This window comes from Saimiri boliviensis, chromosome 1, assembly GCF_048565385.1.
Source record: "Saimiri boliviensis isolate mSaiBol1 chromosome 1, mSaiBol1.pri, whole genome shotgun sequence".
Lineage (NCBI taxonomy): Eukaryota > Metazoa > Chordata > Mammalia > Primates > Cebidae > Saimiri > Saimiri boliviensis.
In genome coordinates, this window is record NC_133449.1 from 238,154,862 (window position 1) to 238,376,840 (window position 221,979).

General features: G+C 43.1%; 5 protein-coding genes, 1 non-coding gene and 2 pseudogenes across 20 annotated transcripts; 4 read left to right on the forward strand and 4 right to left on the reverse strand.

Moving 5' to 3' along the window:
- The first annotated feature begins 11,959 nt into the window (after positions 1 to 11,959).
- On the forward strand, positions 11,960 to 74,543 carry CCDC125 (coiled-coil domain containing 125). 12 transcript variants are annotated; one of them, XM_074385108.1, is made up of 13 exons: positions 11,999 to 12,014; positions 21,208 to 21,261; positions 21,719 to 22,062; positions 27,973 to 28,034; positions 31,443 to 31,529; positions 35,268 to 35,345; positions 36,067 to 36,152; positions 39,317 to 39,399; positions 44,281 to 44,396; positions 50,337 to 50,444; positions 52,914 to 53,088; positions 57,587 to 57,717; positions 60,071 to 63,359. In XM_074385108.1, exons 3-13 carry the CDS (start codon positions 21,759 to 21,761, stop codon positions 60,374 to 60,376), a joined length of 1,536 nt encoding a protein of 511 aa, XP_074241209.1. In that variant the 5' UTR covers positions 11,999 to 12,014; positions 21,208 to 21,261; positions 21,719 to 21,758; the 3' UTR covers positions 60,377 to 63,359. The 12 variants fall into 12 exon arrangements, 11 of the variants coding, with proteins under 11 accessions (XP_010334847.2, XP_074241209.1, XP_074241199.1 ...); XM_074385114.1 differs by lacking the exon at positions 11,999 to 12,014 and adding an exon at positions 12,028 to 12,146; XM_010336545.3 differs by lacking the exon at positions 21,208 to 21,261 and having other exon boundaries at positions 11,960 to 12,014.
- On the reverse strand, positions 65,279 to 118,625 carry CDK7 (cyclin dependent kinase 7). Of its 3 annotated transcripts, XM_039470346.2 has the most exons (12): positions 118,437 to 118,625; positions 118,034 to 118,093; positions 98,788 to 98,821; positions 96,588 to 96,655; positions 95,424 to 95,492; positions 88,856 to 88,966; positions 87,054 to 87,172; positions 84,414 to 84,513; positions 74,070 to 74,156; positions 70,057 to 70,206; positions 65,895 to 66,042; positions 65,279 to 65,477 (listed from the first exon to the last, which is right to left on the reverse strand). In XM_039470346.2, the coding sequence occupies exons 1-12, from the start codon at positions 118,500 to 118,502 to the stop codon at positions 65,449 to 65,451; spliced, it is 1,041 nt and encodes a 346-aa protein (XP_039326280.1). In that variant the 5' UTR covers positions 118,503 to 118,625; the 3' UTR covers positions 65,279 to 65,448. The 3 variants fall into 3 exon arrangements, with proteins under 3 accessions (XP_039326280.1, XP_039326283.1, XP_074241248.1); XM_039470349.2 differs by lacking the exon at positions 96,588 to 96,655 and having other exon boundaries at positions 118,437 to 118,623; XM_074385147.1 differs by lacking the exons at positions 98,788 to 98,821; positions 118,034 to 118,093; positions 118,437 to 118,625 and having other exon boundaries at positions 96,590 to 96,627.
- On the forward strand, positions 91,682 to 92,820 carry LOC104651017 (malate dehydrogenase, cytoplasmic pseudogene; annotated as a pseudogene).
- Positions 102,455 to 103,843, forward strand: LOC104651044 (cyclin-dependent kinase 1-like; annotated as a pseudogene).
- Positions 118,626 to 122,937: 4,312 nt separating the features above from the next.
- Positions 122,938 to 135,680, reverse strand: KGD4 (alpha-ketoglutarate dehydrogenase subunit 4). Its single transcript, XM_003925780.4, has 4 exons — positions 135,599 to 135,680; positions 125,291 to 125,354; positions 124,669 to 124,856; positions 122,938 to 123,225 (listed from the first exon to the last, which is right to left on the reverse strand). The coding sequence occupies exons 1-4, from the start codon at positions 135,638 to 135,640 to the stop codon at positions 123,208 to 123,210; spliced, it is 312 nt and encodes a 103-aa protein (XP_003925829.1). The 5' UTR covers positions 135,641 to 135,680; the 3' UTR covers positions 122,938 to 123,207.
- A 6,560-nt stretch (positions 135,681 to 142,240) lies between these two features.
- On the reverse strand, positions 142,241 to 165,817 carry CENPH (centromere protein H). 2 transcript variants are annotated; one of them, XM_074385180.1, is made up of 10 exons: positions 165,593 to 165,817; positions 161,966 to 162,021; positions 158,413 to 158,461; positions 157,335 to 157,409; positions 157,053 to 157,151; positions 155,380 to 155,436; positions 149,254 to 149,317; positions 148,858 to 148,909; positions 144,418 to 144,581; positions 142,241 to 142,512 (listed from the first exon to the last, which is right to left on the reverse strand). In XM_074385180.1, exons 1-10 carry the CDS (start codon positions 165,724 to 165,726, stop codon positions 142,420 to 142,422), a joined length of 843 nt encoding a protein of 280 aa, XP_074241281.1. In that variant the 5' UTR covers positions 165,727 to 165,817; the 3' UTR covers positions 142,241 to 142,419. The 2 variants fall into 2 exon arrangements, with proteins under 2 accessions (XP_074241281.1, XP_003925827.1); XM_003925778.3 differs by lacking the exon at positions 157,053 to 157,151.
- A 9,714-nt stretch (positions 165,818 to 175,531) lies between these two features.
- CCNB1 (cyclin B1) lies at positions 175,532 to 187,433 on the reverse strand. Its single transcript, XM_039470632.2, has 9 exons — positions 187,157 to 187,433; positions 186,362 to 186,532; positions 186,107 to 186,265; positions 182,445 to 182,627; positions 178,556 to 178,714; positions 178,120 to 178,356; positions 177,696 to 177,836; positions 175,924 to 176,034; positions 175,532 to 175,752 (listed from the first exon to the last, which is right to left on the reverse strand). Exons 1-9 carry the CDS (start codon positions 187,175 to 187,177, stop codon positions 175,645 to 175,647), a joined length of 1,290 nt encoding a protein of 429 aa, XP_039326566.1. The 5' UTR covers positions 187,178 to 187,433; the 3' UTR covers positions 175,532 to 175,644.
- LOC120365903 (small nucleolar RNA U13) lies at positions 177,327 to 177,430 on the forward strand. Its single transcript, XR_005580736.1, has one exon. It is a non-coding gene; the product is annotated as a small nucleolar RNA U13 (small nucleolar RNA).
- Positions 187,434 to 221,979: the final 34,546 nt, after the last annotated feature.

Consider the following 221,979-nt stretch of genomic DNA (forward strand, 5'->3'; position numbering starts at 1 on the left):
TAATGTATTTCATCCACTTAGTATATCTTATATATCATCATATATATCATCTCAGTACAGACCTCCCTCTTCTTTTTTTTTTAGTTGAGATATACATATCATATGATGAAATTTACCATTTTAAAGTGTATAATCAGAACCGGGTATGGTGGCTATGCCTGTAATCCCAGCAACTGGGGAGGCTTAGGTGGAGAATGGCTTGAGGCAGGAGTTCAAGACCAGCCTGGGCAATATAGCGAGACCTCAGACTCTAAAAATAAACATAAATAAAATTTACAGTCCATTGGTTTTTAGCTTATTAACAAGGTCATGTAACTGTCATCACTGTGGGGGAAGCAGTGATGCTAAGGGAAATCTTATACTCTTCAGCAGTCACCCTCTGTTCTTTTCTCCTCATCCCCTTGCAGTCACTAGTCTACTTTCTGTCTCTATGGATTTGTGTATTCTGGATATTTCATATCAATGGGATTATGCAATATGTGGCCTTTTGTGTCCAGTTTCTTTCACTTAGCGTAGTGTTTTCAAAGTTCATCCAAGTTGTAGCATATAGCAGTATCTCCCTTTTATGGTTGAATAATATTCCATTATATGGTTATACCACATTTTGCTTATGTTTTCCATCACTTGCACAATTAGATTGTATCCACTTTGGGTACGGTGAAGTAGAATACATAATAGTAGCATACTATGAGCATTCACGTACAAGATTCTGTGTGGATGTATGTCTTCAGTTTTCTTAGGCATATACTTGGGAGGGGAATTGCTGGGTCATAGAACAACTGTGTTTTAACTTTTTGAGGAAATGCCAAACTGGTTTTCAAAGTGGTTGCAGCAATTTATGTTCCCACCATCAACATATTAGGGACTCGGTTTGTTCACATTCTTGCCAACAGTCGTTACAGTCTATCTGTTGATTTTTACCATTTTAGCGATTTTTATTAGGGTAAATGTTTGAACTTACTTCACTTGTAGGCATGAGGGGGGTGAGGTTTCTCTTTCTCTCTACATGGGCCACTCCCAGGGTCTGGTCACAATAAACCACCACAGGGGGCAAAGCTTCAGTCCTAGACCACCAGGTGGGATTTCCTCCTGCAGCTGCTTACCCTCTCACTCCCAGCCTTCCTTCTGCAGTTTCTTCCACTGCTCTCTCTCTTTTTTTTTTTTTTTTTGAGACGGAGTTTCGCTCTTGTTACCCAGGCTGGAGTGCAATGGCACGATCTCGGCTCACCGCAACCTCCGCCTCCTGGGTTCAGGCAATTCTCCTGCCTCAGCCTCCCGAGTAGCTGGGATTACAGGCACGTGCCACCATGCCCAGCTAATTTTTTGTATTTTTAGTAGAGACGGGGTTTCACCATGTTGACCAGGATGGTCTCGATCTCTTGACCTCGTGATCCACCCACCTCAGCCTCCCAAAGTGCTGGGATTACAGGCTTGAGCCACCGCGCCAGGCTCCACTGCTCTCTCTTGGCAAAGTAATCAGGATAAACTGCCTGAAGGGTGCCAGTCATCTAAGCACCACACCAGAGACATAGCATAGCACTCATATCTCTCATAGGAAGTACTCCCGGAAAGTCAGGGAAAAGAAGGCTGTGAATGCTGACGGTACCAGAATTCCTCTGCCTCCCTCAGCAGTGGGGTAGCCTTCATCATATCCTGTTCTTTCCTATGCTTTAAAACTGGGCTCTGCTGGGCGCAGTGGCTCAAGCCTGTAATCCCAGCACTTTGGGAGGCCAAGGCGGGTGGATCACGAGGTCAAGAGATCGAGACCATCCTGGTCAACATGGTGAAACCCCGTCTCTACTAAAAATACAAAAAATTAGCTGGGCATGGTGGCGCATGCCTGTAATCCCAGCTACTCGGGAGGTTGAGGCAGGAGAATTGCCTGAACTCAGGAGGCGGAGGTTGCGGTGAGCCGAGATTGCACCATTGCAATCCAGCCTGGGTAACAAGAGTGAAACTCCGACTCAAAAAAAAACAAAAACAAAAACAAAAAAAACTGGGCTCTCATCAAACAAGCAAAGTACCATTTGTCTCTGGGTATACCATGGCTCGAGGTGCTGCAGCACCTGCTTACAAAGCAGCAACACCTTCTGCTTATGAGTCAAGTAGGTCCTCCACCATCGAGAACACCATGACTGCCTGCTTCCATCTTTTTTATTATAACCATACTATTGGGTGAGTAGTCATATCACATTTTTGGTTTTGATTTACATTTCTCTAATGATTAATGATGTTGAGCATCTTTTCATCGGCCTAACAGTTTATCTTCTTTGGATCCCTCATCTTTTTTTTTCTTTTTAAGATGGAGTTTTTCTCCTGTTGCCCAGGCTGAAGTATGATGGCACCATCTTGGCTCACGACAACCTCTGCCTCCCAGGTTCAAGTGATTCTTCTACCTCAGCCTCCCGAGTAGCTAGGATTACAGGCATGTGCCACCACACCCATATAATTTTGTATTTTTAGTAGAGACTGGGTTTCTTCATGTTGGTCAAGCTGGTTTCGAACTCCTGACTCAGGTGATCTGCCTGCCTTGGCATCCCAAAGTGCTGGGATGACAGGCGTGAGCCACTGCGCCCAGCCTCATCTTTTTACTGTTTGCATAAAATGCCATTAATGAGGCTGGCTCATGCCTGTAATCATAACACTTTGGGAGGCTGAGATGGGTGGATCACCTGAGGTCAGGAGTTGGAGACCGGCCTCACTAACATGGTGAAACCCCGTCTACACTAAAATACAAAGATTAGCCGGGCGTGGTGGCAGGTGCCTGTAATCTCAGCTACTTGGGAGGCTAAGGCAGGAGACTTGCTTGAACCTGGGAGTCAGAGGTTGCAATGAGCTGAGATCGCATCATTGCACTCCAGCCTGGGTAATAAGAGTGGAACTCCATCTCAAGGAAAAAAAAAAATCTTTTTAAATGCCATTAGTGATATGCCAAGTACCCAGGCACTGTGGCTCACACCTGTAATCCTAGCACTTTGGGAGGCTGAGGCAGGCGGATGGCTTGAGCCCAGGAGTTTGAGACCAATTGGCCAACATAGCGAAACCCTGTTCCTAAAAAAAAAATTTTTTTTTAATAGTCCGGACAAAGTGGCTCACGCCTATAATCCCAGCACTTTCGAAGGCCAAAGTGGGAGGATCACTTGAGCTCTGAGTTCAAGACCAGCCTGGGCAACATAGTGAGACCTTGTCTCTATTTAAAAAAAAAAGAAAGAAAGAAAAAAGAGGCTGGGCACAGTGACTCCTGCCTATAATCCCAGCATTTTGGGAGGCCAAGGCAGGTGGATCACTTGAAGTTAGGAGTTCGAGACCAGCTTGGCCAACATGGTGAAATCTTGTCTCTACTAAAAATACAAAAATTAGCCAGGCATGGTGGTGCATACCTGTAATCCCAGCTACTAGGGAGGCTGAGGCAGGAGAATTGCTTGAACCCAGGCAGCAGAGGTTGCAGTGAGCTCAGATCACACCACTGCACTCCAGCTTGGGCAAGAGAGTGAGACACTGTCTCAAAAATAAATAAATAAAAATAAAAAATAATAGCCAGGTATTGTGGTATGTGCCTGTAGTTCTGGCTACTCAGGAGGCTGAGGCAGGAGGATCACCTGAGCCTGGGGAGGTTGAGGCTGCAGTAAGCTGTGATTGAGCCACTGCACTATATTCTGGGTGACAGAACTAGAGCTTGTCTCAAGAAAAAAGAAATGACATGTTTGATTTAATCAGTCCTTTACTGATGGACATTTAGGTTGTTTCCAGCTTTTTACTATTACAATGATGCAAGAATAATAGAGACTAAATATATTACTATGCCACAAACTTCTAAACACATTTCGAAACTGAATTCTTTAACCACATGACCACTCTCAGTGGTAGGTATTATTATTATTTCCATTACAGGTAATGGAACCAAGGCACAGATGACTTAAGTGACTTACCCAAGATTATAGCTAAAAAGTATTAGCTTCAGGGTTCTATCCTAGGCAGGCTTTCACCCACTAAATTGTGCTGCCTAATGCATATGCAGTTATGCATATGGGCAAGTTTATCTGTTGAGTAAATTCCCAAAGATAATTGTATGCAAATGTAACATTTAGTATACTTTTTTTTTCTTTGAGACAGGCTCTTGCTGTGTCACCCAGGCTGGAATGCAGTGGCACCATCAAAGCTCACTGCAGCCTCAACCTCCTGGGCTCAAGTGATCTTCCCACCTCAGCCTCTGGAGTAGTTAGTGAAACCCTGTCTGTACAAAAAATATATAAATTACGCCAGTGGTTTGTGCCGCTGCATTACAACCTGGACAACAGAGCGAGACTCCATCTCAAAAAGAAAAGAAAAACCAACAAAAATTAGCTGGGTGTTGTGGCATGTGCCTGTAATCCCAGCTACTCAGGAGACTGAGGTGGGAGGATCACTTACACCCAGGAAGTCGAGGCTGCAGTGAGCTGAGATCGCACGACTGCACTCCAGCCTGGGTGACAGAGTGAGACGCCATCTTAAAAAAAAAAACAAAGCCTGGACGCTGTGGCTCACGCCTGTAATCCCAGCACTTTGGGAGGCTGAGGCGGGTAGATCATGAGGTCAAGAGATTGAGACCATCCTGGCCAACTTAGTAAAACCCCATCTCTACGAAAAATACAAAAAATAGCTGAGCATGGTGGCAGGCACCTGTAATCCCAGCTACTCAGGAGGCTGGGGCAGGAGAATTGCTTGAACCCAGGAGGCAGAGGTGTCGGTGAACCAAGATCGCACTACTACACTCCAGCCTGGGGACAGAGCAAGACTTCGTCTTCTGAATGAATGAATGAATGAATGAATGAATGAATGAATAAAGAAACCATCAACCGGGTACGGTGGCTCATGCCTGTAATCCCAGCACTTTTGGAGGCCAAAGTGGGTGGATCACGAGATCAGGAGATCGAGACCATCCTGGCCAACATAGTGAAACACACTGTCTTTACTAAAAATACAAAAATTAGCTGGGCATGGTGGCATGCGCCTATAGTCCCAGCTATGCAGGAGGCTGAGGCAGAAGAATCACTTGAACCCAGGAGGCAGAGGTTGCAGTGAGCCGAGATGGGGCCATCGCATTCTAGCCTGGTGACAGAGTGAGACTCTGTCTCAAAAAAAAAAAAGAAAAAAAGAAAGAAAAGAAATTAGGTAGGCCGGGCGCGGTGGCTCAAGCCTGTAATCCCAGCACTTTGGGAGGCCGAGGCGGGTGGATCACGAGGTCGAGAGATCGAGACCATCCTGGTCAACATGGTGAAACCCCATCTCTACTAAAAATACCAAAAAAAATTAGCTGGGCATGGTGGCACGTGCCTGTAATCCCAGCTGCTCAGGAGGCTGAGGCAGGAGAATTGCTCGAACCCAGGAGGCGGAGGTTGCAGTGAGCCGAGATCACGCCATTGCACTCCAGCCTGGGTAACAAGAGCGAAACTCCATCTCAGAAAAAAAAAAAAAAAGAAATTAGGCATGGTGGTGCACATCTGTAATCCCAGCTACTGAGGAGGCAGAGGCATGAGAATTGCTTGAACCCAGCAGTGAACCAAGATCATGCCACTGGACTCCAGCCTGGGCAACAGAGCAACACCCTGTTAAAAAAAAAAAAACAAAAAGAAAGAAAAAAGAAAAGAAAAGAGAAATCCACACATATGGGCATATTTTAAAAAATGTTTTCTTTTTAAAGTTTTTTTTTTTTAAATTTTGAGACAGGATCTTGCTCTGTCACTCATGCTGGAGTGCCATGTCATGCTCTTTGCTCACTGCAGCCTCAATCTCCCTAGGCTCAGGTGATCTTCCCATCTCAGCTTCCAAGTAGCCTGCCAGTACACTTGCCTAATTTTTAAATTTTGTGTAGAGACGAGGTTTCACCACATTGCCCAGGCTGGTTTAGAACTCCTGGGCTCAATCAATCCTGCTGCCTCAGCCTCCCAAAGTGTTAGGGTTACTGGTGACAGCCACTGAGCCCTGTGGCAATTTTTGATGGAAGTCCAAAGGCAAATCAATGGGGGAAAAAATAATCTTTCAACAAGTGAAAAATTTTAGTGCCTTGGATTAGGCAAAGATTTTTCTGATAGGACACAAAAAGCACAAACCATAAAGGTATTGATACACTGGACTTCAGCAAAATTCATAACTCTTTCTCTCTTCAAAAGACTATGTTAAGAAAATGAAATCAAAGAACCAGGAAAGTGGTGCTCACCCTAGTCCCAATGACTCCCAGCTACTAGGGAGGCTGAGAAAGGAGGATTTCTTGAGCCCAGAGTTCATGGTTGTAGTAAGGTCCCTGCGAATAGCTACTGCATGCAAGCCTGGACAACACAGCAAGATTCCATCTCCACAAATGTTCAGAAAGAGAACGAAAATGAAAGTATAAACCACAGAGTGGGGAAAATTAAAAATGAACATCTAATATCAGGTTTGTAACAATAAGAAAACAATTTGATTTAGAAAGATCAACAAAATTGGCACACCTTAATCTAGATTAATGGAAAAGAGAAGGGAGGTGATATCACTACTGACTACAGAAATCAAATGGATTATAAAGGAAAATTATAAACAACTGTATGCCAACAAATTAGATAATGTATATTAAATGGATAAATTCCTAGAAATTCACAAACTTCTGAAACTGATTCAAGAAGAAATACAAATTATAAATAGACCTATAACAAGAAAAAACAATAAATTAGTAATTTTTAAATTTCCTACACAGAAAAGTCCTGGAACAGGTGGCTTCACTGGTGATTTATTTTAATTAATTAATTATTTATTTTTTTGAGATGGGAGTTTTGCTCTTGTTGCCCAAGCTGGAGTACAGTGGCGTGATCTTGGCTCACTGCAACCTCTGCCTCCTGATTCAAGCAATTCTCCTGCCTCAGCCTCCTGAGTAGCTAGGATTACAGTACCCACCACCATGCCCAGCCAATTTTTGTATTTTTAGTAGAGACTCCTGTTTTTAGTGAGACTTCACCAAGTTGGCCAGGCTGGTCTTGAACTCCTGACTTCAGGTGATCCACCCGCCTCAACCTCCAAAGTGCTGGTATTACAGGAGTGAGCCGTTGTGCCTGGAGATTTTTTTTTTTTTTTTAATTTATAAAGAAAAGCTCATAATTTCACAGGCTATAAGGAAGTATGGCTGGGGAGGCCTCAGGAAACTTATAGTCATGGTAGAAGGCCAAGGAGAAGCAGGCATATCTTACATGGCCAGAGCAGAAAAAAGAGAGCCACTGGTGAATTTTATTAAACATTTTAAAAAGAGGTAATACCAATTATTTTAAAATCTCTCCCAACAAATAGAATATGAGGGGAAAATTCCCAACACATATTAAAAAGTTTACATAAAGGATGAATTGCTGTTAAAAAATAATAAGGCTGGTACAGTACCTCATGCCTGTAATCCCAGCACTTTGGGAGGCCAAGGTGGGCAGATCACCTCAGGTCAGGGGTCTGAGACCAACCTGGCCAACATGGTGAAACTCCATTTCTACTAAAATTAGCTGGGCATGGTGGCAGAAGCCTGTAATCCCAGCTACTTGGGAGGCTAAGCCAGCAGAATCACTTGAATTCAGGAGGTGGAGGTTGCAGTGAGCTGAGATTGCCCCACCGCACCCCAGTCAGGCAACAGGGAGAGACTCTGTCAAAAAGAAAAAAAATTAGCTGAGCGTGGTGGTGCATGCCTATAATCTTACCTACTCAGGAGGCTGAGGCAGGAGAATCGCTTGAACCCAGGAGGCAGAGGTTGCAGTAAGCCAAGATCACATCACTGCACTCTAGCTTGGGCAACAGAGTAAGACTCCATCTCATGCACAAAAAACGAATCTATCCCATGTTTATGGATCAGAAGACTTAATATTGCTAAAATGGCAACACTTGCCAATTGATGTGCAGTATTAGCACAATCCATATCATAATCTCCAGCTGGCTTTCTTGCAGAAACTAACAAACTAATCTTAAAATACACATGGAAATTCAAGGGACTCAGAACTACCAAAACAAAGTTGCAGGACTCACATTTCTTAATTTCCAAACTTATTACTAACACCACATTAAGACAGGGTAGGACTGGCATAAGAATAGGCATTACAGATAACGGAATAGGATTGGGAGATCAAAAGTAAGCCCTTATATTTATGACTAATTTTCATAAGCTGGCTAAGATGACTGAATGTAGAAAGAACAATCTTTCTTTGTTTTGTTTTGTGTGTCTTTTTATTTTATTATTATACTTTAAGTTCTGGGATACTCTGTGCTCTCCCTGTTGACATCCTCAGCTCTTCACCACCACAGGCCTCACACTGTATTCCCTGTGGCTCATGCCTGTGGACACTCTATAGCGATTTGCTCTCAGAACACTGTTAACTAATTGTCAAAAATGCCAGCTATTGGCTGGGCGTGGTGGCTCACACCTGTAATACCAGCACTTTGGGAGGCTGAGGCAGGCAGATCACCTGAGGTCAGGAGTTTGATACCAATCTGGCCAACATGGTGAAACCCCATCTCTACTAAAAATACAAAAATTAGCTGGGCATGGTGGCGGGCACCTATAATCCCAATACTTGGGAGGCTGAGGCAGAAGACTTGAACCCGGCGGGGGGAGGCAGGGGGGCGCGGAGGTTTCAGTGAGCTGAAATTGCACCACTGCACTCCAGTTTGGGCGAAAGGAGCAAAACTCCATCTCAAAAAAAAAAAAAAAAAAAGCCAGATATTGAAGCTCAAAGTGTGATCTTTTACAGGAGTGTTGAAGTTTTAAATGGGCATTCTCAGAGCTCAAAAATCTTTCAAACACACAAAGCTAGACAGTAAAAATTGTTAGCTCTGTGAAAATCAAAGTGCAAAGCACTTAATAGCAATAGTTGTTTCTTACTGTGAACCATGTGTCAGGCACCATGCTAAATATTTCACAAACATTAATTCACATACTACTACAGCAGCTCTGTGGGGCAGGCACTGAATCAAGCCCATTTCACAGGTAGAGACACTGAGGCTGAGCTTGGTAATGGTCAGGGCATGATTTGAACCAGACGCTGTGCTTATATACCTCCAAAGTCAGGCTCTTTTTCACCCTGCAATGAATGTTTTCTTTTTTCTTTTCTTTTTTTTTTTTGAGATGGAGTTTCGCTCTTGTTACCCAGGCTGGAGTGCAATGGCGCGATCTCGGCTCACTGCAACCTCCGCCTCCCGGGTTCAGGCAATTCTCCTGCCTCAGCCTCCTGAGTAGCTGGGATTACAGGCACATGCCACCATGCCCAGCTAATTTTTTGTATTTTTAGTAGAGACGGGGTTTCACCATGTTGACCAGGATGGTCTCGATCTCTTGACCTCGTGATCCACCCGCCTCAGCCTCCCAAAGTGCTGGGATTACAAGCTTGAGCCACCGTGCCCGGCCTCTTTTTTCTAATATCTCACACACACACACAAAGTATATATACATATATATGATTTTGTAGAGACTGACAGGGTCTATGCCCGCTAATCCTTTTCTTAAGAGACAGGGTCTCACTATGTTGTCCAGGCTGGTCTTGAACTCCCGGGCTCAAGCAACCTACCAGCCTAAGCCTCCTAAAGTGCTGGTATTACAGGTATGAGTCACCGTGCCAGGCCTCACATACTAGGTTTTAATCAGGTCTCTTAGTTTGCAGCTAGGATCAAGTCCTCTCTAGTCCCTCTGATTGATTCAGCCGCAAACAATTATTTTGATCACCTGCTATGCACCCATGGTGTTTTTGGCACTAGGAGTCCTGCTGTGAGTGAAGCTGAGCTCCTGCCTGTGTGGAGCCTGGGCCACATGAGTCTCCCAGCTGTGCTTTGAAGTCACTATCAAAAGTCCTGGCACTGAAGAGTTTCATGTGCCTGATGCTAGGGCAAGATGCCAAATTCCACATTTGCCTCCAACAGGAACAAATGTCTGTTTCCACCAAGCCCCCATCCCCCCACCCGTTCAGGTGACTCCTGTTGTGAGTCTTTTCATACCATCTCCCCTTCACCCTCAAGTGCCACCCCAACAGGCAGAGGTGGGGAGCTGGGTTTGGAGACTCTGGTCTGATCCTTAGGTGAACTCCTCTCCCCTGATGTTGCAGGAGAATGGGTGCTCAGATGGAGAATCAGCACTCTTCTCAGGATTGGAAGGTGCTGTGGCTGCGGGGAGGCTGCATTATGTTCTGGGCTGTGAGCTTTTCCAGAATTCCACTCCACAGGTACATATCTGCTGTGTCTGTATTTCTTGGTATAAATCAGATGTCCCTGAGTTCTCCAGTCTCAAATGTCTATGTAAGGTGTCTTGCCCCATCTGAGGATTCTGGAAGTCTAGTCTGTTAGGAGGCCGCTGAATATGTGCTTGTCTTGTTGGACCTTCCAGGAGGTTGCCTAATGTCTCAGTTCTCTTTTGTTCTGTGTTTCTTGATCTAGGCGATTGCTCCATTTTCTGTACATCACCTCCTGCCACCTCTTCTCCAGGGTAATGCTGTTTGCAACACAGTTCCTTGTCTCGGTTTCCCAAGCATCTTAGTTCTGAAGGTGAGATATGGGCCTGTACGGGATGTCGGGGACAAAGGCTGGGTACCTCCACAAGTGACTCTCCCCAGCTCCCAGCCAGCTGACAACTGCAGGCACTGATGGTCTCTTTCTTTCCTTTTCTTTATCTGCATGCTGGTTTCCAGGCCTTTGCTCACCCTGAAGGAGCCTTATAGGACCCAGTAGTTTCACTCCTAGGGAGCTTTTATATCCTGTATCATTTTTCTAAGTTTAAGATTCCTTTTGTTTCCTCATTAATTTGGCGGACCCTTCTGTCCAGAACTTGTGGGATGTCATCATCTTCATCATGTTGGCAGATACTCCAGCATGGCCTGCCGGCCGCAGTCCACAAGCTCACCGGCTCCGCGGTCGCTCATTCGCGCTCCCGCCAGCCCCAGCCGGAGCCAGACAGCACATCCTCGCAGCGGACACCGTCTGCTCCCTGAAAAGCTTGCTTTTCAAGAACTGCCTCTACCTCTGAACCTCAGCTTAGATCCACCTTTCTCTTTTTTCCTTTCTTTCTTTTCTTTTCTTTCTTTTTTTTTTTTTTTTTTTTTTTTGAGACAAAGTCTTGCTCTGTCGCCCAGGCTGGAGTGCAATGGCGCGATCTCGGCTCACTGTAACCACCGCTTCGCGGGTTCAAGCGATTCTCCTGCCTCAGCCACCCGAGCAGCTGGGAATACAGGCACCTGCCACCACGCCCAGCTAATATTTATACTTTTAGTAGAGGTGGAGTTTCGCCATGTTGGCCAGACTGGTCTCAAACTCCTGACCTCAAGTGATCCACCCACCTCGGCCTCCCAAAGTGCTGGGTTAACAGGCGCAAGCCACTGCGCCCAGCCGGATCTGCCTTTCTCTTACAGGATTCCTAGACACTTAATTTTTTGGTTTGGTTTGTTTCTTTTTTGAGACAGGGTCTCCACTCCGTGGCCCAGGCTGGAGTGCAGTGGTGCGATCCCGGCTCACTGTAGCCTCCGTCTCCCAGGCTCACGGGATCCTTACACCTGAAGGCCTCCCGGCCTCCCGAGTAGCTGGGACCACAGGCACCCCCCCACCACACCTGCTACTTTTTAAATTTTTTGTAGAGCGAGGTCTCACTGTGTTGGCCATACTGGTCTCACATTCCTGGCCTCAAGTGATCCCCCCGCCTTGGCCTCCCAAAGGTGGAGATTACAGGCGTGAACCACCGCGCTGGCCTGAGCCTCAGTGTTTGAACCATCTAAGTTTACAAGCATTGACACACGCACCATCTTGTTGTTTTTCTAAATCTCACGTTATTGTTTGTATACTGGTTACCTGTAGTTGGCTTTGGAGCTGGAAGTAGACAGAGCTAACATCGGTTTGCACACAGGAACCGAGGGAGGTCGCAAAAAGGTAGCGCGAGCGGCCTCGGTGGCCCACAGCAACCTCCCAGGCGTTCGGGAGTGAGGGGGTCTGCGACTGCGCGCGCGCGGTCACGTGGCCCGGAGGACGCGGCGCAGGCGCAGGGAGAGGCGGCTCCTTGCTGGGTGAGCGCGCTGACGGGGGCGCGGGGGCGCCGGGGCGCCGGGGTGGTGGGAGAGCGCTGCTAGCTGAGCTGGAGTCCCGGCTCCAGTACCCGCCACGGACGCTGAGAGGGTGCCCGGGGTCAGACCTGCCAGGTGGGAACCGGCAGTGGGGAGGATGGGGAGGCGGGTTGCGCAGATTCGCGGAAACGCTGCAGGTTGTGGAGAAACTGTCTAGACTGGCTCCTTTTCCCTGAATGCCAGTTTAGTGGCCTCGTCTGATGAGGAAAAAATTAAGAAATAGATTTCAGAGACCCTATTTCTCTCTCTCTCCCTCCTCTCCTCCTTTTTTTCTTTTCTGTTCATTTTGAGCCTTACGAAACTATAGTGCCAGTATCCTGGTTTGGATCCTGAAACAAAAAGAACACTAGTGAAAAAACTAACAAAGGTTGTGGTTTAGTTAATAGCATGTAGCCATGTTAATGTCTTAATTTTGATAAATTGTACACAAATGTTAACATTAGAGGAATTTGGGTAAAGGGTATACAGGAATACAGGAATTCTTAGCACTATCTTGGCAACTTACTGTAAATCTAAAATTATTCTAAAATGAAAAGTTAAAATCCTAAAGCAAATCCTGGTGCGTTAGTTCACCAGGAAGGACTCAAGTTAGTTCCTCTTTGCTAAGGAATTAGGCATCTGTTTGACCAACTTGTTTGCTAAGGCAGAGTTGTCAGGCTACTGAGTGTAGATTCTTCTATCCAAAGGTTTCCGTGCAGGAATCGGTTTTCTCTTTCGATTCTATCAAATATCTTTGGAACATCTGTTATGCATAAGCAAACAAGACACACACAGTCTCTGCACAAGGGAATATACAGTCAATCTAGGTCAGGTAGGAAGTAAGCACTATTAAAAAGGTGCAGTGAAACCTCTCTGAACAGGGAAGACTCATGTAGAAGAAATCATATCTGGTCCTAGGGAGTCAGGAAGGCTGCTGTAGGGAGTGCTGTCCTGAACTGAGGGGGGCCTGAGAGGAGACAGCCTTCCTGGGGTGAAGAATGCCACCAACAGAGGCTTGCAGCTGACCAAGCTGATCTGAGGGAGGAGCCCTGGGAGCAGCTGCAGTTCCTCTTACGTGGAAACAGACTACATCCAGGGAGTACTGCCAGATGAAACGGAAGGTGAAAACTGGAGCTCTGTTGTAAAAAAAAAAAAAAAAAAAAAAAAAAAAAAAAAAAAAACTCCTTTTAAAAAGTTGAATACTTTATTTATTTATGATTTATTTATTTGGAGTTTCAGCTGGGCGTGGTAGCTCACGTCTGTAATCCCAGCACTTTGGGAGGCTGGCAGGTGGATCACCTGAGGTCAATAGTAAGACCAGCCTGACCAACATGGTGAAACCCCATGTCTACAAAAATACAAAAATTAGCTGGGCGTGGTGGTGGGCACCTGTATTCCTAGCTACTTGGGAGGCTGAGGTGGGAGAATCACTTGAACCTGGGAGACGGAGGTTGCAGTGATCCCAGGAAGCGCCACTGAACTCCAGTGTGGGCAACAGAGCAAGACTTGTCTTAAAAAAAGAAAAAAGAAACAGTTTTCGCTCTTGTTACAATGGCATCGTCTCAGCTCACTGCAATGATCACTTCCCAAGTTCAATAGATTCTCCCACCTCAGCCTCCCAAGTAGCTGGGATTACAAGTGCCTGCCACCATGCCCAGCTAATTTTTGAATTTTTATTAGAGGCAGGGTTTCACCGTGTTGTCCAGGCTAGTTTCAAACTCCTGACCTCAGGTGATCTGCCTGTCTCAGCCTCCCAAAGTGCTGGGGTTACAGGTGTGAGCCATCTCACTTGGACTAAACTTTTTTTTTTTTCTTTTTTTTTGAGACAGAGTTTCACTCTTGTTACCCAGGCTGGAGTGCAATGGCGCGATCTCGGCTCACCGCAACCTCCGCCTCCTGGGTTCAGGCAATTCTCCTGCCTCAGCCTCCTGAGTAGCTGGGATTACAGGCACGCGCCACCATGCCCAGCTAATTTTTTGTATTTTTAGTAGAGACGGGGTTTCACCATGTTGACCAGGATGGTCTCGATCTCTTGACCTCGTGATCCACCCGCCTCGGCCTCCCAAAGTGCTGGGATTACAGGCTTGAGCCACCGTGCCCGGCCCGACTAAACTTTTTTTAAAAAGGAAAACAGGGTGACAATAACTACAATTATACATGCCATGGGAGCCATGGAATGTTTTAGAGCAAGAGAGGGACATCATTTGGTTTGTGCTTGGATATTATTGACTTGGCACCAGTATGTAGTTTGGTTTGAAGTAGCCCAAATAGGGCCAGCCCAGGAGAATTAGAGAAGTTCAACCAGGGCAGTGAAATTAATGTACAAAGAGTGACACGATTTGGGAAGATTTTTGTGGGTCTAGAAGAGATAGCAACTGAAGGCATGAGAGGGCCAAAGAGGAAAAAACAATTCCAAAGTTTTGCACCTGAGTGTTTTGGAGCATGGTTGATGCATTTGCAGAAATAGAGGACTCAGGAGGAGACCTGGGTTGGGGGCTGGGAGTGTAGTAAGTTTGTTTTTGAACAAGATGTGCTTGGATTGCTGGCAGGATATCCAGCTGGAGATGTGTATTTGAAAGTAGTAAGAGAGAAAGCCAAACATATACAAGGGACAGGAAGAAGAAAAAGAGCCTGAGAGGACAGATATGAAGCAGCCAGGGAAGGAGGAGGATCAGACTTCTATTTCTTGGGGCTTTGGGAGCCAAGGTGGACCCAGGACCTGGACTTTGTGAGTCAGGAGTGTCACAGCTCCTGCAAAGGTATAGGAGGCTGAGGAATGAGACTTGATCTTGGATTTAGCTATTAGTAAGTCATTGGTCATCTTTCAAAGAGTTGTTTTAGTGGAAAAGTGGGATGACTGCTAACAGACTGTAATCTATTCATCCTAAAGCCTTTCCCAAGTGCCCAGAGGACTGGGCAAACAGCCAGAAATATTGTTACTAGTTCTGGCTCTACTGCAAACTATCATTGTATTTGGGGCAAGTCATGTATGCCTGGACTCGAATAGAAAAAAATACAACCCAGCCAGGTGCGGTGGCTCATGCCTGTAATCTCAGCACTTTGGGAGGCCGAGGCAGGAGGATCATCTGAGGTCAGGAGTTCAATACCAGCGTGGCCCACTTGGTGAAATCCCTTCTCTACTAAAAATACAAAAATTAGCTGGGTGTGGGTGGTGGGTGCCTGTAATCCCACCTACTTAGGAGGCTGAGGCAGGAGAATCGATTGAACCCTGAAGGCAGAGGTGTCAGTGAACCAAGATTGCATCACTGCACTCCAGCCTGGGGACAGAGAAAGAATCCCTCTCATGAGTGAATGAATGAATAAACAAACCATCGACTGGATATGGTGGCTCACACCTGTAATCCCAGCATTTTGGGAGGCTAAGGCAGGTAGATCACAAGGTCAGGAGATGGAGACCATCCTGTTCAACATGGTGTAACCTGTCTCTACTAAAAATACGAAAAAATTAGCTAGACATGGTGACACACACCTGTAGTCCCAGCTCCTCAGAAGGCTGAGGCAGGAGAATCGCTGAAACCCAGGAGGCAGAGGTTGCAGTGAGCTGAGATGGCACCACTGCACTCCAACTTGGAGACAGAGCAAGACTCTGTCTCAAACAAAACAAAACAAAACAAAACAAAAAAAATCCATCTCCACTTCTGGTTGGCTCTGTTAACTCAGTCTCTATACTTCAGTTTAATTTTCTATATGTAATAAACAATAATAGTATCTTGTAGAGTGTTTATAAATATAATAATCTAAAGGTACTTAAAACTGTCTAGCACATGGAAAGCAGGCAACAAATGCTACATATTATTATATATCATTTTTTGTTTGAGGGGGTGGGATGGATTCTTGCTCTGTTGCCCAGGCTGGAGTGCAGTGGAGTGATCTCAGCTCACTACAACCTCTGCCTTCTAGGGTCAAGCCATTCTCCTGCCTCAGCCTCCCAAAGGTGGGAGCCACCACATCCAGCCTAGTATATACTCTTATTAGCATAATGTCTGGGAAAGTCATCCGTGTTGTTGCATATATCAGAAATGCGTTGTTCTTTACTGACAAATATATTCCGTTGTATGGACATACCAGAATTTCTTTGTTTTACTGCAAATGGACACTTGGGTTGTTTCCAATTTTTGACAAATTGAGTGATGTGTGAACATTCATGGTGAAATTCCATCTCTACTAAAAATACGAAAAATAGCTGAGCATGGTGGCAGGCACCTGTAATCTCAGCTACTCGGGAGGCTGAGGCAGGAGAATCGATTGAACCCTGAAGGCAGAGGTGTCAGTGAACCAAGATCACACCACTACACTCCAGCCTGGAGAAAATATTCACACATCTTTGTATGGACAGAGGGTTCTATTTCTCTTGAGTAAATCCTGAAGAATCCAGTTGCCGGTCACATGTTTATAGGAAGATGTCAAATTGTTTTCCACAGTGGTTGTACCGTGGTTTACTCACACCACCAGTGTATGAGAGTTTGAGTTACTCCACATCCTCAGCAGCACTTGGAATTGTCAGTGCTGTGCATTGGAATCTCACTGTGGTTTAAGTTATAGTTGCCTGATGACTAATGATGCTGAGCATCTTTCCATTCAAGTATCTTCTTTTGCGATATATCTGTTCAAATCTTTTAAGGGTCCTTGTTTTTAACATTGAAAATACGTGGCATTTTGACCCTAAAAATGACAATTCCTTAGCACATGGTCAGATTTATTTGGTATCTACATAAGGTTTTAATAGTGGAAGAATAGAGAGATCCCCACAACAAATGCAAGACAGATTAAATTTCTTTAGAAGTTTTGGCAAGCAACTACTTAAACAGCAGGATATTTAGAGGAAAAATGTCAGATATGTTTACCCCACACCCCACTTTTTTTTAAATGAACCTTGAGAGAAGGATGAAATATTTCTAAATAGTTGTAGCAAAGCAACTGTTTTGAAATGCCTGGTGGTGAAAGTCCCTCTTAGCTGCACTCTGAACTGGAGGCACAAGGTTGAGCATTTTGGCTTCTCCTGGCTGCTTCATGTCACGAGGTAGGTGACTGGGCTGGTCTCCGCACAGGGTGGGCTCAGTGATGCTAGTTGATCTGTAGCCATTTTTACCAGTTTTCTGCTGGGAAGAAAGGCAGATGTAACTCCTCTGTGTCTGGTGTGGAGTCCTGCTAGGGTGCTGGTTTTCTTTTTCTGCCCTAGAGGCAAGTACAGTCTCACCAAACCTGCTCTGGATGGCCTGAGATTGGATAGGAGCTCCGTGGGTTCCACATTGGTTGATTCAACCAACCAGGATTTAAAATATTTGGGAAAAAAAAATCCACAGTGTTCCAAAAACAAAGACGAATTTGCAGCACTCAGAGTACAAGATTAAATCCACAGGAATGAAGCCGGGCACAGTGGCTCATGCCTGTAATGCCAGGACTTTGGGAGGCCGAGGTGGGTGGATCATCTGAGGTTGGGAGTTCGAGACCTGCCTGACCAACATGGAGAAACCCTGTCTCTACTAAAAATACAAAATTAGCCAGCTGTGGTGGCACATGCCTGTAATCGCAGCTACTTGGGAGGCTGAGGCAGGAGAATCACTTGAACCTAGGAGGCGGAGATTGTGGTGAGCCGAGATCATGCCATTGCACTCTAGCCTTGGCAACAAGAGCAAAACTGTCTCAAAATCAATCAGTCAATCCACAGGAATGAAGTAATGTATAGGCATTGTATTCGATATAAGTAATTTAGAGACAATTGAAAATATAAAGTACACAGGAGGATGTGCCTAGGTAATATGTAAATACAATACTTTTTTATTAATAAATTTTTAAAAATTTTTTGAGACAGAGTGTTGCTCTGTAGCCCAAGCAGCTGGAGTGTCAAGGCACAGTTATGGCTCACTGCAGCCTCCACCTCCCAGACCCAAACATTTCTCCCACCTCAGTTTCCTGAGTAGCATGTGCCACCAACTAAGTTTTAAAAATTTTTTTGTAGAAATGGATTCTCACTTTGTTGCCCAGGCTGTTCTCAAATTCCTGGGCTCAAGCAATCCTCCAGCTGTAGACTCCCAAAGCCTTGGTATTACAAGTGTGAGCCACCATGCCTGGCCAATAATTTGAGGATACAAGAAAATCCCTAGGGGTCCTGGAACCAGTTTGCTTTGTATTCCTTAGAGTGATTGTATTTCAGTTTGTTCGTTTATTCCTCCCTTCCTTTATTCAGTTATTAAACAAGTATTTATTGAGTGTGGTGTATATCTGCTCCCCACCCCAACGTGGTGCCTCACTCCTATGATCCCAGCTATTCTGGAGGCTGAGTTAGGAGAATCACTTGAGCCCATGAGTTGGAGACCAGCCTGGACAACATGGCTAGACCTCATCTCTCAAACAAGCAAATAAAAAGACAAAACCCTTCTCTCCTTCTGGAACTCCCATTCTACTGCAGGCCATCCAGAGCAGGTCTGGCCTATGGTGGGGAAACGCTGCGCTGCCCTCCCTGTCCAGGTGCATTACAGGTCAGGGCCGCGCCACCTTCCGCCACTCTGGACTCCCGCTTTTGCACTGGCTTCCCCTTTCTTATTGGCCCTGGTTTTAGTGGTGGGATTTTAAAAATGGATGAAATATGGAGGAGTGTGCTAGAAGGTCGTAAGTGCTAAGGAGAAAAATAAAACAGAGAAGTGGGATAGGGAAGAGAGTTTGCAGTTTTGGAAGGTGTGGCAGGAAAGGCCCCGCTGAAAAGGTGACACTAAAGACACAAAGAGAGTGAGGAACCAGCTGTGCAAATACAGCAGCCTTCTCCTTATCCATGCTTTGGCCTTCCAGGTTTCAGTTACTGGAGATCAACCACTGTAGAAAAATATTATATATAATAAGATATTTTCTTTTTCTTTCTTTTTTGAGATGGAGTTTTGCTCTGTAGCTCAGGCTGGAGTGCAGTGGCTTGATCTTGGCTCACTGAAACTTCTGCCTCTCAGGTTCAAGAATTCTCCTGCCTCAGCCTCCTGAATAGCTGGGACTACAGGCGTGTACCACTATATCTGGCTAAAAAAAATTTTTTTTTGAGATGGAGCCTCTCCCTGTCACCCAGGCTGGAGTGCAGTGGCACAACCTCGGCTCACAGCAACCTCTGCCTCATGGGTTCAAGCGATTTTCTTGCCTCAGCCTCCCGAGTAGCTAGGATTACAGGCCATTGTACCCAGCTAATTTTTGTATTTTTAGTAGAGACAGGGTTTCACTATGTTGGCCAGGCTGGTCTCGAACTCCTGGCCTAAAATGATCCGCCTACCTCGATCTCCCACAGTGCTGGGATTACAAGCATGAGCTACCTTGCTCAGCCTCATTTTCTATTTCTGTACAGACATAACTAGCAGAGGTTTTGAATTAGGGAAAGTGAATAGGTAAGAGGGAAGAAAGTGCCTCTCCTTCCTTCTCTCCCCCTCTTTCTCAAATCGTGCCAAACCTGTGTTCAGAACACTCCACTACAGTAAAAATCTTTCAATCACCTAAGACTTTACAGTCATCTCTGACCTCATGCCTGTGTACACTGTTTTTTCCTATACATATGCGTACCTATATATGTACCTGTGATAAAGTTTGTGGCTCTAAAAAAGTAGAAAAGTTAGCCCAGTGTGGTGGCACATGCCTGTAGTCCCAGCTACTCGGAAGACTTAGGCAGAAGAATTGCTTAAGCCTGGGTGGTACAAGTTGCAGTGAGCTGAGGTCACACCACTGCACTCCAGCCTGGGTGACAGAGCAAGATCCTGTCTCAAAAAGAAAAGATAAGAAATAGAAAATGAACCAGGTGGGGCTGTAGGAGAGACTGTAAGTGCCTTGAGCACCTGAAGTAGATAAGGGCTGAGAAGGGATGGATGTAGAATGCTCCTCTAACATGAATGCTCTTAGTCACTGGAAGTCTCATTTTCAGAGACTTCTGAATTTTGTATTGCTCTAAAGTTTGTGTAAGTAAGACCAGGTGCGGTGGCTCACACCTGTAATTCCAGCACTTTGGGAGGCTGAGGCTGGTGGATCACCTGAGGTCAGGAGATTGAGACCATCCTGGCTAACACAGTAAAACCCTGTCTCTAAAAAAAAAGTCCTGAAATGTTAAATAATTATCATTGAATTGCAAGGGCATTTATGTGTAAGTACCTTCATTGCTGGGATATTTATGCCTGTATAATACAAGAAGAAACTTTTTTCCCCTGTAAAACTCAACTTTATTATACAGTCATGTACCAAATTATGTTTCCATGACAGACCACATAGACAGTGGTGGTCTCATAAGATACTATTTATTTTTACTGTTCCTTTTCTATGTTTAGGTATGTTTACATACACAAATATTAACTATATATAATGATTTCCTACAGTATTCAGTACTGTAACATGCTGTACAGGTTTGTAGACTAGAAACTATAGGCTACACCATGTAGCCCAGGTGTGTAGTAGGCTATACTGTCTAGGTCTGTGTATGTATGTACGTGTGCTCTATGATGTTCATACAATGATGAAATTGCCTAACAACACATTTCTCAGAATGTATTCCCATCATTAAGTGACACATGACTTTACTGATGGATTTTATTTTTCATTTTGTTTGTTAGGTTTTTTTTTTTTTTTGAGACGGAGTTTCGCTCTTGTTATCCAGGCTGGAGTGCAATGGCGCGATCTCGGCTCACCGCAACCTCCGCCTCCTGGGCTCAGGCAATTCTCCTGTCTCGGCCTCCTGAGTAGCTGGGATTACAGGCACGCGCCACCATTCCCAGCTAATTTTTTGTATTTTTAGTAGAGACGGGGTTTCACTATGTTGACCAGGATGGTCTTGATCTCTTGACCTCGTGATCCACCCACCTCGGCCTCCCAAAGTGCTGGGATTACAGGCTTGAGCCACTGCGCCCGGCCTAGGTTTTTTGTTTTTTTAATTGTAAATTGACAGATTATAGCTGTCTATATTTATGAGGTACAAAGTGATGTTATGGTTTATGAATACAATGTAGAATAATTAAATCAAGTTGATTAATATATCTATCATCTCAAATACTTATTATTGTTGTGGTGAGAACATTTAAAATTTATGAGCAATTTTGAAATGTACAAACATTTTCGTTTATTATATTCAGCATGCTGTGCAATGTATTCCAAAGGATAAAATCTTATTCTTCTCTCTAACTAGGACTTTGTGCCCTTTGACCATCATCTCCCTATTCCTCCCATCCTCCAACCTCTGGTAACCACCATTTTTCTTTCTGCTTCTTTGAGTTTGATTTATTTTTGATTTTATATATAAGGGAGATTTGGTATTTGTCTTTCTGTGCCTGGCTTATTACATTTAGGATAATATTTTCCAGTTCCATCTATGAGGTCCCAAATAATAAGATTTCCTTCTTTTTCAAGGCTGACTAGTATTCCTTTGTGTGTATATACACACGCACGCACACACATGCACACATGTGCACACACACACACGCACACACCCCACGCCACATTTTATTCACCTATTCATCTTTGATGGACGCTTAGGTTGATTCCATTTCTTGGCTATTGTGAATAGTGAGTGCTGCAGTGAATGAGGGAATGCAGACATCTCTTTGGCATACTAATTTCAAATGTTTTGGGTAAATACCCAGAAGTGGGATTGTTGGATCTACTGATGGTTTCCTAACTACCCTTCTTCTTAACTACAGACAACCCGTTTTTTCTTATACTTAAGACGACACTTGAACAATGAGCAAGGTGGCGAGGTCATCAAGTGAGTCAGACGTGCAGCTCTGGGAAACAGAAGAGGATGACATGACAGAAGGTGATTTAGGGTATGGCCTCAGAAGGAAACCCGGTAGTATTTATGAAGTAGAAGTTTCACATAGGTCTAGAAAAAAATCAGATGGAAAGAACTTTAGCCCTCCTCCATTTCCAAGAAAGGGAGAAGAAAGAAGTGAAGCAATTTTTCAGTATTCCATGCATAAGAGCTTGCAAGATACACAACCTCAAGTGACCAGAATTTCCAATTACAGACGACAAAGTAACATTGGTAAGAATGCTGAATTTCCTCTCCTTTCTTTCTCCTGTGAATATTATCAAAGCTATAGCCCTTCCAAAACCTAAAATAAATAACCATAGTGGATTTTAGAAACTTTTTTTTTTCCTAGATGGAGTCTTGCCTTTGTTGCCCAGGCTGGAGTGCAGTGGCACAATCTCGACTCACTGCAACCTTTGCCTCCTGGGCTCAAGCAATTCTCCTGTCTCAGCCTCCAGAGTAGCTGGGATTACAGGTGTGTACCACCACACCCAGCTAATTTTTGTATTTTTAGTAGTGACAGGGCTTCACCATGTTGGCCAGAGTGGTCTCAAACTCCTGACTACAAATGATCTGCCAACCTCAGCCTCCCTAATGCTGGGATTACAGGTGTAAGCCACCACACCCGGCCTTTAGAATTTATCTTTATTCATCTCTTGGGATTGGTGGTAGTACAAAAGTAGTTGATATTTATATTTCTAAATATTGTACAAATTTGAAATACAGTAGTTATTATGCATCAATAATATGTTTGTTAATGATATCTGATTACCAACCTTGCCTTTTTTTGATGTATTTTTTTTGTAGGCAATAAATATTTATTGGGCATTATTAGGTGCCAGGCACAAGTCTAATTTCTGAGAATAATGTCAGTAAATGAAATATACAAAGGCCCTAATGCCATAGATTATACATTCCAATAGAGGAGATAGAAAATAAACCTACAGGCTGGGCACAGTGGCTCATGCCTGTAATCCCAGCACTTTGGGAGGCCCAGGCAGCTGGATCATCTGAGGTCAGGAGCTTGAGACCAGCCTGGCCAACATAGTAAAACCCCATCTCTACTAAAAATACAAAAATTAGCTGGGCGTGGTGTCACGTGCCTGTAGTCTCAGCTACTCAGGAGGCTGAGGCACAAGAATTGCTTGAACCTAGGAGGTAGAGGTTGTGGTGAGCCAAAATTGTGCCACTGCACTCCAGCTTGGGCAATAGAGCAAGACTTTTTCTCAAAAACAAAACAGCCGGGCGCGGTGGCTCAAGCCTGTAATCCCAGCATTTTGGGAGGCCGAGGCGGGTGGATCACGAGGTCAAGAGATCGAGACCATCCTGGTCAACATGGTAAAACCCAGTCTCTACTAAAAATACAAAAAAATTAGCTGGGCATGGTGGCGCGTACCTGTAATCCCAGCTACTCAGGAGGCTGAGGAAGGAGAAATGCCTGAACCCAGGAGGCGGAGGTTGCGGTGAGCCGAGATCACGCCATTGCACTCCAGCCTGGGTAACAAGAGCAAAACTCCGTCTCAAAATAAATAAATAAATAAACTTTAAAAAACAAACAAACAAACAAAAAATCCCTACAAATCAACAAATGCATAACATTGGACAGTGATAAGTGAAGGGATAGTGAGTGATTATGGGGAATGGGGTGCTACTATTTCAGGCCAGGGGTAGGAAGGCCTCACTAAAGAGGTGACTTTTTTTTTTCTTTTTTAAAGAGACAGGGTCTCACTGTCACCATGGTAGAGTGCAATAGCACGAATACAGCTCACTGCAACCTCAAACTCCTGGGCTTAAACAACCCTCTTACCTCAGCCTCCTGAGTAGCTGAAACTACAGGCACATGCCACTACACTCAGCTAATTAAAAAAAAAAAAATTCTAGAGATAAGGTCTCTCTGTGTTGCCCAGGCTGGTTTCAAACTCCTGACCTCAAGCAGTCCTCCCACCGTGGCCTGAGCACCAGGATGAAGTGGGGAGTAAGGCAGTGGCTCTTTGGGAAAGGAGTGTTCTAGGAAGAACAGAGATGCTTATTTTTTTTTTTTAATTTTTTTTTTTGAGACAGAGTTTCGCTCTTGTTACCCAGGCTGGAGTGCAATGGCGCGATCTCGACTCACCGCAACCTCCGCCTCCTGGGTTCAGGCAATTCTTCTGCCTCAGCCTCCTGAGTAGCTGGGATTACAGGCATGCGCCACCATGCCCAGCTAATTTCTTGTATTTTTAGTAGAGACGGGGTTTCACCATGTTGACCCGGATGGTCTCGATCTCTTGACCTCATGATCCACCCGCCTCGGCCTCCCAAAGTGCTGGGATTACAGGCTTGAGCCACTGCGCCCGGCCCCAGAGATGCTTATTTTAAGATGTCATGAAATTTTCAAAAATTGTCAAAACAAAATTTGTCTTAATTTATCATAACCCAAAAGAAATTATACCTTACCTTATGGAAATACTAAAATTCAGCATCATATTGTGATAGAATATTACAACTCCAAAATGATCTGGAATCTGTGGATGAGTCCATACCTGTACCATGGCACCAGCTCTGAATCTTTTGTAATCTGTGTTGTAAAACTTTCTCTTCTGAAACTTCCCCACAAAGTTGAACAAACACAAATTAGAACAACATGAGAGTGATTTAAGAAACATGGTTTCGTCCAGGTGCGGTGGCTCACGCCTATAATCCCAGCACTTTGGGAGGCTGAGGCGGGTGGATTGCGAGGTCAAGAGATTGAGACCATCCTGGTCAACATGATGAAACCCCGTCTCTACTAAAAATACAAAAATTAGCTGGGCATGGTGGTGCGTGCCTGTAATCCCAGCTACTTGGGAGACTAAGGCAGGAGAATTGCTTGAACCCAGGAGGCGGAGGTTGCGGTGAGCCGATCGCGCCATTGCACTCCAGCCTGGGTAACGAGCGAAACTCCCATCTCAAAAAAAAAGAAAAAAAAAAAAAAAAGAAAGAAACGCGGTTTCAGATTTACAAAAAACATGGCAGCTCAGGGTTCATCCCCATCCTTCAAAATCCCTCTTGAAATTAGAATGGGATGATTTTTGTATTTTTCATCCAATTTCTTATTGTGTGTAGAGAATGGATACTGTTTGCAAGCAAAATGTTGAAAACGGAGCATCATACTAAGATGCCTTTATAAAAATATGAAGAAACACTGGCGTATAAATAAGATTGACTGCTAATAGTATGGGTTATAAACTTTTTACCAAAGTTGGCCCTATCTATGACTAATAGGTAATTTACAAAATACCACAAATTTAGTGACTTGAAACAACACAAATTTATTATTTTACAATTCTGTAGATTAGAAGTCTCAAACAGGCTGGGTGTGGTAGCCGATACCTATAATCCCAGCATTTTGGGAGGCTGAGGTGGGAAAATTGCTTGAGGCCAGGAGTTTGAGACTAGCCTGGTCAACATAGACCCTAACTCTACAAAAAAAATTTAAAAATTAGCCAGGTGTAGTGGTGTCCACCTGTAGTCCCAACTACTCAAGAAGCTGAAGCAGGAGCACTGCAGCTTGAGCAATAGAGCAAGACCCTCTCTCTGTGGAAAAAAGAGTCCCAAATAAATTTCACTGGGCTAGAGCCATGGCATTGGCAGAGTGGGTGCATTCCTTCTGGAGGTTCAGCGGGGAGACTCTCTATTCTCTTGCCTTTTCTAGCTCCAGAGGCTGCCTGCATTCCTTGGCTCGTAGCCCCCTCCCCATCTTCAAAGCCATCTTCAAAGAAGGACAATGGCTGAGTCTTTCTCATATCATATCACTCTGACATTGACCCTCTCGCCTCCCTCTTTCATTTATAAGGACTCTTAGGAGTACACTGGACTCATTTGGATAATCTGGAGTACTCTCTTGTCTCAGAATCCTTAGTCTCATTGCATCTGCAAAGTCCCTTTTTCCATGTGTTCACAGCTTCTGGAAATTGGCATGTGGACATCATATTCTGCCTACCACAAGTATTAATAGAACAGAACTTGTCACTGCCAACCCAGAGTCACTCTGTCCCTCTTGGAAGCTTGTATTATCCACCACAGTACAAACATGATTTAGGTTTAGTCTTAGATACTGTCATGTTAATGAAAGTTCAGAATAGCAAAGAAAGTTGTATTGAGAAGTATTTTTCAAAGTAAACATTCTTCTCAAAATACTCTTGCTTATAACTTACCACTTTAATTTTTTTTTTTTTTACTGCCTTTGAGAAAGAAAGGAAGATGAAGCTCTTAGAAAGCTCAATTTAACTTCTCAATTGATCATATTAAGGAGCAAATAATTGAAGTTATAGGAGACTTCAGTCATTCTTTTTGGAAAGAGATTATATTCAGGTTATTTCTTTTTTGTGTGTGAGATAGAATTTCACTCTCATTGCCCAGACTGGAGTGCAGTGGTGTGATCTTGGCTCATCACGACTTCTCACTCCCAGGTTCAAGCCATTCTCATGCCTCAGCCTCCCGAGTAGCTGGGATTACAGGCGCCCACGACCACGCCCAGCTAATTTTTATATTTGTTAGTAGAGACAGGGTTTCACCATATAGGCAAACCTGGTCTCGAACTCCTGAACTCCTGACCTCAGGTTATCCACCCTCCTCTGCCTCCCAGAGTGCTGGGATTAAGGCCTGAGCCGCTACACCCGGTCTTTTTTTTTTTTTTTTTTTTTTTCAGACAGTTTTGCTCTGTCACCTAAGCTGGAGTACACAGTGGTGAGATCTCAGCACACTGCAACCCCTATCTCCTGGGTTCAAGCAATTCTTCTGCTTTAGCCTTCTGAGTAGCTGGGATTACAGGAGCATGCCATCATGCTTGACTGATTTTTATATTTTTAGTAGATACAGGGTTTCATCATACAGACAGGCTGGTCTTGAACTCCTGACCTCAGGTGATCTGCCCACCTCAGCCTCCTAAAATGCTGAGATTACAGGTGTGAGCCACTGTGCCCAGACTTCAGGTTATTTAAATTATTTATTTATTTATTTAGAGACAGAATCTTACTCTGTCACCCAGGCTAGATTCCAATGGCATAATCTCGGCTCACTGCAACCTCTTCCTCCCAGGTTCAAGCAATTCTCCTGCCACAGTCTCTTGGGTAGCTGGGACTACAGGCGTGCGCCACTGTTTCTGGCTAATTTTTGTATTTTTAGTAGAGATGGGATTTCATCATGTTGGCCAGGCTGGTCTTGAACTCCTGACATCAGGTGATCTGCCCATCTTGGCCTCCCAAAGTGCTGGGATGATAGGTATGAGCCACTGTGCCTGGCCCACGTTATTTCTTATGTTTATACCACTATACAATTCAAGCTTAAGCCAAAACACCAAAATCTATTTATTTTACTCACTAACATTCATGTTTTTCTATATTCTTTTAGAGTCCTTTTTTTTTTTTTACATGGTCTTGCTCTGTTGCTCAGGCTAAAGTGGTATAGTCATAGCTCACTGCAGCCGCAAACTCCTGCACTCAAGTGATCCTCCCACCTCAGCCTCTCACGTAGCAGGGAGTACCAGCACATCACCACATCTAGCTATTTTTTTATTTTATGTTTTGTAGCGACAGAGGTCTGTGTTGCCTACGCCTGTTTCTAACTCCTGTTCTCAAGCAATCCTTAGAGTCCTTTTTGAAAAATCTTTTTATTCAAAAGTACAGTATGTGTCTTTTCATTTGTGAAATGTTTTACACGACATTTTTAACATGATTTGGTCTATTAAATTTTTTTTTTTTTTTTTTTTTGAGACAGAGTCACTCTGTTACCCAGGCTAGAGTACAGTGGCACAATCTTCATTACCTGCAACCTCCACCTCCTGGGTTGAAGCGATTCTCCTGTCTCAGCCTCTCAAGTAGCTGGCACTACAGGCTGGAACCACCACGCTCAGCTAATTTTTGTATTTTTAGTAGAGACGGGGTGTCACCATGTTGGCCAGGTTGGCCTTGAACTCCTGACCTCAAGTGATCCACCCGTCTCGGCCTCCTAAAATGCTGGGATTACAGGCGTGAGCCACTGCACCCAGTTGTGTATTATAATTTTCCTCTCCGCAATTTAGGGGATACCTACCTATATTTGGTAATTTGTAAACAAATGTCCTATGTTTAATTAGTTAAAATATTCAAAAATTTCCCCCTAATAGATTATTTTCTTCCCCCACACCAGTAGATTCAAATGCAGAGCTGTCAAATGAAGAATTAAGGCAATGTCTTCATGAAACTTTAGAGGTAGGTGATCTGGCTAATATAAAAATTCTCGGTTCTTGGCTGAGCGCAGTGGGTCATGCCTGTAATCCCAGCACTTTGGGAGGCCGAGGTGGGTGGATCACCTGAGGTTGAAAGTTCGAGGTCAGAGCCTGACCAACATGGAGAAACCCTGTCTCTACTAAAAATACAAAATTAGCCAGGCTTGGTGGCACATGCCTGTAATTCCAGCTACTTGTGAGGCTGAGGCAGGAGAATCACTTGAACCTGAGAGGCGGAGGTTTCAGTAAGCTGAGATCGTGCCATTGCACTCCAGCCTGGGCAACAAGAGCAAAACTCTGTCTCAAAAAAAAAAAATTCTCAATTCAGTTGGATCCCTGCAGTGGCTGCAGCGCTCTTGTCTTCTGCTGCTCTCCGTGCACTCTCCTTTTCGCTTCCAGAAACATGGCCTCCAGTGTGGCTGTCTCTGAAGGTGTCATCAGGGTGTTCAATGACATGAAGTTGTATAAGTCTTCAACACCAGAGGAGGTGAAGAAGCACAAGAAGGTGTGCTCTTCTGCCTGAGTAAGGACAAGAAGAACATCTTCCTGGAAGAGGGCAAGGAGATACTGGTGGGCAATGTGGGCCAGACAGTTGATGACCTCTGTTCCACCTTTGTCAAGATGCTGCCAGATAAGGACTGCCACTATGCCCTCTATGACACAACCTATGAGACCAAGTAGAGCAAGAAGGAGCACCTGGTTGTATTCTGGGCTTCTAAGTCTGTGCCCCTTAAGAGCAAAATGATCTATGCCAGCTCCAAGGATGCCATCAAGAAGCAGCTGACAGCCGGGCGCGGTGGCTCAAGCCTGTAATCCCAGCACTTTGGGAGGCTGAGGTGGGTGGATCACGAGGTCAAGAGATCGAGACCATCCTGGTCAACATGGTGAAACCCCATTTCTACTAAAAATACAAAAATTAGCTGGGCATGGTGGCGCATGCCTGTAATCCCAGCTACTCAAGAGGTTAAGGCGGGAGAATTGCCTGAACCCAGGAGGCGGAGGTTGCGGTGAGCCGAGATCGCGCCATTGCACTCTAGCCTGGGTAACAAGAGCGAAACTCCGTCTCAAAAAAAAAAAAGCAGCAGCTGACAGAGATCAAGCATGAATAAACAAACTGCTACGAGGAGGTCAGAGGAGGTCAAGGACCGCTGCACCCTGGCAGAGAAGCTACGGGGGCAGGGCCATCATCTCCTAGGGGGCCAAGCCTTTGTGAGCCCCTTCTGGCCCCCTGCCTGGAGCATCTGGCAGCCCCACACCTGCCCTTGGGGGTTGCAGGCTGCCTCTTATCCACCAGACTGGAGGGGCTGAGGGGATCCCAGCAGGGAGAGGGCAGTCCCTTCACCCCAGTTGCCAAACAGACCCCCCACTCCCTGGATATTCTTCCCTGGATTTTCCTCCTCCCTCCATCCCTGACTGGCCTTCTTAAACTGCTTTTGATCTTCTGATTCCTCTTGGGTTGAAGCAGACCTCCCACCAGGCACCCTAGTTGTAGGGGGTCCTGTGTTTTCTTTAACAACATCCCCACTCCCCACCTGGTCCTCCCCCTTCTCATGCTGCCAACTTCCAACTGCAATGGTGACTCTGTGCTTGTCTGTTTAGTTCGGTGTATAAATGGAATGTTGTGGAGATGACACCTCCCTGTGCTGGCTGGTTCCTCTCCCTTTTCCCCTGGTCACTGCAACTCGTGGAAACAGGACCAGTAAGGGACCTTTGATTAAAAAAAAAAAAAAGACGAAAAAAAAAAAAAAAAGCTTTTCATGTGAATAAAGTCCACTGATAGCTATTTTGTTTAAATGGTACCAAATCTGTGTGGAAGGCAAATTTTGGCTTTCCAGATTTTCTTGCTGAGCCACACTTTAGAGCTCATCATTTTCAACTGGCCTCCTCTGTTTCTTTTCCACCTCATCTCTTAAAGAAGCTGCCATGTAAACATCCCACCAGTCTTCCTTTCCACACCACTTCTCTAATCTCCTCCTGGAGAAAGTAAGTTACAACTTCCTTCCATCTGCCTTCCCTGTATGTATAGCTTCTACCAATCTGACTTAATTTAACTTTGGTTAAAGTCAGAAGCCCAGTCTCAGGTGGCCTGAGGAGCCCACTGCCTTGGTGGGAAGAGCAGTTTCTGTGAGGGGTGTCTGTCCTTTGGGAACTGGGAAGCCCACTTTAGTGTGCGTTTGGGTCTCCTCCTGTGAATGCCACTGTAATTGGCTGCCAAGACAAAGTACCACAAACTGGTAGCTTAGAACAACAGAAATATATCTGCTTTCGGTTCTAGAGGCTGAAGTTTGAAACCAAAGTTTCAGCAGTGCTCCCTCTGCAGGCTTTAGAGGAGAGTCCTCTGCCTCTTTGCTTCTGATGTTTGCTGCAATCCTTGGTGTGGTCCTTGGTTAGTGACTGCATAAATCCAACTGCTCCTCTGTCACATGGCCTTCTCCCTATGAATCTGTGTCCACATTGCCTTCATTTTATAAGGACACCAGTCATTGGATTGGGGCTTGCAGCTGCCTCCTTACCTTGATTCCCTACACAAGGAACTGCAACCTCAGTAAACAATGTGAAAGCCAACTGGGACTGGGCACGGTGGCTCATGCCTGTAATCCCAACACTTTGGGAGGCAGAGGCAGGTAGATCATTTGAAGTCAGGAGTTCAAGACCAGCCTGGCCAACATGGTGAAACCCCTGTCTCTACTAAAAATACAAAAATTAACCTGGTGGTAGTGATGCACACCTGCAATCCCAGCTACTTGGGAGGCTGAGGCAGGAGAATCACTTGAGCCTAGGAGGTGGAGGTTGCAGTGAGCTGAAATCATGCCACTGCACTCCAGCCTGGGCGACAGAGTGACTCTATCTCAAAAACCTCCCTGGTTCAAGCGATTCTCATGCCTCATCCTCCCAAGTAGCTGGAATTACAGGTGTGAGCCACCATACCAAGCTTTTTTTTTTTTTTTTTTTAACTGAAACAGAGTCTTGCTCTGTTGCCCAGGCTAGAGTACAGTGGCTCAATCTCAGCTCACCACAATCTCCGCCTCCCGGGTTCAAGCGATTCTCCTGCCTCAGCCTCCGGAGTAGCTGGGATTACAGGCATGCACCACCATGCCTGGCACATTTTTTTGTATGTTTAGTAAAGACGGGGTTTCACCTTGTTGGCCAGGCTGGTCGTGAACTCCTGACCTCAGGTGATCCACCTGCCTCTGCCTTCCAAGTGCTGAGATTACTGCACCCGGCCAAGGCTCTCAATTTTAGCATGTCTGGTTCACTCACTAAGTCTAGAGGAATTTTCAGCCTCATTTGTAAGTGCTTTGAGCCAAAGGTAAATGTATACTAGCCAAACTGCTAATTTTAGGGTTGCATATCTTGTAGATAGGAAGACTAATTTTCTTTCTGTCCTCAGGAGGTAGAAATTTTAAAAACTGAACTTGAGGCATCTCAAAGGCAACTCAGAGGTAAAGAGGAAGCATTGAAAATTCTTCAAAGCATGGTAAGAAATTGTTTTTAAACTTTCATCACTTGCGTATTCCAATAATAATGTTGGTGTGATTTTAACTTTCTTCTTTCTTTTTTCTTTTTTTTTTTGAGACGGAGTCTTGCTCTTTTGCCAGGTTGGAGTGCAGTGGCATGATCTTGGTTCACTGCAACCTCCGTCTCTCAGATTCAAGCGATTCCCCTGCCTCAGCCTCCTGAGTAGCTGGGACTACAGGCGCATGCCACCATGCCCGGCTAATTTTTTGTATTTTAGTAGAGACAGGGTTTCACCATGACCAAGATGGTCTCCATCTCCTGACCTCATGATTCGCCCGCCTCAGCCTCCCAAAGTGCTGGGATTACAGGCCTCAGCCACCGAACCCAGCAGTTTTAACTTTCAAAACAAAAGCAGAAGGACTTAATACAATTGAGGGTTTTTTTAGGTGTGTATATTTTTAAGAACTTTATAATTTATATATTGTAAAGTTCACGTGTAAGTGTACAATACATTTCATTTTTATTAGATGTAAGAGTTGTACCAACATCACTATAATCTAATTTTAGAACATTTCCAACATCAAAAAAGGGACTTGGTGCCCATCAGCAGTCACTCCTCGTGTTCCTACCCCCATCCCCAGTGATCTACTTTCTGTTTCTAGATCTGCCTTTTCTGTTTCATGTAAATAGAATCATAAGATATGTGACTGGATTCTTTTGCACTAAGATTCATTTAGTTAGCGTGTTTTAGAGGTTCATACATGTTGAGGCATGTATCAGTACTGTCTTCCTTTTTATTGCCAAGTAATATTCTGTTGTCTAGATGCACCATGTTTTGTTTATGTATTCACCGGTTGATGAACATTTGGGTGGTGTGTTAGTCTGTTTTCACACTGCGGATAAAGACATACTCCAGAGTGGGGGAAAAAAGAGGTTTAACTGGACTTACGGTTACACATGGCTGGGGAGGCCTCAGAATCACGGCAAAAGGTGAAAGGCACTTCCTACATGGCAGTGGCAAGAGAAAATGAGAAAGATGCAAAAGTGGAAACCCTTGATGAAACCATCAGATCTTGTGAAACTTACTCACTACCATGAGAATAGTATGGGGGAAAGCACCCCCATGATTCAAATTATCTCCCATGGGTCCCTCCCACAACATGTGGGAATTATGGGAGTACAATTCACGGTGAGATTTGGGTGAAGACACAGAGCCAAACCATATCATTCCACCTCTGGCTCCTCCAGATCTCATGTCCTCACATTTCAAAACCAGTCATGACTTCTCAACCATCCCCCAAACTAGTAATTCATTTAAGCATTAACCCAAAAGTCCACAGTCCAAAGTCTTATCTGAGACAAGGCAAGTCCCTTCTGCCTATGAGCCAGTAAAATCAAAGCAAGCTAGTTACTTCCCAGATACAATGGGGGTATTGGTATTGGATAAATACAGCCATTCCAAGTAGGAGAAATTGGCCAAAACAATGGGGTTACAGGGCCCGTGCTAGTCCAAAATCTAGCAGGGCAGTCAAATTTTTTTTTTTTTTTTTTTTTTTTTTGAGACGGAGTTTCGCTCTTGTTACCCAGGCTGGAGTGCAATGGCACGATCTCGGCTCACTGCAACCTCCGCCTTCTGGGTTCAGGCAATTCTCCTGCCTCAGCCTCCTAAGTAGCTGGGATTACAGGCACGCGCCACCACGCCCAGCTAGTTTTTTGTATTTTTAGTAGAGATGGGGTTTTACAATGTTAACCAGGATGGTCTCGATCTCTCGACCTCGTGATCCACCCACCTCGGCCTCCCAAAGTGCTAGGATTACAGGCTTGAGCCACCGCGCCCGGCCAATGGCAGTCAAATTTTAAAGCTCCAAAATGATCTCCTTTGACTCCAGGTCTCACATCCAGGTAACACTGATGCAAGAGGTGGGTTCCCATGGCCTTGGGCAGTTCCGCCCCTGTTACTTTGTAGGGTACAGCCTCTCTCCCCGCTGCTTTCACGGGCTGGCATGGAGATTCTGCAGTTTTTCCAGGTGCACAGTGTCAGCCATGGCTGGATCTACCATTCTGCGGTCTGGAGGACGGTGGCCCTCTTCTCACAACTCCACTAGGTGGTGCTGCAGTAGGGACTCTGTGTGGGGGCTCCAACCCCACATTTCCCTTCTGAAGTGCCCTGGCAGAGATTCTCCATGATGGCCCTGGCCCTACAGGAAACTTCTGCCTGGACATTCAGGTGTTTCCATACGTCTTCTGAAATCTAGTGGAGGTTCCCAAACCCCAGTTCTTGACTTCTCAGTACCCACAGGCTCAACAACATGTGGAAGCTGCCAAGGCTTGGGACTTGCACTCTCTGTAGCCACGGCCCAAGCTGTACCTTGGCCTCTTTCAGCCACCGCTAGAGCAGCTGGGATGCAGGGCACCAAGTCCCTGTACTGCAGGTAGCATGGGGATCCTAGGCCCTGCCCACAAAACTATTTTTTCCTCCTAGACTTCTGGGGTTGGTGATGGAAGAAGTTGCTGCAAAGGTCTCTGACATGCCCTGGAGACATCTTCCCCATTGTCTTGGGGATTAATATTCAGCTTTCATTACTTATGCAAATATCTGCAGCTGGCTTAAATTTATCCTTAGAAAATGGGATTTTTTTTTCTATCGTATTGTCAGCCTGCAAATTTTCTGAACTTTTATGCTCTGCTTCCCTTTTAAAACTGAATGCCCTTTAACAGTAGCGAAGTCATGTTTTGAATGCTTTGCTGTTTAGAAATTTCTTCCACCAGATGCCCTGCATTATCTCTCTCAAGTTCAAAGTTCCCTAAATCTCTAGGGCAGGGCAAAATGCCACAAATCTCTGCTGAAACATAACAAGAGTCACCTTTGCTCCAGTTCCCAACAAATTCCTCCTCTCCATCTGAGACCACCTCAGCCTGGATTTCATTTTCTATATCATTATCAGTATTTCTATCAAGGCTACTCTCTAAGTCTCTAGAAAGTTTCAAACTTTCCCATATTTTCCTGTCTTCTTCTGAGCCCTCCAAACTGTTCCAACCTCTGCCTGTTCCCCAGTTGCAAAGTTGCTTCCATATTTTTGGGTGTCTTTTCAGCAATGCCCTACTCTACTGGTCCCAAATTACTGTATTGGTCTATTTTCACACTCCTGATAAAGACATACATTCTCAAGGCTGGTAAGAAAAAGAGGTTTAGTTGGACTTACAGTTCCACATGGCTGTGAAGGTCTCAGAATCATGGTGGGAGGCAAAAGGCACTTCTTACATGGTGGCAGCAAGAGAAAATGAGAGAGATACAAAAGCGGAAACCGTGGATAAAATCATCAGATCTCATGAGACTTATTCACTACCACGAAAACAATATGGGAGAAACTGTCCCCATGATTCAAATTATCTCCCACTAGGTTCCTCCTACAACATGTGGGAATTATGGGAGTATAAATCAGGATGAGATTTGGTTGAGGACACAGAGCGAAACCATATCGGGTGGTTTTCACCTTTTGACTGATGAATAGAAAGTACTCTGAACACTTACTTTGTGTGGAAAGTTCATTCATTCATTCCCACATTCATTGGAAAAGAACCAAACCAAGATCTCCTGACTTTTCAACTATCAGACTCTCCATAAAAGGTGGTCACTGTGAAATACTTATCAATTTATCTTAATTTTCTGTTGCCTTACAATAAAAGAGAATTTCATGACGTACATAGGAGTGATTATAAATTTAATTTATGCTGATGCTAGTTTTATTTTTCTTAGGCAATACTTGACAAAGCCACAAGTCATACACAGGCAGTGCTTCAAAAAACTGTGGAACAAAAGAGATCCTTGGAGAAGGTATTTGCTGCTTTCATCTAGACTTAATTCAGACCAGTAAGCTCTAATATAATTTCCCTAAATTCACCATACTAATGGATCTGTCATTTGTGCATACCCTATGCTAGATGTGCTTCAGTTCTCCCTTTTGGAGTTTACAGCTAAAACAGATTGTCATGTGCACAGTGAATTAAGGTTATTTTTCCCCCCATGTTAAGGTAGTGGGAGGCCTGCCAAATTGATACTTCTCATTTTTCTTCTTAAAAAAATTTTTGTTTAATCCTTATCCTTGCCTGGCAGGACATATGTCTTTCTGACCATCCCGTCTTCACTATAAAGGTAGTTAGGAATCATCCTAGATGGTCACGTCTCCTATGCCTGGTGTGTTCTCCCTTGGTGGGACCATTGAGGTAAGATTTCCAGGACTAGATTTTGCTCGAGGTCTCTACTTGCGGCAGAGGTGGGCACTGAGAAATCCAGGTGTAGCATCCAGCAAATTTTGAGGCCAAACAATTTGAGTTTTTTTCAATATTAAGTAAGTTTTGGCAGAGTTGTTTTGAGTGCTAAAGAGGCATGTTACATATGTTTACAAATGTCATAGACACTTTCTGAGCAATAGTTAATTTTTTCTCTTTAAACCATTTCTGTGGACTGATTATAAGATTTATTTCAGCTATTCACAATGTCCTGAAATGATTTATTTGTTCTAATTTGCCATGAAGATACTATTTTATTTCTGTAGGAAATAAATGCCTTGCAGTGGGAAATAGAATTTGATCATAATAGATTTAAAAATATAGAAGAATCTTGGACCCAGAAATATGACAGGTTTGTATATTGCTCTATTATTTTTCTTTGAAAATCTTTAAAATGTATGTAATTCAAAAGTAATTTATGCTTTCTTCTTTGAACTAAGTGCAAAAGATTATAAAATTTGTATTGCTTATCCACTTAATACTTGCATATTTTTCTGTTAGTGTTAATTTTCTTTTTTTTTCTTACTTTCCCCCGTCTCTTAGTGACTTTCTTTTAACAGCATACTGTTAATTTTCTTTAAAAAAAAATTGCATAGGCTGAGTGCAGTGGCTTACGCCTATAATCCCAGCACTTTGGGAAGCCAAGGCAAGAGGATCACTTGAGCCCAGGAGTTTGAGACTAGCTTGGCCAACATGATGAAACCCTGTCTGTACAAAACTACAAAAATTAGCTGGGTATGGTGGCTTGCACCTGTAGCCCCAGCTATGTGGAAAGCCGACGTGGGAGGATTACTTGAACTGGGGAGTTGGAGGCTGCAATAAGCCGTAATTGCACCACTGCACTCCAGCCTGGATGTCAGAGAGAGTCTGTGTCTCAAAAATAAAACAAAACAAACAAAAACCCAAATAGTATAAACTCTATTCTAAAATATAGTATAAAAATTATTTTAGAATTGGAACTATTTGGTTTTTTTCAAACAAAATCTTTTGAGGGACTGGTCATGATGGCTCACACCTGTAATCTCAGCACTTTGGGAGCCTGAGGTGGGAGGACTGCTTTGGTCCAGGAGTTCAAAATCAGCCTAGATGATATAGCAAGACCCTCATCTTGTTTAAAAAAAAAAAAAAAGATTAAAAATAGGATGGTTAAAATGGTAAATTTCTTTTCTTTTTCTTTTTCTTTTTCTTTTTCTTTTTTTTAAGACAGAGTCTCACTCTGTCACCAGACTGGAGTGCAGTGGCTTGATCTCAGCTCACTACAACCTCTGCCTCCCAGGTTCAAGCAATTCTCCTGCCTCAGCCTCCTGAGTAGCTGGGACTACAGGCACGTGCCACCACGCCCAGCTAATTTTTTTGTATTTTTAGTAGAGATGGGGTTTCACTGTGTTGGCCAGCATAGTCTCCATCTTTTTTTTTTTTTTTTTTTTTTTTTTTTTGAGACGGAGCTTTGCTCTTGTTACCCAGGCTGGAGTGCAATGGCGCCATCTTGGCTCACCGCAGCCTCCGCCTCCTGGGTTCAGGCAATTCTCCTGCCTCAGCCTACTGAGTAGCTGGGATTACAGGCATGCGCCACCATGCCCAGCTAATTTTTTTGTATTTTTAGTAGAGACGGGGTTTCACCATGTTGACCAGGATGGTCTCGATCTCTTGACCTCGTGATCCACCCGCCTCGGCCTCCCAAAGTGCTGGGATTACAGGCATGAGCCACTGGACCCAGCCAATTTTTTTTTTTTTTTTGAAACAGAGTTTCACTGTTGTTGCCCAGGCTGGAGTACAATGGCACAATCTTGGCTCACTGCAACCTCTGCCTCCTGGGTTCAAGTGATTCTCCTGCCTCAGCCTCCCAAGTATCTGGGATTACAGGCATGTATCACCACTCCTGACTAATGTATTTTTAGTGGAGATAGGGTTTCTCCATCTTGGTCATGCTAATCTCAAACTCCCAGCCTCAGGTGATCCACCTGTCTCAACCCCCTGAGTAGCTGGGATTACAGGTGTGTGTCGCCACCCCTAGCTACTTTTTTTTTTTTTTTTTTTTTTTTTGAGATGGAGTTTTGCTCTTATTGCCCAGGCTGGAGTGCAATGGCGCCATTTCAGCTCACTGCAACTTCTGCCTCTTGAGTTTAAACAATTCTCCTGCCTCAGCCTCCTGAGTAGCTGGGATTACAGGCGCCCACCACCATGCCCAGCTGATTTTTGTATTTTTAGTAGAGACAGGGTTTTGCCGTGTTGGCCAGGCTGGTCTTGAACTCCTGAGGCCTCAGGTGATCTGCCCGCCACAGCCTTCCGAAGTGCTAGGATTACAGACGTGAACCACCGTGCCCAGCCTAATATTGTATTTTTAGTGGAGATGGGGTTTCTTCATGTTGGTCAGGCTGATCTCAAACTCCTGATCTCAGGTTATCTGCCTGCCTTGCCTCCCAAAGTGCTGGGATTACAGGTGTGAGCCACCATGCCCGGTCCAAGATGGCAAGTTTTTATGTTTTGACAATCAGCTCCAAAGAGAGAAAAAATATCTTTGGAACAACTCTTTTATTAGTGTGAGTTTATTTAATAACTTTAAATTATATACTTTATGGCCAAGTTCCTCATTTTGTTTATCCATTCATCCCTGATGGACATTTGAGTTACCTCTACTTTTGGCTATTTTGCATGATGCTGCTATGAACATGAGTGTACCCTATGTATCTTTTTCTTTTTTCCGTGAAATACTTTGTTGGTTTTCTTTTTTAGAGCACTTATAGGTTCACAGAAAAATTGAGCAGAAGGTACAGGGATTTCCCGTATGCACAGCCTCCCCCATTATCAACATCCCCTACCAGAGTGGTACATTTTTTATAACCAATGTTGATATATCATTACGACCTAAAGTCAATAGTTTACATGAGGGCCTATGTAAGTTTCTGAAGGTAACCTAAGCATATAGTTGATATTTCAAATGGTTATTAAGTAAAGAGAATGAGTATGCAGAATGTAATGCTTAGAAATATTTCTGGTTCTGATTATGTCATAACTAAGAAACGTTAAGAGTATGTTTAGGCTGGGCACAGTGGCTCACACCTGTAATCCCAGCATGTTGGGAGGCCAAGGTGGGCAGATCAGTTGAGGTTAGGAGTTTGAGAGCAGCCCAGCCAACATGGTGAAACCCTATGTCTACTAAAATACAAAAATTAGATGGGTGTGGTGGCAGCTGCCTGTAATCCTAGCTACTTGGGAAGCTGACGCAGGAGAATCACTTGAACCCGCCAGGCAGAGTTTGCAGAGTTTGAGATGAGATTGTGCCACCGCACGGCAGCCTGGGTGACAGAGTAAGACTCAGTCTCAAAAAAAAAAAAAAAAAAAAAAAAAAACCTGACTACATTCCTTTAAATTGTTTTTATTTTTATGATATATGTAAATTCCAGACTATTTTGAAGTAGGAAAAATTATATTTAGATTTTTGTGTTCCAATTATGGCAATAAAAATATTTTCACTCAGCAAGGAAGTATTAATGTTTCAGTTATTTTTCCCTCCAGGCTAAACTGTGAAAATGCAGTCCTCAAAGAGAATCTGAAAGTGAAAACAGAAGAAATTAAAATGCTAAAGTCTGACAATGCAGGTAATGATGATTTTTGTATTAAGAACACATGTATCAATAAACATGCTAGTATTTTGAAATAATATACCATAAGCATAATAGAGGGAAGAAATGTATCATTTAGGTTTTTAAATTTAAGAAAATTTATCAAGGTGAAATACACGTAATATAAAACTATTTAAGCCGGGCGCGGTGGCTCAAGCCTGTAATCCCAGCACTTTGGGAGGCCGAGGCGGGTGGATCACGAGGTCGAGAGATCGAGACCATCCTGGTCAACATGGTGAAACCCTGTCTCTACTAAAAATACAAAAAACTAGCTGGGCGTGGTGGCGCGTGCCTGTAATCCCAGCTACTCAGGAGGCTGAGGCAGGAGAATTGCCTGAACCCAGGAGGCGGATGTTGCGGTGAGCCGAGATCACGCCATTGCACTCCAGCCTGGGTAACAAGAGCAAAACTCCGTCTCAAAAAAAAAAAAAAAAAAAACTATTTAAAAGTGAACAATTCCTGGCTGGGCACAGTAGCTCATGCCTGTAATCCTAGTACTTTGGGAGGCCAAGGCGGGTGGATCATCTGAGGTCAGGAGTTTAAGTCCAGCCTCGCTATATAATGAAACCCCGTTTCTACTAAAAACACAAAACTTAGCCGGGCATGGGTACCTGTAGTTGTAGCTCCTCCCGAGGCTGAGGCAGACTAATTGCTTTTACTTGGGGGGCGAAATTTGCGGTGACCTGAGATAGTGACACTGCACTCCAGTCTGGGCAACAGAGTGAGACTTCGTCTTAAAAAAAAAAACAGTGAACAATTCTTGCCAGGCACAGTAGCTCATGTTTCTAATCCCAGAACTTTGGGAGACCAAGGCAGGAGGATCACTTGAGCTTAGGAGTTTGAGACCAGCCTGGGTAACATAGCAGGACCTTGTTTCTACTAGAAAACAAAAAATAACAACAGAAAAATCCAAATTAGGCAGATGTGGTGACACTGGCCTGTAGCCCTAGCTACTTGGGAGGTTGAGGTGAGAGGATCGCTGGAGCCCAGGAGGTGAGGCTGCAGTGAGCCGTGATTGTGCCACTGCACTACAGCTTGGGTGACAGAGCAAAACTGTGTCTCAAAAAAATAAATCAACAACTCAATGGCATTCACAAAGTTGCCTAATCACCACCTCTGTCTAGTTCCAAACAGTTCCGGTACTCCAAAATAAAATTTCCTACCCATTAAGTAATTTCTTCCCATTTTCTCCTTTCTATTTAGTTTTCACTTAAAGCAAAATGGTAGAGCACCAGATGTTTGAAGAACCTAAGTAGAAATGATATATATGTATATATAATTTATATTATGTATCTCTTTTATATCATTATTTATATCTCATATAATGGTCCATTTTATCTCATATAATGTCTTAATTAATATCCTTGGATCAACTTTTTTTATTTAACTTTTTTTTTTTTTTTTTTTTGAGACAGAGTTTCACTCTTCTTACCCAGGCTGGAGTGCAATGGCGTGATTTCGGCTCACCACAACCTTTGCCTCCTGGCTTCAGGCAATTCTCCTGCCTTAGCCTCCTGAGTAGCTGGGACTACAGGCACGCGCCTCCATGCCCAGCTAATTTTTTGTATTTTTTTTAGTAGAGACGGGGTTTCACCACGTTGACCAGGATGATCTCGATCTCTTGACCTTGTGATCCACCCACCTCAGCCTCCCAAAGTGCTGGGATTACAGACTTGAGCCACTGCGCCCGGCTTTTTTTTTTTTTTTTTGAGATGGAGTCTCACTCTGTTGCCCAGGCTGGAGTAGCTAGAGTGCAGTGGTGGAATCTCAGCTCACTGCAACCTCTGCCTCCCAGGTTCATGCAATCTTCCTGCCCACCACAGGTGCCCACCACCATGCCCGGCTAATTTTTTTATTTTTTTTTTATTTTTTTTTATTTATTTTTTTTTTTTTTGAGACAGAGTTTCACTCTCGTTACCCAGGCTGGAGTGCAATGGCGCGATCTCGGCTCACTGCAACCTCCGCCTCCTGGGTTCAGGCAATTCTCCTGCCTCAGCCTCCTGAGTAGCTGGGATTACAGGCACGTGCCACCATGCCCAGCTAATTTTTTTGTATTTTTAATAGAGATGGGGTTTCACCATGTTGACCAGGATGGTCTCGATCTCTTGACCTCGTGATCCACCCGCCTCGGCCTCCCAAAGTGCTGGGATTACAGGCTTGAGCCACCGCGCCCGGCCAATTTTTTTATTTTTAATAGAGGCAGGGTTTCACCATGTTGGCCAGGCTGGTCTCAAACTCTTGACCTCAAGTGACCCATCCACTTTGGCCTCCCAAAGTGCTGGGATTATAGGTGTGAGCTACCGTGCCCGGCATGAGCTACCGTGCCCGGCCTGATATTAACTTTTACAACTTTGTTTATTTTATTTATTTCTTATTAACTAATTTATTTATTTTCACAATGGGTCTTGTTCTGTTGCCCAGTCTGGAGGGCAGTGACACTATCTCAGTTCACTGCAACCTCCACTTTCTGGGTTTAAGAGATCCTCCCACCTCAGCCTCCCAAGTAGCTGGGACTACAGGCATGTTCCACCATGCCCAGCTAATTAAAAATGTATTATTATTATTTTATTTTTATTATTTAGATGAAATCTCGCTCTGTTGTCCAGGCTGGAGTACAGTGGTGCAGTCTCAGTTCACTATGACCTCTGCCTCCTGGGTTCAAGTGATTCTCCTGCCTCAGGCTCCTGAGTAGCTGGGATTGCAGATGCCCACCACCATGTCCAGCTAATTTTGAGGTGGAGTTTCGCTCTGTTGCCCGGGCTGGAGTGCATTGGCACCATTTCAGCTCACCACAACCTCTGCCTCCGAGGTTCAAGCTGTTCTCTTGCCTCAGCCTCCCAAGTAGCTGGGATTATAGGCACGTGCCACCGCGTCTAATTTTTGTATTTTTAGTAGAGATGGGGTTTCACCATGAGGGCCAGGCTGGTCTTGAACATCTAACCTCAGATGATTTGCCTGCCTTGGCCTGCCAAAGTGCTGGGATTACAGGTGTGAGCCACTGTGCCCAGCCTAATTTTTGGTTTTTGTTTTTTTTCTTGGAGACAGAGTCTCACTCTGTCACCTAGGCTGGAGTGCAGTGGCACAATCTTGCCTCGCTGCAACCTCTGCCTCTCGGGTTCAAGTGATTCTCCTGCCTTGGCCTCCCAAGTAGCTGGAATTACAGGCGTCTACTATGATGCCCAGCTAATTTTTTTGTATTTTTGTAGAGGCAGGGTTTCACCATGTTGGTCAGGCTGGTCTTGAACTCCTGACCTCTGGTGATCCGCCTGCCTTGGCCTCCCAAAGTGCTAACTTTTAAAAAAAATTTCATAGAGATGGTGGGGAGTCTCACTTTGTTACCCCATCTGGTCTTGAATTCCTGGCCTCAAGCAATCCTCCCACCTTAGCCTCCAAAAGTGCTGGGATTAAAGGTGTGAGCCATTGCACCTAGCCATAAAAATTTAGAGAAGAGTCTAGTTCTCGCTTCTTAGCAGAAATTAAAGAGGTGGCTTGAAGAGGACAAGATAAGCCAGGTGCTGTTGCTCATGCCTGTAATCCCAGGACTATGGGAAGCCAAGGTAAGAGTATTGCTTGAGGCTAGGAATCTGAGACCAATCCGGACAACATAGTGAGACTCTGCCTCTACAAAAAATAAACAAAAATTAGCCAGGCGTGGTAGCACACACCTGTAGTCCTGGCTACTTGGGAGGTTAAGGTGAGAGGATTCCTGGAGCCCAGGAGTTTGAAGCTGCAGTGAACTATGTTGGACCACTGCACTCTAGCCTGGGTGACAGGGCGAGACCCTGTCTCTTAAAGAAAAGAAAGGACAAAAAGAAGAAAAGGACAAAAGAAGCTCTAAATGGGGCTGAGAGCAGCACTTTATGCTGTGTGGTAACTGAGTTGTATTAACGCCTCCCCCTGAGATCTGCACATACAGCTGGTGCTTCTCAGCAACAGGGACTCGGGCTGATAAAGATGTCCCCTGTGTTAGATAAATAAGCTCAGGACAGAAGCTGCTCCCGATCGCAAGTCCTCTCCTTCCGTCGTAACACTCCACCCTGCAGTGACAGGGAAAAGATACTGTTTTCTGTTCTGCAGTAGACAGCAGGACCCCTCTTCCTCTAAATGTTTGGTTTGATATCTTCTTGTGAAAACTCGTAGCTAGTAGAAAAATCTGATCGAGCTTGCATAGCTGGTATGTTTGACATGAATACAATATTTGAGATCTCACCATCCAGTTTTCTCACTAACCATAAAATCTTGGAATAATTTGCTTTTACATGTTCCCTTTTTGAAAATCCTACAAATTTCCCAAGAGCAAACAGGGATCAGACCTCAGTTGCAAAGTTAAGATGCTTTTACATTAGAAACGACACCATCTCATCTAGTATTACATATATTTGATCTTACATGATACTCACTATTCTATCAGTTTCTCTGAATGGAGCCAGATCTTTTGGGTAGAGTATTGCTTATAAGAAATGTGTATATGGCTGGGCGCGGTGGCTTACGCCTGTAATCGCAGCACTTTGGGAGGCCAAGGCGGGTGAATCACTTGAGGTCGGGAGTTCAAGACCAGCCTGACCAACATGGAGAAACCCCATCACTACTAAAAATACAAAATTAGCCAGGCATGGTGGCACATGCCTGTAATCACAGCTACTCGGGAGGCTAAGGCAGAAGAATTACTTAAAGCCAGAAGGCAGAGGTTGCTATGAGCCGTGATCACGCTATTGCACTCCAGCCTGGGCAACAAGAACGAAACTCCATCTCAAAAAAAAAACAAACAAAAGGAGTATATGATGTTGGGGTAACTAGATTGGATGAAGCTGGGAGTTAGACTTCATAATGAATACTTTCCCATATGGCCCTTCCTAGTTTTGAATCAACGGTATTTGGAGGCCCTCGCCATGCTTGATATCAAACAGCAGAAGATGGCTCAGGAAAACATGTGCTGTGATAAAAGTGGCTTTGCAGAGGCTTCAGGTCTGGAGGTGGGTAAGAATGTAGGAAAGCTGAACAGAAAGGACGTTTTCTGCTTTCCCTTTCTTACACGTTCTAGGATAGCACATGCTTAGCAATTTGGGGATGAGAGTGAGAGAGACCCCTGGGTTTGCCCAGGTCAGTTCTTCCAGCCTTACTGGTTTCATGCCCTTCATACAGGACATTCTTGGACATGAGGGAATGTGGTGGCCACTTCTGCCCCATTTATCTCTTACCTTTACAATTCTGGCAGAAGCTGTTAGTAATGTCTCACACCTGGGTTGGGGCTTACAGTTTGAGTGCTTTCATACACATTGTTGAATCTGATCTTCATAGTAGTCTTGTAAGGGCTGCAAAGCAGGTATGATCCCCATTTTACAGAAGAGGAAACTAAGGCTCGAATAAGTTCAGTTACTTTCCTGAGGTGACAAGGTCAATCTGGTAAAGCCAGGTTCAGAACAAAAATCTGCTGATGCAATGCCAATGGCTTGCAATGTGGGATTTTGGCTAATAAGTCAGAAGGGGCCGGGGACTCATAAGAAATTAGTGGATTCTCTGCACATCTCTGTGAAAAGAAAAAAAAAAAAGAAATTAGTGGAGCAGTGGAGTGAGAGGGGGCAGCCATGCACTTATTGAGGAACTTAAGAAAAATTGGTGGCCAGGAGTGGCAGCTCATGCCTGTGATCCCAGCACTTTGGGAGGCGGGCAGATCACAAGGTCAGGAGTTCAAGACCAGCCTGGCAAACATGGTGAAACCCTGTCTCTACTAATAATATAAAAATTAGCCAGGCATGGTGGCAGGCACCTGTAGTCCCAGCTACTTGGCAGGCTGAGGCAGGAGAATTGCTTGAAACCAGGGGTGGAGGTTGCAGTAAGCCAAGATCACGCCATTGCACTCCAGCCTGGGTCACAAAGCAAAACGCTGTCTCAAAGAGAAAGAAAGACAGAGAAAGAGCGAGAGAGGGAGGGAGGAAGAGAGGAATGAAAGAAGGAAGGAAGGAAAGAAAAGATTGCTAGTAATAGCAAATATCTGCATAGTCCTTAGCAAGTTCAGATGATGTTCTGAGTGCTTTGCACACATTGATGTCTTTAGTCCTCACAACTACCCCAAGTGCATACTGTTGTAATCCCCACTTCACAAATGAGGTAACAGAGGCATTAAGGGGTTAAGTAATGTGCCTGGTATCACACAGCTAGTACGTGATAGAGCTGGGATTTGTACCCTGTAGACCGAGCTTAGAGGCAGTGTTTTTGAGCACCATGTTCTACTGCCAAGGCTGGAAAACTAGTGTAATAACAAAAAGGAGGAATACAAGAAACAGCTTAGACAAAGTTAAGGCACAGGGTGTTTTATGATAGTCTTGAGTAGGCTATGGGCCAGCCTTACCTCCAGTCAGGCAGGAACAAGGGCCTGACACAGCTGATGAGGGAGCACTGAAGTAAGAAAGTGGCACGGGGGCCAGGGGCCCTGGCTTTAACCTGTTGTGGTTTATACTGGCCCTTCCCAGGTCTTAGTTGCTTTTGGCAACTTAGGCATGGGCAATTATCAGGAGTAGGAAGATGAAAAGGGAAAAGACCTGTCTGCCACATATCCACCATTTGTACCTTCAGCTCAGCCCAAAGCTCACTTTGTGTTTCACAGTTATCTTTGATGTGAGAAAGAATGTTCCAAAATGGCCTTTACACTAAGGGATACAGTGGAATTTTCCTCTCTTAAAAGTCTCTAAAATAGGATTACATTTTATGCTGCTCATCCATGTGAAATTTGCAGCAACAGGAAGATGCTTAGATAACAATTTTTTAGTAAATTCCACATGAAACTTTTTTTTTCTTTTTTTTTTTTTTTGAGACAGGGTCTCACTCTGTAGCTCAGGCTGGAGTACAGTGGCACAATCATGGCTCACTGTAGCTTAGACTTCCTGGGTTCAAGTGATCCTCTGACCTCAGCCTCCTGAGTAGCTGGAACTATGGGTTCACACCACCATCACACCCAGCTAATTTTTAAAGTTTTTTCTAGAGATAGGGTCTTATGTGGCCCAGGCTGGTCTTGAACTCCTGGGCTCAAGCTATCTGCCTGGCTTAGCCTCCCAAAGTGCTGGGATTACAAGTGTGAGCCACCACACCCACAACCATATATTTTAAAGTTTCATATGAAACTTTCATATGAAAGCTTTTTTTTTGAGACAGAGTTTCGCTCTTGTTACCCAGGCTGGAGTGCAATGGCGTGATCTCGGCTCACCGCAACCTCCACCCCCTGGGTTCAGGCAATTCTCCTGCCTCAGCCTCCTGAGTAGCTCAGATTACAGGCATGTGCCACCATGCCCAGCTACTTTTTTTTTTGTATTTTTTTTTTTTTTTTTTTTTGAGACGGAGTTTCGCTCTTGTTACCCAGGCTGGAGTGCAATGGCGCAATCTCGGCTCACCGCAACCTCCGTCTCCTGGGTTCAGGCAATTCTCCTGCCTCAGCCTCCTGAGTAGCTGGGATTACAGGCACGTGCCACCATGCCCAGCTAATTTTTTGTATTTTTAGTAGAGACGGGGTTTCACCATGTTGACCAGGATGGTCTCAATCTCTCGACCTCGTGATCCACCCGTCTCGGCCTCCCAAAGTGCTGGGATTACAGGCTTGAGCCACCGCTCCCGGCCTTTTTTTTTGTATTTTTAGTAGAGATGGGGTTTCACCATGTTGACCAGGATGGTCTCGATCTCTTGACCTCGTGATCCACCCGCCTCGGCCTCCCAAAGTGCTGGGATTACAGGCTTGAGCCACCGCGCCCGGCCCATATGAAAGCTTTTTAAAGTTTTTTAAAGTATTTTAAAGTTTCACATGAAACTTTAAAATATATGGTTGTGGGACTTTAAAATATATGGTCTGGGCAGAGTGGCTCACACCTATAATCCCAGCACTTTGGGAGGCCAAGTTGAGCAGATCACCTGAGGTCAGAAGTTCGAGACCAGCCTGACTAACATGGAGAAACACTGGCTCTACTAAAAATACAAAATTATCTGGGCATGGTGACGCATACCTGTAATCCCAGCTACTCAGGAGGCTGAGGCAGGAGAATCGCTTGAATCTGGGAGGCGGAGGTTGGACGAGCCAGAATTGAGCCATTGCACTCCAGCCTAGGCAACAAGAATGAAACTCTGTCTCAAAACATATATATATATATATATATATATATATATATATATATATATATATGGCACAGGCCAGGAACGGTGGCTCACACCTATAATCCCAGCACTGTGGGAGGCCAAGGCGGATGGATCATTTGAGGTCAGGAGTTCCATACCAGCCTGACCACCATGGTGAAACCGCATCACTACTAAAAAATTAGCTGGGTGTGGTGGCACATGCCTGTAATCTCAACTACTTGGGAGGCTGAGGCAGGAGAATCATTTGAACCCAAGAAGCAGAGGTGCAGTGAGCCGAGATCTTGCTACTGCTTTCCAGCCTGGCTACAGAGCAAGACTTTGTCTCAAAAAATACAAAATAGGGGCTGGGCGCGGTGGCTGAAGCCTGTAATCCCAGCACTTTGGGAGGCTGAGGCGGGTGGATCACGAGGTCAAGAGATCGAGACCATCCTGGTCAACATGGTGAAACCCCGTCTCTACTAAAAAATACAAAAAATTAGCTGGGCATGGTGGCGCGTGCCTGTAATCCCAGCTACTCAGGAGGTTGAGGCAGGAGAATTGCCTGAACCCGGGAGGCGGAGGTTGTGGTGAGCTGAGATCGCACCATTACACTCCAGCCTGGGTAACAAGAGCGAAACTCCGTCTCAAAAAATAAATAAATAAATAAATAAATAAATAAAATATATGGCACATCATGTTGTATAGATTGCTCCTGTGAAATTGGTACATACTGGAATATGTTTGAAAAGTAACTTGTGGTTACCTTTCTTTTTTTTTTTTTTTTTTTTTTTTTGAGACAGAGTTGCTCTGTTGCCTAGGCTGGAGTACAATAGCGTGATCTCAACTCACTGCAACCTCTGCCTCCTGAGTTCAAGCAATTTTCCTGTCTCAGCCTCCCAAGTAGCTGGGATTACAGGCGCATACCACCATGTCCAGCGAATTTTTATATTTTTAGTAGAGGTGGTTTCACTATGTTGGTCAGGCTGGTCTTGAACTCCTGACCTCAGGTGATCTGCCCACCTTGGTCTCCCAAAATTTTGGGATTATAGGTGTGAGCCACCACACCTGGCCTACTTGTGGTTAGCTTTTCAAGTGGATTTTTAAGAAGTAAAATTATTATATTACTTTTCTTCCAATTGCAATGGTCAACCAAGTGTCAAAATAAAGGGATCAGAATCTAGTTTATTATTTATTTATTTATTTTTGAGACAGAGTTTCGCTCTTGTTACCCAGGCTGGAGCGCAATGGTATAATTTTGGCTCATTGCAGACGTCTGCCTCCCCAGTTCAAGTGATTCTCCTGCCTTAGCCTCCAGAGTAGATGGGATTATAGGCATGAGCCATCACACCCAGCTAATTTTTGTATTTTCAGTAGAGACAGGGTTTCACCAAGTTGATCGGGCTGGTCTTGATCTGCCAAAGTGCTAGGATTACAGGCATGAGCCACCATGCCTAGCCAGAATCTAGTTTAAAGAGTTTATTCAAGCATAACAGTTGAGGAAAGATTACCCAGGAAGCACAGATTCCAAAGAAGTCAATGTTCTAAAATGTAGAAGTTTGGGCTGGCATATATGGACAATGTTTAGGGAAGTTTAACAGAATCAGCATCTTTTTATGGCATGGTTTAGTGCTTAGATCTTATTAGTTGAGATGATTGTTTTCCTTTGGGGAAGGTGTATTTTACATTCCACACTGAAGATGATTCTTTTGGGGAAGGTATATTTTACATTCCACACTAACAAGCCATGGAGTTCATTGGAAGTCATATAGCCTGAGTTAGGTATAGGAAAATAAGACAGTTAATCTATAACAGAGGTCAGTGATGGAAGCAGGCAGGTCTGATCTCTGGTCTCTCCTCCTCATTTACAGCACAAGAGCAGTGAGGAAGAGGGTTACTCTCTAATCTAGAAGCAGAATTGCAAACATACTACCTGACTGGGTCTCCAGGGCTTAACTTCACTCTTGGCATAAGTTCGGATAGTGCTAAGGTTTTATTCTTTTACACAGGACCCAATCGTATTTCTTTATATTTTTAGGAGTGGAGGGATGACTCTTTTTCCCACTGATATATTAAAATTCCCTCGTCATTTCTGAGCAGATGACTCTCCTTTGGAGGAAACTGGCAGTAGTGAATGCCAGGCATCAGGGCCAAACTGTGACAGGAAAGATGTGCTGTGGATGTTAGTGTGAACCATATTGTTGGGCTAAACTCCTGCCAAGGACTCAGACCTATAGGAGAATGATGCCAGGATTAAAGGTTTTAAGAATGAGATGAAGGAAAGCAAAATTCCCTTTTGTTTGTGTTCTAAGTCATGACATTCTTTTCCTCGTTGGTAGTTAATTTCCACTTGTATTCTAAGATCCTAGTCTCAGCTTTCTTCCATATATATATTTTTTTGAGATGGAGTCTCCCTCTGTCGCCAGGCTGGTGTGCAGTGGCACGATCCCGGCTCACTGCAACTTCTGTTTTCTGGTTTCAAGCAATTCTCCCGCCTCAGCCTCCTGAGTAGCTGGGACTATAGGCACACACCACCACGCCTGGCTAATTTTTTTTGTAGTTTTAAAGATGGGGTTTCACCATGTTGGCCAGGATGGTCTCGATTTCTTGACCTCGTGATCTGCCTGCCTCAGCCTCCCAAAGTGCTGGGATTACTGACATGAGCCATCATGCCTAGCCTATTTTTTTTTCCTTTCTAGTGTTTTTGGATCAGATGCCTGAGTAGTAGTGTGCATGAGTGTGTGTGAATGCCCCTGTGTTTGTGTGCAGCCCAAACAGTGGGACACTTAGTAACGGGAGTGATGCTTTTCAATTTAAAGCTTGCAGTCCTCGGAGCCTGCCTTTGTCATGGGCCTGGAGGGAGCCCCTGTTCTTGTGCCAGAATGGCAGCGTCTACTCGGAAACTGCTTCTTCAGCTCAAACAAGAGGTATTGCATTATCGTAACAACGAAAGCTTTAGTTTTGTTTCTCTACTAATAGTGGAATTAAATGGACATATCTGCAATAATTAACTTCATTTTACTGGTTATTGACTATGGAACTTACATTTAGTTTTTACGTGATAGTATTAATTTATAAACTAGATTTTGTTTACCTGGTTCAAAAATGCAAATATTAATAGTACTTGGGGCAGGGTGCAATGGCTCACGCCTGTAATTCCAGCACTTTGGGAGGCTAAGGCGGGTGGATCACCTGAGGTCAGGAATTTGAGACCAGCCTGGCCAACGTGGTGAAACCATGTCTCTAATAAAAATACAAAAAATTATCTGGGCATGGTGGCAGATGCCTGTAATCCCAGCTACTTGGGAGGCCGAGGCAGGAGAATCACTTGAACCTGGGAGGCCGAGGCAGGAGAATCACTTGAACCTGGGAGGCAGAGGTTGCTGTGAGCTGAGATTGTGCCACTGCACTACAGCCTGGGCAACAAGAGCAAAACTCCATCTCCAAATAGTATTTGGCTTGATATTTGAAGCCAGCTAAATTCATTTGCCTAAGTTTATAATTAATATTCCTAAAATTTACATTGTTCTCATCTATACATGGCCCTAAAATTACTGCATAATAGAAGGAAAAGGTACATTTATGCTTAAAATCACTAGGATTAGCAACACTCATTAATGGAGAGATAAGCATGGAATGTATTTGAACAGCAGCAAGGTACAGTGAAAGGAACCTTTGTACCAGCCAGACCTAGGTTTGCGTCTTTGCTCTACCATTTACTAGCTGTGTGGCTTTGGACAGGATACTCTCAGGTTTCCTACTATGTTAAGTGGAGGGTAATAACTACTTTGGATCATTGTTATGAGAATAGAGGAAATAGACATACAATGTTTAGCATAGTGCCATGAACATGCCAGACATTTAATTAAACAATAGCTGCCATTATATTTGGTCTTTACTTACACGTATAGTAATACATGGACCATAATTCTAAAATGTTTTACCTTTATTGAAGGTATGGAATTTAAAGTCCTTAGGTGTGATAAACCACTGTGACACATGTTTACCTAGGTAACAAACCTGCATCCTGCACATGTATCCTAGAACTTGAAATAGAACAAAATAGAACAAAATTAAATTTTAAAAAATAGTCTTTACAGTATATAGGAAAGCCAACAGTTGGACAGTAGCCATTCATTAAGAAAAGCATGAGGGGTAATGGTTACACCTGTAATCCCAGCACTTTGGGAGGTTGAGGTGGGAGAATCACTTGAGCCTAAGATGACACAACTACAGCGAGCCATGTTCACACCACTGCACTCTAGCCTGGGCAACAGAGTGAGAGACCCTGTCTCCAAAACAAACAAACAAACAAACAAAAACGGGTAGGTGTGGTGGCTCACACCTGTAATTCTAGCACTTTGGGAGGCCGAGGCAGGTAGATTGCCAGAGTATGTGACCAGCCTGGGCAACATGGTAAAACCCTGTCTCTACTAAAATATAAAAAATTAGCCAGATGTGGCAGTGTGCGCCTATAGTCCCAGCTTCTTAGGAGGCTGAGGCAGGAGAATTGCTTGAAACTGGGAGGTGGAGGTTGCAGTGAGCCGAGATCATACCACTGCACTCCAGCCTGGATGAGAGAGTGACTCTGTCTTAAAAAAGAAAAAAGAAAAAGAAAGAAGAGATCGGGTGCAGTGGCTCACGCCTGTAAGCCTAGCACTTTGGGAGGCAGAGGTGGGTGGAGATCGGGAGTTCAAGACCAGCCTGACCAAAATGGAGAAACCCCCTCTCTACTAAAAATACAAAAATTAGCCTGGCATGGTGGCACATGCCTGTAATTGCAGCTCCTCAGGAGGCTGAGGCAGGAGAATTGCTTGAATCTGGGAGGTGGAGGTTGTGGTGAGCTGAGATCGCACCATTGCACTCTAGGCTGGGCAACAAGAGTGAAACTCCGTCTCAAAAAAAAAAAAAAGAAGGAAAAGAGAAACATGAGATTACATTGATCACAGTCAAGGTCAGCTATGAGAAGTATTTGAAAGGTGGTATTTATCATTATTTTCAGTGGTGTTGTCTGGAATGGCCCAAAGCTGAATTGGAATGCAGCCTTTGGCATCCCCATACCTTTCATGCTGGGCCCTTTATCCCAGGACTTGAACAGGACACACACACAGGGCCTGCATGTGGTAGGGAGGTCCAGGGGTTAGATTAGCAGGCAGTTAACAGGCACCACAAGGGAGACTGCTCAAAATCTGGATCAGAGTAGGTTGCTATTGCAGAAGTAGAAAGTATTAATTAGCATAAGCAGATAAACTAGATCAAACACAGGCAATAGACTTGTGTTAAGTAGGGTGATTGGTGCTAGGCAGGGAGATTGCATATGTTAATTTGATTCAACATTCAACAAGAATTGTTCTGGCTTTGCCTCTGACGCCTCTCAAACTTTCTTTCAAAACCAGTTGGAACTTTTGCAGAAGAGTAAAGAAGAAGCTTATGTAATGGCAGATGCTTTCAGAATTGCATTTGAGCAACAATTAATGAGAAAAAATGACCAGGCACTAAGATGGACACAAATGGATAAAATGTGTAAAAAAGCAACAAAATGGATAAACTGGAAGCACCTTAAAGAGGATGGTAACTATGAATTATAATGGCAATAAGTAGGTGAAATTTTGGTTGTTTTGCTTATAATCCAAGTTGATGAAGCACACTTAATCCAATGTGGGCAAATATAATTGAAACTTCACATACGGTCGTGGTTTACTTAAAAATTTTGCAACTATGGAAAAAAGTCATTGGATATTACATGTGCAGATGAACTACTGGAATCAACAAAACATAATATAACAGGAATATCTCTTTTCTAGTACTCTTTGGTTTAATTTAAACAAGACCACGTTTAGTGGAAAAACTTTGTAATAAATGTGCTAGGTGATTAAAGGGAAACTGCCATGAAAGCAGTAATGTTGCTGGGCGTGGTGGCTCACACCTGTAATCCTAGCACTTTGGGAGGCCAAGGTGGGTGGATCACCTGAGGTCAGGAGTTCAAGACCAGCCTGGGCATCATGGTGAAGCCCCATCTTAAAAAAAGAAAAAGAATTAAAAAAAAAAAAAAGTAATGTTAAAAATGTCATTTAAACAAGACATTAAATGTATCTATCTAATTAAACTTTATTGAAATGTATGCTTCTGAAAAGGAAATTGAGGAATACAAGAAAAACCTTAAGTTGGACAAATTAATAAAATATTAGAAAAAATGAAGCAGAAGTTTAGGTTTAGGTTTTGTGTCTTGAGCCCATTAAAAGTTTATGGCCAGGCTGGGTACAGTGGCTCACGCCTATAATCCCAGCACTTCGGGAGGGCGAGGCAGGTGGATCACCTGAGGTCAGGAGTTTGAGACCAGCCTGGCCAACATGGCGAAACCCTGTCTCTACTAAAAATAAAAAATTAGCCAAGCATGATGGCACACACCTGTAATCCCAGCTGCTCAGGAGGCTGAGGCAGGAGAATCACTTAAACCTGGGAGGCAGAGAGAGGTTGCAAGGAGCCAGGTTTGCACCACTGCACCCTAGCCTGGGCAACAAAGTGAGACTGTCTCAAAAAAACAAAAATAAATAAATAAATAAATAAATAATAAAATGAGCCGGGCATGGTGGCTCACGCCTGTAATCCCAGCACTTTGGGAGGCCGAGGCGGGTGGATCACAAGGTCAAGAGATCGAGACCATCCTGGTTAACATGGTGAAACCCCGTCTCTACTAAAAAAAATACAAAAAATTAGCTGGGCATGGTGGTGTGTGCCTGTAATCCCAGCTACTCAGGAGGCTGAGGCAGGAGAATTGCCTGAACTCGGGAGGTGGAGGTTGCGGTGAGCCGAGATCGCGCCATTGCACTCCAGCCTGGGTAACGAGCGAAACTCCGTCTCAAAAAAAAAAAAAAAAAAAATAATAATAAAATGAAACCTTTATAGTAGGTAGTCATTTTGTTTGAAATATTTCTTTTCAAACAGTATATATTATTAATAGTATAGGAGTCAGCTGTTGTGAATTTTAGTTTGTTAACTAAGCTTTCCTCCTTTTCTTTGCTGAAAAGGGTAAGAAGTGATGCAGAGGAATGATAGAAATAGAAGCACTCAATCAGAACTCCTGAGTAGGTAAAAGAAGATCACAGAAGCTACATATTTAGAGTGTTCATTAGATGGAAGCCAGGGCAAAAATGGGAAAATATTATGTTTTATAACTCTCATTCTGAAAAAGTCATTCATATCGTTCTGAAATTAATTTCTAAAAATGTTTTCTGACACAAAACTTTTGAGAAAATGTAGCTGAGTGTGATGGCTCATGCCTGTAATCCCAGCACTTTGGGAGGCTGAGGCAGGTGGATCACAAGGTCAGGAGTTTGAGACCAGCCTGGCCAAGATGGTGAAACCCCGTCTCTACTTAAAATACAAAAGTAGCTGGGCACGGTGGTGGACGCCTGTAATCCCAGCTACTCAGGAGGCCGAAGCAGGAGAATTACTTGAATCCGGGAGGCAGAGGTTGCAGTGAGCCCAGATCATGCCATTGCAATCTAGCCTGGGTGACAGAGCAAGATCTCCATCTCAACAAAAAACAAAAAAGAGAGAAAATATAATGGCTAAATTCTCAACAGTGTCTTAGCTCTTTTAAAAAAATTTTTTTTGAGACAGGATCTCACCCTGTTGCCCAGGCTGGAGTACGGTGGTGTGATCATGACTCACTGCAGCCTCTGCCTCATGGGCTCAAGTGATCCTCCCACCTCAGCCTCCCTAGGAGGTGGGACTACAGACATGTGCCACCATGCCAAGTTAAATTTTGTATTTGTTTGTAGAGATGAGGTCTCACTGTGTTATCCAGGCTGGTCCCAAATTCCTTGGCTCAAGCGATCCTCCCTCCTCGGCCAACCTAAATGCTGGGATTGCAGATGTGATCCATTACACCTGACCAACAATGTCATAATAAACACAAAATAGTGTATTTAGAAAGTATGGTCATTTTCTATAATAATCTCTTGATAAAAGCTGAAGGTACAACTTTAATGTTTAACTCAGGGTAGTGATACTGTCAGGGAAAAAGCTAACATGGTCCATGTATTTAGCCTTTTAGGAACCAGTGGGAAACACTAAGAATATCTGGTTCTACCATGAACCACAGCTATGTGTAGATAATCAGACAGCTCCTCTCTTAGCTAAGCCCTTGATAGCAGCTGGGTTGCAAAATCCTCTTTGAGGACAGTCTTGTGGTGTTTTGTGCTAATTGACGGTGGATCTTCTTAGAAAGTCAGATTGTAAATACTTGTTTCTTTGATAGAGGTGGAAAGAAAAGTGATGGGAGAAAGGAAAAGAAGGGGAAAGTCAGGGTGAAGTAATCCTCATCTCATGAAAGCCTGTCAGATCCTGTCGCCTGCATGCAAAACCCACAACCCTAAATGGAACTTGGCCACTGGGATAGTGCTGTGTAGACAAAGCAGCATTTTTCTCGAGAGCTGGATCCATACTCATTTCAGCACTTGAGAATATGATCATTTGTTTCATAATTCCTACCTTCCTCATTGTAAGAGGTAGGAAAAACCAAAGTGTTCTCCTATTCACACACCACTCACCACTCAGCACAGCGCTTCTGACACCAGATGTTGGGGGTGGGGGATTCCCCACACGCCAGCTGGGTAACCTGTCATTTCCCTCAATTTTCGCACTGTCTACCTGGAGTTAGAGTCAGATCCCATAGGGCTCAGTCCTGCAAGATGGCCTGCACTTCAAATGCCAGACAGAAGCACAGGGTTGTCTTTGCTGCTTCTGACTGACTGGCTCTATGAACACTGGGACTCCCATGACTCCTCAGGTTCCATTAATTTGCTAGGACGGCTCACAGAACTCCAGGAAACACTTAATGTTTACCAGTTTATTTATGAAGGATCTTGCAAAGGATGCAGATGAACAGCCAGATGAAGAGATGGACAGGGCAAGGAACATGGGAAGGGATGCTCTCTTCGGCGCCCCACCCCTCAGGAGTCTCCACATGCTTAGCTTTCTGGAAGCTCCCCAGACCCTTTTGGGTTTTATGGAGGCTTCATTACATGGACATGGCTGATTACATCATTGGCCGTTGGTGATCAGCTCAAGCTTCAGTCCCTGTCTCTTCCCTGGAGTTTGGGGGTGGGGCTGAAAGTTCTAGTTTTCTAATCAAGATTGGTTCCCCTGGCACCCAGCCCCCATCCTGAGGCTATCCAGAAGCCCAGTAAGAGCCTCATTAGAACAAAAGATGCTCCTGTTATCCAGGAAATTCCAAGGGATTTAGGGGCTCTGTGTCAGATGCTCCTAGCACTCAGAAAATTACAACATCTTAGGAATTATATGTTAGGAACTGGGGTCAGAGACCAACTATGAGAACAAAAGGTTTGCCTAACACCCCTATTTACTAGGATTTTAGGGGCTCTATGTCAGGAACCAAGGGCAGAGACCAAATGTATATTTCTTTCTTTCTTTCTTTCTTTTTTTTTTGAGACGGAGTTTCACTCTTGTTACCCAGGCTGGAGTGCAATGGCACGATCTCGGCTCACCGCAACCTCCGCCTCCTGGGTTCAGGCAGTTCTCCTGCCTCAGCCTCCTGAGTAGCTGGGATTCAAGTCCAAGTCTTTTTGGTTCTGAAGCAGAGTTTGCATGGTTCAGAGGGCTCCTGTGGCCTGCAGACATGTTTTGTTAGGTCCGCATAGTGGATTCAAAAATCAGACTCGTGGCTGACATTTAGATTCGGAAGATGTCATGACAGATCTGTCTGCGTTTCTGGCTGCTCTTGAAGACTGCGATGATCCTGTGACATGGACTGTATTCCTGTGTGGCCTCTGCATCAGCTAGCATGGAGGGGCGGCTGTGCCACACAGCAGGGTGGCACTCTTGCTGTCTCTCATCTGCGCTGCTCCTGGCTCTGTAGGCCATGCTCTGCCCACTGCAGTCCACTGTGCTGCCGGACTCACTTGTCCTAGAGGTCTACTGAAGAGGACAACCTCCAGGCTGACTTAGGAATTAATAAGCCTTAATTTGTAGTTACCTCTTTTGCTGGGACTATATCAGTGAAGGTATTTTAATGTCTCAGCTGGATTTTCATGTTCAATTTTAGGATTTCTGTCACCAAAGAGTAAGAAGACCTTTGGGCAGAGACTCTTGGGTATGCTGCCTTCAGAAAACAGTTCTAAGAGGATGGAAGATGAGGACAGTCCTCAGGAGGTCCTTAAGATGCTCATGGATTTGGTTAGTATCTTTCCTTTCTTTTTTTTGCAGGTTGTGGTTAAGCCAAGCTTGTCCAACGCACCGTCTGCAGGCTGCATGCAGCCCAGGACAGCTGTGAATGCAGCCCAACACAAATTCATAAACTTTCTTAAAACATTATGAGATTTTTGAGATTGTTTGTTTGAGACAGTCTCACTTTGTCGCCCAGGCTGGAGTGCAGTGGCGTGATCTCTGTTTACTGCAGCCTCCACCTCCTGGGTTCAAGCAGTTCTCCTGCCTCAGCCTCCCAAGTAGGGTGAGGACTGCGGGCACCCACCACCATGCTTGGCTAATTTTGTGTGTGTGTGTTTTTAGTAGAGACAGAGTTACACCCTGTTGGCCAGGCTGGTCTCGAACTCCTGACCTCAAGTGATCTGCCCACCTCAGCTTCCCAAAGTGCTGGGATTTATAGGTGTGACCCACTGTGCCCAGCCAGTGTTAATGTATTTTATGTGTGACACAAGACAATTCTTCTTCCAGTGTGGCCCAGGGAAGCCAAAAGATTGAACACCCCTGGGTTAAGCTAATCTACTATTTGCTTCCTGTTCATTCAGCTCTTTATCTCTCTAGACTTGCACTTGCCTTCTAAAGTGCTCAAGGCATTTCCTCACACATTATATCCTTTAATTATCATCACAACCCTGAAATCAGTCCTGCCACCCACATTCCACAGATGACTCAGTTAAGACACTGAGACTCGGGTTATATGAAGGTACTTATCTTTTGAGTGTTATTTATTTGCATACAAATATATGAAAGCAATTTTACATATAAATAACTTCGGCATTCTTTTAGAAATATGCACATGTTGATATGTTTTTTATATGTTACATATCTATATAAATAGACACACTTCATATAGATCTACATTTTCCATTCATTTTCAGATGACTTGCAAAATTTTCAACACTGTCTTCTGTTCTTTTTTTTTTTTTTTTTTTTTTTTTGAGACAGAGTTTCCCTCTCGTTACCCAGGCTGGAGTGCAATGGCGCGATCTCGGCTCACCGCAACCTCCGCCTCCTGGGTTCAGGCAATTCTCCTGCCTCAGCCTCCTGAGTGGGTGGGATTACAGGCACGCGCCACCATGCCCAGCTAATTTTTTTTTTAGTATTTTTAGTAGAGACGGGGTTTCACTATGTTGACCAGGACGGTCTCGATCTCTCGACCTCGTGATCCACCCGCCTCGGCCTCCCAAAGTGCTGGGATTACAGGCTTGAGCCACCGCGCCCGGCCTGTTCTTTTAAAAAAGAACCAGACAGGTGGGTGGCTCACTCCTGTAATTCCACCATTTTGGGAGGCCGAGGCAGGTGGATCACGAGGTTGGGAGATCGAGACCATCCTGGCCAACATGGTGAAACCCCATCTCTACTAAAAATATAAAAAAATCAGTCAGGCGTGGTGGTGTGGAACCTGCTGAGGCAGGAGAATTGCTTGAGCCTGGGAGGTGGAGGTTGCAGTGAGCCAAGACTGCGCCACTGCACTCCAGCCTGAGTGACAGAGTGAGACTCTGTCTCAAAAAAAAGATTGTCAGCCTGGCATGGTGGCACACACCTGTAATCCCAGCACTTTGGGAGACTGAGTCGGGTGGATCACCTGAGGCCAGGAGTTTGAGACCAGCCTGACCAACATGGTAAAACCCATCTCTACTAAAAATACAAAAATTAGCCAGGTGTTGTGGTGTATGCCTATAGTCCCTGCTGCTCTACTTGGGAGGCCAAGGCAGGAGAATCGCTTGTGCCTGGGAGGCGGAGGCTGCAGTGAGCCAAGATGGCACCACTGCATTCCAACCTGGGTGACAGAGCCAGATCCTGTCTTAAAAAAAAAAACAGGCCAGGCGCGGTGGCTCAAGCCTGTAATCCCAGCACTTTGGGAGGCCGAGGTGGGTGGATCACGAGGTCAAGAGATCGAGACCATCCTGGTCAACACGGTGAAACCCCATCTCTACTAAAAATACAAAAAATTAGCTGGACATGGTGGCGCGTGCCTGTAATCCCAGCTACTCGGGAGGCTGAGGCAGGAGAATTGCCTGAACCCAGGAGGCGGAGGTTGCAGTGAGCCGAGATCACGCCATTGCACTCCAGCCTGGGTAACAAGAGCGAAACTCCGTCTCAAAAAACAAACAAACAAACAAAAAACAAACAAACAAACAAACAAAAAAACAAAGAATTGTCAGTAACATGTAGTATAATGCTTGGGGATCAGGTGATACCTAATTTATTCATATTGATGGACAGATCAATATAAATATTAGGGTTGAACATTTTGATAAAATAGTACAATCTGAATATATTCTGTGAATACTAACTTGTACATATTTAATTTCTGTGCATGTAGCTGAATGATAAAGAAGAAGCTTTGGCTCATCAAAGAAAAGTTAGTTACATGCTTGCTCGGGCATTAGAAGACAAAGACACTGCCTCAAAAGAGAATAAAGAAAAAAATCCTGCGAAAGAGAATTTCCCTTTCAACAACCCTTGGCATAAGACTTCAGAATTGTCTGTTTTAGGTGATCCTGTACATTCAAGTATTCATATTTTAAATTCTATGGGCTGCATGTGTTCAATCCAGCACTCTCAAATAGATCCAAACTACAGAACTCTTAAAAGATCCCATTCTTTGCCATCAAGTATCATATTTTAAAGACAAGCCAGTTGAAATGACAACTGAGTTATTGATATCAAGAGACTTTGAAAAAGGAGTGTGTAAATGATGCTGCATCTTGAGAAGTTGTGTGTTTCCTAGGTATTTCTAAATTTTAGGAGATAGTTTAAATATTTCCTACATTTTTTCTTTTTTTTGAAATGGAGTCTCACTCTGTCGCCCAGGCTGGAGTGCAGTGGCGTGCTCTCGGTTCACTGCAACTTCTGCCTCCTGGTTCAAGCTATTCTGCTTCAGCCTCCTGAGTAGCTGGGATTACAGCCGCATGCCGCGGTACCTGGCTAATTTTTGTATTTTTAGTAGAGATGGGGTTTTACCATGTTGGCCAGGCTGGTCTCAAATGCCTGACCTTAAGTGATCCGCCCACCTTGGCCTCCCAAAGTGTTGAAATTACAGGTATGAGCCACCACACCCAACCTATTTTCTACATTTTCTATAAGCAATTTATTAATATTGACATTTTATTTATAAATTACATTACAGGCCAGGTGCGGTAGCTCACGCCTGTAATCTTAGCACTTTGGGAGGCCGAGGCTGATGGATCACCTGAGGTTGGGAGTTCAAGACCAGCCTGATTAACATGGAGAAACCCAGTCTCTACTAAAAAAAAAATTAGCCAGGCATGATGGCAGGTGCCTGTAATCTCAGCCACTCCAGAGGCTGAGGTAGAATAGTTTGAACCTGGGAGGCGGAGGTTGCAGTGAGCCAAGATCATGCCATTGCACCCCAGCCTGGGCCCCAAGAGCAGAACTCCATCTCAAAAAAGAAAAAAATGACATTACAATATTAATGTCATTTGTAAATATTATAAAACAAAAAATTGTTTACTTTGATTGATTATTGGGATCTTAGATTGGCTAAATCAACAATATAGCAAAGTATCTTAATGCTCTAAAAGAACAGTACCTAAGAGTGACTGAATGTTAATTTTTGGAATACATTTATCTTGTTTTATTTGCCTTGTTCAGTATTTATTTACCATATAAAGTTTAGAACGCTCAGGAGGCTGAGGCAGGAGGATCGCTTGAACCTGTGAGGCGGAGGTTGCCATGACCCAAGATCTTGCCATTGCACTCCAGCCTGGGCAAGTAGAACAAAACTCTGTCTCAAAAAAAAAAAAAAGGAAATAATTTCCTTAACTTCAAGAAGACAGTTATGATGGTGGGACCTCGGCAGAAGTAAATTGTCATTGCTGGCTAACTTCATGGCTTCTTTTCTTGTCAGGGTAGTAACATTTTGTAGCCAAATTTGCACAGATTTGTAGCCAAGTCTACAAAGTGCTAAACAGCTCTTCTCAATGCATCCTGTGAGATGGTTGTGATGATCCAGGAAATGGGGTCTCAGGAATCCCAAGAAGCCACCTGAGCCAAGGTGATTTCTGGTTTGTTTGTGGTATTGAGTTGGGGTGTCTGTGTGTGTGTGTGTGTGTGTGTGTGTGTGTGTGTGTGTGTGTAGATGGGGTCTCACTGTGTTGCTCAGGCCAAACTCCTGGCCTCAAGGGATCCTCCTGCCTCAGCCTCCCAAAGTGCTGGGATTACAGGTGTGAACCACCACACCTTTGATATTGTACAATAAAAATGTTTTTAAAAATTTACAAAGCTCTTATTTGATCCACTATGAGCTTTTTGATTTTATCCTGTACCTTGGTATGAATTTCTTGTAGGCTTGTGCACAGATACCTTAAATGGCTACTAATTGTTGCTCTGCTTATAAAAACAAATGGCTATCAAGGCTGGGTGCAGTGGCTCATGGATCTGGTCTGGATCTCGAGTCCAGCCAGTGCAGAGTTTAAGATCAACCTAAGCAACATGGTGAAACCCCATCTATACAAAAAATCAGCAAGGCATGGTGGCATGCACCTGTTGTCTCAGCTACTCAGGGGTCTGAGGAGGAGGATGGTGTGAGCCCAGGAGCTTGAGGCTGCAGTGAGCTGTGATCATGCCACCGCACTCCAGCCTGGGTGACAGAGACCCCTGTCTCAAAAGTAAAAAGGCCATCAATACAAAATGTTTATCTAAATTATTGTACAGTCATACAATGGAATACTCTACAAAATGGAGAGATCCATCCAAGAGATAGCAAATGAATAAAGCAAAATGCATGTGTTGACAGCTGCTGATACCTGAGGTTCTTGTCTTCTTGGTTTAAAGGTATTTAAACAAGACACAACCAAGGAGATATAGCATAAGTTACTGCAAAATAAAAGGATTATTTTGAAAGGTAGGTGTAGAATAGACAGTAAACCCTGAGAGAGAATTCAGGGCTGGCTCCTCATAAGGGTGAGACAGCATTGATTATTGCTGGAGAAACTCCCTTTATGAGAGTTTTGCATGATTATTCCTAAGGAGGTGAGAAGAGGTGTTGCTAGTACTCATGTGCTGGCTGGTCCTCTGTACAGGCGCAGTAGCTCTTCATGCTTGTTCATACATCACGTCTTATTAGTATCTTAAATTTCTACCTGGGCGTGTGTTTTTCACTATTATAATGTGCAAAGGGTCAGTTTGAGGACAGGTAAAATCAAAATGTGGATGCTTTCTAGAAGGGAAAGTCGCTACTGAAGATAGCTTTGCTTGAATGAGCTCAATTAGTGTGAATGCTGAGGTTTACTGTGTTGGCTGTATGATCACGAGAAAATGGTCATTCCCTTCACTACCTGATATGGTTTGGCTGTGTCCCCACTCAAGTCTCATTTTGAATTGTAATCCCCATAATCCCCATGTGTTGAAGGAGGGACCCGGTGGTAGATGACTGGACCATGGGGGTGGTGTTCCCATGATTGCGAATTCTCGGGAGATCTGATGGTTCTATAAATGGTAGTTTTTCCTGTGCTCACACATACACTCTCTCTCTCCTGCTGCCATGTAAAACTTGCCTGCTTCCCCTTCTGCCAGGATTGTAAGGTTTCTGAGGCCTCCCCAGCCTTGGAGAACTGAGAGTCAATTAAACCTATTTCCTTTATAAACTACTCAGTCTTTGGTAGTATCTTTATAGCAGTGTTAGAATGGACTAACACACTCCTATCCTGCCTCATATCTGAGACACATTTTATGAGCATCTCAGATGACTCTGTCACTATTATCTTCTGGACCTTTAGCTGCTTGGCTGCTTCTCCCTTGGCAGCAGATGAGGAAATCAGACAGATCTGAAGCACAAGCAAGTTTGATGCACTGCTGCTGGCTAATAGATGATGGTGAGTGCCACCGGACAAGGGCATGGAAGCTCCCTTAAGAAGCTGAGAGAGGCCTGGGGCTAACAGTCAAAAGGGAAATGGGGGCAATGGAGCACAAGAATTACAACTATAACTGCATGGCCAGCTGAGGTGGCTCACGCCTGTAATCCCAGCACTTTGAGAGGCCAAGGTGGGTGGATCACAAGATCAAGAGCTCCAGACCATCCTGGCCAACATGGTGAAACCCCATCTCTACTAAAAATACAGCAATTAGCTGGGCATGGTGGTATGCACCTGTAGTCCCATCTACTCGGGAGGCTGAGGCAGGAGAATTGCTTGAAGCTGGGAGGTGGAGGTTGCAGTTAGCCAAGATTGAGCCATTGCACTCCAGCCTGGCTACTAAGCGAGACTCTGTCTCAAAAAAACAAACAAACAAACAAAACAAACAAAAAAACTGCATGAGTTTGGTAGCAGATTCTTTTCAGGGGCCTCCAAATAAGTGTAGTCTGACTGACACCTTGATTTTGGCCTTGTGAATCCCATAAGCAGAAAACACAGCTGAGCCAGATATATGACCTATAGAACTGTGAGCTAATACATTTGTGTTACTTTAATTAGCTGGGCATGGTGATGCACACTTGTGATCCCAGCTACTTGGGAGGCTGAGGCAGGAGGATCAGTTGAACTCTAGGAGGCAGAGGTTGCAGTGAGCTGAGATTGCACCACTGCACTCCAGCCTGGGCAACACAGCAAAACTCAGTCTCGTTTAAAAAAAAAAAAAAAAAAAAAAAATTAACCAGGTGTGGTGATGTGCACTTGTAGTTGCAGCTACTGGGGAGGTTGAGGTGGGAGGATGGCTTGAGCCCAGGAGTTCGAGGCTGCAGTGAGCCATGGATTGCACTACTACACTCCAGCCTGGGCAACAGAGCAAGACTCCATCTCAAAAAAAAAAAAAAAAAAAAAAAAAAAAGCCAGGTGTAGTGGTGCGTGCCCGTAATCCCAGCTGTTTGGGAAGTGAATCACCTGACTGTAGGAGGAAGAAGTTGCAGTGAGCCGGGAGTATACCACTGCACTCCACCCTGAGTGACAGTGAGATTTTGTCGCCTCCTCAGAAAAAAGGTTGAGAGGGAACCTCAATTTTATCTGTAATGTTTTCTTTAAGTACATTCAGTATATTAGTATTTGTTAAGTTTGGGTAGTATTTACTATACCACTACTAACATTTCTATTTTTTTCTTTCCTTTTTTTTTTTTTGACATGGAGTTTCATTCTTGTTGCCCAGGCTGGAGTGCAGTGGTTTGATCTCAGCTCACCGCAACTTCCGCCTCCTGGGTTCAAGTGATTCTCCTGCCTCTCAGCCTCCCAAGTAGCTGGGATTACAGGCGCGTGCCACCACACCTGGCTAATTTTTTTTTTTTTTTTTTTTTTAAGTAGAGACAGGGTTTCTCCATGTTAGTCGGATTGGTCTCGAACTTCTGACCTCAGTTGATCTTCCCGCCTTGGCCTCCCCAAGTACTGGGATTACAGGTGTAAGCCACCACGCCTGGCCTACCTTTCTATTTTTAAACACTACAGATTTGTGATGCTATATGGGCCAGATCTTCAAAGTAACTGGTAATAATTTGCATTAAGTTTTCCCTGATGCATTTTCAATTCTACATTTCAAGAGAATTGAACTTTTCTCACTTCTGCACTCTACTCAGAAAAAAACAGAATTTTTATTTTAAAATACATTTAATAAAAATAACCCATAGTTTTACATATTTTACATGTGTAGAATATTTACAAAATCACTTCTACAGCATTTACTTAATGTTTACTATTTTTCTATTATTTGCCTTTTTGACTATTTCTTTCAGTAGTAAAATGTTGTCTAGTGTTCTCTTTAAAAAATCAGTTTCTTGGGCAATCCTCCTAGAAAGCAAAAAGAAAAAAAAAAAGAAGTTGTTCACATTTAACAAAGTTCACATTCTCACAGCAATTTTAACAGTCACTGCTTCCACTTACATTATTTTATTTCGCTGACAGATTTTTCCAATAGCCCTTGTTAAACATTTAGCATACAGTTTACAGATGGGATTTAAGAAGGGAACAAGGTACACATAGATAGTTCTCATAATTCTGAGGTACACATAAAAGTGCCTGCAGTATTCTCAATGAAAGTAAACACACCTAAAACAGCACAGTCTCTCTACTTTATACAATTTAAAGTTGTAAAAATTAAATAGCCAGCAAGCTACACTTCTTTGCTGTTGTTCAGTTGCTAGACATACGTGAGCTATTTGGAGTTTTCTGAATTCATTTAATTTCTTATAAAAGTGGGAATCTTACCTTGTTCCAAGGCATCTGTTCTTTTCCTTTTTGTCGCCAAAGCTGGATTTGATTGCTCCTTTAAGGTTTCCACTGGACAGTTTGGTCTTGGCAGCTGACATCCAGGTGTTGGCCCTGGCCGATTACTGAAATACTTCATTTTCAGTGCCTTTTACAAGAAAAGATACCAAAAGTAAGGTAGGTGAGTACCTGAAATGTGTGAAGGAAAATCTCACCCTCAAGATTATAGGGAGCATTAAAAATACTATGTAAATGCCCTCATTCCCAAAAACAAAACACAATGTCAAGTATTTGCAAATGCAAATTACTAAAAATAAACATCTAGGATCCTAAGATTGGTTGATAATTCCATTACTATAAGAAAAAGACTGTTCAGGCACAGTGGCTCACGCCTGTAATCCTAGTACTTTGGGAGGCCGAGGTGGGCAGATCACATGAGGTCAGGAGTTTCAGATCAGCCTGGCCAACATGGTGAAACCCTGTCTCTAGTAAAAGTACAAAAATTAGCTAGGTGTGGTGGTGCACATCTGTAGTCCCCACAACTTGGGAGGCTGAGGCAGGAAAATCACTTGAACCTGGGAGGTGGAGGTTGCAGTGAGCTGAGATTACACCATTGCACTCCAGCCTGGGTGACAGAGCAAGGCTCTAACCTCAAAAAAAAAAAAAAAGAAAAGAAAAAGAGACTCCCTTCTAATTTTTCCTTAATTAAATAGCCTATTCAGGCTGAATATCTCTTACCTGAAATTCTTGGGCCCAGAAGTGCTTCAGATTTTGGATTGTGGAGTATTTGCATATACATGGGATATCTTGGGGATGGGACCCAAGGTTAAAAATGAAATTTATGTTTCATATACACCTTATACATATAAACTGAAGGCAATTTTATACAATATTTTTGACAAAATTTTTAATTTTTACAAAGTTTGTGTTAATGTCCTTATGTGTGGAATTTTACACTGGTGGCATCATGTCAGCATTCAAAAAGTTTTGGATTTTGGAGCATTTCAAATTTTGGATATTTGAATTAGGGATGCTCAACCTAAACTAATTATGAGCTACACTAAGTGAAATATTATATATATCTATTCTCCACATATTGAGCTCCACAGTTCAAAATGCAAAGAGAGAAACTTACTTAAAAAGAACTTACAAGTTTGCCACACTATCCATATATATTCAAATTCCAAGTCATGTAAAATATAAATTCTTAAAAAATAAGGCTTTAAAAAAAATACAGGCCGGGCGCGGTGGCTCAAGCCTGTAATCCCAGCACTTTGGGAGGCCGAGGCGGGTGGATCACGAGGTCAAGAGATCGAGACCATCCTGGTCAACATGGTGAAACCCCGTCTCTACTAATGGTGCAAAAAATTAGCTGGGCATGGTGGCGCGTGCCTGTAATCCCAGCTACTCCGGAGGCTGAGGCAGGAGAATTGCCTGAACCCAGGAGGCGGAGGTTGCGGTGAGCCGAGATCGCGCCATTGCACTCCAGCCTGGGTAACAAGAGCGAAACTCTGTCTCAAAAAAAAAAAAAAAAAAAAAAAAAAAAATACAGGTTAGAACCAATGGATTCTAATTCAACAACCCACTGCAAATGGACAGAAATTTTACTTGGAAGGGCTTATCCAAGATTATTTCTATTAATTACCAGGCCAATGTTCTATGATATATTTTCTCTTTTTTTACCCCTAGTATAGTGCTGTAGATATGACAGTTTCTTGAGTTGGGCCTACAATTCTGATAAAAATAGTTATGTCCTAAATGACAAGTTTGTCAGGTCATGCTTGTCTTTTCTGTTTTTGTTTTTTTGTTTTTTTGTTTTTTGTTTTTGAGACGGAGTTTCGCTCTTGTTACCCAGGCTGGAGTGCAATGGCGCAATCTCGGCTCACCGCAACCTCTGTCTCCTGGGTTCAGGCAATTCTCCTGCCTCAGCCTCCTGAGTAGCTGGGATTACAGGCACGCGCCACCATGCCCAGCTAATTTTTTGTATTTTTAGTAGAGACGGGGTTTCACCATGTTGACCAGGATGGTCTCGATCTCTCGACCTTGTGATCCACCCGCCTCAGCCTCCCAAAGTGCTGGGATTACAGGCTTGAGCCACCGCGCCCGGCCTGTTTTTTTTTTTTGATACAGAGTCTTACTCTGTCACCCAGCCTGGAGTTCAGTGGTGCAGTCTTGGCTCACTGCAACCTCTGCCTCCTGGGTTCATATGCTTGTCTATTTACATCAGCAGCATAGTGCTGTCCAGTGGCTACAATGATTTAAAATACTTCTGGCCAGGCACGGTGGCTCACGCCTGTAATCCCAGCACTTCAGGAGGCCAAGGCAGATGGATCACCTGAGATCAAGAGTTCAAGAGCAGCCTGGCCAACATGGTGAAACCCTGTCTCTACTAAAAATACAGAATTAGTTGGGTGTGGTGGTATGCACCTGTAATCCCAGCTACTAGGGAAGTTGAGGTAGGAGAATCACTTGAACTTGGGAGCTGATGGTTGCAGTGAGTCAAGATCACGCCACTGCACTCCAGCCTGGGTGACAGAGCAAGACTCCATCAAATAAATAAAACATATAAAATTACTTCCTTTAGGATAATCCTTTAAGAAAGAAGAATGAAGCTCATATAAACTTTTCAAGCATTCCCCACTGTCCCCAGTATTATAATAGTTTCAGTCATTTAGAGATTTCTTCCTTCAATGGCTGCATTTTAAAATTTATTTATTTATTTATTGCAGAGCTGATGTCATGTTGCCCAGGGCTCCAACTCCTGGGCTCAAGCTATCCTGCTCCTTGGCCTCCCAAAGTGCTGGGATTATAAGTGTGAGACACTGCACCTGGCCCACAGTGGGATTTTTAAAGCATTACTTCTAAATCACAGTGGTCCTATATGCAAATTAGGCTAATTCTGGGCGACATAATAAATATCTAAGAAAGTAACTCATTCCAACTTTAATAAAGACATCCATGATACAAAAACTCACTTTAAAAACTTCATCCTATTAAAATACAACCCAAATATAACAACTAGTATTTTTCTATAAGTTTCAAACTATACTCCCAATGAAAACAACTTTCTAGATAATTAAATATGGTCTCAAGTTTGTTATGATGGAAATTATATACATAGAGGTATGAGTGAAAAGGCAACAAATTACTTGTATTAAATTAGAAGAGCATGTGTACATATGGACATAAAAATAACAAAGAAAAATTTTTAAAAAAATGAGAAGAGTAATTCTAATGGTAAATACCCAGCATCCATCCATCCATCCATCCATCCATCCGCCCATCCGTCCATCCGTCCATCCATCCGTCCATCCATTTCTATATACACATATCACGTATTGGTAAAAGGAGAAGGCTTATACAAGCAAATGCATTAAAGAATGATTTTGTAGCCTGGAACAAACCTAAGGGCTGGCTGGGTGGGGGGGGGGCAACATCTATTTTGTATCCTTAATATTACTGTACATTAATATGTTTCCATAAAGGCTTGTGATACTTATTACTCTCTCCCTACATCAGGTAAAAAATCACTGCACTGTGTTGTACAATGCTCTGCCCTAAGTTATTCTAGGCCCTTCAAATTTGTCATGAGTTTCATTGTTCTTTCCTTTAAATAGCAGTTGGTTTCAGTTTTTGTTTTATTTTGAGTATCTTTCAAGCTCTTGTAAGCATACAATTATATCTGATTATACCATTTTCTGAATGTGAAAATGACCAGCATGCATACCTGGATTGCATTATATAGGGAAGAAAAAATAAGCTGAATAAATTACTTTCAGTATTAGGCTTGCTACAAGATTTAAATGAATTTGTAAGAGTGCAACTGAAATATACCAGTTTCTTAACAAATAAAAAGCCTTGGTTTTCTTTCCCTCTCTAGGTAAAGTATTTACAAACCAATCATATGAAATAGATATGTATTTATCTAAGCAAGTGTATTAAGTGTAAACTCTCCTGTATCTGTGTGCATATAACTTAATCTCAGTCTTAACAGTGTTTGTAGTTTGGGGAAAAAATACAAAGTTTGATATTTCCTAAAACAAACAAAAACACATCTTTCCAGTATTTAAAAAAGGTTAATTTTATGAAATTCTATTTTTATCAATGCTACAGTTAAGATTATTTCTATATTTCCTAGTATAAAAAAGATATGGTAAAATACCTGTGTGGCCGTAATTCGAGCACATGGATTAAATAAGAATAAGCCTTGTATGAGATCTAGTAAGTCGTCTCCTGCTGCACTGAAGATATGATGCAATGGAATTCCAGGAAAACTCTTAAATGTCACATAATCTGGAAGACTACACATGTCCTGTAAAAATAATTTTATAATTCAAACTGAAGGTTGAAAGGCATGTAGATCTCAAATGAAATTAATCATATTTTCAGGTGATATGACAGTTTATGTAGAGAATTTCAGGAAATCTATTAAGAAGTCCTAGAACTAGTAGTAAGGCAAGGCTGGAAGAATACAAAATGAAAATTAAATCAATTTTAATTCATTATAGTAGCAATGAATGTATGGACATCAAAATTTAAAACACGGTACTATTTATAATCACCCCAAAAAGAAAAATAAAACAGGTGAAAAATGTAACAAAACATATATAGGGTAATATACTAGGAGCTGTACAATGCTAATGAAACAAATCCAAAGATCTTAATAAATTCGAAACATACCATGTTCACATATTGGAATATTCAACAGAGGAAGGATGTTAATTCCCCTCAAATTGATTTGCAAGTTAGATGTAATTTTTATCAAAATCCTGGCAAAATTATTTTAGATTTAAGACCAATGATTCTACAATATATAAAGGCAAAAGACTACAGTAGCTAAAATGATTTTGAAAAAGAACAATAAAGTGGGAGGACTCACTTTACCTGATTTCAAGATTTAACATATAGCTACTTTAATTAAGACTGTGTTGTACTGGGGGAGAAACAGATACATAAATTAGACTTAGAAAGGACTTAATCAATAAAGGAACCCATAAAGGACTTAGAAATCCACACAAATCTGCCAAAAGGATTTTTGTAAAAAGTAAAAAACTTACCTCTCAGAAGTATCTTTTTTTTTTTAAATAAGAAAAAAAAAGAAAAGAAAAATGTGAAAAAATCAATGAAGGGACAGTCTTTTCAACAAATAGTGCTGTAGCACTTGGACATATACAGGCAAAAATCTGAACTTGGCTTGGTGTGGTGGTTCACGCTTGTATTCCCAGCACTTTGGGAGTCTGAGGCAGGAGGGTCACTTGAGCTCAGGAGTTCGAGACCAGCCTGGACAAGAAAGTGAGATTCCCACTCCAGCCTGGGCAATGGAGTAAGACTGTCTCAAAACACAAAAAAAAACAAAAACAAAAACAGAACCTTGCCCTAAGTCTCACACATCCTATAAAGATAAACTCTAAAGAGATCTTGGACTCAAGTGTAAAACTACAAAACTTGTAGGAAAAAAATACAAAAAAATTGTCATGGCCGGGGCACAGTGGCTTATTGCCTGTAATCCCAACATTTTGGGAGTCCAAGGCGGGCAAATTGCTTGAGTTTACAAGTTTGAGATTAGGCTGGGCAACATGCAGAAACCCTGTCTCTACAAAAAATACAAAAAACTAGTTGGGCGTTGTGGTGCATGCCTACAGTTCCAGCTACTCAGGAGGCTGAGGTGGGAGAATGGCTTGAGCCCGGGAGGTGGAGATTACAGTGAGCCGAGATCACGCACGCCACTGCACTCCAGCCCAGACAATAGAGCCAGATCTTGTCTCAAAAAAAAAAAAAAAAAAAAAAATTGTCAGGAAAATCTTTGGGTTGGGCAAAAGAGTTCTTTGACTTGACACCAAAAGGACTGATCAATTAAAGAAAAAGTGACAAACCTGAGTACAATTTTGTAGAGGATGAAAAGGCAGCACGAGGGAAAACATCTGCAAACTACATATACTTTTTGGACTACTATCTAGAATATATGGAGAGCTCTTAATACTCAACAGTCAAAAATCAAAGAATCCAATCAGAAAATGGGGAAAAGACAGGAAGAACCATTTAACTAAAGATGGCAAATAGACACATGAAAAGATAATTTAACACCATTAGCCATTACTAGGGCAGTGAAAATTAAAATGAGCTGTCATGACACACTCATCAGAGTGCCTACAATTAAAAAGTGACACCACCAAATGCTGGAGAGGATTCTGAGAAACTGGTGCAGTCATTTACTGCTAGTGGGAATATAAAACAGTATAGCTGCTCTGGAGTTTTGCAGGTTGCTTTAAAAATTAGTATGTAGGCCGGACGCGGTGGCTCACGCCTGTAATCCCAGCAGTTTGGGAGGCCGAGGTGGGTGGATCACAAGGTCAAGAGATCGAGACCATCCTGGTCAACATGGTGAAACCCTGTCTCTACTAAAAATACAAAAAATTAGCTGGGCATGGTGGCGCGTGCCTGTAATCCCAGCTACTCAGGAGGCTGAGGCAGGAGAATTGCCTGAACCCAGGAGGCGGAGGTTGCGGTGAGCCGAGATCGTGCCATTGCACTCCAGCCTGGGTAACAAGAGTGAAACTCCGTCTCAAAAAAAAACAAAAAACAAACAAAAAAAAATTAGTATGTAACTACCATATGAATCAAGAACTGAACTCCTGGGCAATTTATCCCAGAGACATAAAAACTTATTCTTACATAAAAAACTGTACATGAATGTTTATAGCATATATATTGGTAACAGCCCCACATTGGGAACAACACAAATACAGATGTCCTTCAATGGGTGAATGGTTGAACAAACTGTGAAATAAATCCACACAATACTAGCCAGTTAAAAAAAAAAAAGAATGAATTTCCATTATAAGGGGTATGAAAAAGTTAATCCCAAAAAGCTATATATTATGTGATTCCATTTATCCATTTACGTAACAGTCTTGAAATGACAAAATTACAGAGCTAGAGGACGTATTTAGTGATTGCCAAGAGTTGAGTGAGTAAGAGGAAAGTGAGTATAGCTACAGAAGAATACCATGAGAGATTCTTGTGGTGATATTCTGCATCTTGACTGTAACATCCTGGTGTGATAACTGTACTGATTTTACAAGATGCTCCCATCTTTAAAAGCTAGGTAAAGGGTACGTGAAATATGTCTGGAGTATTACTATTATCATTTTGAGACAGGGACTCACTCTGTTACTCAGGCTGGAGCACAGTGTCACAATCACAACTCACTGCAGCATTGACCTCCTGGACTCAAGCGATCCTCCTATGTCAGCCTCCTGAGTAGCTGGGACCATATGTGTGCACCACTATGCCTATTTTTTTTTTTTAATTTTTATGTTTTATAGACATGAAGTCTCACTATGTTGCCCATCCACTAAGTTGGATGGTATATCCATCCTGGTCTTAAACCTCTGGGCTCAAGTGAACCCACTCACTTCAGCTTCCCAAAGTGCTGGGATTACAGGCGTGAGCCACCGTGCCCAGCCACAATATATAATTGTGAATTATATATTCACAATTGCATGTGAATATATAATATTCTCAAAATAAGAAGTTTAATTTTTTTTTTTTTTTTCTGGAGACGGAGTCTTGCTCTATAGCCCAGGCTGGTCTCAAGTGATCTGTCTGCCTCAGGCTCCCAAAGTGCGGGGATTACAGGTGTGAGCCACCACACCCCACCAAGAAGTTTAATTTTTAAAAAAAATTGAAGAGAAACATCAGTAAGCAATTACTATTTAGAAAATCATGTTAGCCAGGTGTGATGGCTCATGCCTGTAATCCCAGCACTTTGAGAGGCCAAGACAGAACTGCTTGAGTCTAGGAGTTTGAGACCAGCCTGGGCAACATGGTGAAACCCCATCTCTATAAAAAAAAAATACAAAAATTAATTTTGTAGCATGCATATACACTCCTAACACAGCTTTACATTGAATTGTTAATAGTGATTACCCCGAGGTTGGGATTACTGGGGTGGGGAAAAAGGACTACATGTACACGAGAGGTTGGATGGTGTATCACAATTTAACTTTATATTTTACATACTTGATAATTTAAAATGTTCTGAGTACATATTACAAGAAAATTGTAATTAATAAAGGTCTAATATTCATGTGACAGCACTATATAAAGTATATGACAATTTAAAAACTTTACGGAATCCTGATTACATTTCAAAGAAAATGCATAAAGGCTTACTGGCCACTGTTCCTCAGTTGGTGTGCCCAAAGTTTCAAATATTCTCGTTAGCTGATCAAGGTCTGAATCTCCTGGCAAAAAAGGAACCTGAAAGAAAGAGGCAGACTTTTCAAGGTGGGTTTTTTTCTTCTTAGAGACAGAGTCTCACTGTGTCACCCAAGCTAGAGTGAGTGATGTGATCCTGACTCACGGCAACCTCCTCCTGGTTTCAGGAGATTTTCCTTTTTCAGTCTCCCAAGTAGGTGGGACTACAGGGGCGCACCACCATGCCTGGCTAACTTTTGTATTTTTAGTAGAGATGGGGTTTTTGTCATGTTGGCCAGGCTGGTCTTCAAGTCTTGATCTCGAGTGATCCACCCACTTTGGTCTCCCAAAGTGCTGGGATTACAGGCATGAGCCACCACACCAGGCTTTGAGGTGGTTTTTGATACTTGTTAGACAACTACTATAAATTTAATAAATATATTTTTTAAACTAAAAAACTCTGCAAGAAATATTGAAAATTTAGTATGAAATATATTGGATATGTTATTAGATCCTGCCACTGCTAACCAACTAAACAGCACCTTTACTATCCATTTTATTCACTCCAAATTTTAATAAACACCATGTAACAAGCATTGCGCTAAGCCTCAGGAATTAAAAGAGGAAAACAAAGCATTTCCTGTCCTCCCCAGAGGTGGAGATGGTGAGCAATGCTGATACACATAAACAAGCATTTACAATTCCGTGGGTTGAGAGAGTACAAGATCCTAGACCACGCCGGATGGTGGTGGTCTTACTCTAGATGGGTCAGGAAAACTTCCTAGAGCAAGTGGCATGAAAAGTGAAGGATGAATAGGAGTTAGCCTGGGGAATAGTCTAAGATGGAAGAAGAAAACTAATCTCGCAAAAGACAGTCACAAAGGCTGAGAAGGAAGAGAATACATCAATCATAATTATGCAACTGCTTAAACTCTTTCTTTGAAGAGGTGTAAAGGCAAACTTTAGAAGAGGACAAATAATTACAAGTTAAAAATTAGTAACCTTTATTAGAACCTAAAAAAAAACTGGTGAGCTGATAAGACAGGATCAATATCCCTGCTATCCATAGACATTACTGTCCAACTCACTTTCATATCTACATAACTATATGAAAGATATACTGTGAATAACAATGGCCTCCAACACTGTTAAGGAACAGTTTATAGACTCAATGGGAAGATATGACATTACCATATCGCAAACATTTTGATTACTGTGGACTCTTACCAGAAAAAAACAAAACAACCAACCCTAGTGCCAGTTATCAATGTATAGCTTTTCAGTTCCAAATTCACCTTTTTTGCTTTCTTCATGAAAATGGTTCTAGGCTCTTTAAATATTTTTCCATTTACAATAAATAAGCTTTGTCAATAGAGGATGATGGACAGACAGTACAGGAAGGAAAAGGTTTTGCTTCCTGGTTCCAGTTTGCTTGCTCAGTTGACTCCTGCAGCACCCACAGGTGTTTCTGCAGCATGGGCAGAACAGACAGTTTCTCCAGTGCTGCTCCTGCAGTACACAGAGGCCAGCTGGACCCCTACTTTACCCTGTCAAGCAGTTTTCTAGCAGGGTACTTCCACAGAGACATCTTTCGCCAGAATCCTAGAGCCAGAGTGCCAGCCCTTTCCAATAAGCAGATTTCTAGCAAGTCTTACCAGCAAAAACCCACAGTAATTTCTCTGCCTTCTGGTGAGCCACATTTGCCATATTCAACAAGGTCTAGATCTCAGTCCTGGAGGTAGTCTTCCCTGGGTGATCTGTCTTGGCCCTAGGGTAGTGGTGGCAGGTCCTTATATCTGCTATTCCTATATTGTTAGAGTTCTTGTTACTTCTCGTCAATCCATTACTCCAGTCCACCAGTATAATTAATACTTCTTTATACTGTATACTTTCCTGATCAATGTAGGGTTTCTATTTTCTGACTGGACCTGGATTTAGTATAATTCCTAAAGTATATAACACTGTACTATTATATTCTGTATATTAAATTTACACGAAAAATAGAAACTAAAAGGATGTTGACTGGCCATGGTGGCTCACGCCTGTAATCCCAGCACTTTGGGAGGTCAAGGTGGGCAGATCAGCTGAGGTCAGGAGTTTAAGAAGAGCCTGGCCAACATGCTGAAACCATGTCTCTCCCAAATATACAAAAATTAGCTGAGGGTGGTGGTACATGCCTATAGTCCCAGCTCCTCAGGAGGCAGAGGCAGGAGAATCGCTGGAACCTGGGAGGCAGAGGCTGCAGTGAGCAGAGATGGAGCCACTGCACTCCAGCCTGGGTGACAGAGCAAGAATCTGTCTCAAAAAAAAACTGAAAGGACATTAAATAATATTACAACTAATTTTAGACATGCTAATTTTCTTATACCCAAAAGGATTACCTTATCTTTTGTCTTTTGTAGGGCACCTGTACCCTACCTTCACTTTGCAGGCCAAATTGTGGACAAGCTCGCAATTTAAACAAAGTTTAAGGATGCTTTGTATGATGTAAAAATAAAACTAAGCTGTCTAATGTGTGGGATTTTATATCCCAATTTGAACAAGCCTAATATAAAAGACATTTATAAGAAAAATCTGAATACAGACTCAATTGTGTTGTTGTTTTTTTTTTTTTTGAGACAGAGTTTCGCTCCTGTTGCCCAGGTTGGAGTGCAATGGCGCGATCTTGATTCACCACAATCTCTACCTCCTGGGGTCAAGCGATTCTCCTGCCTCAGCCTCCCAAGTAGTTGGGATTACAGGCATGCGCCAACACACCCAGCTAATTTTTTTGTATTTTTAGTAGAGACGGGGTTTCTCCATGTTGGACAGGCTGGTCTTGAACACCCCACCTCAGGTGATCCACCTGCCTCAGCCTCCCAAAGTTCAAGGATTACAGGCCTGAACCATGGCGCGTGGCCTCAGACTTGATTTTATTAAGGAATCAATGTTCATTTTTTCATATGACAATGGTATTGTGGTTATGACTAAAGAATCCTTATAGATGGGCAGGTGTGGTGGCTCACTCCTCTAATGCCAGCACTTTGGGAGGGTGGAGCAATTGAGGCTAGGAGTTTGAGAACAGCCTGGTCAACATCATGAAACCCTGTTTTAACTAAAAAATACAAAAATTAGCCAGGTGTCATGGTGCATACCTGTAATCCCAGCTACTTGAAAGGCTGAGGCATGAGAATTGCTTGAGCCTGGGAGGCAGAGGTTGCAATGAGCTGAGATCATGCCACTGCACTCCAGCCTGGGTGGCAGAGTGAGACTCTGTTTCAAAAAAAAAAAAAAAAAAGAATCCTTATAGAGAAAAATACTACTAAAGAAACATGGATAAGATTACATGCTTGGGATTTTTGACAAAAATATCTACTGTGGGAGAGAGATCCAAGATGGCTGATCACTAGCAGCTCGGGATTGTAGCTCCCAGTGAAAACGCAAAGAACGAGAGGACGCCACACCTTCACATGAATTCTTGTTGTTCACGCACCAGGAGATTCCCAGCGGAGGAGCCCCATGGGTCGCCAGCGCGACTCTTGTGACCGGCGAGGCGGTTTTGCCAGCGCCTCGGAGCATCGGTTCTTGGTGCAGAGTCAGAAAAGCACCATCAATCTTAACGCCGCTGATTTAGCGCAGTGGGTTGCTCAGATTTCGGCGCTGAGAATCAATAAGTCGGACGTCCACTCAGAAAACCAATTACAAAGACGGTAATTATAAAGACCACAGATGGATAAATCTACAATGAAGGGAAGAAAACAGTCAAAAAAGACTGAGAATACCCAAGATCAAAACGCCTCTTCCTCAGCAGGGGATCCCAGTTCCTCATCAGCAACGAAACAAGGCTTGATGGAGAACGAGTGTGTTCCAATTACAGAAGCAGGCTTCAAAACGTGGATAATAAGAAACTTCTGTGAATTAAAAGAACTTGTTCTAACACAATCTAAAGAAACTAAGAACTTTGAAAAAAGGTTTGACGAAATGTCAACAAGAATACAAAATTTAGAGAGGAAAATAAGTGAATTGATGGAGCTGAAAAAAACAATACGAGAACTACGTGAAGTATGCACAAGTTTTAACAGCCGAATTGATCAAGCAGAAGAAAGGATATCAGAGGTCGAAGTCCAACTCAATGAAATAAAACTAGAAGACAAGATTAGAGAAAAAAGGATAAAAAGGAACGAGCAAGGTCTCCAAGAAATATGGGACTATGTGAAAAGACCTAATCTACGCTTGATAGGTGTACCTGAATGTGACGAAGAGAATGAATCCAAGCTGGAAAATATGCTTCAGGATATTATTCAGGAAAATTTTCCCAACTTAGTAAGGCAGGATAATATTCAACTCCAGGTAATACAGAGAACACCACAAAGATATTCCTCAAGAAGAGCAACTCCAAGGCACATAATCGTCAGATTCACCAGGGTTGAAATGAAGGAGAAAATATTAAGGGCAGCCAGAGAGAAAGGTCAGGTTACCCACAAAGGGAAGCCTATCAGACTTACAGCAGATCTCTCAGCAGAAACCCTACAAGCCAGAAGAGAGTGGGGACCAATATTCAACATCCTTAAAGAAAAGAACTTTCAACCAAGAATTTCACATCCAGCCAAACTAAGCTTCATAAGTGAAGGAAAAATAAAGTTTTTTGTGAACAAGCAAGCACTCAGAGAATTCATCACCACCAGGCCTGCTTTACAAGAGCTTCTGAAAGAACCACTACACATAGAAAGGAACAAACAGTATCAGCCTTTCTAAAAAATATCAAAAAGCAATATATCATTATTAATTCTAAATTTAAATTGACTAAATTCCCCAATTCAAAGACAGACAGGCAATTTCGACAAAAAACTAAAACTGTATGCTGCATCCAGAACCATCTCACATTCAAGGATACACAAAGACTCAAAACAAGGGATGGAGAGAGACTTACCAACCAACCAGAGAGCAAAAATAAATAAATAAAAAGCAGAAGTTACAATTTTCGCCCCTGATAAAATAGTATTTAAAGCAACAAAGATCAAAAGAAGCAAAGAAGGACATTATATAATGATAAAAGAATCAATGCAACAACAAGAAGAGTTAAAGGTCCTAAATATATACGCACCCAATACAGGAATACCCAGACATAAAAGACTTATAAAGAGACTTAGACTCCCACACAATAATAGTGGGCGACTTCAACATTAATATTAGATAGATCAATGAGACAGAAAAGTAACAACGATGTTCAGGACTTGAACTCAGATCTGGAACAAGTGGACGTAATTAACATTTATAGAGCTCTCCACTTTACACAAAATGTACACTCTTATCAGTACCACATCATATCAACTTAGAAGTTTAAACGAAATGTTGGTTGGCTCCTTGTTTGTTACTCTCTTCCCTCATTTTCTTTCATGTCTCCATTATTAAGGACAATTATAGGCATACCCGTATTTTGACTGCATTCTAGCCCGGGCAACAAAGCAATACCCCCATTCTCTCTCCCTCTTCCTCTTCCTCTTTCTTCCTCTTCTTTATTCTTTTTCTTATTATTCTTTTTCTCTTTCCAAAAAAAAAACAAAAACAAAAAACTGTCCTCTACTCAGATCTCTGTAATGCTCACATGATGTTAACCAAACTAAAAGCCAAATCTATTTAGTTCTTAATTATAGGCTGATAATTCCACATGCTTCTAAAGAAAAAAAAAAAAAATCTACTGTGGTCGAGTACTGATAAAATGGATCATATGTTTGAAACTACTGAAGCAAGCAAGTTGATGAGTACAGACAGAGGCTCATTTTACTACAGTTTTTGCATGTTTGAAAATATCCATACTAAAAAAACCAATTTTTTCTTAAAGAGCTGCTTTGGAACTTAAGCTGTGTATTTAAAATGTTTTATTTGTATTAAATAAATGAACCTTGTTAAACCTTGAATAGTACTAAAGACATAATAAAAGTTGGTTCTTTAACCCGTCTTTCCCTCTTATTTTTGATAACTGTAACTTTTGTTCAGTGCAGAGGCAATATTAAGATTAATTCTCGGCCGGGCGTGGTGGCTCAAGCCTGTAATCCCAGCACTTTGGGAGGCCGAGGCGGGTGGATCATGAGGTCAAGAGATCGAGACCATCCTGGTCAACATGGTGAAACCCCGTCTCCACTAAAAATACAAAAAATTAGCTGGGCATGGTGGCGCATGCCTGTAATCCCAGCTACTCAGGAGGCTGAGGCAGGAGAATTGCCTGAACCCAGGAGGCGGAGGCTGCGGTGAGCCGAGATTGTGCCATTGCACTCCAGCCTGGGTAACAAGAGTGAAACTCCATCTCAAAAAAAAAAAAAAAAAGATTAATTCTCTTATACAATTTGGTTTTCCTAAAGTAATGATTTCCTAGCCCTCCACCACCAACTCCTGCTGCCTTATTTGGCAACTTGGTTTATACATACATAAGCTAAATATTCCAGTTATTAAATATCAGTTTCTATATGACCAAACCAATCATAACCATCAGTTCAATTTTTTTTTTTCCTGGAAGCCGCCCCTGCTGAGGTCCTCACTCCATCTGCTCCAATCTGGACTAGCTACTCTCCACGCCCGATGTATACCTGCTTTCTCAGAACTTTCCTTCACTATTTTTTTTTTTTGAGACGGAGTTTCGCTCTTGTTACCCAGGCTGGAGTGCAATGGCGCAATCTCGGCTCACCGCAACCTCCGCCTCCTGGGTTCAAGCAATTCTCCTGCCTCAGCCTCCTGACTAGCTGGGATTACAGGCAAGCGCCACCATGCCCAGCTACTTTTTTGTGTTTTTAGTAGAGACGGGGTTTCACCATGTTGACCAGGATGGTCTCGATCTCTCGACCTCGTGATCCGCCCGCCTCGGCCTCCCAAAGTGCTGGGATTACAGGCTTGAGCCACTGCGCCCGGCCCTTTTCCTTCACTATTAAATGGGAATTCTGATGGCCTCTTTCCTGTGTTGAAGCTTATGTTCCTTGCATCTCATGTCTTCCTATTGGTTTACTCTTGTGTTATGGTAGAGCGCGTCCAAAAACTTCTTAAACTTTTTTTTTTTTTTTTAGACGGAGTCTTGCTCTTGTCACCCATGCTAGAGTGCAATGGTGCAATTTCGGCTCACTGCAACCTCCACCTCCTGAGTTTGAGAGATTCTCCTCCTTCAGCCTCTGGGGTAGCTAGGATTACAGGTGCCTGCCACCATGTCCTGCTAATTTTTGTATTTCTAGTAGAGACAGGGTTTCACCATGTTGGCCAGGCTGGTCTCGGACTCCTGACCTCAGGTGATCCACCCACCTCAGCCTCCCAAAGTGTTGGGATTACAGGTGTAAGCCACCTTGCCTGGCACTAAACTTTCTCTTTTTTGAGACAGGGTCACACTGTTGCCTAAGCTGGAGGGCAGTAGCACAAACATGGCTCACTGCAGCCTCAACTCCCAGGCTCAGGCAATCCTCCCACTTAGGCCTCCCAAATAGCTGGGACTATAGGCATGCACCACCATGTCTGGTAATTTCTTTCTTTTTTTACTTTTTTTTAGACAGGGTCTCACTCTGTCACCCAGGCTGGAGTGCACTGGCACTATCTCACCTCAGTGCAGCCTCAATTCCCAGGCTCCAGTGATCCTCCCACATCAGCCTCTGGAGTAGCTGGGACAACAGGCACTCACTATCATGCCCAGCTAATTTTTATATTTTTGGAAGAGAAAGGGTTTCACCACATTGCCCAAGTGGGTCTCACACTCCTGAGGTCAAGCAATCCACCCGCTTTGGCCTCCCAAAGTGCTGGGATTACAGGAGTGAGCTACCCTGCCTGGCCTAGATGTAAATTTCTGATGTAATAAATTATAGTTACTCTCAGAGCTAACTGAAAATATAAACAGACAAAGAATTCTAGGTTGAGAATCATTTTCCCTCACAAACTGAAGACTTCTAGATTCCAATGCTGTTGCTGAGAAGGCTCATGCCATTCTTTTCCCTAATCCTTTATTTTCTTTTCTATGTATGCTGCTTTTCTTCTCTGTGGAAATAAAATATTTTCCTTAAGCCTTTGTATTCTGAAATTTGACAATAATGTGTCTCGGCACAGGTATTTTTTTCATTCATTTATGCAAAGCCTTTAGAACACTTGAAGTTTTATTTGTAATTTTCATAATTGTACTCTTCATGGTGATGTCGGTCTGAAGATTCACATCCAGCAATGCTTCTCTATTTTCTTGAGCTTTCCTACCCTCCATTTTCTTTGTTTTCTCTTGATACATTCTAGAATCAATCTTGGACCAATCTGTTAATTTGATCTTTTCTCTACTATAGTCCATCTATCTTTTTTTTTTTTTTGAGACAGGGTTTCACAATGTTTTCCAGGAAGCTGGAAAACAGCTTCATTTTGGAAGTATTCATTACTATCTGAAGATCCTTAATAACTATTTGGTGATCCCTGGCTAAGCATTCATATGGGCAACATTTCTACCTTTTCAATTGAGTGCAGGGATAGCTTAAAATATGACAAGCAGTATCGCACACTAGTACAATTCTTAGAAAGCTTCTTAGAGTCTGCATTTCATTTTCCTTATAACTTTAAAGATTATTCCAGCAACAAAGCCAATGGCTAATAAATTTCCAAGTATGATTGTTAACAGGTCCACACTCTCTAACCTGTCTACTCTCAACTGCTGTCTCCCTTCATATGGAATTCTGTTTTGTTCTTGGCCATGAATGGATTTTGGCAGTTAATAAATTCTCAATGTGAATTTCCGGTACACTCTGTGTTCATATAAGTAGCAGATACGTCATGCCAGCTGATTCACAGGACCCCGTTAGCACTGTGATTATAATATCACCTTCAAGTTTGAATGCGTGGGTTACTCTAAAAATGCCCATTGGGTGAGCTTCTCAAAATGATGCACAGAATTTACTTTTTTTTTTTTTTTTAAAGAGATTGGGGTCTTGCTATATTGTCCAGGCTGAGCTCAAGTGATCCTCCCACCTCAGCTTCCCAAGTAGCTGGGGCTATAGGCATGAGCCACCAGTATGCTTAGTTTAAACATTTTTAGTTTAGTGTTAACTTTTCTCTTTGGTGTACAGAAGTTGTTTTCTGTGTTCAAGGAGATAAAAAAAGCTATTCAATCTTGGTTTGAATTTCTTTAAATACACATGGCTTGAGGAGAAGGACAGCAGGGATTGGAATATGGAGAGAGAAAAAACTCCTGGCTTCAGGATTCCCCAGTATCCCTTTACCTTCATCATTCAGAAGGGCTAGTCTTTCTGGAGATCTAAACTTTACAGCTAAAGAAGTGGAACTCCAGTGGCGCAATCGGTTAGTGTGTGGTACTTATACGGCAGTACAAGCACAGCTAAAGAGAAGTTTCCAAGTAACATTTTTCTCTTTGATGAGGGTAAGTAGGGGATTTTTTTTTTTTTTTTTTTTAATTTAAGAAATGCGGTTCCACCATGTTGGTCAGGCTGGTCTCAAACTCCTGACGTTGTGATTCACCTGCCTCGGCCTCCCAAAGTGCTGGGATTACAGGCGTGAGCCACTGCGCCCAGCCTAGGGATTTTCTTACTATAAGATGATGGTCTGTGATAGAGAAATCCTATAGTAACATTGTATCTGTTCTGTTTCAACAGCACTAAAATACTGGTCTCACACAAGGTTGAAGTTATACAGAACGTTAGCTGCAGTGGTTGGTTTTATGTATCTCCTAAAGCCTACTTAAAACAGCTCCAAACAAAAAACCCCTCATGAGGACAAAAGTTTATCTAAACATATTTAGTTATTATAGAGGTACTGCCATATTACAAGTGAATTTCTATGTTCTGAAGTATAAAACTATCTACAATAAAGTTCTTATTGTCCTAAATGGAAGCTATTCTCATTTCATATTAACATTTATTTTAAAATGCTGCATTTGGCTCTTTAAAAATTGGTCTATTTGTAGGCTTTTGTTTTAAGGACATTGGTAGGACAAGAATTCTTTGTTTTTTTTTTTTTTGAGACGCAGTCTTGCTCCGATGCCCAGGCTGGACTGCAGTGGCGCAATGTCGGCTCACCGCAACCTCCGATTCCCAGGTTCAATTGATTCTCCTGTCTCAGCCTTCTGAGTAGCTGGGACTACAGGCACCCACCACCACGCCTGGCTAATTTTTCTAGTTTTAATAGAGACAGGGGTTTCACCTTGTTGACCAGGCTGGCCTCGAACTCCTGACCTCAAGTGATCCGCTTGCCTCTGCCTCCCGAAGTGCTGGGATTGAAGGCATGAGCCACCATGCTCGGGCTAGGACAAGAATTCTTATACAAACTGTAAGAACAAATAACTCCAACAGCAATATTAAAGTGTGTACATTAATTTAGACTTACCCTTAGAAGTAACTCTGCTAATATACAGCCAACAGCCCACATGTCCACACCCACACCATACATCCTAGCTCCAAATAATAACTCAGGGGCCCGATACCACCTAAAGAACAAAAAGAATTAGTATCATTTTAGCATACAATTATCAAAGCACATCTTAGAGATGAATGATCCTTGTCGGTTTTTAAAGCCAATCCATTTTAAACACTAGATACCATACTGTTTCATGAAGTTTTAAATACAATACCTTTGCAATTCTCTCCTTTTTCTCCTACATTATCAGTCTTTTGTTTTCTACTAGACCTTTCCCAGTGATGTACAAACATACTAGTATTCCTCCAGCCTTAAACTTCTCTGGACCCTATCTCCCCTAACAGGTACCTCCTCATTCTCTGATTAGTTCAAAGAATTGTCTGTTCTTACTGTCTCCAATTCTTTCTCTTCCATCCTCTCTTAAAACCTTTTCAATCAGGCTTTTATCCTTACCATTCTACCACAACTACTCTTATCAAGCTTATCAGTGATGTCCACACTGCTAAATCTCATTGTCAACTCTCAGAGTCTTCATCTTAACTTGACTTATTAGCAACATTTGATTTACAGACAGAGACAATATGAGACACTGGTAGATGAGAAAGCATCAGTTAACAATGCTCTTGTACACAGGGCACTGTTTCTATGAGTTCCTGAATGATGAGCTTAATTGATCTAGCAATTACATAAACAATTACTCACATCCCCTTCTTCTTACTCAGGGCTTAGGTGATTTATACTCAATGATGCGTATTTGAAAGAAGGTGGCAAAATAATTTAAAATAGAGAATCTGGGGCCAGGCACAATGGCTCACACCTGTAATCCCATAAATCTGGGAGGCCGAGGTGAGAGGACTGCTTGAGTGCAGGACTTTTGAGATCAGCCTGGGCAACATGGCAAGATCCATCTCGATAAAAACTTTATTTTTTTAAATTTAATTTAATTTTTTTTGAGACGGAGTTTTGCTCTTATTACCCAGGCTGGAGTGCAATGGCGCGATCTCGGCTCACCACAACCTCCACCTCCTGGGTTCAGGCAATTCTCCTGCCTCAGCCTCCTGAGTAGCTGGGATTACAGGCACGCGCCACTATGCCCAGCTAATTTTTTGCATTTTTAGTAGAGATGGGGCTTCACCATGTGGACCAGGATGGTCTCGATCTCTTGACCTTGTGATCTACCGCCTCAGCCTCCCAAAGTGCTGGGATTACAGGCTTGAGCCACCGCGCCCAGCCCAAAAACTTTAAAAAATAAGACAGCTGTGGCCAGGTGTGGTGGCTCATGCCTGTAATCCCAGTACTTTGGGATGCCAAGGTGGGCAAATCACAAGATCAAGAGTTTGAGACCAGCCTGACCAACATGGTAAAACCACTTTTCTGCTAAAAATACAAAAGTTAGCCGGGTGTGGTGGTGAACGCCTATAATCCCAGCTACTCAGGAGGCTGAGGCAAGAGAATCGCTTGAACCTAGGAGGCAGAGGTTGCAGTGAGCAGATATTGTGCCACTGCACTCCAGCCCGGGTAACAGAGTGAGACTCTATCTCAAAAAAAAAAAAAAAAAAATTAGCCAGCTGTGGTAGGGCATGCCTGTGGCCCCAGATCCTTAGGAGGTTGAGGTAGGAGGATCATTTGCACCTAGGAGGTCAAGGCTGCAGTGAGTAGTGTTTGCACAACTGCATTCCAGCCTGGATGACAGGGCAAGATCCTGTCTCGAAAAAGAGGCTGGGCGTGGTGGCTCACGCCTGTAATCCCAGCACTTTGGGAGGCCGAGGCGGGTGGATCACAAGGTCAAGAGATCGAGACCATCCCGGTCAATATGGTGAAACCCCGTCTCTACTAAAAATACAAAAAATTAGATGGGCACAGTGGCACATGCCTGTAATCCCAGCTACTCAGGAGGCTGAGGCAGGAGAATTGCCTGAACCCAGGAGGCGGAGGTTGCGGTGAGCCGAGATCGTGCCATTGCACTCCAGCCTGGGTAACAAGAGCGAAACTCCATCTCAAAGAAAAAAGGAAAAGAAAAAATACAGAATTTGAAAATCTTTGCAGATCCTTAAGAAAGTCTTGGAAATTAATAAAATGCCACTGGGACAGAAATTATAAAATTTATCATTTCTATTTAATGTGATTTTCTGTTTTTACACATCAAAAATACAAACAGAAAATATAATTACTAATATGAAAAATTCAAATATCAAGACATTGATATTCACAGAATTTTCATTCACATGGAAGGATACAGAATCAGGACTGACCAATATAATAAACATGGGTCTAATAAATCAGGTAGAATAGCCACTGAAATTCTAGATTATCTCATAGCTAAAATGTAAAAGTATAAATTATTCCCATTTACAAGGTAAATGTTTTAGGATTGAGTTAAATTCTGTTTGAAAAAGGGCTGTGTATGTTTTCATCATGGTAAAATATACCTAACATAAAAAGGGCAGTATTTTTTTTTCCTTTTTTTAATAGGAAATTAATACCCAAGGCAGTATTTTTTTTAGAGGATACCAACAATGATTCCTGAACTCTGCCAAGATATTTTAGAAAAGCCAGTTGATGCTCATTTATGATCAACATCCTGCCCATGCAGCTTTAAGGGATTCTTACCTCGTTACAACCTGATGTGTATAAGCTCTATTGGGGCTCCCAAATGATTTGGCCAGGCCAAAATCTGCCAGTTTTAGAACTCCATTTTCATCTAGCAACAGGTTGTTTGGTTTTAGATCCTATATGACAGAAGTTTTAAACAAACAAATAAGCAGGATAGGGGAGAACACTGTAGTGCCACATTTAGTCGGCATAACTTTAAACTTAGCAAAAATAGGTTAACACCTGAAATTTAAACAATTAATATTTTTTCCATTGATTTAAAATTTTACCAAAGCAAAGTTAGATTAGTTATATTAAATAACCTTGGTAAGGTACTTAATTTCACTAAGCCGCAATTTACATACTTTAATAGAGTTTCTGGGAGGATTAAATCTGATATTCTCTGTAGTCTAGTGTAATGACTGGCTCATAGTGGGCACCCAATAAATGGTTCCTATTATTAATTTAATAAAAATATGAACTTTCATAAAAACAGTATTTGTAAATGCATATCATATAAAGAATGAGGATTAACATTCTTCAAAATCTATGCTAAAAAGACATCAGCAATAACCTAAAAGTGATTCCAAACTTAAGCTATTAGAATTATTAGTTATAAATTATATATTCTTACTACTTATCTAAATAAGGAACATCTACCTAGCTAAATTATCGGCCTTGTTCAAAAAGCTGAATGTTCCCATATTTTCATACATTGTATTTTGTACCTTGAATTTTAGAACTACTAGAAACATTTCTTTTCTAGTTGTATTTTGGCATGGTATGAGTTAATCCAAGACCATCACTATATATTTTTTCCCCACAACAACACTGTAGCACAAAGGATACTGAACTTAAAGCCAAAAGATCTGTTTTATTTATTTATTTATTTATTTTTATTTATTTATTTTTGAGACGTAGTTTCGCTCTTGTTACCCAGGCTGGAGTGCAATGGCGCGATCTCAGCTCACCGCCACCTCCGCCTCCTGGGTTCAGGCAATTCTCCTGCCTCAGCCTCCTGAGTAGCTGGGATTACAGGCACGAGCCACCATGCCCAGCTAATTTTTTGTATTTTTAGTAGAGACAGGGTTTCACCATGTTGACCAGGATGGTCTCGATCTTTCGACCTCGTGATCCACCCGCCTCAGCCTCCCAAAGTGCTGGGATTACAGGCTTGAGCCACCCCGCCCGGCCTTATTTATTTATTTTTGAGAGACAGACAGGGTTTCACTTTGCAACCCAGATTAGAGTACAGTGGCGTGATTTCAGCTCACTGCAACTCCCACCTCCCGGGCTCAGGTGATCCTCCGACCTCAACCTCCTGAGCAGCTGGGACTACAGATGTGCACCAACACACCCAGCTAATTTCTGTATTTTTTGCAGAGGCGAGTTTTCATTACATTGCCCAGGCTGGTCTTGAACTCCTGGGCTCGAGTGATCTGCCTGCCTCGGCCTCCCAAAGTGCCGGGAACACAGGCGTGAGCCACCACACCTGGCCCAAGACCTGTGTTTTAATACTCTGTCTGCTATCAGCAGCCAACCTTGAAAAAAGCTATAACCATGGTCAGGTCACTTAGCAACTTAGCTCTTAATCTATTTTTAAAAAATGAGGGACTAGATCTCTTCCAGTTCTAAATTTCACATAGTCCTCACAGCACCAATGGCTGGAACAACTGAAGGGAATATATAGGAAAAAGATGGGATAAAATGGTTCAGCTGTATCTTCATTTTGTTAAACAATTTACATATTCAGACTATTATGTACTAAATGGGCTACATAAAACTTGACTAGCATAAAGAAACAATATTAAAAACCTTACCCTGTGTAGGATCCAGTGTTGATGTAAATATTCTAATCCTTGAAGAGTCATCAGCATGTAGGCTTTGATGTGTGATGGTGTCAGCACAAGACTATTATCCTTTATTATAACCTATAAAGCAAGTATAAAACATACAGGTGCCCTTTATTATTTCAAATAAACTCTACCATAAAAAACAATTTACAGACTTAAAACGAGTGTATCCATACAGGAGACTCTCAAGAGAGGTTACGTAAGTTTCCACAGGAAGCACTGTCAGAATCTCCACATTTATGTGGGTAGGGAGAGCATTTCTGGTGTGAAAAGAAAGCAGTGCTTTGTCCCCTACTGCTTTCACATGAAAGCAGCAAACACTTATTGTTTTTCCTTGCATCTTCTCACAACAGCATTCAATATTCCTTTGGGAAACCTCTTTTCTCAGCTTAGTCCCAGACAGAACTGAGCCAACGTGAGGTCTCCAGAGGTAAGAACATGCACATGACCCAGACATGGCCATTACCACACTGTAGTCTCCTGGTCAAGTGACTGGTTCAGGGATACAAGCCAAGTCAATCAATCAAGCCAAGTACTTGTGCTAGAATCAAAGAAAAGAAACCTCTTCTTTCCCCAGGTAGTATTAAACTCTACACACATATTCCAAGAAGTGTCTGGAATACTATATTGAGAACTGTACATATGAAGAAGGCAACAGAGAAGAAAACAGAGCTGAGTTAAAGTGTAAGACTGAGTTTTGATGGCATTATTTGTGAACTGTGCCTAATGTCAGTTTATTTCTAGATTTATCAGTTAGAAACTAAAAGTTCTGGGATTTCCTCTCTGGGATACCCTCCCACAACAGCATGGGAGCTCGCGCGCTTGCACGCTCGCTCTCTCTCTCTCTCCGTCCCTCCCTCCCTCCCTCCCCCCACCAAATAAATCGCTTTCTGAAAAACTAAAAAAAAAAAGAAACTAAAAGTTCCCTTTTTCTTTAAAATCAAATCTAAGGTAAAATATACCCTTTTTAGTGTATAGTTCCATGAGTTTTGACAAAAGCATTCAGTCACGTAACTACCACTATAATCAATACATAATTCCATAACCTCCCAAAGTTCCGAGGCCCCTCTGTACTTCTCCTTTCCTTTACCCCAAAGCCCCCCCAGTCACTGATCTGGTTTCTGGCTTGTTTTGCCTTTTCCATAATATCATATAAATGAAATTATTCAATACAGTCTTTTTAGCCTGGGTTCTTTCACTTAGTATAATGCATTTGAGATTCATCTATGTTGTTGCATTTATCAATAGTTTGTTTCTGTTCCTGAGTAGTATTTCAGGTTTTTTGTACAATTACTTGATAATGGATGTTTGGACTGTTCCAGTTTTGATAATTATAAATAAAGCCCAACATCTGTGTACCAAGTGAATTCTGGCATATGTTTCTTTCTTTTCTTTTTTTTTGCGATGGGAGTCTCACTGTTGCCTAGGATGGAGTGCAGTGGTGTGATCTGGGCTCACTGCAATCTCCTCCTCCCAGTTCAAGCAGTTCTCCTGCCTCAGCCTCCCGGGTAGCTGGAATTACAGGTGCCTACCACCAACATGCCCGGCTAGTTTTTTTTTTTTTTTCTTTTTTAGTAGAGATGGGATTTCATTGTGTTGGACAGGCTAGTCTCAAACTCTTTTTTTTTTGAGACGGAGTTTCGCTCTCGTTACCCAGGGTGGAGTGCAATGGCGCGATCTCGGCTCACCGCAACCTCCGTCTCCTGGGTTCAGGCAATTCTCCCGCCTCAGCCTCCTGAGTAGCTGGGATTACAGGCACGCACCACCATGCCCAGCTAATTTTTTGTATTTTTAGTATAGACGGGGTTTCACCATGTTGACCGGGATGGTCTCGATCTCTCGACCTCGTGATCCACCCGCCTCGGCCTCCCAAAGTGCTGGGATTACAGGCTTGAGCCACCGCGCCCGGCTCAAACTCTTGACCTCTAGTGATCCACCTGCCTCGGCCTCCCAAAGTGCCGGGATTATTATAGGTGTGAGTCACCACTCCCAGCCTCTTTCTTTTAGATAAATACCTAGCAGTGATATTGCCAGATACAAGATCAGTGATTAGTGATACTTATCACAACTGTTAGTGATGCTATTATAGATCACAATACTAGTGGTATTGTTGCTGGAAGGACCCATCACAATAGACTATGGACTCAGTCATCATCAGTTTGATCAGTTAATATGTTCCTTTTACTTTTTGGTAATTTGTATGAAATCCTTTTTTGCTTTGATTTGGCTGGTATTTAATTGTGTAAGAAACTGTATCATTTCACTGCTTTCTCACTAACAGTGTATAATTCCAGCTGTACTGGCCATGTGTAGTGGCTCGTGCCTGTAATCCCAGCACTTCGGGAGGCAGATCACCTGAGGTAAAAAGTTCAAGACCAGCCTGGCTAACATGGTTGGGGAAACCCCGCCTCTATTAAAAATACAAAAATTATCCAGGCGTGGTGGCAGGCACCTGTAATCCCAGCTACTCAGGAGGCTGAGGCAGGAGAATTTCTTAAACCTGGGAGGAAGAGGTTTCAGTAAGTCGAGATCATGCCACTGCACTCCAGCCTGGGTGACAAAGAGAGACTCCATCTTGGAAAACAAAAAACAAAAAACTTCGGAGAGGTAACCTAACTTTCTGAGATTCATTTTGCAAGTGTTGAAATTGTCCCTGCAGTTTTCAATCATGTCTGAACCACAGAGTCCTTGTGACTGGAGAAGCTGGTCAAATTGTGTATCTGTCTTTGATAAAGACCAGCCTATAATTTTTGGGCTGTTAGATATCACCCCCATGATGCATATCCTGTCCTAATGGAAGTGCAAGACTGTACCCTTTCCCTCCTGAAAGATGTCATCGCAACAGATGAAGAGGTTTCCTTCAAAAACCTGGATGTGGCCTTTCTCGTGGGCTCCATGCCAGGAAGGAAAGGCATGGAGAGAAAAGATTTACTGAGGCCAGGCGCAGTGGCTCAAGCCTGTAATCCCAGCACTTTGGGAGGCCGAGGTGGGTGGATCACAAGGTCAAGAGATCGAGACCATCCTGGTCAACATGGTGAAACCCTGTCTCTACTAAAAATACAAAAAATTAGCTGGGCATGGTGGCACGTGCCTGTAATCCCAGCTACTCAGGAGGCTGAGGCAGGAGAATTGCCTGAACCCAGGAGGCGGAGGTTACGGTAAGCCGAGATTGCGCCATTGCACTCCAGCCTATGTAACAAGAGCAAAACTCCATCTCAAAAAAAAAAAAAAGAAAAGATTTACTGAAAGCAAATGTGAAAATCTTCAAATCCCAGGGTGCAGCCTTAGAGAACTACAAGAGGTCAGTTAAGGTTATTGTTGTGGGTAATCCAGCCAATACCAACTGCCTGACTGCCTCCAAGTTGGCTCCATCCATGCCCAAGGAGAACTTCAGTTGCTTGACTTGTTTGGATCACAACCAAGCTAAAGCTCAAATTGCTCTTCAACTTGGTGTGACTGCTAATGATGTAACAAATGTCATTATCTGGGGAAACCATTCCTTGTCTCAGTATCCAGATGTCAACCATGCCAAGGTGAAATTGCAAGGAAAGGAAGTTGTGTTTATGAAGTTCTGAAAGATGACAGCAGGCTCAAGGAGAATTTGTCATGACTATGCAGCAGCGTGGCACCGCTATCATCAAGGCTCGAAAACTATCCAGAGCAATGTCTGCTGCAAAAGCCGTATGTGACCACATCAGGGACATGTTTGTGTCAGAGGGAGAGTTTGTGTCCATGGGTGTTACTCTGATGGCAACTCCTATGGTATTCCTGATGATATGCTCTGCTCATTCCCTGTTGTAATCAAGAATAAGACCTAGAAGTTTGTTGAAGGTCTCCCTATTAATGATTTTTCATGTGAGAAGACAGAACTTACTGCAAAGGAACTGAAAGAAGAAAAAGAAACTGCTTTTGAATTTCTTTCCTCTGCCTGACTAGACAATGTTACTAAATGCCTCAAAGCCAAAGAATCTAAATGTCGTCTTTGACTCAAGTACCAAATAATAATAATAACTTTTTTTTTTTTTGAGGCAGAGTTTCGCTCTTGTGACTCAGGCTGGAGTGCAATGGTGCAATCTTGGCTCACCGCAACCTCCACCTCCTGGGTTCAGCCATTTCTCCTGCCTCAGCCTCCTGAGTAGCTGGGACTACAGGCATGCACCACCATGGCCAGCTAATTTTTTGTATTTTTAGTAGAGACGGGATTTCACCATGTTGACCAGGATGGTCTCAATCTCTTGACCTCATGATCCACCCGCCTCGGCCTCCCAAATTGCTGGGATTACAGGTGTGAGCCACCGCGCCCGGCGCAAATAATAATAATGTTATAGTTAAGTTACTTGTGAAGAACAACACATTTTAAAGATTATGTGCTTCCTACACACTGGGGTCTGTGGGGGGAAATAGGGGAGGGAGATAGTTGGGGAGAGATAGCATGGGGAGAAATGCCAGATACAGGCAGTGGGGAGGAAGGCAGCAAATCACACTGCCACATGTGTACTTATGCAACAATCTTGCATGTTCTCCACATGTACCCCAAAACCTAAAATGCAATAAAATAAAAAATAAATAAAAATTAAAAATCAAAAGATTATGTGCTTCTTGGTATAGGTTTGTGAATGACAGTTTATCAACATGATGTTAGTGTGCATTCTAAATAAATATATATTGAAATAAAAAAAAAAAAAAACTTCCAGCTGTTCCATATCCTTGAATTGTTCTTTTTTTGAGACAGAGTCTCACTCCATTACCAGGCGCCAGGCTGGAGTGCAGTGGCGAGATCTCGGCTCACTGCAACCTCTGCCTCCCGGGTTCAAGCAATTCTCCTGCCTCAGCCTCCCGAGTAGCTGGGACTATAGGTGCACGCAACCAAGCCCAGCTAATTTTTGTATTTTTAGTAGAGACGGGGTTTCACTATGTTGGCCAGGATGTTCTTGATCTCTTGACCTTGTGATCTACCTACCTTGGCCTCCCAAAGTGCTGGGATTACAGGTGTGACCCACCATGCTTGGCCAAATTGCTCATTTTTTGAGATTTGACTAACATTAATGGATTCTATATTTTTATTTATTTTTAAATTTCTTTTTTCTTTTTTGTTGGATTTTACATTTTTTAAAAAGAAGATTTTATATTTTTTTAGAAAGAAACTTGGCCAGGCACAGTGGCTCACACCTGTAATTCTGGCACTTTGTGAGGCGAGGCAGGCAGATTACTTGAGGTCAGGAGTTTGAGACCAGCCTGGACAATATGGTGAAACTCCATCTCTACTAAAAATACAAAAATTAGCCAGGCATTGTGGTGGGCACCTATAATCCCAACTACTGAAGAGGCCGAGGCACGAGAATAGCTTGAACCTGGGATGCAGGGGGTGTGGTGGGTTGAGATCATGCCACTGCAATCCAGTCTGGGTAACAGAATGAGACTCTGCCAAACTTGGCTTTCAAAAGAATGACGTTACTCTGATTATATGGAAACAAGCTTCTTTATTTTTTAATATAATTTTTAAAGTAGAGACAGGATCTCACTACATTGTCCAGGCTGGTCTTGAACTCCTGGGCTTAAGCAGTCCTCCTGCCTTGGCCTCTCAAAGTGCTAAGATTATTATAGGTGTGGGTCACTGCACCTGACTGGAAATAAGCTTTAAATTCTTACAAGTCAGCTGGGCATGGTGACTCATGCCTGTAATCTTAGCACTTTGGGAGGCTGAGGCAGGCAGATTACTTGAGGTTAGGAGTTCAAGACCAGCGTGGCCAACCTGGTGAAACCCTGTCTCTACTAAAAAATTCACCAAGCATGGTGGCACCATAATCCCAGCTACTCTGGAGGCTGAGGTAAGAGAATCGCTTGAACCGAGGAGGTGAAGGCTGTAGTAAGCTGAGATCACGCCATTGCACTCCAGCCTGGTGACAGAGCAAGACTGTCTTAAAAAAAAAAAAAAGTTATAGTCTAATGATCATTTCTCGAAAAATGACGTCAACAAGCTATGGGAACTTGATAGGCAGAAATGCCACAATGAAATCCAAATCTCTTTATGTAACACTGGAAATATCACTAAATGATTAGTAGAAAATAAGAGATCAGGCCGGGCGCGGTGGCTCAAGCCTGTAATCCCAGCACTTTGGGAGGCCGAGGCGGGTGGATCACGAGGTCGAGAGATCGAGACCATCCTGGTCAACATGGCGAAACCCCGTCTCTACTAAAAATACAAAAAATTAGCTGGGCATGGTGGCTCGTGCCTGTAATCCCAGCTACTCAGGAGGCTGAGGCAGGAGAATTGCCTGAACCCAGGAGGCGGAGGTTGCGGTGAGCCGAGATCGCGCCATTGCACTCCAGCCTGGGTAACAAGAGTGAAACTCAGTCTCAAAAAAAAAAAAAAAAAGAGATCCTTTTGACTCAGAGTACATTCAGATTTCAACAAAATTAAGCTTTTTTTTTTTTTTTTTTTACTACCAGTATCTTCTTAGGTAGAACACAAGTATTCAGGTTCTTTTTTTTAAAAACTGGAACAAAAGAATTTCTCCAGGAATCTTAATCTTACCTCTAGATCAGTTTCCATAAAATCAAAGACAAGGCTAATATTAGATTTATGTCCAAAAGCATCAAGGAGCTGCAAAGTAAAAAAAATTAAAATGTGATTCACTAATTCCTGACAGTATCATAGCAACTGAGGCAGTTTTTAAAAATTTAAAAAGCATTTAAACTATTGGTAATTCCCTATAAAGCTTAAGTCATTTGATTAAATTTGACATTTGTCCTTTTTGGACAGTATTAAAGAAACTAGTATTTTGAAGTACAAAAATATTAAATTTTACTAAAAAAAAAAATACCCAACCTCTTCTCCCAAATATTTGGAGTTACAATTAAGAAATTAACCAATGAGCCGGGCACGGTGGCTCAAGTCTGTAATCCCAGCACTTTGGGAGGCCGAGGCGGGTGGATCACGAGGTCGAGAGTTCGAGACCATCCTGGTCGACATGGTGAAACCCCGTCTCTACTAAAAATACAAAAAATCAGCTGGGCATGGTGGCGCGTGCCTGTAATCCCAGCTACTCAGGAGGCTGAGGCAGGAGAATTGCCTGAACCCAGGAGGCGGAGGTTGTGGTGAGCCGAGATCACGCCATTGCACTCCAGCCTGGGTAACAAGAGCGAAACTCCGTCTCAAAAAAAAAAAAAAAAAAAGAAATTAACCAATGAAAACCTCATTCTAGTTTCCAATTAACAAAGTCCCAAGCATGATACTAAAGAAATCTTCTAAATAACAGCAGCTATCACTGAATGAATGAGTATACTTTTTACGGCAGGCAGGCACTATTTCAGATACTTTACATGTATTCAATTAGCTAGTTTCACAACCAATGTATGAGGCAGGGACTCTGGGGAGTTGTGAGGGAACACACTCAAGGTCTCACACAGGCAGAAAGAAACGTTTTGAATTCGGGTTGACACTCTCAGCCACTGTATGCTAGTGCTCCCTGACTTCAAAATTATTTCTGACAAAATTAGCCTACATTAAATATTTCATTTAATCAGTTGTATAGTTTTAAAGACAATGCCTACTGAAGCAACTGGGATAGAAAATGCACTTCCTTTAAGCTTCTGCAAGGCTCATCTAGAAGTGATCTTGCTGAGCCTTTAATCAATATCCATTATATTAAGAAAAGGCAGAGTCCCAAATCCCAGTAACAATTCTGATCATACTCACACCAATTATATTTGGATGACTCAGCTCCTGTAATAATTTTATCTCTCTTAAGGCTGTTCTATTTATACCTACATAAAAAGGCAAAGCAAAAAGTGAGTAATTCTGAAATCTCAAACCTTACAAACCCATATTTTTTAAAGAAAGGTTAGTCATCTCAGAAAACGGAACATTCCACAAAAAAATAAGGGGTACTTTGACAATTTTTATGACAAATCTGTTGTTATTTTACATTTTTTTATTTTATTTTATGTATTTATTTATTTTTTGAGACGGAGTTTCGCTCTTGTTACCCAGGCTGGAGTGCAATGGCGCGATCTTGGCTCACCGCAACCTCCGCCTCCTGGGTTCAGGCAATTCTCGTGCCTCAGTCTCCTGAGTAGCTGGGATTACAGGCACGCACCACCATGCCCAGCTGATTTTTTGTATTTTTAGTAGAGATGGAGTTTCACCATGTTGACCAGGATGGTCTCGATCTCTTGACCTCGTGATCCACCCGCCTTGGCCTCCCTAAGTGCTGGGATTACAGGCGTGAACCACCGCGCCCGGCCGTTTTACATTTATTATTATTTTTTTGAGATGGGGTCTCACTCTGTCAGCCAGGTTGGAATGCAGTGGCATGATCTTGGCTCACTGCAGCCTCCACCTCCCAGACTCAAGTGATTCTCCCACCTCAGCCTCCCTAGTAGCTGGGACCACAAGTGTGCACCTCCATGCCTGGCTAATTTTTGATATTTTTGGTAGAGATAGGGTTTTGCCATGCTGGCCAGGCTGGTCTCAAACCCCTGAGCTCAAGCGATCCACCTACCTCACCCTCCCAAAGTGCTGGGATTACAGGTGTGAGCTACCATGCCAGGCCTATATTGCTTTATTTTTTAAATAGCTTAACAAAGACTACGATAGTGAAAAAAAAAATTCACTTTATCTATAGGATATTAGGATCTGAAGACCACTAGACCAACAACATATATAAGGGTGCAGTATATAAGTGATAAACTTCCCTACTCTTGCCCTACAAATATTAGTGGCATATTGTTTGTGCTAAAAGCAAACTAGTGATAAGATAATATCTTTTCCAATACAAATGAGAGATTTCAAAATTAAAAATAAGATACAGGCCAGGCGGGTGGCTCACAATCCCAGCACTTTGGGAGGCCAAGATGTGCAGATAACTTGAGGCCAGGAGTTTGAGACCAGCCTGGCCAACACAGTGAAACCCCATCTGTACTAAAAATACAAAAAATTGGCTGGGTGTGGTGACGCACACCTGTAATTCCAGCTCCTAGGGAAGCTGAGGCAGGAGAATCGCTTGAACCTGGAAGGCGGAGGTTGCACTGAACCAAGATTGCACCGCTGCACTCCAGCCTGGGCAATAAGAGGATGACTCTGTCTCAGAAAAAATAAATAAAATAAAAATAAGATATACTGGCACTTACACAGATAATGGGTCTCTTTTACAATAGCTATTTTATGATGACTCTTAATAAATAAGACTTTGGAAGAAAATTTCCTAAAATATTTTCCTCATTTATCTATTCCATAATAAGCTTTATATACTTTCATGAAAATGTATCCTGAATTTTCCAAGTAATTAGAAACTCAGAAACAGAAAAAACAATGGCTTGTAACACCTGTAACAGTAATGAAGACAGAAAGACTAATTAAGCTTGCTGGCTTACATTTATGTTGGTGATTTGGAATGTTTCTCTGAACATCCAATCGGTAAAAATCACCAAATACTCCTTTCTCCATCCTGAATCTACCTTTACTCTTCAGGGACCCTGCAATAACTCTATCCAGAACCATTACTAACGATTATTAATTAACACTTTGCTCATTTATTCAGTGAGAATGAAAACTTTATGCTGGGCATGGTAGCTCAAGCCTGTAATCCCAGCATTTTGGGAGGCCGAGGTGGGAGGATAGCTTGAAGCCAGGAGTTTGAGACAACCCTGAGCAACATAGCCAGACCCCATCTCTACAAAAAACAAAACATTAACCACAAGTGGTGGCACATGTTTATAGCTATTCAGGAGGCTGAGGTGGGAGAAATGCTTGAGAACAGAAGTTTGAGGCTGCAGTGCGCTATGACTGTGTTGCTGTACTCCAGCCTGGGCAACAGAGCAAGACCCTTTTTAAAAAAAAAAAAAAAAAAAAAAAGGAGAAAACTTTTCCTATCTGTCAGATTACATGAAATACTTACCATCTTTAGCTTCTGATCGATGTCCAAGTTTGATCTGGTAGAATGGGGGGAAAAAAACACATTAAAATGTGTTAAATTATTTAGAATAAATGAATAATATGTAAATATTTCAAATACTTGGCTATAGAAAAAAAAAAAATTAGCAACCCATATGTACCTAGTAGACAAAAAGAGAATAGGAATCATGATCAGAAAGATAAAATTAATAAGAGAGAATCAAGTACCTACTCTTGTCCCTTAAGTTTCCGAACTACACATTCAAATAATAAAATTAAGAAAAATCTATTTTATCTTTTCAAGATTCAATGTGGAACAAATAACTAAGGGTATCCTGACTTAAAATAAATATTTAACATCAAGTTAGCCTACTTGGGAGGAACGATACAGAAAATAACATGCTGTATAGTTGGTAATAAGCCTAATAATATGCTCTTAGACACCACGTTTTTCAAAAAGCAAAACTACAAATTGTGATGGATATAAAAAATGGTTAAACTGTTGTTACTCGGAATAAACATAACAAATTACAGCAACAGGTTTAGTCTTACACAAAATTAATTACCCGGGTAAGGAACATTCTCTTACCTGTCAGTAATCACAAAAAGACTGGCAGGGTGTGGTGGCTCACACTTATAAATTCCAGCACTTTGGCAGTCCAAGGTGGGAGGACTGCTTGAGTTTAAAACCAGCCTTGGGGCCGGGCGCGGTGGCTCATGCCTGTAATCCCAGCACTTTGGGAGGCCGAGGCGGGTGGATCACAAAGTCGAAATCGAGACCATCCTGGTCAACATGGTGAAACCCCGTCTCTACTAAAAATACAAAAAATTAGCTGGGCATGGTGGCATGTGCCTGTAATCCCAGCTACTCAGGAGGCTGAGGCAGGAGAATTGCCTGAACCCAGGAGGCGGAGGTTGCGGTGAGCCGAGATCGCGCCATTGCACTCCAGCCTGGGTAACAAGAGTGAAACTCTGTCTCAAAAAAAAAAAAAAAAAAAAAAAAAAAAAAACCAGCCTTGGCCGGGCGCTGTGGCTCATGCCTGTAATCCAAGCACTTTGGAGGCCAAGGCAGGCGGATCACCGGAGGTCAGGAGTTCAAGACCAGCCTAACCAACATGGTGAAACCCCGTCTTAAAAAAAAATTAAAAAAATAAAAAATAAAAAATAAAGATAAAAATAAAAATAAAAAGACCAGCCTGGGCAACATAGTAAGACCTTGTGTCTACTAAAAAATTTTAAAAATTAGCCAGGATTGGTGGCATGTACCTACAGTCCCAAGTACTTGGGAGACTGAGGCAGGAAGATTGCTTGAGACCAGGCTATAGTGAGCCATGATCACACTGCTGTACTCCAGTCTAGGCAACAGAGAGAGGCTGTCTCAAATAAAGAAAAATACAGGTGGCTCATGCCTATAATCCCAGTATTTTGGGAGATCTGGGTAGGAAGATCGCTTGAGTATAGGAGTTAAAGACCAGCCTGGTCAACACAGCAAGACGTCGTCTACAAAAAAACTTAAAAAGTTACCCAGGCATGCTGGTATATGCCTGTAGTTCCACCTACTTGGGAGGCTGAGGTGGGAGAATTGCTTGAGCCCCAGAGCTCAAGGCTGCAGTGACCTATGATTGTGCCACTGCACTCCAGCCTAGGCAACAGTGATGCTACTTCTAACAAACAAACAAAATAAACACAGAATTTTTTATTTAAAACTAGGCCATTTGGGATTCATAATTTGCTCACTACAGAGCCCCTGGGCCCTGAATAATCAGCAGTGGTAATGAGGTAGTATACACCATGGGCCTCAGCTGAAACTCTGAGACATACTGGCTTCAGGTGTCACCCAGCACATTCAGAGCAGTAGTGACTACCAGGAGAGACTCCTGTTTGAAAAAAGGAGAGGGAAGAGTGAAGAGGACTGTCTTGCAGCTTAGGGACACGCTTGGCCACACTGGGAAGAGTACCAGGTGGGCTAGTGGGGTCCATGAATCCAGGCGTTGGCTGTTGGATGGCATTTCAGGACCTACCCTAAAACAGAGGGGAACCCACTGTCCTGAAGGTGAGTCCCAGGCCCCGCAGCATCCAGCATGAGCTAACTGAGGAGCCCTGGGCCTTAAGTAACATTGGTGGTACCCTGGCAATACTCCCCTCCCCATGGGCCTGTGGTGCTGGAGGACATAGGAGCAACTCCTCTGCCTGAAGAAAGGGGAAGGAAGAATGGTAATACAGAGAATTCTGGACTTATCCAAGATCACCAAGGTGGTACCTCTATGAGTTTAAAAGAACTACAGCATTGCTGAGTTTGAGGTACCCCCTAACACAGATACAGTTACAATGACTGAAGACATAGATTGCAACACTCTATTCTCTTTGAATACTTGGAATACCTTCCAACAAGAATGTACAAACAAGTGTAGACTGTGAAGACTATAATAAATACCTGACTCTTCAATGTGCAGACATCCATGAACACTCACAAGCATTAAGACCAGGCGTCTCCAAACTACAGCCCGCGGGCCGCATGCGGCTCCCTGAGGCCATTTATCCGCCCCCCCTGCCGCACTTCAGGAAGGGGCACCTCTTTCATTGGTGGTCAGTGAGAGGAGCACCGTATGTGGCGGCCCTCCAACGGTCTGAGGGACAGTGAACTGGACCCCTGTGTAAAAAGTTTGGGGACGCCTGATTAAGACCATCTAGGAAAATAAACCCTCACCAAATGAACTAAATAAGGCACTGGGGGCCAATCCTGCAGAGAAAGATATGTGACCTTTCAGTTAAAGAACTCAAAATAGCTGTTTTGGGGAAACTCAAAGAAATTCAAGATAACACAGAGAAGGAATTCAGAATTCTATCAGGTAAATTCAACAAACATTGAAATAATTAAGCAGAAATTCTGGAGTGGAAAGATGCAACTGACATACTCAAGAATGCATCAGTCTTTGTTTTTTGGAGATGGAGTTTTGCTCTTGTTGCCCAGGCTGGAGTGCAATAGCGCAATCTCAGCTCACTGCAACCTCCGTCTCCTAGGTTTAAGTGATTCTTCTGCCTCAGCCTCCCAGATAGCTGGGATTACAGGTGTCCACTACCATGCCCAGCTAATTTTGTATTTTTAGTAGAGACAAGGCTTCACCATGTTGGGCAGGCTGATCTCAAACTCCTGACCTCAAGTGATCCACCTGCCTGGGCCTCCCAAAGTGCTGGGATTACAGGCATCAGTCACTGTGCTTGACCCTTTTTTTCCCCTTTTTTTTTGAAACAGAGTCTCGCTCTGTCACTCTGTCACCCAGGCTGGAGTGCAGTGGTGCAAACTTGGCTCACTGCAACCTCTACCTCCCAGGCTACAGCCATCCTCTCTCCCCTTATAAATAAGAACCAGAAAACACATAACAAAATGGCAGGAATAAAAGTTCTTATTTATCAATAATATCACTGAATGTAAATGGGCTAAACTCTTTAATCAAAAGACACAGTGTGGCTGAATGGATAAAAAAGCTCCAATGATCTGTTGTCTACAAGAAACACACTTTAACTATAAAGACACACAGACTGAAAATAAAGAAATGGAAAAAGATATTCACTGTCAACGGAAACCAAAAAAGAACAGGAGTATTTGTATTAAATAAAATAGATTTCAAGACAAAAACTATAAAAAGAGACGAAGAGGCACTTCACTTCAAAGCTGGCTCTTGGAAGGTGAGCGGAAAGCGACGCGGCTGTGGTAGTTGCCTCTGCGGCCACCGTGGAATAATAAGCCGGGATCTACCATACCTACTGACTAACTATGGAAGATTATACTAAAATAGAGAAAACTGGAGAAGGTACCTATGGAGTTGTGTATAAAGGTAGACGCAAAACTACAGGTCAAGTGGTAGCCATGAAAAAAATCTGACTGGAAAGTGAAGAGGAAGGGGTTCCTAGTACCGCAATTCGGGAAATTTCTCTATTAAAAGAACTCCGTCATCCAAATATAGTCAGTCTTCAGGATGTGCTTATGCAGGATTCCAGGTTGTATCTCATCTTTGAATTTCTTTCCACGGATCTGAAGAAATACTTGGATTCTATCCCTCCTGACCAATACATGGATTCTTCACTTGTTAAAGAGTTATTTATACCAAATCCTACAGAGGATTGTGTTTTGTCACTCTAGAAGAGTTCTTCACAGAGACTTAAAACCTCAAAATCTCTTGATCGATGACAAAGGAACAATTAAACTGGCTGATTTCGGCCTTGCTAGAGCTTTTGGAATACCTATTAGAGTATATACACATGAGGTAGTAACACTCTGGTACAGATCACCAGAAGTATTGCTGGGGTCAGCTAGTTACTTGACTCCAGTTGACATTTGGAGTACAGGCACCATATTTGCTGAACTAGCATCTAAGAAACCACTTTTCCATGGGAATTCAGAAATTGATCAACTGTTCAGGATTTTCAGAGCTTTGGGCACTCCCAATAATGAAGTCTGGCCAGAAGTGGAATCTTTACAGGACTATAAGAATACATTTCCCGGCTGGGCACAGTGGCTCAAGCCTGTAATCCCAGCACTCTGGGAGGCCAAGGCGGGTGGATCATGAGGTCAAGAGATCGAGACCATCCTGGTCAACATGGTGAAACCCCGTCTCTACTAAAAATACAAAAAATTAGCTGGGCATGGTGGCACGTGCCTGTAATCCTAGCTACTCAGGAGGCTGAGGCAGGAGAATTGCCTGAACCCAGGAGGCGGAGGTTGCGGTGAGCCGAGATTGTGCCATTGCACTCCAGCCTGGGTAACAAGAGCGAAACTCTGTCTCAAAAAAAAAAAGAATACATTTCCCAAGTGGAAACCAGGAAGCCTAGCATCCCATGTCAAAAACTTGGATGAAAATGGCTTGGATTTGCTCTCAAAAATGTCAATCTACGATCTAGCCAAAAGAATTTCTGGCAAAATGGCACTGAATCATCCATATTTTCATGATTTGGACAATCAGATTAAGAAGATGTAGCTTTCTGACAAAAAGTTTCCACATCTTTTATCAAGAAGAGATAGTTGTGTTTTTATTGTTAACTGTGTCTATTTTTGTCTTATATATTTCTTTGTTGTTTTTTTTTTTTGAGACGGAGTTTCGCTCTTGTTACCCAGGCTGGAGTGCAATGGCGTGAGCTCGGCTCACCACAACCTCCGCCTCCTGGGTTCAGGCAATTCTCCTGCCTCAGCCTCCTGAGTAGCTGGGATTACAGGCACATGCCACCATGCCCAGCTAATTTTTTATATTTTTAGTAGAGACGGGGTTTCACCATGTTGACCAGGATGGTCTCGATCTCTTGACCTTGTGATCCACCCGCCTCGGCCTCCCAAAGTGCTGGGATTACAGGCTTGAGCCACCGCGCCCGGCGTGTCTTATATATTTCTCTGTGGTCAAACTTAAGCTGTACTTCATCTTCTAATTTCAAAAGTATAACTTAAAATGTAAATATTCTATATGAATTTAAATACAATTCTGTATATGTGTGTAGGTCTCACTGTACCAACTATTTGTTACTATAATAAAACTATGATATTGCTGTCAGAAAAAAAAAAAGAGATGAAGAAAGTCACAATATAATAATAAAGGGGTCAATTCAGTAAAAGGATGTAAACATTGAAAATATCTATGCTGGCCAGGTGAGGTGGTTCATGCCTGTAAACTCAGCACTTTGGGAGGCTGAGATGGGTGGAACGTGAGGTCAGGAGTTCAAGAAACGCCTAGCCAAGATGGTGAAACCCCATCTAAACTAAAAATACAAAAATTAGCCAGGCATGGTGGCTCATGCCTGTAATCCCAGCACTTTGGGAGGCCAAAACAGATCACTTGAAGTCAGTAGTTCAAGACCAGCCTCGGTAACATAGTGAAACCCTTTGTCTACTAAAAATACAAAAATTAGCTGGGCATGTGGTCTATAATCCCAGCTACTTGGGAGACTGAGGCAGGAGAATCACTTGAACCTGGAAGGTAGAGGTTGCAGTGAGCTGAGATCACACCACTGCACTCCAGGCCTAGGCGACAGACTGAGACAAGGAGAAGGAGGAGGGGGAGGGGAAGAGGGGAAAAAGGTCTAATACCATCTAACACCAATCCTACTCAAACTATTTGAAAAAACAGAGAAGTGAATACTTCCAAACTCATTCTATGGGGCCAGTATTACCCTGATACTAAAATCTGATAAAGACATATAAAAAAATAAATAAAATAAAATAAAAATAAACTACAGGCCAGGCCAGGCACAGTGGCTCACGCCTGTAATCCCAGCACTTTGGGAAGCCGAGGTGGGCAGATCACGAGGTCAGGAGTTCAAGACCAGCCTGAACAACATGGTGAAACCCCGTCTCTACTAAAAATACAAAAATTAGCCAGGCATGGTAGCGCACATTTGTAATCCCAGCTACTCAGGAGACTGAGGCAGGAGAATCACTTGAACCTGAGAGGTGGAGATTGCAGTGAGCCAAGACTGCGCCACTGCACTCCTGCCTGAGTGACAGAGTGAGACTCTGTCTTAAAAAGAAAAAAAACTACAGGCCAATATCCCTAATGAACATTGATGTAAAAATCCTCAAAAAACTACTAGCAAACTGAATTCAACAATACATAAAAAGATAATTCATCATGACCAAGTGGGATTTATCCTGGGGATGCAAGGATGATTCAACACATGCTAATCAATCAATGTGATACATCACATCAACAAATGAAGGAGATAAACTATATGATCATTTCAATTAATGCTGAAAAAGCATTTGATAAAATCCAACATCCCTTCATAATAAAAACTCTTAAAAGTGATATAGAAAGAGCACACCTCAACATAATAAAAGCCATATACGACAGACCCATAGCTAGTATACTGAAAGGGGAAAAACTGAAAGCCTTTCCTCTAAGATCTGAAACACACCAAGGATCCCCACTTTCACCACTGTTATTCAATACAGTACTGGAAGACCTAGTTAGAGCAAGCAGACAAGAGAAAGAAAGTGCATTCGAACTGGAAAAGAGGAAGTCAAATTCTTCTTGTCTATAGATAATGTGATCTTATATTCGTAAAAACCTAAAGACTCCATGCTAAAAAAACGACTAGAACTGATAAATTCACAAAAGTTGCGGGATACAAAATTAGCAGCCCTGCTATATGCTAACAGTGAACAATCCGAAAAAGAAATCAAGAAAGTAATCCCATTAACAACAGCTACAAATAAAATTAAATACCTAGGAATTAAACAAATAAGTAAAAGGTATCTAAAATAAAAACCATCATTGGTGAAAGAAATTGAAGCAACACACCAAAAAAAATGGAAAGATAACTCATTCATGTTCATGGACTGGAAGAATCAATATTGTTAAAATGTCCATACAACCTAAAGCAATCTACAGATTCAGTGTAAGCTCTGTCAATATACCAATGACATTAGTCATGGAAATAGGAAAAACAATCCTAAAATTTATGTGGAACCACAAAAACCCAGAATAGCCAAAGCTATCCAAAGAAAAAAGAACAAAAGGGAGAAATCACATTATCTGACTTCAAATTATACAACAAAGCTACAGTAACCAAAACAGCATGGTATTGGCATAAAAACAGACATACAGACCAATGGAATAGAAAAGAGAATCCAGAAAAAAATTCATACATCTACAGCAAACTCAATTTCAAGAAAGGTGCCAATAACATACAATAGGGAAAAGACAGTTTCTTTAATAAATGGTGCTGTGCCTTAAGCAGAGGTAAGGGTTTGTTGTACAGATTTAAGTTGATGCCTTCTGCATTGATAAAGAGTCTCTAGAGATTTAGTCTTTCTTTTCTTCCTGGTGCAGAGAGAAAGACACCCTGTCAAATGGATATTCCTTTACAAATGTACATTTCCCTTACAAAAGGGCAACTTTGCAGAACTACTCCTCTATCTGCAGTTTCTCAGGATAAGCAGCTCACAATAATCAACATGCCAGGCCGGGTGCCTGTAATCCCAGCACTTTGGGAGGCCGAGGCGGGCGGGTGGATCACGAGGTCGAGGCGGGTGGATCACGAGGTCGAGAGATCAAGACCATCCTTGTCAACATGGTGAAACCCCGTCTCTACCAAAAATACAAAAAATCAGCTGGGCATGGTGGTGTGTGCCTGTAATCCCAGCTACTCAGGAGGCTGAGGCAGGAGAATTGCCTGAACCCGGGAGGCGGAGGTTGCGGTGAGCCGAGATCGCGCCACTGCACTCCAGCCTGGGTAACAAGAGCGAAACTCCGTCTCAAAAAAAAAAATAATAATAATAATCAACATGCCAAAGAGGTATATTTTTGAAACCACCTTTGCAAAAATTACAACAGTGAGAAAACCTGACATAGCTGACTTTGTCTTTGCTTTTAACCTCACAAGCGCTTTGTTCATTCCTGGGTGCTGGCAATGCTAACTATGAGAGGAATTCAGTTTAGAGTTTAACTTTAAAACAAAGATGATAATAGTCCTTTCCCAAAACTAACCCCCTCCTTGCTCAGAGACGGAAAGCACCTTTGTAAAATGACACGAGGTTAGAACTATGGTTTAGGAGTTCTGTAGCCAAAGGCAACAAGAATTTTGTAACCTCCACAATTGCTCCTATAGATAGCATCGCTATTGTAAAACATAAAACCGGTGGTTGAGGTATCATTCAGATCTTGCATTTTGATGGACCAATTGGTGTCACCTGGACCAGTAGCCCACATGAAGAAACTGCCTCAACTGGTACTGTGACCCCTACTCAGGAACTGACCCAGGGCAAGAAGACAGTTTCAATTCCCTATGATTTTATCTGAGACCCAACCAATCAGCATTCCCCATTCCCTAGCCCATTGCCTACCAAACTTTCCTCGAAAAACCCTAGCTTCTGAATTCTCAAGGAGGCAAATTCGAGAATTATCACCTGTTTTCCCTTGGTTGGTCTTGTGACAATTAAACTTTTTCTTTGCTGCAAACAAAATAAACAAGTGGTGCTGGGAAAACTGGATGTCCACATGCAGAAGAATGACACTAGACCCATCTCTCTCATTATATACAAAATTCAAAGGAAAATGGATTAAAGACTTAAATCTGGCCAGGCGTGGTGGCTCACTCCTATAATCCCAGCACTTCAGGAGGCCGAGGTGGGTGGATCACCTGTGGTTGGGAGTTCAAGACCAGACTGACCAATATGGAGAAACCCCATCTCTACTAAAAATACAAAAAAGTAGCTGGGTGTGGTGGCACATGCCTGTAATCCCAGCTACTTAGGAGGCTGAGGCAGGAGAATCGCTTGAACCTGGGAGGCAGAGGTTGCAAATAAGCTGAGATTGTGCCATTTGCACTCCAGCCTGTGCAACCAGAGTGAAATTCCACCTTAAAAAAAAAAAAAAGACAAACTTAAATCTAAGACTTCAAACTGAGAAACTACTAAAAGAAAATACCGGCGCCAGGTGCGGTGGCTCAAGCCTGTAATCCCAGCACTTTGGGAGGCCGAGGCGGGTGGATCACGAGGTCGAGAGATCGAGACCATCCTGGTCAACATGGTGAAACCCCGTCTCTACTAAAAGTGCAAAAAATTAGCTGGGCATGGTGGCACGTGCCTGTAATCCCAGCTACTCAGGAGGCTGAGGCAGGAGAATTGCCTGAACCCAGGAGGCGGAGGTTGCGGTGAGCCGAGATCGCACCATTGCACTCCAGCCTGGGTAACAAGGGCGAAACTCCGTCTCAAAAAAAAAAAAAAAAGAAAATACCGGAGAACCTCTCCAGGACATTGGACTGGACAGAGTTTTTGAGTAATACCCCACAAGCACAGGCAATGAAGCAAAAATGGACAAATGGGATCACATCAAGTCAAGAAGCTGCCACAGAGCTAAGGAAACAATCAATACAGTGAGGAGAAAACCCACAGAATGGGAGAAAATATTTGTAAACTATCCATCTGACAAGGGATTAATATCCAGAATACATAAGGAGCTCAAACAACTCTGTATTTAAAAATACTAATAATCCAATTTAAAAATAGGCAAAAAATCTGAATAGGTATTTCTCAAAAGAAGACAAATGGAAAAACAGCATGTGAAAAGGTGCTCAATATCACTGAACATCAGAAAAATGTAAATCAAAGCTACAATGAGATATCATCTCACCTAAGTTTAAATGGCTTTTATCCAAAAGACAGATAAGGATGAATGCTGGTGAGGACGTGGAAAAAAGGAACCATTGGTATATTGTTGGTGTGCATGTAAATTAGTACAACCACTGTGGAGGACAGTTTGGAGGTTCCTCACAAAACTAAAACTAAGCTGGGCACGGTGGCTCATGCCTGTAATCCCAGTACCTTAGGAGGCCAAAGGGGGCACATCACTTGAGGTCAAGAGTTCAAGACCAGCCTGGTCAACATGGTGAAACTCTGTCTCTACAAAAAATACAAAAATTAGCCAGTCATGGTGGCGTGCACTTGTAATCCCAGCTACTCAGGAGGCTAAGGCAAGAGAATTGCTTGAACTGGGAGGCAGAGTTTGCAGTGAGGCTAAATCGCACCACTGCACTCCAGCCTGGGAGACAGAGCAAGACTCCATCTCAAAAAGAAATAAATAACAAATGATATCTTGTCATTTGCAACAACACAAATGGAGCCGAAAATTATGTTAAGTGAAACAAGTGAGTTTTTCACCATACTGATGCTGGGAAAAGAAAAAGTGAAACAAGCCAGGCACAGCAAGACAAACTTCACATGTTTTCACTTATTTGTGGGAGCTAAAAGTTAAACAACTGAACTCATAGAAATAGAGAATAGAAGGATGTCTGCCAGAGACTGGGAAGGGTAGCAGGGTGGGAGGAGGTAGATACGGTTAATGGGTACAAAAAAACCAGGAAGAATAAGACCTAGTATTTGATAGCACAACAGGGTGACATAGTCAATAATAATTTAACTGTACATTTAAAACCAACTAGGCCGGGCGCGGTGGCTCAAGCCTGTAATCCCAGCACTTTGGGAGGCCGAGACGGGTGGATCACGAGGTCGAGAGATCGAGACCATCCTGGTCAACATGGTGAAACCCTGCCTCTACTAAAAATACAAAAAATTAGCTGGGCATGGTGGCTCGTGCCTGTAATCCCAGCTACTCAGGAGGCTGAGGCAGGAGAATTGCCTGAACCCAGGAGGCGGAGGTTGCGGTGAGCCGAGATCGTGCCATTGCACTCCATCCTGGGTAACGAGTGAAACTCCGCCTCAAAAAAAAAAAAAAAACCAACTAAAAGAGTATAATTGAATTTATTCTTTGTAGCACAAAGAATGCTTGAGGTGATAATTCCATTTACCCTGATGTGATTATTATGCCTAGTATGCCTGTATCAAAATAATCACATTTACCCCAAATATATATACCTACTAAATACTCACAGAAACTAAAAACACTTTTTAAAAAGTAGGCCATGTATTCTAATACCAAAAAATATAAGGCACTTAGGAATAAAGCTCTCCAAGAAAATTTAAAAACCCTATGAGGTGGGGTGTGGTGGCTCATGCCTGTAATCCCAGCACTTTGGGAGGCCGAGGCAGGCAGATCACCTGAGGTCAGGAGTTTAAGACCAGCCTGGTCAGCACAATGAAACCCCGTCTCTACCAAAAAATAAAAAAATTAGCTGGGTGTGGTGACCTACACCTGTAGTCCCAGCTACTGGGGAGGTTCAGGTGGGAGAATTGCTTGAACCTGGGAGCAGAGGTTGCAGTGAGCTGACATTGTACCACTGCACTCCAGCCTGGGTGACAGAGTGAGACCCTGTCTCAAAACGAAACAAAAAAGCCCTGTGAAAATATACTCAAAAATGAGAGACCAAAATTAACACAAGTACTGTGTTCATGGATAGGAGGATTCAACATCTTAATTATTTATGTCAATTCCTTTAATTCAATGCAACTCAATCTAAAGCTCAACAGTATTTTTCATGGACTTGGTAAATTGATTCTAAAATGTGTAAGGAAAAGGAAGGAGGCGGGGTGCAGTGGCTTACACCTGTAATCCCAGCACTTTGGGAGGCCAAGGAAGGCAGATCACTTGAGGTCAGGAGTTCGAGACCAGCCTGGCCAACATGGCAAAACTCTTTCCCTACTAAAAATACAAAAAATTAGCTGGGCATGGTGGTGTACGTCTGTAATCTCAGCTACTCTGGAGGCTTAGGCATGAGAATTGCTTGAACCCGTGAAGCAGAGGTTGCAGTAAGCTGAGATCATGCCACTGCAACTCCAGCCTGGGGGACAGAGTGAGACTCTGTCTCAAAAAAAGAAAAGAGCTAAGAACAGTTGATTTTAAAATTCTTACATTTCCACACATAATAAAAAAAGAGCAATTTCATGAAACCCTCTACTTCATCACCCAGATTCAACAGTGAACAATATTTTGCTACACTTAACTTCATTCATCCAACCTCTCCTTTTTGTTGGCTAAAATATATATACATACATACATATATACATACATATATATATATATTTTGAGACAGAGTCTCACTTGCTGTGTCAACCAGGCTGCAGTACAGTGGCTCAATCTCAGTTCATTGTAACCTCTGCCTTCCGGGTTGAAGCAATTCTCCTGTCTCAGCCTCTTGAGTAGGGGGATTATAGACGTCCACCACCAAGCCTGGCTATTTTTTTTTGTATTTTTAGTACAGATGGGGTTTCACCATACTGGCCAAGCTGGTCTTGAACTCCTGACCTTGGGATCCACCCACCTTGGCTCCCAAAGTGCTGGGATTCTAGGCACGCCTGGCCAGGGATAATATTTTAAAACCCCAGACTTCATGTAATTTCACCCCAGTATACTTAAGTAAACATCTCTAAAACATAAACATTCTTACATAACCATAATGACATTTTCATACCTAACAAAATTCACAATAATGCCACAGTAGCATCTAATATCTAGTTCCTATTCAAATTTTCCTGATTCAGATTTCCCAACTGTCTCATGCAGTTGCCAAAATGATTTTGAAGAAGAAAAACAAGGTGTATGGGAGTTAACAGATTTTAAGACTTATTAAAGACATTGTAGTATTTCAGCAGCAATGGAAAAAAAAAAAAAAAACCAAAACCAAAAACACCCACCACTGGAACAGAAGAGTGTGCCCACAAATGGACCCAACAGTGTGCCCAGAAATAGAACCCAAGTTCCAATACTGGAACTTGGTATTCCAAGAGTTTGGGGAATTTGGCATTACAACTCATTGGGAAAAGGACAGACTATTAATAGTACTGCAATAACTGGTGAAAAAATACATGATCCGGCCGGGCACAGTGGCTCAAGCCTGTAATCCCAGCACTTTGGGAGGCCGAGGCGGGTGGATCACAAGGTCAAGAGATCGAGACCACCCTGGTCAACATGGTGAAACCCCATCTCTACTAAAAATACAAAAAATTAGCTGGGCATGGTGGCTCGTGCCTGTAATCCCAGCTACTCAGGAGGCTGAGGCAGGAGAATTGCCTGAATCCAGGAGGCGGAGGTTGCGGTGAGCCGAGATCGCGCCATTGCACTCCAGCCTGGGTAACAAGAGCGAAACTCCGTCTCAAAAAAAAAAATACATGATCCTACCTGGGTGCAGTGGCTCATGCCTATAATCCAAACACTTTGGGAGGCTAAGGCAGGAGGATGGCTTGAGGCTAGGAGTTCAAGACCAACCTGGCCAACATAGAAAGACTCTTCTCTACTGAAAAAAATAAAAAATCCTGGATCCTCATATCATACAACAAAGAAAAAACTTGTTGATGAAATAAAGATCTAAGTATTAAAATAAATATTTTAAAATTTTTAGAAGAAAATACAAAATTCTTTGTAATCCAGAATCAAGAAACCACACAAAAGGCAGCCTTTAAAGGTTTGAAAAAAATTAACAAATTCAATCATATTAAAATTTAACTTTCAGTACCTCAAAGATACCATAAATAAACAAAGTCTAGCCAAAGACTGGGAGATGATATCTGCAATGTGTGTTTCTGACAAAAGATCAGTATCAAGAATATAAAAGAATTCTGGCTGGTTGCTGTGGCTCACGCCTGTAATTCCAGTTCTTTTGGAGGCTGATGCTGGAGGATTGTTTGAGGCCAGGAGTTTGACACCAGCCTGGACAACAAAGTGAAACCTCATCTCTATTAAAAAAACAAAAAGTATGAATAAGTCCAACAAATCAGTAGGACCAAAAAAAAGTAAGTAATCCAACAGAAAAACAGGAGAAAATCTTAAGAAGCCAGTAAATGTAAGAAAACATGATGAATTTTATCAGTAATCAGATAAATGTTAATTGAAACAATAAGTACATACTATTTTCAATCTATGTAACTGACAAATGTTTTAAAGTCTGACAATGCAAATGATGTTGAGAATGTGGTGGGACAGTAAACTGGTCCAATCATTCTGGAGAGCAATTTGACTATATCTGGTGAAGCTGATGGCTGTGATACTCTGAAGCAACAATTCATAATTTGTTTCAATTACAGCTACATTCTCTAGAGAAACTCAACACTGCATACATGATGACTCACAGATGACTATCCATAGAAGGAATGTATTAGGGGAAAATGTTTAAAAAAACAGCCTGTTCATCAACAAGAATTTGGATAGAAAATTTCAGTGGAATCATATAATGGAATCTAATCATCAATGAGCATGAATAAACTGGATATACATGTATCATAAAATATGGAGGATTTCAGAAATAATGTTGATTCAGAATAACAAGTTGCAGGCCAGGTGTGGTGGCTCACACTTGTAATCCTAGTACTTTGGGAGGCTGAGGCAGGCAGATCACCTGAGGTCAGTGGTTGGGAGGCTGAGGCAGGAGAACTGCTTAAACCTGGGAAGCAGAGGCTGCAATGAGCTGAGATCACGCAACTGCACTCCAGCCTGTGTGACACAGTGGGACCCTGTCTCCAAAAACAAAGAAAAAAAAAATAGCAAGTTGCAGAAGAATATACCAAATATGGGCTAAAGTATGCGATACTGGCTGGGTACAGTGGCTCATACCTGTAATCTCAGCACTTTGGAAGGCCAAGGTGGGAAGATCACTTGAGCCCACATGTTGAAGAACAGCCTAGTCAACATAGTGAGACCCTACCTCTACAAAAATTAAAAAGGAAAAGGCCAGGCGTGGTGGCTCATGCCTATAATCCTAGCACTTTGGGAGGCTGAGGCAGGTGGATCACGAGGTCAAGAGATCAAGACTATCCTGGTCAACATGGTGAAACCCCGTCTCTACTAAAAAAATACAAAAATTAGCTGGGCATGGTGGTGAGCGCCTGTAGTCCCAGCTACTCGGGAGGCTGAGGCAGGAGAATTGCTTGAACCCAGGAGGAGGAGGTTGCGGTGAGCTGAGATTGCGCCATTGCACTCCAGCCTAGGTAACAAGAGCAACTATATTCCAGTAAATTGGAAAATCTAGAAGATATGGATAAATTCCCAGACACTCATGCAACCTACCAAAATTGAACCATTAAGAAATTCAGGGGCCGGGCGCGGTGGCTCAAGTCTGTAATCCCAGCACTTTGGGAGGCCGAGGCGGATGAATCACGAGGTCAGGAGATCGAGACCATCCTGGTTAACATGGTGAAACCGTGTCTCTACTAAAAATACAAAAAATTAGCTGGGCATGGTGGCGCGTGCCTGTAATCCCAGCTAATCAGGAGGCTGAGGCAGGAGAATTGTCTGAACTCCGGAGGCGGAGGTTGCGGTGAGCCGAGATTGCACCATTGCACTCCAGCCTGGGTAACAAGAGCGAAACTCCAACACACACACACACACACAAAAATTAAACACATGCTAGCAAATGAATAGTAGAAATTATGAGTGTTGGAATAAGGTCTGCAGCACCAAATCTTCAATGTTTATAGTACAAAGCATAGACAACGTCTAAAACTGGGGGCGAGGGAAAACACCTCAAGAAACAGGCCAGGTATAGTGACTCACACTGTAATCCCAGCAATTAGGGAGACCTAGGTAGGAAAATCACTTGAGGCCAATAGCCTATCAAGGGCACTAGAGAGAGACCCCCTTTACACAAAAAAACTAAAAACAAAAAATTAACTAGGTACAGTGGCACGGGCCTGTAATCCCAGTTACTTGGGAGGCGGAGGTGGAAAGATTGCTAGAAGGAGTTCAAGGCTGCAGTGACCTACAACTGTTCCACTGCACTCCAGCCTGGGTGACAGAGCAAGATCCTGTCTCCAAAAAAAAAAAAAGAAAGAAAGAAAGTAAAGAAAGGGAAATAGGCTGGGCTCAGTGGCTCACACCTGTAATCGCAGCACTTTGGGAGGCCGAGGTGGGTGGATCACCTGAGGTCAGGAGTTCGAGAGCAGCCTGACCAATATGGTGAAACCAGTCTCTATTAAAAAATACAAAAATTAGCCAGGCGTGGTGGTGGGCATCTGTAATCCCAGCTACCTGAGAGGCTGAGGCAGAAAAATCGCTTGAACCTGGGAGATGGAGGTTGTAGTGAGCCGAAATCATGCCACTGCACTCTAGCCTGAGCGACAGAGCAAGACTCCGGAACAAAATAAATAAAATATATATAAAAAAGAAAGGGAGATAAATGCCAGAAAAAATAGTTAAAAGAATTTAAAGTGGTTGCTCTGAGGAGTGAAAACCACAGATAGAGAGGAGTCAGGCATGTTAAAAGCCTTGGTGTTTTATGCGACTTTTAAAACCATACAGATGTATTATTTGAAAAAAGTAAAAATGAAATATAAAATATTCCACTATGAGTGACCTTCAAGAAGAAATGTCTATTACAAAGAAACAGTGCGGATTCTAGGTCCTGATTTATGCTAAACACAAGGAACGGCCAGATGCAGTGGCTCACACCTGTAATCCCTGCACTTTGTAAGGTTGAGGCTGGAGGATTACTTGAGCCCCGGAGTTTAAGGTTACAGTGAGCTATGATCATGCCACTGCACTCCAGCTCCAGCATGGGCAACAGATAAAGATCCCGTCTCAAAAAAAAAAAAGGCAAGCAACCAAAGAACCTCCAAGGACATTCCGATAACTAGAGAGCTCAATATGCCACCAGTGTGAAGAGCTGAAACCAGTCAATTTTTTTTTTTTAATTTTTATTTTTGAGATGAGGTCTCTGTGTGGCCCAGGCTGGTCTCAAACTCCTGGCCTCAACCAATCCTTCCACGGGATAAAAAGCCAATACTTTTTTTTTCTGAGACAGAGTCTCATTCTTGTCGCCCAGGCTGGAGTGCAATTGAGCAATCTCAGCCATAATCTCTGCCTCCTGGGTTTAAGTGATTCTCCTGCGTCAGCCTCCCAAGTAGCTGGGATTACAGGCGCCTGCCACCACACCTGGCTAATTTTTGTATTTTAGTAGAGATGGGGGTTTCACCATGTTGGCCGGCTGGTCTCAAACTCCTGACCTCAGGTGATCCACCCGACTTGACCTCCCAAAGTGCTGGTATTACAGATGTAAGCCACCGCGCCCAGCCCAAAGGCAATACATTTTTAACAGTGTCTACAAATGCACAAGCCACAGCCCTAGGTACAATGTGAATGGAATTAAATACTGTAGACAATAAACTCAGATAGGAGGATTTCAAATTTTGACAACTGCCACATCAATGACAAAAATACAGCAAAGCACAGGGAAGGAGAGAGGCATACCTGTTTTAGCAGAATGAACAAAGAAGGCCTCTATGGAGGAGACATTTGAGTGAAACTCGGTTGATAAGGAATCAGCTATGCCATGTTCTAGAGGGAAAATATACTAACCAAGAAGCCAGACCAAATGTAATGATCCTGTGATTCTGGGACTAGAATGAATTTAATTTGTACAGGGACAGAAAAGTCAGTGTGGCTACGGTATAGTGAATAAGAGACGGAACTAACAAGATGAGTAAGCCAGGCCTGGTGGCATGTGTCTATAGTCCCAGCCACCTTGGAGGCTGAGGTGGGAGGAGACTTTAGCCCAGGAGTTTGCGGCTGCAGTGAGCTATGGCTGCGCCATTGCACTTCAAAACTTCGGCCTGGGGCACCTCCCCGCACCCCCGCCCTTAAAAAAAAGATGACGAAAGATTCAGGAGAGTTAAGGGTTTTACAAGGAAGTGGCTGTAGTAGGGGATCATAAAACATAAACCAGAAAACAAGGACATGACATCAGTAAAAAAAAAGTTTAAAGAAAAAAAAAGATAGGCTAGGCACAGTGGTTCACGCCTGTAATCCCAGCACTTTGGGAAGCCAAGGTGGGTGGATCACGTGAGGTCAGGAGTTTGAGATCAGCCTAGCCAACATGGTGAAACCCCATCGCTACTAAAAATACAAAAATTAGCCAGGCATGGTGGTGGATGCCTGTAATCTCAGATACTCCAACGGCTGAGGCAGTAGATGTGCTTGAATCCGGGAGGTGGAGGTTCCAGTGAGTCGAGATGGCACCATTGCACTCCAGCCTGGGTGACAGGAGCGAAACTCCATCTCAAATCATAGTAATGATGATGATGATGACGGTAGGAGTAACTAAGAAGAACAAGAGTCAGGTGTTAAGTGAATGCAAGAGAGTACCTGGGAGGCTGGAAGATGACCAAAAAGAGGGAGAATTAATGTTAAATAGGATGACTTCCAAGGAGGTAGGGTTTTTGAAGAAGTGGATTCAAAAGTAGCAACAGTAACCAAAGAAACATCAGGGCACCTGAATTTAAATCCTAGCTTCAGCAATTACTAGCTGTGTGATTTTGACAAATCACTAGTCTCTCACAGCCTCAGGTGCCTCAGGTATAAAATAGGGTTACTTTTAACCACTTTACAGATTGTTTTGAAGGTTAAATGAAATAATGTAGGCAAAAGTGAGTTATGTAATTATGACACAAGTCTTTTCAATTAATATAAAAAGCTACTGAACTCATTTTAGACTTCACATCAATGTTGCTAATGCTAGTGAAATCTGTACACAGAACACACAGATAAGGCACACTGAGTGGATGCAGGTGAGGCAGAAACAGTGACCTGGAAAGATCATGGTATCAAATCGTTCTGAGGACCGAAAAGACAGGCAGTACTTCCCCCCTTAACATACAAGTTCATGCAGTGAAAATAACATACAGCTTCCTCTTCATTTCGATTGAAATTAAAACGGGTTCCGTTTGGGAACACAAAGCACTCATCAATTCTTTTGTCTCTGAAAATGACATGAGTAATTCATTATCAGAGTATGGTCAAGACTAATAAAATGGCTATCAGTCAATTCATAATACAGACATCTTCAAGGTGACTTGAAGAAAAACAACATAAAAGATAACTCACTTTCTTAATGGCGACGATTTGGTTGGTATTCTTATCTCTGGCCTTGTAAACCGTGGCAAACTGGAAAGAAAAACAGGAATAACCTAAGTTTTGTGGGAGCTTCTGTGTTTGTCTTCTTACATTTCGCGAAGCAAAGAGCCCAGATTTCCTGAGCGGACTGGCGACGGCTGGAAACGTGGCGGGTCAGTCTCCGTCCAGCTCCAGGCTGCTCTCCAGCAAGGAGAGGCGGCTCAGGGATTCACCCCCAGATGTAAAGAAGGGGCAGCAAGTGCGTCTGGGCGGTTCCCCCCAACGAGACCGAACAGCCGAGCCGGACCTCTGGCCTCCACGGGAAACCCGGCAAAGGTGAAGGGGCGCGGCGCGGTCCGCTCCGGGCCCTCCCCGTCCCGCCCGAGAGCCTCACCTGTCCCTCTCCAAGGAAGTCCAGTTTCTCATAGCGCTTCGCCCGAGACTTCACGTCCAGAGCCATTCGGCGGCGCAGATCCCGACTCCAGCCGAAAGGGGCGAGCTCCCAGCACAGCAGCAATTTAAAGCTACCTTAAAGCCTTCCACAGCCACTTCCGCCCACCGCGGTGCGTCGCGCTGGTATCCCCGCCCCACTTCCGTGGGGGGCGGAGGAAGCCGCGCGAGGCCGGGGCGGTTGGCTGGCCCCACCCGTCACGTGATTGTCGGTGTCTGAAGCCGAGCATCTTCGATGGCTGCTGTGTCACTCTGTTACCGTTTTTTCTACCTTACCAGGGACTGGTCCGCGTTCTAAGACGGTGTCCCCATGTTCGGGATTTGGTAGGTGTCTATGAATGTGGAAGGTTTGGTTCTGTACCTGTTTCCGCTCGAGCGCGTCCTGGCGCCATGGTTGCTATGGACGCCAAACCCTGCTATCTCAGATGACTGAGACGAGTGCCACGTTCTTGCAAGCTGGTTAAGAGCATTCTTAGTTTAGTCCCTTTATGAAGAAGCAGGCCCAGGGAAACAAAATCCAACTCAACTGAAACGTGCTGTGGGAATCGGCTTCTGGTCCTCCTCAGTTTTCTACTCGGTAAAATGGAAAAAATGAACTACATCACAGGTGGTTGTGGGGATTAAATAAAATGTGCAAAAAGCTTAGACATTAGCTCAATTAATTGAGACAGTGCTGAATTAACTGTTAGCTGTGATGAGTATCCAACCCCTTGATTATCATAGTTTGTCATCACAAACTAATTCATTTATTCAAAAATATATACTGAGTACTTTTTCATTTTTCCCTCTTACGGTGCTGATACTGGTTTTTGTTGTTGTTGTTTTTATTTTTTTATTTTTTTGAGATGGAGTTTCGCTCTTGTTACCCAGGCTGGAATGCAATGGCGCGATCTTGACTCACTGCAACCTCCGCGCTCTGTGTTCAAGCAATTCTCCTGCCTCAGACTCCCAAGTAGCTGGAACTACAGGCGCGCGCCACCATGCCTAGCTAATTGTTGTTGTTTTTGACTGAAACATCCGGGTAGATATTGAGTGTTTTCTACGTGCCAAGCACCATTGTAGAATCTGAGATAGCAGGGAACAAAGATCCCTGCCTTCCAATGGGAGGAGACAAAAAAGTAAAATAAGTGTTATGATACGTAGTAATAAGTGCTGTAGAGATAATAAAGCAGATAAAGGATAATAGAGCAGGACAGAAGCAGGGATGAAGGTTTTAAGTATGGTGGTGCAAGAAAGACATCACTGAAAACCCACGGGAGGGATTGGAGCAGACAAGTGATATGACCTGACTCGCTTCACTCTGGCTGTTGGGAGACTATATTACAGATTTTGAGGGACAAAGAAAACGAGGCCTATTAGAGAACTATTGCAGTAACCCAGATGGCTCTGCTGGTGGATGATTACAAGGTTCTGAGCTAGAGCAACTGTCAACATGGAAATGTTCCTCCACCCCCCTCCCCCAACTTTTTGTTTGTTTTGAGACAGAGTCTCACTCTCGCTCAGGCTGGAATATACTGGCATGATCTGGGCTCGCTGCTGGCCCCATCAGTATTCAGCCACTAGATACAACTAGGGCAAATTACTAACTTTGCTTCCAGTTTCTTCTTCTGTAATAGGAGCTACTCAAAGGATTGCTCCAAGGCTTAAATGACCGAATCCCTGTAAAGCCCTTAGAATAATATTTGACAGTAAGTGTTTACTACATATTAGCCATTATCTTTCAGTCCTTTGTCATTACTTGGGTCTAGGCAAAACTCACACTATGCAGAAAACACACCATCTCTCTTGGGGCAAGTCATACCTAGTGATGCTGGTGTCACATGACTTGTCAGTTTCTTCTGACAGATATTACTTTAATAGTAATGTAACCTCACTTGCAGAAATAAGCTAATGAGCTAAATTTGATGATACTGTTGTGAGACTTGAGGTCCCCAAATGTGCCGTGGGATATGAGTTGATAATCAGTATATTACAGCATGCTGCTGACAAGCAAATTCTCATTTTGGGACATTTAAAATAGGAAAATGAAGACAGCGTTTAGATGATATTCTGAGACAATGAGATACTGTATAAATAAAGTATCATTTGAGCACTTTGAACCAAAAGAAAAAAAAATACCATTACACATTTGCATAGCATGTTTCAGCTTAAAAGCACTTCCACACATCTGTATTAGCCAGCTTCCAAGATGGCCATGATGAGCCTTGCCTTCTGGTATTAATACTGTTGTGTAGTCTTCTCCCACAATGAAACAGGCTGTTCATTCTGTGTGACCAATAGAATATAGCTGAAGTGTGATTTATGAGGCTAGAACAAAAAAGGATGCTGTTGATGCGCATGCTTGGGTTATTTGCTCTGGTGAAAGCCAGCCATGTCATGAATTCACTCAGACAACCATGCGGAGAGAAACTAAGTCCTCCTGTCAACAGCCAGCATCAGCTAGTCAGCTATGTGAGTGAGCCATCTTGGAGGTAGATCAGCCAGCCTCAACCAAGCCTTCAGACTGTAGTCTCAAGTGGCATCTAATTGCAAGCTCATTAGGCACTAAGTCAGAATTGCCCAATGAAGCTGCTTCTGAATTCCTGACCCAGAGAAACCATGAACTATTTAAGAGTTTAGCCACTTAATTTTGTGCTGATTTGTTAACAAAGTAATAGATAACACACTAATTTGATCCTGCCTATCACACTGTGTAGTACTGGAAAGAAAAACAGAAACTCAAACAAATTAAGCAATTTGCTGATTACATATGTTTAAGTGCCTAACCTCTAAATGCAAATACAGGCTATTTGACTGTAAGCCTCACCAGAAGTCTATAATACTATCCTTGGGAGCTTATCCTGGGACGGCAATTCCCACTGCCATGCCTTTTGCCATACCTATACTCACAAATTCTGTAAGAGTGACAGATTTTTTTCATTTTGACTTTCATGGCAGCAGTTGTAGTAAAGATTGCCCTCAGATATACATTCACAGTTCAGTATTAGGATTTCTAATTGTTGGCTCACAGTATTACTCATAGCACTCTTGACTACCTGAATCTGAATTTATTTCTGAAAGCAAAATAATGGCCCTGGGTTTCCTTTTGCTGAAATAAGTAAACTAAGGGGATGGCGGCAGGGCAGGAGCAGAGAATAATGGTCGTTCTAAAGTGTTTTTCCCAAATATTTTTTAAATAATAAAGAAACGAATAATGTGTTTCTTTTTTCTAGTTTGTTTGTTTGTTTTTTGAGTTGGAATCTCGCTCTGTCAACCAGGCTAGAATGCAATGGTGCAATGTCAGCTCACTGCAACCTCTGCCTCCTGCGTTCAAGTGATTCTCTGGCCTTAGCCTTCCTGTAGCTGAGATTACAGGTGTGCTTCACCATGCCTGACTAATTTCTGTATTTTTAGTAGAGATGGGATTTCATCATGTTGGCCAGGCTGGTCTCCAACTCCTGACCTCAGGTAATCCACCTGCCTTGGCCTCACAAAGTGCTGGTATTACAAGTGTGAGCCACTGCACCTAGCCTGAATTGTATTTTCAATGAGTCACCAGAACAGCTTATTGCTAGCATCAAACCCCAATCCCTATCTCATATTTCTGCTGGACAACATTTATTTGCAGTAGGCCACAGCAAAGAATTTACAAGAGAAGTATATCAACTCTGTGGAGTAGTAGAAATAAGTAAAAACCCACAGGCAACTGAGTAAATACAGAAGCATACTCAAAAACAATTCTATCTCTTGCTCATGAACTACCCTTAACTCTCAGGGATCACTTTGTAAAGCATATTCTAGAAATTATTAAAGGTATGGAAGAGAATTTATTTAGCTTTGTGAGGCTTTACTTCACAATATACATACCGTTGGCACAGGAGGGCCCCATTAAAGTTTCATAAACTGCTTAATAAAGTAAATACTTACATTGATTTTATGAGGCTTTCAGACATTAAGTTTGAGAAAGTTAATGGTTATCAGGATTTGTATACAAGATCACGAAACAGTAAAATAAACCAAAGAACAAGACTTCCTTACACCTCCAAAACATAATAAATTGCAATTTCTAGTAAAATCTTTATTCCTATGCTATTTATGCTCTTTTTCTTTAGACTCTTTTGCATGATCTCTTCTGTCTTAATAGTATAGTCACCTATTTTAGCTTGACTATATTTTTATCATTCAGAGTAGGATATACTTATTAAGCCAGTTATACTCCAGTAAACTTCTGAATGAAAAAAAATTAGAGAAGAAAGAATTAAGAACAAGTAATGGAGTCATCATTTCACTGATCCTCCCCCAATTTCAGGAAAATCATGTCCCTAAAACAGCAATTCTGACATAAATTTTTCCATGTCTAAACAGAAAGAAAAGTGAAATTATGGGAATCCTATGAGAGTTTACTAGACATTGTGTGCTTTTAACAGTTCAACACTGGTAATATTTGATAATCAAGAGTAAATTAATAGGCTAACATTTAAAAATGTATACTTTAATAAGTATAAAGTGTATAAACAATTACGTAAGCTGTGGAAAAGCTGACCAAGATACATAAATTAGAAGATACAAGTGTCCATCTAAATTGTCTATATTTCTTTTTTTTTTTTTTTTTTTTTTTTTTTTTTTTTCAGAATATTTATTAAAGGGTTTAATATACAGTTTCTCGTCTGTCGTTTTGGAAGTCCTTTATTGTAAAGACAATTCTATTGTCTGATAACAAACAGTAGCCACCACGGTTATTCAGGACCTCCACGCTGAAAAGGAAAAAATAAAGCAGTAAGATTAGATGTTAAATTGACCAAGGACATGTTTTGATGGCCACTTTACAAATTTATACACTCTTCGGCAAGTAATCTTTGGTTTTTAAAAAACAGTTTTGAGGCCGGGCTTGGTGGCTCATGCCTGTAATCCCAGCACTTTGGGAGCCCGAGGCAGGTGGATCATGAGGTCAAGAGTTCAAGACCAGCCTGGCCAACATGGTGAAACCCTGTTTCTACTAAAAATACAAAAATTAGCCAGACATGGTAGTGCACACCTGTAATCCCAGATACTCAGGAGGCTGAGGCAGGAGATAGATTGAACCCCAGGGAGGTGGAGGTTGCAGTGAGCCAAGATCGTGCCATGCACACTCCAGCCTGGGACAGAGTGAGACACCATTTCAAAACAAACAAAAAAACCTATATATATATAGGTTTTTGCTTTTGCCTTGAATTTGCAAAAGCTTTTGGGTATTTGTATCCTTTTTTTTGAGACAGAGTTTCCAAAGTTTTGCTCGTCACCCAGGCTAGAGTACAGTGGTATGATCTTGGCTCACTGCAACCTACGTATCCCGGGTTAAAGTGATTCTCCTGCCACAGCCTCCCAAGTAGCTAGGATTACAGGTGCCCACCACCACACCCAGCTAATTTTTTGTATTTTTAGTAGAGATGAGGTTTCAACACATTGGCCAGGCTGGTCTCCAACTCTTGACCTCAGGTGATCCACCCACCCTGGCCTCCCAAAGTGCTGGAATTACAGGCATAGCTACTGTGCCCAGCCCTCATATCAATTCTATAACCATAATTTCAGACTTGGAAGGGACTCGAGGTTGACCTGTCCGTAAATTTCTTGGTCTTAGAAGCTCTTTATACTCTGAAAAATTATTAAGGACCCCAAAGAGCTGTTTTTTTGTTTTTTTTTTTTGAGATGGAGTTTTGCTTTTGTTACCCAGGCTGGAGTGCAATGGCGCGATCTCGGCTCACTGCAACGTCTGTCTCCTGGGTTCAGGCAATTCTCCTGCCTCAGCCTCCTGAGTAGCTGGGATTACAGGCGCGCACCACCATGCCCAGCTAATGTTTTGTATTTTTAGTAGAGACGGGGTTTCACCATGTTGACCAGGATGGTCTCGATCTCTTGACCTCGTGATCCACCCACCTCGGCCTCCCAAAGTGCTGGGATTACAGGCGTGAGCCACTGCGCCCGGCCCAAAGAGCTGTTTTTTATGTGAATAATCTATTGACATTGATATAGCACACATATTTACAGAAGGATTTGACTATGGTTTGTTTCTCATAGTCTTGGCCTACCTGATCATCCTGTCTTAGCTCTGACCACACTCTGACAAGACAATAGGAATAGCATGTAAATCAGCAAATGAAGTCCCCAAAGCCCAAATGCTATGGTATTTTGCATAGTCTTGGGATAGAGCAACAACATACTTGGATAAATTCAATTTCTTCTTGAGACACAAGTTTCCTTCTGTATTTCTGAGGTAATGTTTTTATTATTTCTGCAGTGTCTGGTGGACCCTGATACATCAGCAAATCTGGTGATTTACTTCCTTTAGAATGTTGTGAAATTACAGAAGAGTGAGATGGTAGCCCTGCTGATCTCAAAGCTTCTGATACTGAAATTAAAAAGAAAAAAACCTTATTAGAGGAATTATTCAGATGTCAAAATACTGAGTCTTAAAATATTATCAAATAATCAAGTCATTCTTGAAATCAAGTCATTCTTCAATCCTGTGTCAACGATTGAAAAATCCTTCAAAATCAAGTCAATCTTCAATTCCTTTTGGAATTATAATAGGCCAGGCTGGTCTTGAACTCCTGACCTAGGTGATCTGCCCACTTTGGCCTCCCAAAGTGCTGGGTTTATAGGTGTGAGCCACCGCACCCGGTCATAAGTTAACTTCTACTTGCATGCTACATAGGGCACTATTTTAATCTAAGCTACAATAGTCTTAACTGATTTTTAAATGAGAAAAATTGCCTATAATAAAATACTCATTCATAAATATTCATGTACACAGTTTTAAAAGAAATCTAAAGTACAGCTTACCATTGGGTTTAGGATTGTCTCTTCTGTCAGGAAACCTTATTAATGGAGTGTGTGGCTTGACTACCTAAAGGAAAAATAATACGCATGAAAAACAACCACATTAACTAAAAGAAATTAACTGAAATAAATCTAGTAAACCTCATAAATAGATACTTTTGTTAAAATAACTTACTATTTGACAGCAACTTTAAATTATACTCTTCCCCAACCAGGAAAGCTGGTATGAATTATTAACTTGTCTATCTGGTATTCACAACTTTGTACTTTATACATCACAAGACTTTCATTGTGCTATCGAAGGTGTATTTCAAAGCAAGCCAATGGAGGAGATGATGTGGATTTTATGTTGCATGACTTATAGATTGGTAAGAATTGAAAGCTGGCTGGGAGCAGTGGCTTACGCCTGTAATCCTAACACTTTGGGAGGCTCAGAGGAGCAGATTGCATCAGTGGAGGAGTTTGAAACTAGCCTGGGCAACATGGTGAAACCCTATCTCTACCAAAAAAAAAAAAAAAAGAAAAAAAAAAAGAAGGTGGTGTGGTGTGTGCCTGTAGTCCCAGCTACTTGGGAGGCTGATCTTCCTGCCTTAGCCTCCCAAGGTGCTAGGATTTCAGGCATGAACCACTGCACCTGGCCCCCTGACTTATTTGAGTGTTGTTTCCCTACTATATCAATACCCAATAGGTTAAAAAAAATCATTTTAAAAATTAGAAAATTAAGAACACTTTTTCTGACTACAAAAGTAACACGTGTTCTGTGTAAAACATTTGGAAAACACAGAAAAGCATAAAGAAGAAAACACTATAATCCCAAGACCCACATAAAGCGAATTTAAACTTTTTCTTTTCTTTTCTTTTCTTTTGAGATGGAGTCTCTTTCTGTCACCCAGGCTGGAATACATTGCTGTAATCTCAGCTCACTGCAACCTCCACTTCCCAGGTTCAAGCGATTCTCCTTCCTCAGCCTCCTGAGTAGCTAGGATTACAGGCCTGCACTACCGCAGCCAGTGAATTTTTGTATTTTTAGTAGAGATGGAGATTCCCCATGTTGTCTGGGCTGGTGTCAAACTCCTGACATTAAGTGGTCTGCCCGCTTTGGCTTCCTAAAGTGCTGGGATTACAGGCATGGGCCACCATGCCTGGCCCAAATTAAAACATTTGATAGCACTTTATTTTAGTCTTTTCCCTATACCCATAGAAATACATTTTTTTTTTTTTAGAGAGAGAGTCTTGCTGTGTCTCCCAGGCTGGAATGCAGTGCCATGATGCTGGCTCACTGCAACTTCCTTCTCAAGGGTTCAAGTGATTATCCTGCCTCAGCCTCCTGAGTATCTGGGATAACAGGCACCCACCACCATGCCTGGCTAATGTTGTATTTTTAGTAGAGACAGGGTTTCACCATGTTAGCCAGGCTGGTTTCAAACCCCGGATCTCAGGTGATCCACCTGACTCGGCCTCCCAAAATACTGGGGTTACAGGCGTAAGCCACCACGCCCGGCCTGGAATACATATTTTTGGAATACTGTTTTTACAACAGATGTTTGAAAAGTATTAACATTTTTGTCCAGAAAATTCCAGATAGTGGTATATATAGAAGACCTTAAATGGACCTGTCAATATGAAATCTTCTGAATATACAATGCTAAGTATCTAATGAACAAAGTACTATTTTTAACTGAAGTAATCTATAAATTGCTATATAACGAATCAGACTTAAGTGTGTTTATGTGAAATATGTTTATATATTTGTAGTACATGTTATGCAGTTTATATGGGCACAGAAACATAGCTGTGGGATTGGCCTGAAAATTCACCACTGTAATTCTGTTGCTGTGAGAAAATTCTGGAATGTGTTCTCTCCCTCACCATAAAATCATGCTCAAGTCTTCCACATTAAAAAACTTCTTGCACTATTAGCTGTTTCTTCACTTCATAGCCAAGCTTCTTAAGAGAATGTTCTGTCTATCCTCCTGTCACTCTACTATTCAAAAGTTTGAGAAATGGCTGGGCTCAGTGGCTCACACCTGTAATCCCAGCACTTTGGGAGGCTGAGGCAGGAGGATGACTTGAGCCAGGAGTTCAAGACCAACCTGAGCAAGAAGCTGAGACTCCATCTCTACAACTTTAAAAAAAAAAAAAAAAAAAAAAAAAAAAAAGAAGTAGTTTGAAAAACGTTCCACAGCTTTCAGGATAAGTTTAAACTCTTACTTGGCACAAGACCCATTGTAATCTGGCCTTTCCTTACCTTGCCAGCTTTTCTCCACCACTCTCTTATGTACCGGTTGCTCCAGGTATTCTGAAGTATTCTGAAGTACTTTTCCTTTCCCCAATTCATCCACATTCCATTTAGAGCTTATGTCCTCTGCCAGGACATCTCTCTCCCATCCCATTCCACTTCCATGCCTATCCCTCTGACTGGTTATCCTTTACAATAGTTCACATGTCACTCTTCTCTAAGAACCTTTCCCAAATTCCAAAGTCTGAGTTAAAAGCTCCTCCTCATGTTTTCAGAGGACACATAAGTTGGCCAATGATTATAGGAGAGTTTTAAGCTGGACAGGCAGAGACAGAAAATTAAGCACCTCTGCAGTAACATTACTTTTGCATGGTAAATGACCAAGAAACAGTTGCCAAATAAGTGAATAAACCATTTGTAAGTTAGGTCTAACTGGATAGGCATGTAAATATGTATTAGACACTTATACAAAAGTATGTACACTGCAGAGAAAGAATTCTTTGTGACACTGCTTTTATATACTTAAAAACATGATTTAATATGGCCTTACAGGCTGGAAATGGTGTAATCCCAACACTTTGGAAGGCCAAAGCTGGTGGATCACTGGAGGTCAGGAGTTCAAGACAAGCCTGGTCAACATAGTGAAACCCCGTCTTTATTAAAAATACAAAAATTATCTGGGTGTGGTGGTACATGCTTGTTATCCCAGCCATTCATGGGGCTGGGGCATAAGAAACACTTGAACCCAGGAGATGGAGGTTGTAGTGAGCCAAGATCGTGCCACTGCACTCCAGCATGGGTGACAGAGTGAGACTCCATCTCAAAATATATATATTAATAATATGGTCTTATAAATTAAATTCCCACCCTGTTTGGTATCCCCACTTTTTAACAACAAAAAAATTTTCTTTTTTATTTTATTTTAATTTTTAAAGACAGGGTTTCACCATGTTGGTCAGGCTGGTCTTGAACTCCCGACCTCAGGTGATCCTCCCGCCTTGGCCTCCAAAGTGCTTGGATTACAGGCATGGGCCCCCACGCCCAGCCCAAAAAATTTCTTTTGATATAGGGTTTTGCTCTGTCACCCAGGCCAGAGTGCAGTGGTGTGATCACAGCTCATTACAGCCTCAATCTCCCAGGCTCAAGTGATCCTACCACCTTAGCCTCCAAACTGGGACCACAAGTATGCACCACTACGCCTGGCTAATTTTTAAAATTTCTTGCAGAGATGGGGGTCTCTCTATGTTCCTTAGGAGGGTCTTAAACTCCTGGGCTTAGGGATCCTCCTGCCTTGGCCTCCCAAAGTACGGGGAATACAGGTGTAAGTCACTGCACCCAGCCCTATAAAGTGTTTTAAATGCTAAAAAGTAGAATAGTATGAAATAAACCCTAATATGTTCATTACACAACTTCAATAATAATATAGTCCATCTTACTTCATCATCCCTTCCTGATTAAACAAATCCCATACATTTAATCCCATCTCATCTGTTAATACCTTCCACACATTACTGACAAACAGAATTTGTTAAATCATAACTGCAATACTTTTTTTACCCCAATTTGAAAGCAATGAAGCCAGGTTCAGTGGCTCATTCATATAATCTCAGCACTTTTGAGAGGCTGAGGCAGAAGGATCGCCTGAGTCCAGGAGTTCAAGACCAGCCTGGGCAATATAATGAGACTCTTGTCTCTACTAAAAAGTTTAAAAATTAGCTGGGCATGGTGGCATAGGCCTATAGTCCCAGATACTTGGGAGGCTTAGGGGGAAGATCACTTGAGCCTGGAGATTGAGGCTACAGTAAACCAGCCAAGATCATGCTACTACACTGCAACCTGGACAACAGAACAAGAGCTTGTCTCAAAAAAAAAAAAAAAAAGGCAGTCAACTGTTTATTAACTAACCAGATTACAAATATAATCATGGTAGATACCTTAGTTCAGGCATCCCCAAACTTTTTACACAGGGGGCCAGTTCACTGTTCCTCAGACCGTTGGAGGGCCGCCACGTATTGTGCTCCTCTCACTGACCACCAATGAAAGAGGTGCCCCTTCCTGAAGTGTGGTGGGGGGCCGGATAAATGGCCTCAGGGGGCCGCATGCGGCCCGCGGGCCGTAGTTTGGGGACGCCTGGTTTAGTTCATCCTAGTTTTTGTTCAGGTAAGCCCCAATACTTTCATCCCACCTAACTAACAATAATTCCTACTATCACCTAATATTTAGCTTATGCTCACATTTCCCCTTCTTGACTAGGTGTGGTGACTCACACCTGTTCCCAGCACTTTGGGAGGCCGAGGAAGGTGGATTGCTTGAGCTCAGGAGTTTGAAACCAGCCTGGACGGCCTGGGTGCAGTGGCTCACCCCTGTAATCCCAGCACTTTGGGAGGCCAAGGTGGGCGGATCACAAGATCAAGAGATCAAGACCATCCTAACCAACATGGTGAAACCCCGTCTCTACTAAAATACAAAAATTAGCTGGGCATGGTGGCATGCACCTGTGGTCCCAGCTACTCGAGAGGTTGCATCAGGAGAACTGCTTGAACCAAGGAGGTGGAGGTTGCAGTGAGCCAGAACCGCACCACTGCACTCTAGCCTGGCGGCTGGCAACAGAGCAAGAAAAAAAAAAAAGAAACCAACCTGGGCAACATGGCGAAACCCCATCTCTACAAAAAAATACCAAAAAATTAGCTGCAAGTGGTGTTGCATGCCTTTAGTCCCAGCTATCTGGGCAGCTGTGGCAGTAGGATCACTTGAACCTTGGGAGGGCAAGGCTGCAGTGAGCTGTGATCGCGCCACTACACTCCAGCCAGTGTGACAAAGTGAGACTCTGTCTCAAAACAAAAGAAAAATTTCCCCTTCTCAATTGTCTTTTTAGACTCTAAATACAAATACGAGAAACGAATAACTCCAACTGTATTAGCTGGCTAATGTAACTAAGAAGCAAATCTGAAAAGGCTCTCACTGTATGACTGCAACCATATGACATTCTAGAAAAGATAAAACTATCCATCTAAGATTTATTCATGCCTTTTTATAGACTGATAGTTCATTTCTTTTTAGTGCTTAATAATATTTTAATATCTGAATGTACCACAGTTTATCAATTCACCTATTGAAGGATACCTTGTTTGCTTCTAAATTTTGGTAATTATAGATAAAGCTACTATAAACATCTGTGTGCAGCTTTTATGTGGACATAAGTTCTCAACTCACTTGAGTAGATATTATGGAGTGTAATTGCTGGATTGTACTGTAAGATTATGTTTCCTTTTGTATGCAATTGCCAACCTGGGACCAGCGCCATGGCTCATGCCTGTAATCCCAGCACTTCAGGTCAGGGCAGGTGGATCGCTTGAGTCCAAGAGTTTGAGATCAGCCTGGGCAACACAGTGAAACCCTGACTCTACAAAAAATACAAAAATTAGCCAGGCATGGTGATGTGTCTAAAAAAGGGAAAGAAATTGCTAAACTACCTTCCAAAGTGGCTGTACCATTCTGCATGCATTCCCACCAGCAATGAATGAGAGTTCCTGTTAGATGGGATAGTAATGAGAGTTCACATCTTTGTCAGCATTATGTGTTGTCAAATGTTTTGGATTTTGGCCATTCTAATAGGTGTGTAATGGTGTAATGGCTGCCTTAACTTGAAATTCTCTAACATATGATTTTATATATCTTTTTTTTTTTTTTGAGACGGAGTCTCTGTTGCCTGGGCTGGAGTACAATGGCATGATCTTGGCTCACTACAACCTCTGCCTCGCAGATTCAAGTGATTCTCTTGACTCAGCCTCCCAAGTAGCTGGGATTACAGGTGCATACCACCACACCTGGCTAGTTTTTGTACTTTTAGTAGAGACAGGGTTTCACCATATTGGCCAGGCTGGTCTCGAACTCCTGACCTCAGGTGATCCACTTGCCTTGGCTTCCCAAAGTGTTGGGATTACAGGCGTGAGCCACCATGCTCAGCTGAGTATCTTTTCATAGACCTATTTGTCATCTGTATATCTTTTTTTTTCTTTTTGAGACAGGGTTACACTCTGTTGCCCAGGCTAGGGTGCAGTGGTTTGGTCTCAGCTCACTGCAACCTCGACCTCCCAGGCTCAAGTGATGCTCCCACTTAAAGCAATCCTCCCACTTCAGCCTCCCAAGTAGTTGGGACTATAGGTGTGCGCCACCACACTCAGTTAACTTTTGTATTCTCTGTAGAGACAGGGTTTCACCATGTTGCCCAGGCTGGCCTTGAACTCCTGGGATAAAGTGATCCACCCACCTCAGCCTCCCAAAGTTTGTGTATCTTATTTGATGAGCTGTCTGTTCAGCTGTTTTGCCCATTTTAAAATTCAGTCATTTATTTTCTTATTTACAAGTTCTGTTTTCTGCAAGTCTTTTATCAGATATATCTTTTGGAAGTATTTTCTCCCCGTATGTGGCTTGCCTTTTTTTTGACAGTGTCTCACAGAGCAGAAGTTTTTTATTTTAATGAAGTCGTGCTTATCAATTAATTTTTCATGGATAATGCCTTTGGTGTTATATATCTAAAAAGTCATTGTTAAACCTAAGGTTATTTTTATTTTCTCCCATGTTATCTTCTAAGGATTTTATAGTTTTGCATTTTGCATTTAGGTCTGTGATCCATTTTGAGTTAATTTTTGTGAAGGATGTGAGGTCTGTCTAGATGGATATCCAATTTTTTTCAGCACCACATTGAAAAAGACTGTCTTTTCTCCATTGTATTCCCTTTACTCCTTTTGTCAAAGATCAGTTGACTATCTCTTTATTTTTACCTTTCCAAATCTTGGTTTTAGCTATACCTCTTATAAATAGCTAAGCACTGGATTTCCATTTGGTAGCCAGTTTGAAAATGTGTTTTATTATTTTTTGAGACCAGGTTTTGCTCTGTTACACAGGCTGGGGTGCAGTAGAGTAATCATGGTTCACTGCAGTGTCAGACACCTGGGCTCAAGTGATCTTTCCGCCTCAGCCTCCTGAGTAGCTAGGACTACAGGTACACACCACACACCACCACTCCTGCCTGGTTAATTTTTATAGAGATGGGGTCTTGGAATGTTGCATAGGCTGATCTTGAACTCCTGGCTCAAGCAATCTTCCCACCTTGACTTCTCAAAATGTTGGGCTTACAGGTGTGAGCCACCACACCCAGCCTGCTTTGTCTTTACTTACTGTTCTGAGACCATGTTTTGTGACTTCCTATCAGTTTGTGCCAATCAGTCTTTTGGTACTCTTCAAGATATGGATCAACAGCTGAATTCTAAGCTCTGTCTTTTTTTTTTTTTTTTTTTGAGTCAGAGTCTAGCTCTACTGTCTAGGCTGGAATGCAATGGCATGATTACGGCTCACTGTAGCCTTGATCACCTGGGCTCAAGTGATCTTCCTACCTCAGCCTCTGAGTAGCTGGGACCACAGGTGCACGTCATCATGCTCAACTAAGTTTTAAAAATTTTTATAGAGGTGGAGTCTTGTTATGTTGCCCAGGCTGGTCTTGAACGCATGGACTCAAGCCATCCTCTTGCCTCAAGGTGCCAAAGTGTTGGGGTTACAGGCATAAGCCAGTGAGCCTGGCCTAAACTCTATTTCTTGTTGGCACTGTAGTCCTAGCTTTTATAGGCCTGTCACAGAGATAATAAATTTTGCTAATGTTTTATGTAATTTTTACATAATATTAGCACATACTGGTTTGTATTCTTTTTCTTTTTTTAGAGGGCAGTCAGGAACCTAGTTTGAATTCTACATATGTGAGTACAGATCTTTGTTCCTATGTTAGAAGGGCACAGACCATTCCTTACTGAGTATCTCGCAGTTTCTTCATTTGTTTGCGTGTATTAGCTTTGAGTTAGTACTGCTTTGGACTCTACCATTTTAACAAAACTACCAGAATTTGTTTATGCAAAAGATGGACATATGGGCCGGGCACGGTGGCTCAAGCCTGTAATCCCAGCACTTTGAGAGGCTGAGGCAGGTGGATCACAAGGTCGAGAGATCAAGACCATCCTGGTCAACATGGTGAAACCCCGTCTCTACTAAAGATACAAAAAATTAGCTGGGCATGGTGGCACGTGCCTGTAATCCCAGCTACTCAGGAGGCTGAGGCAGGAGAATTGCTTGAACCCAGGAGGTGGAGGTTGCGGTGAGCCGAGATCGCGCCATTGCACTCCAGCCTGGGTAACAAGAGCGAAACTCCGTCTCAAAAAAAAAAAAAAAAAAAAGATGGACATATGGATTGTTTCTGGTTGGGGGCTAGCAGGGGCCCCAGGGCAGTATGTACAATACCTACCTGCTGAGATGCCACACTCCTGGCATCTAGTAACTCTGCTAGTAACTTTTTTTTTCTATGAAACATTTAGGTACAGAGACAGTATGGGCATTCACTTCTCTTGGGCAATAAACCCATGAGTAGAATTGCTGAGTCATATGATAGATACATGTTTAACTATTAGAGACTGACAGTTTTCCAAAGTGTTTATAACATTTTATACTCCCACCAGCAATATTGAGGGTTTCAGGAGCTTCACATTCTCATCACCACTGATGTCTAAATTTTAAGTCATTTTGCTAGATGTGTAGGACCTCGTGTTTTTATTTTCCTGGCAAATAATGATATTGAGCACTTTTTAAAATATTCATTGCTCATTTGGGTATCTTTTGTGCAACACCAAGTCTTTTATCCATTTTTTTTTTTTTTTTTTTTTGAGATGGAGTCTTTCTGTCACCCAGGCTGGAGTGCAGTGGTGTCATTTCAGCTCACTGCAACCTCCAACTCCCAGGTTCAAGTGATTCTCCTATCTCAGCCTTCCAAGTAGCTGGGACTACAGGCACGTGCCACCAAGCCCGGCTAAGTTCCTGCATTTTTAGTAGAGACGGAATTTCACCATGTTAGCTAGGATGGTCTCGATCTCCTGACCTCGTGATCTGCCCACCTCGGCCTCCCAAAGTGCTGGGATGACAGGCATGAGCTACCGCACCCGGCCCTTTAACCCATTTTTAAATTGTTATGTATTATTGATACATATGGTTATATATTATAGATAACAGACCTTTGTCAGGTAGTCTCTCAGTCCTTACAGAATCTTTAACTAGTTGATGCTCAATAACCACCCACTGAATAGGTGAGGATCATTCATTGCAATGGGATGAAAGACTGGGATCTAGGATTATCATTCAGACAACAACTTCGGTAATTTAGAAAAAGGTCTTTTAACAAATGCATTTATGTAAAGCGAAATGTACTTCTCATATCAAAGCTAAAACTCAATTCTAAAATAATACACTTTCAAGGTTCAAAGACTATGTAAACCAACCACAAAAATGGCGGTTGTGTTCCACTTATATGACAATTTTACCTAAGTTAAAACCACAACTGGAGAAACAAAAAGGTCAACAGGAATTAGTAGTTGACAGGTGGATTAACAAAATTCCTTGAGTTGCCTATCTAAACCAAGGGAAAATAGGCTTGTGAAACCAACACACACTAATTAAGCTTAAATAACATTTTTCTATTCCCCTTATCTGCCCTGTAGCAAGAAGCCTAGAGAGAGAACCCGCCTCGGCGAGGACGCGGCACACGGGGCCAGTTGTCCGACCATTCCCGAGACCTTGAAGGGACACTGACTGGGTCAGATCCAGGGTACGCTTCCTTCTACGCCCCGCTATCGCCTTCCTTCCGATTGGCTGATCGGGGAGGGGGAGGGGGCACCACAGCCAATCCTAGACGGCGATTGGCCAGGTTACCGCCAGAGCCGCCTCAACCGCAGATGCCTGACTACGGAGGTCCTGGCGGAGGAGCCGGGGACCCCAGCAGTAGGTACAGGACTTACCTGCCAAGTTATTGCACGCCTGCCGCCAGGCTCGAAACCTCGGCGCCGGACCCACCCCACTACCCGGCCCAACGGGCTCAAAGTCCCATCCTCACACACACCCGCGGGCGCCGCTGCTGGCCCTCCGCAGAGCCGCGGCCACGGCGCAGCCTCTTCCACCGCTTTTCCTCCTGGACGCTGTAGCTATAGTCAGCACAGTCCCTACCGCCCAAGGTGCGGAAACGCGACAAATCGCTTTACCTGAACGACTCTACTGGCAGACGCCATCTTGCTGCCCATCATGACCCCCGAGAAGGGGCAGTTTCCGGGGCGCGAGCTAACCGCGGTTATCACCGGAGTCCCAGGGAGCTGGGGGCGGTGCTTCCCGGGACGTCACGGAGGAGGAGCCCGGGCTGCGCCCTTCTCCGCCTTGGGGTTGGCCCCGCCCCCTGCGTCTCACCCCGCCCGTTCCTCCTCCCGCCTGGGATCGACCCACGTGTTTTCTGTTGTTTCGTTTTGGGGACGAAGTTTTGTGAAGCTGGGTCTGTTGTGCTCATTAGCACATTGTCTAGGACCATTTTTTTTTTTTTCCAGAAAGCCAGTTTATAATTTCGATATAGTTCAAAATTGTATCTGAAACCAAATAAATAATACAAGCTTCTGATGTGACAGCTCTTGCAAAGATAGAAATTAAAGAAAAACAAAAACAAAAATCTTGCAGCTTCCTAAAATGAGTAATTATGTTAAAACGGGAGTTAGCGGCAAGCTCACAAGTTTACCCTGGCTTAATAAGGGCCACGTCACAGTCTCTTGCTGATTGGCATTGCTTGATTTCAATTTGTTTCTGTTTCTGTTCATAACTCCTGATATTGAAGTGCTGGGCCTTTGCTTTAAGTATGAGAGAACTCAAAAATTCAGAAATATTTGAGATGTAAGCCAGTCATATCTTTCCCCAAAAGTTACATTACAGGCAGGACGTTATGGCTCATGCCTGTAATCCCAGCACTTTGCGAGGCCGAGGCAGGCAGATCACCAGAGGTCAGGAGTTCCTGACCAGACTGGCCAACATGGTGAAACCCCATCTCTACTAAAAATACAATAATTAGCCGGGCATTGTGGCAGGCACTTGTAGTCCCAGCTACTTGGGAGGCTGAGGCAGAATCACTTGAACCTGGAAGGCAGAGTTTGCAGTAAGCCAAGATCAAGCCACTGCATTCCAGCCTGGGAAACAGAGGAGGCTCCATCTCAAAAAACACAAAAAGTTACATTACATTCTGTGATAAATAATGCTTATGTTATATATAGTATTGTAAGCTTGATCAATATTTTTGATGATATACATCAGTGATTTTTAAGTCTTGGGAGCTTTTTTTTTTTTTTTCGAGACGGAGTTTCGCTCTTGTTACCCAGGCTGGAGTGCAATGGCGCAATCTCGGCTCACGGCAACCTCCGCCTCCTGGGTTGAGGCAATTCTTCTGCCTCAGCCTCCTGAGTAGCTAGGATTACAGGCACGTGCCACCATGCCCAGCTAATTTTTTTTTGTATTTTTAGTAGAGACGGGGTTTCACCATGTTGACCAGGATGGTCTCGATCTCTTGACCTCGTGATCCACCCACCTCGGCCTCCCAAAGTGCTGGGATTATAGGCTTGAGCCACTGCGTCCGGCCAGCTTTTTAGAAATATAAATTACTGGCCAGGTGTGGTGGCTCACGCCTGTAATCCCAGCACTTTGGGAGGCTGAGGTGGGTGGATTACCTGAGGTCAGGAGTTCGAGACCAGCCTGACCAACATGGTGAAACCCCATCTTAAAAAAAAAAATCCCAGCACTTTGGGAAGCTGAGGCGGGCAGATCACAAGGTCAAGAGATCGAGACCATCCTGGCCAACATGGTGAAATCCTAACTCTACTAAAAAATGCAAAAAAATTAGCTAGGCATGGTGGCGTGCACCTGTAGTCCCAGCTACTCGGGAGGCTGAGGCAGGAGAATTGCTTGAACCCAAAAGGTGGAAATTGCAGTGAGCCGAGATTGTGCCACTGCACTCCAGACTGGTGCCTGGTGACAGAGCAAGACTCCATCTCAAAAAAGAAAAGAAATATAAATTACTGAACCAAATGTGGTCTATTCTGATCTGTCCATAACCCCCTCCCCTTGTTTTTTGAGACGGAGTCTTGCTGTGACACCAGGCTGGAGTGCAGTGTTGCGAACTCAGCTCACTGCAACCTCTGCCTCCTGTATTCAAGTGATTCTCCTGCCTTAGCCTCCAGAGTAACTGGGATTATAGGTGCCCACGACCACACCTGGCTAATTTTTATATTTTTAATAGAGGTGGGGTTTTGCCATGTTGGCCAGGTTGGTTTTGAACTCCTGACCTCAGGTGATCTGCCTGCTTTGGCTTCCCAAAGTGCTGAGATTACAGGTGTGAGCCATCATGCCTGGCTCTCAAACCTCCTTTTTTTTTTTTTTTTTTTTTTTTTTTGAGACGGAGTTTTGCTCTTGTTACCCAGGCTGGAGTGCAATGGCGCAATCTCGGCTCACCACAACCTCCGCCTCCTGGGTTCAAGCAATTCTCCTGCCTCAGCCTCCTGAGTAGCTGGGATTACAGGCATGGGCCACCATGCCCAGCTAATTTTTTGTATTTTTAGTAGAGACGGGGTTTCACCATGTTGACCAGGATGGTCTCGATCTCTCGACCTCGTGATCCACCCGCCTCGGCCTCCCAAAGTGCTGGGATTACAGGCTTGAGCCACCGTGCCCGGCCTCCTCAAACCTTTTTTTAAGGGCCTTAATCTCATCCATGACGGCTCTGTACTCATGATTTAATCATTTCCTGGAGGCCCTACCTCTTAGCATTGTCATACTGGCAATTTTCAACAGATAAATTTTCAAGGACACATTCAGACTATCGCTTACATTCAGACTATCGCTTACTGCCCTTGGACTCCATAATTTATGTCCTTCTCACATGCAAAATACATTTTTCAGGTGCAGTTGCTCACACCTGTAATCCCAGCACTTTGGAAGGCTGAGGCAGACAGATCAGAGGCATGATTCATCCTGAGGCAAATTCTTCCCCAGCTGTGAGCCTGTGAAATCAAATGCATATTGTACTTCCAAAACACAATGATGGGCCAGGAATAGGATTCACATTCTCATTCCAAAAGTGATAAATAGGCAAGAAGAAAGGAGTAATAGGTCCCAAGTAAAACATCCAACAAAGCAAACACTGGCTCTTAACTCAGTATCTTGCCTTCTGGATGCATTGGGATAGGGGTTGGACCCCAAAGCCCCAGGCAGCCCTATTCCATGGTTTTGCTGGGCATCGCCAACCCAGCAGCTCTCAGAAGTTGAAGAGAGGTGCCTGGGCTCTCTCAGGCAGGTATTGTGTGTTGGTGGCTTTTCAGGTCTAGAGTCTCAGGGGTGGCCCTGCCCATACAGCTCTCTAACAGTCTTTGTTAGCCTTAGACAGCAGAGAACTACCACTGAGGGTTTTATGTTTTTGGTTTTTTGAGATGGTCTCACTCTGGAACCTAGGCTGGAGTACATTGACACCATTATAGCTCATTGCAGCCTCAAACTCCCTGGTTCAAATAGCCCCAGCCTCCTGAGCAGCTGGAACTACAGGCATGCATCACCATGCCCTGATCATTGAGTTTTTTAGTGATATGGTGTCATCAGTTTGGTTCTTCTGTCCTTTTTGTAGAACATAATCCATAGGCGGGTTTCCTGGCCTTAGAAAATATATCTACTCCATATAAAAAAATAATAATAAGCCGGGCGCGGTGGCTCAAGCCTATAATCCCAGCACTTTGGGAGGCTGAGGCGGGCGGATCACGAGGTCAAGAGATCGAGACCATCCTGGTCAACATGGTGAAACCCCGTCTCTACTAAAAATACAAAAAATTAGCTGGGCATGGTGGTGCGTGCCTGTAATCCCAGCTACTCAGGAGGCTGAGGCAGGAGAATTGCCTGAACCCAGGAGGCGGAGGTTGCGGTGAGCCGAGATCGCGCCATTGCACTCCAGCCTGGGTAACAAGAGCGAAACTCCGTCTCAAAAAAAAAAAAAAAAATAATAATAATAATAATAATAAATAGAAAATATATCTCACCACGGCTGGGTGCAGTGGAATCTCAGCACTTTGGGAGGCCAGGGCAGGTGGATCACTCGAGATCAGTAGTTTGAGACCAGCCTGGCCAACATGGTGAAACCCTGTGTCTATTAAAAATACAAAAAAATTAGCCAGGCATGGTGATATGCACCTGTAGTCCTAGCTACTCAGCAGGCTGAGGCAGGACAATCCCTTGAACCTGGGATGTGGAGGTTGCAGTGAGCTGAGATGGTACCACTGCACTCCAGCCTAAGCAACAGAGCCAGACTCCATCTCAAAAACAAAAACAAAAACAAAAACTGTTGTAGATGTAAAAACATCTGTGTCCCCAACTTGAGAAAGCTGCTCAGAAGGACATACTCTCTAATGCCGTCCTCAGAGATATGGCTGACATTGATAATGAAAAAGGTAGACCCTTTCCACAGGCAGAGTGAAGAACCTGGATGAAGTGCTTCCAGGAAGCAACACAAGAGCCTCATCAACGTCATTCCCTACCCCTAGGAAGGGGAATCTCCTATCATTTGGCAAGTAATACTTAAGATTTTGGCTGGGTGTGGTGGCTCACACCTATAATTTCAGCACCACAGGAGGCTGAGGTGGGTAGACAGCTTTAGCCCAGGAATTTGAGACCAGCCAGGGCAACAAAGTGAGACCCTGTCTCTACTAAAAAAATAAATAAATAAATTGCTACAGACTGCAGACCTATTCCACTGTTGTTTGCTAGATATGCTAGTTGATATAATGTCTTTTCAGTTCATAAGTCTCTAGATGAAGGGCTACATCTGGACCTGATATGAAAGACTGAACTTTGAAAAAAAACTAACAATTGGATGACACTATTAGCATTATCTCATATCTTCGTTGGGAAGTGTCTTTTGCATGCAGAATGCAGAAAGGAAGTTAATATTTATGACCAAGATAGCTGAGCTTAATAGACTGTATATATATATATTTTTTTTGAGATGGAGTCTTGCTCTATCGCCAGGCTGGAGTACAGTGGTGTGGTCCCTGCTCACTGCAACTTCCGTTTTCTGGTATCAAGCAATTCTCCTGCCTCAGCCTCCTGAGTAGCTGGGACTACAGGCACGCACCACCACACCGGCTAATTTTTTGTATTTTTAGTAGAGACAGTATTTCACCATGTTGGCCAGGATGGTCTTGATCTCTTGACCTCGTGATCCGCCTGCCTCATCCTCCCAAAGTGCTGGGATTATAGGCATGAGCCACCACACCCGGCCTAATAGATTGTATTATTTCAGTAAATACCTGTTTTATTTCTCCAACTCTGAAACCCAGCACTCCCCTGCCATGGGAGAAGTATACTTTCCTGCCGCAATGATATCAGATTTTGTCAGTGTCCACCTCTTTCAAGCAGAAGCTTTAATCCTACTGGTATAATTGAAATTGGCTTCATAAGCTCCGGCCCTATGGCATGAGAATGTTTCAGATTGTGGCTGTTCCCTCAGTCTGAGTCCTAGAATTATCAGCTGAAGCACAGACCCAAAACAGAAATGTCTTGTTATAAGCCACTGAGATTTGGGGTTATTATTCAATATGATTTCAGGAAAAGTTAATACAAGTTCTCCTCAGAATCGATCTTTAAGCAGGCACTTGGCCAGGTGCAGTGGCTCAGCACTTTGGGAGGCCAAGGTGGGTGGATTGCTTGAGCTCAGGAGTTTTGAGACCAGCCTGGGCAACATGGCAAAATCCCATCTCTACCAAAAACTCAATAGCCAGGTGTTGTACCACATGCCTGTGGTCCCAGATACTAGGGAGGCTGAGGTAGAAGAATCCCTTGAACCTGGGAGGCAGAGGTTGCAGTGAGCTGAGATCATGCCACACTGCACTCTAGCCTGGGCAAAAGGGCCAGACTCCATCTCAAAAAGAAAAAAAAAAAAAAAAGCTACCATCATTTTAGGTTTAAAGTCCTTCTAAAAAGAATGTTGAGGCCAGGTGCAGTGGCTCATGCTTGTAATACCAGAAGTCTGGGAAGCCAAAGTGGGCAGATAATTTGAGGTCAGGAGTTCGAGACCAGCCAGACCAACATTGTGAAACCTCCGTCTCAACTAAAAATACAAAAAATTAGATGGGCATGGTGGCCCACACCTGTAATCTCAGCTACTCAGGAGGCTGAGCCATGAGAATTGCTTGAACCCGGGAGACAGAGGTTGCAGTGGGCTGAAATCACACCACTGCATTCCAGCCTGGGTGAAAGAGTGAGACTCTGTCTCAAGGAAACAAACAAACAAAGGATGTTGAAAATACATTAGCTGTAAAAATGCTCAACAGCTACAAATTAAGTGCTCAAATTAGAGTTTTTCAAAAATGGACTGTGATGCTATAAAAAGTGGTAAGTTCTATTTTATAATTACTAAGATAGAGTACTGCTGTTTGGAAAGGGCATGAATTTTTTTTTTTTTTTTTTTTTTAAAGAGTAACATCAATTCCTTTTATTTCTTAACTTATATAACTGATACCAAAAATGCAAACTAGGCCAGGTGCGGTGGCTCATGCCTGTAATCCTACTACTTTGGGAGACCAAGGCAGTGGAATGCCTGAGTTCAGGAAGTTTGAGACCAGCCTGGCAACACAGTGAAACCCCATCTCTACTAAAATACAAAAAATTAGCTGGGTGTGGCAGTGTGCACCTTTAGTCCCAGTTACTCAGGAGGCTGAGGCAGGAGAATTGCTTGAACCTGGGAGGCAGAGGTAGCAGTGAGCCAAGATCGCACCACTGCACTCTAGTCTGGGCAGTGGAGCCAGACTCTGTCTCAAAAAAAAAAAAAAAAAGCAAACTAAATATAGATATATATATTTTAAAAAGTCACTTTTTTCAATCCCACTGCAAATAACTAACCACAACTGCAAATACTATGGATATTCTAAAATTACAGTTGACAAACAAATGCATAAAAATATTCCAAATAAAAGTTGGGACTGCCAGAAATGTAAACTATGTCAGAAATGAATTCTTATTACATCATGTCGACGTTCTTTTCAAGCTGCAGAACAATTTCCTTAAGGGCAGAATCCTCTGCCCAATTGACTTTACTCCCCAAAATAAGGTTCTGTAAAAAAAAAAAAAAAAAAGTTTTAAAAGTTATAAGTACTTTAAAAATTTAACAAGATTTAAAATATAATTTTCACTAATCTTATCAAATAATTAACATTTATTAGGTGTGTAGCTTTGTGATCATAAGAAAAAAACAGTAATACGTTCTTCTATTTTCTTTTTTTTTGAGTCAGAGTCTTGCTCTGTCACCCAGGATAAAGTGCAATGGCATATCTTCAGCTTACTGCAACCTCCGCCTCCTGGGTTCAAGCACCCTGTTTCAGCCTCCTGAGTAGCTGGGATAACAGGCACCTGCCATCACACTCAGCTGATTTTTGTATTTTTAGTAGACGGGATTTCACCATATCGGCCAGGCTGGTCTCTTGGCCAGGCTGCTCTTGATCTCCTGACCTCATGATTTGCCCACCTCGGCCTACCAAAGTGCTGGGATTACAGCCGTGAGCCACCTCACCCAGCCATATTCTTCTATTTTCACTTCCACTTTTAGCATGGGTTTAGCCTTGATCTCCATGTTAGGGAATATTTACAATGCTTACAATATTTTTTATGCTCTCACTTTATTCTCTGAAGAAAAAAATAATTCTTTTTTATTATTTATAACTGCCTCATCAGTTTCTATGAATAGGTTTTACTTGTTAAAAATACTTGGAGTGGGCCGGGCGCGGTGGCTCAAGCTTGTAATCCCAGCACTTTGGGAGGCCAAGGCGGGTGGATCACGAGGTCAAGAGATCGAGACCATCCTGGTCAACATGGTGAAACCCCGCCTCTACTAAAAATACAAAAAATTAGCTGGGCATGATGGTGCACGCCTATAATCCCAGCTACTCAGAAGGCTGAGACAGGAGAATTGCCTGAACCCAGGAGGCAGAGGTTGCGGTGAGCCGAGATCGCGCCATTGCACTCCAGCCTGGGTAACAAGAGCGAAACTCCGTCTCAAAAAAAAAAAATACTTGGAGTGTGCTGGGTGTAGTGGCTCAACTCTGTAATCCTGGCAGTTTGGGAAGCCGAGCCGGGTGCATCACCTGAGGTCACAAGTTCGAGACCAGTCTGGCCAACGTGGCAAAACTCCAGCCTGGGCTACAGAGTAAGACTCTGTCTGAAAAAAGAAAAAAAATCAAGACCTTAAACATTAGCAATATACAAATTCCATATATATGTAAACAGACCAAAATTAAACATTGAATTATTTCATTAGTATCAAAACTAGCTGTATTTTTGTATTTTAGTAGAGACAGAGTTTCACTGTGTTGCCAGGCTGGTCTCAAAAATTAGCCAGATGTGGTGGCAGGATAATCCCAGCTGCTCAGGAGGCTGAGGCAGGAGAATTGCTTGAACCCAGGAGACGGAGGTTGCAGTGAGCTGAGATCATGCCACTGCATTCCAGCCTTGGGCTACAGAGTAACACTGTCTGAAAAAAGAAAAAACAAATCAAGACCGTAAACATTAAGTATATACAAATTCCAGATATATGTAAATAGACCAAAATTAAACACTGAATTATTTCATCAGGATCAAAAACTAGCTGAAAGTTAAGTCAGTATTGTATAATAGCATCATCAAAAAGTTGGCCAGGTATGGTGGCACACACCTGTAATCCCAGCACCTTGGAAGGCTAAGGGGGGCGGGTCACTTGAGGTGAGGAGTTTGAGACCAGCCTGGCCAACATGGTGAAACCCTGTCTCTACAAAAAATACTAAAATTAGCTGGGCCTGGTAAAGGGTACCTACAATCCCAGCTACTTGGGAGGTTGAGACAGGAGAATTGCTTGAACTTGGGAGGCAGAGGTTGCAGTGAGCTGAGAACGTGCCGTTTCACTGCAGCCTGGGTGACAAAAGTGAAACTCCATCTCAAAAAAAAAAAAAAGTTATTTACCTTCCTTATTAGTTTATATAAATGTTACCTGGAACACATGTTGAATAACTGTAGTAATTTTTATCTCCATCTGTAGGTTTTGTCGTATGATCTTTATACTCTCTGAGTTTTCCATACAGTTCAAATCAATCTTCTGTTTGTTCTTTTCAGACTGTATTTCTAAAAGCTTACTTTCTGAAGCTTGTTTTAATTCTGTTAGGTAAAAAATAAAATAATATACCATATATGATACCTCTACAAACAAGGATCTTGAAAAATCATGAAGCAGATCACTTCCTGGTTATTTTAGTCAAGAGAAAAATTTTACTAAGCAGCAATTTAGGTTGCAATTTTATTCTGATCCAAAAACAACTTCCCTGATGCAAAATAACAATATTTTAATTTTGTATTTAGCAATGCCCTTAGTGACATATTCCAGGTATTTATGTATGACAACAACAGCTATCTACAGATGTTTCAAGTGGCATCATGTAATGAGTGCTTATTCTGGGTTGCCAAACTAGGTAGGAAATATATATAAAGAAATATTTTTGGCCAGGTATGGTGGCTCACACCTGTAATCCCAGCACTTTGGGAGGCCAAGGCGGACAGATCACCTTAAGTCAGGAGTTTGAGAACAGCCTGGCCAACATGGTGAAACCCCATCTCTACTAAAAATACAAAAAGTAGCTGGGAGTGGTGGTGGGCATCTGTAATACCAGCTACTTGGGAGGCTGAGGCAGGAGAATCACTCCGGCAGGAGGCGGAGGTTACAGTTAGCCGAGATCACACCATTGCACTCCAGCCTGGGCAACAAAAGTCAAAAGTGAAACTCCCATCTCAGGAAAAAAAAGAAAAGAAAACTAAGATTCCCCTCTCCAGGGAGAAACATCATCACCCATTTTTGTATTTCTGGAAATAGTCTAAGAATTAAACTACTTGAAAATATAAATATATGTATTTCAGGGGCCTGTTCTTCAACATCAATGTATTCAAGAAGGCTGGAATACAATGGAGAAAATGAAACATCAAAAAAGTATAGCCCAAGCACGGGTGGCTCATTTTTTTTTTTTTTTTTTTTTTGAGACAGAGTTTTTTGCTCTTGTTACCCAGGCTGGAGTGCAATGGCGCGATCTCGGCTCACCGCAACCTCCGCCTCCTGGGTTCAGGCAATTCTCCTGCCTCAGCCTCCTGAGTAGCTGGGATTACAGGCACGCGCCACCATGCCCAGCTAATTTTTTGTATTTTTAGTAGAGACGGGGTTTCACCATGTTGACCAGGATGGTCTTCATCTCTCGACCTCGTGATCCACCCGCCTCGGCCTCCCAAAGTGCTGGGATTACAGGCTTGAGCCACCGCGCCCGGCATGGGTGGCTCATTTTTATAATCCCAACACTTTGGAAGGCAGGAGGATCACTTAAATCCAGAAGTTCAAGACTAGCTTGGACAAGACCCTGATTCTACTTAAAAAAAAAAAAAAAAAAAATGCTGGGGGATTAGACAAGATGCCCAATACTATTACTGACTCTGAGATTATTTGCTAACAGGCAAATCTACATAATATTTGAAAAAAACAGATTTGGGCTGGGTGTGGTGGCTCATGCCTGTAATCCCAGCACGTTGGGAGTCTTAAGGTGGGTGGATCACCTGAGGTCAGGAGCTGGAAACCAATCTGGCCAACATTGTGCAACCCCATCTCTACTAAAAATATAAAAATTGGCTGGGCATGGTGATGGGCACCTATAATCTCAGCTACTCAGGAGGCTGAGGTATGAGAATTACTTGAACCTGGGAGGTGGAGGTTGCAGTGAGCCGAAATCGCACCACTGCACTCCAGCCTGGGTGACAAGAGAGAAACTCCGTCTTAAAAGAAAAACAAGGCCGGGCGCGGTGGCTCAAGCCTGTAATCCCAGCACTCTGGGAGGCTGAGGCAGGCGGATCACCTAAGGTCTGGAGTTCGAGTCCAGCCTGACCAACATGGAGAAACCCAGTCTCTACTAAAAAGACAAAATTAGCCTGGTGTCATGGTGCATGCCTGTAATCCCAGCTACTCAGGAGGCTGAGGCAGGAAAATCACTTGAACACGGGAGGCAGAGGTGGTGGGCAGAAAATTGCCCCATTGCACTGCAGTATGGGCAACAAGAGTGAAAACTTGTCTCAAAAAAACAAATCTGGTTGGGCAGAGTGGCTCACATCTGTAATCCCACCACTTTGGGAGGCCAAGGTGGGTGGATCACCTGAGCCCAGGAGTGCTATACCGGCCTGGGCAACATGGTAAAACCCCATCTCTACAGAAAAAAATAATAAATCTACATAAGAAAACAATTAGCCAGGTGTGGTGGCATGCGCCTGTAGTCCCAACTACTAGGGATGCTGAAGTGGAAAGATAGCTTGAGCCCAGGAGGGGTTGTAAGGCTGTAGTGAGCTATTAGCATGCCACTGCACTCCAGCCTGAGCAAGAGAATAAGACCCAGTCTCAAAAAACAAGGAGGCAGGGTGCAGTGGCTCATGCCTATAATCCCAGCACTTTGGAAGGCTGAGGCGGGCAGATCACCCGAGGTGAGGAGTTTGAGACCAGCCTGGCCAATGTGGTGAAACTCTGTCTCTACTAAAAATACAAAAATTAGCCAGGCATGGTGGTGGTGCACTTGTAATCCCAGCTACTTGGAAGGCCAGCGTAGAAGAATGGCTTGAACCCAGGAGATGGAGGTTGCAGTGAGCCAAGAATGTACCACTGGACTCCAGCCTGGGCAACAGAGTAACACTGTTTCAAAAAAAAAAAAAAAAAAAAAAAAAAGAAATACTGGCCAAGTGCAGTAGCTCATGCCTGTAATCCTAGTACTTTGGGAGGCCAAGGCAGGAGGTTCATTTAGGGCAGAAGTTCAAGATAAACCCGAGTAACACAGGGAGATTCTATGCCAAAAAAACCACAAAAGTTAGCTGGGCATGGTGGACTGCACTTGTATTCCCAGCTACTTGGTAGGCTGAGCCCAGGAGTTTGAAGCTGCAATGAACTGTGATCATGCCATTGTACTCCAGCTTGGGTGACAGAGCAAGATCCTTTCTCACCAAAAAAGAAAAGAAAAAGAGAAAAGCCTGAAGACTGATTATCTACTGATGTAAAATTTAAAAATTTAACTTTTCCAAAGTATACTTTTGTTTCCAAATTTTCTAGAGTATGTATTGCTTTTGAAATAAACATTTCAATTGTTTCAGTGCAAAAAATCATCTCATGTCATGATAAATTAAGTGAAAAGGCTGTAGATCCATACATATCCTTTGATCATTTAGAAATTATGTATATATAAATGTTTACATGGACATGGAAAAGTCTAGAATGATAAATACCAAACTGTCACCATGTAGAAAAGACGCATGACTTTTTCATTACATATCATTTTATTTTTCCCCTGCTGAGAATGGATTAATTTTGTGATTTAAAGTTCTAAAACAATGAGGCATGGAGTGGTGGCTCACGCCTGTAATCCCAGCACTTTGGGAGGCCGAGGGTGGTGGATTATCTGAGGTCAGGAGTTCAAGACCAGCCTGGCCAACATAGTGAAACCCCATCTCTACTAAAAAAAAATAAAAACTAGCCAGGTATGGTGGCTCACGCCTGTAATCTCAGCTACTCTGGAGGTTGAGGCATGAGAATCACTTGAACCTGGGAGGTGGAAGTTGCAGTGAGCAAGATCATGCCAGTGCACTCCAGCCTGGGTGACAGAGTGAGACTCTGTCTCAAAAAAAAAAAAATTAAAAATGTTTTTTAAAAATAAAAATACAAAAATTAGTTGGGTGTGATGGTGGATGTCTGTAGCCTCCAGCTACTCAGGAGGCTAAGACGTAAGAATCACTCGAACCAGGGAGGTGGAGGTTGTAGTGAGCTGAGATAGCACACCACTGCACTCCACCTGGGTGACAGAGCAAGATTGCACTCCACCTGGGTGACAGAGCAAGACTCTCAAAAAACAAATAAACAAACAAATAAAACAGGCCAGGTGTGGTGGCTCACACCTGTAATCCCAGCACTTTGGGAGGCCGAGGTAGGCAGATGACAACATCAGGAGATCAAGACCATCCTGACCAACGTGGTAAAACCCCATCTCTACTAAAAATACAAAAATTAGCTGGGCCTGGTGGCACACGCCTGTAGTCCCAGCTACTCAGGAGGCTGAAGGAGGAAAATCCCTTGACTCCGAGAGGCAGAGGCTGCAGTGAGCTAAGATTGCACCACTGCACTCTAGCCTGGCAACAGAGTGAAGCTCAAGTCTCAAGAAAAAAAAAAAAAAAAAAGAAATAAGTTCTAAAACAATGAGAATAAATAGAGCAAAATGTATTTTACATTCTACTTTTTAAACTGCCATATCAAAAATTTTAAGAAATTTGAAAGTTAGAAATTAGGAAATTTCTCAGTGGCTAAGAAATATGGCCTTATTAATCTATAAAGTAAGCAAAATATGTTCTGCCAAAAAAAAAGTGTTCTACATACGCAATCTCTTCTTTCTAGTATCAAGCAGTTTTTCCTCTAAATCCCAAGATTCCTGTTATTAAAAATAAAAAAGTTAAAGCACATTACTATGTGTAAGGACAAACCTGTAATACTTAAATCACTGAGTTTTATCTATTAGCCTTAGTTATTTAAAGTTCCTGTTTTCTTTTTTTTCTACACAACAAAAGGAAGACAGTGGCTTAAATTATAAGTAGATAATGTTCAACATTAGTCAGAAATAATAGAATTTTGAAAAAAAGAGAGAACTTAAGGACAGTGAATTCCAATCATAGCATTCCCTTTGGATAATCCTATTTAATCATACACAATAGTTATCAGCAAGAAGTTGAGAGTGAAATCATGGGAATGCATAAGCAGCCTAATGTGTAAGTTTACCTGCTGTAATTTCATTACTAATTTATTTAGCTTTAATAGGTGTTTCATGTTATCCATGAGCACACTGAAAAGGAAACAAAAAGATGATTTATTAAGTTTATTTATACCTTAGTTAAAAATAGTAACTGCCATTAATGAAGTAATCAATGAGTGAAAACTTACTTTCATTATCTCCACCATACATTTGGATAGAAAGTCAGTTTAAGAAAATAAATCTGGAAAAGTTTGATGTAAAATAAATTGCTGTGAAAATTAGAGATGCATTTCCCTAGAAAAATGGTCACAGACAAAAGAATACCAAATTTAAAAATGTGGGAACATAGGCCGGGCGCGGTGGCTCAAGCCTGTAATCCCAGCACTTTGGGAGGCCGAGGCGGGTGGATCATGAGGTCAAAAGATCGAGACCATCCTGGTCAACATGGTGAAACCCCGTCTCTACTAAAAATACAAAAAATTGGCCGGGTGCGGTGGCTCAAGCCTGTAATCCCAGCACTTTGGGAGGCCGAGGTGGGTGGATCACGAGGTCAAGAGATCGAGACCATCCGGGTCAACATGGTGAAACCCCGTCTCTACTAAAAAAAAAATACAAAAAATTAGCTGGGCATTGTGGCGCGTGCCTGTAATCCCAGCTACTCAGGAGGCTGAGGCAGGAGAATTGCCTGAACCCGGGAGGCGGAGGTTGCGGTGAGCCGAGATCGCGCCATTGCACTCCAGCCTGGGTAACAAGAGTGAAACTCTGTCTCAAAAAAAAAAAAAAAAAAAAAAATGTGGGAACGTTTCTAAAAATTTCATATTTAGAGAGGAAGCACCCTAATAACTTCCTAACAAGCTGCTTTTGTTTTGAATTTATTTTTTAGAGTAATTTTATTTTCACAGCAAAACTGAGTGGAAGGTACAGAGATTTCTCATATATACCCTACCTGACACATGCATAGCCTCTCCCATCATCAACATCTGCTACCAAAGTGGCACATTTGTTACAATCAACAAACCTGTATCGACACGTCATTGTTACCCAAAGTCTGGATTTTACATCAGGGTTCAGTCTTGCTTGTGTATATTCTATGGGTTTGTTTTTTTGTGACAGGGTCTCACTCTGCCACCCAGGCTGCAGTGCAGTGGCACAATCACAGTTTCCTGTAGCCTCAACCTCCTGGGCTCAAGCAATTGTCCTGCCTCAGCCTCCAAAGCAGCTGGGATTATAGGTATACACTACCATGTCCCACTAATTTTTAAATTTTTTTGTAGAAATGGGGTCACCCTATGTTGCCCAGACTGGTATGAAATTCCAGGGTTGAAGCACTCCTCCCTCTTTGGCCTCCCAAAGTGTTAGGATTATAGACATGAGCCACTGAGGACCCGCCCATTCTCTGAGATTTAACATATGTATAATGACATGTATCCACCATTATTGCAGCAAACAGAATAGTTTTTTTTTTTTTTTTTTTTGCTTATGCACTCAGCATATTCTAGTGTATCATTTTTATTTATTTTTTCTTTTTTTTTCAGATAGTTTCAGAGAATAAACTGCTTTTTAACTCTATTTCTTCAACAAATATTTTTGAGTACTTAGTACATGCTCTCAAGAACTATGCCACGTGCCAGGAATGTAAAATAAAATAAAAGTATTCTCCAGCCATACCAAACTACTTGATCTAGGTAATTACTTTACCCCTTTATTCCACCCTGTGCATAACTCTGGTTCACATTCGTTACTGCACTACAGTATGACTGTGGATTTATTTTTCTCCTCCACTAGATTCTTTCCTCTTTGAAGAAGAGGAAAAATATAATGATCACGTTGTTGGTTCTATCCAATAACTGATGCTAATTCAGCATTCAGAAAGTTTGGGATAGAACCAACAACATGACCATTCAGAAAGTCTGGGATAGAACCAACAATGAGATCATTATAATAGACATTAATCTGATAGTCAGCCCGGTGTGAAAAACACTATAGAAGCAACTAACTGGGAAGGTCCAAAGGGGAATCTGCACAAACCTAGGAGAGCTGAATTCATTTTTCTACGATTTACAGCTGTATTTGGTTGTCTTAAAAGATAAACTTAGGCATATTAAAATATAACAGGTTTATTTGAGCAGACAATTCATGCATCTGGCAGAACAGGATTGTAAGCTGTTTAGTGCTCCACTGTGGGAGGTGAGTGATTAAGCTTTTATAAGGTGTTCATAAAAGAAAGAAAACTGGCCGGGCGCGGTGGCTCAAGCCTGTAATCCCAGCACTATGGGAGGCCGAGGCGGGTGGATCACGAGGTCAAGAGATCGAGACCATCCTGGTCAACATGGTGAAACCCCATCTCTACTAAAAATACAAAAAATTAGCTGGGCATGGTGGCGCGTGCCTGTAATCCCAGCTACTCAGGAGGCTGAGGCAGGAGAATTGCCTGAACCCAGGAGGTTGCGGTGAGCCGAGATCGCGCCATTGCACTCCAGCCTGGGTAACAAGAGCGAAACTCCGTCTCCAAAAAAAAAAAAAAAGAAAGAAAACTGACTGGGCCCGGTGGCTCAAGCCTGTAATCCTAGCACTTTGGGAGGCTGAGGTGGGTGGATCACCTGAGGTCAGGAGTTCAAGACCAGCCTGACCATCATGGTGAAACCCCATCTTTATTTAAAAAAAAAAAAAAAAAGAAAGAAAGAAAATATAATTGGTTGGTTAGAGCCTGGCGTGGTGGCTCATGCCTGTAATCCCAGCACTTGGGTGGCTGAGGTGGGTGGATCATGAGGTCAGGAGTTGGAGACCAGCCTGGCCAACATGGTGAAACCCCATCTCTACTAAAAATACAAAAAAAATTAGCTGGGCATGGTGGCACACTCCTGTAATCCCAACTACTTGGGAGGCTGAGGCAGGAGAATTGCTTGAACCTGGGAGGTAGAGGTTACAGTGAGCTGAGATCATGCCACTGCATTCCAGCCTGGGCAACAGAGCAAGACTCTGTCTCCAAAAAAATAAGAAAATGTAATTGATTGGTTAAAGTGGAACATCTCTAGTTATCGGTTTCTGATTGGGTATGCTTAAATTTTATTTTATTATTAAGCAAAAAAAAATTTTTTTTTTTTTTTTTTTTTTTTTTGAGACGGAGTTTCACTCTTGTTACCCAGGCTGGAGTGCAATAGCGCGATCTCGGCTCACCGCAACCTCCGCCTCCTGGGTTCAGGCAGTTCTCCTGCCTCAGCCTCCTGAGTACCTGGGATTACAGGCACGCGCCACCATGCCCAGCTAATGTTTTGTATTTTTAGTAGAGACGGGGTTTCACCATGTTGACTGGGATGGTCTCGATCTCTTGACCTTGTGATCCACCCGCCTCGGCCTCCCAAAGTGCTGGGATTACAGGCTTGAGCCACCGCGCCCGGCCTTTTGCAAAAACAAATTTAAGTAAAATTCTGATTGGGTACTATTAAGTTTTATTTTACTATTTTATTGTATTTTGGTGTCAACAGTGAAACTGGCCCAATTGTCCCACAGAATTGATGTTTATGGTTTCTTTTTAATGAATATAAAAACTGATCCTTCCAGTCTTAAAACTTGAGAAAGTTACAATTATCTTATCTGAATTCCTTTCTCAGGAAACCAACCATCAGGCCTCCCAGACAGTATCAAGGTACTGAAACTTACAAGATTACCCCCTCTGAACAATGAGACACCAGACCCCTCACCCATCATGACTGTCTCACCAACTACCTGCTTCCTATTGACTAACTCCTCTTCCTTACCCTCCCGAATTCCTGTTTTCCCATACATGGTTACATATCTTCCCTGCTATATAAACCCTTAATTTGGCAGGGTGTGGTGGTTCATGCCTGTAATCCCAGCACTTTGGGAGGCCAACATGCAGGTGGATCACTTTGAATTCAGGACCAGCCTGGGCAACATGGCAAAATCCCATCTCTGCAAAAAATAAAAAAATTAGCCAGGCATGGTGGTTGACACCTGTAGTCCCAGCTATGTGGAAGGCTGATCGCTTGATTGAACCTGGGAGATCGAGGTTGTAGTGAGTCATCATCACACCACTGCACTTCAGCTTGAACAACAGAGTAAGGCCCTGTCTCAAAAAAACAAAACACCCCCTTAATTTTAGTACATCTAGGAGATGAGACTGATCTCCCCTCTCCTTGGCTACAGTACCCAAATAAAGCCTTCTTCCTGACAATACTCACATCAGTGATTACATTTCTATGTGGCAAGCAACAGGGCCTAGACCAAATCTCTGACATTTCAGTGACAATATGATAAATCTGTCCTGTTGTCCTGCACCTCACACCTTTAACTCAACAGTATTTTTTTTTTTTTTTTTTTGAGATGGGATTTCACTATTGCCCAGGCTAAGGTGCAGTGGTGAGATCACAGCTTACTGTAGCCCCATGACCTCCTAGGATCAAGGCAGGAGGCTGATCCTTCTTCCCGCCTCCACCTCTGGAGTAGCTAGGACTACAGACAGCTCTACCATGCCTGGCTTATTTATTTATTTAGTTATTTGAGCTGAAGTCTTGCTCTGTCGTCCAAGCTCGAGTACAATGGAGCGGTCTCAGCTCACCCAACCTCTGCCTTCTGGGTTCAAGAGATTCTCCTGCCTCAGCCTCCCTAGTAGCTGGGATTACAGGCACCTGCCACCATGCCTGGCTAATTTTTATATTTTTAGTAGAAACAGGGTTTCACCATATTGGTCAGGCTGGTCTCGAACTCCTGACCTCATGATCTGCCCAACTCGGCCTCCCAAAGTGCTGGGATTGCAAGTGTGAGCCACCGTGCCTGGCCTCACCTGGCTAATTTAAAAAAAATTTTTGTAGATGTCGGGTGCAGTGGCTCACGCATGCAAACCCAGAACTTTGGGAGACCAAGAAGGGTGGATCACAAGGTCAGGAGTTCAAGACCAGCCTGGTGAAGATAGTGAAACCCCATCTCTACCAATAAAATACCAAAATTAGCCAGGTGTAGTGGCGGCACCTATAATCCTAGCTACTCAGGAGGCTGAGGCAGGAGAAATGCTTGGACCCAGGAGGCTGAGGTTGCAGCAAGCCGAGATCGTGCCACTGCACTCTAGCCTGGGCGACAGAGCAAGATTCCGTTTCAAAAACAAAAGAAACCAAAAACAAAGAAACAAAAAAAAATTTTTTTTGTAGAGATGAGGCCTCCCTATGTTGCACAGGCTGATCTCAAATGCCTGGGCTCAAGCTATCCTCCTGCCTTAGGCTCCCAAAGTGGTGGGATTACAGGCATGAGCCTCTGTAATATTTATGGAAGAGCAAGAATTATGAATGCTCAAATTCAGATTTTTGGATTTATGTAATCTGGATTTAGCTGGAATATAGGGAAAACGTGTATCAGTGTGGGCTAAAACACTTAAGATAGAAGTGCCTAGATGCAACCAGCCTGGCCAACGGTGAAACCCTGTCTCCTAAAAACATAAAAATTACCTGGGCATTGTGGCAGGCACCTGTAATCCCAGCTATTCAGGAGGCTGAGGCATGCGAATCGCTTGAACGTGAGAGGTGGAGGTTGCAGTGAGCTGCACTTCAGCCTGGGTGACAGAGCAGACTCTGTCTCAAAAAAAAAAAAAAAAAGTACCTCGACCTATCTTGGAACTTTTCTGGTGCTCAAGGGAAGGGGATATATTATCACAAGAGCTTTGGGAAATAAAATGATAGGTAAGACCTCTGAGGCCAGATACCAGGATACAGATGACCTGACCTACTAGTCTTTACATCATATCCCTTGGGAAATTGTTTGATCTAACAAACTCATTTCTACCAATAAAAACTGAGGAGTATGCTTCCTATCTCACTGGGTTTTGATGGATTAAATGAAATAGCCCTGTTCCTGGTTTATAGTAAATATTGAAGAAAATGAACTTTCAAAGCTTTCCTTAAATTTTTCCGACCTTCTGGATAAACTCTTCTGCTTCGTACAGTTACAATCCCTATGGAACAAAATATCATTAGTACTATAAAAGTTGCTGTAATTCTGGGGAGGGCCTACAACAATGTCATCACTTTTTTTTATTCCCCAGATAAAGATAGTTGGCAATAATGATTTTAAAAATTCACAAAACTATAAGTCACTATGCAGATACCATCCTTATTGAATCCAGAGGAAAAAAAAAATCATACCTAGACTCTGTGCTAATTTTCTCCAGGTTTTTTTTAAGTGCAGTTGAAAGTCTTATCCTATGAGAGAAAAAAAGCTTGCATTATAAAACATGGATAACATTTGTGGTATATTAAAAAAATTCAAAACATGACAAAGATTGATTCAAATATACATAAAACAGAAATAGGTTTTAAAATATTATTATATGGGAAATATTTTGAGAAATAAAACATAGAAATATAAAATAACACCAAGATGGATAGGGCTGTTGCATGGGTGTATACAACACCAGAATGAGAAGCCAGGTAAATCTGAAATCTGGCCTAAGCTGAATGAGTTCTCTAAACCATCTACCTTCGTGCAAAGCCAGTGGAAGCATTAAGGCACTAAAAATATCAGGATGGGCCTAAAATGAAAGGACTTAGGGAATATAAAACCATATATGACTATAGACTTTAAAACAGTCTTTTTTTTTTTTTTTTTTTTTGAGAGGGAGTCTTGCTCTGTCACCCAGGATGGAGTGGAGGGGTGCAATCTCAGTTCACTGCAACCTCTGCCTCCTGGGTTTAAGGGATTCTCCTGCCTCAGCCTCCCTAGTAGCTGGGATTACAGGCATGTGACACCACACCCAGCTAACTTTTGTATTTTTAGTAGAGACAGGGTTTCACCATGTTGGCCAGGCTGGTCTTGAACACCTGATCTCAGGTGATCTACATGCCTTGGCCGCCCAAAGTGCTGGGATTATAGGCACGAGCCACGGTGCCCAGCCAGATTAGGTGTATTAAATGCATTTTTCACTTACTGTATTTTCAACTTACAATTAGTTTATCAGTACCTAAACCCACAGCAAATTGAGGGGAGTCTGTAATGCAAATTTTCTCTCAGGGCTCAAAATTTTTGTGACCAAGTTGGGCTTGGTAGCTTACACCTATAATCCCAGCATTTTGGGGAGGGTGAGGCAAGAAGATTGCTTGAGCCTAGGAGTTCAAGACCAGCCTGGGCATAGTGAGACCCTGTATCTATAAAAAATAAAAAAAATTAGCCAAGCATGGTTGTGCATGCCTCTGGAGCAGTCCCAGCTGCTCCAGGGGCTGAGGCAGGAGGATCACTTGAGCCTGGGAGGTTGAGGCCACAGGGAGCAGTGATCATGTCACTTTACTCCAGCCTGGGCAAGAGTAAGACCTTGTCAACTTAAAAAAATAATAATAAGCTGGGCGCGGTGGCTCACGCCTGTAATCCCAGCACTTTGGGAGGCCAAGGCGGGTGGATCACGAGGTCAAGAGATTGAGACCATCCTGGTCAACATGGTGAAATTTCGTCTCTACTAAAAATACAAAAAAATTAGCTGGGCATGGTGGCGCGTGCCTGTAATCTCAGCTACTCAGGAGGTTGAGGCAGGAGAATTGCCTGAACCCAGGAGGCGGAGGTTGCAATGAGCCAAGATCGTGCCATTGCACTCCAGCCTGGGTAACGAGCGAAACTCTGTCTCAAAATAAATAAATAAATAAATAAATAAATAAATAATATTAATAATAATATTAGGCTGGGCGCTGTGGCTTAAGCCTGTAATCCCAGTAATTTGGGAGGTCAAGGCGGGTGGATCATGAGGTCAGGAGATCGAGACCATTCTGGCCATGGTGAAATCCTGTCTCTACTAAAATACAAAAAATTAGCCGGCTGTGGTGGGGCACACCTGTAGTCCCAGCTACTCAGGAGGCTGAGGCAAGGGGAATCGCTTGAATCCAGGAGACAGAGGTTGCAGTAAGCCAAGATCACACCATTGTACTCCAGCCTGGCAAAAGAGCAAGATTCCATCTCAAAAAAATAATATTAATAAAATATTTGTATGACCATTATCTAATCATCATTGTGCTTGACTAAGTCATTTAGCCCAGTTAAAAGATTCCCTCCACTTTGCCCTTATATCCATTTTGCTTTCAGTTTACAATGCTTACATTTAAAATGTAATGATTACCTGTCAATTGCAAGCTGTTTTATCTCAAAAGCAATTTTCGCCTCTTCAATTTCTTTTTCCAGGTCTTCAATTTTACTATCAAAGAAACATGAGCAAAAGAATTTCAGCAGTATCAGAAAAAGACATTGAAATAAATGTATAAAGCAAGCCCTTGAAAAATGTAAAACACATTTATGTAAATAAAAGTGTTCTACAGGCTCACTATACCAATGTGTATTTACACACTTGGTAAACTAATGCCCCTGAGCTACTTGACTCAGTATCTTGTAAAAAGGGAGGCCGGAAAGTTCTAATGTGATAATTTGTGTACATATAAATCTCCATCCCAAATTAACAATTTCCCAATATATTCATCACAAATTACTTGGAAAAATAAAGGAAAGGAAAAAGAAAGACAATGTTATAGCATAGAAAATGAGATTATGACCAGGCTCAGTGGCTCTTGCCTACAATCCCAGAACTTTGGGAGGCCAAGGTGGAGGATCTCTTGAGGCCAGGAGTTTGAGAACAGCCTGGGCACGAAGTGAGGCCCCAATCTCTATAAAATATATATATATACATATTTTTTGAGACAGAGTTTCGCTCTTGTTGCCCAGGCTGGAGTGCAATGGTGCGATCTCGGCTCACTGCAACCTCCACCTCCCAGGTTCAAGTAATTCTGCCTTAGACTCCCGAGTAGCTGGGATTACAGGCATGCGTCACCAAGCCTTGCCAATTTTATATTTTTAGTAGAGACGGGGTTTCTCCATGTTGGTCAGGCTGGTCTTGAACTCCTGACCTCAGGTGATCTATCCACCTCAGCTTCCCAAAGTGCTGGGATTACAGGCATTCAACCCCAAAATATTTAAAAAAAAAAAAAAAAGCTGGGTATGGTACAATAAGCCTGTAGTTCCAGCTACTCAGAAGGCTGAGGCCAGAGGTTCCCTAGAACCCAGGAGGTTGTGGCTTCTATGAACTATGATCACACCACTGCACTCCAGCCTGTGTGATAGACTCCATCTCTAACAACAATGAAATAATAGAAAATATGATTAAATCTTAGTAAAGACCATAAACAAAATTTTAAAATATAACATACACTTCGATTTGCTTTTCTTGCATAATTTGTTCTGGAGTTTTTTCTTCACCTGCAAATAAATAATTTTTTGAAGTTACTAACATTTTAGAACAATGCCATCCAAAAGGAATATAATGTAAGCCAGAAGGGCAAAAACATCATTTAAAATGTCATTTTTACATTAGAAGAAAAACAGTGAAATTTAATTTTAATATACTTATTTAACCCAATAGAGCCAAAATTTTCAATGTGTAGTCAATTTAACATTATTAACAAAATATTTCACTTTTATTCTGTTTGTATTTTACATTTACTACCCATCTCAATGATGACTAACTATATTGCTTGAGTCCAGGACAATGATGACTAACCAACCACATTGCTTGAGTCCAGGAGTTTGAGACCAGCCTGGGCGACACAGTGGAACTCTGTCTCTGCTAAAAATTAGCCAGGCATGATGGCACATGCCTGTAGTCCCAGCTACTTGGGAGGCTGAGTCGGGAGGATTGCTTGAGCCCAGGAGGTGGAGGTTGCAGTGAGCCAAGATCTTGCTACTGCATTCGCCTGGGTGGCAGAGCGAGACAGTCTCAAAAAAAAAAAAAACAAAAAAAAAACACCCCACAAAGACAATGTGGTACTTGTGTAAGGATCAACAAATACCTTAATGGAACAGAAAAAAAGCCCAGAACTTGCTGTGATGATGGAAAGGCTTCATATCTATGCTATCCCATAGGGTAACCACTAGCCACATGTGGCTACTGAGCATTTGATATGCACCTAATTTTAAATTTTATTTAATTTTAATTAGCTTTGAAAAGCCACACATGTGGCCACGCACGGTGGCTCACACCTGTAATCCCAACACTTTGGGAGGCCGAGGTGGTGGATCACCTGATGTCAGGAGTTAAGAGACCAGCCTGGCAAACATGGTGAAACCCCATCTCTACTAAAAATACAAGAAATTAGCCATGTGTGGTGGTGTGTGCCTGTAATCCCAGCTACTTGGGAGGCTGAGGCAGGAGAATCCCGTGAACTCGGGAGGTGGAGTTTGCAGTGAGCTGAGATCGGGCCATTATATTCCAGCCTCAGCAACAAGATAAAGACTCTGTCTTTTAAATAAAAAATTTAAAAAAAAGCCATATGTGGCTAGTAGTTACCATACTGGATAGCACAACTCTAGAAGACAATTCTACAGTAACAGAAATCAAATTGGTGGTTGCTGGAGGAAAGGGTGGGGACTGACTGTGAAGTGGCACACGGGATTATTTTGGTATGAAAATGTTCTATATCTTTTTTTTTTTTTTTTTTTTTTAGACGGAGTTTCGCTCTTGTTACCCAGGCTGGAGTGCAATGGCGCGATCTCGGCTCACCGCAACCTCCGCCTCCTGGGTTCAGGCAATTCTCCTGCCTCAGCCTCCTGAGTAGCTGGGATTACAGGCACGCACCACCATGCCCAGCTAACTTTTTGTATTTTTAGTAGAGACGGGGTTTCACCTTGTTGACCAGGATGGTCTCGATCTCTCGACCTCGTGATCCACCCGCCTCGGCCTCCCAAAGTGCTGGGATTACAGGCTTGAGCCACTGCGCCCGGCCAATGTTCTATATCTTTTTCTTTTTTTTTTGAGACGGAGTCTTGCTCTGCTGTCGCCCAGGCTGGAATGCAGTGGCATGATCTCAGCTCACTGCAACCTCCGCCTCTCGAGTTCAAGTGATTCTCCTGTCTCAGCCTCGTGAATAGCTGGGACTACAGGCACCCACCACCATGCCCATCTAATTTTTTGTATTTTCGGTAGAGACAGGGTTTCACCGTGTTAGCCAGGATGGTCTTGATCTCCTGACCTCATGATCCGCCTGCCTCAGCCTCCCAAAGTGCTGGAATTACAGCACCCTGTATCTTAGTTTTTTGGAGACAGGGTTTCCTTCTGTCACCCAGGCTGGATGGAGTGCAATGGTTGTGATCTTGGCTCACTGCAGCCTTGATATCCCAGGCTCAAACAATCCTCCTACCTCAGCTGGGTGGGACTACAGGTGCGTAGCACCATACCCGGCCAATTTGTTTTTTATTTTTTGTAAAGATGGGGTCTTGCTAAATTGCCTAGGCTGGTTGCCCTGGGCTCAAGCAATTCTCTCACCTTGGCCTCCCAAAGTGCTGGGATTACAGATTGATTCACCATGCTCAGACGAAAATGTTCTGTATCATGATTATGGTAATGATGATACAGATTTAGACATCTGTCAAAACTCATCAAATTTTACCTTAAAATAGATGCCTATGCTGTAAAAAACAATCCTTTAACCAATGAAGTCTCAGTAATATATATATATATTTTTTTAATAGTAAAATAATCAATACTTATTTCTCTATCTATTGATTGCTTGACAGTCTCACTCTATCACCCAGTGGAGTGGAGTCCAGTACAGTGGTTCAATCACTTGAGCCCAGGAGTTGGAGGCTGCAGTGAGTACCAGATGGACTATAGGTACGTATCACCACATCCGGCTAAATTTTTTTATTTTTGTAGGGACGAGGTATCACTTTGTTGCCCAGGCTAATCTCAGACTCCTAGCTTCAAGTGATCTTCCTGCCTTGACCTCTAAAAGTGCAGATAGTCAATTTTAGATAAACATCTTCTTTCAAAAGCTACAACTAAATTTCCTGTGGCCTGCCATACATCTGTCTTCTCCTAGGTATAGAAATTCTACAATGTTAACTAAATCTCCCCAAGTTTTTGGATGTCATAATCCCTTAAAAATGGTATTAGCTGGGCCAGGTGCGGTGGCTCACACCTGTAATCCCAGCGCTTTGGGAGGCCAAGGAGGGCGGATCACCAGGTCAAGAAATCAAGACCATCCTGGCCAACATGGTGAAAGCCCGTCTCTACTAAAAATAGAAAAATTAGCTGGGTGTGGTGGCGCAAGCCTATAATCCCAGCTACTTGGGAGGCTGAGGCAGGAGAATTGCTTGAACCTGGGAGGCAGAGGTTGCCGTTAGCCGAGAATGCGCCCCTCCACTCCAGTCTGGTGACAGAGTGAGACTCCATCTCAAAAAAAAAAAAAAAAAAAAAAAGATATTAGCTATATAGAGAAAACAAAGACTACAGGAATGTAAACTCTTTTTTCTCATTTGGATCTGAGCTCTAAAATCATCTTAGAGAAGCTATCTCTATGTAAAGAAGCCCCTCCCTCTTATCATGCCATTGTTTTCCTCATTATACTTACACTTCATAAATATGCCGCATGCTTGTTTACCAGTTTTGGTACACTAGACATATATAAATAATTTTTGATAAAACTGATTTTCTTTTCCCTTGATAAATCAAAATCTTACTTGAGGCTGGATGTGATGGCAAAACCCTGTCTCTACAAAAAATACAAAAAATTAGCTGGGTGCGGTGGCATGTGCCTGTGGTCCCACCTACTTCAGAGGCTAAGGTGGGAGGACTACTGGAGCCCAGGAGGCTAAGGTTGCAGTAAGCCGGAGACTGTGCAACTGCATTCCAGCCTGGATGACAGAGCAAGACCCTGTCTCAGAAAACAAACAAACAAAAACCCTATTGAAAATGAAAATACTTACTTGCATCAAGCATTGATTTATATTCTAAGAGTTGTTGTTTCGTCTGTGCTCTCAGCCTGAAAACAGATAGAGAATAGAAAGTCACCTATTTATTGACTGAGGTTTTACTCATTACCACATGATGAACCAACTCATCTTTTCCAGAAGCTGATACAAGAAAATAAGTATAAATAATTAAACTAAGAATTACAAACTTCTAGTTTCCCTCATTTTATTTAAAATGGGCATAAACAGCCAGGTGCAGTGGCTTATGCCTATAATTCCAGCACTTTGGGAGGCTGAGGCAGGTGGATCACCAGTTCAGGAGATGGAGAGACCATCCTGGCTAAAATGGTGAAACCCCCATCTCTACTACTAAAAAAAAAAAAAAAAAAATTCAGCTGCAAATGCTCAAGATGGAAACAGCCAAAAAAAGAAAAAACGCACACACACACACACACACACACACACACAAAATTAGCCGGCCGTGGTGGCAGGCATCTATAGTACCAGCTACTTGGGAGGCTGAGGCAGGAGAATTGCTTGAACCCGGGAGGCGGAGGTTGCAGTGAGCCAAGATTGCGCCACTGTACTCCAGCCTGGTCAACAGAGTGAGACTCCATCTCAAAAATAAAAAATAAAATAATAATAAAATAAAATAGGCATAAAGAACTTCAAGACCTCAAAGGACGACCCAAAAGCAAAAATAGTATCTATGAGGAAAGGTTTAAAAAACTGGCTTTTAACTTTATTAATAGGCCAGACTGAACTTAGGATGCTATACAAAGAAGAAATAGACCAAAATGATTAAACTCCAAACCAGTGTAATTATTTATAAACACAGATTTTATCAGGAGAGACATAACAATAACAAAGATACTAATCCTTAGATTAGTAATTCATATAGCTTTTCAGTTCTTTTAATCTAAAATCATACATAAGTAGAAAAACTATGAGCAAATGGTAATTTAAGATGACAGCAAGGGTGAGGAGGAAAAGACAATAAAAAAGAAATAGGTATCTTTTCATTCTTCAAAACATTAAAAAAAGAAAAAAGAAAAAAATGGTAGTTATTACTTTTTTTTTTTTTTGAGTCGAAGTCTCACTGTTGCCCAGGCTGGAGTTTAAAGGCACAGTCTTCAGCTCACTGCACCTCTGCCTCGCAGGTTCAAGCAATTCTCCTACCTCAGACTCCTGAGTAGCTGGGATTACAGGCACCTGCCACCACACCTGGCTAATTTTTATAATTTTAGTAGAGATGGGGTTTCACCATTTTGGTTAGGCTGGTCTCAAGCTCCTGACCTCATGATCTGCCTACCTCGGCCTCACAAATAAATTGTATTTACAAAATATTTCACACTTGCAAGACAGTTTTAGAATTCTGAAACTGCCTTTTGAGTTTATTTATTTTCTGGGACAAGCAGATAAGTAATGAGGTTGCTCTGTCACCCAGGCTGGAGTGCAGTGGCATAATCTTGGCTCACTGCAACCTCCACCTCCCAGGTTCAAGTGATTCTCCTGTCTCAGCCTCCCGAGTAGCTGAGATTACAGGTGTGCGCCACCATGCCTGGCTAGGTTTTGTATTTTTAGTAGAGACAGGGTTTCACCATGTTAGCCATGGTTGGCCAGGCTGGTCTTGAACTCCTGACTTCAGGTGTTCCGTCCGCCTGCACCTTCCAAAGTGTTAGAGGCGTGAACCACCGTGCTGGGCCCAAAATGATTGTTTTGAAACTACCTTTGTTATGACATAGAAGAGAGGACTGAAACCCGGGCGCGGTGGCTCAAGCCTGTAATCCCAGCACTTTGGGAGGCCGAGGCGGGTGGATCACGAGGTCAAGAGATCGAGACCATCCTGGTCAACATGGTGAAACCCCGTCTCTACTAAAAATACAAAAAAAATTAGCTGGGCATGGTGGCGCGTGCCTGTAATCCCAGCTACTCAGGAGGCTGAGGCAGGAGAATTGCCTGAACCCAGGAGGCGGAGGCTGCGGTGAGCCGAGATCGTGCCATTGCACTCCAGCCTGGGTAACAAGAGCTAAACTCCGTCTCAAAAAAAAAAAAAAAAAAAAAAAAAGGACTGAAAATTTTTTTCTGCAAAGGGGCTGATGGCAAATTTTTTAAGGTTTGTGAGTCACATGGTCTCTTTTAGCTACTCAATTCCACCCTTGTGGCAGGAAAGTTGTATTCCAATAAAACTTTATGGACACTGCAATTTGAATTTCTAATCGATTTCATGTATTATGAAATATTTTTATGATCTTTTCCTGCAACCACTTAAACAAACACAAAAATTATTCTTAGCTTGAGTCACACAAAAATAGGCAGTTGGTGGGAGGCCGAGGCGGGTGGATCACGAGGTCGAGAGATCGAGACCATCCTGGTCAACATGGTGAAACCCCGTCTCTACTAAAAGTGCAAAAAATTAGCTGGGCATGGTGGCACGTGCCTGTAATCCCAGCTACTCAGGAGGCTGAGGCAGGAGAATTGCCTGAACCCAGGAGGCGGAGGTTGCGGTGAGCCGAGATTGCACCATTGCACTCCAGCCTGGGTAACAAGGGCGAAACTCCGTCTCAAAAAAAAAAAAAAAAAAAAAAAAAAAAATAGGCAGTTGGGCAGATTTCGTCCAGGAACTTCGCCTGCTCACTGCTTTAGAAGACATACCCCTTCTCATCGAATCTCCAGCAACCGCTTAGTGGAAACGTATAAACATCGTCCCCTTAGAAGAATATATAACAACAGTGACAAGCTGCCTCAGAAAACGCCCTCCGTGTAAGCTGACCCCTTCCCTCCCACTGATTGCTCCGCCGCTGCATTCCTGAACCACTACCGAGGTGCCACACCAAGGCTGCCAGATGTGCTACAATTAAGCAAAGCCTGATTACAGCCATCCGGGCAGCTCGAGGGAGGACAGGGAAAACAAATGTTTATTATCTATACTTGAATATTCTTGTTTGACTCATAGGGTTTCTCTCTTTTTTAAAAAACTGCCGCCACAAAAGTCATAGGATGATGTACTGTGAGTCTGTTACAACTTGACAAACGATCTCTGTGCCTGTTACCACCGGATAGATGACCTCAGCCCTGCAACTCCCTATGCCCCTCTCGCCCCATATAAACCCTTCGTTTTGTAAGCTCGGGGCTGCCTCTTCTGATTGTTACCCAGCAGCCCGGCAAGTTAATAAAACTTGCTTGCCTGACTTTGGGTCTATTCTCCTTTTTCTCAGCCACCCTTAGAATAACAAATAAAGCTTCTGGGTTACAAAGGGGTCGTAGTTACAAAAAAAAAAAAAATGGTAGGGGCACCTTCCTTCCAGTTTAGCTCTGACATTCACCTCGTCTGAAAACCAGAGACCCAGGGCGTGAGGCGGGGGAAACAGGAGAAATTACAGCTTCTAAGGACTTTCTAAGGGCCCGGGGCACTGTGCTCAACACTTTCCTAGACAATCTCATTTAACCCTATAGCCTCTCTACCAGGGTGTCATTTTTCTCTCCTTTTCGCCGATGAATAAAGAGTTTCAATGAATGAGGCAATCACGGAGCCAAGACGTGACCGAGTGTGAATTCGAACCCAAGTCCTTCTGAGCAAAGGGCGGAGCTCCGGCCCATGACTCCCACTTGGCTCCGGCTGAGGCAGCCAGAGGGAACAACCTGAGTAGCAGGGTCATGCGGTCCTCGCTGCGCGCCGCCTGGTCGCCGGCGACCTGCGACGGCCCGCCTGCCCCGCCTTCCCCTCCGGAGTCCGCGGGCTGATCAGCAGCTTGCTTCTGGGGCTGCTCCTCCATTGCTGGCTGAAGGGAAAGGCTACCACTCAGCAGGAAAAGGCCACTGCGAAGAGGTCGCTTTTCCCGCCGCTAAACGGACGCCGGGAGAAGGCTTGAGAACCCCGCCCCTTCCGCCCAGGGCCCCGCCCTTTCCGCCCGGTTTTCTGGTTGCCGTGTTTTACCGCTCGCTAGTCTTTCATCCAGCCTCTGCTGGTGAAAATCGTTGCAGACCACTGGTAAAAAGTTGGACGAGTTTTTGTTAAACTTCGGGTGTATGGAGGGCTGAGCTAGGGGCTGGACCAGAGACGTTGGGACACCTCCCAGGAACAGCAGCTTGGAGGGGAAAAATCTCCTGACCTAAATGGTCATTCGGCGTTGGCGCTGGGACGCGGGGAGCGCGGCGACAGCCATTTGTGCTTCCATCTTGGCACTTCTTTTCCGTCCGCTGCCTTTGAAGATGGGTGTGCCTGGCAGGCTGTGAAAGACAAACATTAGAGGGTTGTTTAGAAGAGTTTTTTGATCTGAGCCCATGGGGTGCATATCCTTCGTTTGGCGGAGAAACCAGTGGTTTCTGAAGTTCTGGGATACCCACGGGCCACAAGTACGAGGCATTGCTGACATTTCCAGCCCAGACTTCCAGCCTGGAGACATCCACACGCTTTCAGTCTCTTTCAGTGGTACTTCGTTCTGTCATTATGACTGGCACCCCTCGTAACTGAGAGTTGGGTGCCCTCAAGTGTCTGCTTTGAGTGTTTGCAAGGTACCTTTGAGCTTTCTTAGCTGTGTAGTGAGCGGGGAGAATGGAGAAAATGAAGGACAAATGACTGATTTGTAGTTTTTTATTATCGTCGGCTATGTGAGGGACACTAACTACCCTTGTCGCACAAGCACAGCAGCTTGAGCCTCTTTAAACAAGAGATCCAAGAGTTCTTTTACAGCGAATTGCCCCCTAGTTAAACTTGATCATACTGTGCTGTTTTCCTCCTCTGTATTATCAGTGTTACACAGTTCCTGATAAATTCGCCGGGTGTGGTGGCTAATGCCTGTAATCCCAGCACCTTGGGGGTCTGAGGCAGGTGGATCACCTGAAGTCAGGAGTTCGAGACCAGCCTAGCCAACATGGTGAAATCCCGACTTTACTAAAAATACAAAAATTAGCCAAGTGTGGTGGCCGGCGACGGTAATCCCATGCTACTATGGAGGCTGAGGCAGGACAATCGCTTGAACCCGCGGGGCAGAGGTTTTAGTGAGTTGGATCGCACCACTGCACTCCAGCCTGGGCGATAGAACAAAACTCTGTGGAGGGGTGGGGAGAGTTAAATTCAAAAGAGGCAGAATAGGCTGGGCGCCGTAACTCATGCCTGTAATCCCAGCACTTCGGGAGGCCAAAGCGGGAGGATCGCTTGAGGCCAGGAGTTCGAGACCAGCCTAGGAAGCATAGTGAGCCCTTTCTACTAAATAATAATAACAATAATAGCAAAATACCCAGGTGTGGTGACTTACACCTGTTGTCCCAGCTACTCAGGAGGCTGAGGTGGGAGGATCACTTGTGCCTGGGCCGTTGAGGGCTACAGTGACCTATGATCACACCACTGCTCTCCAGCCTGAGTGACAGAGGGAGACCCTGTCTCAAAAAAAAAAAAAGGCACAGGATGTAAAATAAGGCATTAGATTTGCTATTCCTACGCATAAACTTATGGAACATTTTCTTGTTTCATTTTGTTTTACCAAAAGGGTGACCCTGTTCTCAACTTTTTCACTTTACCACTTAGTGGGTACCTTCCACTATTTCACAACAATCTCATCCTTTTAAGCACTTAGTTGCCTATCAGGTCCACCGGCCAAATCTGGGACAAAAATAATGCAGTGTGCAGTCGCTGAGGCCTGTAATCCTGCCGCTTTGGGAGGCCAAAGTGGCAGATCACCTGAGGGGTTGGGAGTTTGAGACCAGCCTGGCCAACATGGTGAAATACCCATCTCCACTAAAATGCAAAAAAAAAAAAGACTCTGTCTCAAAAATTTAAATAATAATAATAATAATGCAACGGTTATCCAAGGTGAGAATTGGGAGGAGACACAGAGTCTCACTCTCAGGCTGGAGTGCAGTGGTACGATCTTGGCTCACTGCAACTTCCACCTCCTAGATTCGAGCAATTCTGCCTCAGCCTCTCAAGTAGCTGGGATTACAGGCATGCACCACCACAACCAGCTAATTTTGTATTTTTAGTAGAGACCAGGTTTCACCATATTGGCCAGGATGGTCTCAAACCCCTGACCTTGTGATCCATCCACCGTGGCATCCCAAAGTGCTGGGATTACAGGCATGAGCCACCATGCCGGATACTTTTTTTTTTTTTTTTTTTTGAGACACAGTCTCACTCTGTCGCCAAGCTGGAGTGCAGTGGTGCAGTCTTGGCTCACTGCAACCTCTACCTCTGAGGTTCAAGCGATTCTCCTGCCTCAACCTCCCAAGTAGCTGGGACTACGGGCACGCACCACCATGCCCAGCTAATTTTTTTATATTTTCAGTAGAGACAGGGTTTCACCATGTTGGCCAAGAGGGAGACCTTGTTAAAACACATAGCTGGGGTGCCTCTCGGATTCTGATTTGCATTTGTAACAAGTTCCCAAGTACAGTTGCAGTTTTAACAAGTTCCCAGGTAATGTTGCTCATTGAGGAGGACACTGAGAACTACCACCATAAAGGGTGATAAAACACTGAATTTAAAACACCTACAGTAAAATAACAAAAAAGGGTGAGTGTAAGGGCTGGCACGGTGGCTCACGCCTATAATCCTCAACCTTGGGAGGTTGAGGCGGGCGGATCACTTGAGGCCAGGAGTTTGAGACCAGCCTGGCCAAAATGGTGAAACCCCATCTCCACTAAAAATGCAAAAATTAGTCGGGCACAGGGGCACGTGCTTGTAATCTCAGCTACTCGGGAGGCTGAGACAGGAGAATTGCTTCCCCTCCCCCGACAGGCAGGGTCTATACCCTGAAAAACAAAAAGCCAGGCAGTTGTTCCATATGGCAAAACAAACCATGATTGAATCTTGGATTGGAAAAAAAAAAAAAAAGCCCTAATACATTTTTGGAACAGTTGAAGAAATTTGAATATGTTCTGCATATTAGATATTAAGTTACTAGTTTTCTTAGTGTGCTAAGATTGTGGGCGAAGCACAGTGGCTCACACCTGTAATCCCAGCACTTTGGGAGGCCGAGGCTGGCGGATCACCTGAGGTTAGGAGTTCAAGACCAGCCTGACCAACAAGAAGAAACCCCATCTCTAATAAAAAATACAAAATTAGCCAGACGTGGTGGCGCATGTCTGTAATCCCAGCTACATGCGCTGGGAAGTGGGGGTTTGGGGGTTTGGAGGTTGGGGGGGTTGGGGGTGACCGGGTAAGCGGGGCTGAGGCAGGAGACTCGCTTGAACCTGGGAGGCAGAGGTTTCAGTGAGCCGAGATTGTGCCATTGCACTCTAGCCTGGGCAACAAGAGTAAAACTCCATCTCAAAAAAAAAAAAAGGCCGGGCTTGGTGGCTCACGCCTGTAATCCCAGCACTTTGGGAGGCCGAGGTGGGCGGATTACAAGGTCAAGAGATTGAGACCATCCTGGCCAACACGGTGAAATTCCGTCTCTACTAAAAATACAAAATTTAGGCAGGCGTGGTGGCACACGCCTCTGGTCCCAGCTACTCAGGAGGCGGAGGCGGAAGAATCACTTGAACCCAGGAGGCTGAGTTGCAGTGCGCCGAGATTGCACTCCAGCCTGGCAACAGCAAGACTCTTGTGGTAGAGTTTTTTTGTTTTTGATTTTTAGAGTCACGGTCTCACTCTGTCACTCAGCCTGGGTAACAAGAGCGAAACTCCGTCTCAAAAAAAAAAAAAAAAAGAAACCCTCTCTAATCTACCTTAAAGCTAGTAAAATAAGACACCAAACAACAGTAGCAATAAAAACCAAGCCCATCTTCCATGAGCTGCAAAAATTTCTAAGTGAAATATTACATTAAATGTATATGCCATAAGCAAGAATTCATTTCACCATAGGAAATCTCTAATGTGACTATATTAAAAAAGAAAAACCAAAATATCATATGCTGCAAATGTTAATGGAATTCCACAACCTTGCCTATTAAAAACTCCACACAGTTTGAGTACATCATGGAATAAAAATTTTAAAAGTAAATAAACTCGACACAGTATTTTTATCATTTGATATTTTTTGTTATTTAATTGATCTTTATAGTTTCTATTACTGTGTGACATCAATTCAAGGAAAGGAAACCATCTATTATCACTGATTATTTTGGAGATTCTAATATTATAAAAGTGAAACTTTTGGATTTAAGAACTAGAAAATTCTCCAATAAAAAATAAAGAAGGACTTTGGGAGGCAGAGGCGGGCGGATCACGAGGTCAAGAGATCGAGACATCCTGGCCAACATGGTGAAACCCCATCTCTACTAAAAGTACAAAAAATTAGCCGGGTGTGGCTGTGTGTGCCTGTAGTCCCAGCTACTCGGAGGCTGAGGCAAGAGAATTGCTTGAAACCAGAAAATGGAAGTTGCAGTGAGCCGGGATCATGCCATTGCACTCCAGCCTGGCGATGGAGTGAGACTCTGTCTCAAAAAAAATAAAAAATAAAAAATAGCCGGGCACGGTGGCTCAAGCCTGTAATCCCAGCACTTTGGGAGGCCGAGGCGGGTGGATCACGAGGTCAAGAGATCGAGACCATCCTGGTCAACATGGTGAAACCCCGTCTCTACTAAAGATGCAAAAAATTAGCTGGGCATGGTGGCACGTGCCTGTAATCCCATCTACTCCGGAGGCTGAGGCAGGAGAATTGCCTGAACCCAGGAGGCAGAGGTTGCGGTGAGCCGAGATCGCGCCATTGCACTCCAGCCTGGGTAACAAGAGCGAAACTCCGTCTCAAAAAAAAAAATAAAATAAAATAAAAAATAAAGTAAAATAAAATAAAGAAGGAAAATTGATGTCAACTGGTTAGGAAATTAAATAATTAGAAGTGCTTTAAGAGGCCGAGGTGGGAGAGTCACTTGAGGCCAGTTTGAGACCAGCTTGGACAACACAGTGAGACCCCCCCATCTCTACACAAAAAAAGGAAAAATAATTAGCTGAATGTGGTTATCGCACCTGTAGTCATAGCTACTCAGGAAGCTGAGGTGGTAGGATAGCTGGAGCCCAGGAGTTCAGGGCTGCAGTGCACTATGATTGCACCACTGTACTCCAACCTGGGCTACAGAGTGAGACCCTGCCTCTATTTAAAACAAAACAAGGCTGGGCGCAGTGGCTCATGCTTGTAATCCCAGCACTTTGAGAGGCCGAGGTGGTTGGATCAACTTAGGTCAGGAGTTTGAGACCAGCTGGACTAACATGATAAAACCCTATATCTATTAAAAATACAAAATTAGCCAGGCATCATGACGGGCATCTGTAGTCCCAGCTACTCAGGAGGCTGAGGCAGCAGAATCACTTGAACCTGGGAGGCGGAGGTTGCAGTGAGCCAACATCAAGCCATGCACTCCAGCCTGGATAAGAGCAAAACTCTGTCTTAAAAAAAAAGAAAAAAAAAAAAAAGAAAAGAAAAGAAAATAAGAGTGGGCTACACTACTAGGGAGACGAAGAAAAAAATTTTAAAAAACAGAAGTGGGAAATATATCTCATTCACAATAGTGACAAAAGGCAAAACCCATAAACCCAGCCATAAATTTAAGAAAGTAGCGGAATTATACAATTAAATTCCAAAGTTACTGAGGGGCATGCAACAAGGATTATTGAAGTTTCTAGATGGTAAGACAATATGCCAGTCTAACCCAAGCTAGTTCATAATGTATAGTCAAAATCTCAAAGGAGGGCCGGGTGCAGTGGCTCATGCCTGTAATCCAAGCCCTTTGGGAGGCAGAGGCAGACAGATCACCTGAGGTCAAAAGTTAGAGCAGCCTGGCCAACATGGTAAAACCCCCTCTACTAAAAATACAAAGTCAGCTGGGCGTGTGTGGTGGCGCACACCTGTAATCCCAGCTACTCAGGAGGCTGAGGCAGAAGAATTGCTTGAATCGGGAGGCAAAGGTTACAATGAGCCAAGATCGTGCCACTGCACTCCAGCCTGGGCAACAGAGTGAGACTCTGTTTAAAAACAAAAAACAGGCCGGGCGCGGTGGCTCAAGCCTGTAATCCCAGCACTTTGGGAGGCCGAGGCGGGTGGATCACGAGGTCGAGAGATCGAGACCAACCTGGTCAACATGGTGAAACCCCGTCTCTACTAAAAATACAAAAAATTAGCTGGGCGTGGTGGTGCGTGCCTATAATCCCAGCTACTCAGGAGGCTGAGGCAGGAGAATTGCCTGAACCCAGGAGGCGGAGGTTGCGGTGAGCCGAGATCGCGCCATTGCACTCCAGCCTGGGTAACAAGAGCGAAACTCCGTCTCAAAAAATAAAAAAAAAATAATAAAATAAAATAAATTAAAAAAAATTAAAAAAAATAAAAACAAAAAACAAAAAACAAAAAAACACTCAAATTTTTGGTAACCGTACATAACAATTTTAAAGTTTTTATGAAAAAGTGTTTGGTAGTACCCCTACATATTTGGTAAGCCTCATCTTACTTGACAAACTGGTAAAACTATTGTATTATCACAGGAAAAAACAAGATCAGGGAACAATAGATGGGCATTGAAGTTTTTTTTTTTTGAGTCAGAATCTCATTCTGTTGTCCAGGCTTGAGTGCAGTGTCATCATCTCCACTCACTGCAACCTCTGCTTTTCCGGTTCAAGCAACTATCCTGCCTCAGCATCCTGAATAGCTGGGATCACAGGCATGCACCACCACCCCAGCCTAATTTTTTATATTTTTAGTAGAGACAGGGTTTCATTATATTGGCCAGGCTGGTATTGAACTCCCGACCTTGTGATTCACCCACCTCGGCCTCCCAAAGTGCTGGGATTACAGGCGTGAGCCACCGTGCCCAGCCTAGATTTTTTTTTTTTTCCCGGAGACAGTCTCGTGCAGTGGTGTGATCTCAGCTCACCACAACCTCCGACTCCCGGGTTCAAGTGATTCTCCTGCCTCAGCCTCCGGAGTAGCTAGGATTACAGGCACATGCCACCACACCTGGCTAAATTTTTTTGTAGTTTTAGTAGAGACGGTGTTTCACTATGTTGGCCAGGCTTGTCTCAAACTCCTGACCTCGTGATCCGCCCACCTCAGCCTCCCAAAGCGCTGGGATTACAGGCGTGAGCCACCGTGCCCAGTGAAGATATTTCAAGTTGGACAAGGAGGGTTTCAATCACAGCACTGGCATATATGGGTATCCATCTGGAAGAATTCTACTTTGCACCACATATAAAAATTGCTTACTGAAAGATTACAGAGCCTAAATGCGAAAAATTTAGATTTTTAGAAAACCTTGGTTTGGGGATTAAGTTGATCTTAGTTTCCTTTTTCTATTTTTTATTTACGTGCTTGCCTACGTGCAGATAAAGTTGATCTTAAAACTGAAAATCCAAAAGCAACTACAGGAAAAGTAGATTTGATAATATGAAAACTTAAGTTTTCCTGCCTGGCAAAAGATAGCATAAACAGTCAAAAGGAAAATGACAAAGTAGGAAAGTATTCCATATTGTTGACAAGTAGACAAATTTATTCAACTTGCTATCAAAAGTTAAAACAGGCTGGGTGCGGTGGCTCACTCCCAATCCCAGCATTTTGGGAGGCCAAGTGGGACAGATCACTTGAGGTCAGGAGTTCAAGACCAGTTCAAGAACTGGTACACATGGTGAAACCCCATCTCTATTAAAAATACTTAAAAAAAAAAAAAATTAGCCAGGTATGATGGCAGGTACCTGTAATCCTAGCTACCTGGGAGGCTGAGGCAGGATAATTGCTCGAACCTGGGAGGCAGAGGTTGCAGTGAGCAGAGATCATGCCACTGCACTCCAGCCTGGGTGATGGTACAAGACTCCATCTCAAAAAATAAAAATAAAAGTTAAAAGTTAAAACAGCAAATATTTTTCCAGTTTGAGTCATAGAAATAAAAGACTGATTATCTTCAATTTTATTATATTATTTATCAAGCAATTCTCTTGCCTCAGCCTTCCAAGTAGCTGGGATTACAGGTACCTGCCACCATGACTGGCTAATTTTTATATTTTTAGTAGAGACAGAGTTTCACCATGTTGGCTAGGCTTGTGTTAAACTCCTGACATTGCGATCTGCCTTCGTCTGCCTCCCAAAGTGCTGGGATTACAGGTATGAGCCACCAGGCCCAGCCTGTTTTAATAATGCAGAAAAAACTGGTACTTTTTGATGTCATCTGATTCTGTCAAAATTTAAAATGCATGCTTGCTTTAGGGAACCTAGAATACATAAAAGCATGGTATAAAACAATATATAAACAAAATTGTAGGGGCAAAGAGAAAAAGGCAGTCTGAATGAACAGGGAAAATGGTTGAATATGTTAGCCAGGTGTTGCTTAATGACTGGGTATGGTTTGAGGAATGTGTCATTAAGTGACTTACTGTTCTAACATCAGAGTGGACTCACAAATCTAGACGGCATACCCTACTACACTCCTAGGCTATATAGTGTAGTTTATAGCTCCTAGGCTACAGACCTACACGCCATGTTATTGAATACTGCAGGCAATTATAACACAAGTCAGTATTTCTGTAAACACAGAAAAGGTACAGTAAAAATATGATATAATAATCTTATGGGACCATTGTATATGTAGTCTATGTTTGACCAACATGTTCATGGGGCACATGACTATTTATCTGTACTACGTAATATAATGCACAAATACAGGTAGGCTTATGTGAGGAAAGTAATTGTTAGTTATATAGAATGAACCACATTTTAAATAAACCAATAAAAATTCATATGCACATCTATATTTATACAAGGCATGGAAAGATAAATCCATAATTGTTGATGTCCTTCAGATGGGTGGGATTTGGAAAGAGTATAAGGGTCAAATTAACTTTTAAAAAAAGATACCTTTTGTATTTGAGCATTGTTTTATTTTCTTAACCAAAAGACAAAAACAAAATGAAAACTGGGCTTAGAATATAAGTTCTCATTTTTCAAAGCGAACGTGTGAAAAGATCCTAGCTAAGGTTGATAACTTAAATAGTGGTAAAAGTAATTAACTTAGAATGATGGCAGCAATCACCGGAAGAAACAGAAAACGGGGGACTAGGGATGAGGTGGTAGACTTTTACTTTAAAAATAGAGCTTCCAGGCTCACACCTGTAATCCCAGCACTTTGGGAAGTGGGCGGATCACAAGGTCAGGAGCTCAAGACCAGCCTAGCAAACATGGTGAAACCCCATCTCTACAAAAAACACAGAAAAAAAAATTAGCTGGGCATGGTGGCAGGGACCTGTAATCCCAACTATTTCGGAGGCTGAGGAAGAAGAATTGCTTAAACCCAGGAGGCGGAGATTGCAATGAGCTGAGATCACCCCATTGCACTCCAGCCTGGGCGACAGAGCAAGACTCAGGAAAAAAAAAAAAAGAGCTACACAGCCGATTCCCCATGACGACTTGGCGTACATGCAGTATGTCCTATGGAAGTAAAGTTTTCAAATACCACCATCACCTTCTGTAACTCGTATCAATAAAGTAAAAGCCAGGTACATAAAACATAAAACAAGAACCAAGTATATAAACATACATTAATTGAGTCCCCAGATAAACCAAAAGCAGTTTTTAAAAATATTCACCACCATACCTTTTAAAACAACTTTTCCATTACCCTACAGGAGGAAGTAACCACATTCAAATGGGTTAAGCTATAAAAAAGTAAAAGGGGCTACAAGCTTTATTAAAAGTAAGTAAATGCAATAGTAATATGTACAGATGGCACATGGTGCCAATTTTATTTGTAAATATAGTACTCCAACTCAAGTTTACAAGTTACACCTTTGCCACAGCCTTGGCTAAATCTTGAACTAGTGCAGAATTCAGCTGTGCTAGAGTGCTGATCTTAGCATGTTTCGACGTAGCATACTTGTTCTTGACAGTCTGAAAGACAAAAGCATAGCAATTAAAGAGAGGAAAAAAGGTCATAAGATCCAATGATACAGGTATTCATTTAAAATATTGACTCATTCAAAATAAACCAGGCATTTGCAGATATGCTGTTTGAATTATTTTCACTTTTCAACATCTTACATGGCTGCTAGATTGACTCACCATGTGCTTTGTAAGCCCTTGATTTACCATGACTATATTCTTAGCCAGGTGCTGCATAACTGGAAGAAGGGATTCTTCAGTGTATGACAGGTAATGCTGTAGAGTTGGCGTCTAAGACAACAAAAGTTAATGTTAAAAATGCTCAGTCAGTAAAGATTTTCATAAAGTTTCTAGATGTTAGATGTTATTCAGGAGTGGGGAAGGGATGAGTACTGCATAACTAATTATTAATATAATTGAAATTTAAGACAAAGCCTAAGACTCGTCCTGCGACAGGTGCTCTCATGCTTCCATAGGAACCTGTGCTCACACCTAATTTCATTATTTTATTATTGTAATTACTGACTTGCCCCCCACCAAAACCAGACTCCACTTCCTTGAGGCCAAGTTTGTCATAGTTCCATTCCTAAGACCTAGAGTAGTATCTGCTACATAGGAGAAGCATTTGTTGAATGAATGATTATGAACTACTAGTATGTCATTTGACCTTCAAGTTTCTCCATCTGTAAGAAGTTACTCTACCTTTCTCTTTTTTTTTTTCTTTTCTTTTTTTTTTTTTTTTAAATAAAGATGGGGTTTCACCATGTTGGTCAGGCTGGTCTTAAACTCCCCACCTCAGGTGATCCACCTGCCTTGGACTCCAAAGTGCTTGGATTACAAGTGTGAGCCACCACGCCCGGCCTACTCTGCCTTTCTCAGAGGGAATAAAGTTGAAATTAGGCTAAGAAATGGAAACACTTGGCTGGCTGCAATGGCTCATGCCTACAATTCCACCACTTTGGGAAGTGGAGGTGGGCCGATCACTTGAGCCCAGCCTAAGACCAGCCTAGGTAAGATAGGAGACCTTGTCTCTACAAAAATTACAAAGCTCAACCTCCAGGGTAGCTGGGACTACAGGCACGTGCCTCTGTGTGTGTGTGTGTGTGTGTGTGTGTATATATATATATATAATATGTATGTGTGTGTGTATATATATATGTGTGTGTATGTATACACACACACATATATATGTATGTGTGTGTGTATATATATATATATGTTTTAAAATATTTTTTTTTTTTTTTTTTGAGACGGAGTTTCGCTCTTGTTACCCAGGCTGGAGTGCAATGGCGCGATCTCGGCTCACCGCAACCTCCGCCTCCTGGGTTCAGGCAATTCTCCTGCCTCAGCCTCCTGAGTAGCTGGGATTATAGGCACGCACCACCATGCCCAGCTAATTTTTTGTATTTTTAGTAGAGACGGGGTTTCACCATGTTGACCAGGTTCGTCTCGATCTCTCGACCTCGTGATCCACCCGCCTCGGCCTCCCAAAGTGCTGGGATTACAGGCTTGAGCCACCGCGCCCGGCCTAAAATATTTTTTGTAAAGATGAGGATTTGCTATGTTGCCCAGGCCGGTGGGCGACTCTTTTGTAATTCATAAGTCTAATGGTTGGGTGTTCACGTGAACGTGTGAAATATGCCACCCTCAAACCTTGTTACAATGTGGGCATATTACCCAATTGACATGAAAAAAATTAAAACTAGCTAGGGGAGGGTGAGGTTTGCAGTGGGCCAACATTGCACCACTGCGCTCCAGCCTGTGTGACAGAACAAGACCTTGTCTTAAAAACAAAAAGTAGAAACATTCTAAGACATCTTTTTTTAACTATTCCTTCAGTAGATACCGTATTTATGAACCACTTGAAGTGCCTTTTAGTAACAAAAGTCCTGTATTCAGTCAAACACTCTTTACAATTTAAAAGTTTAGGAGTTCTGTGGGACAGAGCTTACCCATTCACCATTATCCAGAATTTTCAGTGCTAAGCAAAAAGCTCCTGCTGCAATTTGAGAAGGAGGAAAGTGCACCATATCATAGTCCAACATAGTTAGTTCCATCAGGTATTTGGCCAAAGTATGCTGGTCAACATCAGCCTGAAACAAAACCCATCACTGAGCTTCTTTCAGAAAATTTTCCTTTGGAAATAAACTGCATAACCATATGTATCTTTAACTACAAATGTTTGTCTACAAACTCAAATGCAAGTGCCCATGGAAATTCCTAATATTAACATGCAGCCCAACTAGAAATAAAGAACATCTTTATCCCTTCCCCATGTAGTTAGGTATAATACAACTTAATTGAATTCAACTTGCTTGGTCAGCAGCAGTGTTCCCTAATGTACCCATACTGGAAAGTTTCTCAAGAAACCTTTACCTCTCCAATCTTAGAGGCTCTCCGAAGGAAGTGCAAAGGTAGAGGCCGACCCAGACCAAAGTTTAAAGCTCTTAGAATCTTCATTTCCATCTGTCTGATTTGGTGCTTAGTGTAAGTGTTGTCAGTCACAAAAGCAAAGTCACCAATTTCTGGAGGGTACATTTCTTCATATTTGCTGGCAATAAACATGGCAGTGACACCAACTAGCTGCAGCATCTTCTTGGGCACACAATTATTCTGCAATGGGAATTTTAACAGGATGAATAAAATATGTGAAAAGGAGACACAGAGCTATGATGGAAGAGAGGTAGACACAGTCACTCTCCCATAGCAAAATCTTAATAACATCAAATCTCCCAAGAAAGATTTTAGCTGAAAGTCATTTTCTTATGACAGCTAGAATCCCAAAAGGGAAAACTATTACTGAAATGCTCACCTGCATGAACCGATCAATAATGGAGACAGTCATGTACATAGTCTCCTGCAACAACCTGAATTTCATTTGGACCTGTACTAGCCAGTCAATTAGGATGGCTCTCATGTTTCCAGTGACTTCCCGACCCAGTAGGTATTTTGGTCTGACTGCTTGCTCTTCCTGCAAAAGAAAATGCCGATTATTCTTAGAAACATGATTCCTTTGGGAGGCCGAGGCAGGTGGATCACGAGGTCAAGAGATCGAGACCAACCTGGTCAACATGGTGAAACCCCGTCTCTACTAAAAATACAAAAACTTAGCTGGGCATAGTGGCGCGTGCCTGTAATCCCAGCTACTCAGGAGGCTGAGGCAGGAGAATTGCCTGAACCCAGGAGGCGGAGGTTGCGGTGAGCCGAGATCGCGCCATTGCACTCCAGCCTGGGTAACAAGAGCGAAACTCCGTCTCAAAAAAAAAAAAAAAAAAAAAAGAAACATGATTCCATGTAATATGTTATATCCAGAAAGATCAGTTACTTCCTACAGTAGCACTGGGGCATTTAGAATATCAGTTTTTTTTGTTTTGTTTTGTTTTTTTAAGATGGAGTTTCACTCTTGTTGCTCAGGCTAGAGTGCAATAGTGCGATCTCAGCTCACTGCAACTTTCACCTCCCAGGTTCAAGCAATTCTCCTGCCTCAGCCTCCTGAGTAGCTGGGATTACAGGCATGTACCACCATGCCTGGCTAATTTTTTTTTTGTAGTTTTAGTAGAGACAGGGTTCCACCATGTTGGCTAGGCTGGTTTTGAACTCCTGACCTCAGGTGATCCACCCGCCTCAGCCTTCCAAAGTGCTAGGATTACAGGTGTGAGCCAATGCACCCGGCCTACGTAAGTTCTTAAGTCAGTTATTCATAGGGTCACCACAAACACCATCACCAATAAGGAAAGCAAACATTAAGGCCAGCATGGTGGCTTATGCCTGTAATCTCAGCCCTTTGGGAGGCTGAAGTGGGCAGACTGCTTGAGGCCAGGAGTTCGAGACCAGCTTGGCCAACATGGCAAAACCCTATCTTTACTAAAAATACAAAAATTAGCTGGGCACGTTTGCTCACGCCTATAGTCCCAACTACTCAGGAGGCTGAGGCACGAGAATCTCTTGAACCCAGGAAGTGGAGGCTACAGGGAGCCGAGATTGCACCACTGTACTCCAGCCTGGGTGACAGAGCAAGACTGCCTCCAAAAACACAACAAACAAACAAAAAAACACATTAGATAGGACAGTGTGACAGCTTTTTTATATTGCCAGGTCTTACAATATTCAATTCACCACAGCTGCTGCTGGCCCACTTCCTTTCAAATAAAGATACTATACTATCATCTCAGATCTTTTCACTTAAGCCTTTAAACCTAGAACCTGAGCTTTATGTAGAGAAAATATCAGTAACTCCCAGAGAAGCTGGAACCCATGTACTACAATATTTCTGCCTGCTCCAGGGCTAAACCCCAACAGCAACATAGCTAAGAACTGTGGGGACAAGAGTGACTTTATTTTAAATGCTAATCCCATGTGACTTCTGCCTGTTCACTCTAAGTTTTGCCTTTCCTCCAAAGCAGCCCTTGATACTATTGTATACATACATTACAGGCTGTGTTGTCAGCAGCATTCTCTCAGCCACTCACACATTCCTTCTAGAGCATGTATACTTTCCCCAATAAAATGTATACATACCCAAGTCCTGGGTATGAGGGGTTACAGTGCAGAGATCCACATCTTTCAGCCACACAAGACTGTACTTCTGTCTGTAAATTCCTCCTAATCAGTCACCCAATACCAACAAACTCCATTTATCTGCCTTATTCCTTGGTTTCTAGGCTCCTCTGACATTTGGGGGGTGGGGGCGGGGTCGCTCTGCATATATGGCCTTTCACAGAACAAGAATGAAGCATCAAGAAACAGCACATTTACTAAATTTAATCCTCCAAAGTTAGAACACAACTTTAAAAAGCACAAGATATGAGAAGAAACCCAAAGTAGAAGGCTGCTCCTGGCAAAGAACTCTTCTTGCAGAAGAATCCTATAGAAAAAGAAGAGGCCCAGCCGGGCGCGGTGGCTCAAGCCTGTAATCCCAGCACTTTGGGAGGCCGAGGTGGGTGGATCACGAGGTCAAGAGATCGAGACCATCCTGGTCAACATGGTGAAACCCCGTCTCTACTAAAAATACAAAAAATTAGCTGGGCATCGTGGCACGTGCCTGTAATCCCAGCTACTCAGGAGGCTGAGGCAGGAGAATTGCCTGAACCCAGGAGGCAGAGGTTGCGGTGAGCCGAGATTGCACCATTGCACTCCAGCCTGGGTAACAAGAGCGAAACTCCGTCTCAAAAAAAAAAAAAAGTAAAGAAAAAAAAAGAAAAAGAAGAGGCCCAAAAGGAGGGCTGGGAGCAGTGGCTCATGCCTTGTAATCCCAGCACTTTGGGAAGGCCAAGGTGGTTGGATCACCTGAGATCGGGAGTTCAAGACCACCCTGACCAACATGGAGAAATCCCATATCTACTAAAAATACAAAATTAGATGGGTGTGGTGGCACATGCCTGTAATCCCAGCTACTTGGGAGGCTGATGCAGGAGAACTGCTTGAACCCAGGCGGCAGAGGTTGCAGTGAGCAGAGATCATGCCACTGCACTCCAGCCTGTGGAGGAAGAATAGTGAAGCTCTGTCTCAAAGAACCTACAAAAAAAGAAGAGGCTCAAAAGGAGCAGGAAAGAGATGAAGATGTCAATGATGACTTAAGACAATGCATAAAAACAACTGCAGGCTGGGTGTGGTGGCTCATGCCTGTAATCCCAGCACTTTGGGAGGCTAAGGTCGGGGGGATGGGGAGGATATCACCTGAGGTCAGGAGTTTGAGATCAGCCTGGCCAACATAGTGAAACCCTATCTCTACTAAAAATACAAAAATTAGTCGGGTGTTGTGGTGGGCACCTGTAATCCCAGCTGCTCGGGAGGCTGAAGCATGAGAATCACTTGATCCAGGAGGCGGAGGTTGCAGTAAGCTGAAATTGTGTCACTGCACTCCAGCCTGAACAGAGCAAGACCCTGTCTCAAAAAAATAAAAATAAAAAATAAAAACCAAAAAAACAACAAGTAAAAATACAAAAAGTGAGCTAGGCATGGTGGCACGTGCCTGCAATCCCAACTACTCGGGAGGCTGAGGAAGAATTGATTGAACCCAAGAGGCAGAGGTTGCCCTCTATCCTGGGTGACAGAGTGAACAAAACAAAAAAACAAACAAACTGGGTAAACATGGTATAGCTTATGCTAGTATGTTTATGCAGCCATATAGAATGCTTATGTTTGTGGGGAAAGGGCAAATGCCATTAACAGAGTTTCAAAAGTGAGATCAAATTGAAATGAACCAAAACCTAGCTTTTGAGCATACTCCTTTTGGGCACAAATAATCTCACCAACAATTGGATGCCCATCAGTCACACTAACACAAAACGCCTTGTGTTAGGGGTGGCTATGGTCTTTCAGTATAGTCTACGTCCTCATCCACTACCTGACCCATTCATTATCGCCTAAAATGCAGAGTTTGGGACTTAACCATTCAAACTGCAATGGAGATGGCATAGTTACATATCAAATTCAATCTGTGGACTTTCCTTTAGGAAGAGCAGTAGTAGTATTCATGCTAACTTCGAACTTGATGACACAGAATGGCACAGACTTCACTGGTTTAGTGACTTTTATTTTAGGTATTCCATGAAGGAGAATTTGAAAGTGCAATCTACTCTTAAGAAATGCTGCCCACGTCCTGCTTGAATTATTAAAAACTATTGACAGAAAATACTTTTCATAAAGTTAGAAGCAGTTTAGAAAAAGAAAAAAAAAAACTAACAAATGATAATACTGACCTCAAGTTGTCTCAGATAAGCATAAATATCTTTCACATATTCACTACAAAGGTTTGGATCCACTCCATCTTCTGCATCCACATCACTTACTGCAAGAATTACATCAGAGAAAGCCTGACACAGGTCTTCTTCTGCAGGGGCACATCCAGATGTTTCCATTGGGCTTAGAGAGGGAGTGTCAACCTTGAAACAAAGAGATCTCTTGAAACAATAGCAAATAGGAGTAAGCACTATAGTTAAGGTCAGTTTATTGGTACCAACTTAAGATAGTATTCTGCTGAATTGACATACAAATCATTTCCTGAAAGGAAAAGTATCTTTTCAGATTTATTCTATTTCTTTTTTGGAAGTGATTAACATCAAAAGAGATCATTTGGGTTGGGTGCAGTGTCTCACATCTTTAATCCCAGCACTTTGAGAGGCTGAGGTTGAGGCCAGGAGTTCAAGACCACCCTGGGCAATGTAGCAAGACCCTGTCTCTGTCAAAAACAAACAAACAAAAAATCTTCATTTAATTGCTCAAATAAAAAGAACAAGGTCGGGTATGGTGGCTCAAGCCTGTAATCCCAGTACTTTGGGTGGCTGAGGTGGGAGGATCCTTTGAGACCATGAGTTCCAGACTAGCCTGGGCCACATTGCAAGAACTCGTCTCTACAAAAAAATGTTTAAATTAGCTGGGCATGAGGGTGAAGGCAGCTGCCTGTAGCCCTAGCTACTCAGGAGGCCAAGGCAGGAGGATCACTTGAGCCCAGGAGTTTGAGGATACAGTGAGCTATGACTACACCACTCTACTCCAGCCTGGGAAAAAAAAAAAAAAAAAAAGTAAAATGCCAACTTAAAGTGAGTCAGTTTAGCCAGGTGCGGTGGCTCACGCCTGTAACCCCAGCACTTTGGGAGGCTGAGGCGGGTGGATCACGAGGTCAAGAGATCGAGACCATCCTGGTCAACATGATGAAACCCTGTCTCTACTAAAAATACAAAAAATCAGCTGGGCATGGTGGCACGTGCCTGTAATCTCAGCTACTCAGGAGGCTGAGGCAGGAGAATTGCCTGAACCCACGAGGCGGAGGTTGCGGTGAGCTGAGATCGTGCCATTGCATTCCAGCCTGGGTAACAAGAGCGAAACTCCATCTCAAAATAAATAAATAAATAAATAAATAAATAAATAGAGTCAGTTTAAAGTTGGAAGCAAATGAATTCACATTCTAGACTTTCCTCCAAAGAAAACTGATAAGTAACTAATCTTTATGAGCAACATAGGAAGTTAATCCAAATAAATCACAATTCAGTCTTCAGTCTTTATTTCTAAATATAAACTGCTTCTCACTACTCAAAAGAACACAAATTCTGTCCTGACTACCAAGGATTAACTAACTCCATCACCATTAACCATTTCCTTCAAGCTCCCTTTATTCCACTGTTCATTTATTGAGCACCTTCTTCAAGTCAAACTCTGCAAGGCATTGACTTCATTGCATCCGCAAGGAGCTCTTAATAGACAAAGTTAAGTAAAGAAATAAGACTGGCTGGTCAGGTGGCTCATGGCCTCTCAAAGTGAGGGCAGATCATCTGAGGTCAGGTGTTTGAGGCCAACCTGACCAACGTGGAGAAACTCTGTCTCTACTAAAAATACAAAAATTAGCCAGGTGTGGTGGCGCATGCCTGTAATCACAACTACTTGGGAGACTGAGGCAGGAGAATTGCTTGAACCCAGGAGGTGGAGGTTGCAGTGAGCCAAGATCGCACCATTACACTCCAGCCTGGGCAACAAGAGTGAAACTCCTTCTCAAAATAAGACTGAGTCTGGGGGTGGTGGCTCATCCCTGTAATCCCAGCACTTTCAGAGGCCGAGGTAGGTGGATCATCTGAGGTCAGGAGTTTGAGACCAGCCTAACCAACATAGTGAAACCCCATCCCTTAAAAAAAAAAAAAAAAAAAGAAACCCTGTCTCTACTAAAAATGCAAAAATTAGCTGGGCATGATGGCACATGCCTATATTCCCAGCTACACGGGAAGCTGAGACAGGAGAATTGCTTGAACCTGGGATATGGAGGTTGCGGTGAGCTGAGATCGCGCCACTGGACTCCAGCTGCAACAGTGAGATCTCCGCCTCAAAAAAAAAAAAAAAAAAAAAAAGATGGATTCTAGGAATAGGGGTAGAGATAGGGAAAGTTAGGGAAAGCTTCAGGAGTTGATGCTTGAGCTGTTTTCAAGGATGAAAAGGTTATTAGCTAAATGAAAGACGGGGTGGGGACAGCATTCTTACTAAGTGGGAAAGCAAAGGTAAGAATCACTATGGGCCTTTCAAGAAAGCCTCATGTACTTTGATATGCCCAGTTAAAGACTGTGCTGGCTACATGTTTCAAGTACTATGACCAGAAATTCAACACTAAAGCAGTATCTTTCAATCTCTTATCCTTAGACAGAAGAAGCTAAACTGGCCAGGCTCAAGCTAAGTGGTGGCTCACGCCTGTAATCCCAGCATTTTGGGAGGCCAAGGTGGGTAGATCACTTGAGGTCAGGAGTTTGAGACTAGCCTGGCCAAGATGGTGAAACCCCATCTCTACTAAAAATATAAAAATCAGCTGGGTGTGGTGGCGTGTGCCTGTAATCCCAGCTACTTGGGAGGCCGAGGCAGGAAAACTGCTTGAACTTGGGAGGCACAGGTTGCAGTGAGCCAAGATCGTGCCACTGCACATCAGCCTGGGCAACAGAGCGAGACTGCCATCTCAAATTTTTTTTCAGATAATTTTCTCAACTGGTTTTAACTAAGTTTAAAAAAAACAGAGCTTCAGAATGCAATTCATTGCAATTTCATCAAAGCATCCTCCTCTACATGACCTACCTTTCCTTCACAGGATAGGACACTTTTACACATTTGATATTTAATAAAGTTATTGCTCTTGAGGCTAAATCTTTTTTTCTTTTCTAAAACATCCTGTTATAACATTTTTTTCTTTGAGGTTAAATGTTAATTCATCTTCTTAACCACTCCCTGAAGAGTTGCATTCCTCCTGTTTTACTTATTTACATATTTCAATGTTACAGGCTTATTATTTAGTAGCCATATTAGGCAGTTAAAAAAAAAAATTCAGGCTGGGCGCCATGGCTCACGCCTGTAATCCCAGCACTTTGAGAGGCCGAGGCGGGAGGATCACCTGAAGTCAGGAATTCAAGACCAGCCTGACCAACATGGTGAAACCCTGTCACCAAAAAAAAAAAAAAATCAAGAGAATATTCTATATTTACGAGGATAAGTTCTGCAGAGACGGTTTGTACTTGGACAATAAAAACCTTTGGTTCAGGCAGCTACTTCTTAATATAATTAACAAAGTAATACAAGGAAGTTAACAAAAACATAGATTCTGAAGCCAGACAGCCTGAGCTTGAATCCCATATGGGCCACTTACCTGTATGATCCTGACATAACCTTTCTAAAGCCATGACCTAAATAGTAGAGGTGATAATACCTACCTCAGAGAGTACAGGGAAAGATTATGTGAGTTACTGCATGTAAAATGTTAGGCAGAGCTTGCCTCATGCTAAGCACTCAATAAATGATATTAATATTACTATTAATTTGAATGCTCTTGCATGTATCAGTGAAATAAGGGACAGAAGAAATAAGCAACAAGACTCTACAATGTTAAAAATAAGTTTACCAAAATAGGCTCAGGCGAAAGTTTTTCTTCTTTAACAGGCTCAGGTTCTGGCTCTGGCACTGGCTGCGACACCGGCACTGGCACTAGCATAGGTACATTTTCCAGAGGTTTTGGTAGTTTTTTAGCAGTAACTTTTCCAGTAGCTGAAGGTTTTCCTTCCTGTGTAGATGAAACAGAGAGAATGGAATATTTCTGCATCTAGGACCACAGTTGGAAGGCGGGCTCTTAAAGAAGTTAGGTCAGGAAGAGGGCTACCTTTTTCATAGGCATTTTGGCCTGTAGTTTTTCACTGACTTTGTTACCAATGTCCCCAAGAGCTGTTCTTGGCCTCAGTCCGGGCTTGGAGGTTGCAGCAGGGGCCATAGGCACGCGCTTTGCGCCTGCCATACTGATCTTCGTCGTATTTTCAGCATTAATTTTCGAGTTCTGAAAGAAGCAAGACCACTTTAAGAGCTGGTTCACGGAGGCTCGAGTAAGTCAAGGGTTAATTAGGTGGGGCACAAGACAGGTTCCCAGAAGGAAAGCCGACTAAATACGGGTTCCAAGGGAAAACGTGGGTCCCAGAGTGTACTCTGCGGCCGTGACAAGTCAGTTTCCACCGAGAACCTCTACATTTACCGATAGAGGGATTTCCTAATTCTTCCTGGCCAGCCCTAAAACACTGATAATTTACATTTGAAAGGAAACCGAAAAAGCCTCCAATTGCAGACACCTTCTCTCTGGAAAGCGGGTTACGCAGTTGCTGGGCGGGCCCACTCAGGAACCCTCTATCACTTTTTCAAAAGGTTCCTAGTCGACTCTCCACCTCCCCCAAACATGTATCCAATATCCGTCCAGGTCTCTTTCTCTCCTTCCTCTCTCCGTCCATCGTCCCCCATACTCCCCCACCAGGCCTGGGCCCACCTCGGTTCTCTTGGTGACTCCCCTCCCACCTTCCTCCCCAAATCGTTCCTGAAGCCCTCTCCCGCTCGGGGGGCTCCCGCAGGCGAGGCAGGACGAGCAGGCAGCAGCGAGGAAGGCCCCATTAGTTCGCAGTCCGCAGCGGCTCACCCTGGTGACTCGGAGCGCCATGGCTTCCTCTTCACCAGGCAGCAGCTCAGTGGAGAGGAGCAGAACACCGGAGAACCGACCAGCCGAGGACCTGAACCCACCAGAAACCAACAGCCGTTCCTCCGCAGCACGCCGGGAAGAGCCGGCCCAGCCTTAAGTTTAAACCCCGCACTGCTCCCTCCTTATTGGCCTGTTCGTGGCACTCGCTAACTTCCCATTGGCGGCTGCCGCTCCCGGAGAATGCGTTTCCAGGGCGATCCCGCGACGGCATTCGAGAGGGGCGGGATCAGAGGGACGCTAAGGCCGGAAGGCGTGGCCAGGTTCTTACGTGATCTGCCTTCGCGCCTGCGCTCTCGGGCAGCTGCCGCGGTCACCTGGAGAGCTAGCAACGTGTGCACCGCCCACCTGGAAAGGTGGGGGTGCGCTGCCCGTGCCACATCATGGAAACCCTGGTGGCCTTTGGAAGGTGACAGTGGCGCGGCCACAGTCTCAGAAGTGTCCAAAGTAGTTTTGGATCTAGTCCAAATTATTGTTACATACTTTCCATTTCTACGGTAGCAGCAATAATATAGTTCATGAAAGGCGTTGATAGACATTCTTTCATTTGATAGTTGCAACAGCTCTACGGGGTGGAGGAACTGAAGCTCAGCGGCTTAGATGACTTTGCCAGGATCACATATTAGCAAGCGAAGAACTGAATTTAGGGGTTTTTTGAGAGGAGGGAGGGTGGATATTCGTGTTATTTTCACAACACTTGTTGTCCCTTAAGAGTGTCACCTTCCAATCATGAGGTCAGGAGATTGAGACCATCCTGGCTAACACAGTGAAACCTTGTCTTTACTAAAAATACAAATATTGCCGGGCGCGGTGGCTCAAGCCTGTAATCCCAGCACTTTGGGAGGCCGAGGCGGGTGGATCACGAGGTCAACAGATCGAGACCATCCTGATCAACATGGTGAAACCCCGTCTCTACTAAAAATACAAAAAATTAGCTGGGCATGGGGGCGCGTGCCTGTAATCCCAGCTACTCAGGAGGCTGAGGCAGGAAAATTGCCTGAACCCAGGAGGCGGAGGTTGCGGTGAGCCAAGATCGTGCCATTGCACTCCAGCCTGGGTAACAAGAGTGAAACTCTGTCTCAAAATAAATAAATAAATACATACATACATACATACATACATACAAATATTAGCCAGGCGTGGTGGCGGGTGCCTGTAGTCTCAGCTACTCAGGAGGCTGAGGCAGAGTAGCTTGAACCCAGGAGGTGGAGGTTGCAGTGAGCCGAGATCGCGCCACTGTACTTCAGCCTGGGCGACAGAGTGAGACTCCGTCTCAAATTAAAATAATAATAATAATTTAAAAAGTCACCTCCCAGCTTCTACTTAGTTGATTGCTTCTACTTACTTGATTACTTCAAGACTGGCCAATATCCCAAGGCCAATTGTTTTGTTTGTTTTAGCTTTCTATTTGGAAATAATATCATACTTAGACCAGTTGCCAACAAAAATCTTGGAAGAACATTTCTATATCCTTTACCCAGATTCACCCATCCTTAACCTGTATTTGCCTCTCATGGGAAGATCAGGAAAAACAAAACAAAATACATTTTATCCTATTTGCTTTGTCATTTGCTCAATTTCTCTCTGGATCCAAAGAAAAACAAGAGGGTCCTTTTTGCTTTCTACTTCTCAAAACGCACCAGGAGCTCAGCAACTGGAGGAGAGGCTAGAGGAGAAAAAGATTGGTATTTCATAGAGCAATGGCCTAAGAGCCAATAGAGACTCCTGGCTCTGGAAGTCAAGGATCCAGAAGGCGGCACTCAATCATTTGGTTTCATTGATCGTTATTCAGTCTTCTGTCATCATAGTTCTCCCCTTCTACTTGGATGCCGGCCAGGGGGCCCTTACCTCAGAATTCTTAATATCCTATCCAAAACCTGCTACCACCTAAAAGCTGGTTGTCTCTTGGTCTTCTCTATTTTAGTTACTCAAGCCAAAACCCATGAATCATCCTCCTTGATTCCTATTTCTCTCACTCAAGTATGCAAACCATTAAGACCTAGCAACTCCACTTCCACAACATATGCTGACCCCACCCCTTTCTGTCCATCTCTAAGAGTCCATGCAAGGGTTCATTTTTCCTGGTCTCCTACAATAGCCTCTTTCTGGCCCCTTTGCTTCTCTTCTCCTCCCGCTTCTCCTTCATCCTCCCCCTACCCTATATGTTCTTCCCATAGTAGCTAAGGTAATCTTTTTGTTTGTTTGTTATTATTTTTACCTTATTTTCATATACTTCGTCTTTTGCCATTTTTTAATCTTTTTTTTTTTTTTTTTTTTGAGACAGGGTCTTGTTTTGTCACCCAAGCTGGAGTGTTGGAGTGCAGGGGCGTGATCATGGCTCACTGCAGCCTTGAGTAGCTGGGATTACAGGTGTGCAGTACTGCACCCAGCTAATTTTTGTTTTTTGTAGAGACAGGGTTTCATCACGTTGCCCAGGCTAACCTTGAACTCCTGGGCTCAAGACATCCACCTGCCTCAACCTCCCAAAGTGTTGTGATCACAGGCGTGAGTCACTGCGCCCAGCTTTACTTCTTATATTGCTTTTGTAATATAAGAAGTATATTTTTGTTCTTATATTACTTTTAACTGTTCTTTTCTTTTTTCATAGTTACCCTATTTTTTTTTTCTTTTTCAACTTTTATTTTAGAATTGGGAGTACATGTGCAGATTTGTTACCAAAGTATACTGCATGATACTGAAGTTTCTTATTGAAAGATAAATCAGATCATGTCCCACCTTGGCTTAAACCCTGCAAAGGCTTCCAGTGCACTCATCACAGCCCAGACTCCTTATCTTGGTGTACAGTACCTGCATAATCCTACCCCTTCCAACATCTTCAACCTCGTCTCCACTACTCCCCCTCTGTACTCTAGCCGCACTGGCTTTTCTGAAGATGACAAGTTCATTTCTATCTTTGTGTTTTTCACAGACTACTTCCGTTACCTGGGATGTTCTCCTTATTGTCATTTAAGCCTCAATTTAAACGTCACCTCCTCAAAGAGAAAATTACTGACTGAAGTCTAAAGTAGCTACCAAACCACTCTATTTGTGCCCCTTTCTTTTAATTTTCTGCCTACTACTTAGTCTTATGTGTTTTGTTCTCTCTACTTACTTATTCATTTGTTTAGCTTCTCTCTGACTGGAGCGTAAGCTTCATGAGAGCAGGGATCTGATCTGTTTTGTTCAGAGCAATATCCTTAGAATCTAGACCAGTAACTGGTATGAAGTTGACATTATTAGGAGAGGGAGCACTGAATATTAATAGTTCACTGAGGAGAAAAGTCAGGAGTTTTTTATTGTTGTTGTTTATTTGTTGTTGTTGTTTTTGAGATGGAGTCTTGCTCTGTTACCCAGGCTAGAGTGCATTGGTGTGATCTCGGCTCACTGCAACCTCTGTCTCCCAGGTTCAAACGATTCTTCTGCCTCAGCCTCCTGAGTAGCTCGGATTACAGGCACTCACCACCACACCCAGCTAATTTTGGTATTTTAGTAGAGATGGGCTTTCACCATCTTGGCCAGGCTGGTCTTAAACTCTTGACCTCAAGTGATCTGCCTGCCTTGATCTCCCAAAGTACTGGGATTACAGTGTGAGCCACGACACCTGGCCAGGAGTTTTAAGTGTTATAAAGAGAGCAGGTAATCTGTAGAGGTTATGCTAATTAAGCTTGATAACTAGCATTCTGAGTAGAAATGAGTCTATGTCTGAGTATGTACATAGTTGGCAGTATTTCTCAAGCTCAGCACTATTGGTGCTATTGACGTCTTGGGCTGGATAATTCTTTGTGTATGGTAGGGTAGTGGTGAGGGCTGTCCTGTGCATCATAAGATGTTTAGCAGCATCTCTAATTTCTACCCACTAGATGCCATTGCAGTTGGGAAAACTCAAAATGTCTCTAGACATAACCAAATGTCTTTCATGGGACAAAACACTCCCCATTTGAGAACGACTTGATTAAAAGATGTTCCAGCTGGTTGTGGTGGCTCACACCTGTAATCCCAGCACTTTGGGAGGCCAAGGTTGGCAGATCACCTGACATCAGGAGTTCGAGACCAGCGTGGCCAACAAGGCCAAAACCCATCTCTACTAAAAATATAAAAATTAGCTGGGCATGGTGGTGGGTGCCTGTAGTCCCAGCTACTCAGGAGGCTGAGGCAGGAGAGTGGCTTAAACCCAGAAGGTAGAGGTTGCAGTGAGCCGAGATTGTGCCATGGCACTCCAGCCTGGGCAACAAAGTGAGACTCCATCTCAAAAAAATAAAATAAAATATGTTCCACTGTGCATTAGTCAAAAATGAGTCTTCACTTTGGTCTGGTAAAAGCCTGGCATCCTAGCATCATTCAAAGTTGATGGTATTTTATCAGCTTTAGTAGTTAGAGCCTATGGCAATGAAACAACGGTTGCAATAATTCCTCTTTTTTTTTTTTTTTTGAGATGGAGTTTCGCTCTTTTTACCCAGGCTGGAGTGCAATGGCGCAATCTCGGCTCACGGCAACCTCCGCTTCCTCGGTTCAGGCAATTCTCCTGCCTCAGCCTCCTGAGTAGCTGGGATTACAGGCACGCACCACCATGCCCAGCTAATTTTTTGTATTTTTAGTAGAGATGGGGTTTCACCATGTTGACCAGGATGGTCTCGATCTCTCGACCTCATGATCCGCCCGCCTCGGCCTCCCAAAGTGCTGGGATTACAGGCTTGAGCCACCGCGCCCGGCCGCAATAATTCCTAAGCAAGTACTATTATAAGTGAAAAATTAATTGTTACAGTGCCTGATGCCCTCACAGAGTCAACACATAATCAGGTTCGCAGAGCTTTGCTACCATCTTAGTTTCTTTCAGATGCCATTCTCACAAGATTCCATTTTGTTTGTCAGAGTAACCTTAATCTTTTGTTGTAGAATTGCTGGATGCATAAAACAGGATGGTGGCTGCACAACAACTGGCACTTAAAAACCTGTGAACAGGCCAGGCTCAGTGGCCCACGCCTATAATCCCAGCACTTTGGGAGGCCAAGGTGGGCAGATCACCTGAGGCTGGGAGTTCGAGACCAGCCTAATCAACATAGAGAAACCCTGCTCTACTAAAAATACAAAGCCAGGCGTGGTAGCAGGCTCCTATAATCCCAGCTACTAGGAGGCTGAGGCATGAGAATCACTTGAACCTGGGAGGCAGAGGTTGCAGTGAGCCAAGATCGCACTATTGCACTCCAGCCTGTAAAACAAGAGGGAAACGTCATCTCAAAAAAAAAAAAAAAAAAAATATATATATATATATATATATAAAATTATACAACATGCTAACAAAAAATGAATAAACAAGTAAGTAAAATGAAATTTCATGGCCGGGTGTGGTGGCTCACACTTCTAATTCCAGCACTTTGTGAGGCTGAGGAGGGCAGATCACTTGAGGTTGGAAGTTCAAGACCAGCCTGGCCAACATGGTGAATCCCCATCTCTGCTAAAAATACACAGATTTGCCAAACATGGTGGCACGTGCCTGTAATCCCAGTTGCTAAGGAGGCTAAAGCACAAGAATCACCTGAACCTGGGAAGCAGAGGCTGCAGTGAGCCAAGCTCGTGTCACTACACTACAGTCTGGGCAACAGAGTGAGACTGTCTCAAAGGAAAAACAATCAGCAGATGACGGGTGGGCAAGTATTTAAAAACAAAAAACAAAAAGCCTGCTAAGAGCTAGGCGCATGCCTGTAATCCCAGCACTTTGGTAGACCAAGGCAGACAGATGGCTTGAGGTCAGTTCAAGACCAACCTGGCCAACATGATGAAACCTCGTCAATACTAAAAACACAAAAATTAAGGTTGGGCATGGTGGCTCATGCCTATAATCCCAGCACTTTGGGAGGCTGATGCAAGTGGATCACGAGGACAGGAGTTCAAGACTGGCCTGGCCAATATGGTGAAATCCCATCTCTACTAAAAATACAAAAATTAGCCAGGCGTGGTGGCAGGCATCTATAGTCCCAGCTGCTTAGGAGGCTGAGGCAGAGAATCACTTGAACCTGGGAGGCGGAGGTTGCAGTGAGCCGAGATCGCACCATTGCACTCCAGTCTGGGTGACAAGAGCAAGACTTAAACTCAAAAAAAAAAAAAAAAAACTTGCTAACAATAACTTGACAATAGCAACCATTAGCAACAACTTAAATAATGTTTACAGTATGCCCCAAATCCGGATCCTATTTGAAAAAGCCGAAATCCTAAAAGAAAAAAAAGAAAAAGAAAAAGCCAGATCCCACTAAAAGATTCCACAGATTAGTCTGGGCAACATGATGAGACCCCCTCTCCACAAAAAATTTAAAAATTATTGGGGCATGTTGTTGCATGCCTACAGTACCGGCTACTTGGGAGGCTGAGGCAGGAGGACTGTTTGAGCCTGGGATATGCAGGCTGCAGCTAGCTGTGCTTGCGCCACTGCACTCCAGCCTGGGTGACAGAGAGAGACCCTGCCTATAAAAAAGAAAAAAGAAACAAAATTTAAAAGATTCCACAGATTGGTTTTCCCCATCTTGACTTAGATTGGCTTAGTTCTTGGATTTTATTTAATTTAATCCTCCCACTTCAGCCTTCGGAGTAGTTGGGACTACAAGCATTGTGCCACCATGCCCAGCTAATTTTTTAATTTTTGTAGAGATAGGGTCTCACTACATTGCCTAGGCTGGTCTGGAACTCCTGGGCTCGAGCAGTCCTTCACCTCCGCCTACCAAAGTGCTGAGATTACAGGCATTGAAGTACCATGCCCCGCCTATTCTTGGATTTTATACTGAGATCTCTTGATTTAGTCTGAAGCACTTCACCAAATGCAACAGCTATTAAGAGTTGGTAATAAGAGCCACCTTGTTTAAGTCAGCAAATAACTAAAGTGATTCTATTGTTCAGCATGATTGCAGCAAATGACTTACAGCTTTTTTTTTCTTTTTCTTTTCTTTTTTTTTTGAGATAGTTTAGCTCTTGTTGTCCAGGCTGGAGTGCAATGGCTCAATCTCAGCTCACTGAAACCTCCTCCTCCCAGGTTCAAGCAATTCTCCTGCCTCAGCCTCCAGAGTAGCTGGGATTACAAGTGTTCGCCACCACACCTGGCTAATTTTGTATTTTTAGAAGACACAGAGTTTTTCATGTTGGTCAGGCTGGTCTTGAACTCCTGACCTCAGGTTATCCACCCGCCTCAGCCTCCCTAAATGCTGGGATTACAGACAGGAGCTATCAAGCCTGAGTTAAAGCTTTTTTCTTTTATTTTCTTTCCTTTTTTTTTTTTTTTTTTTTTTGGAGACGGAGTTTCGCTCTTGTTACCCAGGCTGGAGTGCAATGGCGCGATCTCGGCTCACCGTAACCTCCGCCTCCTGGGTTCAGGCAATTCTCCTGCCTCAGCCTCCTGAGTGGGTGGGATTACAGGCACGCGCCACCATGCCCAGCTAATTTTTTTTTAGTATTTTTAGTAGAGACGGGGTTTCACTATGTTGACCAGGACGGTCTCGATCTCTCGACCTCGTGATCCACCCGCCTCGGCCTCCCAAAGTGCTGGGATTACAGGCTTGAGCCACCGCGCCCGGCCTCCTTTTTTTTTCTTAATAAAAGATACTTTCTCAAGCCCAGGTAGAGTTAAAGCTTTTTTTGTCCAGCAAGTGTAGCAGACAATCTTATCTAGACAATTTCATTTGCCAATCGCCTTTGGAAAGGGCACTTTCTAACACAGCATTCTAAACTAGGCACCTCCAGTGCAAGGTTGAGACTTGTACATGAAGTAATGGAAACCAGTGTGTTTGACTGCTAATTGAAGATTTGTATTTCAACAGGCATAAGGTTGACAGAACATTAGGTCATCTGAGAGACTAACAATATTATTAAATTCCCAAAGTGGCACATAAACCACTTCCAGAGGCCTCATTCCTTCTTCTCGTCAAGACCTACATTAATAGTAACATTACATTAGGTTAAGGAACACAACCTGTATGCTTCCAAGTGTCTGAGAGTCATTTAAACCAAATATGCAGTTAGCCCAATCAAATTGAATGTAAACCTATAGTCCAATTTCATAAGAACCAATCTCGATTAGAATGTCTTGAATAAAGCAATCTGCTTCCGTAAAGTCATCTTCTCCTAAAATCAGAAAGTTCCTGGGATTCCTGACTCAATTACCTGAGTTCTGACAAATGTGTATATAATGGGTCATAATGTGAGCTTAAATTGAGAAGCCTGTGCCCGTAGCCATATTCTCACTAAGACTAACCTTCTGAAGCTTTTTCTTTTTTTCCTTTTTCTTGCTCTTCAAGAGTTTGACAATGTTACCTTTGAATCTTTGTGATGTTTCTTCCAGAAGGCAATAGGATCTGCCACTTGTTACTGGGGCATTTAGGCAAATATAAGGAGAAAAAAGTGAGAGGTCTCTTGTGGTTAATAAAACTTAATGGCTGTAGTTGATTTTCAGCAAGTATGGCAGACAATGTTGTCTATAATTATACTACAGTAATACTACAATTATACTACAATAATAACAATAAAATGGAGGAAGCTAGAATCCTCTGTTAAAGTATACTAAATAACGATTTAGAAGGATTTAGTCAATAAAAACATAATATAGGCCCAGTGCAGTGGCTCATGCCTATAATCCCAACACTTTGGGAGGCCAAAGTAAGAGGCTTTCTTGAGAGACAGAATTTAAGACCAGGATGGGAAACATAGTAAGACTTCGTCTCTGCAAAAAAAGGAACACAGTGTGGATCAACTGTGAGAGTATTGACAATCGCCAGTTCCCTTCATTTTTTTTTTTTTTTTTTTTTTGAGACAGAGTCTAAAAAGTCTAAGGCTGGGTGCAGTGGCTCACACCTGTAATCCTAGGAATTATTGCGGCCGGGCGCGGTGGCTCAAGCCTGTAATCCCAGCACTTTGGGAGGCCGAGGCGGGCGGATCATGAGGTCGAGAGATCGAGACCATCCTGGTCAACATGGTGAAACCCCATCTCTACTAAAAATACAAAAAATTAGCTGGGCATGGTGGTGCGTGCCTGTAATCCCAGCTACTCAGGAGGCTGAGGCAGGAGAATTGCCTGAACCGAGGAAGCGGAGGTTGCCGTGAGCCGAGATTGCGCCATTGCACTCCAGCCTGGGTAAAAAGAGCGAAACTCCATCTCAAAAAAAAAAAAAAAAGAGGAATTATTGCAACCGTTGTTTCATTGCCATAGGCTCTAACTACTAAAGCTGATAAAATACCATCAACTTTGAATGATGCTAGGATGCCAGGCTTTTACCAGACCAAAGTGAAGACTCATTTTTGACTAATGCACAGTGGAACATATTTTATTTTATTTTTTTGAGATGGAGTCTCACTTTGTTGCCCAGGCTGGAGTGCCATGGCACAATCTCGGCTCACTGCAACCTCTACCTTCTGGGTTTAAGCCACTCTCCTGCCTCAGCCTCCTGAGTAGCTGGGACTACAGGCACCCACCACCATGCCCAGCTAATTTTTATATTTTTAGTAGAGATGGGTTTTGGCCTTGTTGGCCACGCTGGTCTCGAACTCCTGATGTCAGGTGATCTGCCAACCTTGGCCTCCCAAAGTGCTGGGATTACAGGTGTGAGCCACCACAACCAGCTGGAACATCTTTTAATCAAGTCGTTCTCAAATGGGGAGTGTTTTGTCCCATGAAAGACATTTGGTTATGTCTAGAGACATTTTGAGTTTTCCCAACTGCAATGGCATCTAGTGGGTAGAAATTAGAGATGCTGCTAAACATCTTATGATGCACAGGACAGCCCTCACCACTACCCTACCATACACAAAGAATTATCCAGCCCAAGACGTCAATAGCACCAATAGTGCTGAGCTTGAGAAATACTGCCAACTATGTACATACTCAGACATAGACTCATTTCTACTCAGAATGCTAGTTATCAAGCTTAATTAGCATAACCTCTACAGATTACCTGCTCTCTTTATAACACTTAAAACTCCTGGCCAGGTGTCGTGGCTCACACTGTAATCCCAGTACTTTGGGAGATCAAGGCAGGCAGATCACTTGAGGTCAAGAGTTTAAGACCAGCCTGGCCAAGATGGTGAAAGCCCATCTCTACTAAAATACCAAAATTAGCTGGGTGTGGTGGTGAGTGCCTGTAATCCGAGCTACTCAGGAGGCTGAGGCAGAAGAATCGTTTGAACCTGGGAGACAGAGGTTGCAGTGAGCCGAGATCACACCAATGCACTCTAGCCTGGGTAACAGAGCAAGACTCCATCTCAAAAACAACAACAACAAATAAACAACAACAATAAAAAACTCCTGACTTTTCTCCTCAGTGAACTATTAATATTCAGTGCTCCCTCTCCTAATAATGTCAACTTCATACCAGTTACTGGTCTAGATTCTAAGGATATTGCTCTGAACAAAACAGATCAGATCCCTGCTCTCATGAAGCTTACGCTCCAGTCAGAGAGAAGCTAAACAAATGAATAAGTAAGTAGAGAGAACAAAACACATAAGACTAAGTAGTAGGCAGAAAATTAAAAGAAAGGGGCACAAATAGAGTGGTTTGGTAGCTACTTTAGACTTCAGTCAGTAATTTTCTCTTTGAGGAGGTGACGTTTAAATTGAGGCTTAAATGACAATAAGGAGAACATCCCAGGTAACGGAAGTAGTCTGTGAAAAACACAAAGATAGAAATGAACTTGTCATCTTCAGAAAAGCCAGTGCGGCTAGAGTACAGAGGGGGAGTAGTGGAGACGAGGTTGAAGATGTTGGAAGGGGTAGGATTATGCAGGTACTGTACACCAAGATAAGGAGTCTGGGCTGTGATGAGTGCACTGGAAGCCTTTGCAGGGTTTAAGCCAAGGTGGGACATGATCTGATTTATCTTTCAATAAGAAACTTCAGTATCATGCAGTATACTTTGGTAACAAATCTGCACATGTACTCCCAATTCTAAAATAAAAGTTGAAAAAGAAAAAAAAAATAGGGTAACTATGAAAAAAGAAAAGAACAGTTAAAAGTAATATAAGAACAAAAATATACTTCTTATATTACAAAAGCAATATAAGAAGTAAAGCTGGGCGCAGTGACTCACGCCTGTGATCACAACACTTTGGGAGGTTGAGGCAGGTGGATGTCTTGAGCCCAGGAGTTCAAGGTTAGCCTGGGCAACGTGATGAAACCCTGTCTCTACAAAAAACAAAAATTAGCTGGGTGCAGTACTGCACACCTGTAATCCCAGCTACTCAAGGCTGCAGTGAGCCATGATCACGCCCCTGCACTCCAACACTCCAGCTTGGGTGACAAAACAAGACCCTGTCTCAAAAAAAAAAAAAAAAAAAAGATTAAAAAATGGCAAAAGACGAAGTATATGAAAATAAGGTAAAAATAATAACAAACAAACAAAAAGATTACCTTAGCTACTATGGGAAGAACATATAGGGTAGGGGGAGGATGAAGGAGAAGCGGGAGGAGAAGAGAAGCAAAGGGGCCAGAAAGAGGCTATTGTAGGAGACCAGGAAAAATGAACCCTTGCATGGACTCTTAGAGATGGACAGAAAGGGGTGGGGTCAGCATATGTTGTGGAAGTGGAGTTGCTAGGTCTTAATGGTTTGCATACTTGAGTGAGAGAAATAGGAATCAAGGATGACTCATGGGTTTTGGCTTGAGTAACTAAAATAGAGAAGACCAAGAGACAACCAGCTTTTAGGTGGTAGCAGGTTTTGGATAGGATATTAAGAATTCTGAGGCTGGCCGGGCGCGGTGGCTCACGCCTGTAATCCCAGCACTTTGGGAGGCCGAGGCGGGTGGATCACGAGGTCGAGAGATCGAGACCATCCTGGTCAACATAGTGAAACCCCGTCTCTACTAAAAATACAAAAAACTAGCTGGGCGTGGTGGCGCGTGCCTGTAATCCCAGCTACTCAGGAGGCTGAGGCAGGAGAATTGCCTGAGCCCAGGAGGCGGAGGTTGTGGTGAGCCGAGATCATGCCATTGCACTCCAGCCTGGGTAACAAGAGCGAAACTCCATCTCAAAAAAAAAAAAAAAAAAAAAAAAGAATTCTGAGGCTTCGGTGGCTCAAGCCTGTAATCCCAGCACTTTGGGAGGCCGAGGCGGGTGGATCACGAGGTCAAGAGATCGAGACCATCCCGGTCAACATGGTGAAACCCCGTCTCTACTAAAAATACTAAAAATTAGCTGTGCATGGTGCCGTGTGCCTGTAATCCCAGCTACTCAGGAGGCTGAGGCAGGAGAATTGCCTGAACCCAGGAGGTGGAGGTTGCGGTGAGCCGAGATCGCGCCATTGCACTCCAGCCTGGGCAACAAGAGCGAAACTCCGTCTCAAAAAAAAAAAAAAAAAAAAAAAAAAGAATTCTGAGACTTGCTTATACCCATTACCGGAGATAGTGAAAAAAAAAAAAAAAAAAAGAATTCTATGTCTCAGACTTGTAACCCCAGCACTTTGGGAGGCCAAAGTGGGCAGATCACCTGAGGTCAGGAGTTCGAGACCAGCCTGGCCAACATGGTGAAACCCCATCTCTACTAAAACAAACAAACAAACAAACAAACAAACAAATAAAAAACAAAAAAAACCCCACCAGGCTTGGTGGCAGGTGCCTGTAATCCCAGTTACTTGGAGGCTGAGGCAGGAGAATTGCTTGAAACTGGGATGTGGAGGTTTCAGTGAGCCAAGATGGTGCCACTGCACTCCAGCCTGGGTGACAGAACAAGACTCCCTCTCAAAAAACAAAACAAAACAAAACTATTTTGCTATTTTGCTGTATTTGGAATGCTTAGAGATATACAGGACCCAGGCAGGGCAACATCGTGAGACCTCATCTTCACAAAAAAATCTTTTAAAAATTAACCTGGTGTAAAGGTATGCACCTGTGATGCTAGCTATTTGGGAAGCTGAGGCAGGATGATCATTTGAGCCCAGGGAGTAGAGGTTGCAGTGAGCCATGATCACACCACTGTACTCCAGCCTGAGCAACAGAGTGAGACCCTGTCTCAAAAAAAAAGAGATATACAAGGGGTGAGGTGTGCTAGACAGAGGTCAGGATGGAGATATAGTCTCCTTTTGCTCTAGAGGGTATTTAAAGCCTGACAGGCATGAGATCATCTAGGGAAGGAACACACTGAAGAATAGATGCCCAGAAGCAAGGTCTGGGCCTTCCGTATTTAAAGATGCAGCGAAGGAAGAAAAGCCAGCTTAGGATATTGGGCAAGAACATCAGAGAGGCAGGAGACCTGATCATGGTATCTGAGAAAAGAGAAGGCAGTGTTTCACAGAGAGAAGAGTGATTTAACATGACAGACTGAATACACATGTATCTCAGTTACTTCCTTAAGCTCTGCCAAGCAATCTAACTATATCTATCTATCTATCTACCTACCTACCTACCTACCTACCTATACGTTTGTTTTTTTTTTTGAGACGGAGTTTCGCTCTTGTTACCCAGGCTGGAGTGCAATGGCGTGATCTTGGCTCACTGCAACCTCCGCCTCCTGGGCTCAGGCAACTCTCCTGCCTCAGCCTCCTGAGTAGCTGGGATTACAGGCACGTGCCACCATGCCCAGCTAATTTTTTGTATCTTTAGTAGAGACGGGGTTTCACCATGTTGACCAGGATGGTCTCGATCTCTCGACCTCGTGATCCACCCGCCTCAGCCTCCCAAAGTGCTGGGATTACAGGCTTGAGCCACCGTGCCCGGCTCCTATACGGTTTTTAAAAGATGCATGATGGCCAGGCACGGTGGCTCATGCCTGTAATCCCAGAAGTTTGGAGGAAGAAACTGGGAAAAAGTGGAGGAAGGATCACTTGAGCCCAAGAGTTTGAGACCTAGGGCTCATAGTAAGACCCTGTTTCAAAAAAAAAAAAATTAGCTGAACATGGTGGTGGGTGCCTGTAGTCCCAGCTATTCAGGAGGCTGATGTGGGAGGATCACTTGAGCCTGGGTGGTTGAGGCTGTAGTGAGCTATGATCATGCCACTGTACTCCAGCCTGGGTGAAAGAGTGATGAGACTCTATCTCAAAGAGAAGAAAAAAAACACCAAAAAAAAAAAAAAAGAAAAGAAAAAAAGGAAAAGAAAAGAAAAAGAATTGGTTGGTTGTCAACATTTTGAGCTGGATTAAAATGTTTTTAAAATATAAAAAAGAATTAAAAAAAAAAAAAAGAATTGGTTGATTCCATCTTCCTTAGCTGAGTGCAGTGAGAGTGCAGCCTCTCCCTGATCCTGGCCGATGACTGGAGGTTTATGTTCTGAAGTGGCTGAACTAGAGGGGTTCTGGATTTCAGGAGGCCAGGCAAGCTGAGAGGGGCGTTAAGTGAAATTCTGCATACAAGATGGTAAGATCTCCAGCCACTTTCTCACACCCAGTCACCAAAAGGCTGGCAGCTGGATTTACACCCTCCTAAGTGAGGTAAGAGAATGGTCTCTGGGAATGGATCAGCTCAAAAGAAAAGTTCTTTTTTTTTTTTTTTTTTTTTTTTTTTTTTGAGGTGGAGTTTCGCTTTTGTTACCCAGGCTGGAGTGCAATGGCACGATCTCGGCTCACCGCAACCTCCGCCTCCTGGGTTCAGGCAATTCTCCTGTCTCAGCCTCCTGAGTAGCTGGGATTACAGGCACGTGCCACCATGCCCAGCTAACTTTTTGTATTTTTAGTAGAGACGAGTTTCACCTTGCTGACCAGGATGGTCTTGATCTCTTGACCTCGTGATCCACCCGCCTCGGCCTCCCAAAGTGCTGGGATTACAGGCTTGAGCCACCGCGCCCGGCCTTTTTTTTTTTTTTTTTTTGAGACGGAGTTTCGCTCTTGTTACCCAGGCTGGAGTGCAATGGCGCGATCTCGGCTCACCGCAATCTCCGCCTCCTGGGTTCAGGCAATTCTCCTGCCACAGCCTCCTGAGTAGCTGGGATTACAGGCACGAGCCACCATGCCCAGCTAATGTTTTGTATTTTTAGTAGAGACGGGGGTTTCACCATGTTGACCAGGATGGTCTCGATCTCTTGACCTCATGATTCACCCACCTCGGCCTCCCAAAGTGCTGGGATTACAGGCGTGAGCCACCGCGCCCAGCAAGAAAAGTTCTAAAAATACTGATGCTTAGGAAAGGTCCCCATGAAATGACTAGGGCTGTACTTGGTTACCCTTATACTAAAGCTCACCACTTGACATGCGTGCACACTGACACAGAGCTTCCTATCATCTCTCTCTCTCTCTGTCTTGCGAGAGAGAGAGAGAGAGAGAGAGAGAGAGAGAGAGAATCTTGCTATACTGCCCAGGTTGGTCTGAAACTCCTGAGTTTAAGTGATCCTCCTGTTTTAGCCTCCCGAATAGCTGGGATTACGGGCATGAGTCACTATGCCTGGCCTAATCTATATATATGTATATCTTAGTCTCTCAAATAGCTGGAATTACAAGCATGAGTCACTATACCTGGCTTTTATCTATCTATCTATCTGTTTATCTATCTATCTATCTATCTATCTATCTATCTGAATAATATATGTGTATGTGGATGTGTCTACGTATATCTATAGTTGATCAGCTTGTGGTGAAAGCTCCCAGGCCTGGGACTCACCCTTTAGGGCAGTGGGCTCCCCTCTGGCCAGTGGTAGGTCCAAAAATGCTGTTCAAATGCCAAGGTCTGGAATCAAGGACCCCAAGAGCCCACTCAGTGCTCTTGCCCACTGTGGCTGAGCTGGTACCTATGCTGATTTTTGGTTCTTATGAAGGCTATTTTTGTGTAGACAGTTCTCAGATTTGGTGTTCCTTCAGGAAGGACAAGGGGTGGAGACTTCTATTCAGACACAAGCTGATTGAAGAGTCCTTGGCCTTACGTGAACTTTGTCAGTACACTGGTAGCACTCCCTGTGGGCCTGTGGACATGGGGAGAGACTCCTCTGCCTGGGGAAAGGGAGGGAAGAGTGGGAAGAGCTCTGTTTTGTGGTTTCAGTGCCAGCTTGGCTGCAGTAGAGTAGAGTACCAGGTAGATTTTGAAGGTTTCCAACTCCAGCCCTGCTACCAGAGGGCACCTCTGGACCTGCCTGGGGCCTGTGATAACACATTGCCCTGAAGGGAAGGATACAAGCCTGTCTGGCTTCACCACCTGCTGATTGCAGAGCCCTCGGGCCTTGAGCAAATGTAGGTGGAAATCAGGTAGTTGCAGCGGGCTTTGGGCAAGACCCAGTCAGTATTGTGCTGGCTTCAGATGTGACCCAGAGCAGTCCTAGTGGTGGTGGCCACAGGGGTGCTTGTGTCACCTATCCCCCAACTCCAGGCAGCTCAGTAGAGAGGGAGAGATTCCATTTATTTGGGGGAAAGTAAGGGAAGAGAACAAGAATCTCTTCCCGGTAATACAGAGAATTCTTCTGGATCTAAACCAAGACCACCAATGTGGTACCTTTATGATTCTACAAGATCTACAGCATTACTAGGTTTGGGATGTCCTCTAAGGCAGATATGGCTGCAGTAACCAACAGTTAGATCACAACGCCCAAGGCCCTTTGAATACCTGGGAAGCCTTTCCAAGAAGGACAGGTACAAACAAGCCCAGACTGTGACGACTACAAAAAATACCTAACTCATCAGTACACAGACACTGACAAACATCCACAAGCTTCTAGACCATTTGGGAAAATATACCCTCACCAAATGAACTAAATAAGGCTGGTCCCAGAGAGACAGAGATAAGTGAACTTTCAGACAGAAGTTAAAGTAGCTGTTTTTTTTTTTTTTTTTTTTTTTTTTTTTGAGACGGAGTTTCGCTCTTGTTACCCAGGCTGGAGTGCAATGGCGCGATCTCGGCTCACCGCAACCTCTGCCTCCTGGGTTCAGGCAATTCTCCTGCCTCAGCCTCCTGAGTAGCTGGGATTACAGGCATGTGCCACCATGCCCAGCTAATTTTTTGTATTTTTAGTAGAGACGGGGTTTCACCATGTTGACCAGGATGGTCTTGATCTCTCGACCTCGTGATCCACCCGCCTCGGCCTCCCAAAGTGCTGGGATTACAAGCTTGAGCCACCGCGCCCGGCCAAAGTAACTGTTTTGAGGAAATTCAAAGAAACTCAGCAAAGAGAAGGAATTCATAATCTTATTAGATAAATTTATTTATTTATTTTTATTTTTTGGAGACAGAGTCTCACCCTATCCCCCAAGCTAGAGTGCAGTGATGTGATTTCTGCTCACTGCAACCTCTGCCTCCCGTGTTCAAGTGATTCTCATGCAGCCGGAATTATTAGTGCTTGCCACCTCACCTGGCTTTTTTAGTAGAGACGTGGTTTCACCATGTTGGCCAGGCTGGTCTCAAATTCCTGACCTCAGGTGATCTGCCTGCCTCAGCCGCCCAAAGTGCTGTGGTTATAGGGATGAACCACCAGGCTTGGCCCTATTAGATACATTTAACAGAAAGATTGAATTTAAACGAATCAAGCAGAAATTCTGGAGTTGAAAAATAAATTGACGTACTTAAGAATGCATCATTCCTTCAGCGCTGTCTTAATTCTATATTAAAAAAATGCATCAGAGTTGCTTAAAAGCAAAAGTGATCAAGCAGAAGAAAGAAATAGTGAGATTGAAGACAGGCTATTTGAAAATGCACAATCAGAGAAGACAAAAGAAAAAGGAATTTAAAAAGTAAAGTATGCCTACAAGATCTGGAAGACAGCCTCAAAAGGGCAAATCTAAGCGTTCCTGGCCTTAAAGAGGAGGCAGAGAGAGAGAGAGAGGTAGAAAGTTTATTCAAAGGAATGATAGCAGAGAAATTCTCAAATCCAGAGAAAGATATCAATATTTAAGTATAAGAATATTGTAGAAAAGAGCAAACACATACACACACACACACACACACACATACACGCACACACACACACACACACACACAAAAACAAACAAAAAAGAAGGTTGTAGAACACTAAGAATTTAACTCAAAGAAGACTATCGCAAGGCATTAAATGAACTCTCAAAGGTCAAGGATAAAGAAAGAATCCTAAAAGCAGCAAGAGAAAAGAAATCAATATTAATAACATACAATGGAGCTCCAATTCGTTGGCAGAATTTTCAGTGGAAACTTTACAGGTCAGGAGAAAGTGGCATGACATATCTAAGTGCAGAAGGAAAAAACCTTTTACCCTAGAAATAGTATATCCAGCAAAAGACATCCTTCAAAAATGAAAGAGAAATAGCCTTTCCCAAATAAACAAAAGCTGAGGGATTTCATCAACACCAGACCTTTCCTACAAGAAATGCTAAAGGGAGTTCTTCAGTCTGAAAGAAAAGGGTGTTAATGAGCAATAAGAAATCGTCTGATGGAGGCCGGTGGCTCATGCTTGTAATCCCACTCAGGTGGTCGGATCACCTGAGCTAGGGGTTTGAGACCACCCAGACCAACATGGAGAAACCTCATCTCTACTAAAAATACAAAATTAGCTGGGTGCCGCGGTGCATGCCTATAATCCCAGCTACTCGGGAGGCTGAGGCAGGAGAATCGTCTGAACCCAGGAGATGGAGGTTGCAGTGAGCCCAGATGGCGCCATTGCACTCCAGCCTGGGCAACAAGAGTGAAACTCCACTGCAAAAAAAAAAAAAAAAAAAGAAGAAGGCCGGGCACGGTGGCTCAAGCCTGTAATCCCAGCACTTTGGGAGGCCGAGGCGGGTGGATCACGAGGTCGAGAGATCGAGACCAACCTGGTCAACATGGTGAAACCCCGTCTCTACTAAAAAATACAAAAAATTAGCTGGGCATGGTGGTGCGTGCCTGTAATCCCAGCTACTCAGGAGGCTGAGGCAGGAGAATTGCCTGAGCCCAGGAGGCGGAGGTTGCGGTGAGCCGAGATCGCGCCATTGCACTCCAGCCTGGGTAACAAGAGCGAAACTCCGTCTCAAAAAAAAAAAAAAAAAAAAAAAAAAAAAAAAAAAAAATCATCTGAAGGAACTGGGTGCAGCGGCTCATGCCTGTAATCCCAGCACTGTGAGAAGCCAAAGAGGGAGGATCGTTTGAGCCCAAGAGTTTGAGAACAACTTGGGCAACATTGCAAGACCTCATCTGCACAAAAAAGTTAAAAGATTGCTTTCTAAGAGCTGAGGAAAAAAAAAAAAAAGTTAAAAGAGTTAGCTGAGCATGGGGGCTCATAACTGTAGTTCCAGCTACTCCGGGGGCTGAGGTGGGAGGATTGCTTGAACCTTAGAGTTGAAGGTTGCAGGGAGCTCTGATCGTGCCACTGCTCTGCAGCCTCGGCGACAAAGCAAGATCCTGTTTCAGCAGTAGCAGCAACAACAACAAAATAAATAATCTGAAGTTACAAAACTCACTGGTAATAGTAAGTAAACAGAAAAATACAGAATAATATGACATTATAATCGTGGTGTGTAAACTATTCAAATCTCATGTAGAAAGATGAAAAAATGACACCTCAAAAATAATAGCTGCAACAACTTTTGAAGATACAGACAGTACAATAAGATATGAATAGAAATAGTAAAAAGTTGAAAGGTGGGGAGACAAAGCTAAAGTATAAGGTTTTCATTAGTTTTCTTTGTGCTTGTTAGTTTATGTTCTGTGTTATAATCAGTTTAAAATAATGGGTTTTTTTTTTTTTTTTTTTTTTTTGAGACGGAGTTTTGCTCGTTACCCAGGCTGGAGTGCAATGGCTCGATCTCGGCTCATCGCAACCTCCGCCTCCTGGGTTCAGGCAATTCTCCTGCCTCAGCCTCCTGAGTAGCTGGGATTACAGGCACACGCCACCATGCCCAGCTAATTTTTTTGTATTTTTAGTAGAGACGGGGTTTCACCATGTTGACCAGGATGGTCTCGATCTCTTGACCTCGTGATCCACCCACCTCGGCCTCCCAAAGTGCTGGGATTACAGGCTTGAGCCACCGCGCCCGGCCCAATAATGGGGTTTTTAAGGTATTATTTGCAGTCCTCATGTTAACCTCAAATCTAAACTCATACAACAGAAACATGAAAAGCTAAAAGCAAGAAATTCAACATAGGACTAGAGAAAACCACCTTCATTAAAAGGAAGACAGGAAGCAAGAATGAAGAGAAGACCACAAAACAATCAGAAAAATAACAAAATGACAGGAATAAGTCCTCACTTATAAATAACACTGAATGTAAATGGACTAGACTCTCCAATCAAGACATAGAGTGGCTGAATGAATTAAAAAATCAAGACCCAAATATCTATTGCCAACAAGAAACACAATTCACCTATAAAGACACTCATAGACTGAAAATAAATGGATAGAAAAAGATATTCCATGCCAGTGGAAACCAAGAAAGAGTAGGAGTAGCTATACTAATATGAGACATACCAGATTTCAAGCTATACTAATATGAGACATACCAGATTTCAAGGCAAAAACTATAGAAAGAGACAAAGGGCCAGATACAGTGGCTCACACCTGTATTCCCAGCACTTTTGGAGGCTGAGGTGGGCAGATTACTGGAGGTCAAGAGTTTGAGACCAGCCTGGCCCACATGGTGAAAACTCGTCTCTACTAAAAAAAATACAAAAATTAACCGAGTATGGTGGCAGGTGCCTGTAATCTCAGCTACTGGGAGGTTGCAGTGAGCCGAGATTGTGCCACTGCACTCCAGCCTGGGCAACAGAGTGAGACTCTGTCTGAAATAAAATAAAATAAAATAAAAATAAATTAAAAATAAAAAATAATAAAAAGAGACAAAGAAGGTCATCATATAATGATAAAAGGGTCATTTCAGCAAAAAATATAATAATTGTAAATACATATGTACCCAACACTGGAACGCCCAGATATATATATAAAGCAAATGTTATTAGAACTGAAACGAGGCTGGGTGCGGTGGCTCATGCCTGTAATCCAAGCACTTTGGAGGCCAAGGTGGGCAGATCACCTGAGGTCGGGAGTCCAAGACCAGCCTGACTAACATGGTGAAACCCCGTCTTTATTTAAAAAAAAAAAAAAAAGAAAAAATGATAATGGAAACACAACATACCAAAACCTATCAAATACAGAAAAGCAGTACTAAGAGGGAATTTTGTAGCTGTAAGTACCTTTATCAAAAAAGAAGAAAAACTTCAAATAAATAACTTAATGATGAATCTTTTTTTTTTTTTTTTTTTGAGACGGAGTTTTTGCTCTCGTTACCCAGGCTGGAGTGCAATGGCGCGATCTCGGCTCACCGCAACCTCCGCCTCCTGGGTTCAGGCAATTCTCCTGCCTCAGCCTCCTGAGGAGCTGGGATTACAGGCACGCGCCACCATGCCCACCTAATTTTTTGTATTTTTAGTAGAGACGGGGTTTCACTATGTTGACCAGGATGGTCTCGATCTATTGACCTCGTGATCCACCCGCCTCAGCCTCCCAAAGTGCTGGGATTACAGGCTTGAGCCCCCGCGCCCGGCCTTGATGAATCTTAAAGAACTAGAAAAGCAAGAGGAAACCAAACCCAGAGTTAGTAGAAAAAAAGAAGTACTAAATATCAGAGAAGAAATAAATGAAGTTGAAATGAAGAAAATACAAAAGATCAATGAAACAAAAGTTGTTTTTCTAAAAGATAAAGAAAAATGACAAACCATTAGCTAGACTAAGAAGAAAAGAGAGAAGACCCAAATAAATAAAATCAGAGATGAAAAGGGAGACATTACAACCAATACTGCAGAAATTCAAAGGATCATTAGAGCAACTATATTCCAGTAAATTGGAAAATCTAGAAGATATGGATAAATTCCCAGACACTCATGCAACCTACCAAAATTGAACCATTAAGAAATTCAGGGGCCGGGCGCGGTGGCTCAGGCCTGTAATCCCAGCACTTTGGGAGACCGAGGCGGGTGAATCACGAGGTCAAGAGATTGAGACCATCCTGGTCAACATGGTGAAACCCCGTCTCTACTAAAAATACAAAACATTAGCTGGGCATGGTGGCACGTGCCTGTAATCCCAGCTACTCAGGAGGCTGAGGCAGGAGAAATGCCTGAACCCAGGAGGCGGAGGTTGCGGTGAGCCGAGATCGCGCCATTGCACTCCAGCCTGGGTAACAAGAGCAAAACTCCGTCTCAAAAAAAAAAAAAAAAAAAAAGAAATTCAGAACCTGAAGAGGCCAACAACAAGTAGGGAGATTGAAGCGGTAGCAAAAAGTCTTCCAGCAAAGAAAAGTCTGGGACCCGAAGGCTTCACTGCTGAATTTTACCAAACATTTAAGGAACTAATTCCAACTTTATTCAAACTATTCTGAAAAGTAGAGAAGCAAGGAAACTTCCAAACTCATTCTTCGCGGCTAGTATTATACTGATACCAAAACCAGGCAAAGATACATCAAAAAAGAAAACTACAGAACAGTATGTCTGATGAACATTGCTGCAAAAATCCTAAACAAAATACTAGCAAACTTAATTCAACGATATATGAAAAAGATCAATTATTGCTGGGCACAGTGGCTCATGCCTGTAATTCTAGCACTTTGGGAGGCCGAGGTGAGCGGATCACAAGGTCATGAGATTGAGATCATCCCGGCCAACATGGTGAAACCCCGTCTCCACTAAGATTACAAAAATTAGCTGGGTGTGGTGGTGCGTGCCTATAGTCCCAGCTACTCGGGAGGCTGAGGCAAGAGAATTGCTTGAACCTGGGAGCTGGAGGTTCAAGTTGGAGGTTGCAGTGAGCCAAAATTGCACCAGTGCACTTTAGCCTGGTGACAGAGGAAAAAAAGAAAAAAAAAAAAAAAGATCAAGATGAATCATCATGACCAAGTGGGGTTTATCTCAGGGATGCAAGAATGGCTCAACATATACAAATCAATGAATGTGATACATCATATCAACAGAATGAAGAATGAACCACACAACCACATGATCATTTCTATTGATGCTGAAAAGCATTTGATAAAATTCAACATCCCTTCATGATAAAAAAAAAAGAAAAAAAAAAAGAAAAAAAACCTTTAAAAAACTGGGTATAGAAGGAACATACCTCAACATAATAAAAGCCATATATAGGCTGGGTATAGTGGCTCATGCTTGTAATCCCAGCACTTGGGATTACATGCATGGTGAAACCCCGTTTCTACTAAAAAAAAAAAAAAAAAAAAAAAAAAAAAAAAAAAAATGCCGGGCGCGGTGGCTCACGCCTGTAATCCCAGCACTTTGGGAGGCCGAGGCGGGTGGATCACGAGGTCAAGAGATCGAGACCATCCTGGTCAACATGGTGAAACCCCGTCTCTACTAAAAATACAAAAAATTAGCTGGGCATGGTGGCGCATGCCTGTAATCCCAGCTCCTCAGGAGGCTGAGGCAGGAGAATTGCCTGAACCCAGGAGGCGGAGGTTGCGGTGAGCCGAGATCGTGCCATTGCACTCCAGCCTGGGCAACAAGAGCGAAACTCCGTCTCAAAAAAAAAAAAAAAAAAAAAAAATACAAAAAATTAGCTGGGCATGGTGGCGTGTGCCTGTAATCCCAGCTACACAGGAGGCCGAGGCAGGAGAATTGCCTGAGCCCAGGAGGCGGAGGTTGCGGTGAGCCGATATCCCGCCATTGCACTCCAGCCTGGGTAATAAGAGCGAAATTCCGTCTCAAAAAAAAAAAAAAAAAAAAAAAAAAAAAATCGGCTGGGCATGGTGGCATGTGCTTGTTAATCCTAGCTACTCTGGAGGCTGAGGCAGGAGAATCCTTTGAACGTGGGAGGTGGAGGTTGCAGTGAGCCGAGATGGTGCTATTGTACTCCAGATTGGGCAACAGGAGTGAAATTCCATTTCAAAAAAAAAAAAAAAAAAAAAAAGCCATATATGACAGACCCACAGCTACTATCATACTGAATGTGGAAAAACTGAAAGCCTTTGCATAGATTCGGAACACACCAAGGATTTCCACTTTCACCACTTTTATTCAACATAGTACTGAGAGTCCTAGGCACAACAATCAGACAATAGGAAGAAATAAAGGGCATTCAGATTGGAAAGGAAGAAGTCAAATTGTTGTTTGTAGATGATATGGTCTTATATTTGGAAAAACGTAAAGACTCCAAAAAACTATTAGAACTGATGAATACATTTAGTAAAGCTGCAGGATATAAAATTATTACACGAGGTTGGGCATGGTGGCTCACACTTGTAATCCCAGCAATTTGGTAGCCCAAGACTGGAGGATTGCCTGAGTCCAAGAGTTTGAGATCAGCCTGGCCAACATGGAGAAACCCATCTTTTATAAAAATTTTTTAAAAATTGTCATATGAAAATAGGTAGTATTTTTTTTGTTTGTTTGAACAGTGTCTGACTCTATCATCCAGGTTGGAGTGCAGTGACACAATCTTGGCTCACCGAAACCTCTGTCTCCCAGGTTACAGTGATTCTTGTGCCTCAGCCTCCCGAATAGCTGGGATTACAGGTGTGTGCCACCACAACTGGCTAATTTTTGTAGTTTTAGTAGAGACAGGGTTTCACCATGTTGGCCAGGCTGGTCTCAAATTCCTAACCTCAGGTAATCCACCCACTTCAGCCTCCCAAAGTGCTCACAGCCTCCCGGTGTGAGCCACTGTGCCCAGCCAATTTTTTTTTTTTTTTTTGAGACAGAGTCTTGCTTTGTTGCCCAAGCTGAAGTGCAGTGGCCCAGTCTTGGCTCACTGCATCCTCTGTCTCCCAGGTTCAAGAAATTCTCCTGCCTCAGCCTCCCAAGTAGCTGGGACTACAGATATGCATGGCCAGCTAATTTTTGCACGTTTAGTAGAGATGGGGTTTCACCATTGTCTAGTATGGTCTGGAACTCATGTGATCTTCCTGCCTTGGCCTCCCAAAGTGCTGGAAGTACAGGCGTAAGCCACTATGCCCAGCTGAAAATCAGTAGTATTTCTATATGCCAAGAAAACTTAAAAAAAAAAAAAGACACCTGAACTCATATGTTTATTGCAGCACTGTTTACTATAGTGAAGTCATGGAATCAATCCCGGTGCCCATCAATGGTGGATTGAGTAAAGAAAATGTGGTGCATATACACCATGAAATACTATGCAGCTATAAAAAATAATAATAATATCCTTTGCAGCAACATGGATGAAGTTGAAGGCCATTATCCCAAGCGACCTAATGCAATAGAAAACCAAATACTGCATGTTCTCACTTATAAGTGGGAGCTAAACAATAAATACATGTGAACGTAAAGATAAGAAATACAGACACTGGGGATCACTAGATGTGGGAGGGAGTAGGATAGTTGGGTGCCTGAGTGATGGGATAGTTGGGACCCCAAATCTCAGCATCACACAACTTACCCATGTAACCAACCTGCACATGTACCCTTTAATCTGTAATAAAAGTTGAAATTTTAAAAAATTTAGGTTTTAGATGCTGTCTGTAATGATCAAGGAGGATATACAATAAAAAGTCCTTCTCCACAAAGGAAAATATATTAAACGTTTCTTGGGGGCTGGGCACAGTGGCTCATGCCTGTAATCCCAGCACTTTGGGATGCTGAGGCAGGAGGATTGCTTAGGGACAGGAGTTCAAGACCAGCCTAGGCAACATAGTGAGACCCTTGTCTCTGTTTTAATCACAAGAAGAAAAAAGTTTCTTGAGTATCTTTTAAGAATATTCTGTGGGCTGCAAGCAGTGGCTCAAGCTTGTAATCCTAGCACTTTGGAAGGATCATATAGCTGAGGAGTTTGAGACCAGCCTGGGCAACATAGTGAGACTCCATCTCTATTACAAAAAAATTAATTTAAAAATAAATAAATAGGCTGGGCATGGTGGCTCATGCCTGTAATCCCAGCATTTTGGAAGGCCGAGGTGGGTGGATCACAAGGTCAGGAGTTCCAGACCAGCCTGGCCAACGTGGTGAAAACTGTCTCTACTAAAAATACAAAAATTAGCTGAGCATGGTGTCAGGTGCCTGTAATCCCAGCTACTTGGGAGGCTGAGGCAGGAGAATCACTTGAACCTGGGAGGCGGAGGTTGCAGTGAGCTGAGACTGCACCCCTGCACTCCAGCCTGGGCGACAAGCGAGACTCTGTCTCAAAAAAAAAAAAAAAAAAAAAAAGGAATATTCTATGAACGTGTGAGAGTACATAGATTTTATTTTTTTCTTTTTCACGTCAAAGATTTCAGTGCTAAGTACATAGATTTTTAAAAGAATTTTAAAATATATTTTTTAACATTTTTAAAAAATTATTTTTTTAATAGATCTCAGTATGTTGCCCAGGCTGGTCTTGAACTCCTGGAAACAAGGGATCCTCTTTCTTCAGTCTCCCAAGATGTTGGGATTACAGGCATGAGCCACCATGTTTGGCCAAGAATCTCTAAATCTTTAGAGAAAAAAACAAGTAATGGAATATTGTATTGAGGCAAGAAGCTTCAGGACACATATGCCCCTACTCCCATCCCAGTGTGCACGTGTGTGTGGGCACGGAGGATATGCGAACTGGCTTAGAGGTAAGAGTGTTTTGGAATCAGTACTTGAGAAGGTAGTGAAAAACTGTTTTTGTTCTATTTAGAATGTGGTCTGTATGTATTTAAATTTTTCTTGAATTGGTTCTTATGAAAAAAAGTCTCCTTTGCATGTAGGCTCTGCTTATTGCGATTAATTATAGTTCTCCAGCAAGGGGAACTTGTTGCTCTTTCTACAGAGACTCCTCTGGGAGTTATGTCCCCTGAGGTGAAGTATTTCACAAGTTAATATCTTACATATTTGAGAAATCTTCCGTTACAAGGCTTAACTTGAATCCTCACAGGGACTTCAAGTTGCTCAGTTAAGTGATGGCAGCTAAAAGGAAATGAAGAGAGAGGGCAAATAATAAGAGAAAGCCTGAAAGAAAAGTGGTGGAGACCGAGGGCTTTCTACTGGACCTGGAAATTGAAGTCAGGATTTTCTTCCACAGTCCACGCTTGTGTATCTGATGCTACTCTATTTGCATAGTGAGTAGTCTTCTGAGACGGCGTAGTAGCCTGAGGCTCAAACGTTGGGGCTGAGTAACATGGGATTCAGTAACAGAGAGACTTGCAAGCACAATTTAATAGCCTTACACTGGTGCTCACCTGTGCTTTACAATCTGCTATTTGGTGGGGTCAAGGGTGGGAAGAAGTGAATGATGCCCAAAACTAGTGTGCATAGTTGAGGAACTTCAAGCTATGAGTTTAAGTTGAATTGCCATGGAGCCAGGATATGGTTGAGCCAATCTTCATAAGCATAGCTTAATCCATTGTTTTTTTCTGATTATCAACAGTGTATGCCCTCTCCTCCATAAAGGTTTTTCTTTTTTGTGGGGGGGAAGGATTCTTGCTCTGTTATCAGGCTGGAGTGCAGTGGTGCGATCTCAGCTCACTGCAACCTCTGACTCCTGGGTTCAAGCGAGTCCCCTGCCTCAGCCTCCTGAGTAGCTGGGATTACAGGCAAACACCACCATGCCTGGATAGTTTTTGTATTTTAGTAGAGATGGGGTTTCACTTCGTTGGCCAGATGGTCTCCATCTCCTGACCTCATAATATGCCTTCTTCAGCTTCTCAAAGTGCTGGGATTACAGAGGTGAACTGCAGCGCCCAGCCCCATAAAGGTTTTTCTAATCTCCCATGAGAAGGAGTTCTTGTCCTCTTCTGACAACAAAACAATATTACTTTTGCTTTTCTCCCAGCATGCATCTCTTCATGCCCTCTATTTTTACATATTTTTACTTATTTATTTATTTATTTAAAGATGGGGTTTCTCCATGATGGCCAGGCTGGTCTTGAACTCCCGACTTCAGGTGATCCACCCACCTCGGCCTCCCAAAGTGCTAGGATTACAGGCGTGAGCCACTGCGCCCGGCCTCCTATTTTTACATATTTTTATATGCTCAATAAACCGTGCCTTCCTGTGAAGGCAGAAACTGTATCATACCTCTTTTGCATTATACACACTGCTTTACATATATTAGGCCTTTAATGCATCTGTTGGCTAAATAGATATGTTTAACAAAACAGTTCCTGTAATTTGGGACTATTCCCTTGATTTGATAGGACTCTCAGGGATCTACCTTATATTAACTGAATCCAAACCTCATCACTTAAAATTAGGGAATAAGACACTGGCAGTTAGATCACTACTATGGTAGGGAGTCTTACTGCTAGGCTAGCCCATCCCACTGTAACAAGTTGCAGTCTTTCATATTAGGCAAGCCTATCCTGTTCCTAGGGAAAATCAAGACAGCTAACAACAGGAAAGTCTAGCTGTAGTAAGGCATTTATCAAATGTAAGTATAATTTACCTGATGTTTGTTTACAAGGTTAGACAACAAACTCCCTTATAGTTACCTAATATGTCTATGGTTAACTTGTAACAATCTGTTAAAGAGAGGAAGAGTAACAGATCTCATTTTATTTTTTGAGATGGAGTTTCACTCTTTGCCCAGGCTAGAGTACAGTGGCACAATCTTGGCTCACAGTAGCTTCTGTGAGAGTAATAGATTTTTTTTTTAAAGACAGAAGTCTCACTTCTTGGCTCACTGCAACCTCTGCCTCCTGTGTTCAAGCGATTCTTTCACACTCCCGCCCCTCTTCCCCCTCACTGCCCCCTGAGTAGCTGTCCTCTAGATCCTATAATCCTGCCATCATGCCTGGCTAATTTTTGTATTTTTAGTAGAGACAGGGTTTCACCATTGTGGTCAGGCTGCTCTTGAACTCCTGACCTCAGGTGATCTGCACACCTTGGCCTTCCATAGTGCTAGGGTTACAGGCATGAACTGCCATGCTCAGCCAGAGAGTAACAGATCTTTTTTTTTTTTTTTTTTTTTTTTTTTTGAGACGGAGTTTCGCTCTTGTTACCCAGGCTGGAGTGCAATGGCGCGATCTTGGCTCACCGCAACCTCCGCCTCCTGGGCTCAGGCAATTCTCCTGCCTCAGCCTCCTGAGTAGCTGGGATTACAGGCACGTGCCACCATGCCCAGCTAATTTTTTTGTATTTTTAGTAGAGACGGGGTTTCACTATGTTGACCAGGATGGTCTCGATCTCTCGACCTCGTGATCCACCCGCCTCGGCCTCCCAAAGTGCTGGGATTACAGGCTTGAGCCACCGCGCCCGGCGAGAGTAACAGATCTTTAACCTGGTATTCAAATACCCTCAAATCCCTGCTCCTAAACTTTCTAACTGTAAGCCTATTAATCCCATGTCTGAAGGCCAAGATTATGCCAAACTGAACTGTCAATGGGTTTACACGGTTCACTCCAGGTGGAATGAATTCCTTTACTATCATACTTCCAAAGCTTACCAGTCCCCTAGGTCTATCAAATACCACTTTCTCTATGAAGCCTTGCCCTCTTCCCTTCAGCTAAAAGTAACCTCCGCCTGGCTCAATGGCTCATTCCTGTAATCCCAGCTCTTTGGAAGGCTGAGGTGAGAGGATCCCTTGAGCCTGCGAGTTTGAGACCAGGGGCAACACATAACCTGTCTCTACAAAAAATAAAAAATTAGCTGGGCATGGTGGCACGCATCTATAGTCCCAGCTACTATAGGGAGGCAGAGGCAGGAGGATCACTTGAGCCCAGGAGTTCAAGGCTGCAACAAGCCATAATTGCGCCACTGTACTTCAGCCTGGCAACAGAGCAAGACCCAACTCAACAAAAGTAACCTCCACATTCTGAAGTTTGCTATTTGCTTATGGCATCAAATCTCTCTAATACTTTGAGTTACTTGTCTTCTCTTCCCTACTGTAATAAGCATATTGAAGGCAGGGTTTGTGTCTGATTGTCTTTTTATCTTAAAGAGCAAGCTTGCAAATAAGAGGCCACGAATATGTTACCTACTTCAAGTTACCATCCTCTCTCATTTGAGCTTCAGCAAAAGCCTTCCAACTGACCCCTAGATTCTACTCTTGCTTTTACCCGGATCCTTTTGAAACACACTGGCTCAAGTTAGTGCCTTATTTGGGCCATCCACAGGCTTTCCAAGTTCTCAATGTGCCATCTAAGTTTGTGACTATCACCGGCCTCTTGCTGATTGTTTTTTAAATCATGCTAAACACTTCCTGCCTCAAGTGTTCTTGCATTTCATTTGATGTTCTCTCAGTCTAGAATAGTAGCAGTTAGTAGAAGATGGTTTGGAATACTGGAGATCGTTTGCTTCCTCACTTCAATGAGGTGCTGAAGTCTTCTTCCACAGAAATCCTCTTCAACCACTCTCTAGCACCCCTGTAACTCTGTCCTGGAATCCAGCTTTAGTTGAGTCTCAACCCTGAATCCGGAGTGCCTAGTTTGGAAAGTTGGCTTTCCCATTTACAACATGTAAGATTTGGGGCAGGTAAATTAACCTTTTTCTGCCTCAGTTTCCTCATCAGTAAAATGGGAATAATAATTACACGTATTTTAAAACAGAGTCCATCTGGAACCTAGCAAGAGTTCACTAAGTTATTGCTTTTCTCCATAGTTCTTACTACATTTTATTACATACTGGTCTTGTCTTCTCCACTAGAAGTAAGTTCCATTAGGGCAGGACTTTGTATTACTGATGACTTTATCCCTAGCTCCTAGAAGCAGTGTATTTAGTATAAAGGCTTTCAAAATTTGTTGAGTATTATTTATTGAATGTTTAAAAGGTCGCTGGGTACGGTGACTCAGGCCTGTAATCCCAGCACTTTGGGAGGCCGAGGTGGGCGTTTCACCTGAGGTTGGGAGTTCAAGACCAGCCTTACTAACATGGAGAAACCCTGTCTCTACTAAAAACACAAAATTAGCTGGGCGTGGTGGTGCATGCCTGTAATCCCAGCTACTCAGGAGGCTGAGGCAGAATTCCCTTGAACCCAGGAGGCGGAGGTTGCCGTGAGCCGAGATCATGCCACTACACTCCAGCTTGGGCAAAAAGAGCAAAACCCTGTCTAAAAAAAAAGCCCATAAATTGGTGTAACAGAAGAAAATAATCATAATAATAATAACTTAAAAATAAAACACAGGCTGGGTGCGGTGGCTCATGCCTGTAATCCCAGCACTTTGGGAGGCCGAGGAGGGTGGATTACGAGGTCAAGAGATCGAAACCATCCTGGCCAACATGGTGAAACTCTGTCTCTACTAAAAAAAAAATACAAAAATTAGCTGGGCATGGTGGCGTGCGCCTGTAGTCCCAGCTACTCGGGGGGCTGAGGCAGGAGAATTGCCTGACTCCAGGAAGCAGAGGTTGCAGTGAGCCAAGATTGTGCCACTGCACTCCAGCCTGGCAACAGAGCGAGACTCCATCTCAAAAAAAAAAACAAAAGAAAACAAAAAAACCAACTCGTTTATAAATATTCATGGACATGTACACAATTTTAAAAGAAATCTTAATAAAAATACCAGGAAAGGCCAGGCATGGTGGCTTATGCCTGCAATCCCAGCACTTTGGGAGGCCGAAGTGGGCAGATCACTTGAGGTCAGGAGTTCGAGACCAGCCTAGCCAACTCAGTGAAATCCCATCTCTACTAAAAATACAAAAATTAGCCAGGCGTGGCGACACATGCCTATAGTCCCAGCTACTCCCGAGTCTGAGGTAGAACTGCTTGAACCCCGGGGGCTGGAGGTTGCAGTGAGCTGAGATAGTGCCACTGCATACAGCCAGGGCAACAGTACTAGACTCCGTCTCAAAAAATATATATTAGGAATGAAAATATGTAACAGAACACTGTTTCTATATGCACTGAATAGGATAACCATCTTTGAACATCTGTGTCAGAAATGTACTGTGGATACAAGGAAGAAGACAAAAAGGGCCGGATGCGGTGACTCACGCCTGTAATCCCAGCACTTTGCGAGGCTGAGACAGGCAGATTGCCTGAGGTCAGAAGTTCCAGACCAGCCTGGCCAACATGGTGAAACCCCATCTCTACTAAAAATACAAAATTAGCTGGGCGTGGTGTGCATGTGCCTGTAGCCCAGCTATTCAGGAGGCTGAGGCAGGAGAACTGAGGTCAGGAGTTTGAGACAAGCCAGGCCAACAGAGTGAAACCCCATCTCTACTAAAAATACAAAAATTTAGCTGGGTGTGGTAACACATACCTATAATCCCAGCTACTCGGGAGTCTGAGGCAGGAGAATCGCTTGAACCCGGGAGGCTGGAGGTTCAACCTGGGAGGCAGAAGCTGAAATGAGCAGAGATTAGATACTATACTCCAGCCTGTGTGACAGAGCAAGATTCTGTCTCAAAAAGACAGAAAAAGTTTTGTAATTTTTTTTTTTTGAGTCAGAGTCTAGCTCTGTCACCCAAGCTGAAGTGCAGTGGCGCCATCTTGGCTCATTGCAACCTCTGCCTCCTGGGTTCAAGTGATTCTCTTGCCTCAGCTGGGACTACAGGCGCATGTCACTGCCCGACTCATTTTTTATATTTTTAGTAGAGATGGAGTTTCACCGTGTTAGCCATGACTGTCTCAATCTCCTGACCTCGTGATCTGCCCACCTTGGCTTCCTAAAGTGCTGGGATTACAAGTGTGAGCCACCGAGCCCAGCTGGTAATTTACCATTTTAATTAAATAATTTACTGGAATATTTTCCTTCTGAAAAATCACTCTAAAATAAAATGAACTTTAGTGGTTTTATAACTGAACTCAGCTCAACCATCTAAATATAATCTCCCTGCATATTTAACTTGCTACTAATTAAGGCCCTAAGAAATGTTTGCTGATTTCCATTTTAAGACATCTAACATTGCTGGCAGGAGGCTAAGCAGTTACAATCCCAGTGAATAAAATTTAGTAATATTTTTCAAATTTACAAATGTTCCAAACCCTTTCACTCTGAAATTTCACTTGTAGAAACTTATCCTAAATATTTACACACATTCAAAATGATGTCTGTATAAGGCTATTCACATTAGTATTGTCTGGAATAGCAAGATTAGAACTAATCTTAAAAAAAAAATCCATCAATGGGGTTATTAGGCAGCTAAAAAAAGAATGCTGGTGCTTTTTGCTGTTTTAATTATGGAATAATTTCTAAGTGAAAAATAATACACACATATTTTCTTGTATATGGATATAATATCTGGAAAGATAGTCTAGAAATTGACAAGAATGGTCGTTTCTAGAGAGGAGAGAGCTGTGTACGTGAGTGAAAGAGGTGGAAGTCTTTATGCCATTTACTCTTATAAATTTTTTTTTTTTGTTCATAAGACTATTGTCTTTTTTCTTTTTTTGTCCATATGACTATTTTTTTGAGACAGAGTCTTGCTCTGTCGCCCTGGCTGAAATGCAGTGGCGTGATCTCGGCTCACCACAACCTCCACCTCCTGGGTTCAAGCGATTCTCTTGCCTCAGCCTCCCGAGTAGACGGGATTACAGGTGCCTGCGGCAATGCTCAGCTAATTTTTGCATGTTTAGTAGAGATGGGGTTTCACCATTTTGGCCAGGCTGGTTTCAAACGCCTGACCTCAGGTGATTCACCTGCCTCAGCCTCCCAAAGTGCTGGGATCACAGGCATGAGCCACTGTGCCCGGCCTCATGAGACTATTAACTGGTACAAACACACATCTCTGCATTACTAGAGTAGACATTTTAGGGGATAATCATAATATAAAGTAAAACCAGGATTCTTTGGTTAGAGATATCCGATTATGTAGCTTCGTTATTTTTCTGATGAAATCAGAGTTTACAGTTTGATCAGTTATTTCTGTTTTTTTTTTTTTTTTAAGCGATGGGGAGCTCTCTATGTTGCTCAGGCTGGTCTCGAACTCCTGGGCTCACGTGATCCTCCTGCCTAAGCTTCCCAAAGTGCTGGGATTATAGGTGTAAGCCACTGTGCTCGGCCTTGATCAGTTATCATGTTAAAGAAACAATAAATTTATATTATAAAAGATGTAAAATTTATTCTAAGTCTACATCATGAGCTCCCAAATTGGTAATAATAGAAAACAAGGGTTGGAAGAAGGGGAAGAAAGATAAATTAATAGGTGCGGTACATAACCACCATCACCTTTCCTGGGGCAAATGAACTATTAGGCTTCTGGGCCAAGTGTAGTGGACTTGGCCCAGAAGCCTAACACTTAGGGAAGAAGAGGTGGGAAGATCATTTGTGCTTGGGAGTTCAAGACTTGCATGGGCAACATGGTGAGACCCTATCTTTACAAATAATAAATTAGCTGGGCGAGGTGATGTGCATTTGCAGTCCTATCTACTGGAAAGGTTGAAGTAGGAGGATTTCTTGAGCTCAGGAGTTCAAGGCTACAGTGAGCTATGATCATGTCGCTGCACTCCAGCCTGGGTTAAAGAGTGAGACCCTGTCTCTAAAAAAAAAACCCAAACTCTTCTCCCTCACAACAGGCTTCTGTTTGGGCATTACTGTAAACTTACTTATATATTAAACATCTAATTAGTCTCTTGAGATGCTAATTTATAGAAAAAAGACAAATTATGATGGCTACCTTTGAAGTCAGGCTTGAAATAATAACAATTCTAAAACTTTTAGACTTTTTCATCTTCCAGTGCATTTTCACATACATTATACCTTTTGTTCCCAAATTCTGTAAAGTAGATTTGAGCAGGTTTTATTTAGTTTATGTATGAGGAAAAATACACTTGATCTTAGCCAAAAGGCTGAAAAGCGATATGAGGAAAAATAAAAGATACCCCAGAGAGGCTGATTTGCCTAAAGTTGCATCAATTTTTTTTTTCTTGAAATGGGATCTTGCTGTCACTCAGGCTGGAGAGCAGTGGTATCATCACAGCTCACTGCAGCCTTGGCCTCCCAGGCTCAAGCAATCCTCCTGCCTCAGCCTCACAAGAGGTGTGTGCCACCATGCCCCAGCTGATTTTAATAAATTCTGTAGAGATGGAGTCTTGTATGTTGCTCAGACTGTTCTGCAACTCCTGGGCTCAAGCTATCCTTTCGCTTTAGCTTCCCA

What these genes read in the sequence shown, in the direction of transcription:
- CDK7 (XM_039470346.2), bottom strand. Translation starts at nt 118,502, where the DNA reads ATGGCTCTGGACGTGAAGTCTCGGGCGAAGCGCTATGAGAAACTGGAC. An exon ending in TAGCAGAGTTACTTCTAAGG is followed by an intron (nt 74,157 to 84,413) that starts GTAAGTCTAAAT and finishes TCTTTCTTTCAG; the next exon opens with GTTCCTTTTTTGCCAGGAGA. An exon ending in CAACTGAGGAACAGTGGCCA is followed by an intron (nt 70,207 to 74,069) that starts GTAAGCCTTTAT and finishes TTATTTTTACAG; the next exon opens with GACATGTGTAGTCTTCCAGA.
- CENPH (XM_074385180.1), bottom strand. Translation starts at nt 165,726, where the DNA reads ATGGAGGAGCAGCCCCAGAAGCAAGCTGCTGATCAGCCCGCGGACTCC. An exon ending in TAAATCAATGCTTGATGCAA is followed by an intron (nt 158,462 to 161,965) that starts GTAAGTATTTTC and finishes ATTTATTTGCAG; the next exon opens with GTGAAGAAAAAACTCCAGAA. An exon ending in TTATTCAACATGTGTTCCAG is followed by an intron (nt 142,513 to 144,417) that starts GTAACATTTATA and finishes TTTTTTTTACAG; the next exon opens with AACCTTATTTTGGGGAGTAA.
- CCNB1 (XM_039470632.2), bottom strand. Translation starts at nt 187,177, where the DNA reads ATGGCGCTCCGAGTCACCAGG. An exon ending in CCAAAATGCCTATGAAAAAG is followed by an intron (nt 186,266 to 186,361) that starts GTAGCCCTCTTC and finishes TCATCTACACAG; the next exon opens with GAAGGAAAACCTTCAGCTAC. An exon ending in TTATTGATCGGTTCATGCAG is followed by an intron (nt 178,357 to 178,555) that starts GTGAGCATTTCA and finishes TTCCCATTGCAG; the next exon opens with AATAATTGTGTGCCCAAGAA.
- KGD4 (XM_003925780.4), bottom strand. Translation starts at nt 135,640, where the DNA reads ATGATGGGCAGCAAGATGGCGTCTGCCAGTAGAGTCGTTCAG. An exon ending in CTGCCAGTAGAGTCGTTCAG is followed by an intron (nt 125,355 to 135,598) that starts GTAAAGCGATTT and finishes TTTTTCCTTTAG; the next exon opens with GTAGTCAAGCCACACACTCC. An exon ending in AGACAATCCTAAACCCAATG is followed by an intron (nt 124,857 to 125,290) that starts GTAAGCTGTACT and finishes TTTTAATTTCAG; the next exon opens with TATCAGAAGCTTTGAGATCA.
- CCDC125 (XM_010336545.3), top strand. Translation starts at nt 21,759, where the DNA reads ATGAGCAAGGTGGCGAGGTCATCAAGTGAGTCAGACGTGCAGCTCTGG. An exon ending in CAGAGGCTTCAGGTCTGGAG is followed by an intron (nt 44,397 to 50,336) that starts GTGGGTAAGAAT and finishes TTCAATTTAAAG; the next exon opens with CTTGCAGTCCTCGGAGCCTG. An exon ending in TTAAGATGCTCATGGATTTG is followed by an intron (nt 57,718 to 60,070) that starts GTTAGTATCTTT and finishes CTGTGCATGTAG; the next exon opens with CTGAATGATAAAGAAGAAGC.